This window comes from Streptopelia decaocto (genome assembly GCF_964273445.1).
Source record: "Streptopelia decaocto genome assembly, chromosome: Z".
NCBI lineage: Eukaryota > Metazoa > Chordata > Aves > Columbiformes > Columbidae > Streptopelia > Streptopelia decaocto.
The window spans coordinates 79,694,803-79,923,621 of record NC_138657.1 but is presented as its reverse complement, the minus strand read 5'-3'; the positions used below and the strand labels follow the sequence as shown (position 1 = coordinate 79,923,621).

The 228,819-nt window shown below is 49.1% G+C and overlaps 1 protein-coding gene across 4 annotated transcripts; it reads left to right on the top strand.

The window, feature by feature from the left end:
• Nucleotides 1-39,247: 39,247 nt before the first annotated feature.
• On the top strand, nt 39,248-201,271 carry ZBTB7C (zinc finger and BTB domain containing 7C). 4 transcript variants are annotated; one of them, XM_082074238.1, is made up of 6 exons: nt 94,554-94,639; nt 106,246-106,341; nt 107,510-107,608; nt 125,471-125,531; nt 192,403-193,599; nt 198,489-201,271. In XM_082074238.1, the coding sequence occupies exons 5-6, from the start codon at nt 192,419-192,421 to the stop codon at nt 199,123-199,125; spliced, it is 1,818 nt and encodes a 605-aa protein (XP_081930364.1). In that variant the 5' UTR covers nt 94,554-94,639; nt 106,246-106,341; nt 107,510-107,608; nt 125,471-125,531; nt 192,403-192,418; the 3' UTR covers nt 199,126-201,271. The 4 variants fall into 4 exon arrangements, with proteins under 4 accessions (XP_081930365.1, XP_081930367.1, XP_081930364.1 ...); XM_082074239.1 differs by lacking the exons at nt 94,554-94,639; nt 106,246-106,341 and adding an exon at nt 39,248-39,575; XM_082074241.1 differs by lacking the exons at nt 94,554-94,639; nt 106,246-106,341 and adding an exon at nt 93,762-93,890.
• The last annotated feature ends 27,548 nt before the right edge of the window (nt 201,272-228,819 follow it).

The window sequence follows — 228,819 nt, the reverse complement described above, 5'->3', positions numbered from 1 at the left end:
ACAACCCCCTGGGCAGCCTGGGCCAGGCTCTGCCACCCTCACCAGGAACAAGTTTCTTCTCATATTTAAGTGGAACCTCCTGTGTTCCAGTTTGAACCCATTACCCCTTGTCCTATCATTGGCTGTCACCGAGAAGAGCCTGGCTCCATCCTCCTGACACTCACCCTTTATATATCTGTAAACATGAATGAGTCCCCCCTCAGTGTCCTCTTGTCCAGCTCCAGAGCCCCAGCTCCCTCAGCCTTTCCTCACCTGGGAGATGCTCCACTCCCTTCAGCATCTTGGTGGCTGCGCTGGACTCTCTCCAGCAGTTCCCTGTCCTGCTGGAACTGAGGGGCCACAACTGGACACAAGATTCCAGGTGTGGTCTCCCCAGGGCAGAGCAGAGGGGCAGGAGAACCTCTCGGACCTACTGACCACCCCCTTCTAACCCACCCCAGGTCCCATTGGCTTCCTGGCCACAAGGGCCCAGTGCTGGCTCATGGTCACCCTGCTGTCCCCAGGACCCCCAGGTGCCTTTCCCCTACGCTGCTCTCTAATAGCTCATTCCCCAACTTACACTGGAACCTGGGGTTGTTCCTGCCCAGATGTGTTTTCCCTCCAGGCAGAACGCTGTTAATTCTCATTTTTCCACCCCTACCCAGGCAGGCTGTGTCCTTCAGGATTCAGCCCCAAACCGTGTCCTCTCCCATCCCTCCTCCTCCACAGTCAAGCCGCATCCATCCGGGCTTTACAGAGGTGGGTTTTAAGCTGAGCTTAAAAGAATAAAACTGCAAGTGTTTCCATATAAATCAACGTTTCCACCTCAATACACAGAACTCTGAGTCCAAAAACGTAAAACAGAGAAATTAAACACCTTTTAAACAACCTCCTAGACAGCTTGGTCCATTTAGCCTCTTCAAATCTGCACAAAGCCACTGGAAATGTTCCTACGAGCAACTTAATCCACATTCTCCTGACCCCACCAGGCTTCCAAAAACACCAACCCACCCAAATAATTCCTGCTTTTCTCGCTTGGGTTATATTGGAGAGGTAACTTTATTTCCAGCCACGGATTCTTTGTTGCTCTCCCTCTGGTTCTACCAGAGCATCCACCCGGACAAATGGATCGTGTTAATTAACGCCGACGGCAGAACCACGGCCGTAAATTAACTGGGAGAACCGGCCTCTGGATAAACCTTCATTCCACGTTGATGGCAAAAGCGGATTCAAAAGATCTCTCTCCCTGCTGTGCTTTATTTTTGGCCGTGTCGTTTGCTGGGCAGGTTGCCATGACAACCTCGTATTCACTGGAGGGTGGCTATAATTGGGAGAGCACATTGTTAATTTAGCTCTAGATTTAAAAATAAATAAATAAATAAATTAGTTTGTTGTATTTTAAGCAAGGGGAACCGCCTGGATTTTTATATTTGTATCGATGGTCATACTACAGTTTAATTATTAAGCCGAGCGTCCATAGCATCGCTCCAGCTGGCAGCTCATCTCCTGCATCCCCCCAGGACCAGGATTTCCCTGGGATGCTCCTGGTGTAGGAAAGCAGGATTGAGGGGAAAAAAGAGCCAGAATTATCTGTTCTTGTGTTAATGTGCATTTTTTTTTAATTTAGCATGATTGGGATTGGTATCATATATATGATGTAATATGTATTATGCATATGATACAAAGAAATCATCTTTAACCCGATAACAGTTAATCTCAGCTACTAATTAACAGCAAATCACCCTTGTTTGGATAACACTGGCCTCTAGAAGTGATATTAATGGTGTCAATGTGTAAAGTCCCGATCCTGGGGGGTCATATCCTGACCCCTCACGGTGGGACCTCTCTGAGCATCCTACTCCTGCCCTGAGCAGATCCAGGCATCCCTGACCGGGCTTAAACCCATCGTAGCTTAGAAAGGAGGGAAACTGGGAAAGAAGAGGGTTTCCACTTAAAACTAAAAATAAAATGAAGTTGTGAAAAGCCAGGTGTGGAGGAGGGGATGGAAACATCCTTTTTTAAAGATGCTGTGGCTGCTGTTCTGGGTACCACACGCCAGGTAATAACAGGAGATGACTCAGCGCTTGGGAAATTAAATTGTGTCTTTACTAAAAGCGTGGATTTGGGGAGGTGGTGAGGCATCAGGGGGCGTTCCTCCACCGCCTTAGCAGAGGGAATTGAGGCAGGTTCCCAAGCTCTCGCCTAATTCAGTGAGAGCTGGTAAATCTCTGCCGGTGATAAATGCTCCAACCTCAAGATTTTTGTCCCAGGAAAATCGCAATAGACAGAAAGAGCAGCCAGGGCGTGCGAAGATATTCGAGAGCACAAACTGCAACCAAAAAGATGCCGTGCCAAACTCTGCCCTCGCCCTGTCGATATCCTTTAAAGAGCCTTAGCGATGATGGGAACCTGCTGCTTCGAAGGGGAAATACAGATTATTTACAAAGTGCCAGAAGCTCGGTGCTCCCTCGCTAGCTCAGAGCAAATCTTGGCTGCAGAGAGCGTAGCTTGAAGGCAAAATTCAACATACTGTGTTCTGCTCAAATTATACATCCCCTGTGTGGAAACCTCAGTTATACGTACAGATAGGTATTGAAAAAAAGTGAAGAAGAAAATGATTTCTTTCTTCTTCCTCAAATACTTCTGGCATAGGTGGAACGGTGAGGATGTCTCCTGGAATGGAGACACAGTGATGCCCTTAGTAGGTTTCGAAGAAGTGACCATCAAAATACCGTCAAGTGCTTAGATGCTCCACCAGAGACTCCCGCAGGGAAACAAACCCTTGAAATAGTTGGGTCAACAATTTTCCTGCTGGAATCAGAGAGATCATTATTCTGGCCGGGCTGCAGTTGAGTTGAAAGCAAACAGACCTCCTTTAAAATCTAAATAATAGACCTACTGTGGCAGCAAGTACTGGTGACAAACAAGGTCTTTATTCCCGTCCCGACAGGGCCAGAGCGAGTGGCTCTTCCTTCTTTCCTGAGTGTGGAGACGTCTGTCCGTGCCTGGAGGGGCTGACATTGGACTTGGGGCTCCAGAGGTTCCTCCTCCACCCAAATCTTATGGGATGAGACACCCTGGCTGCAAAACCAGAGAGAAAATGAGGTGGTGGGATGTGAGTGTGGCCAGCCAGGATGTTCACAGCAACACAGACGGCACAAAGCTGTCAAAACTCTCTCCTAGACACACATATAAATGGAATTCCAGAGCAGGGTGCCCATGGGTGAAGCAACGCTTTGCTGTGGCAAGAGGAGAAGCTGGTTTTGAAATGTCGAGCGGTGGGACAGGCTCCTTCCCCCATTTCTTGGTTATTTTTAGAAGGGCATTTGTATCCAGCGGTGCCAAGGCTATTTTCAAGTCAAGACTAAATTCACTGGTATTCAATGGAGCTCTGAAACAGGACGGGTCCTGGAGAGCCAGGCTGATGGAGACGGCTTTGCTGAAGATAGGTTGAAATCCAGCCCTAGTGCAGCTTTCCATACTGCAGATAAGAAGATGCGAGTTGGAACATTTGGATTTTTATCTTGACCTGCCGTGTTGCTTAAAATAATATCCCTAATTTCCAGTATTTCACATAAATCAGCTGAATAATGAGGTTACCTGGACATAATTCATTACTTTCTTCCCCTAGTTTAATTCACGACTACATCTTTGGATTAAAGAGGCCTTAGAAACGCGAAGTATGATCACCCAGGTAAGAACAAATTACCAGTGTGAAGGATTGCCACTATTCCAGCCCTGAGGAAAAGGCCAAGCTGCTGAGGATGCTGAGACAGGAGCAGGCAGGGGCATCGCAAGAGCTTGGGATGGGTGATGAAGGGTGTCCTTCCACACCAGGCAAAGCGGATCTTGTCAGATGCCTCCTCAGGGTGACAGAAATGATCTCTGACAAGGACATCGATAACTCTGGGTTTGCTGGAGAACGAATTCAAATAAACCATTGACAAGCATGTTTTGCAAAGGCATGGCTGGCCAAGAAATATCCCAGTAACCCAGAAATATCTCTGTTTGTTTTTTTTTCTCCACAATCCGTTATTGTGGATATTAATTACATCTGAGGATTGTGATGCCGTTTAGAGGGGGGGAGCAGGAGGGAATCAATAATCAATAGGTTGGCAGAAGAAGTAAAGAGCAGGAGAATTTCACTGGCATTAGGGTGAGGGGTCTGGACAATCCACTCCAGACAAGGAGCTGGATGGAGGACACCAGCAAGTTTGAGTCTTCCAGTTTGACTCTTTGGGAAGACCTTTTTGTGGCCTTTCAATAATTCAAGGGGAGTTAAAAAAAAGTTGGGGACAGACTTTTGAGCAGGGCCTGTTGTGACAGGACAAGGGGTGATGGTTTTAAACTAAAGGAGGGAGGCTCAGGCTGGACATGAGGAAGGAATTGTTGTCCCTGAGGGTGGTGAGAGCCTGTCCCAGGTTGGGCAGAGAGGTGGTGGCTGAACCATCCCTGGAGACATCCCAGGCCAGGCTGGACGGGGCTCTGAGCAACCTGAGCTGGTGAAGATGTCCCTGCTCATGGCAGGGGGGGCACTGGGGGAGCTGGGAATGTCCCTTCAACCCAAACCATCCTGTGATTCTGCAACCTGGCTGTTTCATCACCTGGTATTACATTCCATACAGGCAATTTATTGAAACCGTTGACTTTTAAGCAAACTGAAACCCCAAAAGTCTACCTGGGAAGAGGTAGTACCAAGAAGGAGACTAAATTAAGAGGTTTTGGAGGAAAACCATGTTTTAGGCAAGCTGGAGAGCTAGCACTCTAGTCCTGGGAACAGTTTTCATTAGAAAGAAGGCTGAAGAGAGCACACTGGGCACCACACCGAGCTGTGATGGCTGGTCTGTAAGAGCCAGGGCAGGTATGGCCATGGGGCTGGTAGCCCAACCCTTGGCTAGACATGGGTGGAGAGCACCCATGACTCAATGGGGTTCAGTTTGGATGACCATGGCTCTGCCACTGGTGACGATAGATGAAAATCTTCTGTTCTCAGCTTCAGTTTCCCTCTCCTGAAATGGGCACAGCTCTACTCACCCTGTTGGTAAATTACTTTGTGAGTCAGGTTCTACCAGGTGTAAATCACCACCTGTGTTCATAGAGCTGCCAGCAGCCCTGGGTTAGCAAGGACTGAGAAGGACGCTTTGAACATACTCTTTTGTCCTCAGGACAAAGTCCTAGGAGAAAATCTTCCTCTTTAGGAAAATGATAAGTGTCTTAGGGTGTTACAGTCTTGTGCCTCATCTCCTTTGGGGTGGTGGCAGCTTTCTTGCCCAACCCTGGGTTACTGTGGGATCTGGTGGGGAAGAGCGTGGAGCCCACCAAGGAGGCTTTCACCACACGCCTACTCACATCACCAGCCCAGCTTCTTGCTTCTCCTGCTCCTGGGAGCCCACATCCTCTGCAGTCACCTTCCTGGGCCTCTGTTGTCTCCCACCCATCTTCTCATGGGTTCTTTCCTGGCCCTGTCTCACCTACTTAGTGTGGAGATCCTCCCTTTCCCCTAAAATCCAGCAGAGCCACCACAAACAGAAAAGAGACTTGGCACCAAACGTCACTCCAGCATCCATCATGCATGGGTGATCTTGAAAATCAGGTATGTTTTTGGCAGAAAAGTTTAATTTCTATATTATTCTCAACAGAGGAACCATCAGGATCTCTAAGACTCCATTCCTAGGAGGGGAAGGACTTACAGACCTTCTTCCACCAAGGAGACATGATGTCTCAGAGCACCCGAGGCTTTCACCTTCTTTTTCCCACTGGGCATCTCCACGCTACAAAATGATAGTCCTTAACCACATAATAAAACTCTTCTATGGACAAGGTGGCTTGTGGTTTCCACACACCAGCAGCGCAGGCTGAGCAATGACGAGATCCCAGGATTTATCCTTGGCCTGCTAACAAAATAAACAAGCTTATCATCACGTGGGCTTTGCTTTTTTGGTAAAAATACGCTTGGCCAAAGAACCCCCCATCCCTTCCCCAGCAGCTGCCATGGCCCGGTACCACAGTTCAGACCCCTTTGCCTTCCCAGTAAGGTGACTGGGGAGGAAAGGGCAACATTTTTATTCCCCATATGCTGCAAAAGCTTTTAGAAGAAAAGGGCTTGACACGCTCCCGCTTTAGACAGGGGAAAAGAAGAGATAACCATATCAAACCACAAACACGCTGGGCGTGCGGCAGGGATTTTATCACGCTGTGCCCTTCAGGAGCCGGCAGGGCAGATTTACATTAACCACGATAGGACAGAAATAGGTGCACACTGCAGATATCCCCATAGGGCGGGAAGGTTCTACAGAGGGATCTGGACCGGCTGGATCAATGGGCTGAGGCCCAATTGTCTGAGGTTCAACAAGGCCAAGTGCCGGGTCCTGCACTTGGGTCACAACAACCCCATAAATGGTGCAGGGTCAGGGAGGAGCGGCTGGAAAAGGACCTGGGGGTGTTGGTGACAGCAGCTGAACATGAGCCAGCGTGTGCCCAGGTGGCCAAGAGGCCACCAGCATCCTGGCTGGTACCAGCACTGGTGTGGCCAGCAGGCCCAGGGCAGTGACCGTCCCTGTGCTGGGACCTGGGGAGGCCAAACCACGAATCCTGGGGGCAGTTTTGGGCCCCTCACGCCAAGAAAGGCCTTGAGGTGCTGGAGCGAGTGGAGAGAAGGGAACGGAGCTGGGGAAGGGGCTGGAGCACAAGTGTGATGGGAGCGGCTGAGGGACCTGGGGGGTTCAGCTGGAGAACAGGAGCTGAGGGGACACAGGGACACAAAGAAACGGCCTCAAGTTGTGCCAGGGGAGGTTGAGGTTGGATGTGGGGAACAATTTCTTCCCCAGAGGGCTGTGGGGCATTGGAACAGGCTGCCCAGGGCAGTGCTGGAGTCACCATCCCTGGAGGGGTTGGACAGAACAATGAGGTTCTCAGGGACATGGGGTAGTGCCAGCATAGGTTAAATAGTTGGACTTGATGATCTTGAAGGTCTCTCCCAACCAAAACGATCCTATGATTCTGTATATACACAGAGGATAACACGTAGGCATGGGATGGGAATCTGTAGCTACAACAAGAAGGTACCTACTGACCCACACAAGTTACTCTTTTTGCTGTATCTTTTCTCTACCACCGATTTCTTTGCAATAAGTACATCAGTAACCCTGGTTTAGTCCTTGCTGAATTCCACACGGCCAGGAACAAGCCATGCTTTCCGCAAGGGTCTCCGCGCCGTTCCCGATGCTTTGGGTACCTCAGCCCCTCTGGGACAGGCACTGGTTAAAGACTTGGCTGTTTGAGAGCAAAAGTTCTATTTATTTGCCACAAAAACCACAGCGCGCCAAGTCTGAAATGACAGAAAAAGGCCAAAAGATCTTTTCACCTGGGTCCAACCAACACTTTTCTTTCTTTTTTTTGCCTGTTTCTTCCTCCAAAAGCCTCATTTGACCCCGCGCCATGACTAACACCCAGAAGGGAAACCGAGGCATTTATAACAGCCACAAAAAAACCCCAAAAAGTACCTGGGGCTTCTTCGTTCTCCAGGGTGGTGGGTAGGTTTTGCCTCGGAGCCTCAGCAATTCATAAACATATCATGCTTTAGCTAAATCAGGTTGTTTTACCTGAATTTCTTCAAACCATCCCATCATGCTGGCTGGAGGAGACGGGAGGAGCTCTGTGCCTGGAGGATGGTTTCCAGAACACTGGGGCTTCCCAGGAACACGAGGATCACCAGGAGCCTTCATCTCCTGCTACTCCTTCTTCATCTCTCTCCCCATCAGCCAAGGTCAACGGATGAGCTACATGTGCCCAACAGCAAATCCATCAACCCCAAGGCTTTGTCATCCTTGAAATTCGTGTCCAAGAGTGCACTCATCCCTTTTCCCCTCTCCACCCATCACCAGCACCTCCAAGTTGCCCAAATTCCAGGTTTCTTCTAAGAAAAAGACAGCCGAAGGTCCACGGCCATAAGAGAGCTGCAGATCAACATTGAGGGCATCCCTTGTGGGGAGATGTGTTCATGGGTGGGAGCACCAAACGCTGCACCCCAGGTTGGTACAGGCTCCCAAATTCCCATGCTTTCTCCTGAAAATCCACCCAAATGCTATAAAGCAGAAGTGAGATTTTTTCAGAGTTTGGGCTGTAAAATAAATTTGCTTTTCTAATGCGTAACTACAGCACGGTGGGTCTCTAACCCAGGTGGGGACACCTGGGCACAGATGGTCCCTCAGCACCTTGGCTTTCCTGGGTACCAGGACACAACGTTTTTCCCCAAGGATGAGACACAAGGAGACGTTTTCTTGTGTTTCCTCCCTACAGTGAGTGAGGGAATTCCCTTCGTTTCAGAAGTGATGGTGGAATCTGGGAAGATGCTGAGTTCATCTCTCCTTAGTTTCGCTCCAATTAATAAATATTAGCAGGTCTTTGGAGCTAGACCAGGGATGAACAGGCTCAGCAGTTATTCCAGTGTGCCCTCTTCTTCCACCGCCAAAAGAAAATGTTTAATTCAGCTTAATTTCTAAATTATCCTAATTAAAAAGGGCTAGCAACACAATTAAGTGCACGCCGCAGAGAGAAACTGCTTTCTTGAAAGGAAAGTAACCGTGAAAAAGCTGCTTTTGGACACCAGATAATATAACTTCTAAGCAGATAATGTTTAATTTCTGCATAATAAACTCATGTTCCCCAGCTGGGCTTCATTCACAGGGGCTGAAGTGCTGACAATTGTCAGTACAGTAGACTCAAACCTTGGTTATCATCTTATTGATGAAGTTTGGGAGGCACTTCCAACCATTTGGAGAATACTGTAAACCCAAGAAACTCAAAATCCTCAGCACCTTCTGGAAAACCATGAGATTTTGGGATCTAGAAGAGAACAATCCAGTTGGAAAAGATCTACAACCTTTTTCTTGCCCAAGTTCTGAGCGCTGATGGAGCACGTAGCAATTGTAGCAGATAAAATCCTTTCTTAATGATGTATCTGATCCATTTCTGGATTCTAGCAAGCTGTTGGAGAAGGTATCAGGTCTTGCCAGAGTCATGCTACAAATCATGGGAGAACAAGATGAGGGGAAACAATTTTCTCTGTTTTTAAAGAAGAAAAAAGAACCAACATGGTTACCTCTCCCAAATGATGTGTTCTCATAGGAGGGATTTGACTTCAGAAAGGGCTGAACTTTGCTACAAAGACAGCCCTGAATCATAGAACCATTTTGGTTGGAAGAGACCCTCAAGGTCATGTAATCCAACCATTAACCCAACTCTGTCACTAACCCACATCCCTGCGAACCTCATCTACACGTCTTTTAAAATCTCCTGTTCGTTCTCTCCAGGACACAGTGATTATAATGGACAAGAAATTACAATACAAGAAATACAGGGATTCATGGCAGGACATGAAAGACGGACAAATTTACTTGCAAGCATTTGACAGCAAAGGTAATTAAGGGTGTGGGACCTGGGTCTGTGGTTGGATTCCTCATCAGCTGGAGTCTTTAATCAAAATGGTTTGGGTTTTGGGTTTTTTTTTTTTTTTTGGTATATATTTAATAGAGGCTTCTAAAAGAGTGTGCTAGGGCTTAAATAAACCAGTGACATTGTATGGGGATTACTGGGTGCGGTGCTTTGGGCATCAGAGGAGAATGTCCCTGCTGGCCTTGAGCTCACCTTGGGAAATATCTACATGCAGACATCACCTCGTAAATCCTGGATAAATGAATCAGGTGCACTAAGATGCAAAGGGGAGAGTCAAACCTTGTGGCACCCCTGGCTGTGGCCACCCTGCACGGGAGAAAACACACAAACGAAAATAATTCTATCTGGAAAGACATATTGTTAAAATAGATTTGAATTTGTATTAATTAAATGCTCTCTTTGCAAAGGATTTGTCCATCAGCCAGACCTCAGGTGCTGGGAGTGCCAACATCCCTCACAGTGCTGCGAGCCTGGAGATCAGATCATGTATCTGATGACATCAAGCAGCTAAAATACTTCTGATGTATATATAAGGAGGTTTCTATTTCCCATCTTCAGCATTAAATTGTTGTCTGTGCATGTCATTACTTTCTGCTGCCTGGCTCCTGTAAGATCAGAGGTCTTGATAAACCACAGTGGGAACATACTATTCCCTATAATAATGGGATTATGTATTTTCTCAAAAATATATGGGAATTGTGGGAGGACATCTCAGAGCAGCAAAGGTCCTTTCTGTCAGGGAGGCAACAATATGTCCACCACAGATGGAGATATCATTACTTGGCCGAGGGAATAGAGTGACTGTCAGCAAGTTTGCTGGTGACACCAAGCTGGGAGGAGTGGCTGACACGCCAGAGGCTGTGCTGCCATCAGAGACCTGGACAGGCTGGAGAGCTGGGCGGGAAAATGGAATGAAATAGAACAAGGGCAAGTGTAGAGTCTTGAATGTGGGCAGGAACAGCCCCAGGTTCCAGTGTAAGTTGGGGAATGAGCTGTTAGAGAGCAGCGTAGGGGAAAGGGACCTGGGGGTCCTGGGGACAGCAGGGTGACCATGAGCCAGCACTGGGCCCTTGTGGCCAGGAAGCCAATGGGACCTGGGGTGGGTTAGAAGGGGGTGGTCAGTAGGTCAGAGAGGTTCTCCTGCCCCTCTGCTCTGCCCTGGGGAGACCACACCTGGAATCTTGTGTCCAGTTGTGGCCCCTCAGTTCCAGCAGGACAGGGAACTGCTGGAGAGAGTCCAGCGCAGCCACCAAGATGCTGCAGGGAGTGGAGCATCTCCCGTGTGAGGAAAGGCTGAGGGAGCTGGGGCTCTGGAGCTGGACAAGAGGACACTGAGGGGGGACTCATTCATGTTTACAGATATCTAAAGGGGGAGTGTCAGGAGGATGGAGCCAGGCTCTTCTCGGTGACAACCAGTGACAGGACAAGGGGCAGGAGGTTCCACTTAAGTTTGAGGAGAAACTTGTTCCTGGTGAGGGTGTCAGAGCCTGGCCCAGGCTGCCCAGGGGGCTTGTGGAGTCTCCTTCTGTGCAGACATTCCAACCCGCCTGGACACCTTCCTGTGGAACCTCATCTGGGTGTTCCTGCTCCATGGGGGGATTGCACTGGATGAGCTTTCCAGGGCCCTTCCAATCCCTGACATTCTGGGATTCTGTGTGAAAGACCAGACGGAGGAGTTCCTCCTTGGTACTATTGGACTCTTTCACTAGTTCATGTCAAATATGTCATAGAATCATAGAATCGCAGAGTAGTTTGGGTTGAAGGGACGTTCCCAGCTCCCCCAGTGCCCCCCCTGCCATGAGCAGGGACATCTTCACCAGCTCAGGTTGCTCAGAGCCCCGTCCAGCCTGGCCTGGGATGTCTCCAGGGATGGTTCAGCCACCACCTCTCTGCCCAACCTGGGACAGGCTCTCACCACCCTCAGGGCAACAATTCCTTCCTCATGTCCAGCCTGAATCTCCCTCCTTTAGTTTAAAACCATCACCCCTTGTCCTGTGACAACAGGCCCTGCTCAAAAGAGCCGGGAATTGTCTGTCCTCGCAGCCCCAGCAGCACCACATCCCACCTCACACCCACCAGCAGCTCCAGCTCTGAACGCCAGCACAGAAAAAGCTGCCGTCAGCCTTTGAAACCACAGCCCTGTGCTACTGTCACAGCTCACAGCAGGTGAAAAGTGGCAGCAAAGTTGACATAAAGTGTAGTTAAACAGAGCTGGGTTTCTGCCCTTTGAGCTCTTGGCTGTGGCAGCTGTTATTTTGTTGGCTTTCACGTGATAGTTGTTCACATGGAGAACAAGTTCACAGAATCCCAGAATGTCAGGGGTTGAAGGGCCCTGGAAAGCTCATCCAGTGCAATCCCCCCATGGAGCAGGAACACCCAGATGAGGTTACACAGGAAGGTGTCCAGGCGGGTTGGAATGTCTGCACAGAAGGAGACTCCACAACCCCCTGGGCAGCCTGGGCCAGGCTCTGCCACCCTCACCAGGAAGAAGTTTCTTCTCAAATTTAAGTGGAACCTTTTGTGTTCCAGTTTGAACCCATTACCCCTTGTCCTGTCACTGGTTGTCAACCAGAAGAGCCTGGCTCCATCCTCCTGACACTCATCCTTTCCATATTGATCACCATGAAAGAGGTCACCCCTCAGTCTCCTCCAAGCTAAAGAGACCCAGCCCCGTCAATTATAGGTTATAGGAATGGTTATGGGAATGCTTGTGACCACGGTGAGGACAGGCTCTCACTACTGTGACCAATGTACCAGTAGCCTCCTCTTCCCAGCCCTTTTCCCACATCCGAGCCTTTGCCAGCAGCAGCCAAGCCCCAGAGGAACCTGAGTCATGTCCTGAACAAGCCCCGAGCGTCGATGCGTTTGCACCCCCGTGCCTTCCGTCTCCTGCTGCTCCCCATCCTGGTACAGCCCGTCCCAACACTCCTGCATCCCAACGAGGCTGCACCCCAGTATCTTCTCACATCCTGCTACCCAGCTCATGCTGGTCCCCTTCCCTGTACCTCCCTTCCTCATCCTGATACCCCACATCCCTATATCCCACATCCTGGTGCTCCTCAGCCCAGTCCCCCCATCTTTGTGTCCCTATCCCAGTACCCCCATTCCAGCCCTCCCCTCCTGGTGCCCCCATTCCAGTACCCCATTCTAGCACTCCTATCCCCGTGCTCCCATCCCTGTACCCCCATCCCACCGCCCCCATGTTGGTGCCCTCATCCCAGTACCTCCATCCTGATACTGCCATCTCAGTCCTCCCCTCCTGGTGCCCCCATTCCAGTACTCTATTCCAGCACCCCCATCCCCGTGCTCCCATCCCAGTACCTCCATCCTGATACCCCCTTTCCAGTCCTCCCCTCCTGGTGTCCCATTCCCGTACCCCATTCTAGCACTCCTATCCCCGTGCTCCCATCCCAGTACCTGCATCCCAGTACTCCCATCTTGATGTCACCATCACAATGCCCCCATCCTGGTGCCCCCATCCTGGTGCTCCCATCCCAGTGCCCCCACCCCAGCGCTTCCATCCCAGTACCCACACTGCAGTACCCCCATCCCAGCACCCACATCCTGGTAACCCCATCCCAGTACCTGCATCCCAGCACCCCATCCTGATGCTCCCACCCCGGTGCCCCCATCCCAGTACCGCCCGCCCAAAACAGCGGCGGGCAGTGACGCTGCGGCGCCCCCTGGTGGCGAAAAGGGCGGACTGCGGGCAGCGCCTTTGCTGCACCCCCTGAACCAACACCTGCCTGTCCCCACCGAAGCCCTGCCTGTCCCCACCAAAACCCTGCCTGCACCCCTACACCCCTGACTGCACTCCTGCCTGCCCCCACCGAACCCCTGCCTGCACCCCTGTCTGCACCCCTGCATCCCTGCCTGCCCCCACCGAACCCCTGCCTGCACCCCTACACCCCTGCCTGCACCCCTGCCTGCACCCCTGCCTGCCCCCACCGAACCCCTGCCTGCACCCCTGCCTGCCCCCCTGCACCCCGTCTGCACCCCTGCACCCCTGCCTGCCCCCACCGAACCCCTGCCTGCACCCCTGCCTGCCCCCACCGAACCCCTGCCTGCCCTCAACAAATCTCCTACCTGCACCCCCTGCTATCCAGCCCCAATGTCCCTCCCACCCCCGTCCTGCCCTTTATACAGGACATGTGGGATCCGGGGGTCCTCACCTGTCACGTCTGCACACCCACAGCTCCCACCTGGAGTGAGAGGACACTGGAGAAGAGAAGTTCCAGGGAGACCTTATTGCACCTTTCTGGACTTAAAAGGGGCCTGTGAGAAAGATGGGGACAGACTTTTGGAGGAGGGTCTGTTGTGATAGGACAAGGGGTGATGGTTTTAAACTAAAGGAGGGAGATTCAGCTGGACATGAGGAAGGAATTGTTGTCCCTGAGGGTGGTGAGAGCCTGGCCCAGGTTGGGCAGAGAGGTGGTGGCTGAACCATCCCTGGAGACATCCCAGGCCAGGCTGGACGGGGCTCTGAGCAACCTGAGCTGGGGAAGATGTCCCTGCTCATGGCAGGGGGGGCACTGGGGGAGCTGGGAAGGTCCCTTCAGCACAAACCATTCTATGATTCTGTGACACGGGGTGCCCTCTGCACCTGCACCCACACAGGGCATCTCCAAACCTTCCCGCACAGCACGGTGGGAGCTGGCACAAGGGGCCCAGCAGCGTTCTGGAGCATCCTGGGGCCAGGAGTGCTGAGGGATGCTGAAGGTGATGGGATGGGACCTCAGCAGGTGGTTCTGCGGGGAAGGACCACGTCCAACAGCTGCTACGGTGCACGTAGCCCACCCACCGCATCTCCCGCACCCCACAAAGCACTGAGGAAGCCCCGACAGCCACATCCTTTGCACTGTGCAGCCAGCGAGGAGGGACACGGTGTTCCCAGATGTCCCGAGGATGTCCCTTCCCCCAGGGACCCACCGCAGGGTGTCACCGCTGTGACAAGCAAGTGGGTCCCTTTGCCACTTTGGGGCCAGACCATCCTGGCAGGGTTCATGTGTGAAGAATTAAGATTTTGTGCTCAGAGCCTTATCAGGTAGCTCCACTATGGGAAAAAAAATTGGGAAAGAAAATGCTCTGCAGGGGGAAAGCATTGGGTGATGGTAGGGATGGAGACACCCGAAACATGGTTTGTCACCTGGGCTGGATGTGACACCTGCTGAGGGTGCTCTGGTCACTGCAGAGATCATAGAATCATAGATCGCTTCAGCTGGGAGAGACCCACAAGATCATTGAGTCCAACTGTTACCCCACCCCTGGCACTGCCCCATGTCCCTGAGAACCTCATCTGTGTGTCTGTCCAACCCTCCAGGGATGGTGACTCCAGCACTGCCCTGGGCAGCCTGTTCCAATGCCCCACAGCCCTTTGGGGAAGAAATTGTTCCCCAGATCCAACCTCAACCTCCCCTGGTGCAACTTGAGGCCGTTTCTTTGTGTCCCTGTGTCCCCTCAGCTCCTGTTCTCCAGCTGAACCCCCCAGGTCCCTCAGCCGCTCCCATCACACTTGTGCTCCAGCCCCTTCCCCAGCTCCGTTCCCTTCTCTCCATTCACTCCAGCACCTCAAGGCCTTTCTTGCTGTGAGGGGCCCAAAACTGAACACAGCTGGACATGTCACATTCCCATTGTCTCTGCACCTGTCCTGGGAGGGACCAATGTCCGCAAGTGCCAGCCCAGCCCTACCACAGGTCAGCACTTGTGCAGAGCCAAGAAATCTGGGTCCTTCATTTAACCCAAGCAGCTCTGTGAGGTGGGTCTGCCCTCTCTGAGTGCTCCCCCACTGCACCCAAGAGGCATGAAGAGTGATAAGAAATGTGACTGGGGAAAATTCAACTTTCCTGAGTTTCCAGGAAATGGAAATTCAATTAGGGGAGCAGCCTGGGGAGCAAATGTAGTGAGAGGGTTGGGTGAAACAGCAGGATCTGGCGGCCAGATGAGCAAGGGTGGACGGAGCTCCCCTTTACTTGGGGCACCACGTCGCCCGAGCCAGGCGCTGGGGGAACAGGCTCCCCTGCGGGGTCTGGTGATGGGGTGGACTGGGAGGAACTGGGAGGGGACTGGGAGGTCTCAAGGACCCTCTGACCCTGGATATGAGCGGGTGTCTCAGTGCTCTGCAGAGCTTCCCACCCGCAGCACCCGCTGTGCTCCCCCATACTGGTCCGGGCATTGTATTTATTGTCATTTTTCCTTTCTCAGCTGTTTTACCAAGGAAATGGTTGTGGGGGATGAACAGGAAGGTTAAACCCAGCTCACAGCATTGCTGCTGCACCATCCAGAGCCTTATAACACCAGCTCTCTGCTATTTAACTCCGATGACGGCTGTCACCATCAGCTCTCCGTGTAGGTACAGTTTTGATACTCACTGGTCGAAGTCAATCAGCACTAAAATAGCTAATTTTCTTGCTTTGTGGCTGAGAGGGTTGCACCATGGCTGTGCCCAGGCACCCAAAGCTCATCCCTTCCTTAACACTTTGCTCCAGGTCCATAAGGACCTCCTGGTCCTGCACAGAGGAGAAAAACACCTGGGCAGGAGGGCCCTGTCCTTCTTAAGGACTTGCTGGCTTGACAGGCAGGGTTTAATTTTCCCTCTAGACCACAGATAGAAAACACCTTTTGGGAGATCTCTGTGCACAGAACAAATGGGCCTTGTGGAACAGAGCACAGTATAGTTTTTAAAATAACTTTGTTCTGCCTGTTTTTCTCTGAGGTGTTTATAATTTTACCAGCTGTTTGTTGAGTTATTATGTGATGCCAGCATTTCCCGCTTCTGCTTGTGCTAACAGGGATGTGTCAAGTGGACGATCGGGTAGTGAGGTGGACTGTGACCTGGCTGAAGGGAAGAAGCCAGAGAGTCGTGGTCAATGGGCAGAGTCCAGTTGATCCTGTATCCAGTGCAGGGCCTCAGGGGCAGTGCTGGGGCCGGGACTGTTCAATATATTCATCAAGGATTTGGCCGAGGGAATAGAGTGACTGTCAGCAAGTTTGCTGGTGACACCAAGCTGGGAGGAGTGGCTGACACGCCAGAGGCTGTGCTGCCATCAGAGACCTGGACAGGCTGGAGAGCTGGGCGGGAAAATGGAATGAAATAGAACAAGGGCAAGTGTAGAGTCTTGAATGTGGGCAGGAACAACCCCAGGTTCCAGTGTAAGTTGGGGAATGAGCTGTTAGAGAGCAGCATAGGGGAAAGGGACCTGGGGGTCCTGGGGCCAGCAGGGTGACCATGAGCCAGCACTGGGCCCTTGTGGCCAGGAAGCCAATGGGACCTGGGGTGGGTTAGAAGGGGGTGGTCAGTAGGTCCGAGTGGTTCTCCTGCCCCTCTGCTCTGCCCTGGGGAGACCACACCTGGAATCTTGTGTCCAGTTGTGGCCCCTCAGTTCCAGCAGGACAGGGAACTGCTGCAGAGAGTCCAGCGCAGCCACCAAGATGCTGCAGGGAGTGGAGCATCTCCCGTGTGAGGAAAGGCTGAGGGAGCTGGGGCTCTGGAGCTGGACAAGAGGACACTGAGGGGGGACTCAGTCATGGGGATCAATATGGAAAGGATGAGTGTCAGGAGGATGGAGCCAGGCTCTTCTCGGTGACAACCAGTGATAGGACAAGGGGCAGGAGGTTCCACTTAAATATGAGAAGAAACTTGTTCCTGGTGAGGGTGGCAGAGCCTGGCCCAGGCTGCCCAGGGGGTTGTGGAGTCTCCTTCTGTGCAGACATTCCAACCCGCCTGGACACCTTCCTGTGGAACCTCATCTGGGTGTTCCTGCTCCATGGGGGGATTGCACTGGATGAGCTTCCCAGGTCTCTTCCAACCCCTGACACCCTGGGATTCTGTGCTCTAGTGAAGTGTGGAGGAGCATTATGCTGTAATTTCTGTGTTATTTCTGATTAAAAGATGTGCCCATTTGTAACAGTTTGGAGGATGAGTATGACCAGAGAGAAGTACCGAAGAGGCTAAAGGCTGTATAAGGATATCTGAATGTTTTATCCCTTTTTAGCTAATATGTGATTGCAGTTGCGTGGAAACTATGGAGTTTCCCCTAGTGTTACTGAAACTGGTGCTATTGAGTTGCCATGGAGTGCAAAGAAGCCACACACCATTTCTGATTCTATTCTGAAAGCCTTTTACTTTCCTGTTGCTTTCAAAACCAGTTTCACATCTAGTAGATTATTAGAAATACTTGCTTTTTTTTAAATTAAAACTAAATCTAGCATTGAAAAAATACAATACTTAAATCTATTTGATTTAGTTTACATAGACCTCTTGAAACAGAGTATAAATGTAATTTTAGTAGTGTATAAATAGTCCTACAATTACATTCGGCCCTTCGAAGGCAACCACCAGGCTGGTGTGGCCACTGGAGAAAATGAATTTGACACCCTAGATTCTTCAGAAATGGTTGTGATTGTGCAGGTGGCCACACGGGGGTGCCAGAGACTGCCTGTCTGCAGCCATCGGCCCTGCCAGCACCAAACCCATCACTAACTGCATCCTCCAGCTGTGGCAGAGCGCAGCCTCTGTGCCCCGCCAGATGTGGCTGCTGAGCGCGTAACGCTGCTCAAAACATCTGTCACGGTGCTCTGTGAGTCTTACCGACCGCTGTCAGCACAGAGCAGGACGGGGGGTACGAGGATTCCCTACCATAGCTCGTGGCAGTCACAAGTCATCCCTTCAATAATCCAGGAATAGGGGAAGAATAATGCTCAGTGCTGTCTACCCAAGTTCTGTCACTTTGGAGTAATGTTTTCTTGTTGTGCTATCAGAAGGTAGTAAGTATTTTCAGGTAAAAACACTCATAAAGGGCTCAAAGCAAGTCGTCAGGAGCAACCTCTAGTTTTGAGGAAATCCTCATTCCCAAAACTTGATTTTCAGGGAGGTCTGAAGATGATCAGAATATATGTTGTTGTTGTTGTTGTTGTTGTTGTTGTTGTTGTTGTTGTTGTTGTTGTTGTTACAAATCTCTTTCAAGTCCCATGAAAGGATTAACCACTCCTTGGGATGAAGCTGGTTTTAAAGTCTGTGTAACAGGATGGTTTGGGCTGAAGGGACGTTCCCAGCTCCCCCAGTGCCCCCCCTGCCATGAGCAGGGACATCTTCACCAGCTCAGGTTGCTCAGAGCCCCGTCCAGCCTGGCCTGGGATGTCTCCAGGGATGGTTCAGCCACCACCTCTCTGCCCAACCTGGGACAGGCTCTCACCACCCTCAGGGCCAACAATTCCTTCCTCATGTCCAGCCTGAATCTCCCTCCTTTAGTTTAAAACCATCACCCCTTGTCCTGTCACAACAGCTCCTGCTCAAAAGTCTGTCCCCATCTTTCTCACAGGCCCCTTTTAAGTCTGGAAAGGTGCAATAAGGTCTCCCTGGAGGGTCAAACTGGAAGACTGAAACTCTACTTTACTTGAAGGGGGCCTATGAGAAAGATGGGGACAGACTTTTGAGCAGGGCCTGTTGTGATAGGACAAGGGGTGATGGGTTTAAACTAAAGGAGGGAGATTCAGGCTGGACATGAGGAAGAAATTGTTGTCCCTGAGGGTGGTGAGAGCCTGGCCCAGGTTGGGCAGAGGGGTGGTGGATGCATCTTTACTCAAATAACTTGCTGGATGCTTCTTGGTCTCTACTCTCATCTCTTCCTCTCTGCTTCCTTTCCCCTGAAAGCATTTGAGGGAGAAAACATTTCCTGCAGGGCATTTATTAAAAAATACCAATTTTTATGAGCTTTTAGGATGCTCGGTTGCTGCCGCAGTGTGTACTGGGCCAAATGTAAACGGCACCTCGCGAATCAAGGACGAGCAGAGTCGGCTGAAGGAGCTCTGGAGAGGGGAGCACAGCTGTAACAGCTGGATGAACACGGAGCGCTCGCTCCAAGGCAAAGACAGGGGTGTTTTTCTAAGCGAAGTTTGCATCCGCAAATCACAGAACTCCTGCCAGAACCTTGACCTCTTGTGTTAATGACAAGGCAGGATCTGCAGGCAATTAAATCAGGAGCCGGACTGAAGTGCTGCCAAATTGCCCAAATTTACCATAAGTCACATAATAATGTTACTTAGGGCCCTGCTCCAGGGATTTAGAGAGTTGCATCTCCTCTTCCTTTTAGAAATAACCCCCTCGTCCAAAAAAACAGTTACGTTTCTAGCCCTCCTGAAAGCTGGAGGAGAAAAGAAGCGGAGGAACCTGGAAAATCTGAACACGTTTAACCTCACAGTTCAAAATAAAAAAAAGCCCAGGGAGGAAAAGAGACTTGGGAGAGTTGATGGGGGGGTTGGAGGAGCTGACTCATGGTATTTGAATGTTTGGGGTTGGCAGCTCTGCCTGTGGCATTTCTGTTCGAATCCAGCCCATGAAATCCTGGAAATTTTGATTTTTAAACCAAAACGCTGCTTCAGTTTGTAGAGCCCGCCCAGCCCTGCTCTGGTTGCGGTTTGTGACGCTGATGTCTCAAGCTCTGATGAGCGAAGGTTCTGACATCCCTGCCCAGCCACCCCTGGGGACCCAGAGCCGTGTACTGGAATATGGTTTTGGTACCAAACATGAACAACCAGTTTTCCAGCACAGCAGCAGCTCCAAAGGCCACGCAGTTATTTCAGGCACAGTCTGACTTGGGGACAAAGCCACAGAAAGTTTCTGTGTCCCCTGCCCGACTTCTGGCACATTAATAACAACTCACTTTTTTATGTGATAGAGGAAAACCTATGGGTTTCACAATGGCAGGAAGAGAAGTGCTGGATCTCCAGGAGGGCAGGAGCAAGATGCAGACACCCCATCAACACCTCCATTCCGATGTTCAGGCACTAAGCTCACTTGCAAAGCCTTAGACCAAGCCTAAGATGATGCCAAGAGCGGCCTTTGAGTTCCAGGTTTGCAGATCTCCATTCTGTGAGGTTGGGCCAGGGTACCACAGCCACCATGGGACCATCAGGAGAAGGTGGAGGCACCAGCCAGTGAGACCAAGGTGACCTGGGGAGAAGAACGGAGAAATTACTGAGTTATCTGCCTAGGGGATGGCTCAGAACCAGCTGATTAGATCCGGAGATGCAGGTCTAACACTACTGAGTTGTTTCCCTGACCCGAGGCAGCTAAAAATAAAGGCAAGTAGACGCAACATCGCTTGCTCTACTGACAAAGCACATTAGTGACTAAGCCTGGCTTTACAGAACCAGATTAGCGTGGCAGAGCTGGGTTCGCTGTGCCCAATGTTTGTCCTGTGGCCAAGGACTCCAACGATGCCTTTGTGCCTCGTCGATGTTTCAGAGACCTCTCCTGACAGTTTTCCCCTTGCTGGGGCACTGAAAAGGTCTTTCTCTCCTACCTAGAGCCTTTTTTCCACCAAAGGCATAAGTGCAGCTTTGGGACTCCCAACCCTTTTCCAATGCGAAATATAACTAGTAACTTTAGAGGTGGAGAGAGGCAAAAGGTGGTTTAACCTTTACCGCGCCTTCCACCTCACCATAAATGACTAATTATGGCAAAACACATCACTACAGAGCACCAGGACGCTCCCAGCATCCCCTCCAACCCCACATTTACCAGGGTTTATTGAGACTACGGCACAGCTCTTGGTGAACTGAGCCTCTGACGATGGAGAAGGAGTTTAGAGCAACCTGCTCCTTCTTCCCACAGACTTTCCACTCTTCCTGCTCTCGAGGAGAGCGCAGGGCTCTCCACTGCTGTGCCGCAGAAATGGGGAAGCTGTCCCAGCCTTGAGGGGCACCTGAACCGCACTGAACATCACCAAGAACATAATCTTCTCCTGCTTTTCAGCCAGGCTCATAAATGGGCCTCTGCTGAGCCTTGTCCTCGGCCAGAGCACAGAATCGTAGAATCATTTTGGTTGGGAGAGACCCTCAAGATCATCAAGTCCAACTGTTACCCCACCCCTGGCACTACCCCACGTCCCTGAGAACCTCATCTCCACATCTGTTCAGCCCCTCCAGGGATGGTGACTCCAGCACTGCCCTGAGTAGCCTGTTCCAATGCCCCACAGCCCTTTGGGGAAGAAATTGTTCCCCAGATCCAACCTCAACCTCCCCTGGTGCAACTTGAGGCCGTTTCTTTGTGTCCCTGTGTCCCCTCAGCTCCTGTTCTCCAGCTGAACCCCCCAGGTCCCTCAGCCGCTCCCATCACACTTGTGCTCCAGCCCCTTCCCCAGCTCCGTTCCCTTCTCTCCACTCACTCCAGCACCTCAAGGCCTTTCTCTGATAGTCAAAAGGGTTGAACATTGAGATACACAAGTTACCATTGACCAGCAGAGCTGTGGTTTCTGCATACACACTCTACACCCAGAAACTTCTGGTTAGTGAGTAATGAGCAGGCTAGCAGGCTAAAATATCTGACACTTGCTGTGGGCTTAGACCACAGAATCACAGAATGTCCTGAGTTGGAAGGGACCCACCAGGATCATGGAGTCCAACTCCTGTCCCTGCACAGAACACCCCACAGTTCACACCGTGTGTCTGAGGACGTTGTCCAGTCTCTTCTTGAACACTGTTGGTCTTGGGGCCGTGACACCTCCCTGGGGAGCCTGTTCAGTGTCCAGCACCCATGAGGACGATCCACCACCCATGAGGATGCTCCACTATGCATGAGGATGGTCACAGCTACTCTGCAGTGGTAGGACACATTAAGCTTCTCTACTTAGCTATTCCTGCGCTCTCCGCTTCCTTATTTTAAACACAGCTACCCTGCTATACCACACCTATATGTTTCTCTTTCCATGGTGGTTACACCAGAAGTGGCTGGAGAACCAGATGAGAGAAGCCATCCTCTTTTCACATCGTGTCTACCCTGAGCAAGGCTTCAGAAGGTGACATACGGATTTATTCATCTTGGTAGGAGGTGGTGACAGTCCTTGTGTCTCTCACCCAAAGGTTTCCCTTCAGTCCTGATAATCTGAACTGTTAGAACTCAGAACTATCATCAGGCAGCTCCAGCACAGCCAGGGTGGGAAGATCTCCGCCAGCTCTCATGCTCCTGAAAGAGAAATTATCTCCTGCCAAGATATTTCACTCTAGTGGCAAAGACATTTGGGAAGTGCACTGAAGACGCTAATCCTGGCGTTCATCTCAGCTAGGTTTCAAAAACCAGAGCAGCAGCATGTACAACCCAGAAAGGTGTCTTTGAGCCGTTCCCACCAGCAGAGTTTGTTAGAATCCCTCAAACCCAGCTTACGCACCCCTGGGCACCCTCTGGGACGAGAAATACATCACTTTTGTTTCTCAGCAAGCCTTTACCCAAGGTCCAGATGACTCTTGGATCCTCGCGCCCGGTCCAATTCCATGCCTTCTCTCCTGTAGCCTCACGATTCCTAAGCGATACATCACAGTACATTTATTCTGACGCCCCGCGAGTGCGCAGGTTAGTGCTGCTCTGCCAGGCTCAGCAAAGGCTTCTAAATATATTAGTGGAGGAGAAAGATCTGGGATGGCTTCCAATTTCAACCAAGGTCACATTGGCAAGCGCCGGTGTGCAGCACAAGGATATTACATGCAGTGTTTTTCCCGTATTCCATTTCTGTAGCACCACAGAAAGAAATGCAAAAGGGTGACAGAAACAAGAAGCCTGGGAGATACCTAAAATTTTGCTGTGGGGATGTTGTGTAGCTCAGGATCTTTGCATTTCTGGTTATTTTTCTGTAAAAAAGCAAAACAAAACACAAAACAACACCACAAACCCAAACTGTGTTACTTACCTGCCTCAGATGGTAGGTTCAGGCATAATGTTTTTCAAAGAGCTCAGAGCTTTAGGCCCTTGGATTCAGCCTAGCAAACAGTTTTCCCATTAGGAAGCAGCCAAATGCTCCAGGGAAACACACGTTGCTGGAAACGACACCCGCATTCCAGATTTACCCAAGTGTCTTGATGATGCATCCTAAGAAGAGCTCTCCTCCCAGCCACAAGAAAGGGCTGGGAAAGTTTAGGCAAGGCTGAGGACTGGAGGTGAGACACATCACAGATGAAGGTTTGAAATCCCCCCTCTGGCAGGGGTGACTCTCTGTGACTCTCTCCATGGGAAAGTGGAAGAGACATGGGCTTTTAATTGCAGCCCTGGACTGGAGGAGGAGACCCAGGAGGAGCAAAAAGAGAGAGGAATGAAGGAGAGACGCATAATTTGAGACAGCAGGGAAAGAGGCTGCTCCTCGGGACAAGAAAGCCCTTGGGGTGCTGGAGCAGGTTGAGAGAAGGGAACGGAGCTGGGGAAGGGGCTGGAGCACAAGTGTGATGGGAGCGGCTGAGGGACCTGGGGGGTTCAGTCTGCGAGCTTGTCCATAAGTCATCACGCCACCAGCACCCACAGGCAGAGCTCTTTGCAGACACCAGTGAAGCTCTCCAAGGAGAAAGACAGAACCCTGAGTGATTTTAAGCTTGCACATAGAATCATTTTGGTTGGAAGAGACCCTCAAGACCATTGAGTCCAACCGTTAACCCAACACTGTCAGAGCTGGGTGAGTGGAGACGGCTGAGACAAATTCATTTCTAGTCCATATGAAGTAGGTTCGCAAAGAGATTTTTGTACATGGTAAACTATTGGTGATGACAAGTACCAGACTGGTCCTGGCTACATGGAGTTGTAATTGCTGTATTTGCCTTGAAGAACCACCTCAAAGCTCAAGGTGTTCAGTTTCCATGTTGGTTTTGTCCCTTGGCCTTATCCCAGCAGTATTATCTCTAAACCTAAACCACTTGACGTGTTCTTAGTCTTTTCCTGGATCTGCTGAACCAGCCACCAAACCCTCTCAAGAACCTGTTACTCATATTCATTGTGGCCTTTCAGAACTTAAAAGGGGCCTATAAGGTGGAGACAGACTTTTGAGCAGGGCCTGTTGTGATAGGACAAGGGGTGATGGTTTTAAACTAAAGGAGGGAGATTCAGGCTGGACATGAGGAAGAAATTGTTGTCCCTGAGGGTGGTGAGAGCCTGTCCCAGGTTGGGCAGAGAGGTGGTGGCTGAACCATCCCTGGAGACATCCCAGGCCAGGCTGGACGGGGCTCTGAGCAACCTGAGCTGGTGAAGATGTCCCTGCTCATGGCAGGGGGGGCACTGGGGGAGCTGGGAAGGTCCTTTCAACCCAAACCTTTCCATGACTCTATGGTCCACTGTCTGGTTTTATCTGGTCATCTACTTGCATGTTATCATTGGCATCCAACAAAGAACTTGCAGAGCTGTTTGTGCTGCAGTGGACAGATCCTTACACCCAACTGCAGTGAAGCAGGACCAAGAAAGTGACACCAGAGATAATGTGCTTTACAATGAGTCATTAATAAAGAGAAAAGTGCTCAGAGGTGACAAAGTTCCTATTAAGCTTAACAGTGTTAAGCCTGTTTAGTTAAGCTTGGGAGATAATTGCTATAGTGACATGTTCACATTTCTAAAGTGCAAAAACAATAATTCCTTTTTGCAAATGTTAAGACATTTCTCTTGGAAAAGAGAAGGGAGGAGAGAATGAGGAAGTAAGGAAATGAAGACACATGCATCACTGAAGAAGAAAAAAATAAAAGCTCCTGAGGATTTTAGCTCAAGGCACATTTAAAAATAGAAATAGGAAAAAAAAATATTCAGAGATCTTGTCTGTATGAGGTTGTGCTCCCGCTGGAAGAAAGGGCTGCCTGCTGCAGCAGGGATGGTTTGGTACCTCTGCTGCAGAGATAACTCTCCTGAGCAGGTTATCAAGCATGGGAAACCTCCAAGGTCACGGCTGCCAGCCCAGGTACCCTGTCAACACCTTCAAGAACTTTTTCACGGCAGCTTAAATTGATGGAAACGGTTGCTGCTGCAGTCCCACCCTTGGTTGTGCGCCAGTCAGAGATGAGATGTTGTTTAGTGAGTCAGGAGTTAAATACAACTTAAAGAAAAGAATCACTGAAACATCATAGATCATAGAATGGTTTGGATTGGGAGAAACCTTAAAGATCACCCAGTTCCAACCTCTGTGCCGTGAGCACGGACATCTTCAACTAGACCAGGTTGCTCAAAGCCCCATTGAATCATAAAATCATAGAATAGTTTGGGTTGGAAGGGATCTTCAATGTTCATCTAGTCCAACCCCCCAACCTGGCCTTGAACACTTCCAAGGATGGGTCATCCACAGCTTCTCTGGGCAACCTCTTCCAGTGTCTCACCACCCTCATAGCAGAGAATTTCCTCATAATATCTCATCTAAATCTCCACTCTTTGAGTTTAAATCTGTTACCCCTTGTCCTATCACTATACCCTCTGATAAAAAGTCCCTCTCTAACTCTCCTGTAGGCCCCCTCTAAGTACTGGAAGGTGGATATAAAGTCTTCTTTAGAGTCTTTATGCCAATCCAACCCACCTCAGGGTTCTCCTCGCCAACTACTTACCTCTCCCCACCTTCTACCCCATTGTGTCCCTCCTAGGACATCTCATGAACCTCCTTCAGGTGGCCCAGATATTTCCCGGGCCTGAAGAAGGCTTGAGAGCTTGTCTAGTTTTTCAGACCCTACCAGCTGGCCTCACAAAAGATATCATCTCTCCAACACACACCGCTGGCTTCAAGGAGACCTCACCAGTAGCTGGCTCTGCCCAAGATAACCTGTCACTCCTCCGGCTTTGTGCTTATCTGTGGGAACAGGGCGTGTGGGGCGGGAGCCTCGCCTGGGTCTCGGGGTTTCCCTCCCTCTTCTGCACCTGAATGAGCTCATTGTTTGTGCGCCTTTGTCTGTCGGAGGGGAAGAAGGAGGCTTTAAGTGAATTGGGTCAAACGAGTTTTTCAGCTGCAGGCAGGTTAGGAGAGGCCACAAGAAAAGAACCACGGCCCTTTGAAGTCAGGCCACTCCTTTTCTTTTTCACAGGATGCTTCTTTTATTTTATTATATATTTTTTTTTGAGATCTGACAGTGAGTGATGCTCGCTCAGATGGAGATCAATTCAATGAACATGAGAACAAAAGCTCTCTAAACACACCGCTATCTAAGGGCTCGCCTTGCAATGACAAATCATTGATGCAAGGCCAAGAGGCAGCTCTGGCTAAATCATTTGTAATAAGGGTAAACCTTTCCTCCAGGGCTTTTCACACTAAAAACCACAGGAACTGGGCAAAAATGAGGGTATCTCATAGTTTTATCACTTGTATTTAATGTCAAGGTGGCTGGTACTTTTGAAACACATGGCCATGTTGATGATGTTCAATCCATGACAAGACCGAGGACCTGAGGTCCACAATGGAGATATGTGGTCTCCAGGCTTCACAGATCCCTGGGCAGTGACGCTAAGGAGGCCACTGTTGACCTGACACTCCTCTCTCCTCGTTAGTCTAGGTTTAACTTTCTGGTTTCCTTTGGGTACAAAGAAGGTCCTTGAGCAGTCCGTGGAGTTATACGCGGTTTGCTGTTTAACTTAAACCAGCCTTAACATCATGGACTAGGCCTTCCCCTTCTAGATAAATGCCTAGGCAATGAGCTGTAAACTCACATGTTGTCTCTGTCTCTCTCTCACATTTAATTATTTTATACAAAACAGAGAAAGAAGCTGAACAAGCCCCACTTCAGAATAACTTGCCAGGTGACTCATCTTCTCAGAGCTGGGAAAGGGTCTTCAAGGTCTCCTCAAGCACTTCCAGATGGGTGCTCTAAGCCATGGGTTATTGAGTAAAAAGGCATGGCTTCCTCGTGACGGTATTTTGCAAGAAAGGATTATTTTGTACGTTAATCTGCAAGAAATGATCCAGAACAGATCCCTTGGAGGAAGACTGCACGTCCTTCCTGTCCCTAGTCTCATCATCCCAATGGTCTCCTCATCTCCTGCTAAGACACCTCACACAATCAGCCCCTTATGCCATGACTGCCTGATCAGCTAAGCACACATCCAGACCTAGTCTCAGGATTAGATTTGCCTACTGTCTTTGCTGCAAATGCTCAAGCTCAGACTAAGCTGACATCAGGCTGAACTCTGAATCTCTGAACCTTGTGGTGTAGATGTAGAAGTCACAGAAGTCATAGAGTCATTTAGGTTGGAAAAGACCTTTAAGATCATCGAATCCAGCTGTAAAGCCCAGCTTTGCTCATGCAGACCATCTCACTTGGGACTGAGGTCTTCTACAAAATGCAGTTCAGCAACGCTGAGCTCTCTTCTAAAACATTTTAATGTATGTAAATGAGGCTCTCCAGTCATATCTTGACTGAAGAGTTGGCATCACAAAACTAGGATTTCTTCCAAAACGCCACCGGGCCTCCCAAAGGATGTTTTGGAAATGCCAGGACACCTCCTTGGGGTTTTTAAAAGCGTTTTTGGGAGAAATAACAGAACCTGCAGAAAGGTTAGTGTCAAAATAGCTGCAGAGCAAGAGCATCTGTAGGGGACGTGTAGCCAGGGGTTCAACGTCACCGAATCTCCGCAGCTGTCCTGTGGTTAACGTAGAAGTCTGTCTTCTGAAAGGTCAAAAAGGCAATTAAAGAGACAAAAGACCAGCCCTTCCCCGTATCGAAGCAGATGCTCAGCCAAAACATTTGCCTGTGAGATTGTATTTCCTTAAGGTTTATTAACCATTAAGTGTTGTTAGGGACGGGATCATAAAGATAATGAAGGGAATGACAAGTATAGTCAGGATTCCTGTGCAAATTATTCCTGGGGGGTTAGACAAGTGCTTGAAAAGCAAAGTGCTGCGTTGTGATTTTTGCAACAGGAGACCCTGGGCGCTAAAGCAGATCAGCAAACTGATCCGGGTTAAAAGTAAAGAGCGAAGAGTTTTGGGGTGGGATCAGTTGCCAAGAACAGTTTCAATCAAATTACCTGAATTTTCAAAAGCAGTCACGTTTGAAAACATTATTTTTAATCTTGTTTTGCAATGAGAATGATTTTTTTTTCCCTCTCTTTTCCCCCCTAGGATATTTACTAGTAACTATTAAAATATGCTGATTTCCAACTAAATAAAACATTTTGCTAGATTTTGGTTAGTAAGTGGGTACGTGATCAAAGCGGAAATCATGGAATATCCATCGCTGGAGATCATAATAAGAGATGGAAACTGGGCCAGAAATCACAGCTGATCTTGTCTTGGGTGTAGGGAATGGATAAGCCGAACAGCCAGGGTCCCTCCTGGCTCTGTTTTGCTGTGACTTTAGGACAGAAACAAATATTTAGGTCACCATAAATATGAATACCCATTTTTCAGAGTTTTAACACTTCAGTGTTTTACATTATAGAACAATGGATGCTGCACATGTATTTGTTTGTGGCAAATCATATAATTTAATGGAGTTTAACTACAATGCAGTGGAAAAAATGAATTATTAATGAGATTATTCAAATTTATTCCGAGACTTGTGCCCCAGCAAGCGGTTTGTGGAGGGCCACCCTGTTTTGAAGGATGAGGGAGTCTAAGAGCACGGACACAGGGATGGAGCCTAAATGTGTTGGATAAATAGAAACATGCCAGTTTGTTTAAAAACAACTTAAACGAAGAAAGTCCTGTTGTCGATGACCTGACTTGGCAGACGTACACAGTGACCAGAAAACGAGCATTTTAGAACTTGTGGATCTTCACACCTCATTTTTTTATTCCTGGAAGATTGAAAAGTACTTTGTTGCTCACTTCAACACCCAATTTTCTTCTGAGTCCTGGATGAAGAAGTCATTGAGCTGAGTTAGGCAAAGGAATGGAAATGAAGTAGAAAGTCTCCTTGCATCTGTGGAAAAGTTGGCTTCTTTCAAAAGGCACATTAGTTCTTCAAGAAACCAGGGCTGCATGTACTTCACCTTGACTGCGAATGCTCTACTGATTTGGTAGCATCTGCAAATTTTGTAATTAAGGAAATTTAATAGAGTGTAATAAGCTTAGGACTTTCAAGAAGTTGTAATAGTTGATTTTTGAAGGTGTATGTAATTTAAATACAAGAACCTGCTTAAGTAAAAACCATTAAAAGGGGTTTTTTTTGGTGTCTCTCTGGAGCTCTCTGGGAAGGCAATGGTTGAACATACCCAACACCTTCTCATGGTGCTGAACAGAGAACCCAAGAAAGCTACTGTGGAGCTGAGCAGCAGCAATGGCACGTCTCGGGACAACCTGTGTGCAGGGCGAACGTTCAGTTGCCTAAATGTAGATCTCCAGTGCAACATGAGATGCTCTAGGTGCTGTTTGGGTTGGACTGGATGATTTCTAGAGGTCCCTTCCAACACCAGCCATCCTATGATTCTGCAGATGGAGCCTGGCGGGTACGACACAGGGCTCACAGGAGCCGTGTCATGGAGTGCTGGCTGAAGGCGAGACCAGGGATGGCCTCAAACATCTCAGCTAACACAGGAGACCCTCATTTAGGCAACCCAGAGGGATGTGGGCTTGAGCTACAGCCACGCTCCTCTCCGGTATGGGAACCGTGTGGGTCATGAGACTCCAGTTGCTGTGCCTGTTCCAGTTAGAGTCACAGAATCATTCCAGTTGGAAGAGACCCTCAAGACCATCGAGCCCAACCATAGCATAACTCCAGCACTAAGCCATGTCCCTAAGAACCTTGTCTATGCATCTTTCAAACCTCTCTGGGGATGGTGACCCCACCACTGCCCTGGGCAGCCTGTTCCAATGCCTGACAACCCTTTCTGGCAAGAATTTTTTCCTGATGTCCAATTTGAACCTTCCCTGTCACAACTTGGGGCTGTTTCCTCTTGTCCTATCACTTGTTCCTTGGGAGAAGTTCACTCTTCCCCTCACAGAGCAAACAGTCCCGAAACCTGAAGGACTCGCAGACAAAGCAGCTGGATGGAGCCACCAGAAGAACCACCCAGGACGTCCCAGCTCGGAGCAGACCTGGCTCCTGCCTCACCCAGCGCCCGGACCCAGGGCCAGGGATGCACCCAGGGCAGGGCAGGGTGTAGGGCTGAGGCTCTTTGTACTCCAATTGTTCCCAGATACCGTGTGATGCATTAAAATACTTGGCACAGCGGGGATCACGGGCTCGCGTTTGCAGAGCTGGTAGCACGCACAGAGTCGCCATCCTACTGTCTTCTCCTCCCCATCAGGAAGATGCCGCTCAACCAACTCAAGCTACTTCATATCTGAAAATTAAATCCACGGGCCTCTCCAGCATCTCTGCTCCCTTCTGTATGTTGATTGTACCTATTAACAGCAGCTTTTGCTACACTGAGGGAGAGCTGGTAACAAGCTCATCTGAGGAACTGGCACCCATCCCTTTGCGTGGATGAGCTTTGGAGGGACTCTGGGCAGAGCTGCGCAAAGCTTTTTCTCCCAGAGGCAAAAATCCTCCTTCCCAAAGTAGACTGCAGCCAATTTACCCTGGCGCGGAGCCTGGGAACAAGAGACGATTGCTAAACTCAGACAGCCTCTTGAACCAGGGCTGCAGCTCCCTGCCATTTCCCCCAAAGGCACTTCGTGTCAACGCCCCCGCTCGTAACAACCTTCCCTCCGCTGGATGGCAAAAGTGCCTTTTTGGCATCTGGTTCGCAGCGTTCTACAGGGAGATTAGCTCCTTGCCAGGACAAGGAGAGGCAGATGTTATCTGCGCCCCAGTCCACGGGGCACGCTGTGGGGCTGTGTCCAGACACCCGGTGCAGACACGGAGGTGCCGGGAGCCCAGAGCTCCAGTCGGCTTGCCCTGCTTCGCTCCCATGGGGAGCCCGGATCAGGCAGCGCATCTCCATCGCACGCCAGCCAGAAGTCCTTGAGACGTGTTCCGCAGGCATCCCTGCTTTCCCCTAGAAATTGCCTCTGGGATGACGGCACAGCAACCAAACTCGGCATCTCTTACTGCCATGAGAAGAAACTCTTCCTGCATGGGAAGTTTGCTTCGCTCAGGAGGGTGTAGAGTCATAGTTTGGGTTGAAGGGACGTTCCCAGCTCCCCCAGTGCCCCCCCTGCCATGAGCAGGGACATCTTCACCAGCTCAGGTTGCTCAGAGCCCCGTCCAGCCTGGCCTGGGATGTCTCCAGGGATGGTTCAGCCACCACCTCTCTGAGCAACCTGGGCCAGGCTCTCACCACCCTCAGGGACAACAATTCCTTCCTCATGTCCAGCTGAATCTCCCTCCTTTAGTTTAAAACCATCACCCCTTGTCCTGTCACAACAAGCCCTGCTCAAAAGTCTGTCCCCATCTTTCTCACAGGCCCCTTTTAGGTCCAGAAAGGTGCGATAAGTTCTCTCCAAGCTTCTCTTCTCCAGCTGAACACCCCAACTCTCTCAGCCTGTCCTCCCAGCAGAGCTGTTCCAGCCTCGGGTCATTCCTGTGGCTCCTCTGGCCCCTCTCCAACAATGACCAATGTTGAGGGCACTTGCCCTCCCTGTCACCCCCAACAAAGCGATGAGTTTCTGGAGGAGCAGGGAGATGGTGCCTTGTCCTGTACCTCTCATGGGAGCTTCATTATTATTCTTTGTAGGCCACCCTCAGTCTATCGCACTCCTAAAGAGGTCCCCAAAATGACCTACCCATTTCAGATCCCATCCCAACGCCTCCCAGACTCACCTCTGACCCCCACTGTTCTCCCCAGTTCTTATTTCCAGTGCTGGATCCACCATTTCATCCCAAAGCCTCTGCTGCCCTGGGCTGGAGCGTGCCTGCCTCAGAGAGCCCTCGCAGAACAGATTTATTAATCCGTGACCGGATCTGTTGAGAACATGCAAACCATGATTTACAGAGCTTATAACTAATTAAAAATTCAGCAGACTTTCCTGGAAGTGGCAAACGGCACTGTTTGACAGCAGGGCTGAATTTCATGCTCTTTCTTCAGTACATGGAGGCTTTTCTCTCCTACAGCAATTTCATGGAACTATTTATTTTGAAAATATGGGCAAAAACACTGTGCTTTCCCCTCGTTCTTGGAAATGGTCAGAATAGTTTGGCTGAATCTTTCCAGAGAACTGCAGCCTAAGGCAAACATCTGGCATGGAAAAATCTTCGCCCAGACAACTACAGTTTGACGAAAATTTAAGCTGAATTACCAGTGCCTTTAATGTTGTGCCGGTAACTCTGGATATGCAGGGGACTTGCACTGGCCATGAACACAGTCTGTGAATATGATGAAGTTTTTAGGGTCTTCTGCTCAAGGAAAAGGTGCGGGAGCGCAGAGCCATGAAAGGGGGTACAAATCCTTATTCTCACCGTGTGGATGGGTTCTGTGCTGCGACAAGGCTGACCCAGCGAGGATTATGAAGAAAACGATGAAGCACCACAGTACGCTTGTGTCATGTCCGACAAATGGCCCGCCCTCATGCCAGGTTGTCCCAACATCAAGCATTTTGTTCCCGAAAGCAAAAAAATAGGTTAAAAGTTACCAGAAGAGTCAAAGAAGTCTCAGTGCTGGATCTTAGGGACAGCGTTTAGTGCCAGAGTTTGTTTATGGTTGACTTGATGATCTTGATCGTCTCTTCCAACCCAAATGAATCTATGATCTCAAGATCTGAACATGTGGATGGATCCCAAGAGGACACAGAGCACCGTGTAACTGTCCCAGCTCCTTGCAGCACTAAAGGAAGAGAAAAGAGCAGGTTCTGATCTTCAATGGCCAACTGACAACTCAATCTGCAGATCCTGGCCTACCCAAAGACACTAGAAGGATGACGGGCTCTCTCGGGGAACCCTGTCCTCACGCCAATGTTCCCAGCTCAAGTACCTCCAGATGAACATTGGGCTCAGTTTCATTTTCCAAGTGACGCGCTCAGTGAGGTCAGAGCTACAAAGGACTTTTTGTTCCACAGAGGGTGTAGAGAAGATCGTGCAGGGGACCTCTTTACATGCGACACCACAATCGATGTGTCCTCCAGGCACGTTTTATTCACTCAGGGCTCAGGCCCAAGCTGAAAAACGCCGTCGAATATGACCAGGTTATTGTCATATAACAAGTTGCGGCCCATGATCTGGACTGCTAAATCGTTCCTGTCCTGTGAAGTAAAGTGTGTCAGCTGAACTTGCCACGAATGCGGCTTAAGCCACAGGTTTTACTTTACAAATGGAGCGTGTTAAGAGCTTAGGCTGGCTCAGCAGCTCCAGGACAGGTTGTTCACTCTGGCTGCTGGGGTAGTGTCAACAGGAGAGGTTTGAGCTGATGGATTTTGGGTTGTCTTTTGGTACACACCGGGCTAGTCACAGCAGCTGACCTGTGAATCCACCGTATTTCAATTGCTTTGGTTCAGGAACATTAATGCGACTGATCCCTGACGAGCACTTTGCATGCGCTGGAGTAGCCACAAGAGGGGGATCACAGTGAATCCAAGAAATGCTGAAAACCAGGACACTCACTGGAGCCCCAGACTTGAGGCACACGGGTCAACCTGCCCTGTCTGATCTGTCTCCCATTCACAAACCAGTTTCCTTAATAATACTTTGCTTAGAATCATTGGTGCATTGGAAAGCCATGAGCATCTCTCACTACTAAGTATTTCAAATAAAGTCTTTGAAAAATACATGTGTTGATATTGGCTAAAGCACGTGCGTCCTTACCTAGGTTCACTCTCGCATCTTAGACTTGGGCCAGAAAGTGTGTTTTATTCCCTTATCCTGTGACTTTTATGACTGACCTGCAGTCAAACCTACGAATATCACATATGCGACTGCACAGGGGCGGCAGGCACAGCTGTCAGAGTGAGGAGGACAGATTGAAACCATTCAATAACCACCATGAGCTGTGGCGGGTGCAGGAAGATGCTGCACAGCTAAGCAGGAGGTTCTTTCCCCTGTGGAAGGGGCGGCACACAGACACACCAGTCACGGCCACTGTCATCTCGGGCGCAATCAGACGGGCTTTTAATTGGCTTGCAGATGTTGCGCCCTGGCCGTATATATTATTTTCACTTAAGTTTATGTCAGCAGGAACAGGATTCGGCTAAATTTATCCCCTGCGCTCAAGACTAACTGCACAGGCCTTGGAGGGTATTTTTAATAGGAGGTAAACCTCATCCACAAACAGTCTCTCATTTCAGGCCTACAAATGAGATATTTTCCAGTCCGGTTTAACACCGACCCTGCCCCTTCCTTCCACAAGCCCCAAATGACTGTTTTCTCCTGATTCTTTGGTCATTGTGTAAGTGCAATATCCCTTGGCAGAGCTGGGGAGGAACATGGTTCCTGCCTATTTGGCTCCTTTTAGGGTTAAAGCCACGGTGGGTTTTGTGCCTAAAGCAACATCCTTCATGCAAATGCCAGCGTGACATAAATTGTGCCGGGCTCTGAGGAGAAGCAAATGTCAAAAATTAAGTTATTCTTCTGCTTGACTCACAAATCCAAGTAGCATGCAAATAAAGAGGAGCCATCTGTTCAGTCCCGGGGCCATTTCAAGCGAAGCATCCAGCTCCAGCTTCAGCTCCCAGTTACATCAGGTCAGCCTGGCCCCCAAAGACGCCCTCAGCCTTGCCCAGGACCGCCAGTCACGACACGAGCGTCCGGAAACCTTCACATTCCTCTTAAGCTCAACTGGCACTTTGTCACTGAAGGTGCCTTCAGCTCCTCACACTCGGATTCAAGGTTTTCCTGCTTCCAGGCAGCTTCGCAAGCAGAATTTTGGGGTTTCTCCTGTTTTGGTTCCTTCACTGAACATATCAGGCTTGGTCCCTCGCTGCCCCGTGATGCTGAGATGATGTATCAGAGCAGTTGGTGCACTGAATTCAAGTCAGGTTTGTCACTGGCTTTGGTGGTGCCTGTGTTACACCCATGCCTGCCCTCCTGCTTCTCCAAGGACACTTTACTATCATCAGCAGTAACATTGCCTTTGAATAGCATGTAGAAGATGTAGATCCGTGCCCAGAGAGGTGGTGGCTGAACCATCCCTGGAGACATCCCAGGCCAGGCTGGACGGGGCTCTGAGCAACCTGAGCTGGTGAAGATGTCCCTGCTCATGGCAGGGGGGGCACTGGGGGACCTGGGAAGGTCTCTTCAACACAAAACATTCTGTGATTCTATGATTTTGTGAAGAGAAGATTACCACCTTATTTGAGAGAGAAGGCTGGGTGCAGAGATGTTTGGTCAGCTGGCCATGAAGTGAATCTTTAAGTATGAGCTTGAGAGAATGATCACACCAGGCACACACCACCTGGTTGTGTACCTTGAGCTTGCATGTCCTGGTGGACTTAGACTGTGTTAGATGCACCAGTTTCACTATCCCAGGTTTCCTATTCAGTATGTGAGACACACCCCAGTGGCAGGAATCATGGTGAAAACATTGTCCCCATGGAGCGCACAGTCTGGCACTCGAGCAGCTTTTTCTTCCATACACCAGGCTGGATGTTAGGAAATGTTTCTTCCTGGAAAGGGCTGTGGGGCATTGGAACAGGCTGCCCAGGGCAGTGGTGGAGTCACCATCCCTGGAGGGGTCGAACAGATGTGGAGATGAGGTTCTCAGGGACATGGGGTAGTGCTAGATTTAGGTTATGATCAGAATTAACGATCTCAAGGGTCTCTTCCAGCCAAAATAATTCTATGATTCTAGGGTATGGCGAGGGGAGCAGAACCGTAGTTGTGATCAGTGGTTACAGCTGCATAAACCTAAGGATAAGGTGGGGGAAGATATCTCCAAGATATCTCTTGGTGGGAGATATGATTATAAAAACATCTGGGATTGGTGCTGGGGGCAGTAATTAATCACTGAGCAGCACTGGACCTAATCCAGACCACGGATCCTGGCAAGAGCCCCACACATAGAATCACAGATTGATTTGGGTTGAAGGAACATTCCCAGCTCCCCCAGTGCCCCCCCTGCCATGAGCAGGGACATCTTCACCAGCTCAGGTTGCTCAGAGCCCCGTCCAGCCTGGCCTGGGATGTCTCCAGGGATGGTTCAGCCACCACCTCTCTGCCCAACCTGGGACAGGCTCTCACCACCCTCAGGGACAACAATTTCCTCCTCATTTCCAGCTTTGGTGCCATCCCTCCAACATCTGGGATCTCCCTAACAGGGCCTCGAAAGCTTGCAGAGCTGGGATGGAGAACAACAGCCATAGACACACTGAAGCAACCACGACACACTTGCTGAAGTAGCACCAGGAGTTACCGGAGAGCTTTTACAATGTGAGTCACTTACTCAGCTCCACCTCATGGCATATTAAGTAGTACGAATCAAAGACTGAACATTCAGGGCATGTCCTGCCCTACAAAAACACCATCAACCACTTTACTTTTTAAGTAATGATCTGCTATTGATTATGTGCATGAAGATGAGGTAGCTCCCTTCCTCTCCTGCCAATTCCTACACTCTCAATCACATGAAGAGCAAATCCCAGAGTTGAGCCTGCTCTAACAGAGCCGAGTTACTGCTCTGAGGAGGGGATAAACTTGACATGCCAGAAGTCTCCAACGTTCAGCCAAGGGAAGGTGCTCCAAGCTCCAAGGGCACAGATCCGTGTTGGATAGGGCAGGAAACAAAGCTGCACTGTAGGTCTGACGCTGATCTAGGACAGGACTCCAGGCAGGACTAAAAGTAGGTGCTCCCACAAGTCAGCTCAGGTAAGGCGCCCAGACCTGAGCTTAAGTGGAGCCTCTGGACTAATGAGTGGAGGGCAACATCATCCCTATGGGTTTTTGAAGGCAGGAGGTAGCATCACATTGTCTGGATGCAGGGAACAAGATAAAAGTCGAGTTTTTTCCACAGGTGACAGGGGAGATTTTCCTCGGGACATTTTCCTGGGGGAAAATCCCCCCTGTCCCCTATGAAGAGCATCTCTAGATGGACCGCATCTTTCCTCTGGATGGAGAAGGGTTGTTGGTCTTTCACAGCTGTCCACCCTTCCATCCTTCCTCTCCAAAATAGTGATGCAGTGCAGAGGACTTGTAGTTTTACCATGCTAAAGTTCTTGGCATTTTTGGGGCGGATATCCCCAAATATCGCCTCTGCTTTCCTCCATCAGCAAAGCCACAGCAGCTGCTCCTACCCTTTCTAATTCAAGTCTTCCCTTTAAATCTAAAAATGCACCAGTAATTGAAGATTTCCGCTGAAATCGGAGAGTTTTAGCTGAGGAAGGCATTCAGAGTCAGACCCCAGGCTGGGTCAGCAGTGAGCAATGGTTAGACTTGGTCTTAGCGCAGAGATCTCCACCTGAAACAGATGGATGGCAGAACAACAAACCTTAAAGAAGCAGCTTGAAACGGTGTTTCAATGCAAACATTTGATGCCAGTTTGCTGCATCCACCTCAGAAATCCTGGAAAATAGCATGTAAAAATGTTGCAAATGCTCTAAACACACACGGGAAGGACAACCCCCCCCCCAAATAGTTGACGTTGAGGGTGAAGACTGGAATATTAAGAGTTTAAGCGGACGGTGTTCTCCCATGACTCAGCATCGTGCCGGTGGGAAAGCACGGAAGCTTGTGGAGGGGATAGGCTGCCAAATGAAATAAAAACAAATTGTGATTTTGGCTAGGCCTGACTTAAAAAAAAAATCAAAAATCCCAAATCCTGAAAGCAAGAGCCTGCCAAAGAAAACAACCATAAAAAAAGAAAAAGAGACTTGCTGTCAGGACCTCAATATATCTTCCTTTGGAATACAAGTTGTGCGACCAAGTTGATTAAATATATAAAGGAAGCTTTTGGCTATCCTAGTTTCATGGAGGGAGCAGGATTTAGGTGCATTCTTTGCCTGCTTTCTCCGCAAGTGTTTTTTTATCCCCCCCCCACAGCCCAACCCCTTAGAGACTGAGGGGTGACCCGGATCATCCCCCAGTTTTATCAGGTTGGCTTTGGGGATGGTGTCGGTTTAACAAAACACGGGGCAGGTGGCACCCTAAGCTCATGATCCACAGAAACGGATCCTTTCAGGAAGTTTTGTTTTTTTTGACTCAGAAAAACTTTGATCTTAAATCCGTTTCCCAGGGCGCTGGAGCACACAGGCGGACAGGGAGACTGGGAAGGGGATGCAGCTGCACTCAATGATCTTGAGGGTCTCTTCCAACCAAAATGGTTCTATGATTCTATGACAGCCCCTACTTGTATTGGGGGCTGAAATCTGCCCTCAGAGGAGTTGGAGCGAGTTGAGAGAAGGGAACGGAGCTGGGGAAGGGGCTGGAGCACAAGTGTGATGGGAGCGGCTGAGGGACCTGGGGGGTTCAGCTGGAGAACAGGAGCTGAGGGGACACAGGGACACAAAGAAACGGCCTCAAGTTGCGCCAGGGGAGGTTGAGGTTGGATCTGGGGAACAATTTCTTCCCCAAAGGGCTGTGGGGCTTTGGAACAGGCTGCCCAGGGCATGGTGGAGTCACCATCCCTGGAGGGGTTGGACAGACACAGAGATGAGGTTCTCAGGGACATGGGGCAGTGCCAGGGGTGGGTTGTGGTTGGACTCAATGATCTTGAGGGGCTTTTCCAACCAAAATGATTCTATGACTGTATGACAGCCCCCAGTACAACTAGGGGCTGTAATTCCCCCTCAGAGGAGCTGGAGCGAGTGGAGAGAAGGGAACGGAGCTGGTGAGGGGCTGGAGCACGAGTGTGATGGGAGCGGCTGAGGGACCTGGGGGGTTCAGCTGGAGAACAGGAGCTGAGGGGAGACAGGATGGAGTCACCATCCCTGGAGGGGTTGAACAGACGTGGAGATGAGGTTCTTATGGACGTGGGTTAGTGCGAGGGGTGGGTTAATGGTTGGACTTTTTGATCTTGAGGGGCTTTTCCCACCAGAACGCCTCTGTCACCCCGAGGCAGGGGCGCTTCCCGCCCCCCCGCTCCTCAGGGCAGCGGGCGGCGCTCGGACCCCGCGGCCCCCGCGCTCCCCTCGGGCGGCCGCCAGCCCCGCCCCTCCGCCCTGATTGGCTGAGCCGCCCGCCCGTCCGCCGCGGTTTGTTTGGTCGCGTGGACCTGTCAAGCCCGCCGCGGGGGGGGCGGCAGGGGCGGCCTCGCTCCCCACCCCCCCCCCCGCCGCTCCCACGTGGCAGCGCCCGGCGCCCCGACGGGGCGGGCGGGACTTCCCACCCCCGACCCCCCGACACCGGTGACCCCCCCGCGGGGGTGGGGCCGCCCGGGGCTGCGGCGGTGGCGGGGGGGGGGAGGGAGCCGGGCTACCGACATCCGGGCCCTTCGCTCGCCGCCGGGAGCCGCCGCCAGCCGCGGGTCAGCGCCGCCGGACGGGGCGGGCGCTGCAGGTGGGTCCGCGCCCGCGTCTCCCCCGCACACGCCGAGGGAGCCACCGCCCCCCCGCTGTCCCCGGAGGTGCCGCCGCTGTCCCCGCGATGCTCCCCCCGCTCCGCCGGGGCTCCCTTTAATTGCGCGTTAGACGGTAAGTTCTTATTGTATTTAATATATATTTTTCTTCTAATGCTCCATCTCCCCCCCCCCCCACCCCAGCCCCACCAGGATTCCCGTGCCGGGGTGGGGGGACACGGACTCGGGGTCTCCCGTCTGCACCGACGGGACGTGTCCCCTCCATCCCCAGCGCCCCCCACCCCGCGGGGAGCGTCCTGCGTGGGGAGGCAGCGGCAGCTTCACCCCCGCCCCGTCCCTCCCTCCCGGTGCCGGGGAAGGTGCGCGGTTGTACCAGGGACGGTGCCCGGTTGTACTGTGGAAGGTGCGCGGTGGTACCGGGGGACGGTGCCCGGTTCTCCCGGCGGGGTCGCAGCACCGGCGGGTCCCCGAGCTGCGGCAGCACCGCAGAGCCAGCGCCGCTGTCACCGGCACCCCCGGTCTGCTGTTCCCACCCCCATCTTATTTTTATCGAATATTAATTATCATTCTTGCTTAATTATTATTATTAATTTTTATTATTTGTTAATATTGGGGCAAAACTTTTGCCGGAGTTCCCACTGGCTGCGGTTGTTCGCGCTGCAGCCGGTGCGATCCTGAGCTCTGCCAAGCGCACGCCGACTTAAGCTCAGCTTTGACTTGTCGCTAAGGACGGGGTGTTTGGGGGGGTGACCCCATCGCACCTTGCACCCGGTCTCCTCCCGGTTCTGGGGTGTCCTCGGAAGGTTTTTATTCTGGTTATTTATCCAGCTGCTGCCTGAGCCTGTGTGAACTCGGAGGCGGTTGTGGCTTGTGCTCGGGTTTAAGGTGGCACCTTGGGCGAGGCGTTGTCCCCGCGGATGCTGACGGGCTTCACGCTGTGTCACTGTGTCACTTAGGTTTGCCTGGCCCCCCACAATGAATAACCCCGCGTCCTGCCTCCCCCACAGCAGCACCGAGCGATGCGGATCTGCCTGCCCTGCGGGGGGGCTGCCCGGAGGAGAGGGACACGGGGGGCTGTGGTGGCTGGGGACCAGTGGGCTTGGTGGTGAGCAGCCCATGGACAGGCTCAGTGGGGAGTGTGGGGTGAGCATCCCTGGGGCATGCTCAGTGTGGAGTGAGCATCCCTGGGATGGGTCAGAGTGGGGTGAACATCCCTGGGATGGGTGAGTGTGGGGCGACCATCCCTGGGATGGGTCAGTGTGGGGTGAACATCCGTGTGATGGGTGAGTGTGGGGCGACCATCCCTGGGATGGGTCAGTGTGGGGTGAACATCCGTGTGATGGGTGAGTGTGGGGCGACCATCCCTGGGATGGGTCAGTGTGGGGTGAACATCCGTGTGATGGGTGAGTGTGGGGCGACCATCCCTGGGATGGGTCAGTGTGGGGTGAACATCCGTGTGATGGGTGAGTGTGGGGCGACCATCCCTGGGATGGGTCAGTGTGGGGTGAACATCCGTGTGATGGGTGAGTGTGGGGCGACCATCCCTGGGATGGGTCAGTGTGGGGTGAACATCCGTGTGATGGGTGAGTGTGGGGCGACCATCCCTGGGATGGGTCAGTGTGGGGTGAGCATCCCTAGGACAGGCTCAGCATGGGGTGAGCCTCCGTGGGATGGGTCAGAGTGGGGCGAGCATCCCTGGGATGGGTCAGTGTGGGGTGAGCATCCCTGGGATGGGTCAGTGTGGGGCGAGCATCCCTGGGATGGGTCAGTGTGGGGCGAGCATCCCTGGGATGGGTCAGAGTGGGGCGAGCATCCCTGGGATGGGTCAGAGTGGGGCGACCATCCCTGGGATGGGTCAGTGTGGGGCGAGCACCCCTGGGGTGGGTCAGTGTGGGGCGAGCACCCCTGGGGTGGGTCAGTGGGGGGTGAGCATCCCTGGGGTGGGTCAGTGTGGGGTGAGCACCCCTGGGGTGGGTCAGTGTGGGGTGAGCATCCCTGGGGTGGGTCAGTGTGGGGCGAGCATCCCTGGGATGGGTCATTGGGGGTGAGCATCCCTGGGGTGGGTCAGTGTGTTGCAAGTGTCTGTGGGACGGACTGAACGTGGGGCGAGATCCCTGGGACATGCTCAGCCTCGGTGTGGGGAACATGAAGCCAGAATCCCCGGGAAGGGCTGAGCATGGGGTGAGGATCCCTGTGACGTGCTCAGCCCGGGTGTGAGGAGCATGGGACGAGCATCCGGCCCGGTGTGGGTGCTTCGCCCCCCCCCGCACTGCTGGCAGCCGTCCCAGCATCCCCAAATGTCCCCACCGTCCACACACGCCGCGTGGCAGGAGGGGGAGCTCGCATCGCGCTGGCCAAGCAGTCTGGGGAGCTGTGCAGGATGGGACAGCCCCAGCCTGTGTGGGGGTCCCGTGAGCCCCCCTGTACCCAGAGCAGGGGAACCCCTTTCCACCGAACCCCCTTTCCGCCACCCCTCGCCGCTGAATTTCCTCCGAGCCCTCCTGCCCGTATTGTGCTATCGATCGCTGAGCTGAACTTCCTCCCGAAATCATTAAAGCTTAAAAAATTGATGGCACAATAGAGCCCTTTATTAGCCACATAACTTTTCTCGCTTGCTTTTTCTTTCTTTCTTTTTTTTTTTTTTTTTAATCAACACAAAGGAGCAGAGCCCGAGCTCAGATTTGTGTCCCGTGTCCCCACGAGAGCTGAGCAGTGTGCCCTCCTCCACCCCGCATACCCATCGGCACGGCCGTGCTGGGCTATTTATTAGGAAAAATGGCAACAAAAATGAATCTTTTATTTTCTTTTAATCCCAGCCTCACTCTCTTTGCAGCCGGCAGATAGGTCTGTTCATTTCTCCTCTTATAAATAAAAACACCTGAATGGGGACTGTGATATTTTATTCCCTGTCATGCTCGTCCCTTGCTCTAACGGCAGCTGAATTCTTGCTCGGTATTAACTTACCATTTGGGTAACAGTGGAGTTTTCCTGAAGGAAACCCCTCCGGGCTGGCGTTACCGTGTCATTGTACAACACGGCAGAAAGATGGATTACCTGGCTGGGTCTCCTCCGCCGTGACTTCTCCAGGCGACGGAACTTCAGCTAATCCATCCCCGTTCCCGTCCCGATCGTCGGGATGGGTTTTATAGCTTCTAGGAAATATTCGCGGCGTTTCCCGGTTGTAAACACAGGCGCTGATTTGGCAGGTGGGACCGTTGGTGGCATCTTAGGTCCTGCAGTCAAGTCAACCCCTACTACTTCTCTTTTAGCAGAGAAATGCGGAATTCGTACTTTTTCTGGTTATTCAGAGGGATTTTGAGGTGGCACCTGGAAATAAAAGAAAGAAGGAGGCAAAAAAATAACTACATTTATACACCCTGTTTCCCCGAAAATAAGACAGGGCCTTATATTAATTTTTGCTCCAAAAGATGCGTTAGGGTTTATTTTCAGAGAATGTCGTATTTTTTCCGTGAGCAACAATCTACATTTATTCCTGAACAGAAAAAATCAACATCTATTCAAATAGAGTCGTGTCATCACATTCTGTAACATCACAATAACTCTCCAAACGCTGAATTCCATCATTAATTTCTTGTGACTCTGTTTCCTTTTCCATGTACAACACTCTACATTTTGGGTCTCGTGGGGTCTTTTGAGCGCGATTCTCGGTGAAGGGTGCGTTCTGTTGCCGATTAATTTTACTTTTTTACATGTATAGCTGCCTGTACACTTTTTAAATTGACTATTTTTATGAACTGTAACTAGGGCTTATTTTTCGAGCAGGGCTTATATTTCGAGCATCCTCAAAAATAATGAGAAATCATGGTAGGGCTTATTTTCAGGGTAGGTCTTATTTTTTATTTAGGGAAAAAAGGGTATGTGTGTATGGGTGTAAAATAAATCTCATTATTTTGAAGGCAATATTAACACTTTTTGAAGGGTCCCTTAGTGATCCTGTGCCAGAGCGGGGACTGGAAGTCACACAGAGGGGACACTGCCCGGCTGTGTGGCCTTGGGCTGGTCATTTGTCTTCTGTGTGTGTCGGTGTCTCAGGAGCGCGGCTGCCTGTGCTGGTATCACCCTCCTCCTCATTGTAATATCCATTGGGCTCTTGCACCCTGTTATTTTTGGGGCGGAAGCCCTTGGGTGCAAAGCATCACCCCCCAAATGTTTCCATCTGAGGAGAGGAGCTTCAGGTGCATCCGCTGTGCTCCTTGGTTTTTGGGGGAACAGCAGCTCGGTTCTGGGTGATGCGGACAGACCTGCGTGCCCCCGTTTGCCATCCTACAGAATATTGCATGCTGCTGCTGAAAATTATAGAGTCATTTGGTTGGAAAAGACCCTCAATATCATCAAATTCAACCATAACCCACCCCTGGCACTGCCCCATGTCCCTGAGAACCTCATCTCTGTGCATTTTCAACCCCTCCAGGGATGGTGACTCCAGCACTGCCCTGGGCAGCCTGTTCCAATGCCCCACAGCCCTTTGGGGAAGAAATTGTTCCCCAGATCCAACCTCAACCTCCCCTGGCGCAACTTGAGGACGTTTCCTCTTGTATGGATCTCAGTGGACACAGATGGCCACAAACAGGACCAAAGGGCATGGGGCATTATAGAATCATAGAACAGTTTGGGTTGAAGGGACGTTCCCAGCTCCCCCAGTGCCCCCCCTGCCATGAGCAGGGACATCTTCACCAGCTCAGGTTGCTCAGAGCCCCGTCCAGCCTGGCCTGGGATGTCTCCAGGGATGGTTCATCCACCACCTCTCTGCCCAACCTGGGACAGGCTCTCACCACCCTCAGGGACAACAATTCCTTCCTCATGTCCAGCCTGAATCTCCCTCCTTTAGTTTAAAACCATCACCCCTTGTCCTGTGACAACAGGCCCTGCTCAAAAGTCTGTCCCCATCTTTCTCACAGGCCCCATTTAAGTCCGGAAAGGTGCAATAAGGTCTCCCCAAGCTTCTCTTCTCCAGCTGAACACCCCAACTCTCTCAGCCTGTCCTCCCAGCAGAGCTGTTCCAGCCTCGGGTCATTCCTGTGGCTCCTCTGGCCCCTCTCCAGCAGGTCCATGTGTGTCCTGTGCTATGGGCACCCAGCGCTGGACCAGCACTGCAGGGGGTCTCACCAGAGCAGAAAGACAATTACACCATATTGAAAAAGCCTGAGTCTACCTAACCCGGGGCTTTGCAAATGCCAGAACCAGGTGCCTGAAGACGTATTCGGGCACCCAGATCTCCGTGAAACCCTTTTCATTCCTTCCTCTCCCAGAGCATCCCTGTCGTCCCACGGCAGCGACGCGCTCTCCTCAGCACCAGGACTCTGCGTTCCCCGCTCCAGCCACGCTCCAGAAGCTTATACAATGTTTTTTGGCGCTTTTCCCCGGAGTCATTATTGTGGGTAACGTGGTTTGTTTGTTTATGCTTTTTGGTTTTAATCATACTTTTTTTTTTTTTTTATTAAATTGTGTCTGAAAAGCTCCAGGGCTTCCTTTCCCCTCCCCGTTCCCAGATGGTCGCCTATTAAAAAAAAAAAAAAAGGAAATATTAGAATAAAAAAGGAAATAGTTCGGTGCTGTAATGAATGTAGTTTGGCTTTTCCAGAGAGGATGTGGGAGAGAAAAAGGGGAGGGGAAAAGTAAGCGGCAGGTGTGTTTGTAGGGAAGGGTGTGCCCCGCTGTGTATTTTGGGATCTGCTGGGTCTGTGCCACTTTTTTACGGCGTTCTGGTGAAAATCCGGGTCTCGCTTTGCTTTTAATCTCACTGTCACCAGCTCAAAGGAGAAACAACCCTCATCGTTCTTATGAATCCGTTTCATTTGTTTAATTAGATCTTAGTTCTCTGTTGGCGTTGCTGGGAGGAGGTGTCTTGGCTTGTTTACCTAAGCTGGTTGATCTAAAAGGGTTTGAATTTCTTTTATTTATTTTTGTTTTGGAGAAGGAGGAAGGCTGGGGAGCGGTGGGGCTGGCCAGGCTGCTGGTGTCCTCTCCGGTGGACCTCCAGCAGCAAAGGGAATTACTACAAGAGCGAAGCTCAGAAGAAGGACATCCAAGGGTGAGATGACACTGGTGGCAAGGAGAACCAGGAGCCAACTGTACCTCCCTTGTAGATGGTGGTACAATTCACAGAATCAGAGAATTGTTTTGCTTGGAAAAGACCTTTAAGGTCATTGAGACCAGTTGTTAAGCCAACACTGCCACGTCCACCTCTAAACCATGTCCCTAAGTGCTAATTCCCACGGATCAGGACTAGGATCTTGGCTAACAGCCATGGTTGGGAGGTTCGGTCCATCCTGGTGACACCTTGGCTATTGTGGCTCGAGGTTGCAGCAGCTCGCTGGCATCCATGGTAGTTGTCCCCACACATGGTCCTTCTTCTGAAAGGAGGTTGTGGCATGGAGGGTGTTCGTCTCTTGTCCTAAGTAGCAAGTGATCGGACAAGAGAAAACGGCCTCAAGTTGCACCAGGCAATGTTCAGGTTGGATATTAGGAACCATTTCTTCGCGGAAAGGGCTGTGGGGCATTGGAACAGGCTGCCCAGGGCAGTGGTGGAGTCACCATCCCTGGAGGGGTTGAAAGACGTCTAGATGAGGTTATTAGGAACATGGTTAGTGCTGGAGTTGGGTTATGGTTGGAGAGTTGGGTTGTGGTTGGACTCGATGATCTTCAGGGTCTCTTCCAGCCAAACAATTCTATGATTCATGCAATGGGACAAACATCTGGCGCAAGTAGAGGAGGTGACACAGGGCTTGGCCGCAGCTGTGGGTTTATCCCACATCCCCGTAAGTGCTGTTGGGTCATGTCAACCTGCTTCTAGATGTCCTGTTGGCTTCCCCAAGGTCAAGCGTGATGTGTCTTGCTAGACCGGAGCGGGGATATTACAAATCCACCCACCGCTTCTGCGTCGCTCAGCAGCAGCAAGGCTCGCACGCCGCCTCGGGGCACCCGAATGCAGAGACGATGAGCGGTATGGGCTGATAGCATCTCATCCTGCCGGTCCATACAGACCAGCGCCAGAGCACACGTTGGCTGTGCTTAACGTTCCTGGAGGGAAGCAGGTCTCTGGGGCAGGCAGGGAGGCTGTCCTAGCGAGGAGAGCGTGATCTAGGTCTGGCTTTGCAGAGGTGTGAGCTCATGGGCTTTAGTTGCTCACAGTTGCTCTGCTTTCTCTCACCAAACCTTTACTTTTGTTCTTGTGTGGCCTCAGTTTTCCCTTTCTCCCACTGAAACCGTGGGAGATGGAAAACATCCCGATGTGCAAATGGATGCTGTGACCAGGAGTTTATTGTTCTGTGATAAACGGGAAAAAATATGGAGTGTCCCATTTATTCCCAAAGAGGTTCTTATTGCCACCTATGTGAGGGACATCTTTGGAGCATTGAAGTATGACGTATAGATGGGGTGAGGGATCTAGGATGAGAGGAAACGGCCTCAGGTTGCGCCAGGGGAGGTTGAGGTTGGATGTGGGGAACAATTTCTTCCCCAGAGGGCTGTGGGGCATTGGAACAGGCTGCCCAGGGCAGTGCTGGAGTCACCATCCCTGGAGGGTTGAACAGACGCAGAGATGAGGTTCTCAGGGACGTGGGGTAGTGCCAGGGGTGGGTTATGGTTGGACTCGATGATCTTGAGGGTCCCTCCCAACCACATTGATTCTATGTTTCTATGTCATGGCCAAGGCGTCATGGTGGGACACACATCTCAACATGAAAGGTCTGTCTGAGACTCCTTGTTCTGTCTGAGGTGGGACTGCTGTGGTCCTCTTGTGGTTAAACACTTAAATGGGTGCTCTGGGCTTTTCCTTCTGTTCATTTTGCTGGCTTTTTCCTTGGGATTTTGGGACATAATCTGCTTTTACCTCCATTCCCCACCATCACCATCTGCGATGCTTCATTTTCTGCTCCGTGGCCTGTAGAACCAATGCTGTCTCTTACTGGTGCGTATCAATAGCGTGGTCTCCGTCATGGTTGGAACCTGAATGAATTACTCCACTACAAATAAGTAAACTAAAAAAATAGTATTTGCTAGAGCAAATTTCTGCAGGGCTGTTCATCAGAAATGATGCCCAAATATCCTATAAACTTTCATGTGCACATAAAATGCCACTCCCAGGCTTCAAGGCAGCATCAACTGTTTAATAATGAATAATGAACTGTTTAATAATGATGTTTCCGGGCCTGAAATACAGAATTATTGCCTCCACTTGGATTTTTTTTTGTCTTCCAGTGGGCAAACCCAGCAGCTCTATGGCTTATCCGAAAACTGTCACCTCTATCAGCCAAGCACCCCCAAGAGGGACATGGCTTCTTTTGAGTTGTGGGGTGAACGACGCTCCAGAAAGTCCTAAATAACCTTTCTGGGAACTGAATTGCTGGGAAAAGTGGTGTCTCCCAACCTCTTGTGGCTACTTCCTTCAGATTTTGGGTCTTTCGCTGATAAGATTCACCAGTCTACAAGATGTCCTTGGGTCCTGTAGGACCTCTTGGTGGAAGGAGCCTTTCCAACACTATATGAACCTGCTAATCGCATAAAATTTAACAATATACAGCAGAGGAGGAGGTGGGGAGGGAGGAGAAAATGTTAATTTTGTTTCAGTTTAATCCCAAACCGATATTTTTAGTTATTTATCGCTCAGCCCTCCTCCTTTCTCCAGGCTTTGTCTAGCGTAAGGAGATGAAGATTTGCATGCCCGATCAAATCTGATGGGAATAACCAAATCAGCGAATTAGCGAGTGTGCGGCCCTCAAGCTAATTGGCAGGTGACGAGCTCCGTGACTGTGCTGACGATGAGATCTTCTGCGGAGCGTGTTGTACCTTGGCACAGGGGCACGAACAAGAGGCTGTTGGCGACTTTTGAAACAGAAATCCCTCGGGGTGTTTATTTTTAGGTTGCCTTGCTCTGTGATGAACACACCATCAAAGTCAAACCAAAAAAGGGTGGGCAGGAGAACAGCGACCTCAGCTTGGTCGGCAATGAGCTTGAGCTTAAAGTCGCGAAGATCCGCCAAAATTTGCGACTCTTTGTGCCTCGAGAATGAAGTTTCGACAGTTAATCACGGCAATGTGAGAGAAAACATTTGGGGTATTTGTTGTTGCTTTTAAGCATCCTAATTGTCAATTAAATAGAGGAGATGAGCAACATGACTGATGATAGTTGCCGGAGTTGCTCAGCGGGCGTTTGCAGTCGTTTTGTCAGCCTTTCCTTAAAAGTCATCCTTTTTTTTGGGTATTTGCAGCTTGGAGTTTCTTTTTGAGCCTGGATTTTGGTATTAGGGGCCTCAATCTTCCTTTCAACCCAAAGTCACCAGGCACCGGTGCAGATCTGGTGTTGGTCGGTGCCTTGGATTGTCTTGGTCGGTGCCTCTGATATTCTGCTTTAGTGTCTTTTCTTTCTCCCAAGAAGACAAACACTTCTTGGCCAGCCTGTTGAGAACCGCAGAGATGCCATGTGAAATTATAAGGGGGAAACAAGCATCAGGGTTTCTTTAACAATCACCATTTAAAATGATAAGGCTATAAACGAGCCCTCTGATAACGTGCAATTAATATGGCGATGCAGGATTTTACCGGGTCCAGGTTGTAAATTTAAAGCGACCCGTAATAATGACGGGCTTTGCAAATTAAACACCTTGTAGATTAATTTAGCACCACTTTACAAATAATGCATTATATGACTCCCCTTCAAAATATGAAAAAGCGGGTGTTAATCTCATTTTTTGTGAGGTTGATGCAACTTGAGTCTTTCACTTCAGTGTATGTGTGTACTCCTGTGTTATTTTTTGATGCCTTATTTTTAATGTCTTTTATTAGGGACTGAGCTTGCAGCACTTCCAAGTGTGAATGATTTAGTTCGCCTGGCTAGTCCATTGATTTCAGGAGCAGATCTTCTCTGGGGTTATTCTGAACCCATTATCTTTATCAGGCTTCGAATTGTAAAGAAATACCCGGCCATCCTTGTAAAATGTGGGACTGGTTGGATTATTTTTGAGGGGAAATAGAGGAAAAAGGCACTTTTGCTTTAGAAACATGGGTAATTGGGAAAGATGCTGCTGTAGCAAGCGCTGAGCCTCCTTTGGGCATCATGGATGAGCCATTGGGACGCTTTTCTTCTGAGAGGTGTAGCCCAGAGCAGGTGAGGATGTTAAAAAGAAGGAGGAAATCATGACCCCCTCCACAAAAAGAAAAAAATCAGAGGACGAAATCAAAGTCACGTTCTAGTTTGGAGTGAGTTTGCTCTGTTTTGGCATCCTCACCTTCACAGGTGGTCCTGCTGCCCGAGCATCCCTCATGAGATGGACCTCAGGAGCCCGATTTTGGGTGGAGGAGCAACCGGTAGGGGCTGAACACCATCTGCTTTTGAGTCTTCTCTTGCCCACCTTGTCCTGGTGGTCTTGGTGCTGCTGCAGTTTTGGCCCTGGTCCCTATTGACGGTGCCTTCTATTTGCTTGGTAACCCTGGTTCTGTTGATGAGACTTAGTCATTCCCTGGTGCTCTCCTCCTTCTCCTTCTCCTTCTCCTTCTCCTTTCTCCTTTCTCCTTTCTCCTTCCTCCTTCCTCCTTCCTCCTTCCTCCTTCCTCCTTCCTCCTTCCTCCTTCCTCCTTTCTCCTTTCTCCTTTCTCCTTCCTCCTTCCTCCTTCCTCCTTTCTCCTTCTTCTCCTTCCCCTTCCCCTTCTCCTCCCCAGGAACAGGGAAATGCTGCACAGCCATGGTGTCCAGCATGATGACACTCTTCTGCCACCCCTCGAGCTTCCCAAAATAGTCTCACAGTGTGTTGGGCTCCTCTCTCCATGAAGAACTCCAAACTTCTGTGGTCACCAGAGGTGAAGAAGCTCTGCCTGGGAGAGTGGCTGCTTGTCATTGGGGTCTCCAGCCCCAGCAGAGGACATGGGGAAGGCTGAGGAGCAATGATGAGCCCCCTCTCCTGGTCTCTGTTACCCCAAATCTGTGCAGCCCACGTGCTCCCACAAGGATGGCTTCAAACTGGGCTTGTTGGGATACTTTTGTCCTTCGTTATTTCCTCGTGGCTCTGCCAGGTTGTGTCTAGAGGTGAAAAAGGAGTTTGGAGAAACTTGGTACCTCCAAGTCATTGGGGATGGCTGGTCCCCCTGATACCCTCTCCATCCTTGGGGCACATGTGCTGTGATTGAGCAGTAAAAGCGTTTCCATTGCATCTTTCATCTGGATGTTCCAAATGTTGTATCAACTTCCAGGCAGGCTGCTGACATGCTCGAGTAGGGATGGGATGTGTTCTCCATCATCTTCAGTTCAGGATGTCTTCCTGGAAAACGTGCTTCAGCTCAGATGTCACATGTGGTCTTCATGAGGCTCTGCTCTCCAGGTTGAGGTGTGGTTAGGGTATCTTGGAGGGCCTTTGTAGATAAAACCCTGTGGATTTACTGAAAGGAGTTTGGGTTGAGTGACTGTTTTCAGTCCGTGGTTATGAGGAGCTGGAGCATGATCTAGAGATTTGGAGACAACCCATCGTCTGGACCGCTTATCAGACCAGAAGATCACTCCGTGATGAGACCGGAATTTAGAAACAACATGCATGAGAGAAGGGAATCTAATTGGCCAATTGCATACTAATTCATAGTAATTACGCATGCAAATTAGCGGCATAATTTTACATGCATTTGGTGCAGGCGTTTGTGCGTAGCGTTTCCTGCAAAACGCGGGGGCGGCTTCGTGCCAGCGTGGTCCTGGCTGGGGACATGCTGGTGGCAGGAGGGGCTGGGGGTGTCACACAAGAAATCCATTTTAACGTGGAATTTCCAGGGCCGTGTTGCTTCCCTGTCCCTGGAAAGATGCTTCCCCTTCAGCTCGGACCTTTCGATGCCTGTGGGGAAGAGCAGACGTGCAGGAGAATCCCCAGAACTGTTCTGGGAGATGCCGCTTATTTTATTTTTTTCATAGAAAAATAAATGAATTAGTCACCAAAGGGGCTTTTTGTTCTTTAGAAAGCACTTAGACTTTCTAATCTCTGCCGAGTGTGTCATGGGCTGGAATGTGCATAGCCCTGTGCCTGCTTTGCCTGTCTGAAGAAGTTGCGTTAGTCTCAGTTTTGCCTCCTGTGCTAATCCAGAACCACCGTTATTGCTTCACGCTCCGCAGCCTGATCTGGGATGTAAATCTCGAGTCTGTTTTGCCTTTCGGTTCATTCCATCCTGAAGCTTTTGCCTTTACCAAAGACTGGCTTCGTGATCTCCAAAAAATGTTTCCTAATCTCTGTCTGCATCTTGTCTCCTTGATAGCTCCGTGTGTTGATGGTGGGCAAGGAAAATGTTCTGATGTTCATTTATCATGCCCAGGTTGCCACATAGGTAAGAACGTTGGGGTTCTTCTATACGCAACCTGAAATAAACACCAAGAACGTCTTTATCCACACCACGTCATCATGTATTAGGTATATGTTGCAGTTTTGTTTATGTTTTATGTATATTACGGCTATACTTTGGGAATCCATGTTGTATTTAGAGCTTCAGGTGGAACGGGGAAGCAGTTCACTTGCATCTCCTCTAAAATAATCCAAAAATGAGGTGCTGTATGTAATACAGCTGTCATTGTGATTTCTTTGGGGTCATTTCTGTTGGGGCCTGATAAGCGTGGAAACTATAAAATAAAAAGCAGTTTTCCGTAGCTGCAAATTCCTCATGTTATTTTCACACGTTGCAGCAATTTCTACTTTAAAGGCACCGTTTTAGCAAAGCTTAATATTGCCTCTCCTGCATTTTGGACTTGCGTAGTTTTGCAAGAGATAATTGCAAAATGTTTGGGAGGCAAAAAGCTAATTTTACCCAGGGCTCTGTTATTTCCTTAGCAAAGTTGATGGTTTTTGTGAAGCATCGTGCAAGTTGCGAGTGTTGGGATGAGTCTGGAGGGGAACGAACGGGTGGATGATGTGCAGGTGTGGCTTCTAAAGAAAAAACACAAGCCATTTTTCTGCTGAACAGCTTTTCCTCGCGAGTTCTGCCTCATCTCATGCTCCACCATGAGCTCCTGGGGACAGGGACATCTTTGTAGACTTTGGCAACCACCACGGCGGGTTCATCGCGGGATGCGCACCCCCAAATTGTTTGCGGCTGCACTTCTCTTTTGCTCTTAAGCTATTTTTTTAGCATTAAGGGCTGGTTTAATGTGGTTCCAAATATGCAAACGTTCAGACAGCGCAATCAGACGACTCCGTGCAGCCTTTCGATGATGCTTCCCTGGGGCTCCCGCGCCGCGCTGGCCCCGGGGCTGCTGGTGCCTCGGGTGGCTGATGAGTGTCTGGTGACTCAGGCCCCGGGGGGACACCCTGAGATGACCCAGAGGGTTCAATCTTCTCCCCTTGCTGCACCCCACGCTCAGGGATGTCTTTTGCTGTTCCACTATCTCAGGCACATCTCCATCACATTGGCCTTGTGCTGTGGGGCTTCCCCAGAGCCCATCACCAGGTGGTCTTCTCCCCAGCTTCCCAAGGGCTCTTCTTCCTCGCTACAGCTGAAGCTCATCATCAGCCACTTTTAGGGCAGATCCTTCAACAGCTGAGCAAGAGGATGCTATGCTGCAGGTGTGGCAGGTCAGCTACACCTATAGGTTATCAATAATCATAGAGTCATTTTGGTTGGAAAAGACCCTCAAGATCAAGTCCAACTGTTACCCCACCCCTGGCACTACCCCAAGTCCCTGAGACCCTCATCTCTGCATCTGTTCAACCGCTCCAGGGATGGTGACTCCAGCACTGCCCTGGGCAGCCTGTTCCAATGCCCAACAGCCCTTCGGGGAAGAAATTGTTCCCCAGATCCAACCTCAACCTCCCCTGGTGCAACTTGAGGCCGTTTCTGTGTGTCCCTGTGTCCCCTCAGCTCCTGTTCTCCAGCTGAACCCCCCAGGTCCCTCAGCCGCTCCCATCACACTTGTGCTCCAGCCCCTTCCCCAGCTCCGTTCCCTTCTCTCCACTCGCTCCAGCATCTCAAGGCCTTTCTTGGCGTGAGGGGCCCAAAACTGACCCTGGGATTCGAGGTGCAATAATTCATTATAATATAAAGAGTTAGTATATCCACATGGAACAGCTTTTCTCCATGGGTGAGGGATGTATGCTGGTGGGAGGAGGCTGATGCAATGTCACCTGAGGTGTCTGCACCATTTCTGACCCTCTTCTGCCTCTAGTTTGGATTTGCAAAAGGGCTGTAGATCACTTAGGCTTAGTCAGACCTGACAAAGGGACACGAACAAACCCTGAGCCACATGTTTGCTGCAAGCCCACCCTCCCCATCTCTTGTCTGCAAGATGGTGCAGGCTGGACATGAGGAAGGAATTGTCCCTGAGGGTGGTGAGAGCCTGTCCCAGGTTGGGCAGAGGGGTGGTGGCTGAACCATCCCTGGAGACATCCCAGGCCAGGCTGGACGGGGCTCTGAGCAACCTGAGCTGGTGAAGATGTCCCTGCTCATGGCAGGGGGGGCACTGGGGGAGCTGGGAAGGTCTCTTCAACACAAACCATTCAGTTATTCTATGGAGGGAGAGCCCCATCCTGTGTCAAGGAGCTGGGTTAAAAATATCTTAAAGATGGGCAAGCTCTGAAGTGCAGGAAAAGAAAAATGTGACTTAGATGTGTCTGCTGCAATTGATATTTTTTCTTTCTTTCTTTCTTTCTTTTTTAGCACTGAGGGCCCCAGCCAGTCCAGGGGTGGGCAGAGGAACATCAGTGTCTGTAGAGGGATATTGGCCCCTGAGCTGGGCTCAACACTGCATGGGCCTGAAGGGATGCTGTGATTGTAGAATCATGGAATAGTTTTGGGTTGAAGGGACCTTCCCAGCTCCCCCAGTGCCCCCCTGCCATGAGCAGGGACATCTTCACCAGCTCAGGTTGCTCAGAGCCCCGTCCAGCCTGGCCTGGGATGTCTCCAGGGATGGTTCAGCCACCACCTCTCTGGCCAACTCATTTCAGTGAAACCTGCTCATCTTTTGGCAACTGTCTTGCCCGCTCCGATGTCCCCAGCTGCCTTTCACGTGAATCTTCACCATCCCTCCAACTCCTCCACTAGTACTGAGGAACATCAGTTGGGGTTGTCCTCCTATCAAATATGGTTGCTTCTGCTGCCTTTAAGTTATCAGCTTTTTTCAAGTCCTACCACAATATTCACCCTTCTCTTATTCCCACACTCATCTTTTCCTTTAGTTTTGCCTGAGCCCTTCTGAAGCAATCGTGGGGTGTAGGAGGAGAACTTGTGCTTATGGACAGTTGTTGAGTTGGGGTTCCTCTGGGGTTATGTTTTTAATAAGATATACCATCAATACGTATGTATACGTGAGAGATTTTGGGTTCCTTTCAGGGTGGGCTTCTTAATTTATGAGAAAATGGTGTTTGTGCATTGCTTGTTTTCATTATGCCTGAAGAGAGGAGTGGAAGCTGGCCAAGATATGGAGATAGTTTTGGCTGAGGAATAAAGTGTGAGTTCTGGTACTTCTGTGGTGAAGGACACAATGGGTGATATACTGAAACAATAAGAAAAAGAGAGATATAGAAAACATCTTTGATATTGCAGGTTGGTGCTTGAAAGGGTGGTTGGGCGTTAGGGAGATGATGGTTCATGAGCTGCAGGTGAAGGATCTGACCTGGAGAACGAGCTGCAGCTGTGGGGAGGGAGGAGACAAGCCCATGGGGAGGGGATCATCTCAGTGATGGACTTTGGGAAGTCCCAAAGCATGAAGCTGATGTGATGTGATGAAGATGTGGCTGAGATGGGGGGCAGGAGAGGACAACCCTAAGTGTGGGGAGCAGGAGATGTCTTCCCTAAACATGGGACACAGCAGAGGTAAGAGTGGACCTCATGGCCAGTGGCGGAGAATTAGAAAACACCACATTTTTGAGCTTTTCTTTAGAATGATGGGGGTGAAAGGTTTTTAAGGCTTTATTTTTGGGGTGAGTGCAGCTGTAATTGCAGCTTGGTGAGAACCACCACCACGGCCACCACATTGGTGTCTTTGGTGTCACCTTGCACAGGGGCAGGGCTGGAGGACGCTGCCCGCTCCCCCTACCTGTGTCATTTTGCTGGCTTTTTAAAAAACAACAAGCGGGCAGAAACCTGGGGAACATAAAAGCACAAACCTGGTGCTAAACCAACCCAGGTGCCGCTCGGGCTGTGACGCCCTGTGGTCCCCAGGAGGGGTCCCCCGTAGTCGGAGAGGAGGGAGTGATGCAAGCCAGAATAATCCCCTTTTTGATTATTATTTTTTCCTTCTTCTGGAGCATTTTGGTCTCTCCCCTGGACAAAAGCAGGATAGTGCTGTGTGTCATTTCCTCCTCGGCAGCTATTCAGCCTGGCACCGCGCGGCTCTGCCACCCCCTCCCCTGCCCCGGGCACAGATTCCTCCTTGTTCCCGTCCTCCGTACCACCCAGGGCTTCCTTGCCAAGTTTTCTCACACCCTTTTATAGCTGTGCAGAAGGAACATTTAAAGCCGCACAAGCGAGGAGCCAAGGGGTATCTCTAAAAACCAGACATTTCTCTCTGCTAAGCCATGGAGATGGGTTGGGTGAGCTCTGGTTATGCTCTACGCGGAGAAGATGAGGTTCAGCCCTTAAATAAGCTCCTGTCTCATGGCCAAGAGGGCAGCTGGTCGTTCGTACTCTGTATTGATGAGTCTTCAAAATATGAGAGTATTTTGAGGTCCAAATCCAGGCAAAGAGGTCCTGAGTGGGTTGAATTGGAGCTGGAGAGCACTGGTTGTCCTTGCCGGAGAGCTGGCCCTGGTGGTGAAAGCATCAAATACGATGGTGTCTCTTGTATGTTGGGGATGAGGGAGAGATCCAGATTTCCTGATCTGGGCACAAAAATCAGCATTATGCCGTCCTGCTTTCTAATTTTCTTGGGTTGATTGCCAAGGAACCATGCCATGGGCAGGACCTTTTGCTGTCACTGGTTTGCTTAGGTGGCAATCAAGCCAGCGACGTAAAGGCAAGTGGTAATTAATTACAGCCCTTACTTAACATGCAATAAAATGCACCATACACCCCATATTTCAGTCAATAAGTTGTATATTGCACAGAAGAAGTGCATAAATTGGTGTTTTTTGCATCAAACAAAGGCTTCTTGCAGGCTCCTTCTTGCCGGAGTCTCTTGGCTTGGATACCGGATCGCCGCTCAAATGATGGGGAGTGATATCGTTAAACAGTAATTGGCTCCTGAATTATTTAACTGCACAATCCCTGTAGTAGCAACAACACCGGTGAACATTTAACTCGCAGTTGTCTCGGCTGGGAAACAAATACAGGGGTGCTGCAAACTCCGTGGAGCCCGGAGGCGGAATAATTCAGTGGAGACTGCGCTTTATAAAATGAAAAGTTTTATAGTTATTTTGTCGATGGTGGCCTCGTGCAGTGGGAAGTGCACCCTCATCGCTTATCAGCTGCTGCCTTTTAATTTGTAATCTGGATTCTGCTGATTTTTTTTGAGAAAAAGGGATGTTAATCCATTGCAGGTTCCTCACGTTAAAGGCAAATATCTCCCTGCACCTTCTCAGTTCAGCGGCATTTGCTGGAGATGCAGTTGAGTTGTAACAAGTTGGCTACTGACCTGGGTCTTTGGAGAAGATGGGCTAATGAATTAACAAAGCAGCTTAATTTATGAAGCAGAAAACCCCAATTGAAATGGGTTCTAAGTCCCCCAAAAGCCTCATTGCAGCTGGTTGAAGACCACAAGCTCTTTATACACGAGGTTCAAGACCAGATGTTGGTGATGCTTTTCTTGCACTAACCTGTGGCAGAACCTCAACCCTCATGATTCTCTCCCCAGTTCTCAGCTTGGCCATCACTCAAAGTCCTCTCTGCCTTTGAGGTGCACCTAGAAAACCCACCAGCAGCTGGTGGTGCTGCTGCTATCTTGTCTAGACTGTGGTTTGCCAAGAAAAGTTGGACCAGATGATACTTGTGGTTCCTTCCAATCTGGAACTCAATGATTCTATGATGATCCTATGATGCTGCACTATCGGAAAACCCATTCTTGGTTATGTTTGCCTGAAAGTCACAGGCAGCAGAGTCGGGTAGGAGGTTTAACATGTTCATATCTCATAGTACCGACTCCACCGGTACCTTCATTTATAGCAGTTCCAGCTCCTCCTCTGTCAAGCATTTTCTTCCATCCCTTTGGTGTCTGTGTGTGTAGGAGCAGCGAAGAATAACCTGGTGACTCTTCAGGGTTTGTTTTCACAGAACTCCAGAATGTGAGGGGTTGAAGGGCCCTGGAAAGCTCATCCAGTGCAATCCCCCCATGGAGCAGGAACACCCAGATGAGGTTCCACAGGAAGGTGTCCAGGCGGGTTGGAATGTCTGCACAGAAGGAGACTCCACAACCCCCCTGGGCAGCCTGGGCCAGGCTCTGACACCCTCACCAGGAAGAAGTTTCTTCTCAAATTTAAGTGGAACCTCCTGTGTTCCAGTTTGCACCCATTACCCCTTGTCCTATCATTGGTTGTCACTGAGAAGAGCCTGGCTCCATCCTCCTGACACTCCCCCTTTATATATCTGTAAACATGAATGAGGTCACCCCTCAATCTCCTCTTGAATTGGCCTGTGGTCTGGCAGCTTCAACATCTCTCTCCCGTGTAGGTGCCACCTGAGTTCTCAACCTGGCGCCCAGCAAGCATGGTGTGACCCCGATTTGATGTGTTAGACGTGCTTCTCTTTTAATTAAAAGCCCAAAGGGAAATTATTTTGCTCCTGTGGATGAAGAACAAGTGAGGGAGGTGGAAAAGGAAAAGAAGGTGCAGGCTGTTTGCAGAGGCTTGTTCACGAGCTGCTTGTCCAGGCAGCGCCGCATGTTTGCTGTGGGACGGGCTGATATTTTGTGGCTTCATTATGTGGGTTCGTTTAGCACTGAGGAATCGGGAGGTTCCTCTAATTTGGGGATGCAGATTAAGGTTGGATCTTGGGAATAATTTCTTCCCCAAAGGGCTGTTGGGCTTTGGAACAGGCTGCCCAGGGCAGTGCTGGAGTCACCATCCCTGGAGGGCTTGGACAGACACACAGATGAGGTTCTCAGGGACATGGGGCAGTGCCAGGGGTGGGTTAATGGTTGGACTTGATGATCTTGAGGGTCTCTCCTAACCAAAATGATTCTGTGACTCTATCCCCAGGGACCAACAGCTGAAGCTTTCCCATCCCACCACATAACCATGGCCACCAGTAGATGCCCCACTGACTTTTCCAATCGCATTATTACTATTAATCGGTTATTGACTTGCCCCAGTGCTTGGCAGCCACTGGAGCAGGGCTCTGCTTTCCTACACGGGGCGTAAATATCCTGCTGAAATGTCCCAAAGAGCTGATTTTCCTATTGTCTTGCTCCCGTCTGGTCCCACAGCAGGAGGTTTGATGCTCACTGGTCCAGATTTGCTTTTCGTCCCCTTTGCGCAATTCTTTTTACTCTGTGTAACCAACAGCAGGATCCAACCCTGTGATTCAGACCTTCCCATAGATGCATCTCTGGGAAGATTAATCTTCCTAATGGAAGCTGGACTTGTGACAGCTGTGACTTTCAAACCTTGGTCTGTCTCGATGCCACATGAACCAAGGAGATCTAAAAGGCTTGTAACCTGACCAAGTGATGTATAAAGCAAAATAGTTATAATTAACTTCAAAGTATGAAGCCGTCTGTCTTTCAAGCAAAGAGAAAAAAATCCTCCCTGGGCTTGAGTCGAAAATGAGTGGTTTTTATAAAGGCATAGTTAATGTGACATAAAAGATAGATATATATATATATTTAATTCTGAATAGTAATAGGTAACAGATAATGAAGTTCTCCCTTTCATAGGAACAGTGTGGTTCTGTCACTGGGGTGAGCTGCTTGTTTGGATACAGGGTTATTGTTGTGTAAAATCAGTGTGCGGTCACTTAATTAAACACAATCAAAGCTTTGTGGGTCTCTGAAGATGGCAGCATCCAGCAATGGGCAGGGGATGGAGGTGGAGCCTTTTGCACAGCCCCTATATATCTCTACATGACGTGCCTTGTAGCTGGTAGAGGTGGATATATATGGATGGAAAGACCATAGGGAGCTTTAGACCTTGCCCATCTCCCCATATGGATTTTTTGGGGGTGATGCAGGGACCCCATGCATGCACCCTAAGCTTGAAGGATCTTTCCAAGCACCATCTGGCAGCTCTGGTGTTGCTGCCCCACCAGCTCCTTCCCTCATGGAAATGCTGGGTGAAGAGTTTCTTCCGAAACAAACCCGGCGTTGGCAAGGCGGCCCCGTCTCCGGTTTGTCCGTCCTTACTTTTGGCACGAGGCCGGAGTTTGTATCCCAGGAAAATAATACGTAGCCGGGAGGCCAAGACAAACAGTGTGTCCCTGCTTATTTTATGACTTCTTGTCCTTCCTCCCAGCCATCGACGCCTTTCCCTTAATAAAGGATGTTTTGGTCTCCATAGGGGACTTCCCAGCTTCTCATGGTTAAAGCCAAGTTGGTTGGCAAAGGGAAGATCTGGAGAGACCAGGGGCTCCTGCTCTCTGCACCCCTTTTCATGGTGATGTTTTGATTTAGGGCCTTGTTACTGTGATGAGCAGGTTTTAAACTAAAAGAGGGGAGATTTACATTAGATATTAGGAAGATGTCCTTTACCGTGAGGGTGGTGAGAGCCTGTGCCAGGTTGGCCAGAGATGTGGTAGATGAACCATCCCCAGAGACATCCCAGGCCAGGCTGGATGGGGCTCTGAGCAACCTGAGCTGGTGAAGATGTCCCTGCTCATGGCAGGGGTTAGACTAGATGACCTTCAAGTTCTCTTCCAACCCCCAAAATTCTGTGATCCCGTGAAAAACACTGTTGGATTTTAGTGGGAAATGCAGGCAGTACATTGCGATGAATGGTGCGATGCTCCAGCTGGTGGCCGTCTCCCCTGGGACTAACGCAGCAACTGGTCTCATCCTAGTGACTCTGAGAGCAGATGGTGGCCCCACCACCCCCAGGGCCCTGGCACCTACCAGGAACATTGGGAACATTGCAAATAATTCAGCCCAACGCTTGGGACAACAGCATCAATGCTCTACTTAAAGCCCCAACTCTTGGCATCAGGTGCTGTTGTGGGTTGTCCGCTTTGGCTGGTGGAGCGTAGAGGAGAGCAGGACATGCATCTGCCTTCATGGTTTGGAGGAGAAGCTCAGAAACTTGTCTGCCATGCAGACTTAGAGGCAAAGAAGTAATTTGTTTAAGCCATGGGAATTTTTTTTTGGAAACTGCCAGAGGGGTTTTGAACCTCCAGGGCTTGCAGTTCCAAGTGCAACAATTAAAAGTTTGGGGTATTTAGTGAACTCTGCATAGCTGTTTTTCCTCTTTCATAGTTCCATCATACCTTCTAATTAATTCCCTTTAATTGCTTTTAATTTCCTTTCCTCCTTATTTTCTCCCTCCGTATAACTAGCACTGTCATCCTTTTAGTTTGCCTTTCATGTTGGAGACTCACCATTTGATTTTGTTTCACCCACGTTGTGTCTTGCAGCTATTTCATTCCTGGAAAGCTCCGGCTCCGGAGATAAAATCTAAGTGGATTCAGAGAACCTAAAAGGATCGCATGCTTCATGGCTTTCTCTTTAATAATATAGGAGATAAACAGAACGTAATAAAAGATCCATCCTCCTTGGAAAAGGGCCATTTTCCGTCCCCTGTATTTTTGTGGTACCGTCATGCCGTGGATGCTCTTAGTCACCGGTGACAAGATAAAGAGCCTCTCGGTATCCAGCGCTGGGGGGTGTCTGGGGCTGAAACGGGCTGTTCGGATGACACACTGTCTCGCTGTATTTTGATTTACTCCTCACTGATGTCTTACACAGCACCCCCACCCCCCAAAAAAAATTCCCACTGCTGGGACAGGCAACGTTGGCGATGGCACCTTGTCTAGACAGAGGGGACATGGGGAGGGTGACAAGTTGCCGGCTTTGGCCAAATGAGGCTTTTGCCAATTATTAAAATTTTGACATTTGTCTCTAATAGATCTTTGGTTTAATGTGCATTAAAGGGCACGGTGCGTTTTGGTTGAGGCACTTTCCACCCCAGTAAAAAATAAAAATAAGAGCAAGCAAAGCCGCTCACAAACGCTTAGAATTATTGTAGAGACTTGGATCCATCCAGACAGGTGGTTATCAGGAGAGCTCTTTGGAGTTTGGCCAATATGCGCCAAGAGCTGGGAGAGGGATGGCAATCATATATTTTGGTTTTCTACATCATCTCCCTTCTTGAGTGATGTTGCAATTGCTTTATCTGATCTAACCTCTTTTCCTACTGCTCCTCTGTTCATAGTAGTATTTAAACACTGTCTACCCTTATGTTTTCCATGGTCCAAATCAACCAGGCATTCAAAACCTCCTTGGCAGTTTTCCACCCAGCTGCTGAAGGATTTGTGATTCCAGTGCTATTGCTTAATTCTCTCCAAGGACTTTGCAAATGAGAGCGAGCAATGCTCTGAGTACAGAATCACAGAATGGTTGGGGTTGAAGGACCTTCTGAGCACCCCCAGTGCCCCCCTGCCATGAGCAGGGACATCTTCACCAGCTCAGGTTGCTCAGAGCCCCGTCCAGCCTGGCCTGGGATGTCTCCAGGGATGGTTCAGCCACCACCTCTCTGCCCAACCTGGGACAGGCTCTCACCACCCTCAGGGACAACAATTCCTTCCTCATGTCCAGCCTGAATCTCCCTCCTTTAGTTTAAAACCATCACCCCTTCTCCTATCGCAACAGGCCCTGCTCAAAAGTCTGTCCCCATCTTTCTTAGAAGCTTTGGTGAGGAGCAGAAGTTCGCATGGAGCAGCAAGGGCTGTCCCAGCTGCTATGACTTGGGGATGTGCATGTGTGGTAGGGCCAGGTTGTGCGATGGTGATTCAGAGGTTGGTGGAGAAACTTTCTTGGGCTACCCAGGTGCTGTAAGGAGAGAGCTGAGTTTGGGTGGAGATCACAACAGTGGAGTCAGCAGAGGGAGGAAGGCGGTCCTGGGCCTTCAAGGTGCCAAGAAGAGCGGTGCTAAAGACAAAGTCACCAAAACGATGGGCTCTTGCTACCTTGGGAGTTTAGTATAAATTATTATTGTTCTACTAGCAGTTGGAATAGTAGCAGTAGTAGTAATTTAGCTTTGCAGGCTGTCCTGCTGGTCCTCCCTGAGTCAGTAGCTTGTTCTTTTGAGTTGCCATCACGGTGAGATGGTAGAGCAGAACGGGTGGGAGATGTTCAGGGCTGGTCTGTGAGCTGTAGGGTCTGGTTTTGGAGATCCTAGCAGCTCCAGCTCCCTTTTTTTAGGGTGCTGCAGGGCTGCCAAGGAGGTCTTGGTGAACTGGCCCTCTTTGACAAGGGAGAAGTATTACAGCAAATCCTGTTTTGTCCAGGTGGGACCAAGCTATGGCCAGGAGTTGGTGGCAGCCAGTTTAGCCCTGGGGCTGTCCCCACTGTCTAGAAGCCCAGGACCAAAGTGGCTCTCGGCCAAGCAGTCACCGAGACATAACATTTTGCAACAAGCTGATCAGAGCACTTTGTGCCTTGCGTTTGCGGGTGAATCATCCTGGCGAGAGCCGAGAGCGAGCGGGGATCTCCGGAGGCGCTGGGGTGCAGGTTGCTGGCAGCCCCAGGCCGGGTGGCAGTTGTGGGGGAACCTCCTTGTCCCTGTCCCGTCTGGGCGCGTCCTCGTGGCTGCAGCTGGGGCTGAGATCTTGGGGGCTGAGGGCAAGTAGCTGCCTGCAGACTTGGCCTGAGAGCAGCATCTTCTTCTTGGGACTTTAAGGAATCATGGAATGGTTTGGGTTGCAGGGACGTTCCCAGCTCCCCCAGTGCCCCCCCTGCCATGACAGGGACATCTTCACCAGCTCAGGTTGCTCAGAGCCCCGTCCAGCCTGGCCTGGGATGTCTCCAGGGATGGTTCATCGACCATCTCTCTGCCCAACCTGGGACAGGCTCTCACCACCCTCAGGGACAACAATTTTTTCCTCATGTCCAGCCTGAATCTCCCTCCTTTAGTTTAAAACCATCACCCCTTGTCCTGTCACAACAAGCCCTGCTCAAAAGTCTGTCCCCATCTTTCTCACAGGCCCCTTTTATGTCCGGAAAGGTGCAATAAGGTCTCCCCAGAGCTTCTCTTCTGCAGCTGAACACCCCAACTCTCTCAGCCTGTCCCCCAGCAGAGCTGTTACAGCCTCGGATCATTCCTGTGGCTCCTCTGGCCCCTCTCCAGCAGGTCCAGGACTCGGAGATCCTTCCCCAGGGTGCTATGAGGAGGTGCATGTCTCCTCTTTGGTGTATCCCTCCCCCAAAAAAAGTCACCAGGAGGAAGTTTTGGGGATCTGGCCTTGGATTACCCAAGAGCCTCTTCCCCACCTGTAAGCAAAACAAGGGGCTTTATTTCCTCGGTAGGAACCGGGTCAGCTCCTTGGTTGAGCATCCCTCAGCTCTGCGCTCCCGAATCTTCCCACTCCCGTCTTAATAACCGTAAAGATCAGGGTTGCCAAGGTCTTCCCGTTGCTATAGTGAGATTAGATAGGGCAGAGCGCCGCATTCCCTCCGCCGAGGGGAGAAAACACTCACATCCCTTCCCTGGCCCTCACCAGCTGCCTTTTTTCCTCCACTACAAGCTGCTAATTGCACCTGAAAGACACACTATCTATTTCCCCAAAATTAATATTTCATAGCCTTTAAAAAAAAAAGAAGACAAAAAATTATTGAGGCATTTTCTGCTAGAATCAAGTTAAGAGACTCTCCGGCTGTAACGAGTTTACAGCGCGAACTGCGAAGTTAAAATATTTATCTTCATCAGCGCGTCGCTCGAGCCGTCCTCTTCCTCGCGGGGTAATTAGCAAGAGGCACGTTAGTCCAATCAGCAGGTGCCTGCGAGACACAGATTTGCCTTTTGCTTCTGGGCGTGGTGAGGAGATGATTTATTAAACGAATTTGCGAGCTGCGAGTCTGGCCAGACCTCTGAGTCAAACCGCTGTAGGAAAAGAAGGAAACAAAACCACCAGCCGGAGCGTTTGCGGGCAGAAGATGGGGCGCAGTTGCTTCGGTATGGTCGATTGTTTGCTCATGTGGACGTTTGCTCCCCAAAAACTCTCGAGGACCTACGGGAACTGACCCAGGGACCGTCGGATTGCAGGAGGTAGTTTTTCATTGTATTGTTTTCTTAGGTTTGATTTTTCATGTTCTTAGTTTTTGTTTTGAATTATTCTTTGGGGTGCCTGGGGACTTGGGTTGGTTTAGATAAGAATTTTGGATGAGATGTCCCCAAATACAGGAGCTTGGGGGATGGCACATTATCCCTCCTCTCCGCCTCCTTTTTTGGGTTTAAGATGTTTTGTTTTGTTTTCTTTTTCGAAGCTGTGAAGTTTAACCCTCTGTAGCCCAGCACCAAATGTGAAGTCAAACCAGCACAAGGGATCTGTGTGATCTCCTGAGTGTGTTTGTGGGATGGAGGGTTTAGGTAAAGGGCTGGTATTTGAACCTGAGGCTGTATCTTGTGTTTGTTGGGTATTGGTACCCCAGGACATGGGGCAGGGTGAAGGACACAGGTCTTCCGGACACCTTGCTGTGGGGTGCGCTTCCCAAAACTCGCATATTTTCTGGGGGGGCCAGAGATGTTCATGTCCATAAACCTCTCCGGTCTTGAGACTGGTGAGGAACATGCAAAGGAAGAGCTTCTGGTGGCCCCGTAGCGTAGAAGGTCCTTGGCTGGTGACCTGGGAAGGGTCTGGTGTCTCATCCTCTGAGCAGATGGATTCTTGGCAAGGGTCAAGTTGTATTATTTTTCCTCTCCAGCACAAAACCTCACTCTTTACTTGAAATTTTTGAAAACAGATCTGAGCAGCATTGCAAGCTCTCTGTGTAGAGGAGGCAGTTGTTGGAGACCCAGTTTTCGGTAGGAAACCGGTTCTTACAGACATTTTCTGCTGGGTCCCAATTTATGTTGTGGCTGTCACTTGCATTTTGTCTGCCCTTGTCTCCTCTGCTTTTGTCTCCTTGTCTCGTCTGCCGAACTTCCCCCAGATGTGCTGGGCTTCACAGCTGGAGGGGTTGTCAGGAGAGCTCTCCCTTAGTTTATCTGCAGGATTTGCCATAGCAAACATTGCTCGGTGTTGATCGCCTGGTCTGCTCTGGTTGAGCAAACTCAGGGCTCTGAGCAACCTGATCTGGGTGAAGATGCCCCAGCTCATGGGGGAGGGTTGGACTAGATGAGCTCTGAAGGTCCCTTCCAACCCATTCTATGATAAATCTTGATGCTGCCCTTGCTCCCACCACTGCTCTTCACTTGTGGTCAGGCTGGGAAACACCTGGTGCTCCCCACATCTTGTGTTCCTGGGTTTTTTGTGACTTAATTCTGATCGTCATTCAGCAGTGGTGGCTACATGGCTTGCAGGAGATGTACTCAAAATTTACATCCTGGTGGGAGGTGTCATGCCCTGTGCTGTTTGATCAGGGCTGATATTTATGTGATCGTACTGGCCCGTGCCGGCTGGATGCTGTTTGCAGAGTTCTTCTCCCAGGCAAATACCAATATTTTGCTTTCAGTAAACTTCCCATTTTTGGGAAGCTTTTTTGGCTTTTTCTCTGCTGTTTTCCAGCAGGTGGTTCCAGCTGCTACTTGGGTTGGAGCAGCCAAAGCCATTGTTGGTTTAACGCAACAGGGAACATTTTAAAGGAGCAGCATCTTCTTCTTCACCACAGTGTGGCCAAGAGGGCAAAGCGTGATGTGGTGGCATTGTGGTTGGTGCCCTGGGTAGGCAGGAGGAGGCTGGACCAGGCCAAGAGGATGGTATCTGGTCCAAATCCTGCGTGTTTTTGATAGAAAATGGAGCAGGGACTCCCCTGTACATGATCCCTGTCTGGCTCCAGTGCTGGTGGAGGAGCTTGGTGGAGAAGTGATCATGGAGGGTACCAAGTAGAAGCCTTGGCCCTGGTGTGAAACCCACCCATGGTTGTCCCATCCTTGCGTGTTTTGTTCCTGAAAGCCACGGTAAAGGGTGTGGTTGCCCACAGTGGGGTGGGCTTGTTGTGGGTTTCAGGGAGAAGAGTGTTTGGGTTTGTGGAGAACTTGGTCTAAGATGCTTGCAAGGTTTTCTAGGGATTTTTAGGGGAAGGACCAAGGATGCAGGAAGGAAGGGATCGGAGTGGGTTGGGGAAGAACACTCAAGGGAAAATAGAAGGAAAAAAGGATAAAAGCAACTTCCCTGGATGTGGGGGAAAGGAGGGAGGGTCACAGCTGGGATGAGGAGTAGATCTGGTGTCTGGAGGGGCGTACTGGTGGCTGGAGAGCAGGAAACTCGCTGAGATGATGAAGAGGTCGATGGTGAACCAGCAGTGTGAATAGGAAGGGAACTAAAGGAGGGAGTTTCAGGTGAGACATGAGGAAGAAATTGTTGTCCCTGAGGGTGGTGAGAGCCTGTCCCAGGTTGGGCAGAGAGGTGGTGGCTGAACCATCCCTGGAGACATCCCAGGCCAGGCTGGACGGGGCTCTGAGCAACCTGAGCTGCTGAAGATGTCCCTGTCATGGCAGGGGGAGCACTGGGGGAGCTGGGAAGGTCCCTTCAACACAAACCATTCTGTGATTCTACTTAATTGTCCTTACAGCTGATGAACTGCTCAATAAGCTTTTCTTCATCCTGTATGACAGAGAGGGGTGTGCACGAGCAAGACACTCAGCCCTTTGCCCATGCTGAGGAGCAGCAGGTGTCCACCAGCACGTAGGTACCAGCCGCGATGAAACCATCCATGTGTTGCTGCACAGACAATGTGGAAGAGATCTGTGGTGTGGTTGGGGAGCAAGGAGAGAGGGGAGGACATGCTCCCAAATGCCTTTGGGGACACTTGGAGCTCTTCCTGGTTATCCAGGTGGCCAATTTTTTGGCGTTGCGGCCAGCCCTGTGGGCTGTGGTGCTCATCTCCCGCTTCTCCAGCGATGCCAGAAGATGTGCATTATGTATGGCCACTAAAACTCTCACCCTGCTGCTTCTGATTACAGAGAAATTACAGGTTACTGGGCCAGACCGTGCAACCGGTGACGTCTGAAGGGCTTTGATGCCCCGGGCAGAATTCGGTCAATAATGCGTTACTAAATACAGGTGCTCGGCAGCAGCCTGACCTCAGCCCTGGAGCTCCTGCTTATCCAAAGCCCACGTTTCGCAGGGAATTTGCAAGCCCCAAGACTTGCCTCAAATCCTTTGCATGTATATATATATATATATATATATATATACTTTAGTTCTTCTAATGTTTGGGCAAGGCTTGTGTTCTGGGTGCTGTTTCCCGTGACTCAGAGCATAAGTAGCAGTTGGCTGCGCTCACCTGGTTTGCTTGCTAAAAATGAACGGCGGACAGTCCAGGGTTTTGTTTCCTGCAGGGACAACTTCTATTTCAGTCGAGTTCGTCTCCGATTACGGACTGTCAAACCTCAGAAATTCCTAACTGCCTGTCCACTCTCTAATTTTTATTTTATTTTATTTTTCTTAAATAGAAAAAGAGCGTAGCCCTCTTTTAGTGGAAGGCCAGAAATATTCGTAAAGAGCAGGTGGATTTTGGAGGGCTCGTGCCTGGGTAACAATGCAAACTTGGTGAGCAGCCCATTTTTTTGGCAGGAGATGGTAACCACGGAGCAACCGCATCATAGGCACGTTTAAAATAAAGACCTCCAGCTCCACAGGCCTCCCTTGGGTCATTTGTTGTGTTATGTCATACTGGGAGTATCGTGAGGAAGAGGACTGTCTTTGTCCACTACATCTAAGACCCACCAAACTGTAATTACAGCAATAATTTCAAGGCTATTGCCCATTTTGTGGTGCCTAAGTGGAAAGACAGAAAAACATAGTGGGGTGATTAAGACATTGGAGTTGGTTTGATATTGAGATGGTGGAGGAGATGGGCTGGCTCCTCTGTGAGTCTGGGGGAAGATGGTTGCACAGCATGATGACAGAGAGGCAAACGGTGTTAGTTCAGGTCTGCAGGGGAGAAAATAAAGTCATGTTGGTGTTAACATGACACGGTGACAAAATGACGTAATCACAGCTCTTCGGAGGCAGGATCACACGATGACATCTGATGCGGGGCTGCCCCAGAGCATGCGGACGTGGGCAGCAAGGTGGCTGCCCTTCCAGCTCCCTGTGCGTGCACACACTTGTGCACGTGCACACACAAGCACACATGCATTCGTTGTCTTACTCTTATGTTGGACTGTTGCCCCAGAGCAAAGACCGTTGTTCATCCCTCTGCCATGTGCTGCAGCTTGCTGAGGTCAACTTGGCTTGTAGGTGACTCTAGACAAGACGTTGGTGTGTTCTCCATCCCGTCTACTTGAGCATGAGCCTTCCATCTTTGGAAGGACTAAGGTGGTGGGCTTGGCGCTGGGCCCCTCTTTGGTGCTCTGCCCTGTCCCTGGCATGGGAAGCCCAGTGATACTTGGCCACGGGATCTCTGTTGCTCCACATGCAACGTTCAGGGCCAGGCTGGATGAGGTTCTGAGCAACCTGAGCTGGTGAAGATGTCCCTGCTCATGGCAGGGTGGCACTGGATGAGCTTTGAAGGTCCCTTCCTAGCCAAACTGTTCTATGACTCTGTATTTGCATTGACAGGTTGGCACAGGACGATGATGACTGACCCTCGTAAAGATTTTCTTCTGTCAGAAGAGTGGCCTTTGAGGACATGAGCTAAGGAGAGCTGAGGAAAGCAGGGGTACAAGGATAGAAGTGGAATAGAAGCCTGAATGCAAAGTTGTCTTTGAAGAGATGACTTGGTCCCTTCTGAGCCAAACCGTTCTATGATTCCTCCTGGATCCTGGTGGTGGTCAGCTGTTGTCTGCAGCTGGGAACCTCTGCTGATCTCCACACTTGCTGCAGAGCAGCCATCCACCTACAGGTCAAGTTGAGGGAGGAAGTAAGGTGAGGATGAGAGGAAACGGCCTCAAGTTGTGCCAGGGGAGGTTGAGGTTGGATCTTGGGAACAATTTCTTCCCCAAAGGGCTGTGGGGCATTGGAACAGGCTGCCCAGGGCAGTGCTGGAGTCACCATCCCTGGAGGGGTTGGACAGACACAGAGATGAGGTTCTCAGGGACATGGGGCAGTGCCAGGGTTATGTGAATGGTTGGGCTTGATGATCTTGATGGTCTCTTCCAACCAAAATAATTCTGCGATTCAGGTTGCAAAAAGCTGATGTTAGGATGGGAATTCATCCCATGAGGTTGGGTACTCCTGAAGGGACACCTGGGTGTCTTCCTGGTTTGGCCGCTACCCTCCTGGGTGACCACGGCAGGTTTTGTGTTTCCACTGCCTTGTCTGTGGAACATCATTTTGATTCTTCAGGGCAGGGCTTGTCTTTGATGTTACCTGAGTAACTTGCCAAGCACGACATTAGGCCCTCTTGTCTAGATCTCTGGACCTCTCTGTAATATGGACAGTGAATTGTGATGACACGACATGCCCACAGCCTGCAAGTTGTTGTAATTCTTCAGATCTTCCACCTCCTTGAGGAGGGAGAAGTCAGAAGGTCTGCAGCGAAATGGCCCTGATGTGAACTAACTACCCAGCCTTTTAGATCATTGCCTCATAAAACTTGCACAAAATACACACAAAGTTCAAAATAACAGATGGCTTGGTTTTTCCTCTTTCTTCTCAAATACAAGGAACCCCAAGGTTTGTTATTTTGACCCTCACAAACTTTATACAAGGCAGTGACGAATTTGCAGGGGTGGGATAATCAGCTGGAAGGAAAGAGGTCAGTGGAAGAGGTGTTTTTGGGACGAAAAAGAGATCGGGAACCTTAGAATGCTGGTCATCCAGTTACCCAAAACTATAGCCAAGGAGTGTCCATCCCACCAGGATACGGTAGGATCATCCTGCATGGTCCGGCTGGTGGCAGAAAGAGAGGATGTGGGTATGGACTGGGCACCACGAGCTCAGCCACCTCCACTCAGAGGCTTGAGCTGAATTTTGCATTGGTGTTATTTTCTGCAAGGCTTGGGATCCAGCTGCTTGATGGGTGGGTTGATGTTTTAGAGCAGAACAGGCTTGGATTAAAGTGAAGTGTTTTAGATGTGAGAGGGAGAGAGGTTTTATTCTCCCTTTTAAAACCTCTATGGGACTTTCACAGTTAATTTCTCAGTGACTGTAGCTTCCATGGTGTGAGTTCATCTCAGGCTTGGTGTGTGACCTTGGCCAAGTCACTCTAGACCAAGGCAGAATCATAGAATGGTTTGGGTTGGAAGGCACCTTCTGAGCTCCCCCAGTGCCCCCCCTGCCATGAGCAGGGACATCTTCACCAGCTCAGGTTGCTCAGAGCCCCGTCCAGCCTGGCCTGGGATGTCTCCAGGGATGGTTCAGCCACCACCTCTCTGCCCAACCTGGGCCAGGCTCTCACCACCCTCAGGGACAACAATTGCTTCCTCATGTCCAGCCTGAGTGCTGCAGCAGCCTCTGTTGGGCTCAGACCTGTACCTGGCACTCACTGGGAGAAGCCAAAGCCCCGGCATTGATTCCCCCCCGAATCTTCTGAGAGTTGATGTCCAAAGCTCCTGCCTGGGCTCTGATGCAGCAAAGCGACTGCCAGCTTCGCGCTGGCACTTCAGAGCCCCAAATCCCCCAGGGGGTGTATGAGCAAGTTGTTTTTTCTGTAACTTTTGCTTTTATTTCAAAGCTCTCCTCCCTTCGCCTTCAAATCCATCCTCTGCTCTCTGTTTCCTCCACAGAAATCCTGTTTTCTTCTTCCCACCAGGATTCCCCTCCCTACCAAGGAAATCCAAGCTGCACATTTTAATGCTTGAGATAGATATAAAATATGATCAGCAGTCCAGGCATCTCTTTTTCAAAATTCCTGCAGTGATTGTGAAGGTTTCTCTAAATAGCTACTGCCTGTAAATATTGGCCTGGAGGAGGCTGACATCTCAGAGAAGTGTTTTTTGTAGGAGGTGACTGTGTGGTGGGGTTCTGAACGTCATTATGGGAGGTTGAGGTTGGATGTGGGGAACAATTTCTTCCCCAAAGGGCTGTGGGGCATTGGAACAGGCTGCCCAGGGCAGTGCTGGAGTCACCATCCCTGGAGGGGTTGAAAATGCACAGAGATGAGGTTCTCAGGGACATGGGGCAGTGCCAGGGGTGGGTTAATGGTTGGGCTCGATGATCTTGAGGGTCTTTTCCAACCAAAATGATTCTATAATTAAATGCAATTGGGGTGGTTCTCTTCCCTTTGCTGGATTTTCCAAGCCCTTGTTCCCATCTCCGCACGCTCGGCGTTGATCCCAGGTTGAGATGGGACAGTCCGGAGGGGTCCCAGCTCTGGTGTCCGTCATCCTCCGCAGGCAGCAGCTCTGATTTCGCTCTCATTTACATGGGTACAGCTGGGAGTGTCACCCGTGTGGTAATGGAGGAGTCTGTGTTTTTAATCACTTATTCCGAGTGTAATCCCCAGGCCGTTCTGAGTCACGTCAAGAACTGCAAAACAAGGCGTCTGAAGTGTGTCCTTCACTTTGGCGGGCAGTGACGTCGCCGGGCGAGCGGTGATGTACCCTGTTTCCCCGAAAATAAGGCAGGGTCTTATATTAATTTTTGCTCCAAAAGATGCCTTAGGGCTTATTTTGGGGGGGATGTCTTATTTTTCCATGAACAACAATCTGTGTTTATTCCTGAACAGAAAAATCAACATTTATTCAAATAGAGTCGTGTCATCACATTCTGTAACATCACAATAACTCTGCAAACCCTGAATTCCTTCATTAATTTCTTGTGACTCTATTTCGTTTTTCCATGTACAACAATCTACATTTACCGATATTCAGGAACAAAAATCAACATTTATTCAAATACAGTCACGTCATCATCTTCTCGAACATCATCATAACTCTCCAAACCCTGTCTGTCCTGCTGCATTCTATTGCCAATTAATTTTACTTTTTTTACATGTGTAGCTGCCTGGACACTATATGAACTGACTTTTTAAATGAACTGTAACTAGGGCTTATTTTTGGAGTAGGGCTTTTATTTGGAGCATCCTCAAAAATCCTGAAAAATCATGCTAGGACTTATTTTTGGGGTAGGGCTTATTTTCAGGGAAACTGGGTAAAGACCACCCAGCTCTGACTGCTATAACTGGCTGGGAAAAACAAGGTGCGCAGCACCCTGGCTGCTGAGAGAGAGAAATACCAGGGGAAAAACAAGAGCCAAAGGGTGATTTGCAGCAATGATAGTAAGTACAGCTCCTAAAAATCCTCTTGGAGTCGTGTCACAGGTCTGCGGCATAATGTGAAAGAAGAGAAGCCACCTGGCAGTCTGGGGAGATGCTACATCTCGGGAGGTTGCCTTGAAGGCACCGTCTGCTCCCTGCAAAGATGTGTTGCTGGTAGGGAGGGCAGATATATGGCAGCTGGAGAAGGAAGGAGAGGGATGTGATTATTCTCTCTCCTCTGTGCAGCCGTGTGCCCTCACAAGCTGGTGTGTGCATGGAGATGGGATGGCTCATGGAATCATAGAATGTCCCGAGTTGGAAGGGACCCACCAGGATCATGGAATCCAGCTCCTGTCCCTGCACAGGACACCCCACAGGTCACACCGTGTGTCTGAGGACGTTGTCCAGTCTCTTGAACACTGTTGGTCTCGAGGCTGTGACACCTCCCTGGGGAGCCTGTTCAGTGTCCAGCACCCTCTGGGTGAAGAACCTTTTCCTCATGTCCAACTGACCCTCCCCTGGCACATCTTCCTGCCATTCCCTCGAGTCCTCATGAGTCCTACTGTCTTGTGAGGATATTGTACCCTTAAAGCTGTGGTTGCTTAAAGTTTTAGCTGTGCAAGTGGGAAATGAGATGGTGGAACCAGGAGGAGAGGAGTAAGGGTAGACTGGGCGGTGAAAACCCAATGACTTTGTGGCAAGACATTAAAATCAGGGTTTTGCCAGCTTTTGGCTGGAATTGTGCAGTGAGGAGTGTAAAGGGGATTAGATTTCAATTATTTAGTCAGTGTAAGAGAGGCTCCAAGTTCAGAGCATGTCCCTGTGATTAAGATCTGGGGTGGTGGGCAGGTCAGGGTCATATATGGGTTTAGAAAAGAAGACCACCAGACCACCAGGAACCCTCCCGCTTTCTGCCTGCACAGCCAGGTCACGTTGGAGCCTTCCAGTGGCCCGTGGCGTGTCCCGCTGTCCCACCGGGCTGTGTTCAAGCCAAGTGCTGCAGTGTTAGGTTCAGTCACAGAATCCCAGAATGTCAGGGGTTGGAAGGGCCCTGGAAAGCTCACCCAGTGCAATCCCCCCATGGAGCAGGAACACCCAGATGAGGTTACACAGGAAGGTGTCCAGGCGGGTTGGAATGTCTGCACAGAAGGAGACTCCACAACCCCCCTGGGCAGCCTGGGCCAGGCTCTGCCACCCTCACTGGGAAGAAGTTTCTTCTCAAATTTAAGTGGAACCTCTTGTGTTCCACTTTGAACCCATTACCCCTTGTCCTACCACTGGTTGTCACCGAGAAGAGCCTGGCTCCATCCTCCTGACACTCACCCTTTAGGTATCTGTAAACATGAATGAGTCCCCCCTCAGTGTCCTCTTGTCCAGCTCCAGAGCCCCAGCTCCCTCAGCCTTTCCTCACACGGGAGATGCTCCACTCCCTTCAGCATCTTGGTGGCTGCGCTGGACTCTCTCCAGCAGTTCCCTGTCCTGCTGGAACTGAGGGGCCACAACTGGACACAAGATTCCAGGTGTGGTCTCCCCAGGGCAGAGCAGAGGGGCAGGAGAACCTCTCGGACCTACTGACCACCCCCCTTCTAATACATCCCAATGGTGATGGGTTGCTTGGAGAAACATCTGGCTAGGACTGTTGGTGCCCAGAAGCACCCGACGAGGAGAAGGAGCCTCCTGGGAGAAGCATCATAGGATGGTTGGGTTGAAGGGATGTTCCCAGCTCCCCCAGTGCCCCCCCTGCCATGAGCAGGGACATCTTCACCAGCTCAGGTTGCTCAGAGCCCCGTCCAGCCTGGCCTGGGATGTCTCCAGGGATGGGGTTTCTGGGAAGGAAATCTCCCATCTCTGAACTCAGCACACTGGGGGAGATTGGGTTAACGTCTCATTATTGCTGGCTTGGGAGACAAGTCTGCTTTACTTTATTTTTTTTTTTTTTTAATTTTGATATTAAAGACATCCTTTAAAGAAGTGTCAGCTCATAGCTTGTCACTTTTATGATTAAAAAAATGATATCCACTTACCTGGGGTGTATTTGAGAACAGCAAGGAAGAGACTGGTTTAGATTAATAAGTGAGCGCTTAATTAATTTTCGTTATTTCCATAACAGTGTCCTCTAATTAATAGGTAATGGATAGCCTCTGTATTAATGCAGGGGTGGGTTCTCCAGTGATGCCATCCTAGGAGGGTTTTATTGCTGGGAGGTGCAGTTTTCCTTAATTTTTCTAGGAAATTCAGGAGCCAGGAAGGCCAAATTGTGTCCCTGCCATTGTGTGCTGGTGGCCAGGTCTTTATGGGACTTGTTTAAGTCTGGTCCTGGTCTACTGCAGGCAGAGGAGAGCCAAGAAGCCGCCCTTATGTTTTAATTAGTCTTAAGTAGCTTGCAAAGTAGATGCTTGTATCATGGCCATGGTTTTTCCTCTCTTTTTTTTTTTTTTTTTTCCCATAAAAGCCTGTCGTGCTGTCATTTTGTGTGTCCCTTCTTCAATGAGCAGATATCTTAAGGACATGGGTTAATTCCAGGGTTGGGTTAACGGTTGGACTCAATGATCTTGATGGTCTCTTCCAACCTAAATGATTCCATGATTCTATATATTACTGCTGGTCTGGAGGTGTACAAATAGTGCTTGTATTATTCAATGTATTTATCAATGATTTGGATGAGGGAATAGAGTGACTGTCAGCAAGTTTGCTGGTGACACCAAGCTGGGAGGAGCGGCTGACACGCCAGAGGCTGTGCTGCCATCAGAGACCTGGACAGGCTGGAGAGCTGGGCGGGAAAATGGAATGAAATAGAACAAGGGCAAGTGTAGAGTCTTGAATGTGGGCAGGAACAGCCCCAGGTTCCAGTGTAAGTTGGGGAATGAGCTGTTAGAGAGCAGCGTAGGGGAAAGGGACCTGGGGGTCCTGGGGCCAGCAGGGTGACCATGAGCCAGCACTGGGCCCTTGTGGCCAGGAAGCCAATGGGACCTGGGGTGGGTTAGAAGGGGGTGGTCAGTAGGTCCGAGAGGTTCTCCTGCCCCTCTGCTCTGCCCTGGGGAGACCACACCTGGAATCTTGTGTCCAGTTGTGGCCCCTCAGTTCCAGCAGGACAGGGAACTGCTGCAGAGAGTCCAGCGCAGCGACCAAGATGCTGAAGGGAGTGGAGCATCTCCCGTGTGAGGAAAGGCTGAGGGAGCTGGGGCTCTGGAGCTGGACAAGAGGAGACCGAGGGGGGACTCATTCATGTTTACAGATCCATAAAGGGTGAGTGTCAGGAGGATGGAGCCAGGCTCTTCTCGGTGACAACCAGTGATAGGACAAGGGGCAATGGGTTCAAACTGGAACACAAGAGGTACCACTTCAATATGAGAAGAACCTTGTTCCTGGTGAGGGTGGCAGAGCCTGGCCCAGGCTGCCCAGGGGGGTTGTGGAGTCTCCTTCTGTGCAGACATTCCAACCCGCCTGGACACCTTCCTGTGGAACCTCATCTGGGTGTTCCTGCTCCATGGGGGGATTGCACTGGATGAGCTTTCCAGGTCCCTTCCAACCCCTGACATTCTGGGATTCTGTGATTCTGTCTCAGATACATGCTGGAGGGGGATCTCTTTCTTTATGTCTCCATTTCTCCTTTTTTATGCTTGGGTCACGCTGTTGTTTGTGATAACAGTGGAACGCGATTGCACTGAGTGACTTGAGATGCAGAAGCAGAGAAAAGCTGGTGATAAATTTTGAGGTGGGAAGGAGACAGAAGATGGGAGGCCAACCTCTTTGCTTGGAGATACATCTTGGTAGTAGCTGGGACTCCAGGCTCGGCAAATTACGTGCTGTGGAAGGAGCAAAATGCAATTTGCATCCTGAAGAGCTCACCTTATGAGATGAGACAGGCGCGTGCATGCAGATGTAGAAGAAAGCCGGGGAAGCCACGGGACGTAGATCCAGGATGTTTCTTGGTTTTCTTCTTCACCAAACTGCCCCAGGGCTGTCCCACTTTAATTTTAGTGGCTATTTTGCCCCTTGTCACTCTAGTGATTAAATCACTCTTCCCTGCATCCTAATACATGCTCGGTGTTTTCCTGCAACGATAATCCTGCTGCCTTCGGAGACGTGACGTGGATGCAGCCTCGGCTCTGTGTTGGGATTCGCACCCACTCGTACCAGTGGTGAGCGGGGACCTTAGGGCTTATTTATTTTTCTTTCATTTAATCCACTCCGTCTCCTGAAAGGGAAGCTTCACGCAGGTACCCTGGGAGATTTTTCCTCTCATCTTCCGCTGAACCCTGGTGAGATCCCACGGGCTTTGAGTGATGCTTATAGGCTCTGACAAAGGAGAAGCGTCATTCTGACAGACGACAGGTATTTTGGAAATAAATGACAAAAAAAAACGAGTCGTGGGAGTTGAAAACATCAATTTTTGTTGCTTGTGCAGTTCCGAGCAACCTCTCCTTGCCAACAGTAGCCCTTCAAAGAGAAAGCACAATTTGGCTAAAATTACTCGAATGAGGTAATAAAATTAGGCTCCCATGCAAGTTCCCGTTATTCACAAAGCGCATTTGTTTGGATGCAAATTACAGAAGACCTTTCACGGATACAGTGGGGAAAAGAGAGCGTTTTCATGAGCTTCCTACAATTTAGCCGCGGAGCAGATTAATACTAATGTAACATCCAAATACCCTATTAGAGCCCATTTATACTCTATTATACTCTGGGGACTGCCGCTCTTTGGATGTAATCTTGAACACAGCTCATCACATACTGTTTATAATTTATATAATACCTTAAATCTCAAAATGTGTGTCCAAGAACCCCTTTCCCAGCACCTGGAGCTCTTCCTTGGTGTTATTCCTCTGGGCACAGGATGTTTCTGAATGTGGTATCGGTGGGGAAAAAAATACCATGTGCAGTAGGATGCAGAGGATGCTTCACTCACCTGGAATGACAGGGAACTTGTATGTGAGCAAAATAGTTGCCAAAATTGCTAATCATGCCAATCAACAAGGTCAGGGACTTGTTCTTGCAGAAGGGAGTCAAGGAACCTTTGAATGCAAGTCTTGGAGATGCCACCTTAGTGCATTGGTCCGGTACTAACATATGCTGGTGCGCTCAAGAGCCTTTTCTTCGCTGCCTCAGTTTTCAGTTTTGGGGTTCATGTTGAAGAAAAGCCCAGATCTAACTTGATACCAAGAGGTTTTCAGTTCAAGAGTCCAGAGAAAAGGAGCAGCCTCTTTAGGAGTATTCCCAGGAGCTCTGTATTTCCCATAAGGTTGCTTTTTAATTTTTTTCTTCATTGTTATCATTCATGGTTCAGCAGGTGAAGAGCCAGCTTCATTTAATAAGGGATGCTGGCTGAGCTTCAGGAATGGGAAGTTAAAAATAATGGATTAAACACAGAAATATGTGGAGAGTGGAGAAAAAGGCTGAATGTGAAGAGGCTTGTTTTTCTCCTCTCCCTCACCTCAAAAAGACAAGAGGTAAAAGGTTCCAGAGAAAGGACAACAGGAGAGAAAAGCAAAGTATATATCTACATTTTTTCCCCTTGCATTAATTCTGCAGCTGTGTCCTAAAAGCAGTGTTTTGTCTTCTGTATTTCATACCTTCTATGACCGTGACACCTGCTTTTATCTGGTGGACAATGGGAGTGCAGTTGGCGTTGAGCCCAAGCCTGAGCTTTTCTGCACCTCATGTGGCTTTGAGTTCAAATAAATAGTTTGACTCACTCAAGGAGTGAATCAAAAGGAGGAACTTGAGCCTCCATCCTACAAGCACCGTGCTGTGCGAGCGAGGCATATAAACATGTGAGTTATTCTTTCGTGTGCGGTTTGATGCAAAACTGGAGGAGAAGTCGATATTTCAGACCTCCCGTAGATTTGTTCGGGGTCTGGATGGAGGTTTAGATCCTTTAGAAACCCAGGAGAGTGGTGGTTTGTGGTCTGTCCTGGGCAGGTTGGTGGTCTGTCCAGTTCTCAGCTTTGGTGCTAAGTGGTTTCAGTCTGAGCAAATTACAGCATTGAAAGGAAAACCAGAAAAAACAGCCCCCCTGAGCTATCACCACAAAATAGGGATAATATATTGCTAATGGCAGGAGACTCTATATTGCAATTTTTTGACAGTGGAAAAAGTTGGTACCTTGCTGGTGATGCCTGGGGACAGGTTCTCCTGGCCTTGACTGACTCAATGATCTTGAGGGTCTCTTCCAACCAAAATGATTCTATAATTCTATAAAAGTACTTCCCCCTGTCAGTCACCCCAGGGAGGTCACACCAGAACAGCGACTGATCTAATGGTCTAATGGTGCAAATATTCCTTTAGCCACTGTCTATCCAAGCTTGGATCTGTTGAGCGTGACATCTTCTAGAAAACATGGTTGTGGGCAGCTCCACCGCGTCAGACAACCCAAGTTCGTGATGAGAATTGCAGCTGGCCTGGGGGCTCTACTGAGTCCCACCACCAACCTAATGGAAAACAAGCATGGGTGTGACCACCCTCATGTCCCCAAAACCCTTCACCAAGGCTTTTGGTTGATGGATGTGCTTATCCGCATGAGTATTACTCATCCGAAGAGGGGTTGTGAGACAATACCCTTGGTTGTCATTGCCGGCTGGTTTTGTCAGGCCTCCAAAGCCTTGCACATCACTCATGGCCTGACGTGGTCGCCTGTGCATGTGAGGAGAAATCTACTGAGAAATTGTTTTTATTATATGTTAGCACTAGCAAATAAATAATGTTCCTTCTTGCCTTGTGCATGAGGAGATGGTTTTCTGCTCTGCCTTCAAATGGGGTGATTAATAACAAACATTAATCCCCGTGAATGACAGCAGTATATTAGGAGTGAAGCACCTGTTAAAATAATTTGAGAGACTGTTGTCGGGTCGCAGGCTAGCACATTCTCTTCATATATAATATTTTCATAAGGTGTAAATATTTCTAGACTGGGGATGTTGGCTGGAGATCAACTTTTGGGAATGTACAGAGGAGGATCATGTACAAGGGCATCTCAGGGCCTCAGCATCGCTGTCTAGATCAAAACTGAGCTGTTCCAGTGTAAATTAATTCAAAAGCCGAATTTGGGAAAGCCTGGACTTTCATAAGCTTAAGTTGAGTTTGGCGGCTGGATACGTTCAAAATCCCCCGGGGGAGTTAATTTACTTTTAATGTCCAGGCATTTTATTTGAAATGTCAAAATGAAATGTGTCATTTTGGAAATGCCAAAACATTTCTTTTTTGACGTCTTCTCAATGAAGCTTTTCAACTTTTTGTTTGGAAATGACAGTTTGCAGTTAGAAGGAGGAAAGGTTAAACTTGGAAGCTAACTAAGACATTTTGTTTTGATTCAAACAAAATGTGGAGGGCTGAACCCCTTTCCCTTCCCCTCAAATCTGTTTCTCGTTGACCCAAGCCATTTTCATCCTGCTTTTAGCACAAATAGGAAATGTCACCGCATTTGAAAAATTAATTATTCATCCCCTTCCAGCTCCTGGAGAGCCCTGGTTTGGAAATGGTGGAAAACACTGATGGAAAACCCAGACAGAAATATGTAGAAGAGCCCCTTAACATCTGATGATCCTGAATATGGGATTTCATGGAGGGCTGTGAGGATGAGCCAGTGTGTGCCCAGGTGGCCCAGAGGCCACCAGCATCCTGGCTGGTACCAGCACTGGTGTGGCCAGCAGGCCCAGGGCAGTGACCGTCCCTGTGCTGGGACTGGGGAGGCCAAACCGTGAATCCTGGCGGCAGTTTTGGGACCACAAAATTGTGGTACCAGGGACACCAGAATCACCTCAGGGCTCAAAATGGCAGCCCTGGGGGCACCAGAGTCACGTCAGGCCTCAAAATGATGGTACCAGGGGCACCAGAATCACCTCAGGGCTCAAAATGACAGCCAGAGGGGTGGCAGGATCACCTCACAAGAAAGGCCTTGAGGTGCTGGAGTGAGTGGAGAGAAGGGAACGGAGCTGGGGAAGGGGCTGGAGCACAAGTGTGATGGGAGCAGCTGAGGGACCTGGGGGGTTCAGCTGGAGAACAGGAGCTGAGGGGACACAGGGACACAAAGAAACGGCCTCAAGTTGCACCAGGGGAGGTTGAGGTTGGATCTGGGGAACAATTTCTTCCCCGAAGGGCTGTGGGGCATTGGAACAGGCTGCCCAGGGCAGTGCTGGAGTCACCATCCCTGGAGGGGTTGGAAATACACAGAGATGAGGTTCTCATGGACATGGGGCAGTGCCAGGGGTGGGTTGTAGTTGGACTCAATGATCTTGAGGGTCTTTTCCAACCAACATGATTCTATGGTTCTATGACTTGTTACCTGCTGGTAGCCTCCTCGTTACCACCCATCCAGTTGTGCAATGTGGCCCTGCTCGCACTGGTGACTGCAACAAGCCATCGATCTTGACGCACCCTCTTTGCAGGCGAAGAGGAGTGCTCTTTCCTTAGTGTTCGGTGAGGAGATGCATCATGCTGTCTGCTGGAGCTCGGGGAGGAGCGTCGCCAAAATGAGGGATGCCAGAGGCTTGTTTGATCTTCCAGGATCAGCCCCCAGCTTGTTCCTGTTCTCAGCTCCTTTCTACCATAGTCTTTCCCCTCAGTTGGAGGAAATGATAAGAAAGAACCACTAGTTTTGCATCTGAGTGAGCTCCTGCTGGTTTAATTCTGGGTTCTGGAGGAAACTGTGTGATATTCAATGGGAAGGAAACAGCTGAAATTTTAAAAATAAATAAATAAATAAATTGCAGGTTTATCCAGGAATGACTCTGAAAATGCTGCTGAATTTCCAAACCGGAGCATTAAATCCTTTGCGCCCTTTCCACCCCCCTCTTTAAGCCATCCTTTGGCAGTCTGGGCTGCAATTCTGTGTCGCGTTATCAGTTGCTCCAGCCAAGCCTGCGCTTGCCGAAATCCTGGAGTGTTTTTGCAAGGACAGCATCCCGGAACGGGGGAGGTGAGCAGAGTGGACACGTCTACTTCCTTTAATTAATTACCTGTCAAAGCTCCCAAAACGCATCCCCAAAGCCGGTCAGAGGAGGCTGGGACGCGGGAAGGGGCGAGCGATCCCCCCGGAATCGCCGGAGGATCCCAGCACCGACCTGGAGCTGTCAACGCCGCCACGTGTGGATGGAGCTCGCAAACCTCCGGAGGAACATTTTGCACAGTGTGGGTCTGGTAGCTGTCATCTAAAGCTGAGGTTTGGGAATAACCATGCGCAGGGTGATGGCAGCATCCCCGTGGCTTTTGTTTCTTTAATTGCTAACAGCGAGGCGTTGCTGTTTTACTGGAAGAGAAGGGGGAAACTCGAGGTTTTTTTGTTTTCCTTTTTTCTCCCATCACTTTGACCCAAGCTGCTGCTGAGCTCCAGAAGATTTTTGTGCTTTCCAAATAGACTTAACACCAAGGCAATATTTTGGTTTTGGTTTTTTTTTTTTTTTAAACACATTTAACACCGTGATGGTGAGAGGGAAATGTCACCAAACATTTGCTTGGTTCTGCCTACGTGTTGGTGTAGCGGGGCTTTCAGATGATTGCCCATATGTGGGGAAACACATTTTCTGTTACTCATACTGGAAACAACCGTGTCTGGAAAAGGCGACTTGTAGCTCTATTTGCCGCAAGGTGCAAGACAAAATTGATTTTAGGCGGCGAAGAGACTTTCCGTGTCAGCAGCAAACTTTGGATGGGGTCTCGACGTGATCTGGGAAGTTGATGGTGTAAAAATATGACTTCTCTACGTGGTTGTTCTTCTTTTATTTTAGCTGGTATGGCCCTAATCCTGCAAACATGCTGAATTGTCACCAGGGAGCTGTTTTGTGCAGGTACTGGCTGGACTGGGGTTTGCAGGTGGTTGCTGGTGGAAATGCTGGTAAATGCTGATTATTTGAATTTCTCTGGTCCCTAATATCTATATCTGTATATATATGTGTATATATATACACATATCTATCTATCTATCTATCTATCTATCTATCTATCTATCTATCTATCTATCTATCTGTCTATCTATCTAGATATATACCAGCCCAGGTAGAGCCAGTGGTGAGTCTTTGGCTCACCCCTGCCTTGTTGGTGGGATGCTTCTGTTATCTTTTGAGATGAAAGCTGCCCCAGAACTGTAAACCACCGACAAGCCGTACCCCTTTTAATGTAAAATAGCAATAATAAATACTCTGCCGCTGTTCCCCTCATCCCTCGGGGTCACCAAGCACTCCATAAATCACCTTCCAGCCTCTCAAATTCCAGCTGTTGGATGCACCGAGATGCAGCCCTGCGTGGGAATAGAAGAAATTCAATCTTTGGGGCCGATGCTTATGTTACCTATAGGTTAATGCGAATGGCTGGTATTTCCCCTCACTGCCCCTCCTCCAGGTCTCTGATCCATGTTGATTTGGAGGCTGAGCTCAGCCTGCAGCAGTTTATGTCTTTATTTCTGTTGAGTCCTTCATACCAGCCGGCACAAGGACCGTCTCGCATCCCTCTGGCCAGGGCAGAGTTGTTGACCTGTTCTTGGAGGCTTGATGAAATCCTGGGTGTTCACCTACTCTACAAATGGCACAAGGTTGTATTTTTTGCCATCTTCTCTGCCCTTTCCCATGGATCTAAAGCCGGCACCCGGCCCGATGTGAAGCTCAGGTTTCTCTTTGGCAGGCCGTGTTCTCCTCCCTCCTCGCCTTGGGTCTTTGATTGTGGAGAAGAGGTCTCAGCCATCACCACATCCTCTTTTCTTCTGTCAGCCGCACCTCCTTCCCATCCAGCATCCACTCAGGAGATGAGTGTTTTGGAAGGAGGGATGAGTGTGTCTGAGCTCTGATATTTCTCTGTGGGGACCTCCCACCTCTTTGGCACATCCTCTAGATCCCTGATTGCTCCTTCTTCTCCATCCTCGCGCTGTTGGCCAAGGAAGTAACATAAGCCAGTAGGTTGGATGGTGTCCTGGCCCACACACAGCAGCCTAATTTCCCCAAGAAAAATGTATTTTGTAATTTCATTAGATGCCCAAAGACCTTTTCCTGGTGCTAAACCATCCATGTTTCAGGATCACAGGATGCTTTGGGTTGGAAGGGGCCTTCTAAGCTCATCCAGTGCCACCCCTGCCATGAGCAGGGACATCTTCACCAGCTCAGGTTGCTCAGAGCCCCGTCCAGCCTGGCCTGGAATGTCTCCAAGGATGGTTCATCCACCACCTCTCTGTTTTTATACTGTTTTGTTGTTTTTATCCAGAAGAAAAAGATGTAGTTGAGGTTCAGCTGCAGATTGGCCTCGGCGCTCTTGCTTGCTGAGACTCAGCCAGGAGCCGTATCCAAATTATCCAAATTCAGACCAGGCTGCTGTGGGCTGGCAGCAGCTCGGGGGGACCACAACCTCCATCGCCAAGGTCCAATCCAGCAACCAGGGTTATTTTAAAGCAGGCGAGCGGAAAACCCACCGAGATAAACGCTCAGGTAATCACATGGGTCCAAACTGTGCAACCACCTTATGTCATCAGAGCAATTTGAAAATCAATTTGATGTCTGGCAGGGAGGCAGACACGCCGGGTCCCTTCGGCGTTCATTAGCATTCAGGTGGCAGCACTCTGCCGAAGCTGCTTTTTCTGGGAAAGCCATTAAAAAAAGATAAATTAAAGGCAAGGGGGGAGACAAAATAAAATAAAGCATTAACCATAATTTCTTCTCATTAAAAGTAACAACAGCCCCAGCCCCAGTCTTGAACGGGGCTGGCTGATGGTTTTCCAAGACGGGGAAGCGAAGTGCACACCGCAGAAGTGAAGCGATGATCAAATAAGAAAGCAAATGAGGCTCCCCCCTCGTTTTTAACAAAGACAGGAACGGGGCCGGTGGCAGAGTGGTTTAGCTGAGCAGTTAGAAAATTGGAGGTCAAAGCCTGACATGGCTGTTGATGAATCGGAGGGCGATGGAAGAAGAGTCGCAGGCATTAGGAGTGGGCTGCAGGGACTAAAACGCGAAGCGAGATTAAAAGAAGTTAAGTGCCTGGAGGTGGTGTGTCTGCACGGCAGCCAGAAGGGCAGTAATTACAGTCACCGCAGGCTTGGAGAGGATGGAGAGAGAACTGGAGCGGGTAAAATAGGTGTACAGGGGTGAAATTCAGGCTCTTCTCTCCAGATGCTGAATTTGGTCAGGTTGTGTTGTCTGCGGGTCATCTCTTTTTGGCCGTCTCTTCTGGAGTTATCTTGGTTTATACCCCGATATTTCTGATATAGCCACAGGTTGTTAATGAAGAGCTGGATTCTGCTCTGCCAATGGAGAATGATCAAAGTCAACATCCGGTGCCTTCTACTGTATGTCAGCCTCATGGGCATTGAGTTCAAAGCTTGAAGGAGCAAATTCTTTGAAGATCTGGTCTGCCCTTGGTAGATCATACCTCACCGGGCAGGGTGATGGGATGGAGCTGGCTCAGGAAGGGTTTTCTGCTGGAAAGGGTCACAGTATCTCAGACTGGTTGGGGTTGGAAGGGACCTCTAGAGATCATCCAGTCCAACCCACCAGCTCAAGCAGGGTCACCAGAGCAGGTCACACAGGATTGTGTCCAGGCGGGTTTGAATGTCTCCAGAGACGGAGACTCCACAACCTCTCTGGGCAGCCTGGGCCAGGCTCTGGCACCTCAAAGGAAAGAAGTTTCTCCTCACATTCAGATGGAACCTCCTGTGCTTCAGTCTGTACCCATTGTCCCTCAAACATCGGGTGTCAGGCTCATGTTGTGGCTTTTCTGGTGTCACCTAATGGCTCTTGCTTGATGAGATCGCCCCTTTTCAGGAAGACTTTATGAGCTTCAGATCTTCCTATCATCACATCGCCCTTTGAAACTCGAGTGGAGATGATGCCCTGGGCAGGTGACCTAGTGAGAAACGTAGATGTGGAGACTTGCATGTATATTATTAAGCTTGCTTCCTCACAAAGCCAAGCTCCAAATGAGCCCCTAATTGCTGCGGCTGCAAAATTGTGTCTGTGGCATGTAGCACAACCTTCATGAGTCTCAGATAGTAACAAACAGGGTGAACTCTCCTGCCTCTTACCACATGCCTTGGGGAGCTCAGCTCGGTGGCTTTGCCTTGGTTGGTCTAGACTAACTTTTTTCCTGATGATTATTTCAGTGGCTGGAGTGGCAACAGGAACTGGTTAAGCCTCCCGAAGCCTGTTAGCATCATGCTTTCCAATGTTTTTATTGATGACGTGTTCAATCAATTGCTTAGATCCATGATTGCATGTATCATGTTTTCAGTCCGGCTTCTAAGGGAACAAATCTGAGACCTGGCGCTTTCTCTGTCCACGTATCTCCCTCCAGTGAATCTTGAACAATGCAGTGGCCGAGGGTCAAATTTGATGGAGGGCTAGCAAGAATTTGAAACATCTCACTTTCTTGAAAATAAATATCTTGAGATGGCAGAGCCATTCGAGGTGGTTGCCGCCCGACTGCAGCAGCTTTCTGGGTGGATGCTTTTAATAAATGAGTCCTAGGGGTGCCTGCAGTCTCTGCACAGCCAGACACTCCTAGGATAAATCCTGGACCTAATTCTGAGCTGTCTGGCATCTTATGTAGTCATTTGGCTTCTGCAAAATGGGGACAAGAAGCAGCCAGACTGATGTTTGACTGCGAGGCGCTGAGGGATTGAACTTTTTGCATGTGTCTGAGCCGGGCAGACATAAGTCTTGAATCAGATAAAAAAAAAGAAAACAAGTTGTTAGTTCATTAGACATGACTAAAGGCTGCTTGGGTTAATGGAAAAGTTGAGCAGAGCTTAATTGTTCCTGCGTAACGAGCAAATGGAGGAGCTATGGAGGCAATCGGAAGCGATGTGTGTAAGATGGTACTTGTGTGCTTGTAAGGTTGGAGGGAGTAGATGTGTCAGCGTCATGTTGCATGAGGAGGAAGAATATAAAAATAAAACTCAAGAGCTTCTATTTTGAGAGCTGCTGGTGGCAGAGCAGCCGCAGAAAGATGCTGGCCTGGGATGCTTCGGGTTCAGATGTGGTCTAACGTTATTTTACACCTTTATCATATAATCACAGAATGGTTTGGGTTGAAGGGACGTTCCCAGCTCCCCCAGTGCCCCCCCTGCCATGAGCAGGGACATCTTCACCAGCTCAGGTTGCTCAGAGCCCCGTCCAGCCTGGCCTGGGGTGTCTCCAGGGATGGTTCAGCCACCACCCCTCTGCCCAACCTGGGACAGGCTCTCACCACCCTCAGGGACAACAATTTCTTCCTCATGTCCAGCCTGAATCTCCCTCCTTTAGTTTAAAACCATCACCCCTTGTCCTGTCACAACAGACCCTGCTCAAAAGTCTGTCCCCATCTTTCTCACAGGCCCCTTTTAAGTCTGGAAAGGTGCAATAAGGTCTCCCTGGAGCTTCTCTTCTCCAGCTGAACACCCCAACTCTCCCAGCCTGTCCCCCAACAGAGCTGTTCCAGCCTCGGGTCATTTACCTTTTTTTCCGCATGGCCTTCCTCTCCTTTAGCCCCTGGTCACCACGACTGTCCTCACCTCCTTGCTTGTGGATCAGATCAGCAAGCTGATCTTTTATTATTATTCTTTTTAATCTAAGAAAGTGGGAGAAAGGCAAATAAAGGGGTGGGAAAGGCAGAGAAAGGGGTGGGAATGGCATCACGATGGCTGGGCTGACTGCTCAGGTCCCTGCTGCTGTCCCAAAAGAGAAGGGGGACACCAGAGTCAGCGTAGGAATCCCCAGCAACATCTGTGTGGCTCCTTCCATCACACCAGTGAGGAGTCACAGGGCTTAATAAGTGCTATATCGACACAGAAAAACATACTTTATGCAAGAGCAAACTGTCCATGAGGTGGAATAAAAATTTTATGTGTCATCTCTTTTCCTTTCTCCCTCTTTTACGCCTAAGTAGCAGATGTTGATGTTGTCTGGATGGGTCTGATCTCGGCGCTGGGGTTGTTTTATGGCTGTTCTTGCTGTTTTCATGGGAGTCAAGTGATTTATGTGCATCTCTGTAGATCTGGGCCTTTGGATAATATCGAAGTGCGCACCCCCGCATGCCGCCACGGCAACATCTCATAACCCCTGTGTAGAAAAATATTTCCTTTTCGTTTCATCACTAAAGCTGGAATTTTTGAGAGGTTTGGTGGTGCGAAGTGCCTGACTCCCACTCAGGTAAATAAAAGTTGAACGTGTTATTCTTTGCAGGACCCTTTTTGGAAAACTCCTTGATGCCTATGTCTGCTGATGTGGGGGTAGAGGAGTTCTACACCGTGGTGGTGATGGAGAGATCCCTTTTGGTCCTTAGCTGGGCTCCTGGTCTTCAGCAGTCAAGTCCCTTGTGCTCAGCGTGCTCTGATGATTCTGGTTTAGTATCGGGGCTTAAGATTTAGGAGCAGCGTTTGACCCCAGAGTGTTGTCTCAGCCTGGGTAACGCCGGGGGATGTTACATATAGATACCAGGGGGAGATCCTTGAAAGTGTTTTGAAGCCAATGGGGAGGAATAAAATAAAAATAAAAGGCTGTTTTGTGGCCCCCCCCACCCTGGCAGCCAAAGCAGCATTAATGAAATTCTGCAGAGGGCAGAGGGAGGGCAAGTCAGCGCAGTCAGCAAAAAGATGAATCCAGACGGCTGTAACATAAATATCGAGGGGGATGGAAGGAGCTGGAGCTGCTGCCCTGCCCTGCAATGCCGAGCGTTGCAATTTCAGTCTGTGGTGTCCTAGTTTGAGAGCAGCCATCTGCACGTGCGCACACACGGTCATGGAATCGGGACGGTTTGGGTGGGAAGGGACCTTTAAAAATCATCTGGTTCCATGAGCAGGGACATCTTCACCAGCTCAGGTTGCTCAGAGCCCCGTCCAGCCTGGCCTGGGATGTCTCCAGGGATGGTTCATCCACCACCTCTCTGGGCAACTAATTTCAGTGAAACCTCCTCCTTGTTTGGCCAAGGTCTTGCTCCCTCCGATGTCCCAGGCTGCTGTTCATCCCTCTGTGTTCTCTTCTCTCACCCACATGTCCCACCTTCTATTTTGGGAGCTGCTGCAGATGCAGCCATGCCACAGCTTTGCTGTGGTTTGGACTTGGAAAAGGATGACTATTTTTTTTCACCGGTATGTAGGAATCACGGGTGCAAGCTGCAAAATTTAGAGCCATATGTCCAGAGCCCACATCTCAGGGATGTCTGCTTGGAGGGTTTTGGGTTCTGCTTTGAATTTCTGATTGAAGGAAACCTTGGGTCCTGGAGGGGCTTCTCTTCCAGGAAACTAGGGCTCCCAATTAGAAATGTGAATGATGTCTGAGGAGCACATGGGCTTCCTGGGGCTTTTGTTGTCTTCAGACCACTTTTGTTGAAGGATACGTACTCCTAACGCAAGTTGTGAGATACCATCCCAGCCTGGACCTGTGCTGAGGTCCTATCACAACAGGCCCTGCTCTAAAGTCTGTCCCCATCTTTCTCACAGGCCCCTTTTAAGTCTGGAAAGGTGCAATAAGGTCTCCCCGGAGCTTCTCTTCTCCAGCTGAACACCCCAACTCTCTCAGCCTGTCCTCCCAGCAGAGCTGTTCCAGCCTCGGATCATTCCTGCGGCTCCTCTGGCCCCTCTCCAGCAGGTCCATGTGTGTCCTGTGCTGAGCACCTAGCGCTGGACCCAACATTCCAGGTGAGGCCTCACCAGAGCAGAGCAGAAGGGCAGAAAGGGATGTCCAGCCCCATATCTTGTTTTGAACAGCGGCTGACATGAGATACCCAGAAACGTATCCTATCACCTATCCTACGACACCTTCTGGCTCCAGCTTCGCGGTGAGGTTTTGGAGAACATCAACATGAAAGCTCAGAGTCAGGTTTGAGGAGAAGGTGATCTACACCGGTGTGACAAAGCCTGCGTGGGCAGAAGGCAAGGAGGGTGAAGACCCTTGTTGAGAAGTACATGGGAAGTGTGGCCAAAAGGGAGGCCAGTAGGTGCTGGGAGACCAAGGAAGAGTTGAGGCTGAGCAAGTGTGGAGACCAAAGAAGAATCTAGAAAACAGAGGCTTCGCCATGGCTACCAGGGGAATTCTACAGGGGTGTGCACTAGTACCTCAGCTGTTCAGCGGGTTCATAAAGGATCTAGAAAGTGGTGACCAGGGAGATGACAATATTTACTAACTTTAGTGAATTATTTCAGGTGTTTAAAACCACAGAGAGGTGGGGAAAGCTCTAAGCATCACTATGGATACTGCTTTGAAACACCAGCTCAAATAATCTGTTGCTGTCAGAAAGACAAATTGACTGTTAGGAGTTAATAGGGTGAAGGTTGAGAAGAAAAGGAGAACATGGGGCATGTGGCTGGACTTCATAGTCCAGGAGCATCTTGGCCAATGTGCACCCCAATGCAGAAGGCGGTAGGAAGAACCTGTAGGAAGAGAGTCTCAATAGATTAGGACACTTAGTGCTATAAAAACCTGGTCCTTGAAGGTTTCAAATAGACAGAAACACAAAACCATGGCTGGTGTGGAGAAGGGAAGTGTGGAACTGTTTATTCATTATTTTCTCTTTTATATCTCAGAAATGAATGTCTAGAAATCAAATTATTTTGCAGCAGGGTTAAAGCAAACAAAAGGAAATAGTTTTTCACACAGTGTGCAGTTAAACTGAGGAGCTCGTTGGCACCACGTGTTTTGGAGGCCAAAGGTGTAAAACGGTTTGAAAAGCATTTAGATGAATTAAAATCTCATTGAGGGCTCTGGGATTCAGATGGAACCTATTACAGGTGGATGGATGGTCAGCAGCTGCCAGGTTGAATGAGGAGGAAACACCTCCATACATTCATATTTTCTGTACGTTTCTGGGTATCTCATGTCAGCTGCTGTTCAAAACAAGATATGGGGCTGGACATCCCTTTCTGCCCTTCTGCTCTGCTCTGGTGAGGCCTCACCTGGAATGTTGGGTCCAGCTCTGGGTGCTCAGCACAGGACACACATGGACCTGCTGGAGAGGGGCCAGAGGAGCCACAGGAATGACCCGAGGCTGGAACAGCTCTGCTGGGAGGACAGGCTGAGAGAGTTGGGGTGTTCAGCTGGAGAAGAGAAGCTCCGGGGAGACCTTATTGCACCTTTCCGGACTTAAAAGGGGCCTGTGAGAAAGATGGGGACAGACTTTTGAGCAGGGCCTGTTGTGATAGGACAAGGGGTGATGGTTTTAAACTAAAGGAGGGAGATTCAGGCTGGACATGAGGAAGAAATTGTTGTCCCTGAGGGTGGTGAGAGCCTGTCCCAGGTTGGGCAGAGAGGTGGTGGATGAACCATCCCTGGAGACATCCCAGGCCAGGCTGGACGGGGCTCTGAGCAACCTGAGCTGGTGAAGATGTCCCTGCTCATGGCAGGGGGGGCACTGGGGGAGCTGGGAAGGTCCCTTCAACCCAAACTATTCTATGATTCTATGATTCTGAAGGTATTTATTTCTTTCCATGTTATGGGCATGGGTTGATGTGTTGTGGGTCCCTGGTAATAACCCTTCTCTTTACACTGTGTCCTGCAGTCAGACTCAGTCCTTCAGGTGGTCCCTTGTGGTCCCCAGCTTCATGAAGCTCTGACAAATACCTGCCAAGTCTCTGATGCACATCACTTACAGCTATTTCCGTTTCTGCTCAGCTTTTTAATCTCCCCATTGATCTGAGCTTGCTTCTCAGCTTATTTCTGCTGGGGAGCACAGCACACATGGACTAGAAGGATGGAGTGGCTGACACGCAACCTGAATAAAGCCACTGCTGGACACTGAGAGGCAGTTTCCCTGTCTCTGGAATTCGGTGCCACTCTGGTCTTTCTGCAAGCTGGAGACCAGCAAGGGGTTTGACCTTAAGAGGGAAGGGGCTTCTGAGGGCATTCACCATTGTTCTAGCGCTTTCCTTTTTGTGTTATTAAAAAAAAAAAATAGCAAAGAGCATTTTGCCAACGTGTATTTGCTGTTCCATTCACTGGAAGCAAAATTAGCTCAACGTTGGCCGTATTTGAAGGCCCTGCCAACCTCAAAGGACCTCATTCAGTATCCACTTTGTTTCAGCAATTAGCAAGACGCAAGAGCATCTGGCGTGCAAATTGTGTGCTAGGACAAACGCCCGACGTGAGGTCCTGCACTGGCAAGCAACAGTTCCAAACAAACAAACAGAAAATATCGCTTTCAGTCAAGAGATCTGCTGTTGGGTTGTCTCCAAATGCCTGCACGTTGACACAATACGTTTTTGTCTCGCGGTGTCCCTCCAGGGTCTGCCTGGGTAGCAAGAAGAGTCGTGTGCGTCGTTAGTTGATTACCATCTTCTAATTGCATCTGGTGGGGCTATCTAACATGCTGTGTCTCAGCTGTCACTGTGGCGTGGCTAAAGCCAAACCTTCTCATCATTCCAGAGAAGCTGTGGATGCCCCATGCTTGGGAGTGTTCAAGGCCAGGTGTCTCTGCCCATAGCAGGGAGGTTGGACTACATGATCTTTAAGTTCTTGGCCAACCCAAACCATTCTGTGATTCTCCAGCTTGTGATCCTCCTGCAAACAGCTCTGGGGAGCTATCGTGGGGAAGGGGTAGAAGAAATAATGAGACACCATCCCGAAGGCTGATGTTCTTAAGCCCATGATGAGGCTCCTTCTCTACCAGTGGGTAAATATCAGGTCCTGTGCAGGAGAAGGGGAGATCCCAGATTGCTGCTCAGCTTGAAGACACAGGGTGGAGTGGAAAAATGGCTTTTCACTCCAGTTTACTGATATGATGTCAGAAATTATGGTGACAAAGCCACAGCAGCATGTTGCCTTTCTGCAGAGGACCGCCCTGTCCCCTGGTGAGAGGTGCAGGAAGGATGACACCAGAAGTTATATTTTCAATATTTCCTTAAAATATATGAAAAAAAGTAGAATTTGGGATCAAAATGCTGAAGTGTCAGTGAAAGGGAGCAGATCTCTTTGCTGGAATCAGAGCCAGATGTTCGTGGGAGAGCATGGGCTTGGTTGACGCTTCCATATTTCATTGTCTAAGGTAGGGTTGACCCAACGGTGGTTGCCTCTTGGAGCATGTGGATCCTTGTGGCAGGGGTTGTTGGTTGTCCTGCTCTCAGGTGTTGCAGCTGCTGAGGGAATGACCCTTTTGATGGAATATAGAGAAAAATGAGCAGGTGAATAACCAAACAAGTTCTGTTGGTGCAGAACAAGCAAACGATTGATTGCTTCTCTTGAGGGTTTTCAAGCACTCTTGCATTTGACTTTGCCAGGAAGTTAAAGGAAAAACACTGAGAAAGATGAAATTTCCTATTTGATCCTGTAATATCTTTTCCCCGAAGCTTGTGCAGGGATCTCTGGAAGGTCAGTGGCAGCTTCTGCAGTGGCGCGATGGGCTCATTGCCCTTTCCCCCCATGCATCCCCGTGGGTAACCATGTCTCCAGACCCTGCTGTCGCAATCCAGCTGTGCAAGTGGGAAGGTCCAGATGCGGGTTTTTACGTGCTTGGCCGAGCCCTCTGCTGTCCCCACATTTTGGCAAAGGAGGCTGCAATCCAGCGCTTGGTATCTGCCGCGGCGCTGGGCACTCGGCGTTGCATGAAAGTGAAAGTGAGTTGTGAGGCCGAGAGGGAGGCGATGGGGGGGTCAGGACTGGACGTGGCCTTGGGAGGGGTTGGAAGTAGGTCCTGTCACCTCCCCAGTGCTCCTGTTTTCCCTTATTTTTCTTCTTCTTGCCTTTTTTTCCGTGTCTGTCTGCGTTGAACATCCCAGGAGATGGTGCCCTTTGCAGATGGGCGTTGACCTTGGCCACCACCCAGGTCCGATCTGCTGGGGCAGGTGGAGATGGGAGGAATTTAGAGCCTTTGAGACCATCCCTGAAGCATTTTCTGAATATTCTGAGGTGTGATTGAAGCCTGATAACTACTTTTTTCCACTGAAAAAAAAAGAGATAATTCAGAGCTGTGGGAAACTGCGCTTACTTCAGCTTGAGGTAACTTCAGCTGAGCTTGTTAGACTCTCTGATCCATCCCAAACCTCTCAGCTGAGGGACTAAAAATAAAACGGTGATGAACAACAATCCTGCTGTTCCTGTTGCAAGAGTTTTGGGGTTTTTAATCTTGTAACTTTGACGTGATTCATGGAAAATAAATGTACTACAACTTTAAGGCTTTGCCTGTAGCTAAATATAAGGGTGTGCTGGCTCCACCCTGCCGCTTTGTTAGCGATACAGGCATTTATGTTCTTTTTTTTTTTTGTTTTAGTTCTGTTTTAATTTTTTTTGTGGTGGATCTCCACCATGAAATAACCAACAGTTTAAGTGAGTGTTCTTGGAGCTCATGGGAGAGATACCTCCTAAAATTTTCTTTGTGGAAACTTAAAGGATTGGGACTTCACCAGATTTCGATTTTCACGTAAGTGCTGCGCACTCTCATGCGGTGGGGAGATGATGATGGTGAGGATGAAGGTTTCAGATAGTAAATTTGTTTAAACCTGACTTTCACGAGCCCCTGGCCCGGTTGATGTTGAGCCAACAACCAAGGGCAACATATCTTTGCATTCAAGCTTGGGGACAATCAGCCCGGAATGGATTACTCTTCTTTTCCTAAACATTTTTTGAGGTGAAAACTCTGCGTTCTTGGTAAAACTCCGAGAGGTGATGGCAGGGTGTGTTTTCAATCAGTGTTTGCTCAGTCTAAACTTAGTTTAGTCCCTGACTTTGTGTTTTATTTTTTGAAAGAGGAGCGGTTTTCATCTTTATTTTCTGTAATCATCCGCTTATTTTATTAGCTTTTGCAAAAAAGAAAATAAGCTGTATTTCCCCCAATGCCTGGGCACCTGTTTTATATGAGCTGCTGAAGCGTCTTTCTCCGCTTCCGCAGAGCAGATTTCTTGTGACAAGCCAAAAGAAACGGCACGACTATATACTAAAAAGGGAAAAAAAGTAGAAAAAAAAAGGACCACATGCTGTGCTATTTTGGTAGTAGCAAATTATGCGTCCTACAAATTACCATTGGTTCCGAACATCGTCCGTCTGTCTGGATGACAATGTCCTGCTTTCAGACCACCGCTAATACGGTTAGAGTGAGGATAATTCCCGCTGAACTCCAAAGCGTCGCCTCTTTTCCGAGCCCTGATTTATTCCTACCAGCAAATGTCATATGTAAGTAGGAGGTTTATGGCTGTATAATTCACAGACTGTTGGGCATCTTATTAGGAAGGACTTGGACTTTTTGAAAAATGACTTTAGTATCTGGAAACTATCAGTTCTCTAGATTTTCTTGCTTGCTGACTTTCTCTTTTCCTATTTTATTTTCCTTTTTTTCTTTTTTTCCCCTCTTTTTCTTTTCCTTCCCTTTTGTTTTCCTTCTTTCTTCCTCCTTTCTTTCTTATTATTTGTTTCTCTTTGTTTTTCCATTTTCTTCTTTTTCTTTGTCTTTTTTCTTTCTATATTTTTCAGTAATTTTCTTTTTCCCTCTTTTTTCTCTTTTTTCTCTTTTTTCCTCTTTTTTCTCTTTTTTCTTTTTTTTTCCTGTTTTTTTTTCCCTCTCTTTTTTTCCTTTTTTTATTTTTTTTTCTTTTTTCTCTTTTCTCTTTTTTCTCTTTTCATTTTATTTCTCTTTTGGTCTCTTTTATTTTTCTTTCCCTTCTCCCTTCTCCCATTTCTTTTTTCCTTTTCTTTTCCTCATCTTTCTCCTTCCTCTCTATTCCTTTTATTCCTTTTTATCATAATTTATTTTTAAAAAAATAATTAATTTTTCTCTTATTTTCTTTCTTTTTTTTTCCTTCTTTCAAGTAAGGAGCAAGTTGAGGATTTACTCACCCTTCTGTTTTAGCTTCATGAACATCAGCTCTGAAACACCACTCGGAAACCACGGTGAGGAATGTGCTGCTGTAAATACATTGACCAATAGATTAAATCAGATTCCCTGCCCAGGAGGCAGCTTTCTCCTCTCCTACAAGCCCTCTCTGGACCATAGCAAGGGCAGGTTATGAGCCTTCCAGATGTGGAGCTCCAGAGCAGATGTTGTCTTGTCCCACTTCCACACCACCCATGGTTTCCTTTCCTGTTTTCCTGAGTCACCTTTGTCACAAGTGGGACTGAAAGGCAGAAAGAGAACGACACATCCATGGGGACTGGTTGGTTTTCACCTTCCATGCATGTTCCTTTTAGAGAGTGTCTGCTCGGTGTTTCTGCAGCATCTCTCTCCTGGAACACAAATGTGGTTCCCTCCGGGGTCTTCTCCGTGCCGAGCAGAGGACAGGAGGTGAGGTGCTTTACTGGCAGCCTGGGGACAGAACAGGACGGTGGCCTCATTCCGTGCCAATGGATCCAGGCAGTGCTTCACTTACTTTAAATACAGGAGTGATGAATTCAGAGGCCTCTTCACGGAGATGCTGCAGGGAGTGGAGCATCTCCTGTGTGAGGAAAGGCTGAGGGAGCTGGGGCTCTGGAGCTGGACAAGAGGACACTGAGTGGGGACTCGTTCATGGGGATCAATATGTAAAGGGGGAGTGTCAGGAGGATGGAGCCAGGCTCTTCTGGGTGACAACCAGTGATAGGACAAGGGGCAATGGGTACAAACTGGAACACAGGAGGTTCCACTTGAATATGAGAAGAAACTTGTTCCTGGTGAGGGTGGCAGAGCCTGGCCCAGGCTGCCCAGGGGGGTTGTGGAGTCTCCTTCTCTGCAGACATTCCAACCCGCCTGGACACCTTCCTGTGGAACCTCATCTGGGTGTTCCTGCTCCATGGGGGGATTGCACTGGATGAGCTTTCCAGGTCCCTTCCAACCCCTGACATTCTGGGATTCTCCTCTTTCTTTATCCTCCTCTCCTTTGCTTCATTCTCATTCATCCTTCATCCTTCTCCTTCCTTCTCCTTCCTCCTCATCCTTCTCCTTCTCCCTTCTCCTCTTCCTCCTCACCTCTATCACAGCCATGACTGCAGGCTGGTGCCACAGCAGGATCTGGGGACAGCTAGGTGAGGTCCCAGTGTACCAGAGTGACATTCCCAGCTCTGTCTACCACATCCATGAGCTTTATCTGATGCCGGAGCCATCTGCTTCTTGTAGCACAAAAGCAGCTTGTGCAGAAGGGAGACCCCATGGCGTCTCAGTGTGGGGGTGGTGGTGGGACTCCTGGGAGATGTTGTGAAGCTTTCTCTCATCAAGTAAGTAGGTGTTTGTTGCCATGACTGGTCCTACCATCACCCACCAGCTGCTTCTATGGTGTCTTGGGGCTTTGGGTGGCCGAACAGGACAGCAAACTTATGGAATCATAGAATCATTATGTTTGGAAGAGACCCTCAAGGTCACAGAGTCTGATTATAACCTAAATCTGGCCCTAAACCCATGTCTATAAGAACCTCATCTTTTCAGCTTTTAAACCCTCCAGGGATGGTGACTCCAGCACTGCCCTGGGCAGCCTGTTCCAATGCCCCACAGCCCTTTGGGGAAGAAATTGTTCCCCAGATCCAACCTCAACCTCCCCTGGCGCAACTTGAGGCCATTTCTTTGTGTCCCTGTGTCCCCTCAGCTCCTGTTCTCCAGCTGAACCCCCCAGGTCCCTCAGCCGCTCCCATCACACTTGTGCTCCAGCCCCTTCCCCAGCTCCATGCCCTTCTCTGAACTTGTCCATGTTGGGTTACTGACACATGGGTGCAAGACAAGTGTGAAATGCCCATTGTTGCAAAGGCACTTGCAGAGGTCTCTGTGCATGGGAAACTTTTATCCCTCTCACAGGACTGGCTGAGCTGCATCCTCAGCTGCTCGGGAGCTGCTTTGTGTGGTGTTTCAGGTTGTAAAACCAAAGACAGATTGCTGCCACAGCGTAAACAAATCTATTGAGACCAGACAGCTTGCTAATTCACCCTGTGCAGCGTGTGTGTCTCTCCACCCCTTTCCTGCTTCCCTGGCCAGACTGAGAATGGCTGGAGCATTGCTGCCTTCCAAAAGACAGGGAGAAAGAAATTGTGCCTCTAGAGACCAAGCCAAGCAGGAGGACTCATTTGGGACTCCGGGGTGAATGTCCGGTGGGATTCCAGAGTGTCCTGGTCCAGCAGATGTTTCCAGGCAGGTTTTCTGGTGGGGACAGACTTTTGAGTGGGGCCTGTGATGATAGGACAAGGGGTGATGGTTTTAAACTAAAGGAGGGAGATTCAGGCTGAGTGTAAGAAATTGTTGTCCCTGAGGGTGGTGAGAGCCTGTCCCAGGTTGGGCAGAGAGGTGGTGGCTGAACCATCCCTGGAGACATCCCAGGCCAGGCTGGACGGGGCTCTGAGCACCCTGAGCTGGTGAAGATGTCCCTGCTCATGGCAGGGGGGGCACTGGGGGAGCTGGGAACATCCCTCCAACACAAACTGTTCCATGATTCTATGATTCTCAGTGTGTGGATGAAATGAGGAGGAGGAGGAGAAGAGACATACCCAGGAAGGTACCAGCATGTGGGGAGCAGAAGAACCACCATGAACATGTTCTCAACTCATAGTGCCTGGCAGTGTCTGCTTCAGACCAGCCATTTCAAGGCTGCCCAAAAGCACAGCGAGCCAGTGTGGTCAATGTGGACTTGTTGGGGTCCTGACAGCAAACAGGGGTGTGTTGGGCAGTAGCTATGGAGATGGCAGCAAAAATAAGGGACCCACCACTAATGCTACTTAGGAGCTGCTTTGGTAGGACAGCCACAGCGAAGGGACGGAGCTCTCACTGCTTGGGTTCAGCAGTGGTGTTGCTCCAGCCGTGCTGGTGGTATTTTTAATAATAAATTAACCCAATAGTGGTTGCACCAAGCCAGGCCTGGCAGGAGATGGCACTAAAGTTTCTTTGTCACTCTGTCTGGGTCAAACCCCTTGAGTGCGGCCCCTCTTGTCCGGGTGACTTTGGGCAAGGTGTGTCGCGACTTCTGGAACATGTCTATGTAAATCTCTACCTACAGGTCCCTGAATTTTTGGCCGCAGATAGAAATTCAAGGCTGTTTTTGTTTAAGGATTGATGAGCTGCAGCTGATGTTGCTCATTTACACCTTCTCCATCTCATAATGGAAGGGATGCAGTTGTCCACTGGCAAATGGAACAAATGCCCTATAGACCACCGAAAAAGGGATGTGTGTGTGTGTGTATATACGCTGCGGAGGGGCAGTGCATGCAGATTTGTCAGCATTTCTAAGAAACAACAATTCTCCTTTGGAAGCCTAAGTGAACACCACTTTCCGAGAGTTGCCTAATTTAAATCATCTTTGCTCTGTTTTGTCCTATCAATTATTTCCAGCTGTCACATTAAGTGCCACCAAGACTCTTCAAGAGGCTTCTTTCTGCTTCCCTCTAATAAACCCAGAAACAGACACCGGTCCTTTTGTCCGGGGCTCTCTCTGGTAGCTCTCAGCATTCAGTTTTCTGGAGAGGAACCACTTTGTGGAACAATAGGACAATCAGACCTGCGGCAGCTCAAGTGCTGCCATCCTGCCCTTGAAGAGGCAGGAGGGGAACGGGCTGGAATCGTGTTTTGGCCATCGTGGTTAATGAGTTCTAGGAAAAGCTTTGGTGTGGGCTCAACAAAGGTGCAAAAATACTTCATGTGCTCTGAGATTTGTTGGGGTTTAGTGCCATCCCCGGTGCTCAAAGAGAGTGTTAAAGCTCTAGTGTTCAGTTCTGTATTAGGGCTTAGAAAGTCTGAGTCCAACAGGAGGGTTCAAGCCTGTGTCGGGCCTTTGAATACACCTGCTTTCCATAAGGTCCCAGGTCTGGAATTGGGTGGGAAACAAAAAATCTAAGGAAAACGGTCAGGAAAAAATTGGGGGTTGTTTAGCTCAGGTGGTTGGTTGTAAGCTGAAGCTGTGGTTGAGGAGAGAACTTCACCCTCCAGCTTTTCTTCAGGGGCAAGGAAGGTGGATTGTTTCCTGGCGATGAAATTTCCCATTGTAATATTGAATGCTTCCTTCTCATGGTTGTGAATGGGACGCCCGGGAAGCGGAGCACCCTGGGTCTAATTACCAGCGCCGTGAGGCCAAGTGCTGCTGTTGGTCAGGAATTTATAGCTTTTCATACGTACTTGAAAAGATAAAACCAGTTCCAGTATAGGTTGGGAAATTACATATTAGAGAGCAGTGTAGGGGAAAGAGACCTGGGGGTCCTGGTGGACAACAGGATGACCATGAGCCAGCACTGGGCCCTTGTGGCCAGGAAGGCCAATGGTACCTGGGGTGTATTACAAGGGGGGTGGCCAGTAGGTCAGAGAGGTTCTCCTGCCCCTCTGCTCTGCCCTGGTGAGACCACACCTGGAATATTGTGTCCAGTTGTGGCCCCTCAGTTCCAGCAGGACAGGGAACTGCTGGAGAGAGTCCAGCGTAGGGCAACAAAGATGATTAAGGGAGTGGAGCATCTCCCTTATGAAGAAAGGCTGAGGGAGCTGGGGCTCTTTAGTTTGGAGGAGACTGAGGGGTGACCTTATTAATGTTTATAAATATATAAAGGGTGAGTGCCACGAGGATGGAGCCAGGCTCTTCTCGGTGGCAAACAATGATAGGACAAGGGGTAATGGGATCAAGCTGGAACACAAGAGGTTCCACTTAAATTTGAGAAGAAACTTCTTCACAGTGAGGGTGTCAGAGCCTGGCCCAGGCTGCCCAGGGGGGTTGTGGAGTCTCCTTCTGTGCAGACATTCCAACCCGCCTGGACATGTTCCTGTGCGACCTCACCTGGGCGTTCCTGCTCCAACAGGGGGATTGGACTGGATGATCTTTTGAGGTCCCTTCCAATCCCAAACATACTGTGATACTGTGAATTTGAAGTAGGAACCCAGCCAGTCAAGCTGCCTCTGATTTGTTCTCATATTAATATTTTTATGGCTGAATATGTGCCTGGTTACTCGAGTTTGTCAAATTTGCTGCCTCAGCTGGGCCAAAAAAAAAGGGTCCTGGGGAACGCAGACTCATTCCTTGCCCCCCTTCACATCGTCTCTAGGGATGGCTTGTTTATGTCTGGGATTTTCCTGGAGGAAGACCTACTTGGTAGCACATCCACAGGGAAAGCTCGGGGTGGTTGATATTGATCCCAAGCCAAAAGTGGCATCACGAGATCATTGAGAAGGTGAACAGCATTACGAGTGCATGAACAGGAGCGTTGCTTCCCTTTGGTGGCATGTCCCGCACACATCAAATGTTGTTGAGTTGAGCACATCTGGGATTTTTGACTATTCCAAAGAGTTACTGATCCTCCATTATTATCCAACCTTTACATTTGCTGCCTGGGCAAGATTTCCATGTGGAAAAAGATGTTTCTTGAGATACATCGGTGTACATGCTACAGGGAGGCAGACAGGGCAATTGTCCATCAACCATGAAGGACAGGGCTGTCACTGGAAACTGGAAGTGGTGGAGTCACCATCGCTGGAGCGGTTGAACAGACAGAGATGAGGTTCTCAGGGACGTGAGTTAGTGCCAGTGTTGGGTTAATGGTTTGACCTGATGGTCTTGAGTGTCTTTTCCAACCTAAACAATTCTATGGTTCTATGGAAGGGGGGTCGGGAGATCAGGGCTTGATTCCCACCTTGGGCACAGCTTTTCTGTGCAGCATTTCTTTACATGGTATCTGGGTGACACTTCCCCACTGGTAAAATGTCTCCCACAATGTGTCTTTCCCACCCATTTGAGGTGTGATGTCTTTTGATGTCCAGTCCAGTGTCTGACGTGCAGTGATGCCCTTGCTTGGAGACAGAATTCACCTGCAAAACAAATCCTTGTGGTGGCAATGTCCCGAAATCTGCGGTATGAGGCTCTTTGTCTAAGTGATCATAAGAAGACCTGTTTCCTGCAATGGGGATTTCCTGATCCTGTAATGCTGGGTTTGTTTGTTAACCTGGTGGCTCATCCAGTCTCTCCTGAAGCCCATCCACACTTGGTCCCACAAGTGCTTCATCAAGGAATTCTGCAGACCCACCACCTGCTGCAGGAAAACTGTCTCTGTCTCCTTCTTTTGAACCTTCTACTAGGTTAATGTGGTGTCCCTGAGTGAAGAAAGGGAGACTGGCAGCAATCATAAGATGGTACAGTTGCCCATTGTAGCAGTTGGCCCAGTTAGAATGCTTGTTTGTGTTACTGTCAGGCTGTGGAGAACCAGTCTCCTCTAGGCAGCCCAGTGGAAGGGAACTGGGAGGGAGCCTTGGTTTTAGGGACTCACCCTGAGCGGTGGTTTGTATGTGTAGAACATCATGGGAGATAATGTTGCTGGCTGGGGGTAAGAGAGGCAGGCTGGTGAAGCAGGTCTAAGAAGATGCTGAAGGATCTGAAGCATCTTTCTGATGAGGAGAGGCTGAGAGAGCTGGGGCTGTTCAGCTGGAGAAGAGAAGCTGAGAGGGATCTTATCAACGTGATAAATATCTCCAGGGTGGGTGTCAAGAGGATGGACCAGACTCTGTTCAGTGGTGCCCAATGACAGGATGAGGGGCAATGGGCACAGACTGAAGCACAGGAGGTTCCATCTGAATATGAGGAGAAACTTCTTTAGTTTGAGGTGGCAGAGCCTGGCCCAGGCTGCCCAGAGAGGTTGTGGAGTCTCCTTCTCTGCAGACATTCAAACCCGCCTGGACACGATCCTGTGTGACCTGCTCTGGTGACCCTGCTTGAGCAGGTGGCTTGGACTGGATGATCTCCAGAGGTCCCTTCCAACCCCAACCAGTCTGGGATTCTGTGAAGCAGGCAAGAGAGGGAGTGGGTCATAACTGTCATAACATGATATATTAAGTCCCGTTTTTAATTCTGAGTATTGACAGAGGGTTGAAACACTGAATCCAGGTGTTGGGATGGGCTGGGATCATGTAGCTGCCTGGTTTATTTGTACAGGGACCTGCACCAGTGCTCTTCTTCCAGACCCAGCCATGAGGAGCACCAGCACCGCTTGCTGCTCCGGGACCACTTCTCCACAGACCGTTCCCTGCCTACATGTGCAGGGTGTCTGACCCAATTTTCAGGCAGTGTTGGCTGTAACCAGTGTTGGCTGTGAGTGCAAATGGGAACGTAGGCTCCAGCTTTACCTGCTGCCTTCTGCCAGTGATCTGGCAGAGCACAAAGACCTTGTTGAGGTGGCTAGTTTGGCTACAAACACACATCCCTTCCAAGGCACGCTTGAGGCAGGTGATGCTGCCACCCCACCAAGCTGTTGCTTCCCCATATTCCTCTTGATTTGTAAAATGAGAGCATGTGTCTCTATTATTATTTGCATCCCAGTGTCACCCACAGGTCTCCAAGCAGAATCTCTACTTTCCTATGGGGTTGTACTAATCATAGAATGGTTTGGGTTGAAGGGACCTTCCCAGCTCCCCCAGTGCCACCCCTGACATGGGCAGGGACATCTTCACCAGCTCAGGTTGCTCAGAGCCCCGTCCAGCCTGGCCTGGGATGTCTCCAGGGATGGTTCATCCACCACCTCTCTGGCCAACCTGGGACAGGCTCTCACCACCCTAATGAAGCTGCAACAGAGCAGAATGTTGCACTGAAGAGGTGACAGTCTGAGATGAGGGGCAGCAGGTAGATGGAGAATGAAAAAATAATGATCCTGAATTGGCTATGGGACACGCAGAGGTCCCATCTCACACAAAGTCGCTTGTAGTGTATGGAAATGTGGCATATACATCTATATGGTTGCAAAAGATGCAGGTTGTTCAGTTGTGTTATTGTGAAATAGTACATGATCATTAGGAGTGAGCCATAGGAACACCTGGAGGGGCAGAGTTAAGGGTGATTATGCAGCCCAGCCCTGATGTTTCTTCACTTTGGAGAGCTACACGGCATAATTTCATCATAGATTTATAATACAGCTAATTGGCATGTAGTTTGATATGCAAATAAAACCATCATAAATATCAGAGAAAGATTTAAAGCTGTGCTTTCCACTGTCGTGCTACAATCCTGGCTTTTCTGGTCACTCTAATCTACTCAATTACTCCTTTCATCAGCTTGTGTTTTGAAGACATGATATTTCTTTCAAGGAACATCTGTCAGACATGTATTAATTAGATAATTTTTCTGCGTGGAATGAAAAAACACAAGGGTGGGGAACCCAGAACCCTGAGGATCAGATGTGACCAAGTAGTTATTTTGGGATAATGTGGAGATGTGTCATGCGTGGCCTGTGCTTGGCCTACAAAGGCCTCTCTAGCTCTTGGCAAGGAACAGGTTTCCTACCAGAGATACACAATTTATGCTGAAGATTACAGTCAAATTTTCTTAATGTAGATAATAAGAGCATCTGTAGCAGCCACCATTGAGATGTCACGTCCAGACTGAGCTTTCTAGATCAAGGGTTCTACAGGCAATGGCGCTGAGAGGTGTTTTTAATTCAGAAGATTAAGCTTAAGGAGTTTAAGAATGGGAGAAAGTGTGGATGGAGTCAATATTTTTGTGTTCAAGGACAAATTGAAGCCGTAGACTTGTTTGCTGGTAGCATCAAAGGTCTCAGGTAGCTTGGGAGACCTGGGTGCTTCTCATCTGGGTCATCCTGAGAACCAGATTTACTGGGAATTTTGTGTCGTGATCTTGGGTGAATCAGTGTCACTGTGATTTTTGAATCAGATACGTTTCATGCAATATCAAGAAATACGTTTTATGCGAGGGGACTATGACCAGGTGTGTCATCAATAAGCACAGTTCAGCTGGAGAAGAGCTGCTTCTGCAATTTTGGGGCCAAATCCAAGTCTTGCAGCAGAGGAGTAAATTGAAGAAGGGAAATGCACATGTAGTTGCTGGGCAGGAGTTCCCAAAGGGTGTCAGTAGTGGTGGAGCTTGTCTCTTCATCGGGGAGCTTTGGAAATGCTGTTAAAGCGGGACCTTCTCTGTCAAACCCCTCCTTGAAACCTCTGGTTCTCCATCCAGGGATGAGAAGTCACCGGGCATCCATCTCTGGGGTCCTCAGCACAGGACACACATGGACCTGCTGGAGAGGGGCCAGAGGAGCCACAGGAATGATCCGAGGCTGGAACAGCTCTGCTGGGAGGACAGGCTGAGAGAGTTGGGGTGTTCAGCTGGAGAAGAGAAGCTCCGGGGAGACCTTATGGCACCTTTCCGGACTTCAAAGGGGCCTGTGAGAAAGATGGGGACAGACTTTTGGAGCAGGGCCTGTTGTGACAGGACAAGGGGTCACGGTTTGAAACTAAAGGAGGGAGATTCAGGCTGGACATGAGGAAGAAATTGTTGTCCCTGAGGGTGGTGAGAGCCTGTCCCAGGTTGGCCAGAGAGGTGGTGGCTGAACCATCCCTGGAGACATCCCAGGCCAGGCTGGACGGGGCTCTGAGCAACCTGAGCTGGTGAAGATGTCCCTGCTCATGGCAGGGGGGGCACTGGGGGAGCTGGGAACGTCCCTTCAACCCAAACTATTCCATGATTCTGTGATTTTGTAGCTAGGTAATGGACTGCTGGTGGGTCCTGCGGGTTTCAATAATATACATCATTTTCCCCCACCTGCCCAGCCAAATAATAAAAAAATTGATTTGAGGAGAAAGGGAAGGGTTGCTCATCATCAGCTGGGCATCTGGTAAAACAGTGTATTTTACAACATTCACAGTAAAATCGCAACACTGGCAACGCTACGCTGTGGATTTTTGTTAAGGGCCGTGCTTTTTTTGCATTGCTCGATAAAATAAAACCTTCAAAAGCACCGGTGGTGAGGTCCCACCTATCTGTTCTCATACTTCCAGCTGCTTCTGCTTGAATTATTCATGTTGGATAAGTGATCTGCAAACAGCTCCTGTGATCTCCCTGTGTTCGGTGTGTGTGCTGGACTCACCCCTGCTTAGGTCAGTGTATTTTCTTGTTCCCTTCCTCGCAGCAGGGAGTCTGTGGGAACCTCCAGATTGCTCAGCGCCTCTTTCTGATTAACCTTCTAGTGTTTATTATTGACGCCGTGTGATTTATTCGGACGTGGTATCATCACTGGATAAGCGAGAAGACTCTGTGCAAACATCTGTTGCTTTTGCTTGATGAGCCCTATTGTAGAAAGAACATCAAGGAGCTGCAGAGGCACTTGTAGGGAAAATGTCCTTGTAAGAAAAGGCAGCACTTCTCACCCAGCACAGGATGCATTTCACCTGCCCGTGCATCTTAACAGAGCTTTATTTTGGTGTTATATATGCAGATATATACACACATATATATGTGTTTTATATGTTTGCTTTTTCTCCCCCAAACTCTTATATATATATATGTATATTCATACACATATGTGTTTCATGTGTTTGCTTTTTTCCCCACAAGCTCTGCTCTGTTAATTTTAGTTTTTCCTAACGTGTTGTGATTTGGTCGTGGAAAGAACTTTGTAAAACTAGTCAGAAAGGGCAGTTTATGGTCAGGCAATCCCCTGTTTACTATACAATCCATATTATTGGTAAAACAGGCTATAGGTCCACCTCTGTCAGCATTAGGATACCTTCACCCCTTTGGGTGAAAAAAGCTCCATTTAAGGTACCTGCTTTTATACATTATCACTGAGTAGGACCTGTGCCTTGCCTAGAATATCCCTCACCTCCAGCAAAACTGGAATACAGTAGAATTTGTTAAAATATCTTGCCCCTCGGCATCCTGGAAGGAAGATTTTCTATTAAACCTTAGGGAAATTACTGGTCTTGTTAACTAGTGGAGAAGTAATGAACCACAACAGGGTTACTCGAGAGATTTGGGCCCTGGCTTTGTGAGACTTCATTGTTTCTTTCAATGGTAGAAATAATTTAAGCAAACAAACGAAGAAAGAATTTCTGGAAATTAAAGTACGGTACGTCTGTTTAACAGGAGTGGCGCAGTGAACAATTGCACAGTCAACCTCAGAAATCCATCCATGGTAACCAGTCACAGGAGGGAAAAATAGACAGCCCTGCCACCAACTTGGTATTAAAAGTTATATTTTCCATTTTTTCCACCGTTGCGGGCCAGTCGGGGACTTTCCATGAGCAATCAGTGTGGCAGAAATCCCCTTTCTGCTTTGTAGCAGCTGCTAAGCGATGGAAGTTCCGATGCTGGTTTTGGCTTTAGTGGGTTTTGGTCCCAGTTTCCAGTGGGGTTGGGCTGGGATAGACCCGTGGCCATGGCTTGTTTGCCATGGGGTCTGGTGGAGGAGGTTCACCTTTGGTTTCACCACCCCTGCGAGGTGCTGGTGTTAAATCCCCGCCTGGGTCTGGGGTCTGTGCAAACCTGTGTGTCCCGTGCATCTCTGGACAAGAGTCTGGAAGAAGGACAGAAAGACGCTGCCAGGCTGGAGTTTGTCCAGAACTAAATAAACCAGAAATATTGGGCCTTCAGGCCTTCAGTTCCTCAAAAGACATTTTTGGAAGGGATCACTGGGCTTTTGTTCTTCCATTAGGGGAGTGAGGAGAGAGCATTGTTTTCCTCCCCTCATCTGTTCCCCTTATAGGGGAAGAAGAAGGAGGACTTGGCCACCCCGAGCCGAGCATCTCAGGGGACCTCCCAAAACAAAGGAGAAAAGTGTCGTCATCGTGTCCCCGTCATCCCCTTGCCTCCCTTCACCCCGCTCTTGGCACAGCGGTGCCCGCCCAGGGCTGGCTTGCCACATGTCACGGAGCACGGAGCGATGTCCCTGGGCCTTCCTCCCTGGAAACCCACCAAACTTCTCTTATCTCCAGGTTTATCTCTTCCCGGAGACTTGGCAAGGCAACCTTGGGGTTTGTGGTCTGCCAAGAAGGTGTGTTAGCTCCGGGATGGTGTTGACAGTGTAGGTGTCCACGTGTGGTGGCTTGGATAAAGCAGTGTTCCTGAGGAATGTTGTTTTGGTGTTCCTGGATGTGGATCAAAGCTATATGGATGCATCCGTCCTGGTGTGGTTTCTCTCCTGTGTGCTGCAGCCTTCCATCCCTGGTCTACAGAGAATTCCTGTGGGTTGGAGAGCATCTCCCCAAGCCTGGTCTGCATGATCATTGCATTAGCTCCTCATACAGGGCTGACATGTGGAGCTGGGATGTTGTTTTTCTTTTAGTTATTAGTTGTATGTGGTTTTTTTTACAAAATATTGGACTAAGTCCAACCTTCTTCTTTTGCCCAGGCTCCAAGGCTGCCCCTGCTGAGAGCCCCTGAGATACTGAACTCTATGGGAGCAGAGACCACTTGACTGCACTCAGCACCTTACAGGATCAGGCCCTAGGTAATTATTCTAATTCTCTGCCTGGATGATGGGTGAAATTTGATATTTTGGGCTATGCAGACCATCTGAAATGACATTCCTAGTTGTCCGTCCCATGAATCCATGGATTTCTTTTTTTTCCTCTGAGTGCTGACACTGGCAATGTATCTCCTGTGCTTCCAGAGGGGGAGTTATAAAATAGTTTGGGTGGGAAGGGACCTTCCCAGCTCCCCTAGTGCCATGAGCAGGGACATCTTCACCAGCTCAGGTTGCTCAGAGCCCCGTCCAGCCTGGCCTGGGATGTCTCCAGGGATGGTTCAGCCACCACCTCTCTGGCCAGCCTGAACTGCTGGGTCACTGTTGTGGCAATGGTCACCTGCTCTTCTGCTTGGGAAGTCCTCCTGAAGTGAAGTTGCAGAAAGCTATAAAAACAAATTAAAAAGTTTTCACTCCCATCAGAAGCAATCAAAGGCTTAAAATATCAATATTTGCTGGCAAGGATGTGTGTTCAGGTTGGACTTTTAAGAAGGGCTCAAAAGCTACAGCCGCAGGAGGCTGCTTTCTAAAATACATCTGGCAACTATTTTCTGCAGAAGAAAAAACTGTGAAAATGCTATTTACCCAGGTTCACAGCAGCTGCATTCTCTCCTCCATACCTGGCCTCATTGTTGTGCCTTTGTGAAACGTTAAAACTTTGCTCCAAGGTGGATAGATGGAAATCAAAGGTCCTAGGGCCAAGCAGTGCATCCTCGTTGAGATGCGGTGTCAGCCCGATGCCTCGCCTGAGGTGTACACAGGCAGGATTTAATCCAAGCTTTATTCTTTCAGCCCAGCAAGGCCAGCTCAAACTCAGAGCGGGAGCTTGAGAAGGGCCTCGGGGTGGATTTGGAAGAGGAGTAAGAAGGGAGCCAGCAGGATGCTGTGGATGTTGCTCTGAAACACTAAAGATGAGGGATTTTCTGGAGGGTTGGCTTCCTGAGCAAGATGTTTTTCCTTATAAAATTCTCAATGTCTTTAAAAGTATCGGTCAACAAAGCATTACAATTTTTAACTGAGTCTGTTGGATTTTTTCCTCCTATAATTCAGTCAATAAATCCCAGCTTCCCACTGATTTTCAGCAGAGGTTAAAGCCCAAGATTGAGGTGTTATGAGGGACAGATCGTGTGTCCCTGGTTGCTCTCCCAGAGCATCCTCCATGCCTGCAAGAACAGAGGCTCTTCTCTGTCCCTTGCAGTGCCGTACGGTGACATTTTCGGGACCCAGGCCTGAGGACTTTGACTGGGTTGTTTCCCATTTTGATAATCTCCATTTCAAATACTCTATACACAGCATTGTGCAGGAAATTTTACAAAAAAGCCAACTCATATCCTTCTCTCTTGAATATTGCGGTGGGGAGCTAAGCTCACATCTCCATTGGGGAGAGAGAAGACACAAATGGTGAAACAGACTCAGAAGGTGAAAGAGAGAAAAATGAAGAGTGACAAAGAATAAATACATTCACCGTCAGGGCCGTGGTGTGGTATTTTCCCCTGTCCACTCTGAATTTGTGGGGATGGAGTGCTTTCTCAAAGCTCATGTGCTCCGTGTTTAAACCGCGGTTGTCAAAATCTCAGAGAGTAACTAAAACAAAAGTGTCACAGGTCAAATGGATGTTTTCCAGTTGACCAGCAAGCAAAGTAAATCCTGGGGAAGGAAATAACCCACCAAACATCCACCCGGTCTGCGTCCTCCACCCTGCTGCTGGTGGCAGGTCCTCCAAGGACCTTCAAGCTGGTGGCAGGTCCTCCAAGGACCTCCAAGCTGGTGGCAGAGCTGGGCAGGCAGCTGCCTCCACAGCTGGAAACTCTGCAAGCAGCATCCTCTCCCCACCCACAATTTTTGTGCAAATTTAACACTATCAGATCCAAATTTGATCTGTGTCAGCGATTGGGAGGATCAAGAGGTTGCTTCAGGTTGGAGACAATACATCTGCCTATTGAGGAACCTGGGCTGGAGGTTCCATCCTAAGACGCTGCCATGCATCTTCAGCTGAGGGTTGAGCTTTGCTGCTATAAATTCGGAAGGTTTGGATGGGTGACGATCTCGGGGAGCATCAAGGCAAGTGCATCTCCATTGTGGCTTCACGCCGTCCCTTGCAACGTCCCCCCGAATTTTCGGCTTGGCCGATTGCTCTTCGATGTGTCGTAACCTGAAAATAAGGATAGATAAAGGCAAAATGTTCCGGGAGCGATGCCAAGCCGAAGGGACTGAATTATTAAAAGATCCATATCTGGATAACGGATTTGTGCTCTTTAACAACTTTTAAGAGAAAATGTAGTGTTAGTAGGATCGGATTGGGATCATCCTAAGAAATGGAGCTTTCCTTTAAGAATTATATTGCTTTTTATTATTATTATTTTAATAATAATAATATTTCCCCAGAAGAGACATATATGAGGATATTATTTGCGTAGGAACTGAAAATGAACCTGAAACGATCAGCATATTTTTTTAAGGGCACTTTACAAGTCACTTGGCATTGGAAAAGGTACAACTATCTGTCAAAGCAAAGCTTGAGGATAAAATAATTAGAAATCACACAACCATAGCAAAGGAAGATTAGGGCTAAAATTAGAAGCCATAAAGTTGTTTTTAGATTAGGTTGGAATCTGAGCAGGCTGTTTTATTGTACTGTGTTACTTCAGAAAATGCAAGGTGAGAGGCGTGAATTGCCTGGATTTGGGTGTGTTTCAATGGAAATGCTATTGCTGGTGTTAGGTGGGATGATCTGTGAGATAATTTTCAGGGAAATCCTTAGGGAATGGAAGTAAAATCCACCATGGAAGATGAGGAGCTGCCATGGGTGCTGGGTTCAATGCTGGGCTCTGCTTCCCACTCCCTGGAAACCATAAGGTTGGTTGTTTCAGAGTTCTGGTGGCCAAATGCCCACATTTAAGCCAGAAACTGTGGTGGGATGGCTGGGGTGGGTGCGAGATGGAGCTGCTGTGGTCCTGGGACCAAGGTGGCTCTTGGGGGCCAAATAGCAATGCTAGACAGGGCACAGCCCATGGAACTTGATGTGTGTGCTGGATCTTCTTACACATGAACAGGAATGAATCCTCTGTCAATGGAGGCCACAAAAAATGATCAGAGGCCAGGCTGAGAGAGTTGGGGTGTTCAGCTGGAGAAGAGAAGCTCCAGAGAGACCTTAGTGAGGCCTTTTAGTGCTTAAAAGGGGCCTGTGAGAAAGATGGGGACAGACTTTAGAGCAGGGCCTGTTGTGACAGGACAAGGGGTGATGGGTTTAAACTAAAGGAGGGAGATTCAGGCTGAGTGTAAGAAATTGTTGTCCCTGAGGGTGGTGAGAGCCTGTCCCAGGTTGGGCAGAGAGGTGGTGGATGAACCATCCCTGGAGACATCCCAGGCCAGGCTGGACGGGGCTCTGAGCACCCTGAGCTGGTGAAGATGTCCCTGCTCATGGCAGGGGGGGCACTGGGGGAGCTGGGAAGATCTCTTCAACTCAAACTACTCTGCGATTTTATGATTCTATGACATATTTGACATAGAACTAGTGAAAGACTCCAGTAGTACCAAGGAGGAACTCCTCCGTCTGGTCTTTCACACAGAATCCCAGAATGTCAGGGGTTGGAAGGGCCCTGGAAAGCTCATCCAGTGCAATCCCCCCATGGAGCAGGAACACCCAGCTGAGGTTCCACAGGAAGGTGTCCAGGCGGGTTGGAATGTCTGCACAGAAGGAGACTCCACAACCCCCCTGGGCAGCCTGGGCCAGGCTCTGCCACCCTCACCAGGAACAAGTTTCTTCTCAAATTTAAGTGGAACCTCTTGTGTTCCAGTTTGTACCCATTGCCCCTTGTCCTATCACTGGTTGTCACCGAGAAGAGCCTGGCTCCATCCTCCTGACACTCCCCCTTTCCATATTGATCCCCATGAATGAGTCCCCCCTCAGTGTCCTCTTGCCCAGCTCCAGAGCCCCAGCTCCCTCAGCCTTTCCTCACCCGGGAGATGCTCCACTCCCTTCAGCATCTTGGTGGCTGCGCTGGACTCTCTCCAGCAGTTCCCTGTTCTGCTGGAACTGAGGGGCCACAACTGGACACAAGATTCCAGGTGTGGTCTCCCCAGGGCAGAGCAGAGGGGCAGGAGAACCTCTCGGACCTACTGACCACCCCCCTTCTAGGAGTACAGGTCCAGATGGGTTAATATTGTCCAGTGAAAATGTCCTGCCACTGAATTCCTCCTAAGTCCAAGTGAGCATCCCAAGAGGGTACGGGGTGGAGAGAAACTGGCATGTTCCATGTATAAATTTCTTCAGAGAAAAAGTGTCTTGATATAGTCTAATGTAGCTGGAATGGTGTAACATGAGCGAGAAGGTTGGAGGACAAGGTCAGGCACATCCAGGCATTCTCACCATGAAGGTGGCCAGCCAAAGGTCCCTGTCACCCAGAGGAAGCTGCATTCTTCAGGGCTGGTGCCTTGAAATGCAGAGGAGGGGATTTCTGGGAGAGAAACCTGAACTTTGTGGGATGTGCCGCCTAAATACAGATGGGACTGAGCAAAGCCCTTCACCTGGTCCCACCAGAGGTACCAAATAAAAGGGTCTAGAGGTTCCCTCCTGGCTGGGAAGCACCAGCCCTGCTGTGACCACACATGATATCTGGTCATCAGCTGCATTTCCCAGTGACTGCAATGGGAGAGTGGAGTCGAGCAGACTGTCTGCTCCCCCCAAAACGTTCCCCACCATAGTGCCAGCTCGGAGAGAGCAAAACAACTCCTCATCAACTCTTTGTAGCCCGAGAACAGAGCCTTGGAGAAGTCCAGCAGCAGGAACTTTACTAATTCCAACTAACGACTCCGAAATCCTGACTGAGAGGAACAATTGGGCATAATCAAAAGGCACAGACAAAAGAAATGTTCTTGTATTGTAACAGCAAACGGAGCTGGATTTGGTCTGATGGAGCATCTTTCATATTCAAGAGCATTTCAAAGCCCTTTGCAGAGTACTGAGCTGCATGGTGACGGCTGGTGGAGTGGTGGTTTTGTGCCCAACAACAGGTGGCAGGGCCGGTGGAGGAGGACCTGCTTGGTGGAGGAGGACCTGCTCGTGGTGGGAGAGGGAATGATGGCTGGGATGCTGGGGTTATTCTGCACTTTCCTGTTTTTTTTAGAGCAGTTATATCTCTGAGCAGCTGGAGGGACCCAGGACAGACTGGGAGATGGGATTATTTTTTCTTAACGCTAGCTCAGGTTGGGCAGAGAGGTGGTGGCTGAACCATCCCTGGAGACATCCCAGGCCAGGCTGGACGGGGCTCTGAGCAACCTGAGCTGGTGCAGATGTCCCTGCTCATGGCAGGGGGGGCACTGGGGGAGCTGGGAAGGTCCCATCAACCCAAACCATTCTGTGATTCTATGAAGACCTGGCTGTGATTCCTGCCTGGGGAATGGGATTATTGTTTCCTTCTTGAAACTACAGAAGTCCCTAGGTATACCTGTCGATCTTCTCATCTTGTCATTGCCTAGAAGGTCAGGCAGCTTGGCCTGAGGGACTGGGTGAGCCTCTGAATGCTCTATCCTCCAAAACTCAAGTGATTGAGCTACTTCATCCTCCCAGGAGTGCACTGATATCAGTGTATGATCCTGCGAATTTAGCTGGTCCCATGGACCTGCAGGTCCTTCACGTGTGGGTCTGTGCTTTTGATAGGCTCAGTTTCTCTGCCCTTCTTTTATCTTTGTGGAAACGGAGGTGGAGAAACATGTTGTGACTCACATGAGAATCCCCGGGCACAGCTGGGAATAGACTCCCAGGTCACCATCTGGTGCTCTAATCTTGTGGTCTCCGGGACAGTTTTCATGAAGGCTCATGTACAATTCCAACTCTTTTATTTTAGCTAAACCAGAATAGCACTGGCACAGCTGCCTGAGCAGATCTCATAGTCCTGAAGCCATTTCTATGGCAGGGATGTTTCTTGCCCCTTGTAACGGGAGGAAAAGGTTAATTGCTTTTTTAATTCTTTATTTTTTTTTTTAGAGGAAATAAATGTACCTACCCCACCCTACAGGGACTGCCCAAATCTGTCAGCCCGGGGCGGGTGGGGGCAGCAGCTGGGCTGCGTTGAGGAAGGAGCCCTTGGGAGGGACGGGAATGGGGACATGGGTGGGGGGCTTGGCCGCCTGCCCGGAGCCGCGGGCAGGGAGGGGGATGCTGTGCCGGGCTATATTTGGAGAGCCTGGGCTGTGACGTTCTCTGCAGAGCCCTGGGCACTTCAGATGAGTTCATCATTCAGGCTGGACATGAGGAAGGAATTGTTGTCCCTGAGGGTGGTGAGAGCCTGTCCCAGGTTGGGCAGAGAGGTGGTGGCTGAACCATCCCTGGAGACATCCCAGGCCAGGCTGGACGGGGCTCTGAGCAACCTGAGCTGGTGAAGATGTCCCTGCTCATGGCAGGGGGGGCACTGGGGGAGCTGGGAAGGCCCCTTCCAACCCAAACCATTCTGTGATTCTATGATAATCATACCCAGTGTTGGAATAAAAGGCTTGCAGCAAGTGTTTTGGGGTTAGAAAATGAGCTCTGGGATGAGGAAGGAGATCTCAGACCTTTTCCTGAGTGACTTGTATCCTTTGCTACACCAGATCCCTCCTAACCAAGATGACCAGGTTCCAATGTCCTCCTCACTTTTCTAGCATTGGATTGGTTGCATCTCCCGCATCCCAGCAGAGAAAGGAGGATGGGATGCAGAGAGAGATGTGTTGGAAACCTGTATTCTCCTTTCTCCTCCATGTGTGTTTTCGTGCCACCTGCGCTCCAGCTGGGTCGGGCTGGTGTCAGCTGCGATCTCTCATGCTGTCATCCTGATTTGATGGTGTGGAGACAGCTTTGCTATTTCCCCTCCTGTCTGCCTCGTGCTAAGGCTGGTTGGGGCTGTTTTCCAAGCAGGGGTGTCTCAAAGGGCCGGTTGAGTGGCGGCTTCTCCATGATGACCCAACCTTGTGTGGTTATTTTGGTGCCGCTTCTGAGTTAATGCTCTAAGGAATATATAAAGACCCAACGTTTTAAGTTTTTTTTGGGTGCTCATGGCAATAAAAATAAAGTCTTAAGTGGTGGAGCCATAAGGTCAAAGCAAAGCAGCTTGAAACAACTCAAAGCAACTTTCCAGCTTCTTGTCTTCTTGAGTTTCAAGGCATCTAAATTCAAAGCTGTTGTTCACATATATCACACAGGGTGTGCTGTTTGCACAGAGCCTGTCCAAATCTTTCTCGTTGTGCTTTTATATCAGCAGTGACTGGTGTGAGTAACCGGTACCCATCTTTTGAGGACAGTAGGAGGCAAGTCTCCTCCTGAAAGGAGGTTGTAGCATGGAGGGTGTTGGTCTCTTCTCCCAAGTAGCAAGTGGTAGGACAAGAGGAAGTGGCCTCAAGTTGTGCCGGGGAGGTTTAGATTGGATATTAGGAAAAAATTATGCCTGGAAAGGTCTGTCGGGCATTGGAACAGGCTGCCCAGGGCAGTGGTGGAGTCACCATCCCGGGGCGGGGTTGAAAATACACAGAGATGAGGTTCTCAGGGACACGGGTTAGTGCTAGACTTAGGCTAGGGTTGGACTCGATGATCCTGAGGGTCTTTTCCAACTGAAACGATTCTATGATTTTATTCTAAGTCAGCTCTGGAGGCTCAGAGGACACTGTGCTCGGAGGAGGACCAGGGCTGAAGGTGGAGGTGATTTTGGTCCTGGTGGTGTGTTTGAGGTGGGTTTACATCCTTGCACGCCTTGCCAGATGGATGCTTTACTCATGGCTCTTGTTTCAGCTGTACGGTGCAGTAGGGACAGGAGGGAAGGTTTTAAGAAGGCAAGAAATGGATTTATAATCCCCAACCAGCACTGGTTGGTCTAGGAGAGCATCAGTCGAGCCTTGATGGTGTTTTCCAGTGGAGGGGCAGATCTGCTGAGCCTGGATGTCCCTGTGGGCGCTGCAGAAGACGCGGTACCTGATAGTGACATGTAGCCCATGGCTCTCTGCCCTCCCTGCCACATATCTGGGGTGAGTGGCTCATCTGGATTCAGCAGAACAAAGTTTCCTTGCCCCTCCTGTCTAGGATTCACCATCTGTTGGAGCTTTTAATATCACTTCATTCTCCCTCTTGACATCCCACGCCCTTGTCCCAGATGTATTTGTTTAAGTGGCTTTAATTAACTTACATTTTCCTGTGCGTGACAGCTCCTTGAGGTTTTGCTAGCTGTTTTTTGTCTGTCCACAGTTGTCACTGGCATGTAGCGCTTTCCCTGCAGACTGGCCTTCAAGCCTAATGTGTATGTCTCTTTTTCCCCTGCTCTGCGGAATCATTTTCACATACTGGAAGGAAATGGATTCCGTGTGAGCCTTGTTACACACACTCCATTGATTATTAGGTGTGATTTTCCTGATCTCTGCTGGTATCTATGAGGATTTGGAGCGAGGGAGCCTGAGGGGTGTAGGATGATAGTTGAGGTCAGATAGATTTATGTTCACGAGCGACAAGACTGATAGCTCCGGGGTGGCGTGGCTACAGGTGTTATCATTTGGGTGTCTCCTCAAGAGTGAAGGTTAATGTCTTGCCACTACTGATCCATCACGGTGTTATCTGCAGGATTTATAGGTCTTCTTGTGCCTTTCCAGCAACAACGGGTTCATATTTCTGGAGCTCAGAGCTATTTCCTGGTTGCGGTCACATCAAAAACCCCCAGATCTCCTGGGATCATTTGCTTTTAAACCCAGTGTTAAGAATAATCTCTGCTTGTTATTGTGTAGTGTTGTACTTTTTCAGTGGAAGAAGGTGGGCTGGGTGGGGAAAAGCCCAATGTTTGAGTCCTCTCCCAAGGGAAGAAGACATCAGGCAGATGAACAGTTGGACTCCATGATCTTAAAGGTCTTTTCCAACCAAAAGGATTAATGGAATCATCAAATGGTTTGTGTTGAAGGGACCTTCCCAGCTCCCCCAGTGCCCCCCCCTGCCATGAGCAGGGACATCTTCACCAGCTCAGGTTGCTCAGAGCCCCGTCCAGCCTGGCCTGGGATGTCTCCAGGGATGGTTCATCCACCACCTCTCTGCCCAACCTGGGACAGGCTCTCACCACCCTCAGGGACAACAATTTCTTCTTCATGTCCAGCCTGAATCTCCCTCCTTTAGTTTAAACCCATCACCCCTTGTCCTATCACAACAGGCCCTGCTCAAAAGTCTGATTCTATGACCCTATGAAGGCAAGGCAAGCCCTGATCCCGACTTCCTGAGGATCGCTCAAAGAAATGTGGGCATGAGGAAGGTTGGGAGCAAGGAGAGACTCACATCTTAAAGTAAAATCTCTTAAAAAAAAAAAAAATCAATATATCAAAAAAATTAAAATGAAAAGGCAACTAACATGAGTGACACTTGTATGGTATCAGATAACACCACATCCTGAATTCCAGTGAGGTAGGAAATGTGAAGCACAAATCACTCAGGTGCTCCTAGATAGCGATAAGAAAAGCAATTCCCATTTAGCATTAGAAATAAAATAAGAGGTCCTGATAAACCCTCCCTAACTTGACTGGATTAGGGCTCTGGCTGTGAAAATTCATTATGGGAATGCAAAAGAATGCATATCTTGAGCTAAACTGACTATAAACACCATTTATCTAGAGAAGAGCCAGTTCGCTCGGAATAAATAGATTTTTTTCAAAGGGAAGAGAGGAGGGGGATCTGACAGAAATCTGTATCCCTGCCTTGTCATTTATTATGCAAATAAATCGCACACCTTTCTAAACCACGAAAGGTGAGTTTATGTTGGAAGAGCGATTGGAAGCTGTTCCAGCAACTCCGGGGCCAGGAGGTACTAATTTCAGGAGGGCTTCTGGTGGCGAGAAGTGCCAGGCTGTGTCGACGAGGGGAATGCAATTTGGTTGGGTGTTTTCAGGGTTCCCATAAACAAACCAATTGCTTCACAGCAGTTTATAGTCCTTTCCTTTCCTTTCCTTTCCTTTCCTTTCCTTTCCTTTCCTTTCCTTTCCTTTCCTTTCCTTTCCTTTCCTTTCCTTTCCTTTCCTTTCCTTTCCTTTCCTTTCCTTTCCTTTCCTTTCCTTTCCTTTCCTTTCCTTTCCTTTCCTTTCCTTTCCTTTCCTTTCCTTTCCTTTCCTTTCCTTTCCTTTCCTTTCCTTTCCTTTCCTTTCCTTTCCTTTCCTTTCCTTTCCTTTCCTTTCCTTTCCTTTCCTTTCCTTTCCTTTCCTTTCCTTTCCTTTCCTTTCCTTTCCTTTCCTTCCCCCTTCCCCCTTCCTTCCCCCTTCCCCCTTCCTTCCCCCTTCCCCCTTCCTTCCCCCTTCCCCCTTCCCCCTTTCCCCTTCCCTTTCCCCTTCCCTTTCCCCTTCCCTTTCCCTTTCCCCTTCCCCTTCCCTTTCCCTTTCCCTTTCCCCTTCCCTTTCCCCTTCCCTTTCCCCTTCCCTTTCCCCTTCCCTTTCCCTTTCCCCTTCCCCTTCCCTTTCCCTTTCCCTTTCCCTTTCCCTTTCCCTTTCCCTTTCCCTTTCCCTTTCCCTTTCCCTTTCCCTTCCCTTTCCCCTTCCCTTTCCCCTTCCCTTTCCCCTTCCCTTTCCCTTTCCCCTTCCCTTTCCCCTTCCCTTTCCCCTTCCCTTTCCCCTTCCCCTTCCCCTTCCCCTTCCCTTTCCCCTTCCCTTTCCCCTTCCCTTTCCCCTTCCCTTTCCCCTTCCCTTTCCCTTTCTTCTCCTCCTCCTGTCTATTCTCTTTCCTGTTTTCTGTAGGAATGAATTTGAATCAGGATCATGTGCAGAAGGTAACCCACGGCATCTTCTGCTCTCTCTGTGTCTTCAGCTCTGTCTCTTGTTATCAAAGTGGGTTAAAACTTCATCCTTCTGCTGGACACGGCTTAGTAGAACAAAACATGTTTGAGCTTCAGTCCGTGCTTGACTCTAAGTTGGTTGTAGGTGGCTGCAGAAGAACTTACCGTGTTGTGCAGGGACCAAACTGTGATCTCATGTCTTTTGTTCTAGCAATTAACTTCTTCAGGATGCTAATTTTAGAAACAGAATTGAGCTGGTAGGAGTCAGGAATAATGGGTGAAACCTTAATGAGAGAGTAGAGTGTTGAGCCAATGTTATATGAATGAAAAAAAGCAACAGGCTGCAGGACGAGAGGCAACGGCCTCAAGTTGCACCAGGGGAGGTTGAGGTTGGATGTGGGGAACAATTTCTTCCCCAAAGGGCTGTGGGGCATTGGAACAGGCTGCCCAGGGCAGTGCTGGAGTCACCATCCCTGGAGGGGTTGAACAGACACAGAAATGGGGTTCTCAGGGACATGGGGCAGTGCCAGGGGTGGGCTAATGGTTGGATGTGATGACCTTGAGTGTCTTTTCCAACCAAAGTGATTCTATGACTGACCACCTGACATCTACCATGGCCGAAGGGGAAGGCAACGTGCATTGACATTGGCCATCACATGAATCTCTCTCACTTCTTCAGGGGAATTTTGCATTTGTGTTTTTCTCTCAGTGTTTCTGCAGCGCTGGGCTGACCGAGCCCTTGGAATGATTCTGCTAATGGGATCTGACCTGATGGCTTTGCATGTTTTAAGTAAATTAAACACAGCTGCTAGGAAAATCCAGTAACCTTAACAGCACCGTGGCTCCGTTGTCTGCATTGTAATTACGGCGGCAACTGTCTGGAAGTTCTACTTTCTGGTTTATTTTTAAATAACTTCTGAGCTACCCTTTGATCAAGTGCTTCATCCCCAAGTCCTGCCTGTCCCTTCCTTGTCCTGGGTTTAACCATTGCTGCTTCTTCAAGTATCCATCTCCTTGCAACTTTAAGTCAGTTGCAAATGCAAGCGGCTGATTGCAAAAATGGTATTTTTCCATTAACACATCCTGCAATTTTGAGCTGAGGGAGAATTTTAAGCCAGAGCCTATGGGGTACATAAGTACGCAAGCAGAGCGAAGTGTTTTATGGATGCTGGGGAAGCTCATCTTGAAATATGCAGCTTTTTCTGTTGCTTCAGCCGAAAGCCTTTGTACCCTTCAGAGAGATGGGCTTTCTGTCACAGTGAAAACACTTTAATCAGAAGCAAAAGGAGTTAGTTTTATGTAGGAAGCAAAACTAGGAGCCTAATTAATTCTGCCTCATCAATCCGTGAGTGGAACACGAGCAAACGATCAGCTCCAAGCACGGGCGTAGCTGCCTGCTCCTTCCCTTCATTAGAAACTCAAAGCATCTTCCCTGTGGGATCTGCATGGCCTTAAATTTTTGGAGGAAACCCGGACTCAGGGATGTGACTCAGGGTTTTGCATCAGAACCTGCAAAAGGGCTCAAAAAACAGCTGAATTTTAAGCATGGCGCAGTGCGAGGAAGGAGGTTGGCTCAGCATCGCGGGATGCTGGTCGCATCTTGAGGATGCTGGTCACATCTTGAGGACAATGTGTTTACGACACCAGAACTACAGATCCCCAACTGTGCTCAAGGTCACATTGTATTTGTTGAATCAGAGAATAATGTGGGTTGAGGGGATGTTCCCAGCTCCCCCAGTGCCCCCCCTGCCATGAGCAGGGACATCTTCACCAGCTCAGGTTGCTCAGAGCCCCGTCCAGCCTGGCCTGGGATGTCTCCAGGGATGGTTCATCCACCACCTCTCTGACCAACCTGGGACAGGCTCTCACCACCCTCATCCTAAATCATGGTTCTGGCTGCTCTTCATCCTGCTGCTCATCACTCTGTCTGCTCTCTCATCTGCTGTCTGCAGCGTGTCACTGTATATCCATGTTGGAAAGTGAAGCAGTTCCTATGTGTTTCATCTGGGTGAAAGCGCTGAGCGAGTGTGATTTGGGTCGTAAAGTTTATGAGATTTTGTGTTTCGTGGTAAATTTTAAATTGACTTTGCAATCAGGAGACATTAAAGTTTGTAAAGGAAAGTCGGTGTGATGTGTTGCAGAACGCAAGGTGGTAATTTCCCCTCTTAGACTGATGCTATCAACAGTAAAGTATGAAGCAGCTGCTTCTCCGGGATTGTTTTTTTGATGCATTCAGTTTACGTAACTTATAGACTATTATTTATTACGTGAGGGTTTTTCTCCTTTAGTCGCTTTCCCTTTCCCTCCGTTACCAGGATAATTCAGTACCATCTTATCTATTAATACCACTTCTCATCTGTACAGTTCAGAGCCGTTTCCAACCACGGCCAACATCATTGTTTCCATTTTCACACAGGAAGGGGAAAATAGAGGGGTGGGCATGGGAAAGGATGTCAGCACAAAGTCACAGGACAGGCTCTCACCACCCTCAGGGCCAACAATTTCTTCCTCATGTCCAGCCTGAATCTCCCTCCTTTAGTTTAAAACCATCACCCCTTGTCCTGTCACAACAGGCCCTGCTCAAAAGTCTGTCCCCATCTTTCTCACAGGCCCCTTTTAAGTCCGGAAAGGTGCAATAAGGTCTCCCCAGAGCTTCTCTTCTCCAGCTGAACACCCCAACTCTCTCAGCCTGTCCTCCCAGCAGAGCTGCTTCAGCCTCAGATCATTCCTGTGGCTCCTCTCCAGCAGGTCCATGATAGATGTGGCTTTTCAAAGGGCATTTGCCAGGTGGGATTTTCTGCAGGGACATGGGTGACTTGATTCCCTTGACTTCTCCAGAACACTGCCCTATTCAAGGCAACACAGACTCTGAGCAGACCTCAGGCTCTGAAGTTGCTGCTTGTTGTCAGAAACAAGGTTTTTAGCTGAGTAGAATGTTTTCTGATGAGGTGGGGTTCATCCATTTGCGTTTAGGTACCTTGATGGTCCCTACTTGTTCCCTAGTTGCCTGGGCTGCCTTCACCATCTATGGAGAGCAGTCATCACAATTTCAGTGGTGTGGTGTCTCTTGTCCTAAGGTAGATATCTAGCTGAGATCAGCTGGATTCTGCTGTAGATTCTCATCTTTGCTGATGGATTCTAGCTAACTAGCCCAGCCTAGTTAATTAGCATTTTTCTGCAGGTACACAACGAGTCTTTGACTCTGGGTATCTCCTTGTCATCACACATTTCAGTATCTCGACATAAAAATAACTGACTGGAAGGAGAATTACCCAGAAAAGGCAGTGTGTAATGGGTTTTGTACACCCGATGTCTTGTGCTCTGGTGTTCCACCACGGCTCTGTGGTTGCACTGCAGGTCCTGACATCTTCTTACCTACCTTCATGCACCTGCAGAGGGGATGGGGTCATCCCAGTCTGTCCAACTGACTGGGGAGCATCACTAGAGGAAGCTGTAGCTTTATTTTTTCGGTTGTCATTTCCTCATTGCTGAGACACCTCAGATGCTCAGGCTGGGAAGGAAAGTCAGCACTTCATAGTTTTCTCCTCGTCTTCACTTAAGTTCACCTTCATTTCTGTCTGACAACGCGGCAGTGTCTGCTTGCAGCTCCGTATTTTGCTTATACTTACTAAGGCTGCTGGAAAATGTTTCTGGCAGCTTCCTGATTCACTAATGTGTCTGGTGAGACCAAAAACTCCTGAGATCATATGAAAGAAATGGGCAGAGTGCTCTGGGAAGGAGCCTGTGGCCACCCAGCCGTGAGGGGACATGCGCGATGAGCCCTTCTCTAGGCTTGGCCTTATTCATTAAAGCTGAATCACAGCAAAGGCGTTTTATGAGGTTTGGTTTTCAGATATTCCAAGAAGATGAAAAAATTTGATTGCAAAAGTCCTGGGCATTTTAAAGTCGTATTTGATGGGGATTTATTGATGATGCTGTAGCAGCATCTGCTTTCCAGATTAACTGAGGGCTTGCAAACAACACTTTGGATGCAACCTCCAAGATTATTTGAAAGCTAGAGAGCAAATTCCATTTGGTGAATGATTCATGGCATGGCTTTGCGTATCAGTTGTTCCTTCTCCTTTCTTTGTCAAATTTATTGTCTTCAGTGATGTTATGCAAGAGGCACCCAAACCCTGGAACCATCCTGGAGATGTTTTTATGTGCCACTTGTCACAACAGGGGCCTGAGGGCGCAGAGCTGGAGGGTGTCCTCATCTGGTGCAAATGGCTTTTATTTTGGAGCTGTTGGAACTTGGACCAGGAGCTGGAGGTGGGCTGCAGTGGAAGATAAAAACATGAACTTGGCACCTCATCTTGTGTTGTAGTCGGTGGATGTTTGGTCAGTGGAGTCTGGAGGGTGTTTCACACCCCGAAATAATGTTTGAGTAACTCAGTGGCTCTCCATACACCCCAAATCATGCTGATTGCATCCCCATGGACTGCGATAAGAGGCTGGACGGGGCTCTGAGCAACCTGATCGGGGTGAAGATGTCCCTGCTCGTGGCAAGAGGGTTGGACTAGATGAGCTTTGAAGGTCACTTCCAACCCAAGCCATTTATGATTCTGTGATTCTGTATCTAGGAGGGTGTGTTCCATTCATCTAGAAACCACTTCAAGAAGCTAAAATGGACCTTGTGGCTCAGGGGAAAGCCACGGGGAAGGCTGTTGGGTTTAGAGCTTTTCATCCTACATGTGTTTTGGGAACGGGAGAGCGAAGCTTGGGCTCCTCTCAGCGATGCCCATCCTATTTTGGAAAATGCTATAGGGACACCAGGGCATCCTCCCTGGCTCTGTGTTTGCTGGCTCAGAGGGTTGACCATGAGTGTGGTCATTCACAGACACTGTTCTTCAAGCCCCTATTAATGACAATGGGTTAATGAAGCTGTAATTTGGGTGCAGCCTTTTTGTAGCCCAGAAACTCCCATTTATAACCTCATCCCATGAGGATTCTCCTAAGCCTCAAACACTGAATTTTTTTAGATGTTGCGTCGCAAGCTGTTTTGTCCCCGAGTTCCCTTTGGCATGGGGAGAAACCGCAATGCAGGACTCTGTCTGTAGAGAGGAAACAACTTTAAGCAGAATTTAAAGCTCAAGCTCAGCGTCGCTCAAGGGAAACGAGGTGCCAGCCCCTGTCCTGGCACCAGGAGGAGGTTTTGCCTCGACCTTAGCAGAGCTGATGAGCTCCGGCATGAAGCCAGGGCATTGCAGGATTTTTGCCGCCTTTCCTGGGAATTTTGCCCAAAATAAAGATGAAAGGCACTCACCCACATGGATATGCATGAAGCTCTTTACCCCCTTTGCTGATCACTTTTGGCCGCTGAGCAGCAAACGAGTCATTAGTCGTCAGCGGTGGCGGTTAGTCCTCTGCTAATGATCTGAACTGGGGCCGGGGCTAAGGAAGGAGGTCGAGCTTAAGTGCGGGAGGTCAGAGCAGCTGGATGCTCTTGAATAGCAGATGGACTCATTAGCTGTAGAGAAGTCCCTGTGTTGGGCTGACCGTGGCCCCGGAGCTTGGCCATCCTGCACGGCTGCAGCCACCACGGGCTCTACCAGCCACCTGTGCTCCGGGCATCGCTTGCTGCCAAAATGTCCTCGTGATGATGGTTGGAGAAGCATGAAAATGAAAAATACAGACCAGCACAAAGGTTACCTGTTGTGGTTTTCCTCTGTTCCTTGTTTGTGCGCATACAGCAATTATCTTACCAGTTTAATAAAAGGGGTAGAGTGGTCAGAGCCCCTTGGTTCCTTGGTCCCAGAACAGTCATAGAATCATAGAGTCATTTTGGTTGGAAAACACCCTCAAAATCATTGAGTCCAACTGTTAACCCACCCCAGCACTGCTCCATGTCCCTGAGAACCTCATCTATGTCTATATTCAACCGCTCCAGGGGTGGTGACTCCACCACTGCCCTGGGCAGCCTATTCCAATGCCCAACAGCCCTTTGGGGAAGAAAGTTGGTGGGAACCCCTTGACCCTGGCCAAAACTCATGTACAAACCCAGGTTTAAGGACAGATGTGAGATGTTGATGCCTTTCTGGGGAAAATACCCCAGACCATGAGCTCATTGCTATTTTCGCACGTAGATACCGCTTCTCCAGCTGCCTGCTCAACCACAGGAGCAATTTCCAGCTATGCGCTCCCACAGCTTCTGTGTTGTATTGGCCATCATGGTCTTCCTCTCCACCCTTGCCCATGAGGAGGCCTCGACCACCACCCCCCAGCTGTACTAGGGGGGCTCTGGACCCCATTAATAGGATGGCTGCATGCTGGTGGGCATCTCACACCTTGAGGTTGTGTTGAAAGGGAGTCAGCCCATGCTCTGAGTCCTGCCCACCTTCAGCCAAACTTCTGGCCACCTTATCGATCACTGTCCACCTCATAGCTGGCATTAGCAGCCATCAGCGTTTTGTGATCTCCTCTAGTGTGTTCTGTTGACAGTTCTTAACACCTCCTGCGTGGAGATGTCAGCTCCCTGTTGGGAACTGCCAACCCACTGTCTCCAGAATTTGCAAGCACAACGTGGTGGCCAGGAGCTTATTTTTCCCAAAGTTTTTCCCAAGCTAGGAGGGAGAGAGGGCTTGTACGGGCAGAATTGGGTGGAATGCTGGTCGTACGGCCTTCCTCCTCCGCACCCCATCACCTGTGGGCCGTGGGTTTGTTGTTGGTACCACCGAGCTACCACGGACAACCAAGCTATGGGTGTAGGCAGACACAAGAATTCAATAATCCCATAGCAACCAAGGTGTCGTATTTATCCACTGGCTGGGGGGTGTGATGCATGAAGCATCTGACGGGATCTGTTTCTGGCCTGTTCACCTTCCAGCTGTCACAGGAGGAGATGTGATACGGCGGGAGGATGGGTTGGGTTTACACCTCCATGGCACGGTGTTGCTAGGTGATGTTGTGCTGCAGGCACAAGGGGTGATGAGCAGTGAAACCCTGAACGGACCGTGGAAAAATGGGGGGTAGGGGAGCAGGAGCAGTTTGGTGGTTCCTCTTCACCCTGGCAGAAGGTTTCTTTGGATCTGAACCAGAAGCTCAGTTCTGGATCTGATGAAGGTGCTTCTTTTTTCTCTTTGTTGTTTCTTAGGAAATGGTCAGAGGAGCAAAGGGAACATCGCTGGAGATTTGAAACAAAAACAAGGGTACCGGTGAGTGCGCTTTGGGGGTGCTGAGCTGGTGGCTTTGTGGGGAGAGCTGGTGGCTCCTCGCAAGCAGGACGTGAGCTGAGGAGCACAAAGTGGCTGTCTTGATGTCTTTCTGGGATCTTGGGGGTCTAATTCCGTCCTTCATTTACTGGGGGCTCCTGTGGGAGGTGAGACCTGAGTAGTTTGTAGTGTTGATGAATCAGCACAAATCAGCTTCACCACCACCACGATTCTCCGCTGTTGTCAACGACCAAACGGCTAATTGCTCTTTCTGTAAATCCCTAGAAGATGCTCTCATAAATACTCGTGTTCTCTGCGCCGCAGTGCTGGGAAGAGCAGGCGGCACAGGCACTGGCAGCTGCACGGGAGTGCGCTGAGCAGCAATATTTGTTAATGCTTGGAGTGATTTTGGCTTTTGTTGTGCTTGGCCCCATTGCAGATACAGTCACGGGGCTGTGAGCTGGGTGACATCTCAAGGTCCTCTCCAGGCCTGTTTTCTGCAGCTGTCAGGCGGGAGGCGCGGGCTTGAGTGTTTGCTTAGAGTTCTTGAATAGGAAGAAAAAAACATCTTGTTTTTAATCTGGTTCACATACACCAGAGCCAGCTCCTGAGTTGACATTGCTGAAACGAGTTATCTGTCGTTGCACCAGGTGGGAGACTGGTTGGCATTGGCCAAACCCTTAGCAGAGCTGTGCTGTAAGTCCCCACGGGTCCCTATCCATCAGGGACCAAATCCCTGTGTCCCCCTGGCCCCCAAACTGCACATGTGTTATGAATGCTGAGGAGCACCTCGGTGCTGGGTTATCACAGAATGGTTTGGGTTGGAAGGGACCTTCTGAGCTCCCCCAGTGCCCCCCCTGCCATGAGCAGGGACATCTTCACCAGCTCAGGTTGCTCAGAGCCCCGTCCAGCCTGGCCTGGGATGTCTCCAGGGATGGTTCAGCCACCACCTCTCTGCCCAACCTGGGACAGGCTCTCACCACCCTCAGGGACAACAATTTCTTCCTTATATCCGTTCTTGCACCTGTGCTATAGCCCGGACTACGTGGACGTGCAGGAGCAGTGGTGGTGGGTGGTGGATCGTGGGGAGATGCGGATTGTAAGACTCACCTCAGCTCCTTACAGTAGATATGAGCTTAGATGAAGGGAGAAGGTGACACAGAGAAGTGTTTTCGGGAAGGGCTCTTCTTTAGACATTTGAAAAACAGATTCTTTGTTCCCAGTGATCATCCCTGACTCCAAAACAGGTGCTTAATCAGCGTCCGGAGCAGACAGCAAACTCCTTTCTTGCTCACACACCTCCCACTCCTTCCCTGCCGCCTCTCTGCAATCAGGTAGAAAATAAGCTCCGCTTATCTCCCCAGGAGCAGCAACCCCTCCGCCTGGGAACAAGCCAACTGGAAGGGCGCGATCCCCAGCCTGGAGGTGTTGGAGCATGTCCCTGCTCCGTGGGGAACCCTCACATCCGTCTGCTCCCAAAATTCAGTAGAGACAGTGATAACCGCGGGGACCAGCGTGCATCAGAAGCACCGGGTATTTTATAATGCTGCCTTTCCTGATTTACACAAGTGAAGGTTTGGTCCCTTGAGCTCCTGCAATCCTGGAGTGATCCAGCTTATTAAACATCCGTTTGCACTGTCCTTAGTGTTAAATAATTGGCTTCTCAGCATATTTGAGTTGGAGGGGATCTAATAATCCTGTGAACTATCCATCAGGCTCCATTATCATCTCGGCACTCCTGCGCCGGCTGCCTCACGTCGGCTCTGCCTGGGGTTTACAAATACATTTTGTTTCTCTGGCAGTTTTGCTTCTTTTATTCTTTCTCTCTCTCTCAAAGGAGCAGTTTCAGGCTCCTTACAATTTGTGCAGATGCTGCTCTCGGCTGCGACAGCATCTTTCTGTTGACTCGTGAGCGATGCGTCCCATCCTGGTCCTGGCTCCGCTTCTGCCGGAGTCCCCGAACGAAGCAGAAACCCTCGTTTGCCAGAGAGGAATAGAATCTTTATCTCGATTGAAAGAATTTCCCTTTCCAGCCTAAAAACTGAGAAACCATCACATTGTTGGAGTTCCCTTATCGGTTTGTAGGATTTTTAGGACACAAAATAATGACCTGTCAAGTCCCCTGGGGCAGAGCAGCACCGAGCCGCTCACACGCAGGGCAAAAACATCGTCTGTCAGGATGGTGTTTTAATAAGGATGCTTCAGAGGACTCCTAAAAAGCCTCGTAAGCAGGTGGGTAACATGATAGCTGAGACTTTCTCATATTATTCTTGGTACCCAGTGCTGCCGCAGCTGCGCCAGCGATAGGAGGGATGCTCAGCATCTCTGTAAATCAGGCTTGCGCTCGCCCTCCCGGGGTCTGCAGCATCCTGGATGAAGCGGACGGGGCGGGAGATCGTGTCCCTGTGGATCAGGTTTGCTTTTTGAGCTAATCCGTCAGGAACCACACACATGGCGAAGCCAGGGGATGCAGTTGCACGTGTGTTCCCCTCTTTACAGGCTCTGGAGCCGCTGCTGGATGTTTTGCCGATGTCAAGAGAGACATAGGTTTTGCTCATGCAAAATCAGCTTATTCCTTTTTTATACAGGCTAAAAAATAGTTTTCTTGGTGAAACATTGGGGTTATCAAGACCCTGACCATATTTTCAGCTGACAGGTGGGATTGCAGGCAAGGGGGCTTATAAAAAAAGGGCCCGTCTCTGTTACAAACATCTCCCCAAATACTCCGAATGCTCCTTTTCTGACTCATCCTAGAGATATCTTTTGCTCTTAGGTTGTAAGACACACAAGGTAAATTCAAACAGCTTCAACCCATTTATCTCTTCAGCCCTTATGTTGAATTTTACCCCTGCATTTAAAGATCGCCTTTAAAAAAAATCTTTGCTAGTTCTAACCTGTCAAGAGGAGATTGGTAAGAGATGAACATCCTAAAATAGCAGCCTGGTAGTTTTTGCAGAAACATGTCAGTGCCATGGTCTAAAGGACAAAAACATTTAATTTTCCACTGAAATATGTTTGGTTTTGCAAGGATAAGTTTCACTTTACATCCTTGTCCTGGGTCTTGTGTATTATTGGGCAGGAGCCACCTCTAAGCTATCAAGCTTGTAGTGTAAACATAAAACAAAGGTGAATTATTATGGAAAAAGAGCTATTAATTCTGGTTAAAACATAGAGGAGACAGATGCTGGATGGCGTAAAGTGACCCACCGAAGTCCACATACCTTCAGCAGACGCAGAAACCGGGTTGTCTGAGATGTTTGCAGTGTCTTAAAAGCTACAAATTTTACTTCCATGGAAGATTCAACAGTGCTGCCGCGTATACGACAAAGAAAAAACATCCCTGATTTCTGCGCCTCTGCCCTAATGTCATTACTTTCCCTCTTCTGCAGATCCGCATAATGACATTCATGGTCACACACACACATTCGAAACAACTTTATATAAAGAAAACGGATCTGGCTTCAGCCGGCTCTCGCCTCCTGCCGCCGTTACCTCCAGACCCCGGCTGGCGCGGGGTGAAGCGAAAAGGGGAGTTAATGCAGCGGGGTCGCTCCTCGCCGCTGAATCGGTCAGAGCCAATTTCTGCAGCTTTTCAGCGGCCTGGCAGACCCCTGGGTAATATTTGCCTGAATAGAGCCCGTAAGTGTTTAAGCTGTATTGCTAGGAGGGGCTGTTTTATCCTCCGCATCTGAGATTTCCACCCATCAGACGTGAAGCGGGTCAAGACTCTTGTGCCATTGTGCGCGATTTTGCGAAGGGAACAGAACACGCTCGATAAAAGAGGGGACTTAAAAGAAATGCTGCTTTAGACCCGCAACTTTCAAGTCCCACAATGCATCAAAGACCCCTTGGATAGACTTTGAAAGGGGCAGAAAGCATTACCTAATGTTTGGAGGAAATGAATAATAAAGCATCCCAAGTGCCTGGAAACTAATTTAGGAGTGCACATTGTACTGTATCGCCTCCGCGGGATTCGCTCCCCAGAAGAGCTGCTCACAAAAGATTTTAAAATATATATATATATATATATATATATTACATTTGGAGACCAACTTTTCTGCCTTGAAATACCCCCTTTTTTGTCACGTTTCCTGGTAAGAGTTACTTATGAAAAGACGAAATGCAGCCCGTGCTGCAAACACCGGGTCTCAAATGGAGCTCGGGAGCCCGTCAGGTTTCCCACTGTTCCCCTCCCCACCGCAGCCTTTTGTTCCTTCACGTTGAAAGCGTGGTGGGATGCTGGAGCACTGCCTGCTCGTGGAGTTTAGTGATATCTTAGGAAAAAAACAAAAAAACCCTAAACAAATCTAAAAGCTGTTTGCGTGGCCTTCGCTTTTGTTCCAGCAAAACCACCTTTGGGCAGAGTTGCGGCTGCCCTGTTGATGACTTGCTGCTCCAGGAGCCTGGTGTCATGCTAAAGGTACCGGTTCTGATTCTGGTGTCAACCAGGCATGCTGAAGGTGCTGTTTGGAGCTGGAGATGCTTCTTGTCATCATTTGGTTTGTTAGATGGAGTGTTTCTTCGTGAAGTGGTCTCCACAGCCAACAAGGCTCCCGTGGGACTTGGGAACTCCAAAGCTTGTGTGGGCTCAACTTCTACCTTGTATCGTGAGCTGCAGTGTCAGGTCTAAGTGTGGGGACACTGAAGTGCTGGAGCAAGTTGAGAGAAGGGAACGGAGCTGGGGAAGGGGCTGGAGCACAAGTGCGATGGGAGCGGCTGAGGGACCTGGGGGGTTCAGCTGGAGAACAGGAGCTGAGGGGACACAGGGACACAAAGAAACGGCCTCAAGTTGCGCCAGGGGAGGTTGAGGTTGGATCTGGGGAACAATTTCTTCCCCAAAGGGCTGTGGGGCATTGGAACAGGCTGCCCAGGGCAGTGCTGGAGTCACCATCCCTGGAGGGGTTGGAAATACACACAGATGAGGTTCTCAGGGACATGGGGCAGTGCCAGGGGTGGGGTAACAGTTGGACTTGATTGTGTCACTGTACTTGGCACTGGCGAGGCCCCACCTTGAATCCTCTGTTGCATTTTGCGCCCCTCCATCATAAGAAGGACATTGAGGTCCTGGAGAGAGTGCAGAGGAGGTGACAAAGCTGGTGAGGGGCTGGAGCACAAGTGTGATGGGAGCAGCTGAGGGACCTGGGGGGTTCAGCCTGGAGAACAGGAGCTGAGGGGAGACCTTATCACTGTCTACAACTACCTGAAAGGAGGTTGTAGCATGGAGGGTGTTGGTCTCTTCTCCCAAGCAGCAAGTGACAGGACAAGAGGAAATGGCCTCAAGTTGTACCAGGGAGGTTTGGATTTGATATTAGGAAAAAATTCTTCACGGAAAGTGTTGTCAGGCATTGGAACAGGCTGCCCAGGGCAGTGGTGGAGTCACCATCCCTGGAGGGGTTTAAAAGGCATCTAGATGAAGTTCTTAGGGACACTGGTTAGTGCTGGAGTTAGTTTATGGTTGGACTCTATGATCTTAAGGGTCTCTTCCAACCACCGTGATTCTATGACGTCCACCCCTTTGGAACTGGTGGGACTGGACTGATGGTTCTAGGAGCATGGGATTCAGCAGATGGGAGGTTTTGCTCACTAGGACAACCTGCTCTAGACCAGGGTTCTCCTCTGGGAATCAAACCCTGTGGCATGCCAGATGTCTCCAAATCCCACAAAACAACAGGAGATCAGGACAGCTTGGCATCCATGAGCATGTTTTGCTGTCCTCCCCTCCCTGTTCGTCCCTGCTGCCCACACTTGTCTCATAAAGATCCATTTTTACCATCTGCAGAGACTGGTTAAATTTGAGCTCTCTCTTACCTGCTTCTCCCCCAGGCCACGATTAATTGAGGCCAGGGGGGCAGACAGGAGTGCTCAGGCAATATTTACAAGAGGAAGGGGATGTTTATGGGTCACCAGGGCCAGACAGGGATGCGGATGATGGGCATTGAGGAGGCAGCAGATGTCCCACCAACCCCAGATGTAATTAATACCTTAGCTTTATGTCCAAATGAATTAAAACTGGTCTCCTCCTCACTAAGCCTCGGGTGCTGGGGCTGCTGTTTCAGTGGGACCTTCTGGGAGGGAGCATGGTGGATATTGGCATGAGGGAGGATGTTTTTGAGTTACCAGTCTCTGCAAGTCTGGGGAATGGAGAGTTTTTAAGAAAAATGAAGTTTTCCCTTATCAGAGCTTAGCCCAGCAACCCTGCTAGTCTGGGCCTATTTATTTCAGTTATCAGAGAGGGTGTAGATGCTCGATCCCTGGAGACATCCCAGGCCAGGCTGGACGGGGCTCTGAGCAACCTGAGCTGGTGAAGATGTCCCTGCTCATGGCAGGGGGGGCACTGGGGGACCTGGGAAGGCCCCTTCAACACAAACCACTTGATTATTTGTTATTTCTTTTTGGCATCCTTCATGATCAGGGTGTGCTCAGTCGCTGGCTCAAGATGCTGATGGTCTCAGCCACAAAGCCCAGTTAGGAGATAAGGCGCAAAGAGCGGTGTAAGGGGATGGCCCACCAGTTTCCCAGCCTTTCCATCACCTTTTTCCCTAACACTGGAGAGCCAAGTGACAGAAATCTGGCCTGTCTTGAGCACTGCAATCAGAAATGAAGATAATTTCCCACGGAAAGGGGATTTGGCCGCACGGCAAGGGGAGGTTCGTGCCCTGCCTTAACGATACGTCAGCGTCCAGGGACTTCTTAAACCAGCGCTTGGGTTTTATGTTCTGTGTTACTTCTCTTTTAATTTTTATTGCTTCACTTTAATTTTTGACACGCTGCTGGAAGCACCTCGGTGGGCAGAGACGGCTCCGCTCGCACAAACTGTCACCTTGTGGCTTGACCTACATTGAAGCGAGGGGCACAGAGGAGCCGGACGCGGGGTCAACAGCCCATTGGTGTGGTGACATCCCAGTGTGGGCCTGCCCGCTGCTGCACCTTGAGTAGCTGGTCTTACTGGTGTGTGCCAATGCCGTGGTGCCAAGGGCAGTGTGGCCAAGAGGCCACCAGCATCCTGGTTGGTACCAGCACTGGTGTGGCCAGCAGGCCCAGGGCAGTGACCGTCCCTGTGCTGGGACCTGGGGAGGCCAAACCTCAGATCCTGGGGGCAGTTTTGGGCCCCTCACGCCAAGAAAGGCCTTGAGGTGCTGGAGCGAGTTGAGAGAAGGGAACGGAGCTGGGGAAGGGGCTGGAGCACAAGTGTGATGGGAGCGGCTGAGGGACCTGGGGGGTTCAGCTGGAGAACAGGAGCTGAGGGGACACAGGGACACAAAGAAACGGCCTCAAGTTGCGCCAGGGGAGGTTGAGGTTGGATGTGGGGAACAATTTCTTCCCCAAAGGGCTGTGGGGCATTGGAACAGGCTGCCCAGGGCAGTGCTGGAGTCACCATCCCTGGAGGGGTTGAAAATGCACAGAGGTGAGGTTCTCAGTGCCAGGGATTTGTGCCAGGGGTGGGGTAACAGTTGGACTTGATGTTCTTGAGGGTCTTTTACAACCAAAATGATTCAAAATGATTCTCTGCTTGCTTCTCTTCGGTGTGTGCCATTCTTACTGTACTTGTGTTTCTGGTTTGCTCCCTGTTGCAGAGAGAAATAAAGTCTCCTCTAATGTCACCCTGATATATAAAGGTAGTAAAATGTGGAACACCATGAGGTTCCTCTGGGACACGTTAACAGTTCAGAAACACAAGGGGTCATCCATCTTCTCCTGAGCTGGAGCCCTAAAGCCCATTCCCCCCAGGTCTGCTGGTGGCTCTTGTCTCAGAATAGCTCTGGATAAGACGTAATGTCAGGGGAAGCAAAGGGAAGGGATTGATTTATCTCGACTGGGAAGGTGGTTCTTTCCAAGCTGTATGGTGGTGGGGTGATTTCTGTTAAGGAGACAGTCGAGCTGGACCAGTTGGCACGTCAGTGTGAAGGGACACCTGCCCCGGGTGTCTCCTGGGGACCACTCCACACCAGCTGGTAACCCATGTCATTTATTAATAGAAGAGGTTTTGCTCCTTGCTGCTCTGCATTTCTCAATGGTGCCTGGGGACAGGACTCAACCCTGCCAGCGTCAGGGGAGCTTTTCACCAACTTCAGCTGCCTCCATCCTCCCAGAAGGTTGTTGCACAACCTCTCTGTAACCAATGATTCCTGGTGACAAGTGCACCTTCCGTGGTGACCTTTCCCACCGCTGAACGGAGGGAAGGGGACACCGGTCCCCTCCCAGGCAGCCCCGGAGCGGGGCTGTCAGAGCTGGGCAGCCAGAAATCCTCCCTGCGGCACCCACGGGACCCGAGTGCTGGTTCAAAAGGTTTCGAAGCCCTGTCAGCTCCTGTTTGGGCTGCCAGGCTGAAGGGAGATCCTGCCAAGAAGGTCACAGGATGAAGCGGGATGAATCTGAAGTGGTTGTAGTTTGAAATGATCTTTCAGGTTTGTCAGCTCCGTCAGAATTTAATTCGCGTCAGAGCAGCCAAGAGCTTAGGGTGCATTGGCAACCAGCCAGCCAGGGATGGGTGGCCTTGCAGGTGACACAGCTGGGTCCCGGGCTTTCTTTAGCAAGGTTACGCTCCAGTTTATCGGCAGCAAGGGAGAAAGTGCAGGTGGTCCAGTGAAAAGAAGCAACAAGGACGTCAGCCACAGTGTTGAGTTTGCCGTGGTGGGTGCTGAGGTCCCCCTGGCAGCAGCACAGTGGTAGGGATTGTAGGATCACAGAATGGTTTGGGCTAAAGGGCCCTTCCCAGCTCCCCCAGTGCCCCCCCTGCCATGAGCAGGGACATCTTCACCAGCTCAGGTTGCTCAGAGCCCCGTCCAGCCTGGCCTGGGATGTCTCCAGGGATGGTTCAGCCACCACCTCTCTGCCCAACCTGGGCCAGGCTCTCACCACCCTCAGGGACAACAATTCCTTCCTCATGTCCAGCCTGAATCTCCCTCCTTTAGTTGAAAACCATCACCCCTTGTCCTGTCGCAACAGGCCCTGCTCAAAAGTCCGCCCGCCCGTCCGTCTGTCCGTCCATCCATCCATCCATCCATCCATCCATCCATCCATCTCAGGTAGTTTCCAGACTGTGTCCATCCTTTTCTGTGTGTGTGGGTATATCCCTTTCCCCTCTTTTCTACAAATACTACATTTCCTCATGTCAATGGCAGAAGCTCCATTGGGTGAAGCTTGCTGTGCTTGTCTTCTGCCAGTATTTCATTTTATGGTTGGACTCGATGATCTTCAGTGTCTCTTCCAACAGAAATTATTCTACGATTTAATACATAACCAGCTCACGACTACTGTTGCTCCAGGTTTCTTCAACAAAACACTTTGTAAAGAAAACTAAACTACCAAAAGCAGCAGAGCCTGTCAAAAAAACAAGAAAGAAAAAAGGGGGGGGAATGTTTCTTTGTATGGAAAAACAGCTCCAACCAGCCAAAAGCCCAATTTATTCTAGTGGAGCAGAGACAACTGAACAATCTCCCTTTTGTTTTTCAGTTCACAGATATTGTTGTATTCACACCTGAAATATTTTACGGAAAATTCAGCATAATTTTTTCCCTTTTTACCCATGGAACCGGTAGATTCTAAGTGGCTTCATCCTTTCTGGTTCTTCGAGGACTAATTACTGGTAGCACCAGTGGGTTGGGAACTGCAACCTGCGTTTCATCGCCAACCACACATCCCATCCGTCAGTGGGAGCCGAACAGTTCTCCCTCTGCTAACAAAATTATTTATTTTGACCTGCCATTAAGGATATTCATGCAGCGGGGTGAAAGGTGGGAATGATCTATGCTTTGTGAGTTTTACAAGCCCATTTTGTATTTGTCTCGGCGGCAGAGGAGCGGTGAAGAGCTCTGTGCTGGCGCCTGTTATGATAAGTGAGTTTTGGAAGAGGTTTTCTGTCTGATAGTCCATCTAAAACTGTGGGGAAATGCCATTCAAAAGGCTGTTAAAACACAATTGCTCGCTGATTTACACAGTCGAGGAGTGCCTCTTTAGCAGGAGATGTATGCCGAATAAAAGCCGTTCAAGTGGTGCTTTTAATAAATAGATAATGGAACGGCTTTTTATCTCCTGCTTTAATCCGTTATGTGAGCATACCCCTCTGATGCAGTTTGAGATAGCAGAAACCTAAAGTCAAACCGCTTTCTTTGTGTGTCTCTGGAGCCAAACTGCACGCTGGTGACAGGCACGGGGTTCACGGCGCTTGTGAGCTGGGATTGTTTTTGCCGTCGAGCGGTGATGGGTGAGCTTAGTGGGGTCCTGCTGGGCTGGTGTGCAGGGCACTGGTCATAGAGTCATAGAATAGCTCAGGTTGGAAGGGACCCAGAAGGATCACAGAATCCCAGAATGTCAGGGGTTGAAGGGACCTGGAAAGCTCATCCAGTGCAATCCCCCCATGGAGCAGGAACACCCAGATGAGGTTACACAGGAAGGTGTCCAGGCGGGTTGGAATGTCTGCACAGAAGGAGACTCCACAACCCCCCCTGGGCAGCCTGGGCCAGGCTCTGCCACCCTCACCAGGAACAAGTTTCTTCTCATATTTAAGTGGAACCTTTTATGTTCCGGTTCGTACCCATTGCCCCTTGTCCTATCACTGGTTGTCACCCAGAAGAGCCTGGCTCCATCCTCCTGACACTCCCCCTTTCCATATTGATCCCCATGAATGAGTCACCCCTCAGTGTCCTCTTGTCCAGCTCCAGAGCCCCAGCTCCCTCAGCCTTTCCTCACACGGGAGATGCTCCACTCCCTTCAGCATCTTGGTGGCTGCGCTGGACTCTCTCCAGCAGTTCCCTGTCCTGCTGGAACTGAGGGGCCACAACTGGACACAAGATTCCAGGTGTGGTCTCCCCAGGGCAGAGCAGAGGGGCAGGAGAACCTCTCGGACCTACTGACCACCCCCTTCTAACCCACCCCAGGTCCCATTGGCTTCCTGGCCACAAGGGCCCAGTGCTGGCTCATGGTCACCCTGCTGTGGATCATCAAGTCCAACTCTGAGCTGGGTGAAGATGTCCCTGCTCATGGCAGGCGTTGGACTAAATGAGCTTTAAAGGTCCCTTCCAACCTAAGCCATTCTATGGTTCTATGACTTTATGCTCAGTGCTTCACATCCCCAGCACCATTTTGGGTCTCTTCCAGCCCTCAGTTTGGGTGGGAAGGGTGCAGAGCCATGGAGAAGGAGTTTGATCTGTTGGAAGCTCCATTCCAAGCCCTTGGACTTCTCTGGAGGCTCCAGGTTGCAGGGGCCAAGTGCTGTGGAGCCCAAGGAACAGCTGGCTACCAGGTTAGGAAAGAAACAGGACACTCTGGGATGCAGGAAAAAGGTCATTTATCCTGTCACCGCTCATCCTTGCTAATTCATTGTTTCCGTTGAAAACCCGACACTTAGCTGCTTCATGAATGAACCTACTGTTTGTGCCTCCAAAAACAACTTGGTCTGATGAAAAATAGGAGCCGCTTTCACCTCCTGGCTGGTCTGCTGTGCTTCCCCCCCCCACCCCGCCTTGTTTTCTTCCACTTGCATCCATCGTGCCTGGGTGGCAGTCCGGGTTGTCCCCATGGAGTGGGGCTGGAATCAAAAAATCATTGAATGGTTTGGGTTGAAGGGATAGAATCACAGAATCAAAGAATTCTTTGGGTTGGAAGGGACCTTTGCAGCTCCCCCAGTGCCCCCCCTGCCATGAGCAGGGACATCTTCACCAGCTCAGGTTGCTCAGAGCCCCGTCCAGCCTGGCCTGGGATGTCTCCAGGGATGGTTCAGCCACCACCTCTCTGGCCAACCTGGGACAGGCTCTCACCACCCTCAGGGACAACATCCTCACCCTGGGGGTTGATCCATGAGCACAGAGGACCCCTCATTGGGTGAGGTTTGCTGGGCTGGGACCACAGGGGCTCTCACAAGGCAAAGGGGGATGGGAAAGCTCTATGGAGAGGTTTGAAGAGGGACAAGCGGCTCAGTTGCATGTCAGGAGGGATGTCAAGGAAGAAGGATGGGTGGGGAGATCCAGGTCAACCTGGGAGGCTTTGGGTGGGGGACAATGGGGCTGGAGGGTCACCTGGCTGCTGCGATGGGACCTTCTTCCAGCGCTGGCTGGGGGTGTGGAAGGACAGATGGAGCAGAGGAGTGATCTGAGCTGAGCTGTAGCTGGTCTCCTAATGCAGTTTAGCAGCTGGGATTGACGAGAGCTGGCACCATGTCAATCGTGAGCTCTCCCCAGACCATCTGTGAGTGAAGGGCAATGAGAACAATTACCAGCCAGAGGAAAAAAGCACTGAGAGAGAGGCTGGAAAAAGCTGGGGGGAGGCACAGAGCCAAGCAGAGGCAGAGAAAAGGGGACAGTAGCATCTCGAACCTACTGAGAAAGTACGTTGGATGTTTTCGATCTCCATATCTCATAACACAAGGTCTGTTTAAGGAAGCAGCTGTATCCATGAGAAAATTCTCTCCCATCACGTCTGCAAAACTCGCTGCTGCAGGATGTCTCCAAAGCCAGGAACATAACACTCAAGTTGTTGGAAGTTGTTTGGGAATGGCAAAGAAAACAAGGGATATAAATGAGCAGGATGACATGAGGTTTGGAAGCGGGGTTCGACCTCTTTATTTGGGGTTTTAAACAACCTCGAGCTCATTGGGGTTGAGAAAACACCTTCCTGGGGTTTGGTGCATCAACCTGCTGGTGTTGGGTTCTTGAGGGCAATTGGTGGACCCTGGATTTGATGTAAAATGGTCATTGCCAGGTTGCTTGGGCTTTTCAGATCATTGCTGGCCTTGTCCACGAAGCTTTCCTCCCAGGAATCCAGCCAGCGGGGAGAGGAGCAGCTTTGAAGCTCTTCCCAGAGTAGGGAAGAAACCAAGAAAAGAGTAGATATTTCCTAAGAGTAATCTGGCTGGTCCATTTGGTGCTCCCAAAAAGGCTGGTGAGATGGCAGAGCACCGAGGGAGGCTGTAAAAGAGGCAAGTGGAGGAATTCAAAGCAGAAGGTGATTAAAAACTCCAAGTAAAATAGCAGCAGGGCTGGTCTCAAGGGAGGGAGAAAGTCTGGCAGGGCGCCATCGGGAAGGAAAGCAAAGGGAGGCTGGAAATTAAAACAGGGCAGTAAAGAAGGTCAAGCATATCTCCAAGGCTTTGGGAACTAGGAGTAATGCTAACTCTGAGTTGTTGCAACTGCTGCTCCAGGGAAGGAGGATGATACATAAATAAACTGGTCTATCAAACCTGTGATGTTTGTTTCCCCAATCTGAAGGCAAGAGCTGTGTTTGAGCCTGGTTAGTCTGGTATAAACAAGATTTTCTGAGTTTTCGCCTTTTTTTAAGCCAGCCTTCATTTTGGATAGTCCTGCTTATAATCTCTCCCTCTCTATAAACGTGAAATGAAGGGTGGAGTGGAGGTGCTGCTTTTCCAAGCTCTCACTTAGTCGTTTGGTACCTCGTTTCTCCTACAGCCTGGGAGCACTGGGGTGGGAGCAGAAGGTGTCCGAAGGGATTAGATAGTGGAGATGAGGTGCTTAGGGACATGGCTTAGTGACAGTGTTGGGTTAATGGTTGGACTCAATGATCCAGAGGTTTTAGCCATTGCTGCTCTATCCTTCAGCCAGGACAACGCCAGCTCCAGCCCTTGCAATGAGGGGGTGTTATGATGAGGTGTCACCCAGAGGGCCATCACGCTGTCCCCATCACGAGCTGGAGCACATACTGTCTTCAGGGTGGTGGTGGAATATTCATCTGATGGGGTTCAGAGGCAGGAGAGGGAAGATGCTGCCCCAGCTTTCAGTTCTCCCTCCTTGACAGCGTTTTCTCACAAACCTTCTAGCCCAAGTAGCCTCCAAGAGTTGGTTGGGTACGTGTGAGTTGGATATTAGGAAAAATTTTGGATATTAGAAGAAAATTCTTCCCAGAAAGGACTGTCAGACATTGGAACAGGCTGCCCAGGGCAGTGGTAGAGTCACTGTCGTTGGAGGGGTTTAAAAGGCATTTAGATGAGGTTCTTATTGACATGGTTTAGTGCTAGAGTTAGGTCATGGTTGGACTCGATGATCCTGAGTGTCTTTTCAAACTGAAATGATTCTATGATTCTATGAGTTGGTGTTTGAAAGGGCTTGGAAGTGCCCTCAGGTTGGGGTTGTGCCTGGTGGGGGGCAGCTCTGGTCCATGCAGGTCTGCTATGGGATCAGAGCCCCACTCAGCTTCTCCAGGGACACACCATGGCCAGGACCACCACCTTCACCTGAAGCAGCCCATCACAGGATAGAATCATAGAGTCATTTTGGTTGGAGGAGACCTTCAAGATCATAAAGTCCAACCATTAACCCAACACTGGCATTAAACCATGTCCCTAAGAACTTCATCTCTGTGTATTTCCAACCCATGCAGGGATGGTGACTCCAGCACTGCCCTGGGCAGCCTGTTCCAATGCCCAACAGCCCTTTGGGGAAGAAATTGTTCCCCAGATCCAACCTCAACCTCCCGTGATGCAACTTGAGGCCGTTTCTTTGTGTCCCTGTGTCCCCTCAGCTCCTGTTCTCCAGCTGAACCCCCCAGGTCCCTCAGCCGCTCCCATCACACTTGTGCTCCAGCCCCTTCCCCAGCTCTGTTCCCTTCTCTCCACTCACTCCAGCACCTCAAGGCCTTTCTTGGTGTGAGGGGCCCAAAACTGAACATTTGGGTGCAGGATGTATCTTCCAGCTGCCATGACCAAGCCATCCCACCACCACAAATGTGGTGGGTACAAGGTCTGAGCTGCCACCTCTTCCATGACAAGTTGAGCATGACCCAAGTGGAGAAGCTCTTAGCAAATCCAAGCGCTGCAAAATAGAGCACAATGTAGAGCACATCTGTGGTGAGGACCCTCCCCAAAACGAATTATTTTCATTTATTATGTCTTGACCTAAAGACCTGGCCTGGCATGAGAAGATCAGGTGGGAATCATGGTGCTCCCCTGCTTCTGTTAACCTCCTGATTGCCTTTATTTTTGTTTCTTCGCTGACTTTCTCTGTTCCCATGGTCTCGTGATGGGGGAGTGTTTTTAAATAAGCAGGTTTGGGAATGGCAAGGCTGTGGAGATAAGAGCCATCTCCTGCTCCCACCTAAGCCAGAAGAAAAGCAAGCTGGCTTTTCTTTTCCTTCTTGTTAATAAACAAATGCAACACCGGGATTTTTTTTTTTAAATCAAATTAAAGCAGAGAGGGACTTGAGAAAGTGTGGAGGCTACAAACTAGTGCTGGAGCAAAAAGGACTCATTAAAATACAGATTATTTAGGAGAACAAACTGGAATGCCATTATACAAAGTGTCACCGACTCATTTTCGTTTCACTGAGTCCAGCCTGGGGTTTGGCTGCACATGATAAATGTGTCCCTACTCCTCTTTCTCCTTCTTTTCTTTGTTTGTTTAATGTGGGAGGGGGAAATGTGCAATTACAATTTCAACATGTTGAAAAATCCAGTCCCATTGGGGCAGCCAGAGCCAAATCTTTGGGGAGCACTTGGGGGGACAGGGGCGCTCCTCACCTGCCAGGATTTGGGGTGCAACCAGAACCTCCTGGGACCAAATCCTGCCCCTGCTGGGGGAGAAATCTGATTCAGCAGCAGGATTTCACATGTCTCCCTAAATGTGGAATGTCTGGACTGCAGCCACCTGCTTAAAACGGGGCACCTGGGTGAGTCTTCAGGGTCCCCGTTTCTGAATTTAGGAGGGTGCTGCAATGGGGTGCCGGGACCAACCCCGACCCGGGTGCCAACCCTCCCGATGTGCTGGCTGAGTAAGGCTTTGAAGACAAGAAACCTTTGTCCGCTGTGGTTATTCAGTTTTATTTCTTTTTCTTTTCCCTGCTCTCTTCTAAATAATTTGCTCTGGCTGCGCCTTCTCGGGCTCGGCTGCAGAGGTGGGGGGATGTTCTGCTTCGTTAAGCGTTAATTGCAGCCGAGGACAAAACGCGCTGGCTGAGCAGGGGTTGGGATGGGGGCGAGGAGGAAGGTGGGAGTGGAAGTAATAATGCATTTTTTGGAGGGATGGAGGCCCCGCGGCTGCGTTACCCTCCTCGCCCCAGATGCAGAGAGGGGAGGAAGAGGAGGTGGGAGGCAGGGCAGGCAGCACAGGGTGTTCCCTGGCACGGCTCTCACCCACCCAGGACTTTGTGCAAAGCACGAATATTTAAAGTCATACAGAGGAGCAATGCTGTGGCAATTCTGCCTCCCCTTTAGTGCAGGGACGCGGGAGCAAAGTGCTCAAGGGGTTTGGGTGCTGCCACTTTCATAGGAACACAGAATCATAGAACAGTTTGGGCTGAAGGGACCTTCCCAGCTCCCCCAGTGCCCCCCCTGCCATGAGCAGGGACATCTTCACCAGCTCAGGTTGCTCACAGCCCCGTCCAGCCTGGCCTGGGATGTCTCCAGGGATGGTTCAGCCACCACCTCTCTGGGCAACCTGGGACAGGCTCTCACCACAGGATCACAGAATCCCAGAAAGTCAGGGGTTGGAAGGGACCTGGAAAGATCATCCAGTGCAATCCCCCCATGGAGCAGGAACACCCAGATGAGGTTACACAGGAAGGTGTCCAGGACGGGGCTCTGAGCAACCTGAGCTGGTGAAGATGTCCCTGCTCATGGGAGGGGAGGCACTGGGGGAGCTGGGAACGTCCCTTCCAACCCAAACTATTCTATGATTCTATGATGCCTCAGAAATAAGTGGTACCTGTTCAGGGAGAAAGAAATTGTGGTGCGGGTAGGATGCTAAGGATAGTGTAAGTGTTCCTGGTGTAACAGGGATGCGGTGGAGCTGCTACATGTAGGATCATTTAAGCATTTCCATTTTCTCTTGCTAAAACCCTTTTCTTTCAGCAGCTAGGTTTCTGGTTTTGGAGCAGACAAGACCTTGATGTCCCGGTCTGCGGGGCTGCCCGCAGGGATGCTCACTTCCTTCGAGGTGTCGCTGAGATGTTTGCCCGTGCGTTAAGTGTTGTGTTTTCCCAAGGGGCAGCTCGAACTCAGGGATAGAAAAGGCCAGATGAAAATATTCCTGTTAGCAGAAAAGCTGGACCGAGCTTTCTATTGATTTCCTCGGGGTCACAAAGCTCAGCGTCAGAATTAAGCCCTGTGAGGAGCACTGGAAAGGCAGGTTTGGGTCATTTGTCCTCTCTGGGCAGTGGCCAACCCCAGGTGCTGCAGGATGGAGTCACTCATCCCAGGCTTCATTTTACCTCCGGATACCCACATCAGAGACTTTTCCTTGGAGATTTTGGGGTGTGCATAACATCCAGCCCTCTGCCTTCCTGCCGGAGCGGGCGTCCACATCTCTCTGAAGGGACACGGTCCCCACCACCACCTGCCACAGTGTCACCTCCCAGTTTGTGCGTCGATTTTGAGCATCCCACCTCTGTTTTGCCACTGACCGTCCCCTTCTTCCCACCCTCTGAAGTGATGACCCCAACCAGATGCTTGGCTGCCATCATCTCCGCTTTGCTCCGATGGCTTGCCCTCTCCTGTTTGTGTAGTTATCACCAACCGTGTTCTATTTGCTTCCAGATAAGAAAACGCTGAATATCGGGGCTGGGATTGAACCTTTTGAAATCCCCCTGGAAACAGGCCGATTCCCCCTGACTGCTATTTGTTGCCATCAGCTCCAAAATCCCTGCACACGTGGTTTGTTCTTACAACACAGCGCTCGTTTTTTAATCAGCACGTTATGTCGTAGCAAATCAACCGCCGTCCAAAAGCCCGTGTATATTATCTCTAGGCAATTATCTTTATTAACCAAAATTGTAATCTCCTCCAAGAACAAAATCAGCTTTTGTTTGACGTGACGTGTTTGCTGCAGAACCTCTCTGATGAGCATTAACTGTATTCCCGTCCTTTAATTCCTCTTCTGGTTGATTCTCAGGAGGGTTCCTATTATTTTACCCGTGATTGATGGCGGACAAGCCAACCTGTTCATCAGCCCCTTTTGCAGATCGGCGCGGCATTTTCATGCTTCCAGTGGTCTGGATCTTGCCCGGCATTCCAAGATTTATTGAAAATTAACATCAGCGGGCCGGCGAGCTTCTCAGCCAGCTGTTGGAAGGCTCTTGGGAGCAAGTTATCCAAGCCTGCTGATTTAAAATTGTTTATCGCTAGTAGATGCTGTTTAACAACCTCCTTGGTTACTAATGGACTGGAAAGCACTTCATCCTCCTCGCGCGATCCGAGCGCCTTGTCCTGCTTCTTTCCAAACGCGGAGCAGGAATATTGATTGAATGCTTCTTGCCTTTTCTGCATCATTACTTTTTCTCCCCATCTGAGGCTGCTCTACTGATTTATACCGAGGCATTAGGATATATCCAGGATTATTTGCTGTCCCTTTCCATATGCAGCCGAACATCTTCTTGGCTTTGCGGCCGTGCACAGAGCAGAGGTCTCCAATGTGCTGTCCCCAATGCTGGCGGGTTGACACAGTTCAGGACCCTGGAAGGTGCCCGAGGAGCAGAAATTCCTCTGCATCTCTTTGCATTTATTAAGGAGGGATTATTTAATGCTCTGCTGTTGCCCATCTGTTTGGGTTGCCGAGCCACTGGGCCACCTCCAAGAGCTCTAAAGCCACCAGGCGCCTCCCAACCCTTCCACAAAGGATGAGATTTACCCCCAAAACCTTCAGATTTTTTAAAGTCATTACATCCTATGTCTTAATATTTCTTTCTCTGTGTGTCAACACACCAATTTTAGGTTACTTATCCATGGATGGACAAGCCCTCATCTCTCTTTAGCTGTTTATGACTGCTTGTGAGACAGCCATGTAGAAGAGATGTAGAAGGTGTAGCTGCTATTTCTTTCTCCCATCTTTGCCCTTTGCTCCATTTCCCCAGCTCCCTCCTGCCCAGGGTTTCTTAAATAATAACCCACGTTCATCAAATCATCTTCATTTGCTGTTTGTCTCACACCTTCTGCGAGATGAGGATGAGTTTCCCACACACCTTTTTTTCTCACTATGAGTCTAATTTCATGCTCTTGGAAGGACAATCCAGTTGCACTTGGTGGGCTTGACCTAGGAAATCACGGTTGGGTTTAGTGTTTGTTTGGGTTTTTCTTTTCCCTGGGTCTTCTGTATTTTGCATTTTTCTTGGTTGAATGGAGAAAAATGGGGTCTGGCAGTGAAGTTGGGGGGTATGGAGGGTGGACTTGAATAGCAGGCATGTTTTGTTGCCCCAAGTTTTTAATACTGAGACTAATAAAGTGCTCAAAACACTTGCCAAGGGTCAGGGTAAGGCTGCTCTGATCTGAAATCTTTCAGCCAAGATTGCCTCTGCTTGTAAGTGCTGGAGGGCAGGCAGAAATTACCAGGTGAAGTGCTTTGTTTTGTATGAAGCTGGAGGGCATAATACACAATCATAGCGGTCCCTGTTACTTGAAAATACCGGCATGAAATAACTTTGTTTTTTATCCTCGATTTCGTATCAAGTGTGGTCTGAAATCCATGCATAGAGGTAGCACGGATGTTAAAATCTTGAATAAGGGAGTGAAAAACAGGTGGAATAGGCAAAGGAATCACAGAATCTCAGAATGTCAGGGGTTGAAGGGCCCTGGAAAGCTCATCCAGTGCAATCCCCCCATGGAGCAGGAACACCCAGATGAGGTTCCACAGGAAGGTGTCCAGGCGGGTTGGAATGTCTGCACAGAAGGAGACTCCACAACCCCCTGGGCAGCCTGGGCCAGGCTCTGCCACCCTCACCGGGAAGAAGTTTCTTCTCAAATTTAAGAGGAATCTCTTGTGTTCCAGTTTCAACCCATTACCCCTTGTCCTATCACTGGTTGTCCCCAAAAAGAGCCTGGCTCCATCCTCCTGACACTCACCCTTTCCATATTGATCCCCATGAATGAGTCCCCCCTCAGTCTCCTCTTGTCCAGCTCCAGAGCCCCAGCTCCCTCAGCCTTTCCTCGTAAGGAAAAATGTCCTACAGTAAAGTTTGGGACAACAGGGGATGAGGATGCTCGGGTGGCGAAGATGCAAGACATGAAGGAAAATACTCCTGCACCCAATAAAAGGCGTTTGATCAGTTGTGTTCGATATCGCATGGAGCTCAGGTCCTCCCTCCCGAGCGCAGCCTGAAAGCAGAGGAAATAAAAAGCTTGGCTTTTGCTAAGCAAAAGAATGACCCACAATGTCATTTTTATATGTTTTTTTTTTTTTTTCCTGCGGGAAGAACGGCTGAATTCAGTGTTTTCCTTTCTCGCTGCAACGCTTCGCTGTTCGGCTGGGCAGGCCGGCCAGCAGATAATGAATCTGCCGAAATGTGGTTATTGATATAGCCGAGATCATTATACCTCAGGGTCTTGTGAGCTTTCCCATCTAAAGGGGCATTTTTCTGAAGGTTGCGGTCGTGACATAAACAGCCTCATTTCATATGAAATCTCAGCCGGCAGAGTCCTCAACCTGGGAGTATTTTTAAAATACGTTATCAGGAAGGTAAATCAGGTCAACCGCATTTATTTTTTTCAGCGAGGAGAAGTAAAATGGTTCATTTGCCTCTCGCTATTAATGTGATATTCTGCAAGGAGCTGCGGCCTGATCCACAGCTTTGGAAGGCAAATGAGATCTTTTCTCTTTTTCCACCCACATCAGGGACCTTCTGCTCAATTTCTTATTCCTGGGTAACTTTCTGGATTGTGGAAATGAAAGCGAGTGGTCTGGGCAGAGGGTTGTGAGCACCCAGAGGCTGGTTGTGATGGACAATTTGCACCAGGGGAGGTTTAGATTGGATATTAGGAAAAGATTATTCCCAGAAAGAGCTGTCGGGCATTGGAACAGGCTGCCCAGGGCAGTGGTGGAGTCACCATCCCTGGAGGGGTTGAAAATGCATTTAGACGAGGTTCTTAGGGACATGGTTTAGTGCTAGAGTTAGGTTGTGGTTGGGCTAGATGATCCTGAGGGTCTCTTCCCACCGAAACAATTCTAATTCGCTTCTTCGTCCTTATCACGTTCATAGGTGGGATAGTAAGAGCAGACCCAGCAAGGAGTCGTGGCTCATTTTCTGTGATTGCAAAGAAAAATAACCCGTGGAGAAATTATGAGGAACACGTTTCAAAAACTGCATGTAGTAATTGCGCTGGGGCTGTGAATTGTGCAAGGAGGTTAGAAGTGATTGCAGTAGAAACCAGGTTCCAATGTGCGGCCATCACTAGGGTCCGGGTCTTTGTGGATGTTCTCCACCACCTCCCTTTCATCCTCCAGCAGATTTTATTTGTAGAATCACAGAATCATTTTGCTTGGAAGACACCCTTAAGATCATCGAGTCCAACCATAACCTAACTCCAGCACTAAACTATGTCCCTAAGAACCAGGTCTATATGCCTGTTAAACATCTCCAAGGATGGTGACTCAACGGCTTCCCTGGGCAGCCTGTCACTTATGTTTTTACCACCCATCTCATGTTTGTTCTGGGGTGCGAGGAAGGTTTTTGGCATTGGGGTTGGTGACAAGTGTAAGGTCGATTTTCAGAAGCCCCAAGTGGTCTGGACCTCCCTGGAGGTCTTCATCTCACCCAGCTTCAGCTGCTATGGGGTGGGAGAGGTATCTCCAGTAAGACTCTGTGCCAACCCATTGACCTCTGCAAAGTGTCTCTTCCATCCACATCTTGCCTTTTATTATTAAAATCCATTTGTGCTTAGGCTTCAACCTGCAATCATTTATTTTTAGCGGCCCTCGCCCAGTCCCAGCCCTGCAAAAACACAATCACACTTGAAAATCTTTCCTGATTAAGAGGAAGGAAGGACTGAAGCATTAGTCTTGGATCCTATCTTCTCTCCACAACTGCCTGAAAGGAGATTGGAGTGACAGCGGGTCGGCCTCACCTGCCAAGAAACAAGTGACGGGACAAGAGGAAACGGCCTCAAGTTGCACCAGGGGAGGTTGAGGTTGGATCTGGGGAACAATTTGTTCCCCAAAGGGCTGTGGGGCATTGGAACAGGCTGCCCAGGGCAGTGCTGGAGTCACCATCCCTGGAGGGGTTGAACAGACACAGAGATGAGGTTCTCAGGGACATGGGGCAGTGCCAGGGGTGGGTTATGGTTGGACTCGATGATCTTGAGGGTCTTCTCCAATCAAGATGATTCTATGGTTCTATGGTTCTATGACTCGTTACCTGCTGGTAACCTCCTTCTTACCATTATAGAATTCTAATCTGTTGTCCTTGGAGATGATCTTTCCCACCAAGCAAGAGATGGCCCAGGCAGCAGCTCTGCCCAACTTCTTCTTTCATTAGACTGAGAAGAAGACCCAGTGGGGAAAAGGTAAAAGTTTCCCAAGCAAAATACAGGTTTAATTCAAAGTTTGTACAGAAGTTTGGTCACATTCTTGCTAACGTGGTATCGTTCTCGTTCCCTTGTGGCACCATGAAGCTGCAGGGGAGCAAGAAGAACTGGGAGCTGCGGGTTAAGGACTGGGAGCTGTGGATTAAGGGGTGGGAGCTGTGGATTAAGAAGGACTATGTTTTCATTTCTCAAGGAAATCTCTGGGTATCAGAAATGACCCAATTTCCACTGAAGTTCATGGAGTTCCACCAACCAGGTTAGGCAAAGTACTGGAGATCCTTTAGGATCGATCTGGATTATGATCCATTATGGTTTCAAATGTGAAATCACTGGGACTCCAGCTGGATATTTTTAGCAAAGCACTTAATGAACATTGGTTTTCACTGATGTGCTTTAGAGCTTTTATTTTCTTTTCATCTGGGAACATTATAAGAGTAGCTTTGCATGTACAATTAAGCTGGACCACTGAACCTGCCCAGTACCTGGTAATTCATAATTCATCCTTCCTCCTGACCTGGTGTTCACCAGCAATAAGGTGTTAGAAATGAAGGTTGTAGGCTCACATCTCTCCCTTCCACTTATTCTGTCACCTTTAAAATAAAACCAACATTTGGAAGCACTTAGGCAAGGCTTAACTTAAGTGCCTGGAGAGCGGTGTTGAAGTCAACGGGGATATACCATGTGTGGGTTAAACACCTTGGAGGAAACCTCGTCGGGCTTTTCCAAATTTCCCATTTGCAAGCACTTTCTGTGAGATTTGGGGGGGAAAATATGGTTCTGGGGTTTATTTCTTACCAAAATGAAGCAGAAAAAAAGTCAATTTTTTCTTTTTTACCAACAGGTTTTGGTAGTAAAATAGGGATGTTTGAGGAAGAAGATGATGTTCCTTTGAAATATGTGACTGGTGCAGCAAATCTTGTTGCAGAAAATATCTTCCTCTGGGTCTCAGAGACCTGGATTCACTGAGGTTGATTATTGGGCTTCAGCAAAAATTTAAAACCAGCCCGAAAAACTCAGGTTTGAACAGAAGAAAATTGAAAAAATCCACAAAACGTGTTTTATTTTTAACAACGAAACCAAAAAACAAACCTGTAGAAAACAAAACTGTGTCAAAATTTATTTTGGCCCATGAAAATCTTTGAATTTGATGATCATTTATTTTTCTGATTGGATGAGCATCTTTCAAGGACTCTTTCTTCTGGAAAGCTTTCAATTCAATATACTTGTAATTAGAGCTTTCCTGACATGGGATAAGCAATCATTACGAGCCTTTATATTATTTTTTTTACTAGGTGTTTTCCTTTGTGATTGTGAACTGATACAGGCTCTGGCACAACCCTTTCTTCTTTTTTCTCCTGCTATTCTTATTTCACACCCTGTCAGATGTAGTTGAGTGTCTCTTCTTTGTAGTCTGGGAGACCCATTCATCGCTCTGTTAATGATAATGAAAAAAACAAGAACCAATTTGACATGGGAAATTGTGCATAATTTCCAGGGGACCTGCTGGTCTGCAGTGGTTTTGGACTCAAAATAATCACTGAGATCACAGAATCCCAGAATGTGAGGGGTTGGAAGGGACCTGGAAAGCTCACCCAGTGCAATCCCCCCATGGAGCAGGAACACCCAGATGAGGTTACACAGGAAGGTGTCCAGGTGGGTTGGAATGTCTGCAGAGAAGGAGACTCCACAACCCCCTGGGCAGCCTGGGCCAGGCTCTGCCACCCTCACCAGGAACAAGTTTCTTCTCATATTTAAGTGGAACCTCCTGTGTTCCAGTTTGTACCCATTGCCCCTTGTCCTATCATTGGTTGTCACCGAGAAGAGCCTGGCTCCATCCTCCTGACACTCCCCCTTTCCATATTGATCCCCATGAATGAGGTCACTCCTCAGTCTCCTCCAAGCTCCAGAGCCCCAGCTCCCTCAGCCTTTCTTTTGTCATTGTCTCCGCACCTAAGTGTTCTTCTATTTGAAAGTGTTGGGTTTGGCTGGCAAGAATTTGGGGACATTTTTTAATCATAGAATCATTTTGGTTGGAAGAAGCTCTCAAGATCATTGAGTCCAACCATTAACCCACCCCTGGCACTGCCCCATGTCCCTGAGAACCTCATCTGTGTGTATTTCCAACCCCTCCAGGGATGGTGACTCCAGCACTGCCCTGGGCAGCCTGTTCCAATGCCCCACAGCCCTTTGGGGAACAAATTGTTCCCCAGATCCAACCTCGACCTCCTTTGGCGCAACTTGAGGCCGTTTCTTTGTGTCCCTGTGTCCCCTCAGCTCCTGTTCTCCAGCTGAACCCCCCAGGTCCCTCAGCCGCTCCCATCACACTGGTGCTCCAGCCCCTTCCCCAGCTCCGTTCTTCTTTGGACACACTCCAGCACCTCAGTGGTGCTGGAGACCTGTCCATAAAACCATCTTTCGAAGGAGCACCATGAACAATGCACTTCAGTATCATGGGACGGACATAACTGTTCCTTCAACGGATCAGCTTTGATGGGGGCAACCCATTTAGATCGGGATAAAAAAACCCAACAACAACAAAAAAAGGGCAGTTTTTGTGGGAAACAAAGCGTCGCTTGGTTTTGTGCTGGTCAGGGTGGGCGGTTGGATGGGTGCTCCCATCCCACGGCGGCGGGAGTACCAGGAAAAGCGATGGGTGGCAACTGGTGTTCGTCTCCGCGCCGGCTCGGCAGTTGCTGGATGCGGCCCAAGTTTTTCTTTCCCCTTATCTGGGGCCAGACATATTGTTCGCACCGACTCCGTGTACTGATTTACCCAGACACTCCTTAGAAACCCAGTAGTCAGAAGAGCTGCAGATAGTGGTTTGGGTGTGGGGATGGAAGCAGTAGATTTTTTTCCCTACAGACCAAGAAAGCGTGTAATAAAAGTTTCAAAAGTAACCGTGTTCTGAGCACGGAGCTCTTCCAAGCCGTGTCTGGGAGTGCCAGGCTGCCCCGGGCTATCTTACACTTGATTTTGCCTCGTGCTTCAAAAAGGTTTCTCTTGTATAAACAATTTTGGTTGTGTTTTGGGGTTTTTTTAATGCGCTTCTTTAAAGGAAAACCGGCAGAAGGGCATGTTAGGTGGAACTCCATGTCCAGCTGCTCTCATTGGATTTATTGTATTAACAAAATATCCATATTTCCTCATTGTCATAACACCTGTGCCAAAAAGGAACTAGTATTTTATTTAATGTGGTATTTGACTTAATGCTCAGAGATGTGGCTGCTTAATTTGGGGGAGAATCTCAAGAATGAGCTGATCCCTGGGACTCCCAAGGAGAAGATGAAGAAACCTGTGATTTATCACTCAACACGATGGCCCAGCCTTTGGCATTTTGCGCATGCTGGCAAGCCTGGCTTAGCCAGGCTAGGTGGGTCGTGGAGGTGGAGGTGACACGCTTTGCTGAGCCGGGGTGACTCCTCTGCTGGGGACGTCCCCATGGACGGGGACCACAGGAGGTGGGTGTGACATGGGGTCCTTGGCCTTGTGGGTGCAGCTGAGGTGGCTTCCAAATCTGGGTGCTGGGGGGGGGCACTTTGAAGCCCAGCGTTGGGCAGTTGGGAAGGGTTTTAAAGTCACTTGTTCCATGGATTGGACATTCAATTTGGGGTCTTGTCACCTGGATAATACAGTGACGGGGGGCTTGGGTGAGCAAACCCCACTGTTGTAGGTGCTTTGACTTCATCTTCTTGGGTCATTGGACATTCAATTTGGGGTCTTGTCACCTGGATAACACAGTGACGGGGGACTTGGGTGAGCAAACCCCACTGTTGTAGATGCTTTGACTTCATCTTCTTGGGTCATTCATGTGCAAAACCTGATTTTTATTTAGTTAAATTATACCTGGTTCTTTTCCAAAAGAGGTTTTCACCACCCCACCAGGTTTACCTTGTCCCAGTTGTGTATGATTCGCAGGGGAAGTGGAGCAAATCAGGAGTAAAGTCACCTGTGGGGTCACCTCGGTGGGTGCAAAACCAGCAGATAGATGGTCAGGGCTCAGTGGTTACACCAGGGAAAGGCTTAAAGCAAAAAGGATGCGATAAATCTGCTTGAACAAAACACGAGATTTAAAACAAAAAAAAAAAAAGAGTTCTTCTTTCCAAAGAACTTTGTGTGCCTGTTTAAAAAAGAAACACAAAAAGATCCCGGTTAAATCGGTCCGTGTCCTGTGTGTTTTTTAGACCTTGATAGTACAGGTGGACGAGGAGGGCTCTGTGCCAAATACTTTTGGTTTAGAGGGAGTGGTGGGAGTGAATTCTCCCAACCGCTCCTAGAAAGGCTGAACTTTCTGCACACAAATCAATGACAAATCTCGGCTGCAGCCGCCGCCGCTGCCGGATTCCCCAGGCGGGCGAGGGCAGGACGAGGGTCGGCACCTGGAGCGGGAAGGTGGGTCGGATGTTCTGCTTTCCACATCCAAAATACGCAATTTTTTAAATTGCTTTTCCCCCGTTCGAGGCTTTTACAGTTTATTGAGGGGAGGGGAAGGGGCTGAATTCCGTGCTCGGAGGCAAATCGTGTTCGTGCTAAAAATCGTCGCGATTTTGTACTAATCTGTCTCCATTTATATGCGTTTTTAATTGCTGGTTGAACTCGAAGCTGTGATTCTGATTTCCCTGCTTGGTATCTTGAGTCTTTACCAACCCCGGAGATTTTGGCTCTGTATCAACACCTGTACAACACAACCTCTCAATTTGCCGAGTTGTTTTCTTTTTAATTGTAAATCCAGCTTAGTTATTTGTTTGTTTTAGATAGGAAATACCAGTGTGAAAAAACATCTGTTAACATCTCCTGCTGGGTATGCAGAAGGGCTCTGAAGAGGGAGATGATTAATATTTATAATATAACATAATATAATTTACTGCAATATTATGTTGTATTATATTATGCTATATATTTAAAACACTTATTTCTTAATATTTGTTTTACACTTATTTCTTAATATTTGTTTTAAAGTAATTTTTCTTTCAGTTCTTTGCGGAAAACTTGCGGAAAAAAAAAGCAACAAGCTTCCTTCTCTTAAATAGTTAAAATGTCTCAGCAGATTTGATGCTGGCAGAGAAATTGTGATTAAAGACAGGCTGGGAAGTGTGGTTGGGATGAGGCTGCCGCTCAGTGCGGGGTTAAGCCCAGCTCAAGCTGACCTGCTCCGTGCTGCCCGTGCTGCGAGCGGGGATTACAGGAGGTGCTTTATTTGGAGACCCCCTACCTGGTGTTTGGGTTTAAATCTCAGTCTATCTCAGGCAATTTTTGCTTCTTTACAAGCAAGCGGGACGCAACAGGACGGTATGTTATACCCAGTTAAGCTTTAATATTTTTAACAGCTCCTTCTTGAGATTAAACGCTATTTCAGCAGCGCAAACCCCCTCCCCATCTCCCGTGTAGGTGATTCCCAGAGCCGCTCTGCCAATAAAAAAAACAACGGCCAGGGTTTTGTTTAAGGTTGGGCTGAATGAAAACAGGAGGGAAGGAATGTGCTGGGCAGAGGAGGAACCGGCGCTCGGCCATCCCGGCGTTGCTTTCCGGAGCGCGTCGGGTGGATGGGAACACTTGGCGCCATCGTGTGAGGGGGGACCCGCAGCTCGTTCCGTCCTCAAAAAGGGGATGTGGCAGCCGCCTTCACCCAGGTACAATATTTGAGGGAACGAGAGCGAGTGGGATTCTTTTTGCCCACCTTGGGTGGAGGTTTCTCCTCCTGGGAGGGTTTGGAGCAGCCAAGGCAGCTGAGATGTGTCTGGTCTGAGGACCAAGTCTGAAGTTCGCAGACCAGGTCTATCTGAGCCCTGGTCGCAGGGAGCAGATGCCGAGGGCACAAACCAGCCCTTGATGCCTTCAGCATCTCCAGCACCCCACACCAGAGGACAAACCTTTTTCCGGCTTCTCGGTGTCTATATTGGTATATCCACCCCAGGACAGCCCAGCAAATAACTCCCAGAAAGGGAGATAAGATGCTCTGCCGTCTTTCCCTGGTCTTCTAAGGCTTCTATCACCCCCACCACCGCAAAAAAAAAGGACATTTCAAACCCGTGCTCCAGAGCAGGCAGGATTTAAAACCCATTTTACGCTTCTGCTTGCCGCTGTTTACTTCAAGTGCCAGGAGTCAAAGCCGGCGTGTTTGAGCACTGAGCAAGTGTAAGCCGTCCCAAGCTGGGATTTTCCAGCGAGCCCGGGGCTGTCCGGCACCTCACGCCCTTATCCTCCTTTGAAATTCCTCCTCTAATTAATAAATAAGTGGCAAGTTTCACTGACATGATTTCGGAGCTATTGCTCTTAATTAAATAGCAAGCAATTATAATTGTTTCCAAAACACCGAAGTCTTCCCTCCCCAGTTCGTAGTCCTGCTCTCATTGCCATTAAGCATCGCTGGCGGAATGGTTTTATAAATGTGGAAGGAATTAGAAAAGGTGAAGGATCTCAGACGGCATTGAAACGGGGGGTTATTGAGTGTGTGTGGGTGATCTGAGCGAAGGGGGCGGCAATGGGAGAGCTGACCCCTGCCGTCCCAGCAGAACGGGGATGCAGCGTCACGCCAGGTCCCATTGCAGAAATGCCTATATTTATGTATAAATATAATATATATTATAAATTAATATAGTATATACATTTATATTTTTAAAATACATATTACACTATTAAATTGGTCTGTGATGGGTGGATGGGGCAGCCTGGAAGGGCGCGGGTCAGCGAGGGAGCTGCCCGGTTTATTTTCCTTTGGCTGAGAGCTTTAGGGATGAATAGAGGGAGGGGATCCGGGGCTGGGATGCTTCTGCCAGGAATGATTTGGAGGCCTCTTTATATTAGTCAGAGCTTTATTTTATTCCTTACTGGAAGCCTGAGAGGAGCCACATGCCCGATGGCAACATTGCTCACAGGTCTGCAGAATTTTCAAGTATCTCTCGTGTGAGCAGCTTGCCTTAATTGCAGATTTATTTCTCACTGCTGTTGGGTTGCTGTGTTCCTTGTCCCTCAAAAAAGATGTCCTTGCCCCAAAGGAGTGGTTGCGTGATGGTCACGAGTGCTTTTTTGGGTGGGGAGGAAGGATGGCACATCCCAGTGGGTGGTTTTGCAAGGGGCTGGATGTGCTTGGCAGCTGCAGAAGAGGAGGAGGTGATGTCCTGCGCCATGACAGGTCTCTACCATCTCCTTAGAATCACAGAGTCATTTTTAATCATTTCTGTTGGAAGAGACCCTTAAGATCATCGAGTCCAACCACAACCTAACTCTAGAACTATCCCATGTCCCTGAGAACCTCGTCTGTATGTATTTTCAACCCCTCCAGGGATGGTGACTCCAGCACTGCCCTGGGCAGCCTGTTCCAATGCCCCACAGCCCTTTGGGGAAGAAATTGTTCCCCACATCCAACCTCAACCTCCCCTGGCGCAACTTGAGGCCGTTTCTTTGTGTCCCTGTGTCCCCTCAGCTCCTGTTCTCCAGCTGAACCCCCCAGGTCCCTCAGCCGCTCCCATCACACTTGTGCTCCAGCCCCTTCCCCAGCTCCGTTCTCTTCTCTCAACTCTAAATGTGGGTCCAGGTAGGCATGTTGATGGTGGGACCATCAAATTGCTTTCTTCTCCCAGGGTTCTGGGAGAGGTGGCCATCCCCAACCCTGCCCTACCCTGTGGGGAACCAGTTTGGGAAGTGCCTGTGGATAAGCCAGCTCAGGAGGAGGTAGGAGACCACTTTGGATTGAGATCCTGGCACGGCTGGGAGGAGGCAGGGTGGAGGGATGGAGACCAGCCAGCTTCCTAACTATGCAAACAACCCACACCCTTGTTCGGTGTTTATCCCCACCGAGCCCGTCACCATGGTATCTGGGCACCTTTTGCCAAGGTGAGTTGAAGCTGATGGAGCAGATTCTCTTGCCAAACCCCAGGCTCTCTAGGCATGTGTCTGGGAGGTCTTCTACATCAGCCAGATCTTCCAGAGTTGCTGCTGTTGATTAATCCAAACAGTTTTGCTGCTGCCTTTGGACCCCCTGCTGCTGTCTGCCCCATGCTTGGCCACCTTCTGTCTTCCATGATCTCCTCAAAGCAGGATCATCCTCACCTCCACCTGGTGGTTTCTGTACAACGTGTCCACCACAGTGCCAGATGGGCATCTGGAGAGCCAGCTTCACAACCCCCTGTGCTGGGACTGCTGCCTTGATGCAAACTTTGGGCCCTTGTTCCCAACGTGGCTGTGACTCTGGCATGCTGGGGAGCAATTTGGAGGCTGGTGGTGCCTCCAGGAACACATGGGGTCTGAGCACATCATTGAGTGACTAACCAGTGATCGCAGAATCATAGAATCATTGTGGTTGGAAGAGACCCTCAAGATCATTGAGACCAATCATTGATCTACCATGTTCTCCTCACTGTTCATGTTCTTCTCAGTCTTTGTGTTCTCATCACTGTTCATCTTCTCACTGTTCATGTTCTCCTCACTGTTCATGTTCTCCTCACTGTTCTTGTTCTCTGTTACTGTTCTCCCGTATTTTGGAGCAAATTATTCCATCAGCTACCACCAAAATGGAGGTGAGATGGTTTGATGGCCTCTCAAGAGGAAACTGGAGGAGAGGAGAGGCTGAAAACAGAAAACAGCAAAGAGGAAAGAAAAGCAAAGAAGCATATTCTTTCTTTAAGGTATTTAGGTAAAAAGAAAAAGAATATTTTTATTATCAATGTTGAGCAATTTAGAAATGTTGAAATTTCCCTTCCTGCCATACAGGCAAGTTGTTGCCCTGGCTGCTTGCTGATGGTCCAGACCTTCTGCCCAGCCTTGCAGGGATGCAGACTTCTGGTGCTGCTGCCTTTCTTGCACAGAAGTAATCGGTCGGGGGATGAAACTTGAGGCAACCTCAGATGCATTTGGTGGCTTCTCGTTTCCCAGTGGCTGCTCAGCGATTGTGTTACAGCCACTTTTATAGTCTGCACTGGGAGACTGAATGGCAGCTGGAAGGAGACCTGAAGGTCCACCTCAGTCGGGATTAATACCTCCATGCCATGGCGAGACACTGGAAATACTAGAAGGGAACAGGCTGTAAAAGAAATGGGTCAGATTTGCTTTCCTTTGTCATCAGGTCCCTGTGCCACGAGCAGATATTGTTTCCTGGTCTTCAGGGAGGTGGTGGATGAGACAACCTTCTCCATGGGCTGGTCCTCACCTGGGTGAGGATGTCCCTGCTCATGGCAGTGGTTGGACTGGATAAGCTTTGAAGGTCCCTTCCAACCCAAACTATTCTATAATTCAAGGTGCTAGGTGGCTTTGGGAGATGCAAGGGAACATGAGAACACCTGAGCATCCCAGGGTGGAGAAAAAGGTTGTGATTTACATCCAGGCCCAAGCTTGGTTCACTTCTTGCTAGTCCTGCACTCTTAGCCCTTTCTGAAAGAGAAATGAAAGAGATTAGCTCCTCCATGCCCTAATTTCCCTGCATGTAAAGTAAGACCTTCCATGGGTCTTGGTCTTTTTTTGAGAAGACTTGGCGATGCTCTGGTTATAGGGTGGAAAAATGACTGACAAGTATTGTACCAAAAGAGAATGAGAGATTTTTCGCTCGTGGCTGCAGAGGAGCAGGCAGATTGCAATATTGCAGCCTTTCTGCCTTGCACGCACGCTTTCCAAACAGTTTTGTTGCAATTAATTACAGTGTAATTAAAGCAGAACGACCGTGCTAACTAAGGGCAAAAAATCTTGTGAAACAAATAGTGTTTGGGCTGATTTTGTAATTGCTCTGGGTTCCCTGGATACAAATTATAGTGGCAGGTCTCTTGATTTATGGCAGAGCAATACAACACACAAATAACTTCAGGCAAGGGCCGCCTGTGTGGGTTGCAGGTGCAGTGGCCTGTGTCCCATCGGTTCTTCTTGTGGGTGACCCATGAGGTGTGTGGTTCTCCTTGAATTGTGTGTTCTCCTTGAATTGTGGGTTCTCCTTGAGCTGTTGGTTCTCCTGGAACTGTTGGTTCTCCTTGAACTGTTGGTTCTCCATGAAGTGTGGGTTCTCCTTGAACTGTTAGTTCTCCTTGAGCTGTTGGTTCTCCCTGAATTGTGGGTTCTTCTTGAGCTGTTGGTTCTCCATGAAGTGTGGGTTCTCCTTGAACTGTTGGTTCTCCTTGAGCTGTTGGTTCTCCTTGAATTGTGGGTTCTTCTTGAGCTGTTGGTTCTCCATGAAGTGTGGATCCTCCTTGAACTGTTGGTTCTCCTTGAGCTGTTGGTTCTCCATGAAGTGTGGTTTCTTCTTGAAGTGTCCCATGGCCAGCAGGACACGGATGACACCAACTATCCCTGCTCTGCCCCATCCCCAAGTTTTCTCATGAAGTTTCCTCACCAGGGAGGTGACAGCGGTGTCCTGGGTGCAACCCCGTCCTAGGCAGAGGGACACAGCTGGTGACAAGCCACCAACAGGGACATGGTGGGGTAGAGGGTTCTCATCCATCCGTGGTGGTCCAGGCTGTGTGACAACAAGGCTGGTGACACAATTTAGCCCTTGGGTCCCAAACTTTTTGTGCTGGTGGAAAGTCCCCATGTGGGTGAGAAGGCAAAGTCTGGCTTTGCTAAGTCAGTGGCAGATTTGTGCAGCCTGATCCTTCCCGGACAATCTTGTGAGGCCACGATAAATCACACCAGAACACGGTGACACAGCTGGGGAAGGTGACCTGCAAAGGGAATACAAAGAGGTTTTGCCCTTATCTGCTTCTTCGAAGCAGAAAAGGCACTTTTTTAAATGCTTTGTTTCCTCCACTCTGGTTTCCAGCTGTACTGGAAATACCGCGCTTTGTTTTTGTGCAGGAAGTCCCTTTCCAGATTACAGAACCAGAGCGGGTGTTTTCTCACCTTTGATTAAAGGAGCGAGGCTGTGACTTTTTAGCAAAGAAATCCTGCCTTTGGTGGTTATTTGAGTTAATGCATTTCAAGAAATGCAAACAACGCCCCCCCCCCCCCCCCCCCCAAATATCCAGACACCACTGCCTGGAGTTTAAAAATAAATGAGGTATGCTTTTGAAAATTCAGGAGATTAAATGAAAAGCAAGGAATGAGCTAAAAGCATCAGTTCTTACAATCAAACCCCTCTGTGTTCAGCTTTTACCACTGAACTCCGGGGTTTCGGACGTGGGTGTCCCCATGAGGACGTGATGCCGCTTGGTCACACCAAGGACTCCCTGCGAGATTCAGCACCAAAAACCCTCACTGTGCTTGTCAACATTGAATCATGGAATAGTTTGGGTTGAAGGGACCTTCCCAGCTCCCCCAGTGCCCCCCCTGCCATGAGCAGGGACATCTTCACCAGCTCAGGTTGCTCAGAGCCCCGTCCAGCCTGGCCTGGGATGTCTCCAGGGATGGTTCAGCCACCACCTCTCTGCCCAACCTGGGACAGGCTCTCACCACCCTCAGGGACAACAATTCCTTCCTCATGTCCAGCCTGAATCTCCCTCCTTTAGTTTAAACCCATCACCCCTTGTCCTATCACAACAGGCCCTGCTCAAAAGTCTGTCCCCATCTTTCTCACAGGCCCCTTTTAAGTCCAGAAAGGTGCAATAAGGTCTCCCCAAGCTTCTCTTCTCCAGCTGAACACCCCAACTCTCTCAGCCTGTCCTCCCAGCAGAGCTGTTCCAGCCTCGGATCATTCCTGTGGCTCCTCTGGCCCCTCTCCAGCAGGTCCATGTGTGTCCTGTGCTATGGGTCACGGGTGGATTCCCATTGTAGCCAGGAACCCGTGGTGGTTCACACCACCATCCCGGCTGCGGCTCAAGTTTGAGCATCTTCCCCTGGTAGGTTTTGGCATTGGGTACGAGTTTTCCCCCCCAACACTCCCCATCAGCCACTGGGCTCCTGCTCTGAATACTAAATCCGGAGACAGAGAGAAGGAGCCCAAACGCTGATTAATTTGAGCCCGTGATGCTCTTATCCTGGTTTCAAAGTAATTGTCTCTCTTGTCCACAATTTTCTCTCCTTACATTTCGCTGCATATTTATTAGGTTTTTGTGAGGCTATCTGCAGCCACATTAAACCAATTTACTCCTTGAAATGTCTGACCTTTGATCTGCCAGCCACTGCCTTTCGGAGCAAGAAAAAGAGCCTTTAATAATGTGTCAGATGAAAGGCTTGCTGCCGAGCCTGTCACTTGCACAGCCCAACTCCAGTTAATAAAGTATCGGATGAATCAATTATTGCCTAATAATTGTTACCTATATTTTTGCGCTAAACAAGGAGAGTATTTTTCTCCTCTTTTCCTGGTTGCTTTATCATCTCCCGCTAGAGAAAAGTAATAAGGTGAATACATGTACAGAGCTATAACTAATATTTCTCAAGCAACATCTTCAACCTCTGTAGCTGGTTCTAATCCTAGCAGGCGTGTTGGTTTTTTTTCTTGGCAGAGGTGTTAGACTCTCTGGGTGCATCTCATTTTAGGAGTCTCTGCAGCATCCCTGTGTGTTCTGCCATGTTCTGTGTCTCCTGAACCCCTCCAGCCGTCATCCACAGCACACAGAGGAGAGGAGAAGAGGTTTAATGGATTGCAAAGTGCTTTGCTGGGGATGTTTCAGCTGCTTTTCAGGCAAAGGCGGTGAGGCAGGGGCTTGCCATGACTCGTCCATCACAGCAAGGTTGGAAGCAGCCAACTCCAGGACCACGTTCTTGCCCATCACCTCCCAGCACTCTGGGCACTGCTCGGTGTCCTTGTGTGTCAGGTTGGATGGTCCTGTATTGTTGCTGGAGGACAGGAATACCAATCCAGGGGTGATATGTCACCTCTTAGAGGACAAAGTGGACTTGAGTGGCAAGGCTGGCTTTCCACACTACGAGACTAGGCAGCTCTGATCATGTTCATGGCTGCATCCAGCCACATTGGCTACCTTTTATTTTACATTCTTAGCATGTATCTGAATGATAGAATCATAGAATGGTTTGGGTTGGAGGGGATCTTGCCAGCTCATCCACCCCTGCCATGAGCAGGGACATCTTCACCAGCTCAGGTTGCTCAGAGCCCCGTCCAGCCTGGCCTGGGATGTCTCCAGGGATGGTTCAGCCACCACCTCTCTGCCCAACCTGGGACAGGCTCTCACCACCCTCAGGGACAACAATTCCTTCCTCATGTCCAGCCTGAATCTCCCTCCTTTAGTTTAAAACCATCACCTCTTGTCCTATCACAACAGGCCCTGCTCTAAAGTCTGTCCCCATCTTTCTCACAGGCCCCTTTTAAGCACTGAAGTGACCAACACATTATCTCTTACTGCTCCAGAGTCATCAAGCTTTCAGGGGTTTGCTGAGAAAAACAGAGGCAGGTGTGGCCCAGCTGCCGTTGAAATAAGGACATGGTGATGGAGCTGGTGCCTGCAGAGTAGCTTCCTTGAGGTCTCTGCAGCCTCTGGGCACAAGATGCCAATGTCCTGAACCCCTACAAGTCATCTGTAGCATCTCACACTGGGTCCGAGGCCCTTTTTTGTAAGGCTGCTGGCTCTCTGCAGCCTGTTTTGGACTCCTTTTGGGGATGATGGAGGACATTATTCAGGTCCTCACGGAAGATGGAGCATCTGTGAGGCCCCAGGGGTACAGGACCCTCTGCTCAGGCAGCGGGGCTTTGTCCCGTAGCACTTCCAACCTCCCCTCTGGTAGGGACATCAATCCTGCTTCTGCTGAAATCAGCAGCCAAGCCAGGTTTCACGGGGGGTGAAACGGGCCGGTGAAGTTTAATCACAGCAATTACAGTTTCTGTCACCTGCAAGGTTCTCCGATGCATCATTCGGAAACAGCGTCTTGCCCAGGAGCTCCATTTCACTCCCAGTGACATCTCTCCGGGGCAGGAGCTGGAGGGGAGCACCTGGGTACAGATCCGTCCTGGAGGTGGCCTTGGCAAAACACTTTGGTATTTATGCATTATTTATTTTCCCCGACGCTTTTCGTCTCTCACGTAGCTGCTTAACAGCACTGGGCTTTCACAAAGTGATGGAGAAGGGCTGTAAAATGCAGGAGGCAACTCAGGTCTCCTCTCTCGGCTTTAATCTTTCCTGGGGTGACGTCTCGCTTGCCATATGGGAAGGGACGTGCTCCTGACATCCCCAGCCTGCAGAACACCGCGGTGTCGAGGAGAAGCAAAGTCTCGAGTTTCAGGGGAAGGAGAAACCATCTGCATCGCTCTCTCCAGCACATCTGTGCTGATTTGACTCCGCGAGGACTTGGTTGCAAGCCTGGAGGATTCATCTTCAAAAAGGCTGATATTAATTGCCGTTGAAATGGGAAGCATTAAAAGCTGGGTGAAGAAAAGTGGGGAAGCTTGGAAGTACCGTGGGCTGAAAATTCTTTCATTGCTCTTGAGAGTATTAACAACATTGATAGTTAAAATGGGTTCTGTAGGACTCCATCTGCTAGGCCTTGCCTACCATAGATCGGGAGGGGAGGTGGAAGCGAATGTCACTGAAGGGGTTTCAGACCAAATCTCAAATTTGAGATGAGATTCAGATGGTCCTGAAGACCTTCATAAACCTGCATTTCTTATCTGCGTTAAGAAATAAATGTACCAAACCACATGTCATTCTGTGCGTTGTCGACCGTATTTCGGTTGGAGGCACGTAATCTACCTTCCAGCTTCAATACTGGCTCACGCTTTGTGCCTTCGTCTCTGCTTACCCAGTGAAAAAGCCTGGACCAGGGACACTTTTTTATCCAGGGCTGTTTCCAAGCTGAGCTTTAGAGTGGAACTCAGCCTGGAACAAGAAGCTGTGCTAGTCCTGGCCGTGGAAAGCCAAGCAACCTTATTGACCCTAAACTCCTGTCCTGGAAGACCCTGCAGAGACTTTCACCTTGTCCTTGTGTTTCTCAGAAATCAGCGCTTTGCTTTCACACCTTCCAGCAAGGAGCGCCTGGGAGTTGTGTGTTGATTCTCCTTAAAATGATGCTGCCACTTTTACCTTCATCTTTCACATTTGACACCCTGCGGTGATGATGCTCCATGTTATTCCCCAGCTCCAAATCCATGGATGCTCAGCTTGTGGTCCCCTACCTGTGTGGGTGAGGGGAAATTCAAGCCTTTTTGACCTTCAGTTTTGCTCCTTGGGAGGCGAAATTAATACTCCCTGCCATACCTTGCAGGGATGCTGCGGGGTTGAATTAATTAACAGACCCAGTTTCACTCGCCAGCCTCCGTGAGGGCAATTGCTGCGTGGCTGAGTCTAACAGTCACCTTTCCAATGACCACAAGGGACTTTGCGCTGAGATTTGGCTTAGGTGGGAACACCCTGGGGACCTCACCAGGATCTGTCCCTTGGGCGACGAGGGGCTGAGGCTCCTGCAAAGACACCGCAGCTGCCTCCCTGCAGCCCTGCACCCCGTAATTTCCAGGCTCGCGGTGCTGCCTCTGCAAAGGTGGATTTGGTTTCTATTAATAAGGGGATAATAGCATGGAAACCTGGCTACGGGATGGTCCGTGCCCAATTACTGCGGTCGCTGGGCTACGGCAGCTGCTTCCCTGCAATTATCCCACCGCAGCGCAACCCTCCACGTTTTATTCTTAGTAACAGAGCCCCAGGCAAGGTCAGGGGGGTCTCTGCAGCCCAAAGTCCCCGGGTGGGGGATGCGGGAGCTGAGACAGGGGTGGCAGAGCCACCTCGGTGTCACCCACTGGTGGAGGGGTCGGTGGGGGCAGCACTGATGTCCCCAGCCCTGAGGCTGGTGGCAAAGCAGCACCCTCCCTGTTTTTGTTTTGCACATTGCCCTGGTGGGGGGAGGACATAAAATCCCTGATCCAGTCAAGACGTGGCTCAGTGGTGGCCTTGGTAGTGTTATGTTTATTGTTGGGCTTGAGGGTCTTAAGGGGCTTTTCCAAACTGAATGATTCAGGGTGGACATGAGGAAGGAACAGGTATTGAGCAGACTGAAGAAATGATCCGAGGCTGGAACAGCTCTGCTGGGGGACAGGCTGAGAGAGTTGGGGTGTTCAGCTGGAGAAGAGAAGCTCCGGGGAGACCTTATTGCACCTTTCCGGACTTAAAAGAGGCCTGTGAGAAAGATGGGGACAGACTTTTGAGCAGGGCCTGTTGTGACAGGACAAGGGGTGATGGGTTTAAACTAAAGGAGGGAGATTCAGCTGGACATGAGGAAGGAATTGTTGTCCCTGAGGGTGGTGAGAGCCTGTCCCAGGTTGGGCAGAGAGGTGGTGGCTGAACCATCCCTGGAGACATCCCAGGCCAGGCTGGACGGGGCTCTGAGCAACCTGAGCTGGTGAAGATGTCCCTGCTCATGGCAGGGGGGGCACTGGGGGAGCTGGGATGGTCCCTTCAACCCAAACCATTCTCTGATTCTGTGATTTAAGACTGGACGTGATGCTTGGTCTTACTCCCAGGATAAAGTGAGTTGTATGGAAGCTCTGCTGGTTCGCACCCATTGGGAACTGGCCCATCCATACCAGCAAGCTGGTGTGGGGATCACGGAGGCAGGAGATGCACTGAGTGGTCTGGAGATTGAGATCTGGGGAATCCAGGGTGAGTTTCTTCTCCAGCACTTTCCCTGTGTATCTGTAGGAAGCCACTTTGCTTCTTTATCCCTCGGCCGGGTATCCGTAAACACGAATAATAGCCTGACAGGGGATGCAGCAAAAACAAATTACAGCCGGGCAGATGCTCAAAAGCAAGTTACCCAAATCACTCTAAAAACACAGAAGACCCTTCCTAAACCTGTGTCGGTTGTGGGAAAGCGATGAATGGAAAATATATGTCAAGGATAAAAAAGTGATGCTTAAAGGGCAGGAATAAAGCCTTTCTCCTGAGAAAAGCCCAGCTCTAGTCTGTGCTGTTTCAAATTAAGTTTTCGGTTTCCTAAAGGCAGCAGACAATGCTTCACTCAATTCTCTCCCCACTGTCATTAAAACTCGAGTGTGTTGTCTGGCTATAGTATTTTGCCCTACCTTAAGAGCTCTAATCTTTTTAGGACCATTTCTTGCCACTATCTGCAGCCACTCGAAAGCCTCCTCGACCGCGGAGTGAAATACAATCCGTGTCTCGGGGAGCTTTACCTCCCCTTTGTCTTCTGCAAAGACAGAGGGAAAATAACCACTTAACAAATCCGCCGGGTCTGAAATTTCTGCCCCCCTTCTCCGTCTCCCCTTTTTGCCGCTCTCATTTGTCGTGGGTTGCTTTCTCCCGGTGCCACTCGCCTGTTGCAGGGAGATGGTGAGGAGCCTTTTATTGTTTGCCTGACAATTCCCTGCAATTTGCTGCTCGCTATTTCTTTCGGACTCCTTTAATCCTTTCTCTTTTTTTTTTTTTTTTTCACTTGCTGCTGCTTATTTTCAGCTCTCATTTCTCGTTTCTTCCCCAAAACTGTTTATGTTTTGAAAAACCCCTTTTTGCTGCCGATGATGCTAGTTTTTGAGCATGGATGCGAGGAGGTGCCATTCCCAGCTTCTCTAACTATCCCTGTTGTTTTTTTCCTTTGGGATTTTTCTTCCAGCCCTCCCTGGAAACCCAAATGTTGTGCTTTGGTTCAGTGAAATTCCCAGGTGAGCTGCGGGAATGCTGAGCTCAGATACATAGAATCATAGAATCATTTTGGTTGGAAAAGACCCTCAAACTCATTGAGTCCAACCGTTACCCCACCCCTGGCACTACCCCATATCCCTGAGAACCTCATCTGTGTGTATTTCCAACCCCTCCAGGGATGGTGACTCCAGCACTGCCCTGGGCAGCCTGTTCCAATGCCCCACAGCCCTTTGGGGAAGAAATTGTTCCCCAGATCCAACCTCAACCTCCCCTGGTGCAACTTGAGGCCATTTCTTCTCATCCTGCCACTTGCTACTTGGGATACCAACATGTTCCATGCTACAGCCTCCTTTCAGGTAGTTGTAGAGAGCCATCCCAGCTCCTTTTGGGTGATTTATGCTGTATCAGTGCAACCCAAAATCCTCCTGCTTTACTGGTTGCCAAAACTCTGCTGGTGACAGGCTGAGCCAGCTGGATGCTGGGCTGGTGACACCGACCATGAGATGTGGACATGAGGTTTAGCCCATGGCAACCACCCGGCACATTTGGTGGCCCTGATCTGGAGCTCCTCTGAGCTTTTGGCTGCTTCTAGTCTTAGGCTAAACCTGAGCCTTAGGCAGGAGCCAGCTTAGGCTGATGATCTAGATAAGGTGGTGAGTTGAGATTTGGAAGAACTAACTCCAAATTTTGGCTCTGCCATGGGTTTCCTCCATGGCCTGCAGCAAATCTTCTCATATCTCTGTTCCTCATCTGTACAAACAGGGTAATCTCTCCTTTTTTTTCTCCCACTGTTTGTTTGGAACACGAGAATTTAGAGACAGATTGCTTGTTCTTCTCTCTCACTTTTAGTGTCTATAGGGGGATGAGCATCTCAGTTGTAGTTATAAGACACTGCTGCTGTATAAATGGTGACTACAATTAGTAATAATGATAATGATAAAGATAATAATAGTAATAATAATAATGATAAACCCTGCACCTTGCACAGTATAAACTTAGTCTCGTCTGAAGATGCTCTGAGCTGTCATCAGCAAACAACAGCAGCAGATATTTTTCTTTCCTTGCCTATACGTATTCTGGCAGGGTTATGCTTTGCTCCTTTTACTCAGGATGTACAGCTGGAGAATTAAAATCCATCCTTTCTCCTGCTTGCAATCAAGATTCAGACATTCGTATCCATACAAACATCTCCCGATCTGCCCCAAATTTGGCTGCCCTGAAGGCAAACAGCATCGTCCGGCGTAACCCCCTTACTCTCGAGCTATCCAAACTCTTCCCCGCTGTGTCAGCCAGGAAAATAGATTTCACTTCTCCCCAGCGGTCCCGTCTCCTCCCTCGTTAATATTGCAACAAGAATTCCTCCTCGGGAGCACCGCCTGTCCCTCGGGAAGGCTTCCAGCCTCCCTGTTTTAGGCAGGTCTATGGCGACTCCGCAAGCTCCATCCTCCACGCAGACACAAAGCCGGTAGCATCACCTCTGCCTTTTTCCTGAGATCGCCCAGAAGGTAGATTTATCATAATCTTCACGGCTCCTTGCCGTTTTTTTTTTTTTTAATGACCAGGTGGATTTATGTTGGAAAAGCAACTTGAATTTCCCAACCTCGGAAATTATTAGGAATAGGTCTGGGGACACTCTGGTTCTGGTGGTTTTTGCCCCCTAATACACGCTGTTGGTGCAGCCCCAGAGCTGCATCTTTAATTGCTGTTTTTATGAGCATCACGGAAACTACGCCGCAGTTTAGGAAAATAAGTGGGATCTCTGTTAATAACCAACTGGTTTCGCTGCAAAATAGAGTTATTTCTCCTCTCTGGTAATAACAAACTGATTTTCTCTGTTGTCTTTCAGCGTCCGATGAGTCCTTGCTCCCATTTCCCTTTAATAAGCACTATTTTGTTTCCATTATTACTCAATAGTAAAATCTTTTCCGGCAACTTTACCAGAAGTAGATTTACAGCTATGAAAATAGACTTGGGTGTGATGAGATCTTGTCGCTTTATTATCTATAAAGCACCTCGCATGACTTTGTAGTTACCAAAATGTAATTATACATGTAGATCTTTCCATCGTCTCTCTTTATTCTTGTTTTATTTTTTTTTAAGAGCGAAATGATGAAAATTTAAGAAATCTATGCTTGATGTAACTCAAGATATAACTGCTGTTGACTTTACCCCGGCATTTTCCAGAAGAAGGGCGGAAAATAATCTCCGTGTGTTGCGATGGTGCAGATCTGCCCAGAGTGGTGTTCATGTTAAGACACATCTTTGGGGTTTATTTCTTGATGAGCCTGGAAAATGTCGACGTTTCCTGGTTTGATATACGGTATTTACCGATTCTTACGCGGGGCTGGATGTTAATTGTCGTCGGAGGCTCTGGGTGTGGGTGAATCATTGTATAATGCCCACACCCTTCGGGTGGCTTAGGGTGCGGCCTTGTCTTTGCCTCACCGTGCAGTTTTCAGATGTATTATTACCCAAAAGGAACACACCCTTCCGTGCTTCGTTGGGTTTTTTCTTTCTTTTGTTTTGTTTCTTTTTAAATATATTTTATTTTATTAGGGATTTGCTCGGAACCAGTGCTCCAAGCGCCTGGCAAAGCCGCTGTTGGATGCGGAGCTGGTAACTCCGGCTTGCCCAGGCTTCCCGCTGGGATTCCCGGCGCAGGAGCCATTGCCGCTGGTGCTTTGCCATGGGAGAAGGTCAACTGGGGCATCTCCTTCTCCAAACTGAGTTGGGTTTCTTCAGCTTGGTGAAGAGAAGCTCCAGGGAGACCTTATTGTGCCCTTTCTGTGCTTAAAAGGGGCCTGTGAGAAAGATGGGGACAGATTTTTGAGCAGGGCCTGTTTGTGACAGGACAAGGGGTGATGGGTTTAAACTAAAGGAGGGAGATTCAGGCTGGACATGAGAAAGACATTGTTGTCCCTGAGGGTGGTGAGAGCCTGTCCCAGGTTGGGCAGAGAGGTGGTGGCTGAACCATCCCTGGAGACATCCCAGGCCAGGCTGGATGGGGCTCTGAGCAACCTGAGCTGGTGCAGATGTCCCTGCTCATGGCAGGGGGGGCACTGGGGGAGCTGGGAACGTCCCTTCCAACCCAAACCATTTGATAATTCTATGATTCTCCCCATGGGAGTGATGGGCATGCTGGTCTGTAGCCACATCACGGTTGAAGACCACTGGGGGCTTGGGCTGATCTTACCTGGGCTGAGCTCCTAGGCGGAGCTTACATAGATGGAGCTTTCTGTGATAAGAAGGAGATGGAAAGGTGGGAAAGGCAAGTATTTCTGTGTAACTGGAGAGGACAGGAGAGAATTACCCCTTTGCAGAGGACTTCTAGCTAGAGCTTAGGTTTAGGGACTTTGGTTAGACTTGCCCCATGCAAGGACTTCTGAATGTGTGTCGTGTCCTGCCTCAGTTTCCCACCTCTCTGTGAGATGAGGATCATGATAACTACCCAAACACTTCCCCAACATGCTGCAGGCTCTTGATGATGGCAAATATAACCAATTCTTTATCCAAATGAAGACTTCTCTTGCAAACTGCTTAGGAAAGAGCTGTCCCATTGAAGAGCCCAATTCCTACATCATATCCGGCCTTTTCCTTAAGCACACCAGACATCACTTCTTCTCCACCTTGACATGTCCACCCACCATGGTGGCTCTTCCACCATCTCCACCTGGCCAACCCTCAGGAGGATCCGTGGTGTCCCCACCATCCATGGCGACCCCTTTGCTCTTCTCTAGGTCGCCGTCATCTTCTCCGACCACCTCGTTTTCCTTCTGTGAAGGGTTTTATTCCTTTTTTCTTGCCTGAAGTAGGGTCTGTATTTAAATGAAGCACATCTAAGGCAAACTCGCAGAGAAGTCTCACCTTTCCCCACGCCACATGATTGAATAGGGGGGCAAAGATGCAACCCCCTTATTAGAGTAATATAATTTTCCATCTCAAATAGGAACCAGGGATGTTTTAATGATTGGGCTCATTAGATGGACTTTCCACTTAAAGTGTCTGTCTGGCAATTAAGGCTGGGAAAAGCATGACTGATGACCACACCTTCTGTGACTTAATGGGGAGTCTGAAGGCTGATCTTATTATCGCACCGATACAGTCTGTGATAAAAAAGAATTTAAGATACTCTCCAGAGATTTATTTGCCCATTAGGAAGCTGCCAGGAGAAGGTTAAGGGAACTCGTAAGGTCAAAGCTGAACAGAGAAAAGTACTAAACGCTTGGGATCTGGGTGGGCAGTAACCGGAGGACACGGTTTCTGCTCTTTGCTCTGCTACTGACCTATTACGTGGCCTTCACCAAGTCACTTTATTTCTGGTTTTGGTTTGTTTTATTTTTCTGGTGTGGCTGGTTGTCACGTTGGGTGGCACCTTGGTGGCCCTGCTGATGCTTCAAGTAATGGGGCAAAGCCATGGTGGCACAAGTCCTTGCTGCCATCCGCTGCCAAAACGGGATAAAAAGTTGTGTTGCGTGGAAGGAAATATCTATAGTCAGGAGGGGAGGAAAACGATGGTGTTTAGGGCAGGAGGCTGAAAAAGGGTACAGCAGAATTTCCATTCTCCTCCAAGAGCATCCTCATGGGTCCTCGGTGATTCCCTGACCTATTCTGTCCGCTTTAAAACGTGACCCGCTGTAATATTTTACTTAAGCTTGGTGTTTAATGGGCTGGAACTTATTGCAGAGCTCACTGTGTTGGCTTCAAACCTCCTGTTGGGTACCGTTTTCCTGACATTAGCTTGCTATAGCTTGTCAGTGATTTTAAGTGTGCTGATGGGTTGAACGCCCTGGGGTACAGGAGACGGCTCTTTCAGCTTTGTGTTTAGCTTCAGATTCCTTAAGTACAGTTGGGAGAGATAATTCAGCCAAATACGGTTTTGTACAAAGTGAAGGTTTTGATCATGGAAAAATTACTGTGTGTGTAGGGTCAGTTTTGTCAGATTAACAGAGGAATTGTGAAAAACGGAAGTGTTTCATTTCAGCATCTTCAAAGCGAAAGCCTTGGCTTTCACTGGCAGCGCGATTTGTTTGCTTCAACATTTCCTGTGTTTTTAATTGCACAGGTGCCCAGAATTTAAGGAAAACATTTTGTTTTGGGCTGAGCAAATGATTTTTAAATATTTTAAGTTCCACAAAGGAGAAGCCCTTCTCACTCCCAGCCTGCCATGAACCAGAAGAGCCTCTTCTCCTTCGCTCCCCATCTGTTGCAAGGGGGTGACAGTGGTTCCATCCCTGTCTCAGTCCATTAGGAAAGCAAAGAGTCCTAGGCTTCTCTTTGTGCCAAATTGAGTGTTGAGAGGGAAAAAAATAAAAAAAAAAATTATAAATATATAACTTAGACTTGTGTGAAAACTAAATAATTGAATATGAAGGCTTTATGTCTTTTAAGGAATCCTTTTGAAGTTGACTCTTTTGACCTTCCAAGCCCTGCATAATTCTTTTCCTTCTCCTCTCTCCTCCTCTTTGTTGTTCTTTGAGCTCCTGCAATCTCCTCTCCTGCTTCCTTCATCTCCTCCCACCCTGATCCGCTTCTCTGTGCCCTGGGTTTGAAGCTGGTGGAGCCTCCTCTCCCTCCCTTGAGCCTTCCTCCCATCTCCTCTCTGCCGGGAGCCTCTCCGACACACCCTGTTTTCTCCAGCTAGCATTTTGCCTGGGTTCTTTCCACCCCCCCCCCATTGCTTTTTCTCCCTCCCCTTCCATTGGGAAATGTTAAATTAAGGGACCTGCCTTAATCATCTGGCTGGCCAAGTGCAATACGTCCGCCCACGGCTTTCAGCAGGGGATGGGCTCCCTTCCCTCTCTCCGGACAGAAGTGGGACTCCACCCTCCCGTGCTAATAATATAATAACTGTGTGACCTTCCTGAGCTGAAACTGCATCGTGTCCAACCCCACTGCCTTCTCTGTTGGCCTCACGGTCTCCCCACGGGTGGTTGTTCCTACACGGTCTGGCACGTCCCGGCATCCCATCATCAGGCTCTAGCGATGCTGTAAAGTCGGAGTTTGGAATAATTCAATAAAAGAGGTTTCAACCAGTGGAAAGGTCATTTAGGTAGTATATAAAAATTGCTACAGAGCTTCAGTTTTACTGATTCAGGGAACGGTTTTCTGTATTTACTGGGAGTTGTAGCTTTGCTGGGGTGAATGGGAGGACTCAGCTGACTTATAGAATGGTTTGGGTTGAAGGGACGTTCCCAGCTCCCCCAGTGCCATGAGCAGAGACATCTTCACCAGCTCAGGTTGCTCAGAGCCCCGTCCAGCCTGGCCTGGGATGTCTCCAGGGATGGTTCAGCCACCACCTCTCTGGCCAACCTGGGACAGGCTCTCACCACCCTCAGGGCAACCATTTCTTCTTTCTCACCTCAATAAGACAAACAATTTTCTTTCTAAAGGTCTGAATAAAGGATGTGTGCACATGCATGTTTCTTGGAGGTATTTAAGTCAGGAGAGTGCTGATATTGGAGGGAAAGCAAAACTCTTGCCCTGCATTTATCTGGACAAGGCTTTCTTGCTTATTCCCTGAGAGGGAGGGATGTGGATTCGCTCCTGGTGCAGGTAAATATTCACGGTGATTTCACGAAGTCTTGAATTCCCCCTGCAGCAAACATGTGAGCTGAGAAAGGGCAGCAGCGGTTGGCTTTGTGAAGAGCTGCTCTCCTTTCTTGCCAGGGTACAGAGTTCATTTTTCCACTTACACGTCTCTGACAAACGCCCGATGAGAGCGTGGCACGGGGGGAGCCAAGTGATTGTGTTGTCATGGCAAAGACTAGTGAAAGAAGAGCAAGATTTATATCGTGGCCGCGCAGAGGGTTGGAGGAAGGTGGCCCAAAGCCAGGAGTCATGCAGGCATGGCTGATACGGTTCTGCGCTTTTTGCCAAGTGTGGGCTGGTTGGTGGCTTATGCGAAATGGGCCGCGTAGTCTTGGTCCAAGTCTCAGTGGGCATGATTCCACATCACAGAAACCAGCCGCACGGTTGACACTTTTGCTGACAGTCTTAGCAGAAAGATGAGTTGCTGAGTTGGCCCTGAAGATGAAAAAAAAAAAAAGAAAAAAAAAAGGAAATCCAAAGGATTTTGCATCTAGAAAAACACTACCTTCTACCAGGGAAGAAGAAGAGCAGATGACCCCAAAAAGCCCAGCAAACACACACAATTATGGTGACATGTTTACCCAAAAGCAATGAGGGGAGGGCTTTAGGTTGATTTCTGGAGATGTGGCTTCATGTGCAGGTTCCCTACATGACTGTGGTTTTACTAATTCATCTCCTTTGTCCCTCGGCTCCCTGTCTCCAAAACTGGAACATGGAGTCAGAGACTGGTTTTGGTGGCAGAAACCTTTGCAGGCTCCTGATTTGGCTCTAGGTCAGGCTTGTGCCTTTGTACAGGTGAGTTTTGAGGATCTCCAAGGATCCAAATCCCAACATCTCTCTGGTTCTAGGTTTCAAGGCTCTTCATGGTTCAAGGCTTGGCCAGCCTCTTCCTAAAATATGCTTTTCTTACATCTTAGCTAAATTTCATTTGGGCAACTTCTGTCCGTAGCTTCTTGTATTCTGAGACTGACTCCATCTTCTCCACATTTATGCCTTAGGTAGGTAGATTAAGAAGTTTTATTCCCTATTAACCCCTTATTCTCCAGGCTGAATAAACCTCTGTTCTTATCTTGTGTGCTCCAGCTCCATAACCATCTTGGTGTACCTCCACAATGACAATGCCCATATGGTGAGCCCAAATTGGACACAGCGCTTCAGCTGTGGTCTCACAAGTGACAAATAGAGGGGAAGGATCACTTCTCTACACCTCTGGGCAGCACTTTTGCTAATGCGACTCAGTGTATGTCCGACCATCTTAACTGCAAGGACATGCTGCCGACTCCTGGGCACCTTCGTGGCCACCAGGACCACCAGGTCTTGTTCTACAAGGTTTCTAGCCAAAACCAGGTGATGCTCACTCTCTACCGAGCTGGCACGGATGGGGAATGCCAGGGTCTTGGCAAAGCTCAAAACCTGAGGAGCAAATTGTCCCTGGAGATGCAGGACCTGGAGGATCAGACGGGGCATGAGCTTGGCCATGTTGTGCGCTGCTGACTACGCCAAAACTCACCTCAGCCTTTTTGCTTGGAAGCGTGAAACCCATTAACAACTGAGAAGTGAGATGGCTGTAAGGAGCAAGAAAACACTGTAGAAAGCCTGAGGATACACTGAAGCACTTTTTTTGGCTCTCAGGATTGTTCTTGCTCAGAGGAGACACAGCTTGTGTAGCTGATGGGGTACCTGCCATGTGAATATAAAAACAAGATTTCTGTCTCCACCGCTGCCCATACATCACCATTCACAAGCCTAGAAGCAGAAGGAGGAATAAAAGGAATAACAAGAAAATAAAGAAACATTGCAACCAGAAAGCTATCCTCTGCGTTTCACAATTCTATAAATTATGCCCTTCCCTTTGTCTTTAATCGCCAGGCATATAAAATACGCTTGCAGCAGAATCATATTCTTCCCATTAAAGTTTCAGAGGAGAAATACAGGTCCCATCTGCCTGTTTAGCAAAGCAGGGCAGTGCATGACCATTTCTTCTTTTTTTTTTCTCAAAATCTGCTTTATGGCAGGAATTTAGGACTGGCCATTCATTTCATTTTCTCATTTCAGCATGCATTTTCACAAGCAGCCTCCTCTTTATTCTCACAGAGGCCTTTCACCAGTGCCTTTAAACTCAAATGCACTGAAGGAGCAGAGGTGCAACATGCCCTCGATAATGGGAAAAGAGAGATGAAGGTCATAGAATCACAGAACAGTTTGGGTTGAAGGGACGTTCCCAGCTCCCCCAGTGCCCCCCCTGCCATGAGCAGGGACATCTTCACCAGCTCAGGTTGCTCAGAGCCCCGTCCAGCCTGGCCTGGGATGTCTCCAGGGATGGTTCAGCCACCACCTCTCTGCCCAACCTGGGACAGGTTCTCACCACCCTCAGGGACAACAATTCCTTCCAGCCTGAATCTCCCTTCTTTACAGACTGGTTGGGGTTGAAGGGACCTCTGTAGATCATTCAGTCCAAGCCACCTGCTCAAGCAGGGTCACCAGAGCAGATCACACAGGATCGTGTCCAGGTGGGTTTGAATGTCTCAGAGAAGGAGACTCCACAACCTCTCTGGGCAGCCTGGGCCAGGCTCTGGCACCTCAAAGGAAAGAAGTTTCTCCTCATATTCAGATGGAACCTCCTGTGCTTCAGTCTGTGCCCATTGCCCCTCATCCTGTCATTGGGCACCACTGAACAGAGTCTGGTCCATCCTCTTGACACCCACCCTGCAGATATTGATCCCTTTGATCAGATCCCTCTCAGCTTCTCTTCTCCAGCTGAACAGCCCCAGCTCTCTCAGTGTCTCCTCATCAGAAAGATGCTCCAGACCCCTCAGCATCTTTGTGTCCTTCTGCTGGACTCTCTCCAGTAATTCTTGTCCTTCTTAAACTGGGGAGCCCAGAACTGGACACAGAACTGCAGATGTGGCCTCACCAGGGCAGAGCAGAGGGGGAGTTTAAAACCATCACCCCTTGTCCTGTCACAACAGGCCCTGCTCAAAAGTCTGTCCCCATCTTTCTCACAGGCCCCTTTTAAGTCCGGAAAGGTGCAATAAGGTCTCCCCGGAGCTTCTCTTCTCCAGATGAACACCCCAACTCTCTCAGCCTGTCCCCCAGCAGAGCTGTTCCAGCCTCGGATCATATTTTTAGTCTTCTCAATACCTGTTCCATGGTTTATCACAGGTTATGTGAGGAACGTCCAGAGCGGCTTGAATGATTATTTATGATGCTGCGCCCTTAGAAATCCCTCCTCCCCGGCAGAAGGACGTGTCCCTCTCTTTTACCATAAAGCCTCATTCTTATTCCGTGGCATTCAGAGCAAATTCAGAGGGCTGGGGCTGTGCAGCTGCTGTTTCCGTGCCTGGAGATTTACACCCGTGCCTCTGCTGCCATTAAAGTTGCCCTGCTCTCAGTATAAATCAGACCGTGCTCTATTAGATGCCTTCTATGTTTCCAAGAAGCCATTTGCAATGGTAGAAAGGACCCACTGCAATTTTTGTACTGGCTTTTGAGGGCTGAATTGTGCTGGGGGGACTTATATTCCCCTATTCTGATGGGTTCGCCATAGAAGAGGTTTGGGTTTTTTTACCACCTTGGGCAAGAAGTTGTTTGGTTTGATGGAGGTTCAAATTTTATTTTTAAGCAAAATATGAGAAACGCAGGAGAGGAAACCGCACTCTGTTCCTTAAAATAAATGGAAGAAAAGACAGGGCTAGAAAAATATTCTCTGATGCATGCGCTTCCTGAGCATGTACCTTGGCATACACAGCACTGAGGAGCTCTGGATGTTTAACTGCATTGTCTCTTTCATAGAATCATAGGTCAGAGGATGGTTTGGGTTGGAAGGGAGTTTGAAGATCAACCCCTGCCATGAGCAGGGACATCTTCACCAGCTCAGGTTGCTCAGAGCCCCGTCCAGCCTGGCCTGGGATGTCTCCAGGGATGGAACATCCACAGCTTCTGTGGGAAAACTGTGCCAGGCTCTCACCACCCTCATGGTAAAGAATTCCTTCCTAATATCTGATCTAAATCTCCCCTCTTCCAATTTAAAAAGCATCTTGTTGTTCCTAAGCAGCCACTCCTGGCTTTCTCTGCTCCGCGCTTTGCACCCCCCGGTGCAAGTGCCCGATTCGCTGCTGAGACTTCACGGGTTTTAGAAAAAGGCTTCAAATCCCAATTTTCACCATCCCAAAAGCTGAAGCCCCCGGCACCCACCTGGGCAAGGGGAGCAGCTCTGCTCATCGTCCCACACCCACATCTCCGCTCCACTTGCCAGCACGCCCACAGCGCCATTCCCTTATAATTAAATCTCTTTTTTTTTTTCCCCAACTGGAAGGATTTTGCTATAAACAAGGGTTTTCTCTAACCATAATTGGCACTCGGCAGAGGGAAAAGAGCTGCAATAACTCAGGGCTTTGTTCTTTGTGCAGGGAGCAAGTCCCTCCGCCGATCCTCAGGTATGCCAACAATGCGAGCGCAGCTCCCCTCGACCCAACATGAATCGCAGGGCAGGGTTTGCAAATAGAGGCAGCGGTCAAAATGGGGCTTAAGTGAGTTTCTAAATATTTGGAAGCACCGATCTGGAAAAGGAAAGTCCCCGGCGTGCCGCGGTGCTGGTGTTTTGTCGGGTGCTGGTGCGCGGCTTTGAAGTGTGGCATTGGGTTCCTGCCCGTTCCTAGGAAGAGCTGGATGGATATATATATTCATATATTAAGAAAAAATAATATATATATATATATGTATATATATAAAATGCAAGACACAGTGTTTGTGTTCATTTCTTGTCGAGCGTCTTCGTGGACAAACAAGGAGAGGGAATTGAAATGCTGCAAAGGGCGTTTTGCTAATGCGATGCATATGTGAAATAAGATAACGTGGATTAGAAATGCCAGAGATGGGAGGCGAGGTGGGTGGATGGTTAGGTAGGTGTTTCCAAACATCTCCTTTGTTGTGTCCACTTAACTAATGAATTTTTCTCTCATAGGGAGAATTCACTGTCATACATTTAATGAGATGCTGACATATCTGTGCTGTGGCATGCAAGATACTGATAGCGAAATGATGGGGAAAGCGGGGTAAGACGGTGACGTCGTCCCACCCAGGACAAAAAGTACACCCTGAAGTTGTGTGAGTGATCCCGTATTTCTGATGATGCTCTTCGGGGCGTTTCCCAAACACACACACACACTCGGAGCATCCTCCGGTCCTTTGCTCAGGAGGTGGATCAAACCTCGCAGCAGAATCCGTGTGCTCCCTGTGCACAGGCGATTCTCTGACACAAAAATACTTGAGGTTGCCATTGTGTTAGACATCTGGGTTTTTTTGTTTGTGGGTTTTTGTGTGTAAGATAGGAAGAGCAAAGCAGCTTCTCTATAAGATACTCTTCATTTAGGAGCTAAGAACGAAAACCTCCATAGATACGGACATGGCGCTGCGCTGCGACACTGATCTGTACCATCCCATAGATTTGCCATAAAGCACTTTAACCAATTCTACTCCTACTATTATCCCAGGCAGATGCAATCAGACCTGTACAGATGTTGCCTTACGCATCCAGCTGTGCCAGTGGGAGATGATGCCTCCCTCCCAGAGGCTCCTGCCTCTGTCACTGTGCTGCTGGAACCATCCTTCAGCAGCACCAGCCAAATTCCCTTTGCCCAGCTGCCCACAGCAGTTGGAATAAACCTGGTTGCTACTTTTTTCCCAGCAGTAATCAGGATTTTCATTAAAAAGCAGCCTCAAAGACAGAGCTGTGAGAGGCAATGATCTCTGGCCTGATAGTGGATGAGAAGGTGGGGGTCGTTTCTTGTGCCCCTGGCACCTCTTGGACCAGGAGACAGCATCTGTCCTCAGTCTTCAAGTGCTCTATAGGGGTATATTTAGTCCTTTGTGTGATATAAGGTGTTTTTGTGATGGCATAGCTGTCCCTGTTCTAGCTCTTGTGCCCATGCGGCTCTTTCTGTAAGTCCCAAACGAGCTGCAGATCCCATGCCAGCATCTTCTTGGTGGCACCAACACAGAAGGTCTCTGTAGGACGGTGTGATTCAGATCCATCTGCAAGACTGTCCTGCAGACCGCTGGTGCAGATGCAGAGTAGCATCAGTTAATCCCTGGAATCAATCCATAGTTACACCAGGATAAATAAGAATACGCTTTACCCAGCAAAGCCCAACAAAAGCATAAAATCCATCTGTTCTGCTCCAGCGTGGCCAAGTTCTGGCTCTTTTGGACAACCCCTTTGAGTCGGGACATGTGAGCAGCTTCCCTTGAAAAATGTCTCCTTGTAAAGCCTTCGTGAACTTGTGCATGTTATGGTTATCGCACATGTAATTTAATTTGACATTGTAATGACAGCATGGGGAGTTCAAAATGTAACAGTAAATACAGTTGTTAGGGGAAAAAAAGAAGAAGAAAAAGTCCCATCCCATCATCTTGAATGCCTCTTCACGTCATGGGAGGGATGCAGACAGACTCCAAACACCATCAGCATTTCTGGGTTCCCGCTGGAAACTGCCTGGAGTTCAGGAGGGGCCAAAACAAACAGGCGGAACTGTCTCTCTTTACATGCCAGGGCTGCATTTTCTCCTCCTTTTCTCTATTTCTTTTTCTTTTTGAAGGATCACTCCTCTAAAATCCCTGGGAGAGAAGAGGTGGGGGATTTTTCCCTGCTTGCTTGGGCTGTTTTCGTAGCCGGTGGGTGATGCAGCCCCGATCCTCCAGCTGGGACCTGAATCCCAGCTCGAGCTCGAGCGCTGCCTGTCCACAGTGCTGCATTGACGGGTCGTTTGCCAATTCCATTATAAGCCTCATTTGCAACTCAGCTGCTTTAAATCAAATCAGACTGTGAGTTGGTGTGTGTGTAGTCAGCTGGTGATCCTCCACCAGCTTTTGAGTATATTTACCAAGCTGGGCATGGGTGGACCCCACCGAATCGCAGAGATTGCTGGGGCAGGTGAGGCTTTGCAGGACTCAGCTGCTGTTGAGCTTATCGAGCAGGTTGGCAGAGAAGCCAGGGGCTTTGTGCACAGAAGGAGCTGAGATACAAATGAGGTCTGAATCTGACCCCTGATCTTCAGTTAAATTGCTCTGTAACCTTCAGAGCTGGATTAAATCGCCCCCTAAAGACAGGGAGTTGCCTCTGGATATTCGGTGCTTGGGCTGCGCTGTAAGGTTATGGTCATATATTACCTGTGGTCTTCAGAGAGCTCATTAGTTGGTTGGTTTACATACAAGAGGTGTGGATGAAAGTCTCATCCCCTTTTCCCTGAGTGTCCTCTGCAGTAATTCCTCTAGAAACACCCGGCTCAAGGGTTAGAGACGTGATGCACCTTGCTGGGTTTCAGCGTGGTGGGGACGTGCGATTCAGAGAAGTGTTGGCTTGAAGAGAAATGTTCATAGAATCATAAATGGTTTTGGTTGGAAGGGACCTTCAATGCTCATCCAGTGGCCTCCCTGCCATGAGCAGGGACATCTTCACCAGCTCAGGTTGCTCAGAGCCCCGTCCAGCCTGGCCTGGGATGTCTCCAGGGATGGGACATCCATGATGTCCTCTTGTGTCACTGAAGGGTGGGGGGATGCAATATTCACCCCTCTGTGATGGATCTGGGGCCCTACGTGACTTTGAGGAGAGGCTCATATGGGTAAAAAAAAAAGGTGGATTTGGCATCCTCTCTGAAGGCCAGAACTTGAATTTTCATCCTGTGTTGGGGTTGATGCGGCAGCGTGGTCCAAGCCCAGGATTCTGCCCATGGTACGGCTGACGGTGGTGCTGGAGGGGCTGTGCTTTGCAGGCTGGATCATTGTCATGGGGTGAGATGCTCTGCAGAGGCATCTTCCATGACCACATCTCTCCAAAATCCACTCTATGTCCATACAGGAGCTACTCTGGCCTGGCTGTAGCAAGGCAGCTTGTGTGCTCAGAGCTCCAGGACTTAAATGGCAATTAAAAATGAATGAGACTACAAAGGCTCTCATGGGAGCCAAGCAGGAAAATAATATTTTGGGTTATGCTGGAGGAAAACAGACCAATCTGAGGTACAGCTCTTGTAAATACTCACGGGAACGAAAGCTTAATGAACACCATCATGTGTAAGTAGCAGAGGGCATGGTGGGAGGTGAAAGGTGAGGCTGAGCTTGCGTTATGGGACTGGGCTTAGAGCAAGCTAGGTTTTAGAGACATGCTAGCTCCTGAGGTTGTCCTTGTGAGAGGCAGGACAGAGCTCCTGCCATTGCCTTGGTGCAAAGCTGCAGATACAGATTCAGTACTTAAAAGGGGCCTGTAAAAAAGATGGGGACAGACTTTTGAGCAGGGCCTGTTGTGATAGGACAAGGGGTGATGGTTTTAAACTAAAGGAGGGAGATTCAGGCTGGACATGAGGAAGGAATTGTTGTCCCTGAGGGTGGTGAGAGCCTGTCCCAGGTTGGGCAGAGAGGTGGTGGCTGAACCATCCCTGGAGACATCCCAGGCCAGGCTGGACGGGGCTCTGAGCAACCTGAGCTGGTGAAGATGTCCCTGCTCATGGCAGGGGGGGCACTGGGGGAGCTGGGAACGTCCCTCCAACACAAACCATCCTGTGATTCTATGCCTTGGCCACGTGGTGGGTCAGGCATTGGACACGTCTTGGCCAACGCATGAGGACGGGAGCTCCTCCCGGAGGGATGATGCTTGGAGATGCGATGGGAACCAGCAAAAAACTCCCCCAAACAGGGATGTGCATGAGTGGGGGTGCCTGACAATGCTGCAGGGGAGCAGGGGAGGGTCTGGAGGATCAACCCTGCCTGGGCAGGGAGGTGAACACAACTGCTGCCAGTGCCACCGCCGAGCTCAACCTCCCACCCCACCACTGCTGGAGCCTGCCTGTACCTGCTCCCAAGCCGATATTAAGCCTGCTCAAACACTGCACCGCCTTCTCCTCGCATTGTTTTCTGTACCCCACACCCAGCACCAAAATAGCGATAACCCCCCCTTCCCCACCCTCCCGCGGTGACTCAGGCTGGCGAGCAGGCACACATCTGCTTCTGATTTAACGTGCTGGAGCGCTCCGACCCTTTTATTTTTACTCCCAAAGTCCTCCCTTCGGTGGCTTTCTCTCTGGGGGCCAAGGGGAGAGAAGGAGGAGCTGGATCCCCATCCTTTGCCCCCTTGCTTTTTTTGGAGCACTCCAAACCTGATTTTATTTTATTTTGGAGCCGTGTTTTCGTGCAAGCTGGTGACAGCCTTACCCGGATCCGCGTCCAGGTCCCTCGCAATCCTGTCCACTCCGGAGGGACACCAGCCAAACCAGTTTTCCATGGTTAAGCTGGGCACATTTTTTTCCACTGTGGTGTATTTTTTTTTGTCAGGAAGCAAACCCACCCAGTGTGTGAGTACCATTCAATAGGAGCCTTTTTTTAAAATAAATTTCTTTTCCTTTTTCTGGCTGTGGAGAAAAGCAAAGCGAGAGGGAGCGAAGGGGCCGGCTTGTTCTCCCAGGAGAGCTCAGAATGGGAGGAAATGGTGCTTTTTTCTTTTTGCTATTTTTATATGCTGTGCTGGAAGGAGGTACCCACCACCGGTGGGCTCGTGGGGTTGTAATGTTACACACCAGTAGGGATGTAGCCTATATATATACTGATATATCTATATATATATCACAGAATCGCAGAATCACAGAATGGACTGGGTTGGAAAAGGCTTCAGAGATCATTGAGTCCAAGCCTTGGTCCAACTCCAGCCCATTGACTAGATCATGGCACTAAGTGCCATGGCCAATCTCAGTTTAAAAACCTCCAGGGCCAGTGAGTCCAGCACCTCCCTGGGCAGCCATTCCAATGCCTGACCACTCTCTCTGCACAGAATTGCTTTCTAATCTCCAGCCTCAATTTAAGTTTAAGCCCCATTGTCCTATTGCTGACTGCCTGGGAGAAGAGCCCAATCCCCACCTGGCTAGAACTGCCCTTCAGGTAGTTCTAGAGAGTGCTGAGCTCAGCTCTAAGCCTCCTCTTCTCCAGACTAAACAAGCCCAGCTCCCTCAGCCTCTCCCCATAGGGCTTGTGTTCCAGTCCCTTCCCCAGTCTTGTTGCTCTTCTCTGGACCCGCTCCAGCACTTCAATCTCTTTCCTGAGCTGAGGGGCCCAGCACTGAACACAATACTCCAGGGGTGGCCTCCCCAATGCAGAGCACAGGGGAAGGATCACTGCCCTTGTCCTGCTGACCACGCTGGTTTGGATACAGGATATATCACATATAGCCTCATATAGCAGGGTCTGGGCATCTTGCACAAGGGGGAAAGTGGTGTTGGAGGTAAGCAGCTGCAAACATGTGGACAGAAATGCCACCAACAATGTCATGTACCTCCAGGTCTTGCCAGAGGGGCTGGAGGGACCAGCAACCTGATGTTCAGCCAGGTCAGTTCCAGTGTGGGGACATCTCTGGTGGGGATTTTCTTCTCGCTCCCTTTTTTTCCTCTTTTTGGGGGTTTTGTGAACACGACGTGGGAGAAGGGACGCATCAGCTGGAGTGTGAGTAGGGTTCCAGTAGAGTTGGGGGGTTGCACAGGATGACTGGAAACTCTTCTGTGTCGCTGGATATATTCCCCTCCCGTGGGATTTCTGTGCACGTATGTATAAGGTGTATGTCTGTGTGTCCATATAGTTACATAGAGAGGGGACATATTAATCCAGGAACATTTCTTGAACCACTGGCACCTCATTTAAAAGTCCCTAAATGCTGGAGCATGGCCAGGAGAGCATCAGGGATAATGGAGAGAGATGTAGAGAGGGACCTCGGAGGGTATACAGGTAAGAAAACGCCATAACTAACTGGATATTGAGCATCTCCAGTGCTGGAGAAACCGCAGCAGAGAGGAGCAGGAGGGATGTGATGCCCAGAGCATTATCTCCTCAAGCTCTAGACCTCCAAGGAGCTGCTCGCATGGGGGAAACAAGGCTACAAGGAAACACTATGGTCATATGTGGCCAACCTATAAAGTCCCTTCCCACCTGCCTAGACACTGTGGTTAATTAATTTGCCCCTGCTTTGTGCATAGATGTAGCCCTCAAAACACCATCTTGAGCCAGGTTGTGCCTTCCGTGCAGCTCCGCTAATTGTTGATGTTTATTTGGCCATTTATCCCTGGGATCCCCCTTTGCCTAAACCTGCCCAGCCCATCAGATGGGACTTGTCATGCGGCATGCTGACTTAATCCAGCTGCCACCCAGAATTGACCCAGAACTCATGGTTTTGGAGATTTATATAAACTCTGAAATGGGAAGTGTGCTGGGTAATTTAAAGAAGCCAGAAAGGAGAAACCAAAGTGAAAACGTGGCCCTTCAATTATAGGAGGCACTGAACTCTACTCCGGCCCTGCCAGAGCTCCTGTTTGCATTTATCTGGGGCCCAAGAAGTGGTTTCAAGGAGACAGGAGAGCCATGGGGCTTGGTCATGCTAGTGTGATGGCATCTGCCTAGCATCAGTCCCACACTGTGCAGAGCTGCCAGCAGGGAGGTCCCTGTGGCCTTGCCCAAAGGCAAAGGTGTTGATCTACCAAACTTCACACCAGAGTCTCTGAGCTCATTATAAAATGATGCTCAGGTCAGGCCAGGGTGGAGAACTCAGGGTGGATCTAAGGGAATGCTGGGGCTTTATGGATGCCTATAGAATCATAGAATAGTTTGGGTTGGAAGGGACCAAGCTCCCCCAGTGCCCCCCCTGCCATGAGCAGGGACATCTTCACCAGCTCAGGTTGCTCAGGGCCCCGTCCAGCCTGGCCTGGGATGTCTCCAGGGATGGTTCATCCACCACCTCTCTGCCCAACCTGGGACAGGCTCTCACCACCCTCAGGGACAACAATTCCTTCCTCATGTCCAACCTGAGCCTCCCTCCTTTAGTTTAAACCCATCACCCCTTGTCCTATCACAACAGGCCCTGCTCAAAAGTCTGTCCCCATCTTTCTCACAGGCCCCTTTTAAGTCCGGAAAGGTCACAATAAGGTCTCCCCGGAGCTTCTCTTCTGCAGCTGAACACCCCAACTCTCTCAGCCTGTCCTCCCAGCAGAGCTGTTCCAGCCTCGGATCATTCCTGTGGCTCCTCTGGCCCCTCTCCAGCAGGTCCATGTGTGTCCTGTGCTGAGCACCCAGAGCTGGATGAGAACTCCAGGTGGGGCCTTACCAGAGCAGAACACCTGGTACCTTCCATGATGAGTGATGATGGAGAGAGGAAAGGAGCTGGACTTGTTCATCACATGCCAACGGAGGTTCAACTTGAGTAGCAAGCCCATAGAGGAGCTGAGGCCAGGAAAAATGGCGGTGTCAAATTCCCATTACAACCAGTAGCACCCAACCGCTCAACTCACTGGGGGAAGGCTTTGATTTACAATTTGCAATTTCACCAGATCATATCTGTACATAAACAAAGTTCTTGAAGAACAAGGTGCCTGGTGCAGGCTCTCGGCAGCTGGAGCTGACCTGCAGGGATAGATTTGTTGAAAGATGCATAATATTTGCTGCAACGTATAACTAGCCTTTAAAAATTCCTGAGGATGGATTCACAAAGGGCACAGGAGTCACTTGGCTCACACCTCGGTGAGCCAATGAGTGGCACCTGCAATCACTATTTATCTTCTTAAGCAAATAGTCCTCCTGGTGCTTCTCAAGAGATGTTGTACCAGAGAGATACAGCAGATCACCGGTATTGACGTGCCCCAGGTCTGCTTGGCCAGCTAAATTTCTGTATGAATTTTGGAAAACAGGATGAGTGGCTGTCACTAAAATAAAGGAAGGGTCAAATTTGTCATTGTTGAGATTATTGGGCACTCTGGAAGTGGACGTCCAGCACCTTTCATTTTGGATCTCTGATGGGACTTCAGGTGAAGATGGCTTTCTGATCACCTGCTTATATGAAACTAATAGTTTCAGCCCCCAAAAAAGTCAGTTTTATATAGTATATGTATATATATATGGTTCACATGGGCTCATCTTGCCAGCCAGATGTTGATAAGGCCAAATCCTTGTATGCACAAGGATTTTGTTTGGAGATCAGTATTAATATTGAAAAGTCCTGGAGGCAGTGTAGAAATACCAGGCTGAAGGTCACCTGTGTGATCTCAATCCCTGAAGCGTAACCACTTTAATTATGTGATCAAACCGTGCTTGACTTCCCAGGGCTTTTCCTTCAGGTAGGAGCCATCACACACATCCACGGCTCTGTGGAGGTTGGCCAAAAGGGTTGGGCTGTCTCCCCAGGGCTTCTTGGCCAACCCTCTCCTCCCAGCATCAGCAGGAGGTCTCCATCTGTGTCAGTGTTGCTGGGGCTCTGCCTGGCCATGGTGCTGATGTCCTATGGAGCATCCTCTTCAGTTATACTGACCTGCTCCGTTTAAGGAGCTTCTCCCTTGCCAGGAGCCACGCAGGTTGATGGCACCACTGCAGTCACCTACTGGGCTTCCTTCATCATTCATGCAGCAAGTGAGCATCTTCCATGGCCTATGTAGCTCTCCTTGCATCTTTCCCTGCCTCATCACTTTGGAAACCTCCGCCCTTGTCTGCTTTGTCCAGATCTCAGCAAAATCCATGAATTTTTTGAGGAGGGATCATCAGTTTTGGGTGGATGAGTGTATTACGTACCTCTTCAAAACCAAACACCCCACCTTTCCTGCCTCAACCCCCTATCCCCTGAGCAAGACTGGTTCCAAGGGGAACGATGGTCTCAGATATTAGAGGCTGGGATGTACAGAATAATGGAATCATAGAATCATTTTGGTTGGAGAAGACCCTCAAGATCATCGAGTCCAACTGTTAACACTGGCACTACCTCATGTCCCTGAGAACCTTATCTCTGTTTGTTCAACCCCTCCAGGGATGGTGACTCCAGCACTGCCCTGGGCAGCCTGTTCCAATGCCCCACAGCCCTTTGGGGAAGAAATTGTTCCCCACATCCAACCTCAACCTCCCCTGGCGCAACCTGAGGCCGTTTCTTTGTGTCCCTGTGTCCCCTCAGCTCCTGTTCTCCAGCTGAACCCCCCAGGTCCCTCAGCCGCTCCCATCACACTTGTGCTCCAGCCCCTTCCCCAGCTCCGTTCCCTTCTCTCCACTCGCTCCAGCACCTCAAGGCCTTTCTTGGCGTGAGGATGCCCAGCCTGATATTAAACCCCTGGTGCTCTTCCCTCCCACAACATCATCTTTGGGTCTGCAAATTGGCTCCTTTAGAAAACAAATGGTTTCCTTGCAAGGGAGGCAGGGCTTGGTGTCCCCATGTTTCCCTCATCATTTCAGGCATCTCACAGGGAAGCAATCGAAAGGTGAGGAGCAACTCTCTGCCCCACCTTCTCGCCAGAGGGGAGAAACACTCAGTACTAGGGTGGGTGGTTTAATAACATGTTCTTCTGGAGACAAGATGTTCAGGGGGAGGTGTGCTTAAGGAAATATTTGCCTTTTTTGAGTTTCAGATCTTCTCTTTTTTTAGTAAAAGGGAAGAAAACTAAACAAAACAAAGCAAAACACCTCTCTGCTTGCCTTTCATGTAGGCTTTTAGGGTTCCCAGCTCCTTCTTGGTAGGAATGAAGAGGCCTCTTCCAGTTGAAGTCAAGCACTTGGCCAAGGCTCTTCCCCGTGGGGCCAGTTTTGGGTGGGGTGTCAACGTGGGTGTCTCTGCTTGGGGACACTTGCACAAGGGAATTGCTCAAGGTCAAGAACAGAATCCCAGCATCCCTATTCCCCCAAAAATAATGCAGCTAAGGAGCAGGAGCTATCAATCACGGGTCAGCATATCCCGTAGAAAGCAGCTGTAATATTTTGACAGATTAGGGTCATCTCACATGCACATCTTAATTGCCTCATTACGACGAGGCACAAATAAACCTGGGGAAAAAAAAACATGAACCCTTGTATATTTATGGGCTGATGGACGTAGCAGGCAGGTCTACATCGTGGCCACGTGGTGTAGGACCACGGCATGCTTTGCTGAATGATCTCATGCTTCAGAGCTCAAATCCCTCCTGGGTTTTGCTCCCTGCAGGGACCAAACATGAGGGATGGTGTGATGGGAGGCAGGATCTGGCTTTGGGGGTGGTTTGCCCTGGGCTTGCACCCCAAACCCGACTCGTGCACAGGGTAGAATTTGGGACACCATTTGTTTTGCCTGGAAAAATGTCATTTTGACACCAGTAGCGAGCAGAGATCAGCCGGAGCCTCAGGCTCCTTCATCCGCTGTGCTGAATGCAGAATGAGCACAGCATGGGGTGGGGGGAGCTGCTTTGTGCTCCCCAATTTACCCCAGGGCACCCCTTTATCTTTGGGGTGGCACTCCTGGTGAGAGCCCCAGCACTTTGCACAGGGAAAATCCTAGCAAAGAGAAAGCCAAGCAACGCCCATTTGAAGAGGAAATGCTCCAAGAATCTCTATATAAACAGAAACATATAAAATTAATATGAAAATATAAAAATAATGTTAAGATATAAAAATAAAAAAAATATTAAAAATGCAGATGTGCACGTGTACAAATATTAAAGTATTTAAAATATGGTATTAATAATATTATATTGATTAGAATATTAAAATATTGAAATTATGCATGTTATAGTAACGATGCTACATGCCAGCAGGCAGCCAAAGCCCAAAATTGCCATGTGCGAGCTAAGACTCAGATGGTGAAGCGTTGTCCCCATGGATGGAGGGGATGGGATGGGGACATCCCCAGCACTGAACCAGGAACCACATCTTGCACAACCCGGGTGATTCCCGGCAGCTTTTATCTCCTTCTCAGGGCGTTGTTGCTGAAGATGAGGAAGGAGATGGGAGAGGGAGGTGCTGATGAAGAGCCCTTGCAGGTCCCAGGTCTTCTAGCCTTGAGCAATATTGGGTTTCAGGGTCAAGATCCTGTCCCACCTCAGCTGGAACATCTTTTCCAGGGCTCCTCCAAGCCCTCCATTTCCACTTATACAAATGAATATAGACAATATTGCTTTACTTCCTCTATGTTCTATAAATATACCTCTATAGTCTATGTGTATACTGCTATTTCTTCACTTATCACAATGCTAGGTGAGCGTTTGGCCTCTCTCTCTGATATTTTGGTTGTGCATTACTGGTTTTCAGAGGCTGTATTATACTGAAGGAGGCTTGAAGTAAAAGGAGATGAGAGAATGAAGCAACTGAAAAATAAAAATTAAAAATAGAAGGGGCTTTTGAGCAGCATGATGAGCTCCGGGTCACCCAGGGAGTGAACAGAGCAGATGATTTATAGTATCTCTGCTGTCCCGGGCTCGGATCTGGGTTGTGTCACCCACGTGAGGTTTAACCTCAGCGTCACAGCTGAGACTCCTGCCCACATCTGCTGACACATCCATCCCAAAAACGGATGGATTTTCACCCAAAAAAAGGGACAAAGCTCAGCTCCCCCTAATCCCTGTTTTCTCGCCGTGGTGGGGGAGGTTGTGCTGTATCCAAATAGCATCTCCCAGGATCACTGTTTTATAAATGGGATGGGAGAGTCATGAATGAGTTTTAAGCATGACCATAAATGCAATCTTTCGAGACGTCATCTGCAGAAGACGTTTATTTTGGGTGCCCTCCACTCCTTCCCCCCCCACTCAACCTCGGTTTATTTTAACAACGCCGTAATTTTCTCTTATAAAATGGGATTTATTTTTTCTGTTTAACTCCATGTCATCCGTTCGCCGTGTGTGTGCGCTGGTGACATTTTTTGCCATCGGGACGCTATTTTTAGGGCTGTTATTCTGGAAGAACCCCACCCTTGGCTTGGGGAGGGGAAGGGGGGAGCGCAGGAGGAGGGAGAGGAGGGAGGCGGGGAGGAAGGAAAAACATCATCCTCATCACACTTCCAGCCTCTGGCCATCAACCTCCCCGGGGGGGACGGGAACCATAAGGTCATTTCTGAAGCTCCGGAGCTGTCAAACCACCCTAGGAGTTTAAAAAATGCAAATGTATGCAAATGAATCGCATAGGCTGTTTCTCTCCCCCTCCCCACCCTGTTGAAATGACTTGAATCACCTTCAATTTTGCCAGCGTCTTGTAAAGTTATCGGCTTGCCTAAGTGCTTCGGTTAACAGAACCGAGAGGACCAGGAGGGGAAGAGGAAGGAAAAGGGATCCATTTCCACCAAAAAGAGCTGTATTTCGTTTTATTTTATAATCACATACCCCCTGATCTACTAATTCCATTTACTTCTTGCTGCCAAGTGAATAATCCACAAATTAGGGAGGACAGTGTTTAGTGTCTGAAAAAAAAATTCTATAAAAACAATCATCAGAGTAGCCCAATATTCTGCTTTTCTGATCTTTTGCACTTCGGGTAATCTGGCCATAAAACATCAAAACAGATTCGTAGGAAGACACGTTCGTTCATGCAAGGAACTGCTTTAACGCTAATGCTCCTTCCAAACAAAAATAAATGAGTAGAAGATAAGTACAGTAATAGAAATTTAATTGCTCATGCTTATTATTAAGGATACAAAGCCCTAAAAAGGACTTTGTCTTTTCCTCCCTGGCTCAGGGGTTGTTTGTTCTCTTACACTCCACTTGGAGAACAGGTTGGATTTACTTTCATTTACTGGTGATTTTTCAGGGCAGATTTGATACGGAGCCGGTCGGGCTGGTAGAGGAGCCGAGCTGGTTAACATGGTTAAGCACAGCACACTGTAACGAATCAATTTGGTTTAAACAGACATAATTAGCGTGGAGTTAATTATGTGAGACTTGCAGGGGGGGCGGGTGAGACTGGAGCATCATCACTTGGTTGAAAACTCGGGTGGCTGGAGCTTGTAGGGGCTCAAAGGGGGTAATTCCCAGTTCCTCTGCCCATCTCTGAACGTGAGGAGGCAGCTGGAGAGGACTTCCCATGGTGGGACTGCCCTCCAACCCCACTGTGAAGGCCTCACTAGCTTGTCCCCTGTCCAGTGGGGACCAGGCTGGTGGTCTGTAACCCATCCCCGGGGTGTGCTCCATATGGGTTACACCATCTTCCCAAGGCCTTTGCTCGCCGGCTCCCAGGCCGTGTTTGGCAGTGTTGAAGAAGTGTGGGGAAGATGTCTGCAAGGTCTCGACTGGAGATTGACCCTGTGGAGGAGAAGGGAGATGGCATTTCTCTTCCCATGGGAATGTTTGCTGCAGAGTCTAGTCCTCTCTATGGCCCCCCAAGACTCACTGGCTTGGTGGCCAAGCTGAAGCAAGGATCTCCCTGGACAATCTCTGTCACACCAGGCCCTTCCATTGCCATCCACACCTCACTGTGTCCAGCTCTGGGTCCCCAGCCCGGGACAGACATGGACCAGAGAAGCCACAGAAATGGTCCGAGGCTGGAACAGCTCTGCTGGGAGGACAGGCTGAGAGAGTTGGGGTGTTCAGCTGGAGAAGAGAAGCTTGGGGAGACCTTATTGCACCTTTCTGGACTTAAAAGGGGCCTGTGAGAAAGATGGGACAGACTTTTGAGCAGGGCCTGTTGTGACAGGACAAGGGGTGATGGTTTTAAACTAAAGGAGGGAGATTCAGGCTGGACATGAGGAAGGAATTGTTGTCCCTGAGGGTGGTGAGAGCCTGGCCCAGGTTGGGCAGAGAGGTGGTGGCTGAACCATCCCTGGAGACATCCCAGGCCAGGCTGGACGGGGCTCTGAGCAACCTGAGCTGGTGAAGATGTCCCTGCTCATGGCAGGGGGGGCACTGGGGGAGCTGGGAACGTCCCTTCCAACCCAAACCTTTCTATGATTCTATATGGATGTTTTCCCAAGGGATCTGGGAATGGGGGAGACAAGCGAGGCGTTGTGTGTCACTACATACCTAAATGCTCAGAGAAAGACAACCAGGGAGCACGGGCCTGGCCAGAGGCAGATGGCTGTCTGCCATCGTCACTCCGGAGCTGAGCTCGCTCCGTTCCCCGTCCTGTTTGGACTTGTCAGCATGGTATCAAATGCCCTGTGCATCTGGCAGACAGCTTCCCCTGCTAAAGCAGCTCCAGCTTCAAAGGGAAATTCGGAAGCAAAAAGCTCACACCCAAAAGGAAAACCTCATTTTTATTTTTTTTCTTTTTTTTTGGTCATTTTTTTTATCTGTAAGATGTTTCCTCTTTCACATGGCTCCAGCAGCCCTTCCACATGAGAAATCCCAGGAAAGGAGAGAGACTTCCTCCAGCAGGCCATGAACACATTAATCCCCTCACACACAGAGCACATCAAACAGCCAGAACAACTCTGAATACACCAACCCTTTGGAAACCCCCAGGACACAGAGCAGTGTCACCTCCATGAGCCCCAGCTCATGGCCCTGCTGCAGGGAGACAGTTCACAGCCGAGCAGTTAATCTCCGAGACAGCACATAAATAAAACTGCAGTCCCATTCTGGCCCCTTCTGCGAGGTTGGAAGCATCAGGCAGATTCTCAATCCCATCCTGTGCCACTTCTGCATCTCTCCTAAGATCCATCGCCATGTCCTGGGTATCCTTCCCTGCTTGGTGTCTGTCCATGCTAACTCCAAACCTGCTTCCCACCAGCTGTGTGGACCTGGTCTGTCTCATGGTCATAGGATCATAGAACCACAGAATAGTTTGGGTTGAAGGGACCTTCAAAGCCCATCCAGTGCCACCCCTGCCATGAGCAGGGACATCTTCACCAGCTCAGGTTGCTCAGAGCCCCGTCCAGCCTGGCCTGGGATGTCTCCAGGGATGGTTCAGCCACCACCTCTCTGCCCAACCTGGGACAGGCTCTCACCACCCTCAGGGACAACAATTCCTTCCTCATGTTCAGCCTGAACCTCTCTCCTTTAGTTTAAATCCACCACCCCTTGTCCTATCGCAACAGGCCCTGCTCAAAATCTGTCCCCATGTTTATTCTCGGACCGTTTTAAGTCCTGCAAGGCTGCAATAAGGTCTCCCCAGAGCTTCTCTTCTCCAGCTGAACACCCCAACTCTCTCAGCCTGTCCTCCCAGCAGAGCTGTTTCAGCCTCAGATCATTTTTATGGCCCTCTATGTGGTTTATCCACATGCTGAGGTGACATGGGATGGTTTCCAGGCATGAAGTAGCAGGAGGACACAGATATAGAGACCTGCTGATCCCTGAGCACTGTTCTCCCGCTGCAGGCAACCGCCATGACCAGCAGTCCCTCCTATTTGGGATGTCCAGTTGTACCAGTCCCCAAAATAATTGAGTAGATGAGATGGGAAGTCCCTGGATCATCTTGGTTGAGTGGTGCAGGTGCTGGCACTTGGCCGTGTGAAGCAACAGAGCATCACCTTTTCCTCACATAGCTCCTGGCAGAGCAAATCCAACATGTGCCTGGAAAGATGTTGGCACTGGGAGGATGTGGAAGAAACATGATGGGGAGGGAGTCATTGCACAAGGTTCCTGGGGGAGGTGTGTGAAAGAGAAGAGGGAGCTTGTGGTGGTTATGAAAAGGTGGATACTGTGGGAACTGAGGATGGAGACAAAGAGATGTGGAGGGGAGCAGAGGCCAAATCACAGAGGACCTGGAAAGAGTTGAAGGTGACATGGAGATGCATTGGAGCAATGCAAACAGGAGGTGATGACGGAGACCCAAGTGAGATAGGGGAGAGAAGGACTGTGAGAGAGAAGGCAGCGTCCTTTGGGTGCTACTGATTGGGAACCCCCTGTTAATTCTCTCCTGTGTCTGTGTTTTTTCCTAGGGCACTAAATGAGAATATGGCAAATGGCATTGAAGATCTTATCGGGATCCCATTCCCGAACCACAGCAGTGAAGTCTTATGTGGTTTAAATGAGCAGCGGCATGACGGGCTCCTCTGCGATGTCATCCTCATCGTACAGGACCAGGAGTACCGGACCCATCGGTCCGTCCTTGCTGCCTGCAGCAAGTACTTCAAAAAACTCTTCACTACTGGCACTTTAACAGACCAGCCCTATGTTTACGAGATTGACTTTGTCAAGCCTGAAGCACTTTCTGCCATCCTGGAGTTTGCCTACACCTCAACCCTCACCATCACCACCTCAAATGTCAAGCACATCCTCAGTGCTGCCAAGATGCTGGAGATCCAGTGCATTATCAACGTATGCCTTGAAATCATGGAGCCGGACAGGGAGGTAGAAGAGGAAGAAGACAAAGAGGAAGAAGATGATGACGAAGATGAAGATGAGGAGGAGGAGGAAGAGGAAGAGGAGGAAGAAGTAGAAGATTTTGTCAATCAGGAGAACCTAACCGATGTCCAAGAAGTAAGCTGTCACCAAAGCCCTTCAAAGTCTGATCTTACCGAAGAAGCATATACAGAAGCACCTAAAGACTTTCCAAATCACTACCCAGCCAATAACTCCTCTGGACAGTTGGGTGTGATACGAGACTTCTCCATCGAGTCCTTGCTAAGGGAAAACTTGTACCCTAAGTCAAACATCCCGGAAAGGAGACCAGCTCTCTCTCCTTTGACTCCTAGCTTCTTCCCTCATCTGTGGAATGGCGATTTCAGCTCCTTCTCCCAACTCGAGGAGCCCCAAGTAGACAACGGCCCCTTGGATCTGGTCATCAAAAAGAGGAAGATCAAGAAAGAGGAGGAGAAGGAAGACCTGCCTCCACCTCCTTTCCCTAATGACTTCTTCAAGGACATGTTTACCAACAGCCCAGCAGCTCCCTTAGGGCATATTAAGGCAGAGACTGACTATAGCGCTTATCTCAATTTCCTAAGCGCTACCCAGTTTGGAGGAGTTTTTCCTCCATGGCCCTTGGAGGAAGAGAGGAGGATAAAGCCCAAGGCATCCCAGCAATGTCCCATCTGTAACAAAGTCATCATGGGGGCCGGCAAGTTGCCCAGACACATGAGGACCCACACAGGAGAGAAGCCGTATATGTGCAATATCTGTGAAGTCCGCTTTACCAGGTGTGTGTTGATTACCTCTGCCACGTGTGGCTGTCTATGGGGGGGTGGTGGTGGTTGGAGGAGCCACATCATGACATCATGGCTGATCCTTGAGCTACACATCCCTTTTTCCCCAAAAAAAATAAGTCAAGAAAGCAGGGCATGATTTCCATCTGTTTAGAAAAAGAGGGTGGAGGAAGAAAACGAACCTACTGATTTTGTTGGGTTGTGGATCCATCTGCTCGCTGGACAAAAGCTTAAATAAGTAACAGGATATTTTCAACCCCACCATAGTTCACCACAGTTGGACCAGAGAGAGCTGGAAAAGAGGCGGTCAAACAGGCGAGGAGGCTTCATCTTTGATGTGCTGAGAGATGCGTTGAGTTAGGAGGGTCATTTAGCTACGGGATGTAATTAGTTTGGGCTTGCACATTTTGGCATCAGTGTAGACCACAACCAAGTTGCACATGTTTGGACATGACAGTGTCTGGGCTTTCTGAGGCTGGAGCCATCCTAATTATTATTTGTTAGTAGCAAGGAGGATGTCGGTCTCTTTTCCTAAGTAACGAGTGATAGGATAAGAGGAAATGGCCTCAAGTTGCACCAGGGGAGGTTTATATTGGATCTGGGGAACAATTTCTTCACCAAGAGGGTTGTCGGGCATTGGAACAGGCTGCCCAGGGCAGTGGTGGAGTCACCACCATCCCTGGAGGGATTGAGAAGATGCGTAAATGAGGTCCTTAGAGACATGGTTTAGAGGTGGACTTGGCAGTGTTTGGTTAACAGTTGGACTCGATGATCTTAATGATCTTTTCCAACCAAAATGATTCTGTGATTTATCACCCCGAGCGTTGACCGCCCAGGAGTCCGGCACCGCGACTCCCTCCACGGTCAGTGGAAGGAGCTCAGCACCTTAATAGCAGTAGATGAGCAAAGGGGGTGAGCAGAGGGCATCATCCCTGATGACAAAAACAATCTATGGGACTTTGACTCAGGCACCGGCCTTTTGAGCATCTCAACTTAGGGGAGACCAGCCCAAGACAGATCTGAACTATCAGATCCAATATTCTTCTGTTCACAGCTTTTGCACCTCTCTGCACCCCAGCCAAGCCCCCGACAGTAATAAAATGGAGCAGGTTACACAAATGCGATGCTCCAGCTTTCAACCCTCCTCTGAAAAGCTGGGCAAACTTAATCGCTGAGCAGAGACAAATAGATTCCTGGACCTGCACTTGCTGGGTATAATTAATATCTAATGAGTACAATCTTTACCATAATAATAAAGCTTTCTGACAAGAGCAGGGTATTTCAGCTCCTGGCTGCTTGTGAGAGAGAGAACCCTATTAGGCTGGGGCGAGCAATCCGGAGGAAAATAATATTCACAGTAGGCAACGGTGAGCTCCTGACAATGGCCAGACACCTGGGGTGCTCCCGCATTCAGCTCGTCTTTTCTTTTCCTGTCCTTGTGATAATATTCGAGTGGAAGTTATGCAGATGATGAGGATTTGACCTGAAAGTAAATTTCCATGCTCCACTCCCATTAACGCAGCAGACACTTGGTTATAAATGTGGGGGAGCATCGTGCCGCGACGTGCGCCGGCTTCACCCGGGTGTTTGCCAGGGGAAAAGCCACTGCCCGGTGCTAATTCCCACCCGCAGGAGTTTGGATTTGGCTCCTGCTGGTGTTGCATTCCCAATTTAGAGCTGGGTCTTCACCTCCGGACAGGCAGGATCTGCTGGGATGAGTCTGGCTGCATCCCTATGGTCCCCATCACTCTGCTAATTGCTGATGAGGAAATAATTGGGCTTGACACATCACCGGCACCTTCCCCATGATGGGAATAGTAGAGCTGAGCTCTGCCAGAGGGCTCCCAAAGTCCTTTACAAGCATCGTTGGCTCATTTGGGGAAACTGAGGCATGGAGAGATGTCGGTATTGACTCACAGTCACTGCGAAGGTGGATTTGGGTGGGAATTCAGGTATCCAGACAGGTTAAATCAGCATCGTGGAGGTTAAAAGCTCCACGCAGAGATGGTCTAGCATGACCCATTATTAAAGCAGGGTTAAACCCACAGCTTCTACACCCCCCATATGCCCAACAGCTCTTAAATATAAATCAAAGAGGTAGGAGGACTTCAACCCGAGAAAACAATCACAGAGAAAACTGGGACTAACCCAAAAGTGCGATTTCCCATCATCGCTTACCAAAACGAAGTCGGTCGTTTGGGTCACCCTGCACAGAGCTGAAGGCTGGAGGGTTCTTTCATACATTAACACCCCGAGCAAAGTAGAAATTTCAAAACATTGGTTTATTTTTAAGTGTATTTGGAAGCAGCTGTTTTGGTTTTGGGTTTTTTAGCCATTTTCAGCGTTACTCTAATGTGAGAGCTCTCCTTTAGGAGAGAGTGTATTTAGGCAAAGGAAAGTGATTGAGATGTAGAAAGAGATTTCTGCTGGGATTTCCTAAACACCACTGTTTGCATTAATGTGTTTTGCTTTCAGGGGCAATCTCATGCTTACCAAAAGCATCGTGTTCGCACCCACGGCAGTGGTAGAGGGTTCATCGGGGATCCCCAGGGAATGAGGGTGCAGAGGTTCCCAAATAGCACTTCTGGATGAATCTATATTATTTTTGCACTTGAGGAACTGTGGAAGAGAAAATTCACTGGGGGAAATAGATACAATATCTATTTTCCTGCATGAGGGTGCCCCAGCCTCCCCATCACATCCCTTTCCCACATCCCAGGGCAAGGACCTGGATCCGACTCCCAGGGACATCCCATCGGACTTCATTTAACAGCTCATTAATTTTTTCCCTTAAACAAAGGCTGCTCAGCGTCTAATCTGCTGGTTTACCCTGCGAAAACGCTGGAGCAAACTGCAAATATTTCGGCTTTCCCACCAAGGCAGCCCCCGAGTGCTCAAGGAGAAACTGTTCCAGCCCGAAAGGTTAACATTATTTGTTCCGATTATTTGTGTTGTGACAGCTCGCAGAGCCCCGATCGCTCTCCTAATGCAATTGCATTAAGGTTATTCACACACGCAGAGTGCGGTTTCACAAATCCCGTGTCATATCCTCCCCCGGGTGCCTGACCGGAGCTTCTCAACCCCCAAAAAACCCTCTGGGCTTCTTCAGGTAAAGCCCTAAAACCTCTTTTCCATCCCACAAAGATGCTACCGGGGCAGGAAGGTTTGAGTTTCTCCCCATCTGCTGCCGGAGATGGGTAATAGCCTCAAAAAAACCCAGCTTTGCCTGTATTTACATTAGTCAGTCCTGGCACACTGCGTGTTTATTAGGAAGAGTGATCCAGCTATGTTAAACATCACGTATATAGGTTTAAATTATATTATAGGTGGGGCTGGTAGCTCTGCTTTTTATTAAGATTTCCCAACATTTCGTGTTACGAATGCCTGCGCTGCTCGTTATCCGTTTGGAATGAAATCTTCCACGCTTGGGCACTCACAGGGGAAATGTGCCCTTGTTAAAAGTATTGGAAAAACAGCATCTTTGGACATTTCAGGGCTGGAATTTGGATTCTGACCCTGCGCATGGTGGGCACCGACATGCTGCAGCTCACATCACCCAAAACTATTTCAAGGTGCAGAAATTAGTGCAAAGGCAGCACCTGGCAAGTTTGGAGGGCTTGACCATAAATAGACTTTTTCGTTGTTTTTTGCTTTTTTTTTTTGCATGCTCACATTTTTTTATGTATAATAATGACATGATTCCGTATATTCTACATATTTGTAACCACATTACTAATGTCTTAGAGGGACCAGGCTGAAAATATTTTGGAAAGCTATGGATTGTCCCACTTTGCTGTTTACTTATTTCAACTCCGCTTGTGCAATCTAGATAGCACTCGACTTAGTTTAGCTTTGCTTTTTATAATAATCTGCCTTCACTGGGGCTTTTTGTGGACTGCAGAAGGAAATGTTTATTGGGAAAAAAAAACACAGAGACTGGACTGCCAGCTTGGGAAAATACTGCTGATGGTTTTAGATATTATGCTTAAAAAAAGAGATAAATGCTATATTTGTAAATACGTGCTATTGGGGTGGATATGATGCTCTCCCATGGCTGCACCTCTGCCTGCACCTCCCCTGTGCCGTGTTCCCGCTCCAAACCAAAGCTCCTGAGACACCGTGTGGTCAGTTACAGGATAAAAGGAAAAGAAAAAGTCCTCTCCAAGAGAGATTTTTGTTTCAGCAGCATTGCCCCACAAACTCAGATAATTTCCTTATCTGCAGGTGGGAATGTAGCTCTGCTTATTTAGACATTCCTGTATGTGTTTTGGTTTTACCTTTTACATATTTTTCCTCAAATTTAGGCTGTTCTGGACTTTTGGGGATGGTCCGCAAGCTCTTCACATGAAGGGCTGGGTCTGTGTGATGTTCAGGCGTTGTCTCCCTGGGGAAGGAAGAGTTGAATTAAGATTATTTTCCCTCTGTGCTGGGCACTGGGGAGGCCAAACCTCCAGTCCTGGGGGCAGTTTTGGGCCCTTCACACCAAGAAAGGCCTTGAGGTGCTGGAGCGAGTTGAGAGAAGGGAACGGAGCTGGGGAAGGGGCTGGAGCACAAGTGTGATGGGAGCGGCTGAGGGACCTGGGGGGTTCAGCTGGAGAACAGGAGCTGAGGGGACACAGGGACACAAAGAAACGGCCTCAAGTTGCGCCAGGGGAGGTTGAGGTTGGATCTGGGGAACAATTTCTTCCCCAAAGGGCTGTGGGGCATCGGAACAGGCTGCCCAGGGCAGTGCTGGAGTCACCATCCCTGGAGGGGTTGAACAGACAGAGATGAGGTTCTCAGGGACATGGGTTAGTGCCAGTGTTCCAGTGTTGGGTTAACAGTTGGACTCAATGAGTTTAAGGGTCTTTTCCAAGTAAAACAATTCTATGATTCTTTTGCAGGCAGGACAAGCTGAAGATCCACATGCGGAAGCACACGGGGGAGCGGCCGTACCTCTGCATCCACTGCAACGCCAAGTTCGTGCACAACTACGACCTGAAGAACCACATGCGCATCCACACGGGCGTCCGGCCCTACCAGTGCGAGTTCTGCTACAAGAGCTTCACCCGTTCCGACCACCTCCACCGCCACATCAAACGCCAGAGCTGCCGCATCGCGCGGCCCCGGCGAGGACGCAAACCGGCGGCCTGGAGGGCGGCCGGCTTGCTTTTCACTCCCGGTGGCCCGCCGGTGGAGAAGAGCTTCGTGATGCCACCAGCGTTGGAGGAGATGAGCGGCCACCTCGGCGGCACGGCCATGTGCCTTCCCGGCCCCAGCCCCAAGCACTTTTTGAGCGGGGCCAAGACCCCCTTCAGCCTACAGGAGCTGGAGAGCCAGTTTGAAGAAACCCAGATGAAGCTCTTGAGGCGAGCCCAGCTGGACATGGAGAGGAACGCGGGCATCTTCGCCTTCGCCCTGGGCCATAATGAGAACCTCGCCGCCCAACCCTTCTTCCCTCTCCCCGACCCTTGGAGCACGGGCTTCAGCGGCTTGGCGGGGCTCAGCCACATGGCTCCTATCTCAGAGGCGAGCAACTAAACCCACGTCTGGTCCCACCGTGGGTCTGCTCCCTTCCCAACAGGGCGATGGGCTCCCTTGGGGGTCCCCTTCTGCCCTTTCGCATCATCTGGCTCCCAAGAAGCTCTTTGTCCCCATGGCTTGGGGCACGGGGACATCCCCACGGTGAGCAGGTGGGTGGGTGCTGCACCCCATGGCCACCAGCACTTTAGACTCTATGATGCACTTGACTTTGGGGCCGTGGGGCACTTGGTGCCCCCTCCAACCACCCACAGCTACTTGTTACATCCGGGAAGGCCAGACCAGGACTGCTGCTCTCTTCAACACTCCCGAAAATGTCATTTGCCTTAGTCCAGGCCGTGGCCATCACCATATGGTGGCTCTTCGTAGGGAGACATTCCCCATTTTCCATCCACGAGGCCTGCTGGACACCACCAAGCTGTCTAGACATGGTTTTGATGTGTTACATTCCTTGGCCCTTTTGGTCAAAAGAACTTTTGTTTTGTTTTCTGGTTTTTTGTTTGTTTGTTTTTTAGTTTTTGGGGATTTTTTTTCAATTAATTCCCGTGTCTTGCAACAAAATTCTTTCTACAAGGGATAAAGGGGAGGGTCAAGCAGCCACGTTGGGCGGGAGAAGATCCCGACCATTGCCTTTCTCAGTGGTATATCAGATTTGTAGTGCTGGTGAAAGCCGTAAAAAATCACCCAGGAGCAGACCAGGGTGGAAAAACAAGATCTTACTTATTTTGGTTCTTTGGCCATTTCCAAATTTCAGAGGGAGAACCAAAGTCTGCTTCGAGTATTTTAACTTCAGTTGCTTGAAAATGTGAATGCAAATTCATGGAAGCATCAGAAATGTTTCAATCCTGAGGTGTTTTTAAACCCTCGCTTTGTGAAAATAGAACACATGGGGATTTTGAAATGAGTAAGTCATTTCAAACCAAAGATTCAGAATTCACTGCTGCTGACCATTCTGGGTTTTTGTCCTTAATTCCCCCTAATATATTGATGATAAAAATTTACAAAACACTTGAGTGTCCCTTGAGTGTTGATGGGGAAAAATCAGGTGTGCAAATTTCTGTGCTGCTCATCTTAAGGGATCTTTATGGATAAGGAGACCCCAAAAGGCTTCTTGCAGATGATTTTGTCTACTTGCAAGCAAGTAAAAATGGTATTTCCTCACCGTTTGTTGGTTGAAAAGATGAGGCAGTAACATGACGGGCTGCTCCAATCTGAAGGTTGCCCATGGTGGCCACCAGGTCAGGGGTCCTCCCCATGGTCCCTGCAGATCTTGGTTTGGCCACCTGTATCTAATATTTCTTTTGAGGCCAAAAAAAGTGGTAGATTTGCTGGAATTACCCCATTGGCTTCCTTCATCCTCTAAGAACGTGAGCTGCCCTCAAGGATGAAGGCTTTTGATGGCCACCTGCTTCTGATGGCTCCTCTTAGACATGGTGGGACCCCGGTTTCACCGCTGGCTGAGGTGTCTTGTGGTGGGTGCCCTGGGAAGCTGGTTTTACAGGAAACCAGCTCTCAAAAATGTAAATGCTACAAAATTAGGGCTTTTTTTTTTCAACGTCAGCAGAATTAAAGGGAACGAGAGGACCATGGGTTCAGTCGTTTTTTGGTTTGCCCATCGATAATGGAGCCCTGAAGTGGCGGCTGGATAAAGGTCTCCCCACCGAAGTGTGGGAGACACAAGGGGATACAGCCCCATCATGAGGGCACGATGGACTTCAGCTCTGAAACCACCCATAGCAGAGCGATACCAAGGAACTGCCCAATGCTCTCTTCCTCCTCCAAAAATAAACCCAGAAAGACTCTGCCTGCAACAAGTCAATGGAGAAAAATAAAGAAAAGAGAAAACTTCTTAAAACTGCATCAAACTCTTTTTGTTTTTTAATCTGTATCAACTTCTTACACAAGCAACGTTTTGCAGGTGACTGGTTACTTCAGGTGGGTTTTTTTTTTTGTCTACGATTTGGAGTCATTGTAAAGTATCCAAAGATGCTGAGTACTGTATAATCTACAAGGACTTGAAGCAAGGTGTTTTTTCTGTCTCAATCTGTTTGTTGGGTTCGTTGGGTTTGTCTGTTTGTTCATTTTTTTCCTATTTGTCAACGGGGGAAAAAAAAAACAACAACCTTTGCAATTTTTCTATTTATAACTATTTTTACGTGATTGCTTTATGTAGAAAACAATGGAAAAAAAAAATCAAAACGAAAAAGGAGAGAAACACACGTACAGAGACAAATTTGCCTTAGTTACTCACGGGACAATCACCCTTAACTTTCATTAACACTAGAAAGCGGATGGAAAAAGAGAGGTGTATTTATTAAAGTGTATGAATTGATGCTCTTAAATTATTAGCAGGACTTGGTTCTCTTGCCTGTGACCATGAGGAGAGGGCTAAGCCACTGCAGGTGCTGAGTGGGCCCCCTCCTTGGCCCAGCTTGGCCACCTCCATGGCCTCAGGTCTACGGATGTTTGCCAGACACACAACTTTGGTGCTTTCCAAAGACACCTTTTGGAAAGCCCAAATAACCACGCATTAATTAAGCATCTAGCTGGTATGGGCTCTGGCCCATCTAGGGTTGTTGTCATGATGCTGATGATGATTAACGAGTTAAGGTTGATTTTCCCGCGTTGCTCTGGGTTGGGTTGAGTTGGATTGGATGGAGCTGGGTGCTGGCGGCAATCACGTATTTCTTCCCATTTTGATGTTGTACGGTGACTCCAGGCCACAGGTATCCACGTGGGACCCTGGCTGAGCATAGAGGGGCCTTCCCAGGGCTTGGATCCTCATCCTCAGCCAGGATGGGTGTGATGAGCACCAAACCTTGGGCTGGAAGGACACGGGGCTGTCTCCTAGCTGGTGGTGTGGTGGCTTCTTGGTCCACCTGGAGAAGAGAAGCTCTGGGGAGACCTTATTGCACCTTCCCGGACTTAAAAGGGGCCTGTGAGAAAGATGGGGACAGACTTTTGAGCAGGGCCTGTTGCAATAAGACAAGGGGTGATGGTTTTAAACTAAAGGAGGGAGATTCAGGCTGGACATGAGGAAGAAATTGTTGTCCCTGAGGGTGGTGAGAGCCTGTCCCAGGTTGGGCAGAGAGGTGGTGGCTGAACCATCCCTGGAGACATCCCAGGCCAGGCTGGACGGGGCTCTGAGCAACCTGAGCTGGTGAAGATGTCCCTGCTCATGGCAGGGGGGGCACTGGGGGAGCTGGGTTCCAACCCAAACCACTCTGTGATTCTCTGAACACAACTGACATGAACACAAGCCCTGTAACTTGTGTTGCTGCTAAAGTTGCAGGATTTCCTTGTTATTTTTGAAAGAGGTGCAAACCCCTGGAAAATACATCCCCGCTATGAGCAGTGGGACTCGTCCCACATCGTTCAGCCATTTAGAAGTGCAGTAGCAGACACCTCCAGCACATGTTGACACTCTAATTTTGGGTGTCCTAACCCGCAACGTGATTTCCAGCCTCCCTCTGAAGCCATCCTGGCTCTGGAACATGGCAGGTGCTGCTCTCAGGTGATTCACCCCACCTACGCTGGACCTCCCAAGGGTGGGATGAATCACCTTCGATGGCACCTGTCTGTCTCCTACCTACCAGTGTGGTTTGGCAAAAATAGCTTGGACTAAACTGCTTTCCTTTCCCATAGCTGCAGCAAGACAAGTTCAACCATGGGGAGGGACGTTCCCGTCACTGCAAGCCCCTCCTCATCACGGATGGGATGCTGGCACAGGCCAGGGACCTTTCCCAGTAGGCTCAACTTCTTCCCAGTCTGTTTTCACTGGGAATGCAATGGGACTTAAGGGTCTAAATCCATCCTCCCAAGCGTGGGGATCAGGGATTTGGGCTTGTTGGTCCCAACAAAACATCCCAAGCTCTCACAGCCCACAGTTCTTTTCCTTTCTCCACACTGATGAGGTGCACACCATAGCATCAGGGGCTTAGGCGGGGGTCTGCACCACAGGCACAGCCCAGAAATGTGGCTTGAGAAGATAAAAATATCAATCCCCCTCCCAGGGTGGGCAGTTGGTTGTTGGGGATCTCATCCGTGCCCAGAGCCTGCAGGACCACGTGAACAGTGCGCTTCTGAGCACAGAAAACACGGAACGAAAATAAGGCTAGTTACCTTTTAGCTATTTAAATGCATTTTTAGTTGGTTGTTTGGTTGTTTTTTAATCTTGTGGCTTTTAACCCCATTTTATGCTCATATTCTGGTTTGCTTATAATTCCAAAAAAAAAAAAGATTAGTGAGGGAAGGGTGGAATATATGAAAATTGCTCGGAGGAGCTGTGCACTAATCAGACACATGGGAATCGCAGAAAGAAACCAGCTTTCGGTAAATGCTTGTTAGCAGCAACATATGGCTCCACTCTTGCTCCCGAACAGCTGCTGTTATCTGCTGGATCATCCAGACCCCGGTGGGGGACGCGGTGCTGGGGCGATGCTGTGCACGCAGTGTTTGCTTGCACCAGGTGTTGCTGCAGAAAAGGAGCATCTCTTGTGTACAAACGGTGTGGAACTGGATGGGGAACTCGTTGCCCTTGGCTCGAAAGCCTTTGGCGAGCAGTTGCGAGAGCCTCTTCCCCCGGTTGCGCAGGAGGAATGGAATACCAAAAAATAAGAGTTAAAGCAAAAGGAAAGATCCTGCACTTTGGGAAGGGAGAGGGTTTTCTATCTGGCAGTTACCTGCAGGGAAAAAAAAACCATAAAGTGAATGATTTCTTAAAATACACCCTAAAACGCTTCAGACATGAGTGTTTGGTCCTCAGCTCTGCTGCTCCCCACAGTCTCATGGGACCCGCTGATTCCCCATTTTCACAGCCACTTTGGAGGGGATTAGTGCTTTATTTACAGCCTGAGCGCTGGAAGATGGTGTGATTGCAGAGGGAAGTTTTGAGGGAAGGGAGAAAACGATGTGAGACCCCAAGCATCTCATTTTAAGAAAGTGTTGTGTTTTGGTTTAGTCACCCACGGCTGGGTTTTTAGGGTCTGCTGTTGCCTTTTGGCACCTCGGACAGCCTGCACCTCCTTGGGCCACACATGAGTTTATTTCCAAGCCAAACAAAAAAGGGGAAGAAATCAGAAAAAGAAAAAACAACTTTATTGTAAAAAATACATTGACTCACCCTGTGTAGCCCAAGTGAACGCAGCCCCATCCCACCTCCCGGCCCCATCTGCTGCATCCCCACCACCTTGACAGCAGGAGAGAAAATACCTATGGCTTGGAAATGCCTTTTTTTGAAATGATTTCCTTTGTTTTCCTGTGTTGAATCGATGTTTTCCATGACTTGCACTAATTGCTGTAGGGCAGGATACTGTTGGGTTTCTTTGTTTCGGTCTCTTGTTTGGTTGCGACTCCTCTAGGCTGAGAAAACGTCCTCTACACATACCTGCTGCACATTTTACACCCCTGGAGAAAATAAACTATTACCTGAAGCTGTGAGTGCCTCGTGTGTCCTTAACGCTGCTGTGGGACTGGGGGATGCAGAAGTTGCAGCATCAAATGATGGCGAGATGGGTGATGGACCACTCGTGAAGGCCTTCCAAGGTGACCCTTCACGTGGCATCTGCAAAGACATGGACCTGCTGGAGAGGGGCCAGAGGAGCCACAGGAATGATCTGGGGCTGAAACAGCTCTGCTGGGGACAGGCTGAGAGAGTTGGGGTGTTCAGCTGGAGAAGAGAAGCTCTGGGGAGACCTTAGTGCACCTTTCTGGACCTGAAAGGGGCCTGTGAGAAAGATGGGGACAGACCTTTGAGCAGGTTCTATTGTGACAGGACAAGGGGTGATGGGTTTAAACTAAAGGAGGGAGATTCAGGCTGGACATGAGGAAGGAATTGTTGTCCCTGAGGGTGGTGAGAGCCTGTCCCAGGTTGGGCAGAGAGGTGGTGGCTGAACCATCCCTGGAGACATCCCAGGCCAGGCTGGACGGGGCTCTGAGCAACCTGAGCTGGTGAAGATGTCCCTGCTCATGGCAGGGGGGGCACTGGGGGAGCTGGGAATGTCCATTGCAACCCAAACTATTCTATGACCGTGAGGGCGTTTGGGTTGAGGAGCAGCCCCTGGTGATGGCTGATACCCCAGCATGAAACTGGTCTGCAGAAAAAACAAAGCAAAACATAAGAATATTTGGGGTGTTTCTCCTCACTTCTGCTCATCCGCTTTCCACAGCTCAAACCTGCACTGCCATCGTGTGGTGGGTGGCCTGGTGACAGCTCTGCCACCGAAGCAGCAATGGGGACACCGGCAGGCTGGTACCCACATCTAGAGGTGTTTGTGGGGGGCCTGGTTGCACCAGGACAAGAACAATTCTCCACCACTTCCTTAGCAGAGGAAAAACAAAGCTCAACCACATTCAAAATGGAGTTTAACGGTTGGACTCGATCTTAAGAGTTTTTTTCCAACCTAAACGATTCTATGATTTGAAGAGTTTCCTGCGCCCTCATTAACCACAACCAAATATTGAGGCCAGGGACATCCCACCCATAACCATCACTGACCTCATGGGGACCCTAATTTTGAGAAGGTTCTTCCCTGGAGCCCAAGGGTGATCCAGGACTGGACCCCCTGATGCCCAACAACTGATATTTCCCCCTCCCGGTACTAGTAATGATATTACCCAGTTTATATGAGTGGAGAGGCCATATAAAAATCATACTCAATTGTATAAAGCTAAAAACACACAAATACCAAGAAAAAAGCCAAACGGCTTTGCTGAGCTACACCCCCCCGCCACCTTATAATTGGAAGTTTTATTTTATTCCTTTTTTTCCTGTGGTGAAGACACCGACCGAGATGTCACAAACCTGATCGCACTTCCTAATAGTTCATGCAGCACCTGGAGCCTCGGGGGTCATCTCGGATGCAGGCAGCCAATTTGCAGGCAGGCAATGCAAAGCATACACGGTGCTGGCTTGCTTAGGCCAGGCAGGGGCTGAGGTTTTAAGGACAGAGCCTGGCTAGGAGCTAAAACCCTCCTCTGCTCTTGGGTAACCTCCAGCAAATCCTTATATCGGTGGCTAAAAACCTGCCTGCCTTGATACCGTGGATACCAATACCTTGATACCAATGTTAACTTGGTTTCTGTAGTGAACAGGACAGTGTTTTCTTGGTGGCACCAACATCAGGTGGAGTTTTGTATCATATTTAGGGTTTTTTTCTTTGAGGTCTTAGGACATGGGTTGTTGTTTAAGCAGCTGTTATGAGCTGCTACAGCTCTCTGCAACTGCCTGAAAGGAGGTTGGAGCCAGGGGGGTCGGGCTCTGCTGCCAAGGAACAAGTGACAAGATGAGAGGAAATGGCCTCAAGTTGCGCCAGGGGAGGTTGAGGTTGGATCTGGGGAACAATTTCTTCCCCAAAGGGCTGTGGAGCATTGGAACAGGCTGCCCAGGGCAGTGGTGGAGTCACCATCCCTGGAGGGGTTGGACAGACACACAGATGACGTTCTCAGGGTCATGGGGCAGTGCCAGGGGTGGGGGAACAGTTGGACTTGATGATCTAGAGGGTCTCTTCCAACAGAAATTATTCTATGACCCTATGATTCTGTTGCCAGGAGTTTTTGATGATAATCAGTGAAAAATCAGTTGGAAACACAAAGTTCTCTCCAAGTACTTCACAGCCCAACAGCATTCACAACCTTTCTGAGACCTGGTCCTTGGACATGAAGGGAGGGCGAGCAGTGATGTGCTCCGAGCGCTGTTGCAGGGGTGAAGGAGCTGGGCTGAGAGCCACCAAAATTTGAATACAGGAAGTCAACAAGGAAAGGGAAGAGCGAGCAGAGGCTCTGCAGGAGGTGCAAGATGATCTCCCATGGGGAAATGGTGGAGCTGAGGGCAAACCATGCACGGACCTGCTCCTCATCCAGCTACTTGGTGTCCTGCTGTTTTGCATTTGATCAGCTCAGCCCATGACGAAGGTTATTGTAGCTGCGAGCACCAGGGTTGCTTTTTCCCTGGAGCAGAAATAGCCCAGGTGTATAAATATATTCATATATTTATACTTTAAGATATATTCACCAACCCTAATACAGTTGTAAATACATACACAGACCTATATACATATAATATGTGTTTAGCTGTTATCCTCACTAGATCTCAGACAGAAGTCAATATTATTATTTTTGGAGGGAAACTGAGGCACGGGAGGGCATAGTTCATGGTTCCCTTACAACATACACGTCTCTGAGTGTGCGCTGCCAGCCTAACCACGACACATCATCTTTGCACGTGTGGAAATCATCACTGGGGAGTGGTCAACTGCAGCAATGGCTTCATCAGTCTGTTAAATGTAATGCCAGGAGGCAGCATCTTCATGCATCTTTGTCTCCAGCATCTCCACCTGATGCACGAAAAAACAGAGTGAGCAACACGAGAGACAAATGTCCATGTCCCACTGGTGATGCTCTGAAACAACCGGGCGAGAACGAGGTAGAATGAAATGTGGGGATGACTCCAAATGCCGATGAGGAAGGAAATTCCCTTCCAGATGCCACACTGAGCAGCATCAGAGTGAAACCCAGCAGTGGGGAGGGGATCACAGAATCACAGGCTGGTTGGGGTTGGAAGGGACCTCTGGAGATCATCCAGTCCAACCCACCTGCTCAAGCAGGGTCACCAGAGCAGGTCACACAGGATCGTGTCCAGGCGGGTTTGAATGTCTGCAGAGAAGGAGACTCCACAACCTCTCTGGGCAGCCTGGGCCAGGCTCTGGCACCTCAAAGGAAAGAAGTTTCTCCTCATATTCAGATGGAGCCTCCTGTGTTTCCGTTTGTGTCCGTTGCCCCTCATCCTGTCATTGGGCACCACTGAACAGAGTCTGGTCCACCCTCTTGACACCCACCCTGCAGATATTGATCCCTTTGATCAGATCCCTCTCAGCTTCTCTTCTCCAGCTGAACAGCCCCAGCTCTCTCAGTGTCTCCTCATCAGAAAGATGCTTCAGACCCCTCAGCATCTTTGTGTCCCTCCGCTGGACTCTCTCCAGTAATTCCTTGTGCTTCTTAAACTGGGGAGCCCAGAACTGGACACAGAACTGCAGATGTGGCCTCACCAGGGCAGAGCAGAGGGGGAGGAACAACCTCCCTCCACCTGCTGGTCACACTTTTCCTAATGCGCCCCAGGTACCATTGGCCTCCTTGGCCACAAGGGCACATGATATGCAGCCATGGCCACCAATGCCCCTAATCTGGCAGAGATATGCAAAGCACAGGACATGGTCATGTCACACACACAGGTTTCTTGCTTGCAGCAAACATGAGCGCATACCACGCTGAAGCCCGCAGAGGTCCACACCAGCCACTGCTCTAACGGCCCATATGCTGGGCCATATGCTCAGCCCACATGGGTGGATGCTCGCATGGGCCTTAAGGGGAGGATAAGGGACATCTGAGCATGTGGAAGGAGGTTTAGAGAGGGCCCTGGGGACCGGAGATGCAGAGACGGGCAAGGATGCTCGGCGGGTATTGGGGAAGGATGCTCAGCGGGTACAAGAGCCCACATGGGAAGACACAGGATGCATTGTACCATGGCCAGTGGCAGCCCCCCGATGTGAAGGAGCTAAAAAACAAGCTGGAAGATGTTGAGGAGGTGCTGGCAGGCACCACTGACCCTTTCCAACGTAATTCTCTCACACAGGTTGGCAGAAAGTTGCACGCACAAAGTTTATGATGACAAGGGAGTTTCAAGACACCAACAAGGTTTGAAAAATATCCCGCTGGAAATCTGAATGTGTTGGGTGTTTCTGCACGTGGGGAGCATGTCCTGCCTGGGTGGCAGCAATGGGGTGGATGAAGGAAAGGGTTTCACTTCATCTAGGTCGCACACGACAGCAGAGATGCTGTCATCTCAGCTTGCTATCTACGTTCCTCCTGTAATCAAGGAAGAGAGCAATCCCTCTCAAAGTAAACACCTGAAATGGGTCATATAAACCACATGTTCAAAGCGTCTGTTGCTCTTTGGTGGCTGGGAAGGGACAACCTCTGTCCCAAGTGTCCCCTCTCAGCCTCCTGCCATGCAGTCTCCACCTGGTCCTTTGCACAGAGACATCATTATAAACTCTGCTCAAAGCTTTCACTAATCACCACCGGAGAGCCTGACACATTCACACACCTGGGATGGGATATTTCACGGTACTAAAGGCAAAATTCCCTGTGTGGATCAGCAGAGCAGAGAGGCAGGAGGCTCCGGGTGTGCTCACCGCTCATTAGGTGCCAGATGAAGGGCTAACGAGGGCCACAACTCATAATTGATGGAAAAACTCATAATTTATTTGGATGAACTCGAGTCTTGGCCTCAAACAAAGCAGGGGACCTAAGCCAGGTTTAGAACCTCCCATAATGTTTAATAAACTATCTTGTGTCCTCTCCCACCAGCCTACTCCAGGCATGGTGTGATCCCAAGCCACATCTCCTGCTTAGAGAGAAACTCATTTCAGCTGAGTTCAGGACTGAGATTCAGGTTCCTTTAGGGAAGGCGGTTAATCTTTCTGCCTTAGCTCCTCTATTTGTAAAATGGAAATGATGACTTTATCCATCTTTGTGGGCTGCGGTGAGGATTACAGCTTAATCTGAGTCTCTGCTGCGCTGTGATGAGGGAGCTCAGGGTGAGAGCGTGTATTAGCTGTATTGATTGGGATGCTGCTGCCCTGCTATGGCCATAATTGCTCCGAGGATGTGGTGGGATTTGCAAATTGAGAAGGGGAGGGATTTGGGAGCTAATTTGGATGTCAGGGTGAGCAGCAGAACTGGCACTGGTGAGGCCCCACCTTGAATCCTCTGTTGCATTTTGGGCCTCCCATCATAAGAAGGACATTGAGGTACTAGAGATAGTGCAGAGGAGGCGGCAAAGCTGGTGAGGGGCTGGAGCACAAGTGTGAGGGGAGCAGCCGAGGCTGTTCAGCCTGGAGAACAGGAACTGAGGGGAGATCTTATCGCTGTCTACAACTACCTGAAAGGAGATTGTAGCATGGAGGGTGTTGGTCTCTTCTCCCAAGGAACAAGTGATAGGACAAGAGGAAATGGCCTCAAGTTGCACCAGGGGAGGTTTAGACTGGATATTAGGAAAAAATTCTTCACGGAAAGAGTTGTCAGGCATTGGAACAGGCTGCCCAGGGCAGTGGTGGAGTCACCATCCATGGAGGGGTTTAAAAGATGTTTAGACGAGGTTCTTAGGGACATGGGTTAGTGCTAGAGTTAGGTTATGGTTGGACTTGATGAACCTGAGGGTCTCTTCCAAATGAAATGATTCTATGACTCTACATGCTCATCCTGTCGCAACAGGACTAGGGGTGATGTTTTTAAACTAAAGGAGGGAGATTCAGACTGGACATGAGGAAGGAATTGTTGTCCCTGAGGGTGGTGAGAGCCTGTCCCAGGTTGGGCAGAGAGGTGGTGGCTGAACCATCCCTGGAGACATCCCAGGCCAGGCTGGACGGGGCTCTGAGCAACCTGAGCTGGTGAAGATGTCCCTGCTCATGGCAGGGGGGGCACTGGGGGAGCTGGGAAGGTCCATTCCAGCCCAGCCTATCCTATGATTCCTGTTGCCAACTGAGGAGCATCTCGCTCAGGCAGAGATAGGGAAATTTAACTATAAGGAGACCTGAGTCTTTCTGTGTCCTTAACCTGTGTGTGGGTACTGATGCACTTGTGTGTGGCTCCACGATCTGCCAAGACATGGGAAATATCTCCAGGTGCTGAAGAGCATGAGAAGCGCAAAAGCTGAAACAAGGAGATGACAAAGAAGCTGTAAGAAAAGGCAATCGGGGAGCTGGTGGGACAGCAGGAGTTGTAAGAGCCTGGAAAGGGGAAAATATCAGGAGATTAAGGGAATGGCAATGATGTCCAAAGTGTCCCAGGTTCCTTTTAGAAAGTTTAAGACTAGGTGTCCACAGTCCTTTCTGTCAGGCTTCTTTTTGGAGCTCTCTCCCCTTGGGGGAAAGCTCAGCCTGCTCCAGGATTGTTAATTCCTAGGAGATGCTTAAAATCCTAGAGATGCCATTGTGTACCACTAAGTGAAGCCATAGAATGGTTTGGGTTGGAAGGGATCTTAGAGATATCTAATCCCAAACCCCATGCAACAAGCAGGGACACCTTCCACCAGACTGAGTTGCCAAAAAGCCCCATTCAACGTGGTCTTGAACACTTCCAGGGATGGGGCATCCACAGCTTCTCTGGTCAGCCTGTTCCAGTGCCTCACCACCCTCATGGTCAAGAATTTCTTCCTCATACGGAATCCAAATCTCCCCTCTTTCAGTTTGAACTGCTACCCCTCTTCCTATCACTATACTCCTTGATAAAGAGTCCCTCCCCATCTTTCCTGTAGGCCATCTTTAAGTACTTGAAGGCCACTATAAGGTCTCCACAGCCATTGTTTGTTGTTTGCAGGGACTTGGACACTTTGCAGAAAATGACCCCAGTATGGGATTCTTCTGGTTTGCTTCAGGTTTGGAAACCTGACCAGCAAGGAGAAGGTGAATTTTTTTAGTAATGTCTTAACCCAAGATGTGTAAATTCTGCGCTCAGTTCTCTGCCCTGCCCAGGCTTTCAGCGTGAGCTGGGCTGTGTCCACCTCCAGCCAACAAGGCCTCTGGGATCTGACCATGCATCGTTGGGTTGGATGGACAACGCGGCTGGATCATCTGAGCTCATTGCTGTGGCCTCCCCAGGTAGTCACTGTAAATAAATAGGCATTTTTAGGGCATTGTTCTTATCTTCCTTTAAATTTAAGGGATTCAGCTGGGAAGTTTGGACTTGCACACATGGGCATGGAGGAGGAAGAGTCCCCACAACACTTTGAGCATGTAAACACCAGTCCTGCCTGTGTGAGAGACAAAAAGGACAGAAAGCAGAAGGACACAAAGATGCTGAGGGGTCTGGAGCATCTTTCTGATGAGAAGAGACTGAGAGAGCTGGGGCTGTTCAGCTGGAGAAGAGAAGCTGAGAGGGATCTTATCAATGTGATTAATATCTCCAGGATGGGTGTCAAGAGGATGGACCAGACTCTGTTCAGTGGTGCCCAATGACAGGATGAGGGGCAACGGGCACAGACTGAAGCACAGGAGGTTCCATCTGAATATGGGGAGAAACTTCTTTCCTTTGAGGTGCCAGAGCCTGGCCCAGGCTGCCCAGAGAGGTTGTGGAGTCTCCTTCTCTGAGACATTCAAACCCGCCTGGGCAGGATCCTGTGTGACCTGCTCTGGTGACCCTGCTTGAGCAGGTGGGTTGGACTGGATGATCTCCAGAGGCCCCTTCCAACCCCAACCCATCTGTGAAAGTCCAGCTGTGTAAGTCTTGAGCTTGGGTAAGGCAAGAGGACAGAGCTGCGGTTGTCTCTGTTGACGGAGGACCAAAGCCTAGGAGCAGCATCTGCATGTTGTCCTCTCGCGTCTTCATAATTAATCATGGTATGTCTGAAACAAGCTCCCGGCGATGTTTTTGTTACTGCCTTTAAAACAGGATGAAGAAGGAAAGGTTTATGGGAGATAATTCATTTTACTGGCTCTTCTGCACCAGAATTAATTGCAGCCATATTTATTGCTCAGGAAAGTAGAGATGAGGTAGATAAGGGAATGTCTTTGTTTAGGGCAATGAATAATTCATGTCATAAGTCCACCAGAACCTTGAAATCTGAAGGGCTGATTTTTGCTTCCTTCTGTGTCCACGGAGTGAGACTGAGCCTTTACCCTTGTGTGTGACTGATGTTTTATGACTTTCCCGTCACTGTGATCATCTGCTCAGCCTTCTGTAATGCAAAATGTACAATGTCCCTGTGTAGGGTGGCTTGGACTATCTATAGGGTTGGCATCCAGGCGACTTGTGTGCAGTGGTGAGAGGTGTATCCATGCAATAGCCCATCCTGTCCTATGACAAATGTCGAAGGCAGAATAAAACATACAACTGGCTACAGAGGGAGCTTTGACAAACAGCTTTGACAGCTAATTTCCCATCTGCCAAGACAGGAGTTATGTGTCAAACCCATTCTAGTTGAGCTGGAAAAGATGGTTTTAGAAAGACACCCGGAACAACATCCACTAAAAACCTCCCAAACGTTACTAGAAAGTGGCAGCTTCTTTCCCGAAGTGACTTTCCCCCAGGCTGTAGGCTCCTGATGAGTATTAGGATTTGTGTCCTAGGAAATCCCTCATATCTGCAATGTCTATTTTTTTCTAAGAGAACAGGTATGTCAAGACCTATTCTGTCCCTGGGGTGGACGCCACTACCTGCCCACCCCTCTGAGACCCTCCACAGCTGTGCAGATGGCACATGTCCTGCTTCCCAGGCTGGGAATGAGACAGTTTTGTAAAGCTTTTGCCTCAGAGACAGAGGATGAATATTGATTTATTAGCCTTGCCTGCTTGTGCTCTGGAGCAGAGCTGGAAGGCTCTCGATCATGCGTGTGTTGGTGTCCCTTGGATGATCTCTTGCTTCAAAATGAGGGGGGTGAGAGGGAAAGACAGTGAAAGTCGAAACTGTAGCTTCAAAGACAAGCTGGGGTGGGAGCCCGTGCCAGCTTATGAGGGGAAAAACAGGGATGTTTTCAACTAGTGAGAAGGTAAAACACATGGTTAGACTGAACAGCAGTGTCCTTTCATAGCTCAAAGAAAGGATAGTTGTGGGGGACAATGGCGTTCTGAGTGGAAACTATTGTGCCTTGGGAGGAAAAAGATATGTGTTTATTTTAATCAGCTGGGAAACAGGTCTATAAATCCTTCTGCTTTGGAGAGGCTCTGAAGCATCAATGATAGCTGGACCCTTTGCGTGACACCAGTGTTACCACCTCTACAAAGGAAACGACGCTGGTAGCAAAATTGGGTTAAAAAGAGGACTTTGGGGGAGGAAAAAAAATCTCAGTGACTCAGTCCTGCCTCCACAGAAGCTAATGGTGCGCTAAAAAAATCCCAGCTGCAGAGTGGTTGTCCAGGTTTCCCAGTCTGAAGGGAGGTCACCAGCAGTCCTCTGTTGGATCTTGTTCCATTCAACAATATGCAGAAGTCTTTTCAAAGCATGAAAAGGAGGTGGACAGGCCTTTGCAGGGAATATATTTTTCTTTTTCAAGGTAGGTGAATACAAAAAGTAGCAGAGGGCTCATGGTGAAGAGTGAGCAGGCCACAGGATGGCAGAGGAAACTCAGGCTTAATAAATGACAAGTGCTGAATGTCACGGTGGGGAAATACAATCAAAGCAACTTGGGTGGTTCGGCCAGAGTTGGACTGATGATGATAAAAATCAACAGTGGCTGAAAACAGGTATTCAAGGCTTGGATTTTGGATGTGGACACCTCAAAGGGGATTCTACTGCCTGGTTTGCTAGCGATTCATCAAGAGTTGCCCTAAGTCTGGAGCACAAGTGTGATGGGAATGGCTGAGGGACCTGGGGGGTTCAGCTGGAGAACAGGAGCTGAGGGGACACAGGGACACAAAGAAATGGCCTCAAGTTGCACCAGGGGAGGTTGAGGTTGGATCTGGGGAACAATTTCTTCCCCAAAGGGCTGTGGAGCATTGGAACAGGCTGCCCAGGGCAGTGCTGGAGTCACCATCCCTGGAGGGGTTGAAAACACACACAGATGAGGTTCTCAGGGACATGGGGCAGTGCCAGGGGTGAGTTAACAGTTGGACTTGATGATCTGCAGGGTCTGTACCAACCAAAATGATTCTGTGACTCTGAGTGTGGCCCCTGTAGTGCCAGTTCAGTAACTCAGGCCCCTGTGTCTGGTGGTGCATGTTGCCCTTGCTCTGGTCAAGCCTGACCTATGTCCTGAAGCCCTCAAAGATTCCTGCTTCTAATACCCATTCTCACGTCTAAGATACAGCTGCAGCAAAACACAAATAATGAAGGGGAAAATAATCTTGCTGTTTTCTATTCTATTTTAAAAACAAGCTTCCAGGTCTTGCTTTCATTACTTGGAAGAACGAGGAAGGCACAAGCATGTTCCCCCTCCTTGCCTTCAATTTGCAGGTCAGCATTCATCCAGCAGTTGAACTTCCAGCTGTCACAGGGGTGGGGAGTGGGGGACTCTGATAACTCAAAAGACACCTGTGGATCAATCACAAGCAGACAGCCAGAGATGGAGGCTGCTGGGTGAGTAATTCTCACTGGCAGAAGTGACCAAACAGTAGGCAGCATTTTCTCTTGCTTGGCATTGAGAGTTGTCAGATGGATGGTGAGATGGTCTCGAGATTGTGCTGGAAACATCTGGGACCGGAGAGGTAATTCTTCAGCTCCTGCCGTGTGTTAGCCCTCAGCTTCTCTTGTCTTCCTGGACACGGCCTTGAAACTCATCTTCTGAGGACATGTTAAAGCACCGGCTCCTCAGGAGGATACGCTGCAAGAGTTGAGTGTGTGTCAGGGTCTGAACACCCAACTCTTAGCTGTGCATGGCCCACACCTGCTAACCTCATCCACACTATTAGCCTTCCCTTCTCCTTCAGGCCTCAGTTTTTCCTTCGGTATTTTTAACTCTTATTTAGTCTAGTCTTCAAACCCAATAATTACCCCTTCTTGGCTACACAGACAGCCAAGACTGGGTTATGTTGCTTAGAAAATGGTAGATCACAACTTTTTGAGACAGCTGGGAGATGGGGAAACTGGAGGAGGTTCTGGGCAGGGTTTGAGGACTCCAGGTTAGCACTGGAGCTGGGCAGCAAGTTCTTCACCTTTTCCCCAGCTGGGGAAGGATGTGGTTGGAGGGCATGGGGAGGCATGGATCATCACAGGTAAAATGGTGAAAATATCTGTTCACCTTGTCTCAGCAGGCTGTGGTTTACACAGAGGCTTCAGGTTGGCAGGAGAATCATAGAATCATAGAATGGTTTGGGTCAGAAAGGACCTTCCCAGCTCCCCCAGTGCCCCCCCTGCCATGAGCAGGGACATCTTCACCAGCTCAGGTTGCTCAGAGCCCCGTCCAGCCTGGCCTGGGATGTCTCCAGGGATGGTTCAGCCACCACCTCTCTGCCCAACCTGGGACAGTACTTTACCAACCTCATCTTAAAAATTTCTTCCTCATGTCCAGCCTGAATTGACGAGCATGCCAGCTTGCCCCAGGCTTAGATTTTGGTCTAGGGGGGATATTCCCCAGCAGGTGTTTGCCTTAGGAAGCACCACATCACAGGCACACCCCTCAAGTCACCATTCTTTGGGGTTATAATTTATTTTTTCTTCCTCAAACCTGAAATAATTTGCAAGGCAAATCATGACATTTGCCATATTCTTGTATATGCTGACACAGGCTCATGTGCTCCTTAGCAAAGCTCAGACCTGTTTCTCCCCCTTCAGTGCCTGACCAGCCATGGAGAGGGTCTGCAAAGCCTTCCACTTGATGTGTCCATCCAAGGTTCTTCAAGCTCATGTAGGGCAGAGAGTGAGGGCTGAGCCCAGCTGTGCTGTGGGACTAAACTGCAGCCCCCATCGCCAATGGCCAACAAGGTGGTCTCATTGTGTTGCATGATGTCTTGTCTGGTGGGCTGCAACAAAAACCTCCAGTGATTGCAGGCACTGAGGAAAAAGAAATTTGGAGTTACGATAGCGTTGTGTGCCAATAAGAACTTCATTCACAGCCAAGTGCATAATTTTGGTCCAGCCACTTTGAACAGCTTGGATCTGGGGCCAAAAAATGGTCCAAGTCCAGCCAGGTCATATGAACTTTGGGTCTATCTAAAGATACACCCTGATTTCCACTCCTCCTGGTGACTGCTTAAACTAAGTTTAGAACCAAGCATAAGCAAGCTCAGTCTTGCACTTCACTGCTAGCATAGCATCTCCTCGCTTCTATTGTGTTGTACTGGTCCTCAGCTGGATTTCCCATGTGCTGCCTCACTAGAACTAGTTTGACAGTGTCTCTGGACTAAGCGTTAGAACAAGCTTTACGGTGTCCATCAGAAAAGTGGTTGGCTACAGCCTCTAACACAACCCATCCATGTCTGTCTATTTTAATACTTGGTGCCTACCTGGACCTCTCTGAAGTAGCCAAGATGCTAAATTCACAACCAAGGTCTGCTAAGGAAGCAGTTGGCGTTAAATTAGCAGCAGGCTGTACAGTGGCATTTTTTGTTTGTTTGTTTTTGATGTTGGAGACTAAAAATAGAGACCAAATTTGGTTTTGATCAACCAAGACAACAGTTATATAAAATGCCATAATTAAAATAATTGCAGTTTAAAGTAACACTCCAATGAAAGTTAATGGCAGATAAACCTATTCTGAATGATACAAAGGAATAAAGAGAGTAATTACTTAGCTAAGCCATAATTTCATTCATTGTTATTAGGTGGATTTAGATTACTTGCTCGCCTGAGATTAGAGATTTGAGGTACACAGCTGAAATCCTCTTTCGAATGCAGAATTGCTAAATCCTTGGCTATTTCTCCATTATGACACTTTGATTTGCATCTGTGCTCATGTTCAGGGTATAATTTCAGTTCTCTGCCAAATATTTGTTCCTTTCTGCTCCCCCAGACATAGTCCCTGTTTTGCTGATAGCAAATGCCGCAGACAAACCAACAGCACCAACTCCTCCCAGGTTCTCCAAGGCTCCCAACACTTCATATCTTGCAGGGTGCTGTAATTACAAACTTCAAAGCAAATGATAATTTCACTGAAATAAAAGACGCCAACAACATGAAATCACATGGAAAAAGTCCTTTTTATAAAACAAAACAAAAAAAACTTCAACAAACTTGTGCACAGACTTGATGGCCCTCTTTGTTTGGGTTGCTGCTACCAGAAATTAAATCAAACACTTGTGCCAACTTCTTGGTCCCTTTGGCCTTGCCAAGGGTGTGTGGATGTGGTGAAGGAAGGAGGGAGAAGATGGACCTGGTCCTCTAAGAAACAGGGAGCTCAGCCAGTCAACTGGAGTGGCCCCAAGAGGGTCAGCAGAGTTATGCCACCTTCTGGTAGGGAAAGACTTGGTCCTTCATTTATTTGGAAGACTATTTCTAGACCCTGTTCCTACCAGTTCTCGTATAAACCCATTCCTCTTGGTGTTATAAGCACTTGGGGAGCTCCAAGAGGTGCTGTCTGTCCTCATCCTCATGAGGAGAAGAAGTGAATTATCTCTGGGTGAGCACTGAAGAAGATGGAGTCGGTGGTGAATTCAGTTTTCGCAGTCAATGGAAAAGCAACATGTCCCTGATTTTGCTCACTGGTGTTCAACCCACAAACTACTTTGCGACAGCAGGATGTTGGTTGGTGGTCATTGCTGCAAATGAATCTCTCATCAAGGCTGGGAGCGAGGAGCTAATGAAGGGTCAGAGCAGAACTGGTGGGATGGTGTTCAGGCAGCTCTTGAACTGTGGCACTTGCTAACCTGCTCCTCAGTGTTGCTGGAAAAATCATCCATATTTTCCTATGTAAAATAAAATCAATAATTGTGCGGGGGGGGGGGGAACAAATAACAACCAAAACAACCCACAAACACTTTTCATCTACAAAAAAAGAAACCCACTCCAGTGGAGATTTAAGTCTAGTCCTTTTGGTTTTGAAGCTGTTTCAATGGTTGGGGTGCATAGGGAGTGGCTGGGTGCTGCCCAGAGACGTAACCACACCAGCCAATGTTTCAGTGCTCAGTCACGTCTGGTTTCTGGCTGTTACCTGTTCTCACTCAACTGATTTTTAACTCACTTGGCGTTTTCTGTGCATGCGAGATGTTTGGTTAGATCCCTTCTGCCGCATGTGTGGGAATAAAAGGCCAGCTAAGAACAGACAAGCGATTAGGCATTAGGTGAGGTATAATCCTCCATAATCACATTTCTAAACCTGGTAGTTGGAGGTAGGATTAGAGTTATTAACATGCGGACGCTAAAGCATATAATTTATTTAACAATTACTGGCTCTTTGTGAAGGGGGGGTCTGCACAAGCTGCAACCGCACATCAGCTCCTCCATCTCATGCAGGATGGAGCTGCTGTCAGTGACGAGGGCAGCAGATACGGCTCGTTGTCCACCAGCAAAAATGCCAGCAAAATAGGAATATAAGCAGAAGTAAATCCAAAATCGCCTCGAAAGACCCCTAGGAGGAGCATACCTGACATTTAGGTGTTAAAAAATAAAATATCACAGGGTGAAAAAAAATATCCAGTGTTTCTTCTCTTTTCCTGAACATACTGTAATACAAATGTACAATAGCCTTAAAAGCTGGAACTCGTAGGTTGAAGAGCAGGAGGCAAAGGCAACAACTGGCAAGTAGCGATGTTGTGCAAGAGCAGCAGGGAAGGGAATTCCAAGCCCTGTCCTGAGCATGCCGTAGTTTTCCAAGCTCAGCTGGTGTTACACCAGTGATTAACATGCCAGATAGACACCCCGGTAGTCAACAGATTTGTATTTTAGTTCTTCAGTCTATCACGCCACTGTACCTGTCTGCCTTTGGAGAATTGAGGTTTGACCTCGTGATTGAGCTGAGGATGTTTGAAACAGCAGATTTTTTTACACAACTTATCAAATAAAAAATAAAGCTCTGTGCCTCAGCCTGTTGCCTGGTAGGTATTAACCTACTGAATGATGGTTCCAAGTTGCTCTAAGAAGGGTGTCAGGTCTGCTCTGCAGCAAAAGGACAGGATGCCAAAGCCTGGGTGGAGCTCAGTTTGATCCCAGGACTATGTAGATGCAGATGGGTAGACCCAGGGAAAGCCCAGCACATGCAGCTCCATTGTCCGTGCTCTTCATCTGCTGTGGTCACAGAGTCACGGGCTGGTTGGGGCTGGAAGTGACCTCTGGAGATCATCCAGTCCAACCCACCTGCTAAATCAGGTTAACCTAGAGTAGATTGCACAGGAGCATGGCAAAGGGCCTGTTGCATCTTCCAGACAAACCTTGGGCATGGTTTGGGATTTAGGTCAGGCCAGGGACCATCTGCAACAACATTTTTTCATCTGCCCGCCCTGTTTTGAAAGCTGAAAGTCTACTACTCTGGGTGTTGCTCATTCCATGGCGGTTGGTGTGGTATGTACACCATGAGCTGCTCCACACTGGTGCAACAGATGCTATGGACAGGTTTAGAACAGGTTCCAGGCTTAGGCCCCACAGGTTTAGACCTCACGTGATCTGCTGGGGGCCTTTGGTCAGGCTTGCAGATCTAAAGCGTTCTGAAGGACCTAAAAATTAAGAGGCTCCCTGTAGAGACAGTGCAGAATAAAATAAACTATGGTTGGACTCGATCTTAAGGGTCTCTTCTAACCAAAATGATTCTATGATTCTATTCCGCGACTCTATCCCACCCTGAAACAAGTTCTAAAACAGGCCACGTGAACTTTCCTCTAGAGGGACCTCTTTTCCTGATGACTGTAGAAAGTTTAAGGTGACTAACTTGAACTTCAATGTCTAAATTCTAACATTTGGTGAAGTGCATCCAACCATCCATCTGCACGGATGAGGGGCTGGTGTTGGAGGGGGCCTCAAGGTACCACAGGCCTGTAAATCCATCAAATACCTTTTCATATGTACATTACAGAGCAAAACCATCTTCAAAATATTATTTTCTGGACTGTATTTATACCTGCATAGCTGGAGAGGTTGCCCTCGTTTCTATGATCTCCCTCCTCTGGGCTTTGTTCTTGCCCCAAACAGAGGTCATGAGATGCAGGTCCTGGCTCAGAGCACGGAGATCTTCCATATAACACCTTTTATGAGCCATCTGACAGCTTTACTAACATTTCCAGCTGAGACTGTAGCTGGGCCATGTCACAGATTTGAGTCATATCACCCGCTGTTAAGTCGTCATGCTCAAAAAAGGGCAAAAAGTCAGGGGAGGGGAACGGCAGGATCCGTTCCTGGCGACAATCTTATCTCTCTGGAATTGTAAATCGTGCTGAGATTGTTCTCTTACTCCTCTCCACTCCTCACCCTTTTGCTGAGAAGCAACCTAAGAAAAGAAACCGGTGATCTGTTTCAAAATGGATGTTTTTTTACTAATCACTACCCTTCATTTTTAAATGTATGCCAAGTGTAAAATGGGATGGCTTTTATTCTGGCTTTATCTACCAGCAGGAGACCATTATCTACTGATATTACCAGTTAAATAAGTGTAAACTACCGGTAACTGCAGCACTGCCTGTGCCTGGGGAATTTATGTAAACCTGAGCTGACACCAGGGATGGACTTTGGACAAAAAAAACCTGGAGCATCTTGAAGAGCCAGAGTTGATTAATTAAATCATGGCTTCATCGGAAAACCACCGTACCTGCTGCTGACACAAATAACCTCCGAGATGATGACTGAAAGAAGATTCATGGGCAAAATACTCTCCCCTCTCGTTTTGTTAACTTTGTGTGTTTGACAGCCCATCGCCCATGGAGACGGGTTCAGGGTGGGCTGACAATCAGCTGTCTGGCAGGCGAGATGCCCCACACATGCTCTTCCTCAGGATCAACCAGAGGAGAAATAACAGGAATATCAGCTGAGGGATGAGAAGATAGCAGCCAGGAAGGGATAATCACAAAGAAGGCCACGCACACGGGCTGTCAGTTCTCCGAGTGTTTCCAGGACTATTCATTCGTGGAGCATCAGAGCTGCCCATCAGCAGAGTCATTAGGGTTTGTGCTGGAAGACCTTGGGCAGAATGACTCCTGGACTCAAAGAGTGCTCAAGGCATCTCTGCACCGTGTTTCTGAAGGGTGGAGAGGGTTCAGACTGACATTCCCCGACTTTCTTCCTCCCCAGACGGTACAGTCACCTGGAATGCCAAGTCTGGTGTGTTGCAAAATCCACCCGTGACCTGGGGAAAGCAGCCAGCCCCAAACACCATGTTGGTCTGGTTGCAGCACTGTCAAACCCTGAGATATTGAGTTAAATCAAGAGATTTTTCAACCTGGAGTAAATTATAGACACAGCCTGGAAATGGCTTTCCAGATCATTCTGCTGTTTCCTTTAACTTCAAGGGCACTTTCTTCTCGCTGGTGGGCCAGAGGCAAGTTGTGCTTCACACACAGAATTTAACAAGAATAATTGTACCCAGCTCAAGGTCCTTTGAGGCTTTGCATTATGATAAACCCACTCATCAGCGTCACTTGGGGCTTCACAGGGCCAAATTTGTCAGTCTCCGTCCTGCAAAAGCACAAACATGACCCGGGTAGCTGAGCAGGAGCCCATGGTGACACTCAACAGAGTCCAGGTCAGAACTTCACACAGAGGGTGACCTGGGTCTTTGAGTCCAAAAATAACAGCCAAAACTCGCCTTAAATCCTTATCATCAGATTTAGCTTTCTGATTCATGTAAGATACTTGTATTCATGCTGCAAATGAAGACACAACGTCCTCAGGACCTCTCTAATATCATGTCTTGCCAGTGCTTGAGGTGCAAACTACCTTTTTTTTAATGTTTTTTTTTTTTTTTGCTTTAATCTTGGGGAACAAGACACGGCTTCTGAGGGTTGTGACTGTTTCTCTTCAGTCTCTGTAGATTACAAATTGCTGCAGATTACTGTTTGTATAGACTTGGGAAGCGATTTATCTTGGAATGAACACACACAGCGCTATTATTGGACATTAGCCTCTTTCATTTGCTTCTTGCTCTTTGCAGACCACTTTTATTTCTGTTTTTTTTTTTTTTGTGTGCAGGGCCTGCATCTTATGTGTTCTCAAAGGCTTTCATCTCTTGTAGCTCTTTCTCGCCCCGTTCCTTGCTGTGACATATATCAGCAGGCTGATTAAGTTCTGGATATGACTTTTGCAGCTCATGTGCTTTGCTTCCCTTATCTCCGGTGCTTAAAACTATACGATCTGCAATAAGTTTGCCTGCAGTCCTGTCAAACTCAGCATGAAGGAGCTAACCCAGCTAGACCACAGCTTCAGATTTCATTTGGCCGCACCTACCAAAACTCTTTATTTCCATTTTCACCAGCAATATTACTCTAAACGGTTTAAGATCTCATTATTGCCTGGCCTTCCTTCACCTGTAAACGCTAAGGTCTGAAAAATCAGCAGCTGTCCTTGCCTGTGGCTGTGAGCTGGGGATCTTTTCCTACTGCCATGTTTCATAAACATTGACAAATTGCTTTTATAGAGCGATCCGCGCGGTGCAGTAAATGTAGTCACCGAGACCGGTGGTTTTAAGACAGCTGTCTCGAGGAATCAAGGCTGCACATCTCAACTTCAAGCGTTGGGACTGCGCTTTGGAAAGCAGCGACTTTAAAAAGGATTTACAGGTCGATGTTGAAAGCGCTGTGAACATATATCCCTGGTTTTACATAGTAGAGGAAATAGGGCCTTTGCATCCATAAGCAGAAGGAAACGGAATAAAGGCAGAGGCGTGTTATATAACGCTGTAAATGTATTTAAACTATTTGTGATTTCAGTGCCCGTAATTCAGAAAGGAATTTGTAAAGGTAACGAGGATTTGGGGTAAATGTGGAAGTTTGGAGACCCTCCTTGTGGTGAAAGACCAGAGAAACTCATTATAATCTGCTTACATCAGAAAAACACTGAGGTGCAACCAGCTCCCAGTCACCAAATATTTATATGCCATAAGGATTTCAATGTAAAGGCATCACACTGGCAAAAAGAAAACCCAACAAAAAGGCATAATGAGATCAAACGGCATGAAGTTGAAGCTAAACAGATCCTTTATAGATAAAAAGAGTTCTCATTTTCAGCACATCACACATCAACTTACCACGTAGTTGGTGGCTCCTTTGCACCACAGGTTTGTAATCGGAGTCGAGCCACCTTTTCCATGGCTGAAATGGAATAGCTCAAACCTGCAAAGGTTACGGGCTCAAAAAAGGATTCTGGGGGGAAATTATTTGGCCTTTGAAATGAATAACATAGAGTAGATGGTTGTAATGGTCTATCTTAATCATAAATTTGAAGACTCTGGTAAAGTGTTGGTTTTTTAACCTCTCAGTGCTTTAAATCCCGCAGCCAGAACGTGGTGGTGGGACAATATTCTCCCAGATATTGGTGAGGAGCTGGTCTGTAGTGCCAGAAAGGCACTTCCTAAGTACAACAGGGCAAAACTCACTTTTGCAGAGAGTAAATCTTGCTGTGCTGAGAGACGTGTGCCCAGCACCATCCTGATCCCAAACTGGAGGAGGACAAAACCAGCTGATTCTTACCCCAAATGGCTCCTCGAGTTCTTCCCAACCTCCTCTGTAAATACGACGGATGTCACAGTGTTACACCACAACCGTCCAGAGCAAAGAGCTTCTTCTGTCATCCCAGCCGAATAAATCAGCCCGGGTAATGCATCTATGGATTGAGACACCAACACAGAATTCCCTGTATTTACACAAAAAAAAGCCATCAGTTGGCTTCAAGCGTTGTCAGAAGGACAGAGATTTTATTTATTTATTTATTTTGCATCCATTATTCCTCATGATAGATGTCAAGAGCCGAAATAAACAACATGACAGTTTTGTAATGATAAAGTCCTGGTATATTTTTAAGGCCTGATTTTTTTATTATGGCAACATTTTTTATTCGGTGATAGCGTTACCTGCGTAACAGTAATATACGGTTTATATCTCTAAACAAAGCTAAGCAAGAAAGGATTGTTCTGGTTCTCTGAATTCTTGCTCGATCTATCCTGTCCATCAGAATAACAACAACCTTTAAAATTATATTGTCATAAATCAACCAGTTTTTGAAAGCACAAAGAGAACGTTCTAAATCTGTAACTGAAGCTTTGCAAGACCAATAATAACAACACAAATAAAACTTTTGCCTCAAAGGATTCTAAACCCTTCATCAACTAATATAGACAATATATACAGAGATCACTTCCAACTCGGCTACCAATCTTGCACAGATGGTGTAGAAAACCGGGGTAAATCTCATTGAGACTAATCTATACAAACATATGCTTAATTAGCATAGTGCATCTTACACAGTGTAAAACAGAAACAGACTGTATTGCAATAACTGATCACAGCATAAATTGGTTTATTTTGATCCTTCCTAGGGAGGCAGTGACTATTTCTTATTATTATTTTGCAGATTTCACCGTAATGAATTAATTTCAGCTTGCTGGAGAAAGCAAACAGAAAAAAGAAATAAGGATGATAGAAAAATTAATCATATAACGTTTGAGTTTATGCTGAATTTTGTTCCTGTGACTGATCCCGCTGCCTTCAGCTGGTTTATTCACCCTGTAGATTTAAATACTCACACAAATCCTCTGGACCAGGGCCTACCATTAATTCAGAAACAAAGCTATTGTCCCCCAGGCCTACTCACAAATTACTCTTGTTTATTTAAGTCAATAAAGATAAACTCGTGTAAATCTCTTCGTAAACAAGGCTATTTCACTTTAACGATGGCTTATTTGGGGTTAGCATAATTGTGTTTCTAATCAACTTTGACTAATCCAAAATAAAGGATGTTGGTAGATGAATGGTGCGGTATTTGGAATAATAATAGAGAGGGATAACCTGATAAAAACCCAGAAATGCTGATCACGTGAAATGTTTCTAATCTATAAAAATCAGGAAAATAGAGGAAAGAAAAGCCTGTTTTGGTGACTTGGCTTAACAATGCAACCTCTGCTGCAAGCTAAGTGTAATTAAAAAGTGTTCGGAGTTCTGGTAGTTTAGGACATTAAGACATCACCGTTGCTTGGCAGTGACTGACCACACCTAAAGTCAGGTTTAAAACTGAGCTTTTGAAGGCAAGAGACTAGTACAACATCTGTGATTGCATCCGAGCTCCCCAGATGGATCCAGGCATTCAGGATTTTCCTGTAGCAAGATCGTTACTGTCCGGTTGTGTGAAAGCTCCTGATCCACTTCAGCGCAAAGTCAAGCAAGTTAATGCAGCGAAATAATTCAAAATTCAGGTGTCTGATGATGCCAAAGTCGTCTCAACTCACCCTGCTTGTGGTTACTCAGGGTAACTGGGTTTATGTGCAAATTAAGATTAGTTAAATCATTTACTCATCAGAATTACACAGCGTGAACGAGGAACGTGAGCAGATACCGAGATCTTCTCATTGCGTTATGGATTTCTTACAGATGTCACTTGGAGGGATTACTGTCTAACTCCATTCCATCTGATAAATGTAACGTACTTCATAACATAAACACCAACCGGTTTGTGCTACGACAGGTCAGAAGGGCATATCTTTGCTTTTAGAGCTTTATTTTGAATGCCGGTAATTTCTTAAGTCCGCTTTGACAAGGGTATAAGACAGACACAGCGGGCTTACATCAAGGGCTGTCTATTTTATTTGTGCACCGTGGGATTGTTTCCCTCTTTTTTCTTCTTTTTTACTTTGAAATCTCCCAACAGCCCAGCCTGAAATGACAGTGATTTATGTAATATTGGAAGCACACTTCTGCATTTCAGAAGAGGTAGCAAACAGATTTGAGTTTCAACATTTCAGGGAAATTTCATTACTGAGAAGATAAATAAAAGAGCAGAAACATGAAACGCCTTTTTAAACGTATTTTTGCTGCTACACCCAGCCCTCAGTCACAGCTTTTTTAAAAGTTTGCGGAGTACTTGGCGTATTTAATCTACTACATACTCGCACATATTTAATCTACTAAATTCTGGCATGACTGAGTAGAAGTTCCTACTAATTTTGACGATTTTTATGCCCTGTGCAGTAGCTTCCTTTTAATTTACAATGCTAAAGCTCTTTCTCTAGCCACTTTAAGGCCTATTTGGACAGTACAACACCGGCACTTAAGTCGTCTTGAAAAACAACCACCACACTCCTCATTATGGATGGGAAAAGCACGGTGTGGTGTCCTCTTTAACCCTCTCCGTGCTGCCACGAGAAGTGGTTTATCCCATATTTAACCCACCGAGGCCAAGGGAGACACAACCTCAATCCTACAGGAGTGTTTTCACGCTGTTACCTACACCGGGGGGATGTTTTTGGGAGCATTGCGCTATTTGCCCCTGCGGCTCTTTCATCATCTTTTGCAGATTTGTGGAAGACAAAAGCTACCTTCACGTTCAGAGAGAAGACAACGTGCTCAAATGGCATTTACAGTAAGTGGATCGCTGATGGAAGAGACAAAGCACTTATTGAAATATATGTCAATAGGGTGAGTTAAGAAACCTGGAAGCATTTAGCAGTGGTTCTCCGTGGATTTGTAGTCATTTCTGTCACACATTATTTCCTGTCTTTGTGTGTCGCAACACTGTTCAAAGCTCCTCCTTTTTTTTTTTTGTCAGTTTAACAGATGACTTTGACATATTGGTAATAATGATACCGGTAATAATGATCACTTCACACTCGTCTCCACCTTCACGCAGTGATATCTGATAGCGTCCGGTCATTTAGAAACCAGAGGTGTCTTTGAACTTATCTGATGTCGGTGTTGTATTTCTTTTATCTCTCCGAGAATTTGGTCACAGCCTTTGGGAAGTCAACGTGTATTCTCTGTAGCACAGTGCAGCCAGCCACCGTTTCATCATGTTTTCTTTAGATCTTAGATTATTTCCCCTGTTCTTCCTAGCAGACAGGTGACTGTGAAATACCACCGCGCTGTTTCTGTCCCTCTATACAAAAAGGTTGTTTGTGGGGACGCTGGTCCCTCTGACACGTCAAAGCACCTTGTGGGAGATGCTGATGCTCTCCCACAGCAACTTCACATCCAAATGGGACTGTCAACCACCTGCCCCCAACCGCCCACGTCCAAACCACACTGAGCTGCCTGGTTTATAGTACCCAGCTTTGATACCAGGGATTGAGTTTTGCTGTTGCTTTGTTTTTACCAAATCAGGGACTATTTCTGCCGTTGCAGGTGTGTGGCCGGGAGCCTTTTCCGGAGCAGCGTTTAAGTTACAGATGAACATCTTCTCCACGGCAACCACGCTTCTCAGGTAACTTATGGCCCTGGTAATTTGCAGCCCCGCCACCACTTCCTTCCATTTGCTTTATTTCTCTTGCCGCTTGCAATATTCTTCCATGAAGAAAAGAGATTTATACAATTGCTTTTATATATTTTCTTTTCTTCCAGTATAAGCTTGTCAACATTTTGACCTGTTTTGACCAAACGGAGCTTTTGGAAACTCAAGGTCTGCCAAGTTTCACGGCAAACGGCGGCCGCGATAGGAAAGAAAAAGCCTTGTTAGAGCCGTCCCTGGGAGAAAGCTCAGCCCTTATCAGCGCTGTTTGGCTTCCTTGGCAGTGGAAACAGTGGGCAGCTGGCCAGCCCCTGAACCAGCCCTGGCATGTGCTGCTCCGTGCCCCAAACTAAAGCCAAAATAAAGCAGATTGGAGACGTAGAAAGGAGCTTTGGGTATATCAGAAGTCAGCCTTGGGGATAGAAAAGGAGAGGGGACTGCGGGTTTATCGCAGCGGAGGGGTGAAGGGAATGTCTGCCACAAAAAAAAGGAGGTTAATTAATTTGCTCTTCGTAGAAGAATTTCAGAGAAAGCTTCACAAAGCGAGTGCTGTGCTGGCTGAATAGCCTGGACCTGTTTCCAGGTGCAACATGCCTGGAACACCTCCTTATCTTTCGAAAACATGATGGTAATCTGTTAGCAGCTCCGCATTGTCTGCAGAGGGAATCTTCTCCGCTGAGTTTATTTCATTACCGGCTTGAATCTCAAACCGATGGAAGAAACAAAAGAGAAAGAAAACAAATAAGCTGCATGTCTGGGAAAACTAAGAACTGACAAGGCAAGATGGAGGTTTCTGTCAGCCCACATCTATCATTAGCAGGAGGGCCCAGTGATGGGAGAGGTGTCTCACCTGGCTGGGGACACCAAACCTGTTGAGATGGGAGATGTGCCCAAGAGGCTGAACCACAAACACCCGTGTCA

Excerpts from the sequence above, each read along its gene's own strand:
- ZBTB7C (XM_082074239.1), top strand. The coding sequence starts at position 192,419 with ATGGCAAATGGCATTGAAGATCTTATCGGGATCCCATTCCCGAACCAC. Across the intron at positions 193,600-198,488 it reads TGTGAAGTCCGCTTTACCAG|GCAGGACAAGCTGAAGATCC; the intron begins GTGTGTGTTGAT and ends ATTCTTTTGCAG.